This window comes from Melanerpes formicivorus, unplaced genomic scaffold (assembly GCF_026170545.1).
Source record: "Melanerpes formicivorus ecotype bairdi unplaced genomic scaffold, bMelFor1.0.p_v2 SCAF_13, whole genome shotgun sequence".
NCBI lineage: Eukaryota > Metazoa > Chordata > Aves > Piciformes > Picidae > Melanerpes > Melanerpes formicivorus.
In genome coordinates this window covers 6955871-7244228 of record NW_027142365.1, presented here as the reverse complement: position 1 = coordinate 7244228, position 288358 = coordinate 6955871, and the positions used below count along the sequence as shown (strand labels likewise).

The window sequence follows — 288358 nt, the reverse complement described above, 5'->3', positions numbered from 1 at the left end:
ACATGGCTTTTTTTTTCCCCCCCAAAAAAAATACCAGCACAACTCCAATACATGCCTCACACCTGGAAATTCGTAACATCACCCCATGACATTGCTAGCTGTTCGTGCTTAGAACTAGTCATCAACTCACCCTATCAATATCTTAAAATACAAAATGATGTGAAAAATCTACATTTACAAAGTATAGTCCCAATCCTGCAATCAAATCCTTTGGGGCAGGTACCTGCATCCACCCCAGCTCCCCTGAAGGCAATGTGGTATTTAGTGCTTCATTGCTAAAGATTTGATTGCAGAATGAGGGCACAAGTGGGAAAGGTTTAAATCTTTCCACAAGCAGTAAAACACTGCCTTAATTCTTCTACATTCAGTTTCAGTAGTATTTGCACAACCTCCTAAACCGAGACTTACCTATTTTCAATTACCTCACATTTAGGAAGAAAGAAGGATAGGCTTTAAAGTAGTCAGCAGAGAAATGGCTTTTACTGAAATGACTTGGGGCTGCAAGTTGTGCCTTGGTGCACACTGGTGATCCAAATGCTTCCAAGAGACAACCACATCTTGCTTCAGTATTTACATATCTGCTGCCTTCCTCTGCTTTACATGAGTTTCTTCACCAGCAAGATATCAGAGATCTTGTTTCCATCAGACAAGCATTATGACATGACTCCAAAAACAGGATTATGACGACAAATACTAGGGCCATACTCTTCATAGTCTTTCTTGGTGTGACATACTTGGAAAAACTCTGGCTATGAAAATATAAAACAAATCCCCTCAAAAACATAAGAATATATCAAGCAGAAAAAAATTACAACTAATGCCTTAATATTTGTACATTGCAGCTTTATGAAGTGGTGTTACATTTCTGTAATAGAATAAAGCTAGAAATACTAGGATACAGTTCATCAAGGAAAGTTTGCCTGGACAGAAGACTGCTTTTAACCACAGCAATAAGAAATCCCACTCTGGAAATAGGAATTGCTTCCATTTTCCCCATATTTGCCTCTCTCTTGGATTGAAGACCATTGATTTGGATCTGATATTCCTACATTCCTAACTGCAGGAATAAAGGAACTACATTGCAGCTATCCTATGAAAGCTACTTCAGAATCATGACAAATCATGATACCCTTACTCAAGTAAAGCTCCCACTTGCCCTGTACAAATTTAACTGGGATAAAAGTTGGGTAAGGATTCTAGAATGTGACACAGTTTAGGCTGCCACAATGAAAAGGTTTGAAACTTCAAATGTAGCCAGGAACAACTTGGGGGGGGGGGGGGGGAGGTGAAGGGAAAAAAACCCACAACACAAAAAACCCCCACAAGATCAGAACAATTTTGATCAAGACTTACTGTTGAAGCCAGCATGGAACCACCAAACCAAACTGCATAACGCTGCATGTGATGTGTGATCACTTGAACTTCGACTGGTTTGGGCTAAGAAAAAGGGAAAAGCAAGCTCTTACTTAGTTGATTTACAATTTCTAGCAAGATCCCTACAAACTGAAAATGCTCAGACCCAGCTATCTTCACCTCTCCATTCACATCACTGTCTCACACTTATTACTCAAGTCTGCCATGTTCCCTAGGAGATCAAGTCATAAACTCTTCATTATTAGTATGCTGAAGGACATGACAGTTAAATCCCCTTGCCTACTGCTAAGATCACATAGCTCTAGGAAGGGAAACCAGAACCGCCCTTAGTGACTGCGCACAGTAACTTTAAGATTCCTGTCCTATGTTGCAAGGCTACCAACATGGTTAATAACACACACATACATATACAGTATGCATTTCACCACACTCCATTTTCACTAGTGAGGTGAAAACCCTGTACTTCATTTTTTTCCACTACTCATGTAACTAATGCTCCTGAAATCCTCACTTACTTTTATCCGACCACCACTGAGCTCCTCACTAAGTCGCAACCTCGCATCCACCACTCTTTTCAAATCCCTTTGCAGTCGTCGTCCAAAGTCCCTGAACATTGTGGAACCTCCTGACAGGACCACATTCTGTACAGAAAATAAAGACACATTCTTTAAAGCCATCTTCAGCAAGTTCCCCAAAATCCAGCATTGCAAAGGTGACTGTTTGGATCTTAACACTGTTAGAAAGCAGACAGGCTACACAGAACACCATAAAAGCATTGCTTAGTTTCCATAGCAGGTCCATGGTCCCCTACTTTTCTTTTTCAACTTACAAAGAAAACCTTGTTTGTAACTCAAAGTGGGAAGAAAGCTGTTTGCTCATGAAAAAAGAATCTCTCCATGTAAAAGCTATTACAGGAGGAAAAACTCATTCCTTCACAGCTTCAAATTACCTACAGTATAAAAGAGTGCATTACAAGGCAGGTGTACTTATAAGAAAAGCACCCATCTCCACAACATTAGTGAAAGGTGTCCCAGAAAAAGAGGACAGAGAGGAAGAAAGGAGCCATACTTATAAGCAGGAGCCAGAAACCACAGATGGTCTTAAAGCAGGAGAGAGATTCCCTGTTTCCCTCATACACTAGCACATTTCTTCCCCTGCCTAAAAGCAATCATGTTCTCCACATGGGAAAACAGAATTGTTTGGGGGTGGGGAGGGAGGATAACAACCAAAGTGATGGAACAGCAATTAAAAAGATGCCATCAGAAAACATTACCTAGAGGTAATGAAGCTGGCAAAGACAGTGAAAGCAGTAATTCCATTCAGAGCAAATTAAAACTTCAAGTATACACCATAAAGTGGACAACACTACCACTAAAAATAGATTTCAGAATACACCTGAGAATAATGGTTTGAATACATCCAATGCCAACTTGTGCAACTACAGAATTAGCAGTAACTTTGGGAGGATCTTTTCTCATTCCAGTGTTAGAAGCTATGAGATTACACCTTCCTCGGGTTAGGATTATTCAAGTACTTCTACAGTGAAAGAAGTTTAACACCATTAATGGTCAAAGTCAACAGAAGCAGTAAGGTGTCCTTGTTGAAGAGATGAGTCATTTCATTACCATATATGTGGACAAGCCAGGCCAAGCAAAATTTTGGATGTAACTAAGTGGCATCAAATAAGATAGTTAACTATACATGGTGTAAGTGCACTCTCAGCTGGACACTTCAGACTTTGCAGCACCCAACAGAGAAGCATCCACTGCTTTCCAACAACACACCCCAATCTCCCTTCCTTCCAAATCAGGAGTTGTTTACGTGACACAGGCACACCAGAGACATGTAATGAGAGCAATATATGTCTGTTAATAAAAATTATTATGAGTAAAAACTAGGTTCACAAGCTGCAGCTAAGCACTTTCTGAGCAAGTGAACCAGTTAGGCTACAAGTCTGTTAATTTAAACACGGCAGTATTTGCCAGCATTGTATGAAAAGCACAGGAAGAAATGCTACACATACCAAACTACAAATATATTACTAATAAGTTAAACATATTGGGAGAAACACTGGGTTGTAATGATGAAGAAACAATTTCTGTTTCTTTAAAATCATGATTTGCAATATTGGTTTCACTGTTTGAGTAACAGCAAAAGATTTCAGCATCACTTACAGTCATGCTGCTCCACAGAGAGCTGCACTCTGTCACAAAAGTAACCACAAAGCACTGCAGAAGTATTGAGCTACTGTGAAACTAGCTAGGCCAGGTAATGCTGTAAGTTTAATTACAGCTGTCATAGGAATAAACAGTGCTGCTCCTCAGTACCCCTGTGCTACACTGATAGTGTTAATCACTTGAGACAGCTGGAACACTTTCCTTTCCCACGCTTTATTATCAGGGCCAATGATACAGATCTAATGGCCTGACAGTCTCTCCAGCCTTACCTCACCCACAAAGCCTCCCTGCTTGGCACTTTGTAATTAATAGCTGTGGTTGTCATTTTGCTGAAGCACAGATAAGCAAAAGTCAGCTGAACCCTTTCCAGTCTTCTGCTCGAGGACACCTAGCATTTCAGAGAGGAAGGGCAGGAATAAGGCAGATACAGTGAATGAGCTGGGCACCATCACAGGCTGTATTCCTGCCTGAAGCACACCTGTCCAGCCAGGCGCTGCAGAGCAGCCTGATGCCACACAGCAGTCTGCCAGCGCCACCTACACACCACACAGAGTATTGGAAGCTCTTCTCAGAGTATCTACCAGCAATTCAAGTTAGAACTCACCTTGGTGGAATGCTTACCACCCCTTTAGCCTCCTGCATCCCAAATCTCTCCAGGCTTTGCGGATGGCTCATTACGAGCTGGGCAGTCAACAGTTTAACCTTACAAGAGAACTGATACAAGTGTAGTCCAAATCTTACTGGCATCAGTAAGGTCAACTTCACTATCACCCACAACAGCTACACACCCAGCTAAAAAGTCATCTTCCCTAAGGAGAAAAGCCACTATCATTAAAAGGCCATCTCCACACACCTGCACTTCCACTGAAAACCTGGAGATTTATCTACAATAAAGCACCCTACTTGTCAGTACACCACAGTGCCCACCTGATGCAATGTTTGCAGCACGAGAAGCTAGCTAAAAAGTTTGACGTCAATGATGCTCCATCTTGACCTGTCATGATTTGAGTCATGAGTATTTAAACATGCTTGGCTAGCTTCTTTCAAAGATATCTGACAAAATCTGGTTTCAGATATCACTTATCTTAAATTCTTTCATCCACGTATTTGTGCAAACACATCAAAGTTGAAAGACATCACTTGTTGGAAAGCCAATGACCCTGCACTTACATCCTTCCTACTGGGAGAAGGCAGAGACCTCAGAGCTGTCAAAATACTGTTCTCATCTCCTGTTATCATCTAAACTCTGCAAGTATCTGGGGAAAGACTCTGGATGGGGAAAAGTTAAGCAGTGTGTGGAACAATAGTGACACTTTCTGAACCCCTTACCAACATTTCTTAGAATATCAAGCAGTGTTTTAAACTTCTGAAAGCCTTTTGACCGCCTTCAAAGTTATTATAACTACATTCACCAGGGAACTGCTGAATTCAGCTACACTTTTTTGACATGAGATGCCAAAATTCATGCCCTAACTGACAAATGTTGGGTCAAATTTCAGAGCATTTTCAGGTTGAAAAGAAAGACTTGGATAGCAACTAGTCTTGCAAGCATCTAACACTAGCATCTGTTGTGGCTGTTCCACAAAGAGGATGTTTCCCACTGATACAAGCAAGGTATGCATTTGCATTCTACTAAACATGTGACTGATAGTAAACTGAAAGGTGGGAGAAGGGACCCTGGTTTTCTGCACATCATAAATCCTATCATGCTACTGCTGTCTCAAATTTCTCTGCATTTCCATGCTATCAGTTACACTATGTATTCACATAAATATGAGATCAGTATAAGGACATGTTGTGGAACAATAGTTAAAAAGGGAGCTAAGGAATTAGCCAAATAAACAGCTAAGGAATTAGCCAAATACAACATTCTTCCCAAAGAATGCCCAGGGGTGATGCAATTCCTCACTGATCTCCACAAAAACATGATGGCATCTCTAGCTGCATGGAGGATGGATTTTTTTTTCAGTGGAATCAACGCACAGGAGTGACCAACATAGCAAGGATGCCTCAGTACAAACATCTGGCAAGATCCAAAATTATTCTGTCATTTCACTTGAGCACTCACACTAAATTTCATTCTGCTTTCTGAAAATTTGTGTTTATTAAAAACAAAGGAAAAAATAATAATCCACTTTATTTCTTTACACCTTAATGTATCCCTCCAGGTTCCAAACCCTGCAGTCTACCTCATCTTCTATTTTAAAAGAGCAGCTCAACCCCAGCAATGCAGAACTCTTAAGTCTGTGTCAGACACTGAGACAGAATAGGAATATAAATCAATTCTTCCAAGCAATCACATTAAGATGGTGCAATCATGAGAATTAGAAGAGTACATTGCTGGCAACCATTATACAATTAAAAAGGCTTCACTGTGGGAAAGAATGTTTGTGCTTAGTATTGAAGAGATACAGTTGACAGGCTCTGTCTGAAATCAGTCTTACGCAGGTCCTGCTAGTCCATACATCAACATAAGGTCAGATAACTGGCCTCATATGAGAGATGTTGACCTGATTGGAAAACAGGGGTAGTGGCAATAAAATCAAAAGAGAATTACCATAGAACATCAGCAGATGGGTTGTGAAACAATGCCTCAAAGGCTACATACCACAAATGTATTTGAAACTACTGCCTAACAAAGCATGGGCCAGAGGAGAGAGAGACGGATGAGACCATCACATAACCCTTAAAATGTGCAAACCTCAGAAGACCTTCATGCACAATAATTCATATTACAAGTGTCAGATGCAAACAATATCCTTCTGCCTCAGTTCCTCAGGGATAACACTTACCTGTGCATCAAGCCACTGTCACAGAAAACCTTCCTTTCAAAAATGAAGGGCAGCAAATATCAGGTACTCTTCATTCAGAAATGGCATTTTGTTTAACCTGAACTTTTTATCTATTCAGACTTCACATTTCTCATAGTGGGGAAAGTGATAATTACATACATACTACATGATGCTGTTGATGTTTAGCCTTCAAATACATTAAGTCAGTCTTACCAGAAAGACCATACCTTATATAACGGACGCCGGACATCAATGGGACAGTTCTGTATAACTTCATCAACTACATCCGAAATGGATTCCATAAAATCAGGATTAGCAAACTAAAATGAAAGAGGAAAAGTATTAGAGTTTTGTTTGAAGAATGGAGAAACAAACAGGCAGAAGTCAGACTATAAAGAGATTTTGTAATAGCACTTTTCAAGGGAGCAGGTAGGAAAGAGAGGCAGCATTACTCCTGCTCACTGCTTATTCTACGTTCTAACTAACCAACTTCTGTACATGGGAAAGGAGAATTCCTTTTTCTGCTGAGAAATTCAGATTCTCTTCCTTGGTCATAAATTCACTGTTTATAGACAATGGACCTGCTATTGCACTATGGACTACTAGGGGCCTGCTATTTTGTGTGACATGAGTTTGATGACCTCTGCAAAATAAAACATACTGTTACTCTGCACCATGGTCCTGTCTTTTCCTTTAAGTGAAACCAAAAATACCAACATGCAAATCAGAAAGAGATTTCAAGCCTACTGAAATACTTATGTAAAACTCCCACCAAAAAGTATTCTTTTTTCCCAAGTGCATAAAATCTCTAATATTCAAAAAGGTCTAATATTCAAACCTCTTCATAATCAAAGAGGTTAACTTCTCTATTTGAGCCTGGAGTGGAAGTTCCCATCAGTGAAAATATCAATCCAGTGCTGATGTAAATTTCTGTATTTATAAATACTGGAGTCAGAGCTGCTGGTGCTAGAAACCATTTTTAGGCTAGTAGCAATATTCCACTTAAATTTTAACATGAGGTGTAAAAAAAGAAGAAAGATCAAACAGTTGATACCATAGGTTTTGCCCTTTCAGAGATGAAATCTTGAGAAATTAAATATATCATTATATACATTACTCTATATATTATTATAGATACATTATTATATAACTTGAACACTTTCCTGAAGGTGTAGAAACTATTTGGGATTTACATCCTAAACAAGAGGAAGCATTTAACCAGATGAATTAAACAGCCAAAACAAAACATGTATACATTGAACAGAAATAGAAGTTAGCAAAAGAGGTTGGCCTGGAGATCAGGAGCCATAAGAATGATGTGAAAAATCCCCAAGAATTCAAGCTAATTTCCATAGTAAGAGCACCAGCACCAGAACAAGGGGACACAGTCTCAAGCTGCGCCAGGGGAGATTTAGACTCGAGGTGAGGAGGAAGTTCTTCACCGAGCGAGTCATTCGCCACAGGAACGGGTTGCCCAGGGAGGTGGTTGAGTCACCATCCCTGGAGGCGGTCAAGAGGAGATTGGACGTGGCACTTGGTGCCATGGTCTAGTCATGGGGTCTGTGTTGATAGGTTGGACTCGATGATCCTCGAGGTCCTTTCCAACCTAAGTTATACTGTGATACTGTAATTATGCAAGAAGCCACATGAAGCCACGTGAATTAGAAGAAAGAAGCGGCATTGCTTCACATGGACAGCTCTCATCTGAATGAGCCACGGCCTGACAAATTCTCCCAAGCTCTCCATAAAGGCATTGATAAAACAGCAAGGCAAAAGGAACAAGCAGAAATGAGAGCTATGGCATCCAAAGCAGAGTATAACATGCTCCCAGAAGAGGGATAAGAGAACTGACATGTGAAATTGCAGTCTGCTAGCAAACACCATAGGGTTGGAGAACAGCAAGTAAAATACCTCATTTAATAAGTGGAGAAATAAACTGGATAACTGCAAACCCCAACAGCTAACCTTCAAGAGTGTTAAAAGACTTCAGAAAAAAATTTGTAAACTCAAACCAGGAAAAGATTATAAGAAAGCTCTATCAAAGGCAGCTTTTACCTGGCTAACTTGTACCCTCTGAAGTGAGGACTTACTGAAGTCCAGCGAGAAACTCTCTTTGGGTGCAGTGCGTATCATCTAGTCTGTTTGTCTTGTCTAGAAAGTCAGGTCAGGGCTTTCCCCACCCCCCTTTTTTTTCCCTCAATAAAGAGCCAAGAAACTAGCAAGAAATGAAGAAAATGGAAATTAGTCTTTTATCCTGTTCCTAACAGTCTTTGAAGGGACTATGGAAAGAGGAACTATTAAACCAGTGCCTGACATGGGATTCAATGCCTCTGTAAGATCGCATGGGTAAACAGGGAGGACACTATTTAGCCTAGATGGCACAAGGTCAGGTAACTCCAAACTGGCCACAAAGAGATTACAGATGGAGTTTAGACAAGAAGTGAAAGAATTAAGGTTTTTTAATATTATTCCCACAGAGAAAGGGTAGACAAAGGAAAATTTCAGAGTTAATGTGGATCTTGGTTAAATTTTTTACTATTACAGGTTTCAGGTGCCTGCAATAAACTCAGTGGAGTGTGCAGGAACGGAGAGGACCTTCTCTGCTATGCTGTGATATATCAAAAGCTGAGTCTTTCTTCTTGATAGCACAATATCCTGAAGCTCACTTAACTGTCAAAAACCAGACCAACTAGGTATTGTAATGCTTCACAGAATTGTACATGTTACTTATGACTACTCCAACTGAGCTATCAACAGATTTCCCTCAGGGACAAATGTAGAATCCATGCTTTATAAACTAACTCAGTATCAAAAGTCATTATCCAAGAGTTAAGTTACCATAAATGCAATGCAACCATGCAGCTACCAAAGGGATGGCAAACAATCAAACACACAGCATAGAATTGTATCACTTTAAACAAATGCTGGGGAAAAAAAGGGAAAACACTAGATAAAAATCTGGAAGTTCAAACAGTTTTTTTTCAATTTCAGATTGTTTTTAAAGAAACAGAATAAGATGGCTTACATGTTACACAGGACATTGGAGGGAAAGCATCTGCTGTGCTGACATTGCTCTGTGCTGAAGCTGCCCGAGACTGCACACAGCTTGCAGTCTGGAGTCTTGCTCAAACGCTACCTCCACGTGATGGCGCACTGGCACCAAAAATGAGAGTGTCTCCCTTCCCCCCTCTTTTCACCCACACAGAAAAAGTTTCTCTAACTTAATATTGCTAGTCCCTGTTCTTACCTCAGGATGAAAGAATATTTCAGGTCCAAGGAACCTTTCATAACCCACATCTATAACAAACTTGGTTTTGTTAATGGCATTGATGCCGGTGTACTGCTTGATCCATTTCCGAGGATCTCCATCATACTTGGCAAATTCTTTCACTATGTCAGGGCAAATGTAACAGTATTTCTCCTGGTGAAAAATAATATGCATTAAAAACTGCAAAAAATATTTAACCCATCACTGAATTAAAATATAACACAACCAGAAAACAAAGTACCTGAACATTCTTACAGATAGGGCTGCTTAAGAGATATTCTCACAAAAATGACTACTGAGGACACAGCCCTGCAGGACAATGTCCATGGCCCATATGTTTCAGTAAGATTGCATGCTGTCTCATCTGGATTAGCTTCTCTCAAAATGAAAACATCACAAAACCATTAGGCCTGTGACGATAAAGAAGTTCAATGGCAAGCTTCCATGGGCAGAGCAGACACAATCACCGTACTGACACTACACACGTATTTTTGTTAAATTAAAAAGCAAATTTTAAACAAATCTAAAGCCTGAAACGTTGATTTAATCTGCAGAACACTCCAAGCAGGCTAGCATGAAGATTTTCTTCCTCTTTCTGCTTCCCCCGCACTTGATAGGATAAACCACCAGAAGCTTGAGTAATTACAATACGTTGCCTACATTTGCGTTTTGAAGACAGCCACTGGCAACTTGTCAAAGCCAAAAAAATTAGCTCAAAGAGCTTTATTTATTTATTAAGAGATAAAGAAGGGTGTACCTTTATGGCTTTTGCTGTCTCCAGAGATTGTTCAGGAGGAATTCCCACCTCCCTCTCCCTCAGGAGCTGTTGAATAAAGTAAGTAATATCTCTCCCTGCAATAGGAATATGTTTGATGCAACTTCCAATTACATAGCCTTCTGCCTGTGTAGGAGGAGAGTTAAAAAGAATCAATTCAGGGAGGGGAAAAAAAACAACCCTACTGTGTATTAATTAACAGCAAAACTAACATTCCTTTTTATTATACTTTGATTTGATTTTAAAGTAAAATCTTGAAAGTGATAAAGTGTGCAACTCACTGCAATGTGATATTATGTTTGTTTAAAATACCTTGATTACCACATAGAAACAGATATCAATTATCAAATAGATACACAAGTGAAAGGCAAAAAGACTTGCACACATTAGAAGACAGTCTGATGACACAGCTCCTTTTAGGCACCATCTGAAAAGCAAACTTCATACAGCATCACAAAATGGTTTTTGGTTGGAAGGTACCCAAACCACTCATGTCTTGTCTGAGAATGAAAAAAAGTAGCAGGAGACAGCATAAAATTTACTAAAATTCTGAAGAAAAAATTGATCACATGAAGTAGCACAACAAAACCAAAGAAATCTATCAGCTGATTTATTTTTTTTCAGGATGCATGTACTGGAAAAGAGGTTAATGACAAAAAGTAGGATGAATTTAAAGGGAATCCAAATTTCATTTCTAAAATAATTGATCATTCAGATGCTTCAGAAATACTGGGAGTGGCATAAACAGATGTCAGGATGCACAGATGAGTGTATTTTTAACATCCTAACATAACTAAGATGTATGAGATCAACTATGTATAGCATAGAATGCACATGTATATGAACACCCATTTATACAAGCTTGTAGTTGGTTACACCCAAGCAGAGTTCACTAACTTCTAAAGTGCAATAAAATCATGTAGAAAGCACATGTGATCAGCTATATTAGAAAACCCAAATGCAGGACATCAAAAAAGTTAGGACATTTCTTCACCACAAAAGTTTCTTCATCAAAAGTTAGGATATTTCTTGTCAGATGTTAGTGGTGTGCACGAGATTGAATACCACGTCAGGCATTAATATTACACAGAACTGAGGCACCACAGTAATGGAAGACAAGGTGTCATAAGAATAGCCTTTAGAAGAAGGCCTAATGATGCCTTACTGTGACCTTCCTATAGTCTGAGAGCTAACTTAGTTGTGTAAGTTCACATCTTCCAGTATCTGAAGGGAGCCTACAAGAAGGCTGGGGAGGGACTTTGCAGGATCTCAGGTAGTGATAGGACTAGGGGGAATGGAATGAAGCTGGAGGTGGGGAGATTAAGGCTGGATGTAAGGAGGAGGTTCTTCACCATGAGAGTGGTGAAGCCCTAGAATGGGTTGTCCAGGGAGGTGGTTGAGGCCCCGTCCCTGGAGGTGTTGAAGACCAGGCTGGACAAGGCTCTGGCCAGCCTGATCTAGTGTGGGGTGTCCCTGCCTATGGCAGGGGGTTGGAACTAGACGATCCTTGTGGTCCCTTCCAACCCTGACTGATACTATGACACTATGACATTGTAAAACACACACTCTTGAAAACATTCAAAAGGGAAGGAAACAAAAAAATCCCACTCAAGCAACACTGCAAATTTAAAAAGTAAGCTTCTTTTGACACTTCTTATTTAAAGCTGTAATTAAACAAACCCTGTACTTATCCAAACCACAGATAATTTCAAATTGCACCCTGCTACATACCACAGGAATTACATGGGTCACTCCATCACCACTATCAATGACAATTCCAGTCAAGGTGCGTTCCCCAACCTGCCGTGACGTCCAAGAGGCAGCTAAGGCTAACACTGCCTATATGAGAAAGAGATTATACTTAGAAGCAGGCAGAGTGTGCTCATTTACAACCTCAGAAAATGCTGTTTCAAACATATTAGATGTGTGCATGCAGAAGACTCTACATACTGGAGTTATACTGTACTTTAGAAGTATGTTCACCTGAACAGCAATGTAAAGTCCTGGTATGTTAAAGGATTCAAACATGATTTCTGCAAGATACTCTCTGTTCTCTGGTGTGTTCAATGGAGGCTCTGTCTGAAAAAAAAGAGAAGAAATAAAAATTGGAAAAGCACCTCAATAGAGTCCTAACAGTTCATGCACTGATTGCTTGGAATAGCAATCATTTAAAACTCTTACTGCACTCAAAGTAGAAAATTTCAAACACAATTTGGTTTAAACAAAGCAATTGAAGCTTTTCAAAACCAAAATCCATTCCACAGTAGCTTTCATTGCAAAATGAAGAGAATTTAGTTAGAATGCAGCTTTACTAATTGCTTTCCTCCTCCCACCTTAGCTGCTGAAAAAATAAAAGACACATAGAAACAAAACCCCTGCAACAGTGCTACTCCTGATTAGAACATTATTTAGTTCTTTGCTTATAAAAAACCTCATTAACTCACCATTAAAAAATAGTGATCCTCGGGTTCAGCACGTAGGTACTTAAAAATGACCTGCTCCATGAATCTCTCCATGAGGTCCCAGTCTTCAACAATACCATGTCGTATAGGCCACTGAAACGAGAAAACTTGTCAATGCTCTAGACCAAAAAAAATGATAAACAAATCCAGAAATAGGAACAAGCCTAAGTCCTCAAACTCTTACATCTTCTGCAAGAATGAAAATGCCTCATCTCATCCAATGGCATCCTGGCCTGCATCAGGAACAGTGTGGCCAGCAGGAGCAGGGAGGTCATTCTGCCCCTGTACACTGCACTGGTTAGGTCACACCTCGAGTACTGTGTCCAGTTCTGGGCTCCTCAGTTTAGGAAAGATGTTGACTTGCTGGAGCGTGTCCAGAGAAGGGCAACAAAGTTGGTGAGGGGTTTGGAACACAAGCCCTGTGAGGAGAGGCTGAGGGAGCTGGGGTTGCTTAGCCTGGAGAAGAGGAGACTCAGAGGTGACCTTATTGCTCTCTACAACTACCTGAAGGGAGGTTGTAGACAGGCGGAGGTTGGGCTCTTCTCCCAGGCAGCCAGCACCAGAACAAGAGGACACAGTCCCAGGCTGCACCAGGGGAGGTTTAGGTTGGATGTTAGGAAGAAGTTCTATACAGAGAGAGTGATTGCCCATTGGAATGGGCTCCCTGGGGAGGTGGTGAAGTCACCATCATTGGAGGTGTTCAGGAGGAGACTTGATGGGGTGCTTGGTGTCATGGTTTAGTTGTTTAGGTGGGCTGGATGTGATGATCTTGAAGGTCTCTTCCAACCTGGTCTATTCTATGTTACCAAATCCACCATTCTGATTTTAATTTAGAGGCACTATTTCCAGTTATTTCCCACTCCCAAGTACTTCAAATTGTGACTCTGTCTTTTAGGGCTAGAGGGCAGAAACTGGATTCTATTCCTGAAAGTATTATTGCTCTGTTGCAGCACTGTGTTTTAATCTCTCTTTTGTGCAAGTTGTACCATTTATAAAGTTGAGAATCATACTTGGCTTCACCATGGCTTTCAATCTAGAAAAAGAAATAAAGACCCTCCAAGCTACGCATTTTTCAACGAAAATTCTGGCAGGGAAGTGTTTACATTTTGTTCAGTGTTAAGAGTACAGCTGACATTTAAGTAACACAGTAGGATATATAAAAATGCTTTTTTTTTTTCCACATAATTCATAAGCTGGCAACATTTTGCAAGTACAAGAAGTCCTCCACTAGGGTATGGAAAATATGATTCACAAAAACGCAGTGTCAAAGACAGCCCTCCGCAAAACAATTGTGACATTCCCTGAAGCAACAGTATCTCAGACAGCCCCCAGTTCAGAAGCAACATTAAGAGGGTAGACTTCTAGCAAGAATTAAAATATTCAGTGCTTATGACAATTTTACTAGCTAATAATTCTGAAAACTGAACAGCTGCACTGTGTCAATGGATATTTAGGTAAGGGTTTAAGGACCAATCACACAGGGCAACGCTAGTAAAACAGACACCTAAGGTAAAGTCATTAACAAAATCATGAAGTTTTTAAAGGTAACAAAAATACTTCACAAAAAGAGCAAATGTGGGTTTTTAATTACTTCCAAAAATTCCCACAACAGTATAGAATACAAATGTGAAACTTTAGGAAGTTTAACATATATTTCATGCTTACCTTTGTAGCATAGGTAGGTTTATCTATGGCTTCATCTCCTATGAAAAAATCCAGATCATCAACACCTTTCATCACCCGCCTCTGAGCCTGGTCACCTACTTTGGCTGATTCTCGGATGGCAATACCTTAACATAAAGACCAGAGATATCAAAACAAAATTAGAACTCCTAAATACCAAGTAATTAATATTTGTTTGCCTAAGGATTCCACAGCAGTCACTAAACCTGTGCAAGTGCAGCAGTCCATTGGAGATACTCTTTAAGCCAGGGGCAACGTGATTTTCTGAAGTTTCAACTCCAGAGTTCAGAGAGTGAGCACAGGCAAAGAAAATAAACTAAGTACTTCAGAAGAAAGCATTGGAGTCATTATCCCAGTTGGTGAAAAGGAGGAAGGGGGAAATCAATTTGCAGTGCTACAGAGAAATCTTTGGAGACACTTACGCTTCCCATTTAGCAGGCACAACCATCACTAAAATTATTAAATGATGGCTGCTACAGGCAAGATGAGACAGCAAAAAAACCAAATTTAGGGCAAGCTAGAAATAAAAACAGAATTAAAGTACTCTTAAAATGTAACCTTATTTATACACAGTTTTCTTTTAATAGGTCAGAATCAGGATCTGAATAACACAGTACAAAACACAGAGTAGACAGGCATCACCCATAAATGCACCAATACTCCCAGCACCAAAAATCATTGACAAGTAAACAGTTATTTTGGAAACAATCTAAGCCCCAATGACTTTATGGTTTTATGAACCAGGATTTATATGAAATTCACAGGAAGCTCCTGCTATCCTACTTCTTCAATAGAACACAAACCTTTATCAATGCCATTACAGGCATAAATATGTAGTCAGTGCTACTATTTATAAATATATGTATATAAAGAAAGAGAGAGCATTTGAGAGAAAGTCTTAGGACAACAATAACAACAGGAACACCAGAAAGGTATAACATTTTAAACAAGTTTATTGCACACACACACAAAAAGAGTAAATCTGCTCAATAAAAGCATGTTGGATAGGCAAAACCATTTTAATAGGTAAACACACACCCCAAAAGAACATCTTCTAACAGGAACAACTTTTTGCATATTAAACTGTCTACAGCCCCAGACAATGTAAATAAGGCAGAAACCATCTGCACTTTACTTAGTATTTAATTTGATTGGAAGCCCTCCCCAGATTATCCAGGTAGTAACCATGGCGTCAGGTAGACAGGAGGTAAATTGCATTCTGCCTACTCAAGACTCCTGGCATAAAAATAATGGAGATAAAAAGGAAATTGGACTGGAGCTCTCTTCATCTTTGTCATGGCAACCAAGAGCTGATTTAATGAGCAACAGTCCTAGCTAACTGCAAACAAGGAGTTCTGTTTAGCTACTCTTGACAAAGATGATATCGCAATGAATATCACGTTCCAGATGGACAAGAGACTATGAAGGCTGAGCTGAGAGTTTGGAAGCACATCATTTACTCAGGGATGTGCTCAGTGATAGCAGTGCACATTAGAACTTGGAGGGACAAAAAAAAATTACTCACATGATGGGATAATGAACTGAGGTTCTGTATTTCCTGCATAGCCAAGTTTCGTATACCTAGGGGAAAAAAAAAGAGACAAAAAATGCTTTCAATTCACATTTTTTAATGTGGAAGCCAAACAATCACATACCACATCTACATTTTTTGGGTTATGCTTTCAGGTGCCAACCTGCTGAGAGGAAAACTCAGCAGCAGTACATATTTTAGGTGCTATTTATTTTCTGGACACGTTCAGCTTATAAACTTTGTTTGTGGGGTTTCTGTGTTGTGTTTGTTTGTTCCTTTGGGTTTGTTGTTGCTGGTTTGGGGGTTTGTTGTTGCTGGTGGTTGTTGTTTTGGGTTTTCTGGTTTTGGGGTTTTTTTCAAACTATCAAATCTGAAAACTCAGCTCTTACTTTCTGTTCTTGGTCTTTGCCTAATGCCTGTTCTTGATATTTGCAAACAATATTATGCCATCACTAAAGAAGAGGGCTGCTTCTTCATTAACAACTTAAACAGTAAGTCCCCCCCTTTATGGACTACTTGACATAAAAACACCCATTAAAAGTCATTTTGCTTAGATAAAGGCATTAAATCAAAACTGAATTAGCAGTGACCTTGGAAATTAAATCATATGTTTTTCAATATCTCTTCAAAGCCACAGCTTCAATAGGTTTCAAATAATAGTTTTCTTAAAAGGCTGTTTTCTCCAAGGCAAGGACCATGGTTGGGGTGCCAGAGTTTACTGCATATTTAATCATCATTATATGGGTACATGCTTTCAGTCCACTCCAAAATGTAGCTCTTGAAAACTATAATCAAGACAGACTGATTTGTAAAGAAGGTCAGAATTCTTTTTATGATGATTATTTCATAGCTTCTTCACATTTTAGAGTAAGACCTACCTAGGGAACATTGGCAAAGTGTAACAAGCTATAACATTGGAATTTAAGACACATTACAGGATATTTCCTCTTTCTTTCTCTCTCTGAAATGGGTTTGGGTCAAATGCACAGTGAGGACCAAGAGAAACATTGCTGGATTCAAAACACCAAAATCTAAAACTCAGAAAAGGCAACCCAGCAGAAACCCCAGGAAAACAGCCCTTCAAGCCCCAGTAACAAAACTTGAAGTGAATACTAAGTATGTAAATCTGTATATATACTTTCTATACAATATTTATGTGTGTGAATATACAAAAATTAAAGGTTCCTGCAGTATAACCAAAGCTCATTTCTTAAAATGGACTCTGGACAAGAGGCGAGTTCAGTTTGCCATTTCTTCCTGCCCTACATGCATGCTAAACTTACCCCCACTCACTGTACTAAAGCCTTTCCAAAAGTCATCTTGGGCTATCAACTTTACCTTCCTTTTCAAATACCCCTACCAGAATAGCTTACAGAGTTACCAAAAGCCCAAGCTCAATACTCTACCAATTTATTTTTTCACTGGCTTAATTAACCCCACTCAAAACTACACAATAAGCTTATTTCTCAGCATCAGTGAAAAAGATTTCTCTTCAAAGAACACATCTCTCAGAAGATTTCTTTTGCATGCTATTAACCCATGAAGGAGGAATACCATAACTCCGAGAATAAATTCACTACTCAACATTGATGTAAAGAAGTGGGGGAAAAAATACTCTTAACAAAATATAAATGTGCTGAGGATCAAAAAAGAGACAGACTCGAATAAGTGGCTGCATTTCAGGTATTTTGACAAAACCAAATGGAAGAGGACATCAAACTACTCTCAAAATCACTGAGAAAGAGAAGGAAAAGAGATGATGTAGTTGTGCTGCCCGTTCTTATCCAGTGGTCTATTCATTCACATGACAGACCTGGTCCCAGATTTTCCATCTGCCCAGCAGGACATGAACATATTCCACCTTTCTGAGCCATACTCAAGAGTACATTAAAGTGTTTGGGTGACCCACTTCCAGAACCTCCTACAGAGATTGTTCCCTTTTATACAAGGTATTTAAATATTTATTGACCTGAAAGGCTCTGAACTTAAACAGTTAGAGAGGTTACCTGGTCTTCAGTCCCTTCTTCAATGAATATTTAAGCATCTAAAACATGCTTTTCTTTCTCCTGGGTTACAGCCTAGCAGACTAATGGTAATGCAATGTCTTGTGATCTGTAAATTACAGAGACAGCTGTAGGGAATGTGTAGATCACCAGAATTCCAACTTAATTTCATTAAAAATAGCAGATTTGTTGCCAGTGAGACAGGAACCCACTGGAAACTCCAAAATACAAAATACTGGAGGCTGCATTAAAGACTGGTAGAAGACTCATCCAATAGACTAAGGCTACTGCATGCAAGGTGATTTGGAGGGACTATTCATTCTTTTTAAAGCACTGGAAATTATATATTGTTGAAACAAGTAGTTGCTAAAAATACTGTCTCCTACACACTCTTTTTCACAGGTGATTAGTTAGTCCATTAATCAGTTTCACTCTTCTCCTGCATGAGGAATGGTCCTCCTAACTTTGGTCCTTTCTCATGTCCTACAGAAGAACTTACATAGAAAAATGACTGGAAGATGCAAATGGACCAAGCTGGGAGGCAGATGCTGCCCCCTCAGCCACTTTAAAAAGCAGAGATGTATTTTGGAGAACTCTTACTGGACCATCAGAGCAACACAGTTTAGGCATGCAAAAATCACACACTCAGGCAGTTGCTTTATCCATCTGAAAACACAGGACATCAATTTTCAGTCTGGATGAAAGACTAAAGTCCATTAGTGAAGACTGTAGCATTTCCCCACTCTCTATCAGTTTTTGGTCCAGGTCCTTAAAATAATGTGTTACATCCAAGGGAAAAAATAAAAATAAAAACAGTTTTAAAGCTCTTGAAAGATAGATATGAAGTGACTGAAAATAGTGAAACACTTTAACAAAGTCTTGAACAAAAGAAAAACAAATAGCTCTGTCAAGAGAACGCTGACAGCTGAGACACTCAATAACTAGCAGTCATTACTGCCAGAGCACCTGTGATGCTCTGCTGCCATAAACAAGACTCTACCATCATTATTACAAAGATGCCCGAGAAAACTCTCCACACAAGGCCTTCATAAAGACATGGAAAGGCATTTTATAAACAAAGAAGGATGTGATGAACAAATGGGAATGAAGAAAGAAGGGATGAAGGAGGAAATACCAAACAGAAAAACATCTAGTATGTCTGCACAACTTACCCAAAAGTACCAACAGCCACTATAGGAATACAACAAATATTGGACCCATTACTTTTTTGAGTCTAGCACTTTACAGGACTGAATGCTGTGATTATAAACAACAGTTAATTAATCCAGGCTCCTTAGCCCCAGAAGAGCAATTACAGTAATGTCTGCTAGGAGTCTCACGTGTACAGAGCAGAGGTAATACTTGGCTAAAGCAACTAATTTTGCATCAGAAATACAGTGAGAGGGAGGGAATTTATTATGCTCTGAGGTTCCAGTTCAGCAACAATAGCTCTGAAAGAATAAACACCACCCTAAGCTTCAAGCTTTAAGGTAAGTCCATCTTACTTCTCCCCAAAATCAAGCACACCTCTAAGCTCATCAGTAAGACTTTGAAGTAATTTTTCTTCACTGGAAGAAATTTTAGAGGAAAATGTCTTCATTATTGAAAGAAATTTTATTTTACTAAAAGAATTTTTCTTTACTAAAAGAAACTTTATTTCAATAAAACACACCCAAAATAGAAGTACTCCTCAGCACCTGCAAATATACACACTGAAAGAGAAGTATTTTAAGACATCTTTGTTTCACACACCCACCTACCAGCATTCTGATGTCCCATGGCTAAATGCCTGTTAAGAGAACTAGTTATGAAGTTTCAAGCTACATAAAATGGCAACACCAGAAAGACCTGGTAGCCCTTAGAAACTAAAAATAGCAGCACACTCTTCTCCACAAAAAGACTCGCAGCAATGTGTAAACTGGTCACTTGGAAAATCTCCTGCACAGAAAATGAAGATGTAATGCATCAAAATTGAAGTAGGGCAAGAAATCCCAAATACCAAGGAAAGAAATGAAAGTAATTATGGCTTTCTGCAGAATTTGTTTATGACAAAGAAAGTTCAAGCCATCTATCCAATAGAGAAAGGGAGAGTTATCCAGCCCTGCTATCACGATACGCTCCTCTCTTGAAGGTCTGTACTTATTTTCTATGCACCTGTTGTTGCTTTTTTTGAGTCATTCCAGTATTTTACAGGGCTGAGGCCTATGGCTGCAAACAACAGTAAACTAACCTAGGCTCCTTACAACAACAACAACAGGCTTTTCACAAACTTCTTAAATCTTCTTACACAAAACGAAGAGGGATTAGTGCCTGCATAAAGCACTTCATTCAGAATCCAAAGATGTAAGTAGAAAAGTGTATTCTATATACATAATGCTGCACAGTGCATGCCTGCATACACCTTTTCCTTTCTGCTATGCTCTTCCAAGTTTTTCATCTGAAAGCCCTTGAATGAATAATTTGAATTAATTGTTTGGAGCTTGTAATCCAAAGTAGTTTCATCCTAACAATAAGAAGGTTTTCAGCCCACACAGAGGAAAATTCCAGAGACTGCGTATCAATGAGTCAAGCTACTTCTGGCAGCTTTGGTTCAGACTTATTTCTTCCGGACTTCTGCAAGGTAACTTATTTTGTATTCAGTAATCTCAGTGTTGAAAAGTTCCCACATCCAAGTGCCTGGCAGCGAAGTTGAAGAGAAGTCTCATCAGCAGAGACAACATGTTGTCTTATATGAATTAAGACCATTTGGAGGTATGGAAATGCAAATTCACATCTTCCAAGATTATTTGAGCTCTTCCTGAAATGAGCTGACATACTCACACACCCCTCACCTCCATCAGTTTTACCCATGCAAGAACTAGACTTTAAAATTCTATACTTTGATCATGATTTCTCTGAGATGACACCATGAGCCTCTCTCTATTTTTATTTATTGTGTACAATTGTTGGTCAGGAAGTCCTACTGCTAGTGCAACACTAGAATAACTCCACAAACTGAGAGCAAAGGAGGTCTCCTGCAAAAGACAGACATGGCATTTTCTAAATGTTGTAATTTATGCTGTAGCCTTTTAAAAGGATCCACCCAGAGCTCCCATTTCTCTCCTTGAAAAACTCTTCTATACCCCTGCAATGCCAACAATTCTGTGCAGAACAGATATTTGAAATATCTTCAGCAAATCCATAGAAGGAACCTGGGAAACTATCAAGGAGTATCTAACGCACAAGCAGAATTACACACAACATGGAACTCAAGTCTCTATTCTAGCCCCAAAGTTTCAAGCTGTGAATTTCAGTATTCCCCACCCAGGGGACAGAGCTGATTTCTGGTAATATAAAGTATAAACACAAACAAAATAAGGGACTTCGGAAAGTTCTGTGAATTTAATACAGGTGTATTTCAAAACACTAAACACTTATTCAGAAGGCCAGTGTAACACCACACCATTGGAAAGGGCTTCCTCTGGTTACATAGGGGTGTGGGTTTCTTGGTTGATAGGTTTGATTTGATTTTGTTTGGGTTTTTTAAGATGGCTCAGTTTGGGAAGTTTTGAAGGTAACTTCTCAAGCATTAAAGTGACTAAAATATTGCTGCCCATTCCTCGCAGAGGAAAGCTCTGTCACTGCAATAAATTTGTGCAATCAGTGACACTAAAGCAGAGCCTGACAAGAAGTTACTAGCTGAGTAGTTTACTCCAAGGACCAGTGTCTCCTCTACTCTGAGCCGTCCATAGCTATTGGGCCAAAGGCAAGATATTAGCAAAAGCACACCACATACTCAGTATCACCTTCATTACAATTCCTTCTGACACTTCCTACTCCTAAGGCACAGCAGAATTGGTGTACAGGATGATGAATGTCTCTTCTCTAGCCACAGACACGTAGAAAAGCCCTTTTCCTGAAATGTCTTCTGAACAAAGCATCTGCCATTTAGATTCATTTTAGTCTGCAAAGATTTGAGTTCCAAAACTCGTGGTTTGGCTAAACACAGAATAATCCTCACGCTGATTTGACAAAGGTGAAGAATGGACGATCTAACGGGTAAGAAATGCTGATAGTGTGAGACAGCTAGCTCCTACCCCATTGCTGGCCGAAGGTGATAGCTGGAAAAGTTCAAGAAGATGCACATGCTGTCCAGAGTGACAGCCAGGTGCAACCCAGCAAGGCCTCTGTGCATGCAAGGAGACACCAGCAAGCACACCTCACCTGCTTCTGGACCACTATCAGTGCCCGTTTATAGCTCCCAGCAAGAGCACATGTGTCACCTCTCTCCTGCCAGTCATTTGAAATAAGTCATCCCCAATTTTAGAATTTTAATCATGCAATAGTTTAAACCCGGAGAACATGAACCAAAAAAAGGACCCAAGAGAAAGATAAACACAGAAATAACATCCCCAAAGACACACGACCCGCCCGGGGCACACAGCCGGGACGCGGCAGGACTGCCCTGCTCCGAGCTCCCAGCAGGGAGCAAGGGCAAGAGGAGACTGAGGAGGGCAGTGGGCAGCAGCGGCCGCCTCAGTGGCGTTGAGACCCAGAGAGTCTCTGTCCCAGGGGTGACAGGTCGAGAGCGGACCGAGCCACACGGCAGGGGCACAGACCAGTGACAGGAGAAGGAACTCCCCGTCGGCCCCTTGCCAACAACTGTGGGGCGCCAGCACGGCGGAGACACCCCCTCGGCTCCCGAGAACGAGGACTGGCAGCACCGGTCCCCCCCCCTGCCCGCACTCACCCGGTGCCTCCGTCTATCACGCAGGGGGGCAAGTAGCTCGCCATGCTGGGGAGCCGGCAACGGGGGCCCTACGCCAGCATCCAGGCCGCCGCCGGCTCCCCCGGCCCGGCCCGGCACGGCCTCAGCGCATCGGCAGCGAAGCGGCGGCCGGCACCATGCAGCCGCCTGTCAGCGCCGCCCATAGGGCGCACGCGCCGCGCGCCGCCGCCACGTGACGCGACCTGTGCCGCTACCCGCCCCCGGCGGGCGCCATCTTGGGTCGGAGGGTGGTTTGAGTCTGCGGAGGAGCTTGTGAGAGGCTGTGCGCATCAGCGAGGTAGTGCCCTTGTTCTGGGCTCGGTGGTGTATTCACCTTTCTGCTTTCTGAAGGGAGCTCTTTAATCCAGGCCAGGACCTCAGCCTGGCTCCAGCGAGGACACACTGGCCAAGAAGCATTTCATCAGCTTAGAAGTGTCTTTCAAGGCCTGTGTGACCACCAAGGATACAGTGCCTACGAGGGGGTTCATCACGCCCTCAGAAAACGCTGCAGATGGTGCTGCCCATCAGAGCAGTAACACGTTCCAGTGAAGGTGGGGTTTGCCCCAGGAAAAAACACCCAACAGTGAATCAGTCAGTTGTGGAAAGCACGAAGCTGTGTTTCTCTGGGTGCAGGTGGCCATGCTACAGCACATAAATCCAATGTGTTAGCCATACACAGGCCCAGAATACAACTTAGTGTAAAAGGCATTTGAAAAATCAAAACTGGTTGCAAGACATTTCTCCTGCAAAGTTGTTGATAGCTAATTTACAAACATGATAATGGTGTCTCATGTGTGACTCAGCCCTGGTCATACAACCAGTGTGTGGTAATGCCACAGATAGACCCTTCAGATGCCTGTGCCCAAGCATGAAGCACAAGAACAAGTGTGTTTCCTGTGAGGGTATAATTGTAGGCTGAGGGCCTCTATAAGCAAATTAGTGAGCTGTATCTTTGGGTCCTCGTGCCCAGCGTTGGTCTGATGGCTATAGGCTCTGTGTGTGTGCCCTGGGGAGGTTGTTCAACCATTTACCACAAACTGAGCACACTCACTCGACATATTTGTTCACTCTGTTCCCCTCAGAGATTTTGGAAGATAGAGAGCATGGTGGAAGGCAGCCCAATTTGTTTGCTGGAAGCACTTCCTCATCGGTGAGTTGAAACTGCTAACGCTCAGGCTCCAGAACTGGGGATTAAAGCTTGGTAAAAATTGCCCCCTGCTTCAGACTAGTCAAATCAAAACAGCACATGAAAGGCACTGCTTTAGCATCCAACAGATAAAAGAAAGAATATGCTTGGACTTTCCTGGCCAAAATTTCCACTCTCCCATGCTGTTGCACAATATGCTGTGCTGGGCTCAGAGAGTATCTGCTCATATGCTATGCAGACATGTCACTGTAAACTTTCTTACAATTCTCAACTTTCAACTTTCCTTTTCTTAAAGTACTTTTTTCTTTTGTTTGTTTTTGTTTGTGGTTTGGTTTGGGGTTTTTCTTTTAACGTTTTTTAAGAAGCCTATAGCTGTTACAGCTGAGAACACCTCATCTGTAACCAGAGGTATTGCCATAGCTCACGTGTAGCCTACAGGCTCTGTGCAGACATACAAGTTGCAAACAGCTGCAGAGATTTGAAGCCTGTGTGCCCTGCCCTTCTCAGGCTGTTTACCAGGGTCCCTCAGGCATTGATTACTACCCAGGTAGCTCTCCCAGCTCTTTGTGTGAATGCTCTCTAACCCACTTCAAGCAGAATCAGCTGAGAGAGTTCAAACAGTTTAAATAGGAGCTCTGCACAAACTCAGTTGATTGTTGCTGAAGTGGGTTGGGGAGCACTCAAACAAGTTGCTTTGTTAGCAGAAGTGAGGCAAGGGTAAAGCACAGTAACATCTTAAGCTGTTTCAGTTGGATCCAGAAGACTAGGGGCATCTATCTGTAGTCTTAAGTAACAGAGACAAGGCCATGGAGAATCTGGAACAAAAATTATGCCATGGATCTAGGATAACATACATCTGCTGATGGTCTTAAAGCAATGAGAAACGTGAAAACATTCATCCTGATGATGCACTAGAAATGAAGTATTGGATATTTCAATGACAGTCATGATAACTAGTTCCTCAAGTAGAAAAGGAAAGGGAAGACACCTGATCTGTGCAGCTTAGCAGATGATAGATTGTTCTGAAACTATCATTATGTGGCATTTGGAGGATATCATGATCATTCCTTCAGAACACACCCATTGTTACTGTTGTTCTGTGCTTTAAGCCTGCAGGAATCATGTCCTTCCACTCCCTGCACCATGCAGGTCACAACAGTTAGCTGAGTTTAAGCTGTACTTAGATGGGAATGGACACCCACGATGTGAACATGGTCACAGTTTGACTGTGTGCAGAGCCTGCCATGAGTGAGACAACTGAAGCTACGCTGGGTTTTGTTGGGTTATTTACACCCCTTTTTACCACAGCACCCAAATGCCTCCCAGGAATGTGTTACGTGATGTGGTTAATCCCTCTCATTCTTTCATTTCAGTCTCAAAGGGAGAACTTTGTGGGCAGGAGGAGATTAGTTTTTACTTTTTATTTTAGGGGGTTTATCTTACACTGTTGATGCTACTGTATGTTTACAATAAAGAAACCAATCCAAAGAAGTAGAAGGTGGTGTAGTTTTGATAACTCTTCACTTTCATGAGCGTATATTCAACAGTAACAGAGCAGCTGGAAACTCAGATAGCTTTGAAAAAGTGAGCCTGCAGTTAGATATGAGAAACCAGCATGCTTCTGATGCATTTATGCCAGCTGTGTTATTAATATGAACTGTGTGTTGTGTTCTAGATCATGCATCTTCAAATCTAATAGTGTTATACCCAGATGTATCATGTTGCTATTTCAGAGAAGGGGTAATGGAAACCCAGCTTTGGTTACAGATGTAATCTGCCAGGAGGAGGCAGGGAATCCTAAACAAAATGTACACACAAGCTTAGCGACAGCTCAGAGTCCAGCAACATTGCCAAACTAATTAGCAAGTGAACCAATTGTGTTTGCCTACCCCTAAAGAAATGAGACTACAAAAAAGGCTTTCTTTGTTTACATAACCTCTTCCCTGCTTGAGATCAGCTACAGTCAGCTCTTCTTCATTGCTGAGCTGATCTGTTAGAGCACTAAGCGACCTTAGTGCTACTGATAAGACCTAAGATCTGTTGAAGAACTGTGCTGCTGGCACTTGGATTCTTATTACCCAAACTACTTACCTGCAGGCCACATGTCCACAGTGAACTCTGGTTGAAGGGACTGTTGTAAGGGTATGTTCTACCATCACTCCTCATTTAGTGGACACTATCGTAGAGGCCTCAAGAACATTCTCTTGTATCTTTGCCTTCTCACAGAAAGCTCATTATTATCTTGAATAAGGTAAGAATGAGGGAGCACTACCACAAATCCCCTGAAATTTGTGTTCTGTCCAGCTATCATGCTCCATCCAGAATAATTTCAGCTATTATTTTAAAAATACAAAAGACAGGTCTCTAATCCCTTGATCATCTCCAACATAAGGATGGTTTAAGGGCAGCTTCTAACACAGTTGTCATCATACAATCATTAGCAAAGGTCACCAAGTACTGGTGTTCACACACTAACAATCACAGAGTATTAATCACTGGAAAGTAAATTGCTGGAGAAGCTAAGCTTTCCCCTTGGCTGCAGACAAATCAAAGCCAAAAAAAAAAGAAAGCAAGCAGCCACACAGTGTAAACTATTCATAGAAAGACATATCTGCAGAGCACACATTAACCTCTTGTATATTCTTTATTTCTACATGGACCTGTACATGGCTTCTTCTAAGGCCATTCTTCAGCAGAGTACTTCAGGCTACCTGCAGTTCAAAGCACATGAATAGTCAGGAAACAACAGAATTATCCATGTCCCTGAAGTTATCTGTCCTTTAAGTCTGCAAATTAGGCTCCACACAAGCTTTAATTCCTCCCGAACAGTTGGTCTTAATATGTTGTGGCAGAAAGCTACAAGCTGCTTATGCAAACAGACTAAAAAGTACTTGCTGTCTTTAGATTATATTGGGGTCCTATGTTACAAATTAAAGAGGGTTTGTTTGATGGGGGACAGCGATGCATGTCTTTTGCAGAACAGGTGACTGACTTTTGATCATCTTTCCTATGTATCCCACTGTCATGGTACCTTCTCCTTCATAGATGCACGGGGGAATGTTGCCATTTCTAGCACCTGCTTGGTCAAAAGAGGCTTTTATCTCCCAGGTAAAAATTATTCTCTGCTTCTCAAGTGCCTGAAACATATTCCATGTCTGTTTTTCAGTGCAAGAGTTGAACAGAATCAGAATCTGATACCCCTGTTGATACTGTATTGCCAGCCATGATATTACCAACTGCTTCCTACCTTCCTCTTTCTATAAACCACTCCATATTTACTATTAGTGTGTATTTTCTTAAATTTTTGCACAGTGGCTTCCTACCTCTTTTTCCTGAATGGACACTGTTAATTTAGTTCTACTCAGAAACATTTTGGATTCTGTCTAATCTATTTTCTATTTATACCACATTCATCACCATGGTAGCTGAATGCTTTACAAAGTCTCTGTGAGGTGGAGACTCTGCAAAGGCTTATTTTAAGGCACACTGATTCTTTGTCTTTAAAATTGAATTCTACAAACTTCATCTTCCCCCAGATGAGAAATGACCCTTTTGCACTTTGCAAATAACAGTCTGAAATTTGAAGCCAGTCCAGCATGACTTGGGACCCAGTTCTAGCTACGAATATCAACTACAGTAACTCTACACTTTTATTTTGATAGTCCTCTTACTCTAAGAGAAATGTTATGCTATAGAATGTTCATAATTAATGAAAACAGCAGTTCCTCAGTCTCAAGCAAAGCTAGCAGACTGGCAGTAAACTCTCATGCTCACTTTCCCCTATGTTAACATGCCTGTCTACCTTGCAGTCTGGTTATTCCTAACTGTACTATTGTTAAACCTCTATATGTGTACTTATATGTGCAATTAGATAACTGCATTGCACGGGTTTGAAACAGAACACAAATTTTTGCTCCATATACTCAGTTCTGTGTACTTTGTGATGCTGCACCGTGGAATTTGCCAACCATTAGACCTCTCATTTCAAAACTGAATCATCAGAAGCTATGCTTTTCTATCAGGAGATTTTACTGCACTTTTATGAATCCTGGAAAACAACAGAAGCTCTAACTAGTACCTAGGGAAGGTCTGAACTACTCCATTCATCCCTATCTTCAAAAACAATACCAGTGATACTACTATGAATTGTAGATGTAAAGGAAAAAGCCTGCCCATACTGAACATGGGAATAGCATGAAATCAGCTGTGTTTGGCAAGTTTTTATATTAATTTTGTTAATTGCTTTCAAATTCCATATTTGGGGGTTGAGTTTGGCATTCTTAGGATAAAAGCTTGTATTATCTGACAGTTTCTTCCCTCTCTCCGTACTGAACTCACTGGGCACCTTCAACAAAGCTTGAGTCAAGGGTAGAAGCCCAAAAGATGGAAGTGTTTCCAGTAGTTGTGTAAAGAAAATATCCAGGAAGCTTACAAAGAAAGGCCAATACTGCCCTCATGGAGAGACTGCAGCATCAACACAGCTATATTGTATGGCAATAACAAATTAATATGGTAGGGGCGGCTTCCCAGGTGCCACTATCTAAAGGACTGTTTGCTTAATTTGCCCAAAATGGCTACAAAATCCAGCAGAACAGCACAGGATGCAGCAACAATGATGAATTGGACATCACTGGAGCACATATGGTCACTCAAATTGTTATCTGGAAACAGATGTATTACAGCCAGTTCCAAAAATGGCATTTCAAGATGTTTAGACACCCCCAAAGTGAGAGAGGTTTAAGTTCCTCCAGGAGTACTCCAGGATGCAAATTATAACCCAGCTCCACACTACACAGTATCAGTCCTGCTGTGAGAAGTGTGTCATTCAAAAGCAACTGCACACAGAGGTATGGCCTGCAGATTGAACTAAACACTGTCAGTCTAGCTTGGACATTGCACATTTTGCCTCCTGCAGACTGAATGGAATATTTTCTCCTATTACTGTCCAAATCATTAAAATATCATTTGAATAACTTTTTTTTTGCAGTTTTTGTCACTATCAAGCACACCCAGGTTTCACAGTTTGGTGAGCATCCCATAACATTCAAAACACCATGAATCTGTGAGTCACAACGATGCCATATGAAACCTCCTCTGAGGCCCAGGAGAGCTGATGGTAATATAGGACTGATTTCTTCCCACAGACCGTGAAGCAAACAAGAGAGCACAATAATCTGATGAGAGATGATTGTGACATCCTCTAGCACAGCCTACCTCAGCAAATATGTCAGCTAGACCAGTTTGGACAAGCAAATCTGTTTGTTTGTTTTCTTTTAAAAGACATCAAATGAGTCAACACATCAACAAAGCAGCAACATATTTTTCAAGTTACTAAATGCAGTTGTTAATCAGCCAAACCAGAGACATCAAAACACCTCTCTGTGTAGATGAAGTCTTTGGTTCTTCGAGTCACCACAAGCACTGTCACACACAACACAAACATCGTTTTCATCTAATCAGGCTTCAAGAAAACATTTATTGTAGCTGAATACAGCTGCCCAAAATCATGGGCATCCAAACTGCACGTGACAGGATCAACCCCAGAGGCACATGAAGGGGTCTGACCAAGCCTTGCTGCAGGAATAGGGCACTAGCAGATTTGAAGCACCATTAAAAGCAACATGCCATTTCTTATCTCCTAATCCTCTGCTATTTATAGCAAATAGCTTTCCAAGACTGTGTTTGACTTTCTTAAGCAGCAGAACTGCTTCTTAAAAAGGCTTTTGAGGAAAATCTTGTGAATTTTTCAGGTTGCAACAAGTCACACACCAAAAGGGTTCTAATCTGGGTACTGGAGCACAGTACTTGGAGATGGAAACCCAGCCTCCTTCCGCAGAGGCCAGGGGCTAATTCTCTTCAGTAAGGAGAAAATGCTGGCATGTTTTTTCTGCCAACACTGGAATGGGCAGAATTGGAATGGCTGTTCTTCTCCAGGGCTATCCCACAAAACTTGGAGCTACACCTTACTTCAGAATTTGTACAAACTTTCAAGTCTGTGGACACCAAGTTTCACACAATACCTTCACACACACCACAAAGCAACAGGTCTGTTCTGCAACTGGAAAAAAAGCCTGAAAACAATTGCAGCACCTGTAAACATCTGCAAACAGTTCCTAATCTGTGCATCTCAGGTACCACTGAAAATGCAAGAGCATGGAGTGGGCTGTGGACAATTAACCAAGTGGGTGGCTCTTCCATTGATCTCCTCACCCTGTTTGTTGCCCAAGCAAAGTAGATGAAAGATAAATCAAATGCATTTACCCACACTACAAGCAGACCCCTAGCTGAGGCAGACATGCATGGTCACTCCATTCTCCACTACTTGCATACCAAATTTCCTCTTGTCTATACTCCCACTCTGAGACATGTTAAGGTTTGTGGCAACTCTTTAGAGCAGCTAAGGAAGAAGTGCTTCTGTGGTACTTGTGTGGGTGCCATGCCTATCCTCAGATGGTTTGGTTTTGTTGTTTGTGGGGGCTTTTTTGCATAAAGTCAACTCTCATTACAGTAGCTGAGACTATCACATCATGAGGTTGAAAGTAAAAAAGACTATCCATGGATGCAAGCAAGGGGTGAAGATTCAGTACAGATAATCTCAAAGCCTGACAGCAAGAAAGTGGATATCACACACTGACAAAATAAGCAGATGCAATCAAGCAGCTGCATGCTTTACAACAGAGTAAGTTTTTCATCTTATCTGTTTATTGCAGATCCACTATTACTTTTCCACTTAACCAGGCACTCCTGCTCCCTCAGGGAAGGTATGGAATTGGCATGAAAAAATGGGAAAGAAAAATGTTTCTTGCTGTTTGAAAAATGTATCTGGTTCACAGCTTTATGGATGAAATATGTGATTCTAATATAATTCAGGAGCTCAGAGTTACACAGAGTGAGGCAATAGTTTAAAGATTACCCAGCAGTCACAATCTGCCTGGCACACTGCAGGAGCACAGCCACTCCATCAGCACTTTGTAAACCCTTACTTACTTCCTACTGACAAAAGTCATAGTTCATCTCTATGCACCAAACCCCTGCCCTCAGCCCTGCCTGTTGGAATGAGAAAAAAGTGGAACTGAAGGGGCTTGTTCTGTGGTGTACTTCTCTAACACAGATACGTTCTCAAAAAAACCCCAAGCCCGTCTGATTTAATAGCCAGAAGGGTGGATCCTCCCCTCCTACATCACCAGTAAATTGGCAGGTCTGGGGGAACTTACTCTTGGATAGTGATTCTGACCACTTACACAGTACCAAAGAGCTCCCACAGGAACTAAATGTATACATACATGTCTGTATGTGTGTGTATATATATATATATGTGTGTGTGTCTCAACTGTTGACATCACTTTGGAATACAGACTTACCTGAGGTCTGAAAAAGAAGAAACATGCTAAGCACCTAAAGGCTGCCCCAAAATTGCTGTGAAGCTTTTGAGTTTCCTCCAATACTCTCTGGGGGGTGGAAATCTTAGTATATCCAAGCGAGCAAAACACAGATGATGGCCTTCTGCATCACAAGTCAGTGTCTGCAGCACACTCCTGAGATGTTAAAGACCCAAGCTTCTCTTTCCCACAGCTTCCACTTCTATAGCAAGATCTTCCAGTCATCAGAATATAACCATGCATCTCCTACTGCAGCTGGTGTATTCAGATGTGAAGAAGACAACACTCAACAGGCCAGTGAGAAAGTAAGCATGAATCTGATTCCTGGCTGACTAACATCTCGAGAAGGAAGGAATCTGGTTCTCACTCAAGGATTGCTTGTATGTTTCCATTTAAGGGTCCACATATGATTACCTACCTTCCTAGAGCTCAGTATTCTTGATCTATAAGGGACAGAGACACCCCCTAGGCAGTCCCAAGTCACCACCTAGTCCCAGACACATCTTCATCCATCATTTCTCATCAGCTAGCCCAAGGGCTTCTTCCTCAGCCCACGAGCTTCATCATTCCCTAGGTTCATTACACACGGAAGGGGAAGTATTGCTTGAGGCATGCTGACATGCCCTCTGAGCTGTCTGTCTTCACTTAATCCATGGAAACCCACAGCAACTGAGTCAACTATTTAGGTTCACTGTCAGATGGCCACAACTTAATTTTGAAGCATTATTTTGCTTGCACCCAGTGCTCAAAACTACACAGCATACTTGAGTCCTGGCTCGTGTTTTCTAAAGCACTTATGTGACCTCACATCCCCTGAGTAACTTTCAAGCTGACTCATTGAAAACATTGTCTTCAACCTTTGGTTAGCTCTTCAGGCCAAGAGGTAACTAGGATTGAAACATAAGGAAGGAGTGATACGTATGTGCACATAAACATGATGATGCTATGCAACAGCAAGTTAAAAAAGCATAGAAAGGTAGTTTACAAGTTACATAAAGAATTCTGTTTCTGAGCACAAATGAGATATTCCTGGGTATAAACCAAGAATACATTCCCACTAATTTCTCTTATCAGTGCTTTGAACTACATGGCAGTTCCTCTGTTTGGAGGTTTAAACCATGAAGAGCTTCATTAGTTGAAAACTGTTATTTTAAACTGAACTATGTGCCAAACAAGAATATAAAAGATCTTGACAGTTTCTTCTACATTCCCCTTCATTGTATAGTTGGGAGTCCAGCACTTGTGAGCAGGTTATTTCCTCCCCATCCTCACCAAGCAAACAGTAATGGGGCTGTCTTGTCTTCCTGCTGGTGGCAGGAGGAAGTCCTCACAAAAAGGATGTCCTGTCAGCCTGATGAGCATTATTTTCAGCAGCACTGTTAGCTTAAAGTGTCCCTTCTCTGCCATCATTCCTCTTTGTACCTCCTAGGTTGCTGCAAATAAATCAGAGCAAGGAGCTGGGCTGGTTAACCCCCGACCCATTCTTGTTAACCCAGGAGTTTTTCAGCCAGATTAGCTCTCCCTTTGCACTTTACCACATGCCCCAGTGTTTGTACCAGCAAAGTAGAAGGAGGAGTAAGGGAGTGTGAAGGAGTGGTTGGAAGTAGGAGGAGATGAGGCAGCAGAAATCATTGCTTCACCAGGTATAAGGTCCCACAGCCTAAAATAATAATTGCCTCTCTGGAATCAGCTACTCCTAGGGTGGCCTGTGAGGATGGATGAGGTCTCTCCCAGAAATGCTTCACCTGATGAGCTGTTTTGTGCTAGTGAGTTGTCCAAACAGACATCTACCACTGAATTATTTTCCAGCAAGGACATCACCCGCTAACAGAGAGCTTCAGGCAAATGCTGCCAGCATCTCCTTCAGCGTGTTAGCCTTTGGGCCTTTCTGTGTCTCTGACTTTGTCTTAGGGCACTAAACAGATTCTCACCTAAAGCAGCACTGCGAGCGGGCGTACTGTTGCCTGCAGATTTCACACAGCCTACGGTGCAGTCACACAACCTGCAAGTGGCTTGGCTATATTTAGAATCCCACATTGTCATTACTTTCATCCTGCAAAAGTGGGGGGCGGGGGATAAAGAATAGAGGCAGATAATAAATGCACAGCTGGAGACTGTCAGCAGGCATCTCAGCACTGGTGAGGCCTAGTTCACCTCTTGTTCAACTGAAAGGCAGCGGGTGACCCCAAGAGAAAGAAAATCGACATTTATTTCTCTTGCCATGGTCAACACCTGGCTGCCCCTCTGAAGACAGTGTTATGATAATCCTCCAACCTTTGTTTTCTGTGCCAAGTCACTGCTGCCACTGAGAGCTGAACATGCTGGTGGGAAAGGACACAAGCCAAGGAACTGCATGTGAAGAGAGGAGCACATGGCTGCTACCCAATTTGAGATATCCCACAGGCAAAGCACAGCAGAACACCATGCCATAGTGATGAAAGATAGTGATCACAAAAGGTGATAAAATGATAGAAGAAATCAGAACTAATGGTACAGGATGATGTTCCCAAGACATGACAGGGCTATTTTATGCCACCCTACCCCTGTGTAATGTTAGATGGCTATTTTCTTGAACAAATACTAGGAAGAGATGTTCTTCAAACCTCATGGTCCAGGCAGTTTTCAGCTGATCAGTCTGTTCATCCAAAGCTATACTTCCTAGGAGTCCAGGCCAGAATGCTATTGTGTCAAAAACATTACTGCTCTCACCTTTTTAGCTAGTCATTTCACTGTGAAAAGCAACCAGGTTGGTCAAGCATGATTTACCATTGGTAAATAAATCCAGTGACTGCAGTAAAACATACCCCAGTTCCTTCTGTAAGATTTATTTCACAGACTACTAAATGGTAGGTATCTTCAGGGTGAGAGTGCTGTTGAGCCCCAGTTTCAAGACAACAGTCAAAACCAAAGCATTCCCTGAGTAAGGTCTGGAGTGTCATTTCTGAGGTACAAGTCTGGTCTAGCTTGAAGAGAAGTTTATAGCCTTCTATAAAAACATACCTTCTTCTATTACTACTGGTAGCAGATCTGACAGCTGTTATCTCTCTACTTATATTTTATGCTTCCTAATTCTAACATAAGATGGCACTTCACTTCCCAATATCCAATTGACATTCTTTTGATGTATCTTTTGGGCTAATGCCTAAGCACATTTGCAGATAGTTTAGTGCTCAATTTAAGGCTGAATATATTCCCAGAATTCCTTCGGCAATCAATTATTTATTACTTACAAGTGTTAAGATCAAAAAGAAAAGCAATGGATGTATATTCCACACTGACAGGAGGTCCGTGGGGATTACAGAAAACAGAAACTTTAATGCTAAATTTGTGTAAAAAGGGTAAAATGGGGATTCCCTAGTCAGTTTAGGGGGGAAAAAAAAAGAAGGCCTGGATTATAGAGTTATTCTTCTTGGGCTTTATCTCATGATTTAGAAATGCACACTTGAACTGCACCATTAATTCTCTGTACCACGGGGGCAAAGTGTGGTTTGATTTCATCAAGGAATACCAGTCAGCTTAAACTCAGTGCCAACTACCTGGATGCATCTTTTCTCAGTGTAGCCAGAGTGGCACACAGAGCTAATTAATCAAAATACTGATGTGTTCCTATTGCCAGGGCTAAGGGGGTTGTGAATTTTTCAGCAAGGTCATGCTGCCTGCATGGCTTCTTTGTAAAACCTGGGGCTTGTAAGGGCATCAACATTCAAACAAAGGGGAACTTGCAAGAACAAAATTCAGAAAGATCATTCATACTTCATTGAACAGCTCTGCAGAAGGTGGAGAGCACTTCCACAAGCACAGCTGACTGGGGTAAATTTTGCATTATTCCTGTCAGTGGGGTACCAGGTTCATGAAGTCAACCACAAGAGCTCTCCCTACACAGGCTGCAGGTGAGAGCTCAAGTACTCAAAACTTCATCTATAATCACTGTTGGCTCTGAAGGTGTGCACAGATCATGTGCTCTTCTCTCTAAGCCTTTACTTATTTATTGTGCTAACCTTAAACTGTGCCCCAAAGAAAATCAAGGAAATACCCCTGGCCAGGTCACCAACACAAAACTAGTCCTTATCTGTGTGTTTAACATCTGAGTAAGGAGTATCTGGCACCTTCACAATCAACCAGTGGAGAATTATTCAGACAGGATGAAAGCAAGAGAAGAAAAAGAACAACCTGGTACAAAAAAGCAAGCAGTAATTCCAACTCAGGAATACAAACTGCTAAAAGACAACCCTCAGAAACAAGAAGTTTAGGCATAAATACAGTGAGTGGCTACACAGGGCAAATTTATTCCTGATGTAAATCTACAGGCTGAAATGTAAAGCAGAATATCCAACAGCCAGCTATGAAACTCTGTCACACATGCCAGAACTTAATAATTTTCATGGCTAGCAGTCCATCTACCAACAGATTGAATTCCTCTCTCTTTGTGGTTTGTTCCAGGTTATGCAGCAAATCTTGTCTGTGGTCAGTGAAATTATAACACCTTTGTAATACAAATTACTCACTTCTCAAGCAAACAGATAAATTTGACTGCCATAAGAACCAAAATGTATCTAAGGAAAGTGGCAGCTCTCCAGGTAAAAAGAATCAGCCATCTGCTCTAAAAAAAAAAGTAATAAACCCCAGTGACAGATCACTTCAGTCACTGAGAGAAACTTGGAACAGTGGGGCCAAAAGCAGCAATGTGAAAATGGAGGAGTCACACAACAGAGAGGAAGCAAATAATCCAACAGGCATTTCATCATTTGATTTGCCACGTGCAGGTTCAACATCTACCTTAAGTTGTTACTATTATTATTATTATTATTATTATTATTATTATTATTAATGTTGAAGCCTACTTACAACTTTGGGATGGTCTTTAGCTAGTAAGCCTTTTATGTTGTATTACTACACAAAGTAGTAGATAACACAGAGCTGGAGAATGAACCCCTTCTGTTTTATTTCTTGGGGTGATTCTTGCATTAACTTTTCCGGCAGTCAGCTTGTTACATTTTGAGCAAAGGTATTTAGGAGTCTAGAGGTTAATTAGAAAAACAACAGCTGACTTTACTGAAAGAGTTTAGTTCAACTACACGAGCAGAGACAAACTGTTTTCAACCTAGAAGATCTGTTTGAAGCTGGTTTGTGCTGGAATGTCACCCACACAAATCTTGAGAGGGAACATTAAGTGACAATACGCTCAAAACGATCAAGCTTCTGTTGCACCAGAATCTCTCTGCCTGAAAAAACCTGCTTAAAGAAGGAAACATTTACATTCCAGTTCTAATTTAGCTATTAGTTAATTAAATGTAAAAATGTGATGTTATTTTTCTTGCAAACATATTCACACAATCTAGATTTCTTGTCACTACATGGGTTCTCTCTATGCTTTTCCCTTTTGTTTAAGCTCTTACCTCAGGCCTTGTTCCAGGAGAGGGTGTTAATTCTTTAGGCTAGCTCTGTGTTGTAGACCAACTGGCAACTTAAAGCTAGGACTTTGCTTCTTAAATTAAATGTTTCTTTAAAGAGTAGACTCAGTTCTCTACAGCCTCAGGACATGTGGGCTAGACCTTCCTTCCCCAGAACCCAGCCCAGTTTCATTCTGTGGCTGAAATTAGCAATGATGAACATATGAATGAGCAAATGCACACACCCACCCCAAAAATCATTTTGCTCAGAGCTGCAGCTCCACTTCAAATACCTTTCACTCCTGCACCGTCATTTTCTTTCCCTACAATGAAGGCCTTAAGCATGTGCTGTGGAAAACACAGCATTTCAGATGCTCAAAATCCAGACTGGGAAAGAGGGATTTTCTCCACAATACACATTTCACAAAGAGAGAGATGCACACCCCTGGAGTCTGATCTTCCTGCCAGTAGAGAAGTCATTGCTCTTACTGCTGAATTGCTACATAAACAGTGTCTGTGGCTCGAGGGGCACCCTGAGGCCCCCCACATGCCAAACAAAGGAAGATAATTTTCTGCCTGTAGAAACAGGAGTGCTGGGGCATGGAGTCCCTGGATACTATGAGCTACTGATAGCTGTAAGGCATTAAAGAGGATTCTGCCTTAAGGAGGTTTCTGCTATTTAGGAAGGAAGGAGTAAGGAGTGGGTATGATCCTGTACTCATGGATTACAAACTATCACTCAGAAATGCCACAGAGAAATATGAAAGTATGTGATGCTGATGGATGAAGTGTAGAGGGTAGGGGGTTTGACAAAGATCCACATGAGGCTGGTTTGGGGTTAAAGTTTGAAGAGTACATTGTTGCCAAAATCCAACTTTTGATCTGCAGAGAAACTACAGTGCTGACAAATAAATGAAAAAAAAGTACAATGTGAGTCTTTATTAAGGCCAAATGGTATCAAAGGAAGTATCACCTTTAACACTTTCCAATGGCAACCACATCATATAAAGCAAATGAATGCAAAGGCAACACATGTGAGGTGGTCACAGCAGTCTGCCAGTCAAGGCAGCCAGCGTATTTGATTTACACATCTGTGTTACCTACTAAATATGTCAAGCAATTAAATACCCATTTCTTTTACAGCTCAGGTGAATTCAGTGTGTGCACCCTCTCTCTCTTGAATCTTTGTTGCTTGATCTCCACTGAACAGTGATTCTTCATCTTCTATAGATTGGAATACCAAAAATGAGTTCACCCATGCAGTAGAAGAGCTAAGACCAGCCAGGCAGAGAGGGACCTGGGGGTGCTGGTTGATGGTAGACTGAACATGAGCCTGCAGTGTGCCCAGGCAGCCAGGAGGGCCAATGGCATCCTGGCCTGCATCAAGAACAGTGTGACCAGCAGGAGCAGGGAGGTCATTCTGCCCCTGTACACTGCACTGGTTAGGCCACACCTCGAGTACTGTGTCCAGTTCTGGGCTCCTCAGTTTAGGAAGGATGTTGACTTGCTGGAGTGTGTGCAGAGAAGGGCAACAAAGTTGGTGAGGGGCTTGGAACACAGCCCTGTGAGGAGAGGCTGAGGGAGCTGGGGCTGCTTAGCCTGGAGAAGAGGAGACTCAGGGGTGACCTTATTGCTCTCTACAACGACCTGAAGGGAGTTTGTAGACAGGCAGAGGTTGGTCTCTTCTCCCAGGCAGCCAGCACCAGAACAAGAGGACACAGTCTCAGGCTGTGCCAGGGGAGGTTCGGGCTGGAGGTCAGGAGGAAGTTTTACACAGAGAGAGTGATTGCCCATTGCAATGGGCTGCCTGGGGAGGTGGTGGAGTTGCCATCACTGGAGGTGGTGGAGTTGCCATCACTGGAGGTGTTCAGGAGGAGACTTGACAGGGTGCTTGGTTGCATGGTTTAGTTGTTTAGGTGGTGTTGAATGATAGGTTGGACGTGATGATCTTGAAGGTCTCTTCCAACCTGGTCTATTCTATTCTATTCTATTCTATTCTATTCTATTCTATTCTATTCTATTCTATTCTATTCTATTCTATTCTATAGGATCCTACTGGGATACAGGCAGTGGTAAATGATGAGGTAGGAGTGGGTTTCAGTCAGCTGGCATTTATGTGTGCTGTATATTTGAGGTCTCCAAATTCAAGTAGCAATCACTTGTTAAAAATTAGTGCAGTGACTTTAATTAGAGACGAGCAGCAACAAAGAACCTGTAATTGTTTTTACAAAAATAAATCACATAGTTGATGTGCTAAGTAGTGTCTTTGTCATAAGTCACTGCAAGTCCACTCTACTCTTGGGTTAGGTTCAGTCATCAGTCAGCTTCAAGGGCAATCACTTCTAATTAGCAAGTCTTTTGAACTCTCCCAGGAAACGTGGCCCAGACCTCTAAGGTACTATAACAATAGTCAGACACGCAAGTCTTCAGGTTGCCTGTCCCTTATGTTGACTTCTTTCAAACTGCAAGGCAGAACCTTCTTATATTAGAATTAAATCAATAGGCTGCATCAAAAGCAGTCTGGCCAGCAGGTTAAGGGAAGTGATTCTCACCATTATCTCTTGTGAGACCCCACCTGGAGTACTACATCAAACTTTGGAGTCCCCAGCATAAGAACAATATGGAGATGCTGGAGCAGTTCCAGAGAAGGGCCGCAAAGATGATCAAGGGGCTGCAGCACCTCCCCCTCTATGAGGACAGAGTGAGTGATTTGTGGTTGTTCAGCCTGGAGAAGGGAAAGCTCCAGGGAGACCCTATAGCAGCCTGAAAGAGAGGAGATGTAGATTAGATATGAAGAAGAAATTCTTGTGAGGATGGTGAGACACTGGAACAAGTGCCCAGAGAAGTTGTTTATCTCCAGTCCCTAGAAGTGTTGAAGGCCAGGTTGGATGGGCCTTTGAGCAACCTGACCTAGTGAAAGGTGTCCCTGCCCATGGCAGGGGGTTGGAACTGGATCATCTGTAAAGTCCTTTCCAATCCAAACCTTTCTATGATACTATTGCAGATGCAATTTTGTGCCATTTGTTGTCATTCCCGCCACCCCACCCCCTTGCAGCCATCCCTGTGTTTTTTACTAGAGAAACACCTTCTGTGCTCTTGCTAATTCTGCATGCATTTTCATACACAGAAAAGAGGAAAGGCTGCTGTGGCTGTGCAAAGAGAACACTTCTTTCTGTACTTCAATGATTAGCATTAGGACTTGATAGTAGCACTGGTTTGAGTTGGGTTAAATCTGGCTGACCTTATAGAAGTAGATGGCGTCAATCTAAAACCTCAGGTTAGAGTCAGGTGGCAACAGCAGGCTGTTTTGAACAGAAGGAGCAGTGTATTTTGGGCTGAAAGATGTTTGAAAGAGCAAGCAAAGGCACCGCCTTGCACCTGAGCTTAGATTTTCCTGATGTGTGGTGTATTCAGAATCAAGTTAGCAGAAACTCTTTTTATACAGATAAATATGATTTGAGGAAACAAAGAACTCCACCACCAGCTTCTCCCCCTAAATGTAAGAACGTGCAGTATCACCGATAACCTTGCTAAACCCAGAGGAATGGTATCATTACTGCTCTTTGATATGCAGATAATGGGGAGTTGCTATTCTTACCCTACTGTTTTTCCATTTAGCCTATGGAAAACACAAACAGGTTCTCCATGTTCTTTCTCCTTGTGCTCATCCCCCTCGCTGGCTCAGTATGCACAACCACAGCACATGGCATCTGGTCCTCATGAGGCACAGGTCCCACTCCTGGCCATGGGTGCACAGCCACTCACACAAGGGACTCACTAGCTGTCAACTCCTGCCTTGGAGAATCACATGCCACTTGAGGCAGGTTTGTTCACTCTATGTATGTCAAGTGTTCCAGACCCCTTTTAATTTAACCCATAATTGATAGCTGCCTTTTGCAAAAAGCAATTTTATAGGTATCAGGTATTTAACTATGGCCACACAGATGCCCATCCCTTGAGTCATGTCAGCCTCTATGCCACTGATGCCCATCCCTTGAGTCATGTCAGCCTCTATGTCACCGATGCCCATCCCTTCAATCAGGTCAACCTCCATGTCACAGGTGAGCATCCCTCAAATCACGTCATCCCAGCCACATGCCCCCATTTCATTGGAAGCAGGGAAAACAGCCCAAGCCACCAACCTATGAAAGGCAAGCCCTTCATAATGAAGAAATACCCGCCGCCCTACAGTGACCGTCTCCTCGGGAACCCCAAGCAGAGCTAGACTAGGCTGAGGCGGCACGACCAGGAAGCGGGACTCGAACCCAGCGACTCAGCCGCACCCACGGGGGGCCGCGCTGCACATGCGCAGCACCGCGGGCCCGCCGAGCAGGCACCGCTCGGGGGCGCAGGCACCGAGGCGGGGACAGCCGCTGCTGGCAGCTGGAGCGGGAGCGCGCCCCCTCCCCCAGCCGCGCCATGGGTGACGCGTTCCGGAGGGCGGAGTCGGGCACTCAGGTGAGGTGCTCCCCTCCCCACCGCCGCCCCCGGGTTCCCTCTAGCCGCGGGGCGCTGGGCACGGCCTGCCTGTGGCGGTTGGGGAGGGTGAGGCGAGGCGAGGCCAGGCCGCGGCTCGGGGAAGGGGAAACGCCTGGCGCTCCCTTCCGCCTGCCCCGAGGAGCTTAGCGCCGTTCCCCACCCCCTCGGGGCGGGTGCAGGGAAGCGCCCGGCGACCGCGGAGCCTCCCGAGGGGGCGGTGTGTGAGGGAAGGAGGGGGAAGCCGCGCCGCAGAGCCGCACCCTCCCGTCTCCGCCGCCCTTCCCCCTCCCGGCCGCCGCTGCCGCCTCCCCTGTGCGAGGGGGGAGGGGGCCCCCTGCGCCCGCGGTGCGGGCAGGCGGCCTCGGGCGTGCGCCTGTCGCTGGGTAGGAACGGCAGGAGGTGCCCCGGCGGTGCAGTACTCACGAAATGCTTCGAGGTTGAAGGGGTTTTGGCCTCTGGCAGAGGCTTCAGCCAGAGCAAGATAGCTGTGCCTCTGCCCTGTCTTTGTGTCCCCGGCTGCCGCCCTGGGACTCGGCTTGAACGCCTGCCATGGCGCTTCCGTGCGGCGCAGGAGAGGTTACCCAGGTGTTCCAGCAGCTCCTTTGTAAAGGTTCCTGCGCGATCCCCCTCACGAACAGGGGGAGGGGGATGCGGTAAGGCAGAAGAGCTACGAGGAAGGTTTGGTTTAAATAAACAGTATGGAAGGTGGGATTGCTCTCCTGCTCTTCTGAGGAAAGAGTTTGTGAATTGTCTTGGGTGGGTTTTTTCTTCTGCCTTACTTGTTGGTGACTTCTGCTTGGCGCTCAGCAAGTTAATTACTGGGACCTGCCAGGGGGGTTGGACTGGATGATCTCTAGAGGTCCCTTCCGACCCCCCACTGTACCATGACTCCCTGGTGCGTAGTACGGAGAAGCTTGTGATACCGAGTGTTTACGTCTTGTTCAAGCTCCCTGTGTTTTCAGTGGCACCTCGGATGTTAAGGCCGTTTCGCACTTGAAAACAATAAATACAGTAGCAGCTCTCCACTATCAACAAATACACACAAATTAAGGACATGAGTTGTGCCCTGTGTCTGAGCAGGTAAATGCATCTACTTGTCCACCTGAGCAATGATGCCAGCAGGGCCTGCACATGGCAGCAGCTGCCCCTGATGGAATGGATAACCAAGAGCAACCAATGGGCTGACCTGAGTACATCATCCAGAAAAAAAATGGTAAAAGCCTTTGAATCAGGAAATACTTAAACCAATACTTCCTCAAATAGCCTGATGAGATTTTACTGGCAGTTGCAATGAGACCACAGTCTTGTACTCATTATTGGATGTAATTAATAGGACAAATTAGAGCCTCTTGCAAAACAGCTTTGGTATATCACAATAAAATACATTCTAAATTACTTGTGCACGTCTTCATGCTCAAAGTTTACAAAAGCTCAGAGTGGTTATGGTGGTTGAGAATTACATTTTGTCTCATACTTGAGATAGGTTTGTATGTGTAAATAGCCTGTAGGTTAGCTCACGGCCTCTGACAGAGCTGGAGTGTTTAATTTGAATTTCTTTAACATTTTAATGAAGTAATACCTCATGCCTGACAGGACCTACATGTATGCTTACATTTATGCATAGCTTCATTGAAACCACTGTAGTATGAGCATGTAATGTGGGACTGTCCATCTGCATGTTTCTTCATTAAAAATATGATAAATTAGAAAAGACATAGTTGAAATATTTGAGTCTTATCAGCCTTGCCATTACTGAAGTTTGACCCAGCTGCTGCCTGACTCTTGCTGTATAGCTTGTTTTCTGCATTGCTAGCAGTACATTTTTCAAAGAACACCTAACAGCAGAGACCTCTCACCAGCTGGTCAGTCAAAGCTGGCATTTTGTGTGAAGGAAGATACAGGAAACATTTTGAAGGAAGAAACAAGCATCTACAGTTACATTTTAGAATCTGCAGTCTTTAATATGTGATGTGAAATTGATTGGGATTTTTGTTTCCCAAGCTTTTCCCACTCAAAAGGAGTCCCTGTCCATGGCAGGGAGGTTGGACCAGATGATCTCAGTGGTCCCTTCCAAGCAAAGTCATTCTGCGGTTCAGCAGCACTGTGCTACTGTGTTCTGTATGCTGTCTGTGACAAAGCTTGGGACACCTGATGCCCACTATCCAGATCACCCCATAAAAACTCCATTTCCACACACCCCCTAGCCCCTCATCTTACAGAATGAAATGTGAGAAGGCAGAATGGAAATGCCCCCCCTGGAACAGAGCCAAGGTGACTTCCCAATTCAGAAATACCTGTGTTGTCCCCATCCGTAATACCAGCTGAGGTCTAGTGTCTCATCTCAGCTTTGATTCCATCACTTCTGCAGTGTGGACAAACCTTTGTTAGATTTGAAGGAAAATTGTTAGCTGTTCCTGCCAGGAACCCCATTGCTCCCAGCATGACACTAATGAGGCAAGTGCCTTTGGAGATCCTGCTTCAGAACTCGGAAGTAAATACAAGTTTGCTACAAACACAGGTGTGCTCTCATCAGAGTATTATCATAAACTACCTACGTGAGCAGTGCTCAGAGTGAGCACCTGTAGTTAAACAAATAGATAAACTTGTCATTTACATAACCACAGATCATATTTAGATGATAGTGATCAATCTACTGTGCATTTCCAAAGCTCCAGCAATAAACTGAAGAAGGGGATGGTCTTGGAAGAGACAGGGGCCGATTGTTTCCAGAAGAAATAAACTGCAGGGGATGTATTCATTAGTGTACAAATAAATTGGGAAACTGAAGGCCACAGAAATGTCTTTAGACCAGCAAGAGATGTGGCTCCCAGCCCCAGCAGTGCCAATAATCAAGCCCCCATGATGGCTGAGTGGCAGAGTGGTGCTTCCTTTGCTAAGAAATGAAAAGCATCAGACAGCAGCAGCCTGTGGTGGTTTTCCTGTTTCTCTGAACTCCCACTGTGGAGGAGGGGGTGAGAGATTCCTGGCCCTTCTCTGTGGTGGGTGCAGCCTCTCCACACTGGGGGTCAGGGCCAGGTGCAAGCAGCTGCTAGCATGAGAGGGGGCTGCAATGGCCCCCTTGGTGGTTGCAAGCTCCTGCTTTATGTGCACCAAGATACATTCCTCTATGATTGTGGATCATCTGGATTTTTGCTTTGTCAAGGTCACAAAACCCTACTGGTTCTCACAATACTCAAGAGCTCACTGAGTGTTTTCTGCACTGCACAAATGTGTGAAACATAACGGGAGTATCCTCAGATCCAGAGCAAGGTCAATTCAAGTGCTTTTATGGCCCTTCAGTGGACATGTCAGAAAACTCTCCTGAACGTGTGTGAACAGGCAAACAAAGGCAAAAACATTGACATTTTGTTAATGGAAGGAAATGCTAAAATGTCAATGAAAATGTCGCACTTAGATTCCCATTGTGACCACTTGAAGTAAATTCAGGGCCATTTAATGGAGCTTTATGCCACTGTAAAGGCAAACACACACAAACACAACTGTTCAAACAACTTTTAAGCAGAGCAAATGCTGCTCATTGATGTGGCAGGGAGAAAGGCAAGATAAGGCAGCGTGTGTTTAAAGGTGTGTGCTCACTGCCTATTTGGTGACTGGCTGGAATGAGGACAGGATAAAAGTGAACAGGATTTGGGTTGTTTCAGGCTTTAAGTGACAGCTGGGTGTCTTGGAGAATGAAGTATCTGGCACTAGGGTGCATGCTCTGGCAATGCTCCGAGCATCCTGACAGTGGCCTTTCCCATCAACGTTACTGCATGTAGGGAGTAACAGCTTCAGTTCTGGCTGAAGCGTTCATTCTTGGTTTGTGAATGGATGCCAGAACTGCAAATAACACAAGTTATGTGAGTACCTGTCTACTTGCTACACAAACTACTTGTCACTTTAAGAAACTGTGCATGACCTTTGGATTAATTTGTTTTACAATGGACATGCTTTACAAGGGGCTTTGGAGGAACGTGCTTACAGATCCAAGTTTGCTTTTTGCAGAGCCACTGGTGGCCTAATAATTTTGACTGTTCCTAATCCCTACCCTGTTTGCACAAGTAACTCTGATACAATAGGACTGTAGTCCAGAAGAGTCCTGCATAACTTTTCAGATGAAATGTACATGGTTTTACTTACGAATGCTCAGAGGGACTCACTCAGGAGACTAATGATGGGTAGTGTTTCACCTCTCAACCGTAGTTTCATGTGGAGGTGCTGGGTATTACAAATGATCTTCTTTCCCTTTGTTCTGTCAGACAGCAGCGCTGCTGTATGCCAGAGGCAATCCCTCTTCCTAGCCTACCTTTGCAGCTTTTTCTTTTTAGGCTTTGTTTCTCCTAATGAGTATCTCCTCCTTATTGCCACTGAATCTGTGCTAATTGTTTGTCAGGATGGAACCTTCTGTAGTCCAGACTATAGGTTTCCACTATGTATTCAAACTAATCTTTTGCTAGGGCTGGCATGGAAAGCTCCCAGTTCCCAGAATCTTTTGAATTGGATTCCCAAGGTCCATGACTTTGAGTTAACAACACATCTCTTCTCTTTTCTTGAGAAGCTGCTTGCACGACTTGAGGGCAGAAGTTCTCTGAAGGATCTGGAACCTTACCTGTTCCCTGAGGAGGGATCTCCTGTTCACGGTAAAAATGCATCTTTATCCCACCTGTGGAAAAAATGTGGCTGTAAAAGTGTTCTTGGAGTAGTGTGACAGAGAGAAGCATACAAACAGATCTTTTTGCCCTGGATTCAGAGTTATAATTGTTGATGTAGTTTTGTGTAAACTAGATAACATGAAATAATGCAGTGTCACCATTTCAGATGTTGTTAAATGGACTTCAAAGTAGCTGGTTTATAGGTATGAAAACAAAGGTGTGGGTGACACCTCGGTCTGTTTCTAGTAGTTCTGCAGAAATTTGTTCTGGATCCTCTCATTTAACCTTTTTTTTTGGAATCAGGGGTCTGAAAAACTACCACAGAGTCACAACTGCAGAAATGTGCAGAGAACTCAAGATACAGTAAACAGCAGAATTCAGTGACATGGAATGGGTCTGGATCCCTTTGGGAAAGGGACATGAGCAAGTCATATTTTTCATCATAGCCATTCAGTCTTGGCCTGAAAAGTCCTAATATCACTTAGGTGGAACTTTGGAAACAGTTCAACCATGAACATAGGTACTAATCAGCTGAGTGAGCTCTTGGACAATGTTAGGCTCAAAATGGCTTATATAGACCTTCAGTGATTAAATAAGAATTAAAACTGGAGAAATTGGCCTACTTCCCAGTGATGCCAGTACAAAAAGTTTAAGGTACATTCTTCCAGGAAGAAGTTTTAAGATCAAGACTGGATGTTTTAATGAAAGAAATTACTGAGTTAAGGAGAAATTAGCACACTTAGTAATTCCTTGATTATTCAAGAAGTTAGACTGCCTTTCCTTACTGTGTGAAATTCCATGGATTTCACAGTGCAACTGACTACTCTGATTACACAAGCCTAGAAATAGGTATTAACAAAGGCATCTGAATGGCAAATAGTAAGGACCATGCTATGAGGTACTCCAGTTGTTAAATGTATGTATGAATGGATGGGTTTCATATGAGAAGTGTGTGGCTGCAGTGGTTATCAGCACACTTGTCTGCAATTTGAATTCCCACAAATTAGAGAAGGTTCAGAAGAAAGAGCAGAAAAAGCAATAAAAAGAACTGAGGTAGTTGGCTGAGAGATGCTGCTTAGTCTACAAATGCAGTCACTGTGAGGCTACCTATGTATTATTTTGCAGCACATGAGAATCCATCAGAGGTTTAGTAATACATGATTTCTGCCCCAGAAAGTTTCAGGTATGAGATAACAAAGATAAAGGGCAGAGAAGTACTGGTAAGCCAATGCAAGTGGAACAGAGAAGGCTATGCCCTCAATTCTGAACTGCTTTGTTACCCAGAAGAGTTTAGAACCACTAATCAACTTGCTGTATGTTTCACGAGGCTCCTGAGTCCTCAAAAGATATTTTTGTTTTGAAAAATAAATGCAGCAATGAAAATGCTGACCTTTCAGCCTCTTGTTTTGTTTTGAAGCAATTTCACACACAAACCCCCAATGTTTGAGACTAAACTGGCCACCTTCTGGTAGAACAGACCATAAGAAGTTTTTCTGGGAGTCAGTCATTGCCTTTGCCATCCCAGTCAACAGCTTTACATAATTACATCATCAAATTATTATCAATAAATTATTATTTATCTTAAAGCTATGTAGTTTTTTCATGTCTGTCCAAAGACTGTTCCAGAACCTCAGTTCTAAGATGGCTGGAAGCCTTCTAAATTCCTCCCTGGTTTCTGTCTGCCAGCACAGTCATTTGGCTTCTGAAGCGCTTCTATTTTTCTTCTGCTTTTAACAAATGGCATCAATTATTACTCATTTTGATCATGCTTTTTAGCTGACATTAATGAAGCTGCCTAACATACTAGCACAGCTCTGTAGCTATACATACATAAATGGATTTCACCTCATATTACAGTTTTGCTTTGTCTTTTAATACCACAGTATTTATGTGAGTCCATGTGTTATTTTGATGTGTGTTCTCATTATTCAGCCTTAAATCCCTGTTGAAGACCTACCTCCATTTGTCATGAACCTGACTTTTAGTAGGTCACTGTGGAATACTGTAATACATTGCCCATGAAGTCTGTACTGAACAGCTCTTAATCTAAAGTGCTATGATTAAAGCAGTGCAAAGACCTAAATTATTCTTCTTTCCTGATGGCATTGGAAACAAACATATATATGAAGTTTCAATAAACTATCCAAAGGTTACGTCAACATCTATGCCAGAGTACTATAAAACAGGAACAGCTAATATAGGTACTGCTGTGATAGTCTAGTCACTGCTTCTAATTATGATGGACTTGCCTATTTAAGAACACATAAGTACATTAATTACATACCATTTAGGCTCTTCTGGAATGGAGCAGAACTGACACGAGCTTTAAATAATCTTCCACCATTGCCACTCATATTTCTCCTATGCCACTGGTGAAGGTGTGGATGTCTGTATAAGGCTGTGATGTGCAGCAGTAGTATGGCACCCAGTATTGGCTTGGAATAAATATTAGGCTGTTCTACTTCACTTCTAAATGGTACAAATATTAGCAACAGCTTCTGCACAGTATTGTTAATTACTAGTCCGGTAACTTCAAGGTATCCGATGAAGTGGAACCTGCAGAGTTAGTGCTGAGTGCGTTAGTGTTACCTAAAGATTTGTTTTGGTGCAACATCATTTAGCTTGTCCTGTGTGCCCCTGCATAGCAGTGGACTGTTGTAGCCTTTAATCTGCTCATAGTGGGCCAGTTCAGGCTGCTGTGAGCCAAGCAATGCGTTGGGTGACTCCTTAAAATGTGCTTGAATTTGCCCATGCTGAATGTCACATGAAGTCATTCTGCCTGTCCATCTTGATGTTACATCTTCACAATCTTAAACCTTTATTAACCCAATTAGTTTGTGTTCTACACATTTTATCAAGCTGATGGAACATTCATCTACTGTTAAACACTGGGCAACACCAATTCTGATAGGAAAATTTCCCTATAACTTTCTTCCATGTTAGAGTGTCTGTTCCTCCTCTGCCTCTCAGCCTGTTTTCATCCTGTGACAGCATCTTTTTACTAATGCTCCTTTCAAAGCTATTTTGACATTGATGGATGATGCTAGTACTGATCACTAAGTTTCCTCCATGACCTATTGTGAGGTTGTCAAAGGTTTCTTGAAAACATTGCTGGCCACATTTCCTCCTCTGCTGTGTCATGGTTTGTCCTCTCTGATCCAGAAGGATGTACTTAGCCTCTTATCTTACTGTAACAGCCTGGTTGCTAATTTAATGAAGCCCTACATTTATAGATGGTGCTATAAATGGCTTCTGGTTTGCACCCATTCTTCTTGTGGGCAGCCTCTTTGATAATCATGAAGGCACAGAAATCCCTGGCTCTCGTGAGGTTCTGCACAGTCCAAGCTGTTAGTCTTTCCAGGGTAACTTAAGTGTTTGGATCAGTGCAGATGTGTGTCTTGTTCAGCAGTGCTGAAGAAGCTTTGAAGGGTCCTTAGCTGTCTTGTTAACATTTATAAACCACCACCAAGACTCCCAAGAATGACTCCATTCAACTTAGAATTTTTACTTAAATGAATCTGTTATTTCAGCCAGTAAAAGCTCATCCAGTGTTCTTCTGTGACACACAGACATCCTGGTAGAACACCTTCACATGGATAAAGCCAAGCTTTTATTTCACAGAATAACTTTTTTGAAGCATTACCAAACAGTAGCTCCAGATTGCTTCTGAGTGGCCATAGAAAACTGCTGGGTTTGCTGACTTTGAGCAAGTCATATTTTATTGCAAAGGTGGGTGAAACAATCTGTGTGCCATATTGGCCCAGTTCAGTTATTGGTCTGGTTTCAGAAACGCCAGTCAGAATGGCAGACAGAAGACACACTCTGTTCCTTAGCAAGAGATATCCTACACAATTGTTCTAAAATACTTCAATGGATGAAATATGAGGGAATGACCTACCCAGCATGTTTAGGAGGAGTTCTTCTAAGCTGATATCTTATCCTAACAGGGTGTGGTTATGCCCTTGGCACAGTCTGTGACAGCAGAGCAGCTGCTGGGTGCAAGTGGCAGCCTTGAACTTTATGACCTCTGAACAGGAAGAGAAAACACAGCTGTATGTCATAGGAGGTGTGGTCCTCCATCTGAAAAGTGGGGAAAGCCTTTCAGAACAGCTGAGGGAAGGGCTGGGAGGCAAGTTTTTTAATACTCTCAAAAGTATCAGAAATTCATAAAAATGGAATTACAGTTGTGGAGCAGCAGGAATTTAATTATGGAGAGACAAGCAGTCTGAACGTCACTGAAATGAATAAAATTGTCACACCAGGCATAAATTGCTTTCTGTGCTTGTGATGGGTGAAACCAGAGCTTAGTTTCTCCCCAGCCACACTCTGCTCCTCATCCCAGGCTGCATCTTGACACTAGATGCATGTATGAACAAGGACGTCCTCTGGAAGTGGACTAATGGCTTGAAAAACCCTTTTAGCTCAGGCAGGCACAGACATGTCTAAGGAAAGTTGCAATTAATTCCTTAGTCTTGCATCCCCCCCTGTGAAAAGCCTCTATGCCATTTGTGCTTGCCAAGGCCATAGAAATCTCTCACCTTCCTGTATGTCTTTGCCATACTGCCTAAAATCCAACATGTCATAAATAAATAATCCAGTTTCCCAAAGCAGACATTTGTAAAGAGCAACTAGTACATTAACTTTTTCTTTTTTAGTGTCTTGCTCCCATACAGGCATCATAAGGCTCTGGAAAAGACTTTTAGAGTATCATGCATTCACATCCAGGAACAGAACTGGTTTCCCAGTAAAGTATAATGCCCTTTTTAATCAACATCTTCAGTTTATCTGAGCTGCATTTTATTGACCCACACGGATCAAGCAGTTAGGCTGAGTCCATTTATGAGCAGAGGACCTTTGCTTCAGGCAGCAGTCGTTGCCTGGAGTTGAAGGAATCTGTGAGTTCCCCTGGGCAAAAGAAGCAGTTTCATATCTACGTGCTCTGCTAGTAGAAATCCAGTTGCCAGCCTGTTACTGATACCAGTGTCCCGGATGCTGTTGGCAGGGAGGTTTCTCAAACTTTGTTCCCAGTTGATTTTCTTCACTTTAGAGGCCTTTCTTGAAAATTAACATTTCTCTTGGTAGATATTAACCAGGATTTAAACTATTTTGTAGATATCAAAAGCATTTTGCAGTGAGTGGCATAGTGAGCACTGGCTGAGTGAACACCGCAAACTGGCTCTGAGGCACAAATGCTCTTACCTGACAACCTGCCGCTTTGTCTCTGAACAGGAGATGTCATTGAATTCCACGGTCCAGAAGGAACAGGCAAAACAGAAATGCTTTATCACCTAGTAGCCCGCTGCATCACTCCAAAATCAGGGGGAGGACTGGAGGTGGAAGTCATGTTCATCGACACAGATTACCATTTCGATATGCTTCGTCTGGTCACCATTCTCGAGCACAGGTTGGCCCAACCGACGGAAGAAATGATAAAGCGGTGCCTGGGGAGGCTTTTCCTTGTGAACTGCAACAGCAGCACTCAGTTACTCCTCACTCTCTACTCTTTAGAAAACATGTTTTGCTCTCACCCCTCTCTCTGCCTTTTGATTTTAGATAGCATATCAGCTTTTTACTGGATAGACAGAAGCAATGGAGGGGAGAGTCTTAGCTTGCAGGAGATGAATCTGAAGAAATGTGCCAACTTCCTTGGAAAGCTTGTGAGAGAGCATCACTTAGCCCTCTTTGCAACAACACAGACACTTATGCAGAAATCCACAAACCCTGCAGAAAGCTTTTTTCCTTTAAAACTTCAGCATGAAACTGATACTGACTATAGACCTTATCTTTGTAAATCATGGCAACAAATGGTGACCCACAGGATATTTTTCTCTAAGCAATGTAATTCTGGCAGCAGCAAAGCTTTCACAGTCATTTCTTGCCACCTCAAAAGAAACCACATAGTAAAACGTTCATTTAGTGTTGCAGAATGTGGAGTTCAGTTTTAACTTCAATTTGTTTTTAAAATGTGTGGCAAATCCTGATGCTTAAGGCCTGGTTAGCTCCAAGTAGCTTTTAGTACCTTTTAAACCCTTGGGTTGGTGTTGGCTGATTAAGAATTTTTTTGTTACTAGCTTTGTTAAAATTTAGTGAAGGGCAGAAAATGGTAGAAGCTTTTAGATTGCTGTAGATGTTCAGTCCAAACTAGCATGGAATGTTGAAATTACTTGCTTGTGCTAATGCATAAAGAGATTAAATCAATAAAATTTTAACCAAAGGCATTTCAAACTCCTAGTAGCCTTCAGTGATCTAACCAATGCGATACGCCGCCAAATGCACTGAATTAATTTCTGGGTCTTACTCCTTCACACACCTCCTCTCCCAAGCTACAGAAATAGGAGCCTCGTTGTCTGGAGGGGAGACTGCAAAAAGGTGAGTGTTTGCTCCTTATAAATATTGGTCCTGGTTTACTCCCAGTAGTCCAAGGCGTATGAAATACATCTTCAGACTGAGCCTGAAGAAAAGGATTCATTTTCATAGCCTGTTAAATAGTGCTAATCCAGACCGTGCTTCTGCAAGCTTGCAGCCTTGCTGTTCACGCTAGCCTGTGCCTGGAGAAGCAAAGTCTGCAGGTGTTTTGACCCTTACAGACATCTGGGTTTGAAGAATCTACAGTTATTGCAGAAATGGAGGCCTGATTTCCATAACTGAAGGAAAGACCCAGTCTAGATACCTGTGAGTTTGTGCTGCATGCAGCAAAGGGTTCAGTGCTGGAAAACAGTGTGGGTTATAGGTTGGTTGGGGTGTGTGGGAGTTGTTTATTGTTGGGGTTTTTTTAGATGTATGCACAGACTTCTTGTTTCTTTTTTGTCTCTACCCTCCCTCATTACTCCCTCCTACTTCTTTCCCTTCCCCCACTCTCTAAGAAATCCAGGAATGCCATGCCTCTGGTCTTTACCAAGATGTATTTGCCACATGCAGAACATTTGTGTGCAGGATTTGGCATGCAACATGTTGCAATTTTGGCAAAGAGGGTTCAAAACTTATGGGAAATGCCCTACAGTTCTGGCAAAGAATACCATATTATTTATTAACCTAGAGTGCCCTTTGAAAGCTTCAAAGTGCTTTACAAGAAAGAAAATTGCACACAGTACATTATTTAATACAAAAACTTACATTAGCTTACAAATTCAAATTACTCAAACAAGGGGAAAGTATTTCTCACAGCAATATTCGTTCGGTCATGTTGTGCAGCACGTTTTAGATTGAGCAGATTATTAACAAAAGTGCCTATGAAGAAGTCTCCAGCACAGTATCTTTTTGAGGAAGAGGCCTAAACACTCTGTTAGGAGACGCCTCATCATTTCTGGAGTTCTGAAGCCAGCTTTTTCAAGCTGAGAGTGTCTCTGGAGTGCCAGCCCTGCGTGCTCGTAGTGCATACCCAGGCTTCCCTGTGCTGAGCCAGGAACGCGAGCCTGCACTGCGCTCTGTACAGTCTGGCATCCCTCTGATTGGGCTGAATTTCACAAAGACAACTAGTGTCCTACCCTCAACAGCAGCCACTACCAAAGGTTTTGGGAGGAGTATGAGAATAACCCATTTTCACTATAACAGTCCTCCAGCCTCCCTCAGCATGGGGCTGACCAGAATCTGTGGTCAGACCACTGTTGGATGCCCATTGATCAGACCTATCCTGCACGAGTTCAGCCACTTAAACTTTTTTAGCCTCTTGGCTTCCACTGTGTCTTTTCACAGTGAGTTATTCTTTCAGGGGGAAAAAACTTCCCTTTTTTTTCCCTCCTCATTTTAAAATGTCCATCTGATCCCATCTTCATGCCATCCTTTCTTCTACTATGACACATGAGCAAACTTTGCCTTTTCAGCATCTCTGCAGAGATGATGATTTTACAGGCTGCCATTTCATTTGTGCTTTGCATCAACACCAATATTCAGTTTCTTTCAGAACTAGCATAAATACACAAATACATGAAAAACATAGAACTTAACCATTCAGCCTAGGCTGGACCCAAGTTAGATAGTACCTCCTCAGCAGACATTTCCACTGGGAATTATTGTCAAGAGCATGCTGAATATTTTATACCAGAAAAAAAACCCAACCTGGGAAGCTTCAAGTAGAACCAGAGAACTTTGAAATGTGAAAATTACAGGACTGTATAATTTCTCCAACATTCTGTTGGAGAATGGAGCTCCACTGAAGATTAACTGCTTCATAAAATCATACTAAAAACTATGTTTGAGAAAAGAAAGAAAACACAATGGAAGTGTTCTGGCATTCCCGGCTGGAATAAAAAAATCGAAGCTTTTCTGGTGCTCACAATGCAGTTTATATTTTGCATTGTGCCACAAAAGCAATGCTTCCATTGAAATGAAGCCAAAGTTCTAATTGATCAAAAAGAGCACCTCAGGAAATTTTGAAATTTCCCAAGTTTTATTTTGCCTTTGAAGGCAGACAGATTTTTTTAATTCGCTGGTAATTGTAATATTCATGCTCTGCACATTTGTTTTAGATGAAGAGCAAGCCTGGCTTCCAGAGCTGCTCGGCATTTGCATATCCCTGCAAGTTTGCAGGAGGTATAGGCTGGATGCAGGCTGGGAGTGTATGGACCTTATCCTCTGCCAAAATTATGCCATTTGGAAAAATGAGCCTTTAGGATACAAGTCTAAGAAAGATGGAGCGATAAAGAACCTGGGAAGCAGCAATTTTGTTTGCACCTTAATGAGCTGTGGGTATTAAAAATGGGGTTTCCCTTTTTTTTTAATTGCATATGACTGAGGGGACAGGATGCACATATTCCCAAACTGTAGTTTATTCAGGTCTTTCTTAGAAATGAAAATCCTTCCATGTCAGTGTCATTCTGGGCCCCTCAGTTTAGGAAGGATGTTGACTTGCTGGAACATGTCCAGAGAAGGGCAACAAAGTTAAAATGTGAATAAACCAGGTTGGAAGAGACCTTCAAGATCATCACATCCAACCCATCAACCAATCCAACCCACCCAAACAACTAACCCATGGCACCAAGCACCCCATCAAGTCTCCTCCTGAAAACCTCCAATGACAGTGACTCCACCACCTCCCCAGGCAGCCCATTCCAATGGGCAATCACTCTCTCTGTATAGAACTTCTTCCTAACATCCAACCTAAACCTCCCCTGGCACAGCCTGAGACTGTGTCCTCTTGTTCTGGTACTGGCTGCCTGGGAGAAGAGACCATCATCCGCCTGTCTACAACCTCCCTTCAGGTAGTTGTAGAGAGCAACAAGGTCACCCCTGAGTCCCCTCTTCTCCAGGCTAAGCAGCCCCAGCTCCCTCAGCCTCTCCTCATAGGGATTGTGCTCCAAACCCCTCACCAACTTTGTTGCCCTTCTCTGGACTTGTTCCAGCAAGTCAACATCCTTCCTAAACTGAGGGGCCCAGAACTGGACACAGTACTCGAGGTGTGGCCTAACCAGGGCAGTGTACAGGGGCAGAATGACCTCCCTGCTCCTGCTGGCCACACTGTTCTTGATGCAGGTTGGTGAGGGGTTTGGAACATAAGCCCTATGAGGAGAGACTGAGGGAGCTGGGGTTGCTTAGCCTGGAGAGGAGGAGGCTTAGGGGAGATCTTACTGCTCTCTACAACTACCTGGATGGAGGTTGTAGCCAGTTGGGGGTTAGTCTCTTCTCCCAGGCAACCAGCACCAGAACAAGAGGACACAGTCTCAAGCTGCACCAGGGGAGGTTCAGACTGGAGGTTAGGAGGAAGTTCTACACAGAGAGAGTGATCGCCCATTGGAATGGGCTCCCTGGGGAGGTGGTGGAGTCACCATCACTGGAGGTGTTCAGGAGGAGACTTTATAGGGTGCTTGGTTGCATGGGTTAGTTGATTAGGTGGTGTTGGATAATAGGTTGGACGCAATGATCTCAAAGGTCTCTTCCAACCTGGTTTATTCTATTCTATTCTATTGTTCTTCAGCTCAGTGTGGTAATATTAAGCATTTTGTAGGGATAGGAACTTTTTATATTCTGTAGAATTTTTGTTCCTTGCTTCATATGCAACATCAAATTAAAGCAATAAGCTTAAAATAAAGAACTAGTTCACCCTATTTCCCCCATCATTTTTATATTGAGAGAGCTTTTTTAGCCAAACCCAATGAAGGTATTCTGCAAATGTTATATTTATTTTAAAACAGAACCCTATTTCTATGGACACCTGGAAAGGAAATGTCAGTTTTACATTCAGCAAAAAGTTCTTTGTATTCCTAGGTGTTTTTATAGAGGAAATAAAATCCAAATAACAGTTTGCTTGGTTTAGGTTTGTACTTGCACATAAAATTCAAGTTTCCTTTTTCTTAATAACTAATGCCAGCCACCTCATTTTCCACAGAGTTTAGAAATGGCAGAAGATAAAGGTCCTCATGTGGAAACATATTTGCAGTTGTGTTTTTACTGGAGACTAATAGCCCAAAGGAGAAGACAATAGCATTTTGATGGCTGCTGGACATTAGGCTTGGACCATGTCCTGAAGAGGAAAAAGTTATTTTCTGTGTCTGCTCTAATAATTGTCTCTTGAATCTGTCTATTCCAATGTATTTTTGATATAGTAATATCATAGCAGCCCAGTGGGCAACATCATTTTGCAACCAGCAAGACCAATGCCAAACTTTGTACCCACCTGAGGAAAACGTTCTGCCATGCCTCCAGAGTCAAACTTGTGTAGAAAGTTGCAGTGAACTCACCTGTGTAAAAGCTGCAGATGGCTTTACTGTTTCCAACAACTGTAGAATAGCACAGGAGTTGTCCAGTTTGTGAAGGGGAAAACACTGGAATTGCTTGGAAGCTTTTGGCAGTGGAAAAAGCTTTCAGAGAGAGAATGAAGCATCAGTACAACACATCTGCATGATCTTCTGGATAGAAAACTCTGATGCCCTGCAGCAGTCTCTGAGTTTAAAGGTCTAGATGTCCTTGTTCCTGAAAGAAGACAACAAAGTAGCACTGAGCTATGAGTAATGTGTACTATGACCAAAAAAAATCTTGGAACTGTTAACTAATGTCTCTCATGGCAAAGCACTCAAATGAAAGCCTGGCCATAGTTGACCTGCAGGTTCTTCCCACCAAGGGATAAAACTGGTGATGGATTCCACTGTGTAGATGCTATATCATAGAACCATAGAATGGTTTGGATTGGAAGGGACCTTAAAGATCATCTAATTTCAACCCCCCTGCCTTGAACAGGGACACCTTTCACTAGGACAGGTTACTCAAAGACCATCCAACCTGGCCTTGAACACTTCCAGGAAGGGGGCATTCACAGCCTCTCTGAGCAACCTGTTTCAGTGTCTCACCACTCTCACAGTGAAGAATTTCTTCTTTGTATCTAATCTAAATCTCTCCTCTTTTCAATTGAAACCGTTACCCCTCACCCTATCACTGCACTGCCTGATAAGGAGTCCCTCCTTATCTTTCCTGTAGGCCCTCCATTAAGTACTAGAAGGTTGCTATAAGGTCTCCCTGGAGCCTTCTCTTCTCTGTATTTATAATGAAGATATAAACCCCTGCTCCTTTGGACCCAGGAGGAATGAAGTGTAAAAACAGACTTCCTTTTTTAATGTTTTGGTGGTTTTTTTTTCCCCCTGCAGCTCTAGGCACCTACCCAACACTCAGCACATAGCTCCAAAAGCACTCACAGTTTCTATGTCAGGACCATACTTTACTGGAAATGCAGAGTTTTCTTTGCTGGGTTCACACCCTTTCTTATCAGTGCAGATTGGGACATCCAAATATAAAAGATGGCACCCGTGTGCACATCACATGGACTGGTAAATAGCTTTGGAGACTTCATCCTGTTTGTGAGCAGGAGTGATGTGAACTGGAGTAGATGATTTTGAAGAAATGTGGCTGTGACTTTCCTTGGGAAAAGTTTGGCAGTCTTCCCTCTGCTTTCCCACACTGCTTTGCATCCTGCCCCAACCAACTGGTTGGTGTACCTGTGTGGGCCTCAGTGCTCAAGGATAGCAGTAACAAGATGTCACTGCCTTGCCAAATGCTGCTGAGCAGCCATGTTCTGGTTCTTGGCACTCTCCTAGTGCAGGAGTTGGCACAACCACTAGGGTTTTTAATTTAAACTGTTTGCCAGGTTTCTTTATCACACATCTACCTGAGCCTGTGCTAAAGACCTAGCTGTGGGAGAGATATGAAAGAGAAGAAATCTTAACAGTTTGAGTGTCAGACAAGATTTTTAGGCCATTGCTTAGAGAAGAGGCCAAGGAAGGCCATGAGGTTCAGGCTGGAGAGGGACCAGAGAAGAACTGGGAAGCTGCTATATGAGGAAAAGCTGAGAGAGCTGGGTATGTTCAGCCTTGAGAAAATAAAGCTTGGGGGAGACCTTGCCACGTTCCAGTACTTAAAAAGTGGCTGTAAAGAAGATGGAGACTCCCTCTTTTTACAAGGAGTCACACAGAAAAGATGAGGGGTAGTGGGTACAAGATAGTCCTGAAGACAGTCTGATCAGACACAACAGGAAGGCTTTTCACAATGACAATCAGCCATTGGAATAATCTCCCCTGGGAAGTGGTTTTGCCCAGAAAGGTTGGACCAAATGATCCTTGAGATCCCTTCCAACCTGGCAATCTGTGACTGCAGAAGTAAGTAAACAAGGCACCACGTGACACACCACAATTCACAAGGTACAGGAAAAATTAGTCCCAGAGAGACCCATCACTTGCTATAAACAGCATTAGCAGAACCCAACCCCCCCCCCCCCCCATCCTCCCAGGGACTATCAGATGGGATTTTTAGGTACAGAAATTATTAGAGCATGTCCCAAACATTACAAGGTCAGGAGAACCCTCTCACTGCTTTGCACAGTGGCAGCTTTGCCCTTCCAGCTGCCTATCAGGAGGTGGTGTTAATCTACTGCTTTATTTTAATGCCTTAACTTTGTGGTTCTCCAGTGAGATCACTGCCACTGTTTGCACTTTGATTACCATATTTATCAGTGATGCCTTTCTGAAAATTACACAGGGGTTTGTATTTTCACCTGTCAGAAAAACCAGACCAAACCAAACCAAAGCAAACCAAAGCAAAACTTTAAGACAATGCTATAGACCAGCTGCATAAGTCAGTGAAGTTCTCTACTAGAGCCAGCTGTTAGGATGGCTCATGCAGTTGAAGGGCTCAGTGTCTTTAAAATCCATATTGGATTGGATACACTGATTCTATTATCCTGTTCACAGCCAAACTTGCAGGTTGATGCTGTGCAGCCCTTCCCACTGATTGATGTGGCCTGCATGAGCACTCAGAGCATATTAAGCCTGAACTCCCTGGCTGAAGAGAATAACTTACACATCCCTGTCCCTCAGAGCAGATGCACAAAAGTATTTACTAGCACAGTTGTTGACTTTATGGAACTGTCCTGGGGGATGCCATAAGCATCCTATCAACTGGCTGAACTTTCTCCTTCACTCCCACAGGTGTGGTTCAACAAAACAGCAGTCACTGCTGCTGGAGGCAGGCAGGGCTCAACGGCCTGGGGCCTGCCAGAGAGCACCCATGACCTGCTGCTCAGCCTCCCAGAGGCACTGCTGGCTGCTCAGTGCTCAGGGAAGATTTCATCCCCTACCACAGCAAGGGAGTGAGACCCTCCTGGACTCAGAAGGTAAATGCTCATGTGCCAGATTTTCGTTGTGGTCACTACACTAGCAAACCAGCCTTTCTCAGCAGTGGAAATGGCAATTTCTGACATTTCTCAATCTTTGCTGGTTGCAGATCAACTGACACTGATGTCAGTAAATCACCTCAGTGACTGAGCACCACCAGCACAGCCTAGAGCAGTGTTTCACGTTGGGAGGTCCAGCACAACTCCTGAAGGAACATTCCTCCTGGCACAGGGAGAGCAGGCTTGTCTCCTCCATAGAGCACAATGATTATATGTGGTGGCAGTGATTCCTAACCACTGTCCTGGAGTGCAGAAACCACCAGGTAAAGCTCTTTCTTTCATGTTGAAATCACTTTTGTTTTCTAAGGAAACTCAAGTGGTTTTACTGCTCTGAATGAAGGACAGAGGTTTTGTATACCAGTTTCAGTGACATTTTACCCAGCCCTAGCAGTGCTGGCCATGAACTGAATGTTAATGAGTCAGAGCAGCACAGCAGAGTGTTGGGATTTCAAAAGGGGCTTTTCTCTTGGTGTTTCTTTGGGGTTTATTGCCACTACTAATATCTCTTCCACAGAACGAAATTTCCCAATACTTCCTTTTCTGGTAAGTCATATAATGTGTGTGGTATCCTCCCACAGGAGAACTGAGGGGCAAAAGGCAAGAAAGGGACACAGCCTCTGGGTTTATCTTCTGGACTGAAGCCATACTCCAGAATTACACAGCAGTGCTCTTCTGCTCATGGATAGATCAAAGATTCCATGGGCAGGGGGAAAAGTAGGAGGCAGTACTGGAGGACAGTGCAGGCAGAGCTGCAGACAGAGATATTTAAATGAACTCAGTGGATATAAAGAGAATTCTGCAGCATCTGAAATTCAGGATTAAAACTTTGAACTATTCCTTCTGAGTTTCCACTTTTACATATACAGCACGTCTGAGTTAGAGCCCAAAGACAGGAGCATGCAGACATAGGACAACAAGGCTGGGTTTACAGATCTTTTGATCCTACAACCTGTTTTCTCCAGGGGCAAGGTCTAGCTTCTAGGAAAATAAAGGTGCAAGACAAAGAAAGTGTCTTCTGCTAGGATAAGACAACACTGAATGCCAGAGTAAAAGTTCCAGATGCACTGTTCCTAATACTTAGAATTGGTGACTGGCCGACCTTTGCGCTGGAGGATTTCAGTGTCACTGTTGTCTTGCCATTTATTGGAGGCCAAACCCATCACCCTGGGGAAGCAGGTAGGTTCTCAGACTGTCTTTCAAGAAAAAAACCATTCAGTGTAATTATGGGCTAGGATGTACTAAAACTAAAGTGCTAATTCATCCCCAGACTGAAGTACATTTATCTGCATATTATCTGAGGATTCTGTGAATGAGAGCAACACACAGAAGGCATTTCATCTTGCAAAGCCATCACAATACAACCCAAAACGTTCAAAGGGAAAGGAGAAGCCCTTTAGCTCCAGCATGTTTAATGAAAACTGAATGCAAGGTACATTTTCGTACACTGTGGTCTCCCGTCCCACATTTCCTCTCTGTCTGCAGCAGTGTGCCAAAGCTCAGAGCAGTGAATCTTCCCTTGCCAAAAGAAGCCTTTTGTAAACCAGAATAAATACAAGAAGAGACTGGAGCCTCATCTCGTTTTGGACTTGCCTTGTTTCCCTACAGGTCTCTCACTAGTTCATTGGTCTTGATACTCAAAAGCAGATCCTGATAATCCTGGGTGGGTGACATTAGGTTTTGAATACAGAAGAAAAGAGAGGTCAGAGTGTAGACTTGATACAAAGAACCAACCCCCTCCCCAGTCCTATGCAACTGTATAAAAGCCTTAAGTACTCCTGAATAAGGAGTTGCCTTTTTTGTAGACTTAACAGCTGATGGCCTTGTTCCATTTGTAATGTGTGAAAGAAAATGTAGAAGATAGTTGAGAATGCAGCTTGCCAAAACTTCTGCCATGAAACGGCAAAGCTTAAAGTTCTCTTTTAAGACGATTTAGCAAACACAAGTGTTAAAGGCTTCAGTATGGTGTGGCTTTGCAGTAGCAAGTGGCCTTCAGCCACAAAGTGGATTGGATAGCCAGACTGGGTTCATGGGCATCTCCAACCACTAGCTCAAGTCACAATATTGCTTATTTGCTAGAAATTTGTGTAGTTAACATTCACAAACACAGGCCATGGTAACTGCAGAACAATCTACAGATTTAAGAGCTAATGATCACAGCATAAGCTAAGCAATAAACCTAGTAAGAAAACCAGACTTGAAACAATGTGAAGAAGCAGATACAGCCAGTAAAAATGGAAATTTTTCCCATGTGAATATAAAAAAGAATAATTAGAGGCTAATAACTAATAGAAGAAGTCTTACTAGTCCAGAGAAGCTACTCCTTGACTGGTACCTTGTTACTTATCACCAGACTCTGGGTATCTTGCCCACAGTAGACTGCTTAATTAATGTAGATCTTGTTCATTTTCATCAATCCTCTTTGTTAGCTCCATTGTTTACATTTGCCTTTGCACAGAAGCCACCAACAGAAAGGCATTACCAAGTGAGCTGCTGTGCTGGCATGGCTCCGGGTTGTCAGCGCATTGGAAGGATCTCAGCTGCACAACCCAAGTTAAAGTTGCCTCCTGCCAATCTGCCACATGCTAAATAACAGTAAATTGCTTAATTAATGTAACAAATGCAAACTGCACTATAGGTAGCTGGAAACACCCTCAAACATAAGCAACAATGCCTCATCCTTTAACTGTGTGGCCTAGATTTTGTCTAAGAGCTCCTATGTGCAAACCCCTTGTACATTTTCCTGTTTCATTGTACAGAAAGTATTTCTGGTTAACTGTTTTGGTAGTCTCATTTCTATTCCCTGTTTCTAGAGAGGCTCATGGATATGTTTAATGCATGAATACTTTTAGGCAAGTCAACAGGAAAATCTGTATCTTTAAAGCTAGGGGTGTGCACGCATCTTTACAAAGTCAAACTGGACTTTACATCTATACCTAAAGCTTTTTCTCCAGCTGTGTCTGCCAGAGCAGACATAACTGAACCATATTTCTATCACTAGTCCATTATTCCTCCATCTGGAAACCTGAAATCCACCATTAACTGTACAATCCTCAAATATGGCTGTCTTCCCCCTTCCTACTTCTTTCCCAAAATAATCAGAACGTGGGCCATGAAAAGTTGATGATGGCTGGAGAAGAGAGATGGGGCATGCCGACAGTTGCTGCTGTCTCCCATTGTGTTGCAGAGGCCTGTAATGGTATCCACAGGCTCACTGCACAGAGTCCCATGTCCTATTACCAGACTCTGATGGCTGACACTCACTTCCACCTCGTGCAAAATCCATGATCTAAACATCTTTCCAGTTCTCTTGGTCCCCCCATCACTTACTAGAGAGAATAGAATAGAATAGAATAGAATAGAATAGAATAGAATAGAATAGAATAGAATAGAATAGAATAGAATAGAATAGACCAGACCAGACCAGACCAGACCAGACCAGGTTGGAAGAGACCTTCAAGATCATCGCATCCAACCTATCATCCAACACCACCTAATCAACTAACCCATGGCACCAAGCACCCTGTCAAGTCTCCTCCTGAACACCTCCAGTGATGGCGATTCCACCACCTCCCCGGGCAGCCCATTCCAATGGGCAATCACTCTCTCTGTGTACAACTTCCTCCTGACCTCCAGCCTGAGCCTCCCCTGGCGCAGCCTGAGACTATGTCCTGTTGTTCTGGTACTGGCTGCCTGGGAGAAGAGACCAACCTCTGCCTGTCCACAACCTCCCTTCAGGTAGTTGTAGAGAGCAATAAGGTCACCCCTGAGTCTCCTCTTCTCCAGGCTGAGCAGCCCCAGCTCCCTCAGCCTCTCCTCACAGGACTTGTGTTCCAAGCCCCTCACCAACTTTGTTGCCCTTCTCTGGACACGCTCCAGCAAGTCAACCTCCTTCCTAAACTGAGGGGCCCAGAACTGGACACAGTACTCGAGGTGTGGCCTAACCAGTGCAGTGTACAGGGGCAGAATGACCTCCGTGCTCCTGCTGGCCACACTGTTCTTGATGCAGGCCAGGATGCCATTGGCCCTCCTGGCCGCCTGGGCACACTGCAGGCTCATGTTCAGCCTACCATCAACCAGCACCCCCAGGTCCCTCTCTGCCTGGCTGCTCTCCAGCCACTCTGACCCCAGCCTGTAGCACTGCATGGGGTTGTTGTGGCCAATGTGCAGAACCCAGCACTTGGATGTGTTCAATCTCATGCCGGTGGACTTGTAGCCCTTTCCCATCAAACACATCAGTCATGTTGTTGGATTAGGACCACATTAGTTGTCTTGGTATAAACATTCCACTCATCAAAAATATACAGCAATTTGTAATTATCTGTGTCATGGAGAAAAAAAAGTAGCTACACTTTTCCTATCTGAGTTTCATTTCATGACAAGGATGGGCCAGTCTAAGACTTCACAGAGTAGCAAAGTATGCTCAGCAGAAAAGCACAACTGCTGTCTATGTAACATTAAACTAGCAAGTAGAAATAACATATTTTGCTCAGTGATTGCATTCCCTCCCACTCTCAAAGAAGCCAAGAGGAGTCTCTTGTGGTTACAGCCAGGGAATGGGAGACAAGCACTGGGCTGCTCTTGGCTCAGCTCAGCTTTTTGTTTGTGTTGGACTCATGGTGACACTCCCCTCATCAGATCCAAAGTCCTAAAAGCAATTTGTTTTCAATTAAAAAAGAGAAGGCAATGCTTTCTTACCAGCACACATGCTGGGGAAGGCTGCCCTGCTGACAAATCAGCTGCCTGTCCTTGTGCTTCGGCTTAGGTAGTGTAGGTCCCATGGCTCCAATCCAAGCTTCAGGCCCATCAGAAAGATACAAACACAAGCTTTCCAACCTTTTGCTATCAAAATAGCTATATTGCCAGTTTGGCAGCTGCAGTATCCCGTTCTGAGCCTTACTGGGACTTAACAGAGCCATGTGGACACAGAGATGTGCTCACACAGGCCAGCTTGCTAGACCGGTGTCTCGATGTGTCATGCTCATGCAATAAATCCATTTATTTCTTTTAACTAGGGTTAGTCAGCAAACTCCTACTCACACATTTCTCATACAGTAGGTCACACTTCCCAGTTGCATTTGTGTGAGGGTGGTTTGTGACCGTGGCCTTACCTTCACTTCAGGAGAGGCAGTGAGATGAGGGTGTTTTTTCTGCTCTATCAATTCTCTTGTGACTCATAACCAATAAAGACCAAAGTTTCCTACCCATGGTGAAGTTATTGGACACAGGGTCTGGACTGTGTCTTGTACACCATGCTGTAGGAAAGTGATCTTATTCTTCAAGCAATTGTCCTGACCTGGGTGCGAGTGGCCAAGCAACAGTGCTGCACTTCACTTGCAGCTTCTCTGCCACCCCCAATACCTGTCCAGAGGGTACATACAGAAGCTCTTTGTGCCAGAGCAGTCTGGGACACCTTCCCACTGAGGTGTGAGAGATCTCATCTGTCCTTCTAGGCAAACAGGTTATTGCAATAAGCAGCAGAGGTCTATCAGCAATGGCATCTCTAGGGCTGCCCTGGCAGGGTTGTGTGGGAGGGCTCTCACTGGTTATCAGCACCAGCAAAGCCACTATTGCAGCTCCACGTAGCCCCTTGGCCCCACTCGAATCACTGCACTCAAGGGAGAGAGTTTGTGCATGTTCTGGATCAGGACTTGGAGCAAGGGGATGGCAGCAGAGGCCCCTCGGCACTACTCCACCCAAGCTCTGGCTGATGAACTGTAAAATCTCCAAGCCCATGTGCTCAGCCTGCCTCGTCCAGCTGTAGGAGGACTTTCAGCTATGGAATCATTTCTCAGAGGAAGTGTCTACCCATGAATTAATGTCTCTAAGAACTAATTATTGGGTAAACTGTATAAACAGTCCCTGGAGTGCCTCTTCAGTATTCTGCTTTTGGGCTCAAAACAGACCAAGCAGGCAAGAAGTTTCTGAAAGGATGGTCTGTCTGGGCAAGGGATGGTTCAGGTGATTCAGTGGTTTTCTCTCTCAGCCTGAAAAGACAGAGAGGCCCACAGTGGTCATTTGGGGTGAAAATTTATAGCTTATTAATAAGATAAAATTTTAAAAAAATAAATTAAAAAAAGAAAGAAAAAAGCCATTTCTAGGCCAGCTCATAGATTCTAGGCTGCCATCCAATGTCAGGAAATGTTTCCCTCCCAGCAGGGGACCCAGGCTAAAAGGTTATTTAATACTTTCTGGTTGATTTTGTGTTTGGAGTAACTGCCTTAAATGATTGGGTTTGGCCTGAGAAACTGTTTGCTTACCTGGCACCTGAACTTCAGTGATAAACTTTAATGTCCTCCTCTGAGTATTCCCGCAGTACACCAAGGAGGCTTCATGCAGTCCCACTAGCTATAAATTTGACCTTTTTATTAAAAAACAAAATCAAAATCAGATGTTGCTCATTATCTCTTCCAAATCCTATCTATCTGTCAACATCCAAAAGTTTGAAAAGCCCTGCTTAAGCATGTCTCCACACCATTGATGGAATAGCCTTTAATATTTTATAGCTCTGACTTGCACTTCTAAAAGTACTAATTAATCTCACTAGATAAAAACTGGCACAAAATGACACAAGTGAGAATAGCTCCATCCTTCCTCACAGCACTCGTGTGCCAGTTCATCTTGGAGCATGTAATGATTTACTGTAATAGTTTTAGGCCCGTAATGGGGCCAATAACTGGCATCTGGAAGCTGTGAGGCTCCTTCCCAATGGATGCCATTCACATATAGTTATTTAATTAATTAACAGCTCCACTAGCATAAGCCAGTAAAGGGTCCATTAATTATTTTTTTTTGTAAGTATCTTCCAAAGTAAGAACATATGCTGCACACTGCTTTTCCCTTGGAGAGTGCTTAATGTTGCAACCTGTTTATCTTATGACTGATTTTCAAATTCCACCTTAACCAGCTGCTTTCTGCTCGCCTTCAGGATTTAGCAGAGAGGGAACTCAGCAGGAGCAGTGGAATAACATTCTACCTGGATGTGCTCATTGCCGGGCGGGTGCCAAACTCCTGCGACGGCTGCCTGGCTGCTCCGCGCTCTTCCCAGACCTTCCACATGATGCACTCTCACTTGCCCATTTCTCTGCTGAAAAGAAATAAATTATAATAATACAAGAAAATAAAAATCCATAAAAATCAAGGTGTTTGGGATAAGCAAAGTATCAGTGGGGAGAAAAAAAAACAACCAACCAAACCCACCAGAAATTGGAGGGGGTTGGTCAAGTTTATAGAAAGTATTTGGGAGGCCAGTCCCACATGAAATGTGGAAAAGCTATCAGGGGCCATAAAACCAGCAAAGATGGGCTTGGTCTGGTTACAGAGCCAAAGGATTTTACTGCCCATACGAAGAGAATTCCTATTCCTGAGGTGCAATTAAATGCAAGGTCCTAATGGGTGCTGGTCTGCAGTAGCATGAAGAACTCATCCATAAGCCTCCCCAGCTTCTGCTGAAGGAGGAGATAAGAGTGGCTTCCCTTGCCACTGCCTGGGCAACACATGTGCTGTGTGCAGCTCCAGCTTGATGCCATGCAGCAGGCATTAGCTAAGGAGCTGCCCCATAAGGACGCAGTAGACATGAAATCAGAGAACCTCTGACAGGGCAGGAATGTCTTTTAACAATGACTGGCTAAAGTAAGCACTGCTAACATGGCAAGGCACAGTGGTCCTGGATCATGATATATAGGACATGTCAAAAAGTTACATAATGCTGCAGAATCCTTCTCTCTTCTCTGGCTGTAATGTGTTGTACTTCCTCTTCCTGCTCTCCCTCCTGCCAGCTCACAGCAGCCTTCTGCCTGCAAGGCTTTTACTGTGGTGTGCTGCAAGGTCTCGGAAAAACCCCAGTGCCCTGGAGCAGCAGAGCTCTTCAGCCAGAGCCTTATCCCTGTGATCTACCATGCACTGTCCGAGGGCTGTCAGAAACCCAGGGGAAGGCCAGCAAGAGATCATTCTGACATTCTTGTGAGAGAGGTGTCAGGTTTGCTTTGCCTAATGTCAGGTATGGATGAGTGAAGAGGTATCTTTTTGACATTTTGTGCTCTTGCCTAGGTAGAGCCTCAGACCTAACAAGCCTGTAAAGTTTGGCACACAGCTCACTACCTAGTCTCTGAAACTGCTCTTCAGCCTAAACCCCCTACGGTGCCCAGTCTGTCAGGGCTTTGAGGTCATGGCAACATGGTAGTCTTCCTCCTTACAAAAGGTAATGGTACTCATTAATGCTTTTCAGACAAAGCAGGGACTGCAGAGGAGGTAGTTGCCACTTTTAGGCAGTTGCCTAATGGTAAAAACACCCTCCAGAAGTGGCACAGGTACTGAGTGCCTTCTCCTGTAGGAGGACGTTCAAACACGCTTCTCCAGCTTCCCTCAGCAGTACCTCACCCACTATGATAACACACTCTTCTGGGCAGGAGGAAGGAGGCAGACTGTGCACTCACTATTCCTTGTGTCTGTATGATCTGTAGCTTGCACAAATTCTGCCACAAGTCCCTGAAGCAGAAGCCACATCTCAGGCTCCAGGACAGTGCCATAACCAACAGGCCATGCAAGGTCAACTCAGTTAACTTCACATATCAAGTAGCTAGATATCCTGATGTCTGATATAGACAGCACAGAAACAGGCATTTCCTGTCCTGAAAGGAGACAAGTATCTCTCCTGAGTTCCTTTTCCTCTCCACTGACTGTATGTGGAGCCTGGGGTAACTAACACAGTCTTTGAAGTCCAGTTTTTCAATATCTAAATCAGGACAGATGAGTTCCCCCTCTACTCCCTCCACCCCTTTCCTGTCTTCTCTATCTCAGTAAACCTTTCACATTGCCACAGCTCTAACAGGAAGACCTGGGAGCACACAGTAACCCTAATCCCCTGCAAAATAATCAGCAGTTTGGGGCTAGAAGGCTCACCAGGGAGCTGTGGGCTCAAATCATCTCCTGTGACCCAGCGGAAGTTCTGTAACCCAGCGACCCCTCAGCAGTGGAGGCTCATGGAATAGTTTCCTTTCCCAGCTTAATAGACAAGACTGACCACTTCTTTGTTCTTTGCAACAGATGCTGTAGACACCTATCTTCTGCAAAGAACTGTAAAAAGATTACTAATTAATATGGTAATGAATACCCTGTGGATGCTTTGTGCTTTTGTGGAAAGCAAAGCAACTATAAACCCAGTTTAACTGGCTTTTTTTGCTTTGCTGATTTGTACTGCTCTGTCCTGCTCTAATACTCCAACAAATATACTCTTTACATGGGATTTAGGCTTAATATTACTCATCTTCAAGATACTAGAAGTGTCCCACAGTAGCTGTGATTTCAGGTTTCTTGACTGCTGTTCATTTGCAGCTAGATTTTCTCAAGGTGGAATGAAGGCTAAGCACATATATCAGGAATTTAATGTAAAACCCCTCCAACAGATTTTGCAACTAAACTGAAACCAATCAGCAGAAAATATGAAGCCCTCATACCTAAAGCTACACTTAAAATCCAAACAGGTTCCAATTAGCAAGTGCATTCTATAGCAAATATATTCCCTGGTAGAGTTTATATAATGAGCAAAACCCATATTCTATCACAAGTCTCAAGCAAAACCTTCGACCAGCCACAGTCATAAATTTTGACCTCTGCAAAGTCACAAGCAAACCCAAAATCCCAGTGTGGGACTTTTGTGTGCTGTCATCCTACCTCCACATCCAGTCTTTAGAGCAGCATTCTGTTCCTTTCCCAAGTCTGCAATCACAGATTGAACTTCTGAAAACATGAAGAGGTGCTTTGATTCTCTGCTGTGGAAGAAAACCCAGTTCTCAACCTGAGAACCGCCTGGGATGCAAAGGCGATGGTGGGATTTTCTGTTCCCAGTTGTGTCGCTGGAGGATCAGCGAGTATCCTTAAAGCCATATGACAGAACTTTCACTGGACAGATGCCATATAATGTGAAAACACCGAAAGGATTAGCAGCAATCAGGGGTTATCTCTCTAGCTGTGCACACACAGCAAATCTACAAAGAAGGGATTAGAGATATAGGATATGAACCTGCACGGGGAAAAAAAATGCAGCAGAGCCAGAAATGAAATCACAAAAGTTATTCCTGTGCTTGTAACATTTTATGCAAAGCCTTGTGTTACCTGATGGCAGCAATATGTAGGATCCTGCAAGAAGAGGTCCGTCACAATGTGCTGGGATTTGTACATGCTGCTCATGGAGAAAAGAGTCTGTGCCCTCAAGCTTGCAGTCCAAGAGCTATTTCTTGCAAGTGCATCCACATGGTTGCACTGTCGACGTGTGGAAAGCCAATCCCAGGCATTAGCCCCGAATAATTATTTAAACAAGAAACATCTTTCTCCTTTTGATGCTCATAACTAAAATAAAACACCCTTACAGTGAATTTTAACAAGAACCATGGACTCCCTAGCTACCTTTACTTCAGCACCCTCTTACCTAGAAAGTTTTCCCTAATGTCAAACCTACATTGTATCAGCTACAAATGAAGCTGGTTCCTTCTTTCCCTGTCCCCCAGTGGCCACAGGGAAAGATTTATCACTGTCCTCCTTACAATAAACTTTAACATATTGCAAGATTCTTTAGACTCTGCTGTTCCCAGACTAAACAAACAACCCTTTCAACATTTCCCTCTAGGTTGTTCCTTCTATGCCTCTGATATTTCTAGTGTCTCTCTCTCCTGGACTGTCTCCAGTTTCTCTATATTTTTCTTACAGTGCAGTGCCCAAAACTGGACACTGTATTCCAGCGGAGGCCCTACCGGTGCCAAGTGGAGTAGAATAATTATCTCCTATGTCTTAGGTTGCAGTCACACATCCTGTTCTGCCTGCAGCTGAGCTGGGTGAAAAGAAATAAACTTTTCACCCACTCCAGCTGCTTATCACCACCCCCCAGCTGCAGGCTCTCCCCATCCCCCAGGTCAAGCAGCAGAGCTGCCATATAATCACTGCCTAACTAAATCTGGTTGGATGATGCAGGTTGGAGTCAATAATTCAAGTAACAACTCTCTTCTAATCACCAGTTTAACAGACCCAGGTAAGGCTGAGATAGAAGCAGGGATGGAGGAGCTGAGACCTGAAGTGGGAGGAGTTGAGCAATAGGATTATGGACAGCAGCTTTTACTGCTAGAGTAGCTGCAGCTAGAAAAAGGCAGCTGATATTTTCCTTACCTTTTGAATGCTGCTGCCCAGCCAGGTGGTCTTCTTTTGGCATTTTTCCTCCCAATGTGCAGTATTTCACACTTACTCATCAGGCTGATTTAATAATATTTTCCCCAATATCAATGCCATTCTAAATTCAGATTTTGATGTCTCAAGTAAAACCACCCCAGAGGTATTTTGTAAGAATTTTAGTTCTCACACCCAAGATATGAAAAAGACAAAGGGAACTGTGAAGTCTGGCTGAAATGACATCCTTGTGTGGCAGCAAACTTTACTTCACAGCCATCACCTACAGGTTCTCATCCACTTCTGCAGCCACCTTATAGTGACAATGTTTTGCATCTGCTCAAGCACTACACAGAGCAGGGTCATGAGGCTTACTCGTGTCATAGTACAAGTGTCTATTGCTTTCCTCTGCTTGCTCCACACCAAGCAAGACACCACCTGGACTTCTCATGTTGGCAGGAGAAATACAACCAAATGACTTGGAAATACTGTACTGATTAGAAGAGAGATGAGAATTTGTTTTCTTGATCTGCAAATATATGATTGAGGCCTGAATTGGCTGCTGATCAGTCTTGCAAATCCTCTGCAGAACAGAATGTTTAACACTGAGGAACAGGGAAACAACAATGTGAAGATACTCTTGTCACAGAACAGCACAAGCTGAGGACTAAGGGCATTTCTATACCAACCAGGATCACCACACACATTCAGGGAAGTAACTCTGAGAGACTCCTTCCTACAGCTGCTGTTTCATTTTGCTGTTTAGACAGTTATACTCATTTTGGTTTATCAGCTCTGGGTATACCTGTATCCCACCCTTTCTGTATCCATGCATCCTTTCCCTGTCCATCCTCATTCCTTATTTTTCTCCTTCTTGACTACTTTCCATCTCTTTCCATTGAAATGTCCCTCCAACAGCTTCCTTCTTGGTTTCTCAGGCTCCCTTCTGCCACCTCGCCATTCTCCTCCTGGCACCACGGCAGTCCCTATTAGCCGCCTGCATGCTCTGCCCGGGCACAGCTGTCATGACTCTGTTCATGCTACGAACCCTGTCTACTTTCTCAGGCTCTTTGAAAGTGGAGGGCTAGGTAGAGTGAGCTGATGGCAGGATGAAGTAATAGGAGTAGAGATGAGGTGAAGTTCTTGTTCTGGCTTGAACACAGACTGCCAATCATGCCATAATAGATGGTGGTTCTAGGCAGGGAACAGCTTTTCAGCCCACCAAAATTAGACCATTAAATGGAATTTCCTCTACGGGCTAATCAGTATTTGAACCCATTTCTCTGGAGATAAAAGGCACAGCTCAATCTCCTGATTTGAGAGGTCATCTGGAATACAAATCAACTTTCATGTATTCATTTGAAATGTTTTTATGTAAGGGATTTTTTTTTTTTTTTTAAATCTGCTTGTTAGTGCCCTGTGCCTAAACTGGAGCTGTGAAGTGACTTTTTCTCACTAGAGGCTAAATAAAGTACTGTACTGTTTTTATAAATGTCCTAAGCTTTGCCAGAAGGCTGGCAATGAAAGAGGCTGGCAGGAGACAGGCACCGTCTCTGTTCTGTATCACGGAAGTAAGCCCAAGGACGCTGGCCAGTGCCTCCCATCCGCGGGAATGTGACCAATTAACGTGCAGATGATGTCATTGGATGGCAAAAGCACTTCCCTCACAGCTCTCCCTGCCCTGCCAGCTCCAACCTTCAGTGTATTTTCCTCAGTCTGGTCCATGTACTGTAATAACTAAGTCAACTGGAAAAAATATTGAAGAAAAGACTGAGGAAAAACAGAGTGTAGGGGCAGCTGGAGCCAGCAAAGAAGGCACACTGAGAGCTATAAAGAAGCTTTGTGCAGCAGTTTCTCTCAACTTCAGGATATTTAGTTCCACAGGAGTTGGAGAAGATGGGTAATAAGATGGCCTTTATTTAAGGGATAACCCTTGTAGTCTCAGCTGCATAAAGATCAGTCTTTGGGTATTTGGAAACAGTGCTAACAGTATCTCTCTTTCAGTACCTCCTGCTGCTCACTCCATTGAATGGCCTTGGTCCAGCTAGAGAGGAAAAAAGCCTTCCATCCCAAAACAGTCATCAGTCTGAAGGAAAAGAGGTGATGAAAAGAGGCTGCAAGTGATGAAGTGAAGTAATAATTTATAGAAAGATACATGACCACAGTACTCAGGTGCCTGCCCAGGAACAGAGCCCAGTACTGCTAATCCTGAATGTGAGGAATATGTGCCTGTGCTTTCTCACCCCAAAGCACATACTGCCCTGATACAGGCGAAAGGAGCATGTCCCTTGGCTTCATGCACATGAACTGCCCTGTGCAAGGGGTCATGGAGCACCAGCCTGGGCATGAGATGAGGCTGCTTCAAGATCAAGCCAGGGAAGCAAGAGATGCGGCCAGGCTCAGCTGTAACAGCGGCATCACTCAGACAAGGACCGAGGGTGAGGGCTGCAGCAAAGGCAGCAGTGAAGGAGTCAACCCTTGATGGGGCTTCTCCCAGCTCCTCTCACCAGCCCCTTTCCCAGCAGCCTGCTCCCAGGTTGCAGCTACACCACGTCCAAGATGTCCCATGGCACCTACAGCCAAACCATTGGAGACAGGATGAGGTTCTGTAAAGAGAGACTGTCAGTGTACCCAGGGTCTGGATGTCCCCCCAACAGCAACTCAACCACGAGTCAAGATATCCAAATGGCTCTGTACAGTTCAGAAGTGCATCCCTACCTGCAAGTCTGTTTTGTATTGTTTTGAATCAATACCTGCAATACTGATTGTGCATATATGCAAATTCCAGCTGGTCTTGAGTTACTGTGAATCAATGTTAAGTATTGTGGAGTACACCTACCTAAGCTCTTACATTTTACAGCTGATGGGAAAGAGCCAAGCTTTGAGGATGGATGGAAGAAGCAGCAGTCTTACAGGCATTGAACAGAATGTCCCAGGGACCAATGTGTTAAACTGAACAAAAATGAGCTTTAAAATTTTACTTGGAAAGAAATTAAAAATAAAATTGCCTTGAATGCATCACAAGGGAAGGCCACTTGAAGTGTTCTGTTGTGCTAGGCAAGCCAGCAAATGTTCACACTTCCTTTTAACCACAGTCACCTGCACACAGTTAGTGAACATTTTTCTACCCTCATCATTTTGCTCCCAAGCCTATGCTTTTCTGTTCTACCTCCATGACAAAACTGGCTTCAAATCATGTCTCAAGTCTGATATGACAGAGATGAAGATTAAAAAGATGCCAGATTGTTGGTGGGGGCTCTGGCTGACTGGGACATTGCTGGTAGCTGGAACGTGCTAAGACTAAGGGAGAGCAAAGAAGCCCAAGTGTTTCAGATGCAATTGGAAGGTTCCAGGGGACTTATCTCTGTCTTGTGAAACACTCTGCAGATCTTCCAACTGGTAAAATGTAAAGTGACACTAAGTGAAATAAGCTACTTTATAATTCAGCTATAAGTATCTTCAAGAACCATATGACTGAATTATAAATTGTTTAATAAAATAGAAGTTCTTCTTGTTCTAGAAGGGTTTTCTTTTTAATGGCTACTTCAGACATTCAGTTAAATGTATTGTGACCAATGTAATTACCATTTGCCTATATCTCAAAATTGTCTAATCAAGCACTAGTGGTCTGAGTACTTAATATGCATAAATACAGTGGTAGCGAACTCCTTGTGGATTTCATCTTCCATTTCCACTCGCCAGGAATACAAAATATGTGGAGACAAGGGCTAGACATGAGAGTATAATAGGTAGAACTAGCTTGGAATAAACATGGGGTCAAAAAAATCAAAAGCAAGTTTGGGCAAACTTTACTGCAGGAGGACAGGAGAGCAAACCAAGTGAAGAAAAAAAGGAAAACAAGCAGACCTAACTACTTTTAGAACAGGAGTTTGCTCTTGTAATGAAAGGGATTACGTCATGTTTGTCTGCAGTAGTGAAGGGCTGAACTTGGTGACCTCAGATATCCCTTCCAGCTCCTTGGGCACACAGATATCATTTCACTGAGCACAAAAGAAACACCTGATCCCACTTCCTTCTGCCACTGAACCAAATAATACAGGCTGTCTGTGGGCAGGAGAAGCAATTTAGACATCAACTGCTTTTTTAGAAAGGTACTCAGAATGTTATCTCTACTCTACTCCTTAGCCTCTGGATTTAGGCAACTTAGTTCCAGAGGTGCCAAAGGGAGCACTGCCTAACCACCATCACTGTCTAATCAGCCCTTCTGCTCACCTTGAAAGCTTCATCAGTCTCCCACCTAAGCTCTTCTGCAGCCTAGATTTAGACCAAATCCTACAAATCACTTGAAGGATGACTGGAAGGGCAGTCACTCAGAAGATGCTGGCAAATGCTAACAGAAACACAGTGATGAAGGTGAAATCTCTCCCCATCTTTTTCATAACAATCTGGAGCCTGGCTCAGGAAGCAGGAAAGGTACACTGTGGGCTCTGCTCAGCCTAGTGCTACTGCTTGCTTTTTAAAAAGGAGAGTGGACCCAGATCAGTTTGGCACCCAACATAAGATGTTCCTCCAGGGCCAAGAGTCCAAAGGACAGCAGTTCCTGTGGGCTGCCCTGAGGCAAGGGCTGGAGCTCGGAGGAGGAGAAGGCAGCAAACCAAGCAAGCCATTTAGCACTGGCTACATCCCACCACCATCTCCTTCACCTAGGAAAGCAAACTGGCTTTTTGACTCGCTCTCTGCATATGAAGCCTAAATGTTTAACCTAGATGACCTGGCTGATCCTGCTGGAGACAAGTCTTGTAATTCCAGCTGCTGCAATGACTAATGAGGACCTAAATTAGGTGGTCTTTTTTCCTGAGCTCAGTTCCCTAACCCAACTTCCCTGGTATAAGGTGACTTGCAATTAGCAGCACTGTGACTAACTGGATAATAGCTTCAGGTTGTGATGCACAGATTTTTCAAGTATTTCAAAATGCCAGTGAGCTTTACAGTGCACTGCTTACCCCTGCAGATTGAAGAGACAGCATCCACCAGCTCTATCCACCAGGTATGTCTGTCAGCAGCATTAATTCACCACAAATGTTGCTTCCCCCTCTGTGGATGCCATCTCCTTTGGGATGTAACAATCACACTGTGTTGCCCATTCCTTAGAGTAGCTGGTATTCAGCAGAATACAATACCCCTTCTTTGGTATTCTGTATTGCTACTTTTATATTGCCATTTTGGGAAGAACTGGGTGTATGGGCTGCCTGCAGAAACTCAGCAGGAGCTGTTGTTCCCGCTGAGTTCCTGCGGGCAATATGGAACAAGCAGGCTTCAGAGTTTCTCTCTCTTGCAGAGGCAAGATCCATCCCAACAGCTCCTGCCGTGTGTGCAGTGCACGTGGCTGCACCTCACCATCCCACCAACTTCAAGCACTCCAGATGCTAATGCAAGGTGGATTCAGAGGTGCTCATTTAAGTTTTCTCCTGTTTCTTTTTCCACTCTGATTTTTAACTCTGTCAGCACACGCAGGTGCAGACAGATGTGAGCTCACCCTGCCCATACTCCAAGCCAACCAGAATTGTGCCAGCCCCTGTCTAGGAGCCACAGAGTTATATTAACATGGCTAAGTTCCCAAGCTAATATGCCTGCTGAGAAGGCATAGGTAGAAGAAGCTTATGTCTGTCTGTACAGAGACTAACAGGCTTGCCCTGGGAAGCTGAGGACCAGCTACCTCTCTTGAACACACTTTTCTTAAAGACAGATACAGAAAAGCAAAGGGCTCTGACCACTTCAGGAAAAGCCCTGTTACCTTCCTTTGCAACTGCCATGGACAGATCCAGCAGAGACACGAGGAACAGTAGAGGAGCAGCCAAGATGCTGGGGAGCTGGCTGCCTCCTTACCTCTGCTCTGGCCCTCACAGTCCAGATTGCCTGTGTTTACCTCCCCTTCCTTCAGGGAAATGGAGCATAACGTGCACTTTCCTAATGTAATTTTCGCCAGCAGCTATTGCTTGAAAGCTTTATAGTGGTCTGACATTAAAAAATTATAAAGCTGTTAAAAAAGGTAACACTTTTCTACAACACAGTCACACATTATATCCTATTTTGATGGAAAGTGAACTGTACCAGCATCCTTCAGCCCATATGTAGGGATGCCAAAGGAAAGGAATCATTTTCAAGAGAAATTCCTGGCTGCTAGTACAACATTTACTCTCTGATCCATTGTATATCAATATGGTTACTCGGGGCTGTTTCTGTTGCAATATATAAATGTATTCATTGCTTCTTTGTGCAATAGCTACTTGGCTTACCATGCTGAGACATAACGTCCAATGTTTGTGACCAGGTAGAAAATGTCCAGGAAAAAAGTTCAGTGCCAAGGTGCCAAGTAATGTAAGAAAGAGAAGGAGAATCAGGAAGGCAGCTAGTTCTGAATTTGGGCTACCTTCAGATAACAAGCTTCTGCCTAAATTTCTATTTGGTAATGATCAAAAGTCAACAGCCAAATCTGCTTCCCTGTTCTAAACATCCATGAGCTTCACAACCAAACCCCATCTCTCTGTTGTCTGGGGTTTTTCTGGGGTTTTGTTTGGTTGGTTTTGTTGTTGGTGGTGGTGGTTTCGTTCCCTTTCTCTCTAAGCATTATTATCCAATAGCAGCATTTGGTGGAATGGGAATGACAGACAATTCTCATAAATTAAATGAACTTCATGAAGAAGATCTTTGACTACTTTGAAAAGCAGTGTGTTATCCTGAGATCCAGTCATCCCTGAGAGATAGTCAAAAGTTTCAGTGTTTTGGTAGCTGAAGGGGACTTTCTATTGTAATCTGTCTACATCCAAGCCTGTAGAGAAATTAGTATGAATAAAAAGATATAGCTACAATCTGCATGTCCTTGAAAACAATCAAAAGTAAAAAATGCAGCTGCTGGATGTTTTCTTTCTGCATCTGAACAGGTCAGCATGGAAGAAGGAGCACCTGAAACAAAACCAGACACTATATCATTACGATTCCAGAGGTTGCAGCTGTCATCCTGTTGGGTGTCCTTGGGAAAGTCACACTGAGAAGACTGCACTGTGCTGAGATGCTTGAAAAATTATTTGGGTTGTGGCATGCAACAAATATCTATTCATTAAATTTTTGCAATTGTGACCCAGCCCTTCATCTTGCACAAGATCTATAAAAAAAGGCTGAGTGACTATAAATGTGTCCCTTGAAGCAAATTATGGAAGACATTATAGGATGACTGGTTTCTAGCCAGCTTTTCCAGCTTAATGAATTCCTTTCAAGGATGTGTGAAAGCTCCATTGAGACCAATGGTGACTATCCTTGGACTCCTCTAGGAAGATTTTATAAGGGGTCCTGACTATTGTATTCTTACTTTTCTTCTATTTTCAGAGAGCAGTTAGAAAATAATTTGAAGTGGTAGTGCTACAGTTCAAACACTTCCCATTGTGAGAACTGACCTAACTGATCCACAAAGTGTCAGCAAAAGGCTCTTGAGCAAAATCAGTTTTATCAGGGTATCAATTAGCATGAAAATTGTTACCATTTGTGTGCTGCCCATTCTGGAAGAGATAAATAAAATATTTTCCTGCGTCTTCCACTTTAAACCCCCACTCACTTAATTAATGCACAGACCTGGACTTCCAGTGTGTTCCTGCAGACACCAGCTATACACACAGACATTGCTGTACATAGATATGGAGTGAGAATGCTAAGAGTCAAGGAAGACTTTGCTCAGATCAAATACTTGTAGGTACCTAATATTTATGATACCTCTTGCAGCAAAAGGACTTCCACCTAGACACTCACTATGTTATCAGCTGGTTTCATGCATTTTCTGTTTCTCCATTAACACAGAAAGAGAAAGATAATGATCTGTAGTGTTTCTCTGGAGAGAGAAGCACAACTTTATAGAATGGTTTGGTCTTTCAGAAACGGTTGCTTCAATCACTCCTCCTGCCCAAGATGTCAGAATGATGGAGGAAATCAGAAAAATACACTCTGAAGTATATGGAGAGAATCTACTAAGGACAATGAATTGGAAAAAGAGAGATGTTTCATCTGGCAAGAAAAAGAAACTGGGCAATGGAGGGAAAATGGTAAAGAGAACTGTGTATAATATGCAGACAAAGGATGGGAGATGAAGGAACAGAATTAAAACAAAAAAAAGGAATGGAATCTTAGCTGAAAACGTCATGATGAGTTCCTCACTTGTATACCTTCCCATCCAGTTGTACTAGAATATCCTGATACTTGGCTTTTCACTTAGGTGCTACAGCAAGTCACAAGACACACAGACTTAACAAAATATGCCAGCACCAACCAGATACACACTCTGCTGGACCTTGTTGGTACACTTCTTTGTAAAGTGCTATATAACTGCTAACTGTCATTATCCAAAGAGAGAAACACATAAGAATAGGTGTCACATGCAGCAGAAATTGCATGCACTAAAGTACTTGCCACTGCATGTAACAACCATGAGTCAGCATGGAAGAAGCACCTGGAACAAAACCAGAGTGACTTTCAATGGAGTTGCCAGTTAGAGGTGCTTTTGTCTTTATCAGTAAGGCCTAACAGGTTACCTGTTTGTATAGAAGAGACATGCACATCAGTAGTGTCTTGCTAAAGTCTACATTAAAGGGAAACACAGAAGACCCATTCTTTCAACCAGCCTGGAATGCCTAGCCATAGATTCTAAGCATTTCCTTATTTTATTGTTTTTTAGACTACAAACAGAGGAAAATTAATTCCCCATGCAATTCCATTGAAATGTAGTACATTAACTGAGGGACTGCATTAATTTAAGCCTGTACCAATATTTATGAGATGAATTTAGGCCCAGAATGTGTTGGCTGATGGCCCTTTATTGGGAGATGAACTGGGCTTCTTTGTTGGGAAGACTCCCTAGCCACTGGGAGTGATGGTGGGGAGTAGAGAGGGAGAAGGAGAAGAAAGGGGCAGAACAGTGTCAAGACAACAGTAGTAAATGCTTAGTGAGGCAGAAAAGGAAACAGATGCACAGGATAGCAGTTCCAGTATTTTAATTTGTATATTGTGGAGTTTCAAAGTCAAATCAATGTCTTGAATGTGGCTTTATCTACAGAGAGGAGTTCATGCACTTTCCTTTATTTAAATAACAACCACAACAAGCATTAAATTGTCCAGCCACAGATTGCATGAAGAGAGAAACAATATAGGTGGGACAATCTTTTAACCCATACTAACTTCCTATTTTAGAAATGCACTGACTTTGGTATCCCAGCAGCAGAGGCCTGCATAGCTGAGAATAAGAGACAGGTCATTTCAATAGAGAGATGATGATTTGGGTATATTTGAAAGTAATTAGAGATAACAGAGCTAAAAAGAAGCTGGAAAAGATTACAAAGAAAGAGTGGGAGCACGAGGAGAAAGTGCAGTCCCTCTTCACAAACACTAATGTAAGAAAGATGCAGACCCTTCCAATGGTTTGCACATCCTGAAGATGAATTTTCAATTTCCTTTTCCAGGCCATTTAGAAATTCCCAGGGATGAAGAATATATTTCTTGCAACACACATATTTCCCACAGTGCTTTAAAACAGAGACAAAAAAAATAAACAAGTCCACAACCTTAAATAAAGTGGTTCATGATGCACAAAAACATGCATGCTCCTTGAAACACTCATCAAAGTGATCAGGATTCAGTAATCATTTCTTCAGCTGTCTACAGAGGAAGCAGTTTAGAAGCAATATTGCAGTCTTATGGAAATTACAACATGGAAATTACTGCTGAATTCAAGGCCAAAACTTAAAGCCAGAGCCAGTTAAGCTTCTTCAGTTCAATTTCAAATACTACTTATTTTACAATATAAATTTTGGGTTGTCACATATGTTTATGTTTGTGAAACATAACATCTCTATGTATTCTGTTTACTCATGTAGAAGCTGGGTCTCAAGAGACCTCCTCCTCTTCTTTGCAGTAAGACTTTGCCACAATTATCAGCAGTTTTGTCACCACCAGAAGAGATTACAAAATAAGTGAGGGAAAGCAGAGAGGGACCTTTGGGGGTACCAGAGAAGTTTTGACCAACGAACCTGTACAACACTCAGGCTCCACTCACTGCTTTGGATACCACTTCATTCTAGGTATATTTTAGTGAGATACTTCAAAGTCTTTGATCATTTGGAATGCCATTTAAATACTGTGCCTCCTTCACATCTGAGATGTTGCTGCTGGGAGCTTGGTTTTCCAAACCCAAGAGCTGAGTATTTGTGGTTTGTACATCAAAACCCTCACTTGGTTTTGGACTCCTTACATCAATCCAACCATTTCCAATGCTACTGAAACAAATTGACTGGTTGATTTGCCCCTTTGTTGGTGGGCTGGCAGGGATAGGCCATTCAAGTCTCTTTCTGGACCTTTAAAAAAGGCAGATCACTTTCTGAAACTGAAGGTCAGAACATTCCTGAGTTTACAGGTGCAAAGCACAGAGGGCTAAGGAGTACTGCAAAACATCTCCTCTGTGTTAGCACAAGCAAATGGTATGAGCCTCCCAACACCAAGTTGTATGGTTAGGGATCAGTATCACTGCCTCCAGCCCTGCCAGAGTGGGGCTGAACCCCAAGACGCTGCATAACAAATCAATAGGAAACCGTGCATGTCTAAAAAGATAATTACTACTCTTGGCATAATGACTACTATGTTTCCCTGGAAATGCAACATATTGTGATACTTTGTTCTGGCACTTCTTTTTTTCAAGCCACTACTGCAAGCTCCAAATGTTCAAGAACTGCAGTTTGACCCTCAGAATTGTAAGTCAATCTCTAAACCGATAAATGTGGAGCTCTTTTAGTTTACTTTCTGGGTTTCTTTGAGGTTAGTTAGTTTGGTTGGTTGTTTGGTTTTGTTGGGTTTTTGTTGTTGTTGTTGTTGTTTGAGCTATTAGGGTGCACCTGGATCACATCTGCAAGCTTTATACACTAACCATTAGGACTAGAAACTTTAAATTAAAGCAAGAGAAAAACCTAACTCTAGTAGCTGGAATGTAAGTGAAACATCAAACGTCACAAGACTTGTGATAAAATCACAAACACTGACAACATCAATTTAGAGTAGGAGGTGGGATAGCAGGGGAAACTCAGGGCAAATGGAGTTACTTTTTATCTTAATGTTTTTACAGACTGTCTACTTTTATCTTTAATCAGAACTGTTCAGTGCCAGTTCTTTCTTTGTGTATTTGTGCATGACATTAAAAGGTCATTTCTGCATTAATAGCTGATGCCATGTGCTAACTGTATCTTTCTTTCAGAGATAACATGAAAAGGTAGGTGTACCAATGGTACACCTGGTGCTAATATCACAGCAAAGATGTATTATGGAAGCACAGGCCATAAGTGCATGGCTGAAATTGTATTGAGAGGGATTCCAGTCCCCTGGTGTGTGTGTGTGTGAAGAATACAGGACTTTTCTCACACCTATGATATTAGCTGCTTGAGTGAAGAACACTGCATTGAGAATTTACCAGTAAAGCTTCACATTCTTGTGCAATGGGTTGTTATAAGGCATTGCTTGTTGTATCTTTTTGTCTCAAAAATATCTCAGTGAAGAATAACATAGCAACTTAAAAATCTACATATTGTTAAATATTCCACTATAATAAATTAGTTGTAATTAAGGCAAGTAATTAGCAGATCACTATGATTATAGATCAACAGACTGAACAGAGTAAGAATTCAGGTCAGACTTAAGTAATGCCAAAGTGGCAGTGGTGACCAGGTGGCCAGCTGTCCCTTCACTATGAGAGTAAGTTTCCAAACTGTGCTTTTGTTGCCTGAAATCCTCCAGTTTGAGGGAATTGTGTGCTTACCTGTCCATTCAACCACATACAGAGAGTCATCACTGGCAGGTTTCTTGGTCATCCACCTGCTGTTATTGGTCTGATCTGTCACTAATCTGAAGAACGCAAGGACTGAACAGCATCCAGTTAGGAGGCAGCTCTGGTACAATGAACACTCCAGCTGTATCATGATAGAATAGAATAGAATAGAATAAACCAGGTTGGAAGAGACCTTCAAGATCATCATGTCCAACCTATCATCCAACACCACCTAATCAACTAACCCATGCAACCAAGCACCCTGTCAAGTCTCCTCCTGAACACCTCCAGCAATGGTGACTCCACCACCTCCCCGGGCAGCCCATTCCAATGGGCAATCACTCTCTCTGTGTAAAACTTCCTCCTGACCTCCAGCCTGAACCTCCCCTGGCGCAGCCTGAGACTGTGTCCTCTTGTTCTGGTGCTGGCTGCCTGGGAGAAGAGACCAACCTCTGCCTGTCTACAACCCCCCTTCACGTAGTTGTAGACAGCAATAAGGTCACCCCTGAGTCTCCTCTTCTCCAAGCTAAGCAGCCAGAGCTCCCTCAGCCTCTCCTCATAGGGCTTGTGTTCCAAGCCCCTCTAGGTATTAAACCTGGCCCAAAAGGACAGTTCACTACAGCTGCTTTGCACAGCTCCAGTGGTACAAGCAGAGTGTGCAAGTGAATTTCTTGGTGACAAGCCAAAGTTTCCCAAATGATGTAATGCTGGTATTACATATCTTCCGTTCATTAAACGGGCTCCAGTCCCATGTGGGTGGGACCGAGTTCTTTAGTTCATGGATAATTATGCCACTAATTGGAGGGAGAGACACAACCCCTGCGTGAACCAAGAGGAGGTGCTGAGGGTCTGCAATGTGGTCCAACTTAAGTGATTCAGCCCAGCACTGTTGCAGCAGGAGCAGATCTGCTTATCACAGTGCACCACTGAGCTTGAGCTCCACACTCAGTGTCCAGGCCTTCTACAAGGCGATTTTTTGCCCACTCTTACCAGATACAGTATTAGCACTGTTCATGCTAGAGAATCTCCCTTAAACCTTCCTCCTCCCCTCCCTGTATGAACAGCGCATAGAGTGCACAAAGAATCTTATAGTTTCATAGTTTCATTCAGGGTTGGAAGGGACCACAAGGATCATCTAGTTCCAACCCCCCTGCCATGGGCAGGGACACCCCACACTAGATCAGGCTGGACAGAGCCTCATCTTCCCCAGTGAAATTACACCAAGCTGGAGTTACATAAGGAAATCACAATATTAGAATTATCCCCCCTTACTCCAAACATTACAAACTCAGGAAACTCAAGACAGGTATACATGCACAACAGTGAAATGCAGAATTCAGAAATCCAAATAACCTCAGATTTGCTCTGATGTGATGCAGAACCACAAGCAATCACAGGCACAAGAGAATGCTACAGTTCACAGCCTGAATTTAGTAGACAAACATCTTGTTAAAGATAAATTAGTTTTTAGATTGTATTTCAGTACATTCCTGTTCCACATATTCCTACAGGAGCAGGGTTTGACCCTTTCATGCAGGTGATCTGGCATTCAGTCTAATTTGATAGATTCCATCTTTCTATAAAACTTGACTACAGAGGTCAAACGAAACTCGGCTACAGAGCAAAGGAAATGCATTGTCATCTCTGCCTGCCTTCTTGGAGGAGCATTGAGGTTGGCCTTCTGGATTTAAAATCTTACCACAGAGACAGAAGACAAGATTGGCTAACCACAATGACTCAAAGAATTAGCAATGCTGATGTAACATAGGCATTCCTGAAAATCTAAAGTCAGAGTTCTGCCTGTCTTGAAAAATAAATAACAATCCCCAAAATCTAGAGCAAGACAACTCCACAGGCATCTCAGCATTCTCAGTGAACATTCCTTCTTTTCAGAGAAGCTAAATTACAGCAGTAAATCAGCAATGCTGGATCAGGCAAACCAGCTGAATGCAAAAGCTGAGGGAACAGACCAAATTTGTACTGTGTACACTGGAATAAAGGAAAACTGTTCATAAAGTTAAATCTTAAATAAATGTGAACTCTTAGTAGGAATACACAGGGAAAAGGAAAGACTACAGTCTAAAACTTCTGAGAAGCCTCTGATTAAACACACAGTCAAGTGAGAAATGGACTTGGTTTTCTCTGTACTTGAGAGGCTGAAGCTCATGTAGCTGCAGCTTTAAAGGAGCTAAGTCATACAAACTAGAAGGAGAGCAATAGAATGACAGAGTTCCAATTCTAACCATCCAGAAGCATACCCAGTTTGATGGAGTCTGTAGCTGATGCTGCTGGAACAACAGTGTTAGAGGGACATGAGCTAGCTTGTTCAAAACTTCTGCATAAACTAGGCCACTGCAGTACAGGCACTTCTGGGACTCACACTCACTGCCTCTATGGATTTCACTGAGGTGGCTGAAGATGTGACATCCTGCCTTTCACATGGAGGACCCCTTCCTGCAGGGATGGCAGACATAAATGGGTGCTAGTTGCTGAGTCACCAATGCAGCTATTACATTTCCCTGTTAGTTTAAACTGATTTATGTTAAAGATATCATACTGGGAGCTGCTGAGTTTCAGGAGCTTCAGAATGTGCTTGTTTCTGCTGATCATGCTACAGTTTCAGTGAAAACTGGGTAACAAGTCTCTCCTGTGATACTCTAGAACTTTAGGCACTCTTTTCATCAAGGCCAAAGACTTCTTGTCTTACATCTCTTTTACTCAGACCCCTACTTTTGCCACTCCCAAACCACACAGAGCATAGATTTGAATGATCCAATAAAACCTTTCTCAAGCTTGACACAACTGTAGTAATAGAATATCTAATTTCTTACTAGGTACTCAGAAATAGCCTTTATTCAAAGCAAGTATTAGAGAAACTATATTAAAAGAATACACACACACACACACATATAGACAGCACAGCCTGGTAGGAAAATCATGATTGTCTCCACCGATAGGGCAGACCAGCCCTGGGAAGCCTGTTGCTGTTTCATCCAGTGAGCAAGATGAAATCTGTTCATGGCTAGGATTTACCAGCCCCATACAAGGCATCAAGGTTATCTCAAGGAGCATCCACTGGAGGGAAACTGAACTTCCCTTAAAGCAGAGCTCACAACAGATCTCCCTCTGCTCTGCTCCTATTGAGCAAGAGACATCTGAACTTCTCTGTGGAAAGCAGCTGAAAGTGGAAATGGGATAAGAAGTATTCAAGATTACTCGCACCTTTCACTTTGGATTTGTTTGATTTCCTTTCACAATATGATACAGTAGAGGTGGAACAGGTCTACTAGATCAGTGAGCATCTTACTTCAAGAGCAGGATTAGTATCTTCCCACAGCCATCCACAATGAAGAATACTCCAGCTGCCAAAGTAATTCTGTGCTGAATAGCGAAATCCACAGGTGGGAAGCAACTCTCAGTGAATTTGCTTTCTGGGGTGCTTAATAGCTGCACATATTTAACATCAGCACCATTCTCTCACACAAACTAGGACATTTTTTTCCTGTGCCCTCCTGCCTGTTAGCTGAAGGGATCAGAATCCTGAGTCCTGTCCCTAAAGGCTGGATCCACACTACCAACTGGTGGGTTGGTCCTTGCCAAGACATTTTTGGAGGATTTATAAAAATCCCTCTCAGAGAAGGGCATTATATGTGGCACTTAGGCAAAACAGGCATTCCATTTATAAATATAACTGCTTTTGCTATTCCACCAAGAAAAGGAATTTAGTAGTGCGGGATACAACAGAGAAAATTATTTATGTGTTGACACTTACAATATAAATGGAAAACAGATCTGGCTGAAACTAAGTGGGAAAGAGAAAACATGAGAAAATATGTAACTGAGATTACCAACTGGGAAGATACTTATGAGCACTCTAGTACATTTTTTCCAGTGGAAGTCCAGTCGCTTGTTTTGCTTTATGCTTGGATAGTAATTATTTGTGCACTAATTTAACAACAAATGCACAAGCTTACTTGGCATTCATTGTCCAATTCTCTTCTTCTGACTGATGACCTTGAACACTGCGAGGTGGGCACTGTTCTGCACTCACCCAAGGAATGACTTTGACCCCATCTCTTGTATTAATTCTCAGGCTGCTTGTCTGGGTATGCCATTACTGCACGTCTTCTGCTTTAGATATGTGACAAATATTTTTCTCCAGCATCTTTACCCTTAATATTAATGATTTATCACATATGGTGCACTGTATTTTTATAAAGCTGTATGATACCATGGTGATTAACACCATATGAGAACTTAAATAGAAGGGAACAGGGTAACAGAAACGCCCTCCCAGCAGACAAAGGGCTTTTGCTTGTTTTTAGGGGAAGTATCTCAACTGCATGATTTTACTCTCTACATAAGAATTGTAGGAGTTCCATAGTAGAAGATTGTACTGTACTTGACAATGTTGTAGAGAGAACAAGAATGCTTATGTTTAATTTCTCTCTAGCTTTAATTAGGATTTTGAGATCAAGTATGCAAGGAGAGATTGATTCTAGTTCTTTTGATCACACAGCTTTATTACTTTGATTTAAGAAGGCAGGAGAAAAAAAAAATTAAGAACCACAAGTATATGCTGGTGTTTATATATGTAAGTATATGGCTCTCCATATTTCTGGTGGGAAAAGATCCCAGCTTCAAACAGCCTTGCAATTTTGTGCTGTCAATATCTCAGTCCACACACAAAACATACTCACTGAATCAATATGGTAGTGAGAAACTAATCACATTTTACTCACCCCTCCAAACACTGCAAAAGCCTGGAGACACTTCAAGGCTGCTTCAGATGAACGCATTACTGCTGGGCACACTGCGGGCTGCTCAAGTGTGCCCACAGCCTGCCCTTTCAAACAGCTCTATCCTCACCCACCTGGATTAGAACTGCCACTGGAAGAGCTGCTCCCCCATGCATTAATAGATCCAAAGAAAAGACTTTTCTAAAGCGTGGCAGGCTAGCAAAAAAAGGGGATTGTCTCTGGGCACTGGCACACACAAAGCAGCCAGCTTGGAGGCTGCTGGAAAGAATCAGGGTGAAACTCATACAGTACAAAGGAGCTGAACCTGAACTTTTGGCTCCTGTTAGGCTCCCATGGAAGATAGGCAAAGAGGCTATGGGGATGCCAAAGAGTTGGCTGCCGGTTGGGCATCCCCGGGTGCTGTTTGATCCTTCAGATCCAGGGCTGCAGAGAGTGCCTGGAGGTCTGCAAGGAGTGTGGGGAGATGAGCACTAGCAGCTCTCCATGCATCTTCCCCCAGGAAACATGGTAGAGGTTAAATAAGAAAATGCACTAGGGAAGAGGCCATTTCTGCAAAACTGGTCACTTGCAAAGAAAGGCAGCCAGGCCCCCAGGGATGTTCTCCTTGCCTAAGGATGAAATGGGATTATGTTGGTAATGTTTGCTGCACTGTAATTAAGGTAGTGTCAGGACTTTCATTAAAAAGTGTTTTTGTTGAGGGGCTACGGCTTGGAGAAAAATTTTGCCTAAGGCTGAAATGTAGCATTATTCTCAACCAGAAAACATGCATAGGCTTTATTATATATGTAATTTAGAATCTTGGTATAGACTGTGGAGGCTCTGCTATTGTTTCCATATGCGTACGTAGCTAATTGGTTTAAAATATTAAATACTAAAGAAGTAAAGGACTAAATTCTGCCTGGACCACATGTAGGTGACATGTTCCCATTAATTTTTTGCAATTCACTTAAAAACCCAAAGGCTGAATTCTGCTTTTCTTACTCAGACACGTAGTTTTCTTGAACTGAACAGCTGCAAAGAGGATTGGGCTCCCTGTGTATACCTGAGTACAACCCAAGGCCCCTGCCTCTCCCACACTGTAACAACTTCATTCAAAGTGAGAGCATCTCGTCTGGAACAGAGATCATTTCCTCACAAAGCTGTCAAGGCTATTTCTACCAGTAGTAGCAAAATTCCTGTTATCATAGGACCCATGATTATGCAGACAGAACCAGGACCCTGTGCACTAAGTGCTGTACAAAATGCAGAATGAAAACAGTCCTACTCAAAAAAACCAAAAGTACAATTGAATGCACACAAATTCTTTCCCTTGTTTCATGGCCACAGGTTTGTCTTACTTCTGTTAAGTAGTCTGAGTGTAATGCACCACTCCTGCAAACAGCAAACATTTAACTTGCTGCACGATAAAGTCCTAACTTCACAGCAGTCTATTGTCTCTCCCTGGAGGAGCACACAAGAGTGGACAGCTATGGCCCTGTGTGCTTGGTGCTGGCTGTGGATTTCTTTCCTGGCTTGCATATATCCCCAATGCAGCCAGCATTTATCATGTACTGGCTTCAAATACTGATTTGATTTTACTCAAACTATTACCATTCTATCTTTCCAGATGAAAAAAAATTATGCAAATAGTAATATCTCATAAAATATTCTTTTCCACTGATCACCACCACATACATGTCAAAACTAAAATATTAACGTTTAGAAAATTACAGTTTCATAAAATTGTAAGCATGACAGGAATTGCAACAGATTAGCAACTCACAAAGAATGAAACTACAATGCTTAACTCGTGAAAGCTTTACATGTGACTTCATATGGACATTAACAAAATACAACATCAAACAGCACAATCCAACAGTTTGATAATCAGAAAAGAAGTTTCTTAGCAATTAAAGAAGTAGTTATAATAAAGGTATTTTAAAAGGACAGGACAGGACAGAACCGAACCGGGTTGGAAGAGACCTTCGAGATCACCGTGTCCAACCTATCATCCAACACCACCTAATCAACTAAACTGTGCAACCAAGCACCCTGTGAAGTCTCCTCCTAAACACCTCCAATGATGTTGACTCCACCACCTCCCTGGGCAGCCCACTCCAATGAGCAATCACTCTCTCTGTGTAGAATTCCTTCCTAACCTCCAGCCTAAACCTCCCCTGTCGCAGCTTGAGGCTGTGTCCTCTTGTTCTGGTGCTGGCCGCCTGGGAGAAGAGACCAACCTCTGCCTGTCTATCCATTGTTCCTTACAAGAACAACTTATATAAACTGCTAGTTTAGGAAGTCCTTAAGCATTTCTGCAACTACTTTAACACAGAACAAACTTTATTCACAAGGTAGCTGTCTTCGGTGTAACTATTCATGCATTTAGCTACTTATCTGCCTAATTTAGCATCCCAGGATCATGGCCTCGGTATGGAATAATAATGAATTTCAGTGCAGTGCATCAGCTACCACTTGTCAAAACAGGAAGATTGAAATGTAAACAAGTGATGCTCTTACTAAGTGCAAACAAGTACAAAATCAACATTCCTAACAGACAAAGCTTCTCCACATATGAAGGTATTATTAATAATACTACCAGTGTCAGGCAAGCGTAATTCCTCATGTGGACAAACTCACTGCAATACAAGTACCTTTTTAAGTTTCATTTAAGTGAATTAAAGATGCTAATCTGACAAAAAAAGCCAGATGCCTGAATGAATGAGTCTGTGTGAGGGTTATACTACAACCACTAGTTTTAAATTCACACTCTGGCGTACACAAAAAGAACGTTTTCTTATGAAGATAAAAGCCTCCACGTGTAATAACTCGATACATAGACAAGCCCTAGGGGCTTGCACCTTGAGCACTTAACATTTTTGGCCTCATCTTAATGGATAAAAAAGGTGTGTTTCTCAGTCACATTAGCCTCGTCTAAGGATCTTAATATGATGGAACGGCCTTAGGCTTTGGTGAGACTAAGGTGTAAAGGTGTGAGGTTAGCAAACATATCACAGCATGGGCAAGGCTGAATTTAACACATACTGAACTAATCAAGTTAAAGCAGGCAGGGGATGGGGAGCCTGGACTGTACTAGTTCCTATTCACATGAACTCTGGATTACTCTGTGTGGGGAGTAGCTGCTGTACAATGTGTCCCAGGGTATTTCATGGTGGAGAACAGGTGAGAAAACTAGAACTAGAATGAAATGTTTTGTTTGCAGAGTGTGAACTATACTGCCTCCAAAGAGAGTTCAATGGACTTTAGCGGGCCTGGACTTCCATACTATCAGTTCAGTGCTCCAGAGCACCTGCTAGCTAGAATTCTCCAGCTGTCTGGGAATGCTGCTCAGGACAAGAAGTGAAGCTTATCCCCCATCATCTGCAGCAAAAAGCATCTCACTGAACTGCTGGGAAAGTCAGCACTGCTCGGAAAGTCAGCACTGCTCAAGGGTATGTCAAACCCACTATCCAGGCTGTGCTGTTGCCTGAAGTAAGTCAGATCTACAAGATGACAAGTAAGCAAAAGTGATGAAAGAAAAAACAAACATTTCAAGTTTAAATCTAGACTTCTATGATGCATCATTAGCATATGACAATTAGCACATGCTAACCTTTTTTACTTTTTCAGTACAGCCAAGTTTAGTACAAATAAACTAGAAGTCACGTATCTGCATGATGTAATCCTGACTTTGCCACTCAGTTTAGGCTTTGTCTAGAACTCTCTTAGATTATCTTGGTGTGGCTTTTTAATACTGAAAAAAACCAAAACAGTTATTCAGATATTTCCAAACTACTTGAGTATGAATGCAGATGTGAAAATCTACCATGGACAGTGGATGAGGTTACTACCCTCAACTGCTCACTGCACCATTTTCCTGCAGTTTGCTACTCCTGCAGCAAGGACAACCAAATGGGATTTGCACCAGCACCAAATCCCCCAGTTTTCAGAGCAGCATATTGAAGTTAGCAGATGTTCACTACAGTCAATTCTCAATTTAGCAGAGGTTAAGGCAAAGGAGTTCAATATATTGAACATTTAAAATGTCGACATGTTGCTGACTTATCTTAAATGAAGTCTTTATGATAACGTGGTGTCTTTTCTGCAATTGGAAACATATGTGCAAAGAGAACAAAAATTAAACTTTTTGTTTTATGTAGAGAATGATCATTAAACTAGCAGAGTTCTGAAGTCATGTCATGAAAGAGAAAGTATCTGGATCTCATTCTTGATAGAATCTGGAATAATTTTCTCATTATTTCTGTTACATATACTACTTTAGATGTATAATGATATTTATATACCAGTTGTCATTTTCCTTTAATTGTTTCTGTAACAGGATCATTTTCCTCAGCTAGCTAATTTACGGCAGTGTCCTGTTATCAACATGTTCTACTACAAATCTATCACTTTCTGTCATTAAACACATTGGGACAACAAAAACGTTTAGAAGTTAAAATTCATTAGCATGCCTTATATAATCAGTTCTGCAAGTTCGGAAACAATCTCAGAAACACAGAACTCTTGATGTTAAAGAAGGTTAGTATGGAAAAATCTAGCTGAAAGTTTCAAAGCTGCCCACTCTTGAAGGTTAAAAAAAAAATATATAATAATCAGCTGTGTCAGTTCACCTGAGTTAGTTTACAATGAACTGGAAGATTTCAACATTCCGTACAGCAGAGGACCCGTTCATCTAATAGTTCATCTTTGCTGTAAAAATGTCTGTTTTACAGACAGGCATAATTTATAATAGATGGCTAACATGGGCCAGATAGAAATGCAAAAATGTTCCTGACTGAGCTATTTGAACATCCTGAATCAACAGAGAACTCCCGCCATAGATTTATGTTTGGGGACACAGTTTCCCCTAGCTTGTCCCTCTGCCTTCACTGAGTGCTAAATAATGCTAGCAAATACAGTTTACTACAATTCCACCTCTGCATTCGGTTCCTCCTTGTAAGTCTCTCTCAGTCCTACACAGCTCCTCACACCTTTGATCACCACAGCAGTAGCTACAGCAGTTCACGGAACACATCCGCCTAGCTTTGCTCAGACAGGTAACAAGGCACAGTAGTATAGGCCGGCATCAGTCCCTTAACATGCTCTTGTCCTAGATCATGTCACTACAAAGCCAACTTTGTCCTGCCTCCACTCAGATTTTACATTGTGATAGCTACATGTAAATACAGTTAAGAAACAAATTGGAAAAAATGGAGTTAAATGTAAAACCCACAAATCTGCTTTTGCCTAAGAGACAAAGCCCAAAGCTCACCCACTTATAGGTGACCCAAAAGTATTAAACGATGTTTACATGGGAGGACTGGATGAACTGAGCATGGCCAAGTGAATCCCGTGATTTCACTGAATGTATTTCTGCTGTGGGCTGTGACAGTTATTCCCCACACACCTAGCAGTTAATCTGAGCCCACAGCCTGCTCACGTGTCTCAGCTCAAATCAATTTGCACATGCATAGTAGCTCTGACACATCCTAGACTCACCCAAGCCTTTGTGCATGCGCAGCAAAGCCACACATGCACAGTCAGTGTTTCAGGAGATGGCCATTTTTTTAACAGACCAGATGGCAACCTGGCAACTCCAGCAAATGCCACACCAGCGATCCCACTGTTTAGACACTGTGGCCTTTCACTTCCCTCTCGTTCTCTGCTTTTTTCTCTCTACTCCACCCAAGTCTCAGCCTGAATAGCATTAAATATTCTTGGTTAAATTCTGATAACTTGCCCAAATTCACAAAACCCAAAAGCACTTTCTGCTGTTTGACATGTGAACAGACAAAGTTCCTATATCTGAAGTCATGAGCTCTATACTGATGTTATTTCCAGACTTCATTATACATTTAGCTCAACAAATATATTTTAATTTGGCAGAAATGAGTACATTCTCACTACTAGAGCCAAGAAGCCAACAATCCAGTTTTTGGCCTTGCGTGGCCAAGTGAAAGGGATGGCTTTATATGTATTTTATGTATGTGGGTGTACATGGGTATAGATGGAGATAAATAATTTACTTCTTTCTCCACAAATAGATATGAAAATGTTACAAAGGTCCGATTTTATTACACATAAACCAAGAAAATTAACATAGGCTTTTTTGTTAAGAAATGGTTCCCAGAAAAATGGGCCAGCAAAAGTCCCATTTGCCACAGCGTTGCATTTTAATTCAGTATTTCTGAAGATGGCAAGTGAAGGGAAAAGGTCTTCTCTGTTTATTTTACAGGGAAAAAACAAACAAACAAACAAAAACGACAACCAAAAAACCCAACAAAAAAAAATCTCAAAACACAACAGACTAGCACTAGCTCCTCCTTCCTTTCCTTCTCTGTTGTACCTGTGTGTTACTCCAGGCCATTTTATCAACTGGGACTCAAACGCAGAAAAGAAACATAAATGACAAAGGAGAAACACTTCGTACAGGGCCCTCGAGATGTCTCTGTACGTATTCGGAGACTTGCAGCTACCTCTCCCCAGGATTTCTAAGTCTGGCGAACTTCTTCAACATGCCCATCCCAAACATGAGTCACCTCTGCACGCTGCAGGGCAGCGGGGCTCGCTTCTTCCCTATCCATACGACCCACGGCGTGATTCAGCATCCGAGCACTGCACTACTCCCTCCACGCACGCTGCTCCAGCCCCGGGCAGCTTAAGGGAGGGACCCCGGGGCCTGGGGCCCCCCGAAGCTGCCCGCCGCAGCAAGCAGGCAAGAACACAAGGAAGCAGAGAGGGAAAGCAGGAGAAAGGGAGAAGTGGGCAGTGGGGAGGCCGCCTCAGGGGATTGCCCTCAGGGCGGCGCCCAGGACGGAGGCGCGTCGGCTGGGGGCCCTCGGCCGGGCAGCGACGCGACCTGCACCCCTCCGGCAGGTCCTCCGCCGCCGCCGCTGCTCCCGCCCCGGGCGGTGGCTCAGCGCCGGGGCAGAGCCCAGGAGGAAAGTCCGGGGGGCGCGGCCAGCTCCTTCGCCCCATGGACCGGACTTTTCTCTGGCTACGAGGCCGTAATGTTCTCCCCCTCCCCCTTCAGAGCCGGAGTCCCTCCTGGCCTCCGGGACACGTTAAATCCCGTGTAATGAGGCTTAACCCCGCCCCGAGCCGCGGCGCAGCCGGGTGGGCAGGCAGCCAGCTAGGCCCCTGCCCGGGGGAGGGCCCCCCGTCGCCCCGAGCGGCCGCAGCTGTTCCAGCCGGAGCTGCTGGAAAGCAGCCACACACCCCAGACTTTGTCTCTCTCGCACACAGCGTTGAACTCTAGTCCCTCCCCTCCCCCGGGGCGGCCGCGGCTTCCGCGCAGTTCGCTGCCTTCCCCTTCCCCGCTCCAAGCGATGGGGGGAAGGAAGGGGCTCCCCGCCTCTAGGCAGCTGCTGCCCGTACCCCAGCTTCCCGGGAAAACCCAGCGCAACCGGGCCGGGCATCATACGCTGGCCCCGAAGCCGCCGTGCTCAGCCCGAGAGCGGGGAAGACGGTACCCTGCTGCGAAACGGCCACTTTCATCCAACCACAGCTTTTTTTTTTTTTTTTTTTTCCACGGGGCCGTGGGGAAAATAAATAAAAAACAAGGGCGGGGAGAGGGTGGGGGAGCGGGCGGGCTGCCGGCCCCCGTGGGGCGCGGTACGGGGTGGCTGCGCGGAGCGCCCCGTGGCACCCCGTCCCGTCCCGTCCCTTCCCCGCTCCACGCTTTACCCGCAGCCCGCCGCGGCAGCCAACCCGTGAGGTCAGTGTCGGCGGCGGATGGGTGTCTGCGCTGTGGGACGGACGGTGGGCGGGCTGGCCGGGCAAGCGCAGTGTGGGGCCACGGCAGGGGGAGGAGGGTGGCGGGCGGGTTCTGTGTCTATGTGTCGCACTGGCTGGGGGGAAGGGAGGCGGGGGGGGGGGGGGAGGGAAGGGGGGGAGGTTACACACCAGGGCAGCGCCGGGATCCCTTCTCCACCCCGCGGGGAGGGGGAAGGGAGCCTCCTCCCTCTTCCTCCTCCCCCTTTTTTACCCTTCCTCCTCCTTCTTTCCCCAAAGTTAAACTTCCTGATCCCGGCCCGGCTGGGAAGGGGACGCGGAGCCCGGCCGGACTCAGCCCTCGACACACACAACAGCTGGAGCTGTCAAAACTTCCTCCGCTCGGCCTCGGCCCCTGCCGCCTCCGCCACCGCCGCCGCCTGCTCCTCCTCCGCCCCCGGGGGCTCTGCGCGGGGGGAGGGCGCAGGGCCAGTGTACAATGAAGCGGCGGCCGCCGCAGCCGGGCAGCGCAGGAGCCAGAGCCGCCGCCAGCTCCCGGGGCCTCTGAGAGAGGGGGGGCGCCCAGCGGCGGGATCAGCCGCCTCTCGCTCGCTCTCTTCACCTCGTCCGCCACCTCCCCCAGCCCCGACAGACCCCGCTGAGCCGGGGAGGGGGTGTTACTGTGTGTGAGACCCTTCCTTCCTCTGCGCTCTTTCTTTTCGCCCCCCGCTCCCCTCCTCCTGTTCTCCCCATGCTGCTCCCCCTGCTACCTGTGCTGGTCGGCGGCGGCTGAGGCCAGCAATGCGAGGCGGAGGTGGAGGAGGCGGAGGTGAGGAGGAGAGGAGCCGCGGGAGCAGGAGGAGCATCGGGATCCCCATCACCATCTTCATCCTCATCATCATCATCCATGTGTCTCTCTCGTCCTGCTGACTAGGATGTCAACGGAGGACAAGAGTCTGGTGGTGGCGGTGGTGGAGCCGCCTCAGCAGCAGCAGCCCCCCGAGCCTGGAGCTCCCCCCCCAGCAGCAGCAGCAGCAGCCACAGACAAAAGACCTAGGGGCCGGCCTCGCAAAGATGGCGCTTCCCCTTTCCAGAGAGCCAGAAAGAAGTAAGTTCAGCGTTTGTGTGTGCGAGGCAGAGAGGGGCAGGGGGCAGGCGGCCAGGCGCAGGCTGAGCTGTCAGCGGAGACTCGCTGATCGTCGCCCCCTCCCTCTTGCCTAATGCCATTTTGAGAAGGGCCCTTCTTTCTTCTCCTCCTCTCCCCTTTGCACTTTCCCCTCCTCCTTTTTCACCTTTGTCTTCCTCCGCCTGCTCTCCCTTTTCCACTTTTCTTTTACCGTCCCTATTAATTTCTACTCTTTCTTCAGAGTTTCTCTTTAGCTCTTGCCCTTTCACCCTCTTTCTCCTTTTTTTCCTTGCCTTTGCACCTTCCCCCTTCTTTCTGGGTCTCTTCTCCTCCAGGACGCTCGCCTGCCTTCAGCGTCGTCTCGCAGTTACTCCCTGTGCTTGACTGTAGCTCCTCGTCGCTTTCCCTTTTTAATCCCCCCTCCTCTTTTTGGGAAAGAAAAGACAGTTCTCGGCGGGTGGCAAGGAGAACTCCCCCACCCCCATCCCCTTCCAACACAGGCGGGTGCGGAGGCGCACACGCAAAGTTGAGGCAGCAGTTTCTGCACCGCCTGTCCGGCCGTGCCTCAGAGATGGGGAGCGGGGCCGGCGGCTCTGGGGGAGCTGTCAGGCGGCAGCCCCTCATGGAAGGACGCGCCTGCGGGACGGTGCCGAAGCACAACAAACACAAGGCGCGGGCGAGGGTGGCAGGGGATGCCTCTTCTCGCCTCTGGCAGATACACAAGGCGGGGGTGGGGGGTGGGGGTGGCAGGGGATGCCTCTTCTCGCCTCTGGCAGATTTCCCTTCACCGCGGCCTCTCCCCGCCGGGGGCGCGGGCGTTCGCTGGCCCCAAGGGCCGCGGCGTGCCGCTGTCGTATCCCGTCCCTCTCCGCCCCGTCCCTGTGAGAGTCGCTCCTGAGCGGCCTCTCCTCTCCGGCCACGCGCGCACAAGTTCCCGCAGCGCGGATGCGGGGAGCCCATGGTGCCAACGGGCGCTTCCCCGCTGAGAGAGGCATGGCCGCCCAGCGCGGATAGGCGTGAGGTGCCAGGCTGGGCGCGGAGAGGCCTGCTGGCCGCCCCGGTGGAAGTGCCGCTGCCCTGTGCTGGCCGCGCGCCCCGCGGGTTATTTTTGAGTAGGATGGATCCTGCCATGGCATACCTGACGGCAGCAGTAATAGGGCAAAGCTGGGCGAGAGCATTCGGAGAAGAGTAATGGTTGTTGGCAGAACAGCCCCTGCGCCGTACAGTCTGTTGTTGGAGCCTAGGGGTCTCGGAGTTTGCTTCCCTTTGTTGTGAGGGCCGCCCCTTGAACTGCTCAACCAGGTGAGCGCTGGCGCTTTGCTCGACGCACACCGCAGACCTCACCGTCAGCTTCTGAATCAGAATCATTGAGGTTGGAAAGATCTTTAAGGTCATCGAGGCCAGCCATAATGTCACGGTGGAAGTCCGAAACACTATCAAGAGCTTTGGCTGGGCTGCACTTAAGCATAGGCAAAGACGACGCTTTCCTCTCTTCTAGTTTGTTTTTACAAATATTTGTTACATAAATATCACAGGAGAGAGCTGTCATTAGTTTGGGACATTGGGAATATATTTTCTTGTCGTTGATGAAAGTCCCTTCAGAAAGATTAACGTTCTCCCCTGGTTTTGATGGAGATGCATTGTTTGCAGCTCCCTCTTTTAATTATTCTACATATTAGCTTGATACAAATTTTCATATAATGATAGATTAAAGTAGTTGGCAAACACATACTGACTTTAAAGTTCTTTGGCTCATCTCCTTTAAGCTTAATTTTACGTATTTTGGGTTTATTTCTACATATAGAATCCAAACCTTATGAGGGAAGCCTCTGAGTGCTTTATTTTAAAAGAATTTTTAGGAGGCAAGATGCAAATACAACTGAAATGTACCGGTCTGCACAAAAACCCCTGAGAGTGGTGTTTGTGGAAACTGACACATCTTGTAGACCAATTGGAGCTTGTGTACACACTCTTGATGAAAAATGGGTGCTAAAGAGGCATGTCCCTTTTTCTCAGTTAGGTTTTTGGTGTCATAAGGATATTGTTGACTAGTTTTAGGAAGAAATGAAGTTTTCTGTAAAAATATGTACTTATGCTGACATGACAAGTGTTTGTGTAAGAGCTGGCAGTGAAATTACCTGAGATAAATATTAAAATGAATCAATACTCTCTTTCTTCACACTATGATTGTTCCTGTCTAGTGATGCTAAGTGTCCTTCTGCATCTTTATGGAAAACTTTCAATGTGGGCAAAGGTGTTACGGCATAAGTAATAAATTCTTTTAGAACTAGGATTTAATCAAAAGTAACTGTATCCTAACTTCCACATAGACTGATCTTTCTTAATTGCATTCATTTTGGGGAGATAATGATTTTATTTCCTAAGTTTTGCTATTTACAAAATAGAGACTACAATTAGCAAATGTAGAAATAAAATAAGTAAAAATATTTTCTACTTCTTTTTTTTCCCCCCCCTTTCCTTATGACTGCTTGGTCCTATCTTCCTTTTCACTTCTGTGCTTTCCAGTTGGATTAATGTGCCTCCTGTAAACCAGATAAAAGAGCATATGTGAGACCATTTTCTGTACTGTAATCACATGTCTAAATCACTATTAGCCATTCAAATTGTTCAACTGCTTTATCCCATTATAGAAAATGTTCCACTGAATGTTCAGTCTAAGTGCAGCCTAAGTAACGATAAAACAAAGAGCCCTGTACTAAACCAGCAAAGCCAAATACAATAATTCTTCAGCTATGGATGCCTCCATCACAGAACAATGCCATATTGGTGCATGCTATAGGTTGGCATTTTACCTTCTTGAAGGCCATGTTTTTAAAGCAAATTTGATGAGTTTAAGCAGGCAGATGGAAAACTGCCTTGAAACCGCTTCTGTGAGGTGCGAAAGATCTCAACTCTTCCCAGATGTAGGCTTACGCTAAGGGAGCACACGTTTTTTCAGTAGGACAGCTCTGTGAGTGTCTCTGTCATCTTGAATTGTACCTGGTTATCAGGAAAAAAAAATTCCATTGGTACCGTAGGCACAGATATGTACAGGGAATGGCTGAGCTTCCTGTGGGTGATGAACCAGCAATCAGTGGCATCAGTAACCTGGAGTTACCCATGGTAGATCGTGGTGCTAGAACAGCTTTTTGTCGTTGTTTGAAGGATATAGCTTCAGAAATAGCATTGTCAGGAGACTTAATCTAAGGTGAACAGTTCATTTTTATTATTTATATTGTAATTGTGCCTAGAGGCCAGGACGCCATTATACTACATATAGTACAAATGCATAAGCAAAGATTGCTTCTGCACAAACAATTTCTTAATTTAAATGTAAAGATAAGACAGCATGTAAGTGTAAGAAATGTATTGGGAAAGCACAAGGGAGCTGTGAGAATGCTATGAGCAAAAGAACAAGTTCAAGTACTCCGGCTATCTCAGCATCAGGGAATGATTCATAGGCATCAGACTTGGAGGATATATTTAAAGGAGGGTAACATTGTCACCCTGAGGAGTTTCACAGACAGCTTGTTTCCTGCCTGAAGTGCTAGACAAACACTTGTATGCTCTTCCTTGCATTTTGTCAACAGGGTATCGGTATAGAGCAGTGGGTCACATTTAAGAAGTAGAGATAGTATAGGCCATGCCTTGAAACTGAGAGCAAATAGGTTGTTCATGATATGGTTCATCAGGAAGAAGGAAGAACACAGAACTATAATCAAAGCAATGAAGAAGGAAAATAATTTTGTAGTATCGCCTTCCCAGTGAATTTAAAAGGTGGTGAGATTGTATCTTGACCAACAATGTAACTTCATGCTCTTTCTTTGACTTTTGTGAATGCAATGTGACGTAGGGGAAAGAAATTTTGAGATACATAGTTTAAGAAAAGAAGTCTTGCTGTTATTCTGTAGGAAAAATGGAAGTAATTAGGGGCTGTGTCATCATATGGCCTGGAATCTTGGAAAATTAAGTCCTGTACTTGAACTCAACCAGGCAATGAACCTGAAGAATAGGAAAGTGATCAAAAGGAAGGTTCAAGGGAAGAGTATTGGTTCCATTTTAACTACATTGTCATTGTATGAACAGCTGGGTACTCATGAAAATGTATTGGACTAGTATTGTACAGGTGCAGCAAACATTTCTGTAATCTGTTTTAAGTACTAGAGCTTTCTTAATCTATATGGGTTATAAGCAGCACAGATGTGTCTTAGCAAAAATTTAGTAGCAGAAGCCTCATTGATTGTGATCACTTTGTAAGACAGTATCTAAGCTTATTTTACAGTTTATTGTCAGCATACATCACATTTTGGTGTGTGTCACAAATATTTTTTGCAAATGTGTGTAATTTGAATCAGCACAGGATAATTCTTTTTAAAAGCATGACATTTGTGGAAAACTTTTTGTGTTTTCAATTACCTATGTTTTGGTTTTCATCCTAGTTTTTCATTACTGTGGCCAATGCAGATAGCTTTGAGGCCATCTAAGCATAGCATTTTTTCCAGGAAATGATTGTTTGAGAATTTTTTATCATTACTTCAGCTGAATTTGCATTATGAAGGCCAATATTGAAAGATACCTACACTCATTTCAAAAGAATGTCAATGTGGTGGATGTATTGTCTTTATAGCTCAGCTGTGTTTCTTTGTCACACACCACCTATGTGATACTTTTATCTTTACTGACCAGCCCCTTTCTTACTTCAAAGTGTAACATTTGCAAATGTAACATATATATTGTGTTACACAATAAAGATGTTTCTAAATACCTGTTAGGGAAAGTCAAGGTAGGTCTTTGGATGGGCTTTGTACAACTAGTACATAATAAGGGTTAAGGTTTTAAAGCAAACAGTGCCCTATACTTCTGCCTGTACAAGCCAGGTATCAAAATGTTTGGACAGAAGCCAGAAGGTAGGTACTTGATCACACAGTGTGAAGAGATGAGGCATGGGAGCAGGCTTTTATAGTCAAGACATGACATGGGCTCTTTGAAGGTCTTTCTAGTCCGTTGTAGAACAGGACCAAGCTGTGTGCAGCATGGTCCCATGGGAACTTTGGGCCATTTTCATCTGCAGCCCATGCTTCATGACTTCCTCCATCATACTCCTATTACCAAGCAACTCCCCAACTGTCTTACGTAGTTTTTGAATAGGAACTGGGCTTAGACTGCTCACAATGCTGTTTTGCTCAGGAGGTAAATGATCTTTGGTAAGTGATCTCTGTATTAATCTTTTGATTTTCAGTTTGTGATACAACTTATGTGGGGGATGATTGTGAAAGTTGTTACATGTAGTGGATTTTACAGAATTGTTTTGTCATGTTGTCAAAGTTGCTAATATGTCAGTTAATCTGGTGTCTTCACTTGTGTTTTAAAGTGAGATTAGTCTTAATACTGCAACCAGAAAATTTCCTGTAATCTCAGTTACAGTGGCAGTTGTTAGTTTGTTAATGTTTGTATTTCATGATCCATTAAACTTCTGTAGCGCTTGTTGTGAGAGAATCTTCAAGAGCTATCAGACAGCATAGTGACAGACCAAGTATGATGACGTCGTGAAATCTCAGTGCATTATGTATATTGGCCATAAGGCATAGCATTGCAGGAGCAGGTCTAAGAACCTAGTCTCTTGGTTTCTACGCTCTAAGGCATCTACAAACCAGATACCTTTTCATCCTGTATTAAATGACACAGGAGACCTTTCCTAGCTTGAAACAATAAAATGCTTCCACTTCCTTGGCTTTGCTTGTTGATATTGTTTTGGGTTATTTTTTCTATCTTGTTAGCATGTTCAACTCCTACTAACTTCTTGTCATTGTTCTTTCATAAGATAAGTAATTGGAAATGGACATTTTTATTCTTTGTCGTCATTTGAATTTAGAGATGGTGGTCAAAGGCAATTAGCTTGCTGAGAATAGGTAAGCTCTGCCTTTCTCAGGCTGGAGTTGTGGGTTTGGTTTTTTTCTCTCTTGGTCCAACTGTCCCAGGTAGCAGGGTCATGCAGAACTAGGGTAAACAGAATCTCCTTATCCACCACTATGAGTGCTCCCTTATGTTAACTAGACACTGATGCTGTGGATCTCACTTTTTAAGAACCGCTGTTCTAGGGGCACGAAAATGGTATTCAATGGTAAACAATTAAATGGGTAACAAAAAATGTATTGAAATCTTTTTTCCTGTCTGTAATATATTTGATTTTCAGTTGTTGAAAGCTGTATGACTCACATAGTTGGGATAAGCAAGATTTTACTGTAGCAAGTGCTGTTTATTAGTAACTGGCATTGAATATTTTTTTTTACCTTTTGTTATTGTTGTTTTCTGTTTTTACTAGAGGGATGGCACTAGACATTCCCATTTGTGGCATCCCTAAGTTTGGGTGTACTTGCTTCAAGAACTACATTGAGTAAGTTCTTGTAGCATTGGTGCTTTTGAAAGGAAATAAGATGAAGTAGGAAAAAGCTCTTAAAATCTAGGATATTTATTACTTAGAGAAACACAGGCAGAGAGTGTTTGGGGTGCATCAGGTGGTTATTTTCCCCAAACACCATAAATCTTGAGCTGGTTTTGGCAGCTAAAAGAAGCAGCAGTGCTGCCCTCCCTCTGCTACCAGCTGTTTGTTCTCTCCCTTGTGCTGACCCAGACATTTGTATAGCCATGTGGTGAACTGCATTGGGAAACTGATCTGGGTTAAAACTAACCTGGCAAAGAAATGTGTTTGTGATAGCGTGAGGGAGGAGAGACAGAGTTAGGGCTTTTGGTAGCACTGCCAGCTTAGAGTAGTAGCTGCAAGGTACAGCCTTAGTTGCCTAAAATTTGGAGGTATTTGGTTTTTAGGTATTTGATGAACTCCTTTGAGTTCTTTAATATAGGTGTTCTTACAGGAGATTGTGAGAGATTTTTACAGCCTGTAGGCATGTTGTATGTGCTGGTTGGTTGGTTGTTTAAAAAGAAATGCTGTTGAGAGGGTTCTTCATAGCATATATAGACGGACAAGTTGTTCTTACCTGATTCTTGCCCCAAACAGTATTCATCAAATAAGGAACTTTGATTCTCACTTTGATCCTCAGAAACATTCTTAAATTGAACATTCAAAGTACCATAAAATAACAATATAAGTAAAATGGTTTATGTTTCTGATATTCTGAAAGCCTCTTCCTACAAGTATATCAATATATGGGCATTGTAATAGAATTACACAAGACCTTATTTCTTTTGGAGTATTCTTCCCTGTCACATTTTGGGAAGCATTTCTATTAAATCCCACATGCACCAAACCCTATTGCCAGCCATTCCATTATAAATACATAACTACTAATTTTCAGTTTTGTATTTATCATCATTCTAATTGCATTTCCTAAAGAAAATGCTGGAAACCCTGTCAAACTAGGATGTATCCCCGTGGACTTTTGGCTTTGGTGGGTGGAGGGGAAAAAAAAAAAAAAAGGCTTTTTCCTCTCATTACTGACAAAAAATTCTTGCCCAAAATAGCCTTAATTAGGCTATCAGAAAAAAAATCAACTTTAGAAAAATTTACCAGTTTTTAGTTTTGTCTATTATATTTTTATACTCCTTAGAGTATGTGTATTGAATCATTTGCATGGCACAGTAAGACAGAAGGAATTTTTGGTAGTGAAGATGTGGTCCAAATGTGCAGTGTTTGCCACTGAACGTTTACCAGCATCTTATGTGACTATTCAAGAGTACTGTCTGGAAGCCTTGGTTTCCGGATGTCTTCTGGAACATCCCAGGCTTCATGGAACCTTGGCTGTTCTGTTAATGGTGTCTACCCTCCTGTCTTTGTCTCGCAGTGAAGACTGTCTACAGTGTTCTTAGTGAAAGTTTGCTCAACAAAACCTGGTAAGATGGTGTCATGTTGTTAATAATGAAGGGGGAAGCTGTGCTTTATTAAAATGTGGGAGATTTATTAGTAAGCCTTTCATAAATAGTGTGAAATTATTTTGCCTGATTTGTGGAGTTCAGAACCACCATGAAATTCTTCTAAATAAAATGAATGTTTATTTTTGCTCTGTCACTGCAGATGAATGGAACTATATGGCCAACAAAAGACTTCAGGGTGATCTTGTTCATCCTTCTGTGTTGTTTCGCTACTATTTCTGACAACTGTTTCTCCAGCTTGCTTTTCAAGTATTTGTTGAATGTAATTCCACTGCATCTCTAGGCAATTGGTTTCAATAACTAGTTTCCTAAAGTATGAAATAAACACTCTTAGCTGTTGATTAGGCCAGTTTTGTCTTGTATTACTCACAGTTAAGACTCCACAGCTGAAATGGAGAACGGTTTTTATAATAAACTTTTATTTATTAGCGTATTGTCTCCTTTGTTTTGCACTGAACAAGCCTAAATTCTATAGCAACATAATTTTGTCTCACCTGATCTATCCTTCCAAAGTTTGCTATTCTTCCCTTGGTTGATATGAACCACTTTGCCATCTATCAGAATGATTTTCCTTATGATATCGCCCTCTAAAATGCTTATAGCCTGTGCCCACGCCATGTGTAGTATGTGACCTCATGTAGGACTTGGAGGAAGGAACGTTCTTGCAGTGTTCTCCTTGACTGACAATAATTTGCACACAAATGCATTATTGCTGACTTGTCTTAGGGCAGTTTCACTTGGACTATTTTATGGAAGGTGGTCACTCCTTATTCAGAGATTACTTCTGTTTGTGGCTGAAATATGAGTGTTTCTTTCCAGTTCTGCTGACTTAAATTTCCCTGATTATTTAGCCTAATAATAAGATAATTTTCTAGTAGTAGCTACAATAAAGCTGTTTTATAAAGGCTGAAATACAGAGAACAGCATTTGATTCTTTTGTTATCCATTTGTTCTTTTTTAACATTGCTACATACTAACTTTTGTGGTTTTATTCTTCTAAAATATTTCTGAAACTTTGTTTGCCTTTTATATTGCACAGTGGTAATAATGCATGCTGTGCTTTTATCTCTTCTGATTTTTATCCTTGACAGTTTATGCTGTTCCTTTATATTCATTAAAATGCCCTTGTTTCCTTCCTAATATGATTCTTTCTAGTTTTAGACCCTTATTACTGGATGCTTTTGATGCAGCCCATATTGTTCCTACTACATTTCCTATCTCTCACTGGTGCTGGAACATTTTGCCATTGTGTGTATTGCAGTACAATGACTGCCAGTCCTCCTTTAAATCACATCCTCAAGAGATTTAGCAACAAGTTCAAAGAGTTTGTTGGAATTTTCTTTTCTTATTTCAGTTAATTGAAGATAAAAATTTGTTCTCCTTCTACTGCTCTCATTTATTCCCCTTCCTTGGCACACTGAATGCTTCTCGTTACCACTTCCAGCCAAATCACTGTACACATTGAGATGTTTAAAATGGAGCCTGCTCTAATAGAGTGAAGTGTGAAGTAACTGCTCTTCTGGCATCCTCAACTTTGTGAAACAGTTGTCCTCAACATTTTCACAAACATGTTGGACTGTTTGTTCTGGTATTTTGGTTTTCTATTAGATGCCTGAATGATGAAGGCCTCCTCTTACCCTCAAGCTACGTGCTCTGAAAGCTTCTGTTAAATGCTTCAAAAGGCTTAACGTCTTCCCTTCATTGGTCAATGGAAGGTTTTTTCTCCCAGACTATCCAGGTCCTTTTCCCCTAGTTGGTTATATTTTTGTTGTTTATATTTTTGTTCCTAGTCCAACTTTTTTCCTTCTCCTCTGTTTCCCCTTCACCCCCACCTTGTAATAAAAGCAAGTGAGTTTAGTAATTTTTTTTCTTACCATGGCCCACTGAACTGCATGAGATAAGAATCTCACTTAGAAATGAGCCAAATATTTGTCATTGTGAATAAAGGCTTGGAAAAAGGAATTTTGAAATAAAATTAAATATGAAAAGAATTGTTTACTTCAATTTCCTTAAATTTCACATTTATAAATTGGGCTCATTCATGGCTGTGCTTGTGTTTTGTATTTTAGTTAGCAATAGTGTTCTGGCAGCTTCGGCACAGTGGCCACATCCATCCTCATAAGAAAAGCTGACGGAAGGTTTGGAGTCACTGAATGCCATCATCCCTGTTGCCAGGTTCTTGCAGTGGCTGCTTGTACAGTTCAGACCTGAGCCTGCCAGCATTTTTCCAAAGGGTTCTCAGGGCTGGCCTTGGGGTTTGTGTGGGGCACTCACTGCTCCCAACACAGTTCATGTGTGGCTGCTTTGTTTGGGAGTCTGAGATAGTGTGGATGTAGGTTTGTGCTAGTCAGCCTGCAGGCCAGCATCTCCAGTATAACTATAAGTGGTGGTTTGTTGTGGGGGTTTGGGTTTTGTTTTGGTTTTTAAAGCAGGAATGAAATGAAACCAATAGAATTGTCATCAGTTTTACTTTCAGCCTCCTGGGCAAACACTGTGCCACAGTTAATGTTCTCTAACCCATAGGGATGTAAGTTTAGGAAGAACAGCTCGCAGTAGAACTGCTCTAGAGGGACCAGAGGAGATGGGATGTACAAGCCATAGGGCTCTGGGAAATACTGACTTTCAGTGCTACTTCAGTCTTCTGACACAATTTTTCCTAGTTTATGTTTTACATAATTAACCTTGCATCAAGCATCCTGGTAGAGATTTACACAAAGGAAAGTGCAAAACAGATTCAGCAGGATTTCTAGTTTATTTTTCTGCCTGTGTCTTCTAGAAACCATTTAGGAGAGAACTGGTCCCAGAAATCGGGGTGTAACTCAGGAAATAAATGATCTGTAAGCAAGATTATTTAAAGAAATTATTTCCCTAAGGTCTTTCATGTAGCACTAAGAGTTGGCTCATGGCTGGCTATTCTGTTGTGCTTTTTGTCATGGAATGGGAGAGTATTCTTTGTCCTATTGAGTCCTGTGTACAGCTTGGAGATACCATCATTCTGTTTCCAATGTGTTTGTTGCTAAAGAATAAATACAATAACTTGGTAAACTGCCTCACACATTTTGTGTGCTCTACATGTGGTCTTCTCAGATAAGGATACGCTGGTAGAACAGAACAGAGAAAGTACTGTTGGTTGTGTACCTACTTTGTGGACAAGCAGAAAATCTTAATCTCAAGGCTCATTAACCAGATACTGTCAGTGGGCATTTAAATGACTGTAAATAAATATTGTTTTAAGAATATGTTCAATTTAGCTTTTTGAATTAATGTGTTCTTTCATTTTACTTGCTTTAAACTGTCTTGATAGGTAAAAAGAACTTGTTTTTAAATTGTTAGCTTGACCATGTTATTTTAAAGGTTTTTTTCCCCAACCAATGAGTGTTTCTTGTCTATACTTAGTTACCATGCTCACTCTTCAAGAAAGTGAAGTCATAACTGTGTTGGACTTGTATAAACTTGTTGAGTTGAAGCTCAGGCTCTCAGCTATCCTGTATCTCCTAAGTCTTCCTTGTTTGACTAGAATTTGGGACAGTATTGTGATAGACACTTGTTAGCTGGCTGTTATCATGTAAAGATTATACATGTTGTTAGACCAAATTGAGTTTTTCTGTCATTGTGTTTTGGGTATTTTTCCTCCTTAGTTTTTTTTTAATGTTCCTCAATATGTATCCCAAACTGAAACTGGGGAATTTACAGCTGCATGGATGTGACCACGTCACGTGGTGTAGGAGCATATCCCATAACAGCTCTTAGTAATGGGTCTTGGGGACAGAGCAGAGACTGAATTCTAGCTCCTGTTGTCATGCCACCTAGATTTCCTCTTCAGCAGCATTATGATGGTCTCATTTCTATCTGAATTGTTTTCTGTCAAAGCTTTAAAAGAATAATTATATTTATTTTACTGCCTTAAAGGAGGTTAGTGATAAATAGGAGGAGGTGTATGCGCTCTGCTGAAGTTTTGTGCTTAGTAAGAAGAGAGAACTAAGTATCGTTGTTATCTATACTTGGGTTGTTCGGGGCATATGTCATTTCAAATGGTGTCCCACCATCAGATTTCAGGACTGTGTTACAGTTAGCAAATAATGAATTGAACCTCAGAAGCACTTCTAAACCATTTGAGCATATGACTACTGGACTTGCTTTGAGAAGGAGGTTGGGCTAGCTGACCTTTGAGGTCTTTCCAACGTTGAGTTATTGTTTGATCCCGTTCTGTGAGCATCCCTTCTCATGTCCACTATTTGTGTTGTACCTATTGCTTTTAGACTGTGAGTTATGTGTAATAAGCTTTATTTTGTAGGTATTTTCCTCTGTTGTTTCTTGAAAGACAATAGTTTACTAAATCTCTTTGTTTCCTTGTCTGTGTTCTATTCCCTCTGACACCTGATACTTGCTTTATCTGTTAATCTGTGTGATCCCACACATTCTAAATTAATTATTACTTTTTTTTCTGCTCTCTCTCTTTTTTTTCTTTTCTAGAAATGGTGCCACCTGGCATTCCATATTTTCTTCTTAAAGAGTATATTTAAGAGTTTACATGCTAGAAGGGTGTCAGGCTATTTTGATTACTTTAAAGAAAAGATGTCAGTTTGTATTCTCATTGGATTTCCATCATGTGCTGTTCAAACCAGTTTTGCACTGCCTGTGCTAGCAGCTAACAATGCATGTCATTAGCAATGAGTCATTTTCTGATGGCCCCCGAACATTTAGGCATTGCCTTTTTTTCTGCCTCTTCTTGCATCTTTTCAACTTGTGGTCCAGTCATCTATGTTGGTTATCAGTCCTTTCTGTATTCATTTTTTCAACCCTTTCTTTCCAGAGACAGAAAGCAGGAGTACATGATCATTTCAGTTATGCAGTGCAGCACACTTTACCCCCACCAGCACTTAGCAGTAGTGTAAAATGGACACAGGTCACAAGACTTTTGTCTCTTGTGCAGTGTTTCTGTAAGAAAGGACCACACACCATGCTACTTCAACACTAGTTAAAAGAGTGCTGTTGGGAAAGTGAAGGACTGAGTAAGGAAAGCTGAGATTTCTGGAGCTAATGTGAGATTTGAAGACCTGTATTTCAGATATTGTTGTCAGGAACACTTTTTTTTAAAGGGATACAGTCTCTGCTTCTCCATTGCTATCACTGTTTGCATTGTGTTACTGGACAAGATCTGGTGACACTCAGTGAGCTCAGGCTGGCTTGAGACTTGGTGCTGATGCTACCTATCTATGCTGATGCTCTCTGGGAAGGTATCACTTATAGAGGAAAAAGGGCACACTCCAGTTTGTTGTTTGGGTTTCCACCTCAAATTCACATTCATCAGTGAATTAAGTGTAATGGTAGGGTTTGTGTTGGGGTGTCCTGTTCTGCCACCTCTGTCACAGGGTCAGTAACCTTTAGCTGAAGTATGGAAAGACATCACAGGGAATTAAGACACCTTGAGTGTGTTCAGTCATATTTGATAAAAGTTGTCTGTCAAAGCCCTAAGAATAGGCAGAAATTGATGTGTTCTATGTAGAAAGCTATTTCAGTTATCTAACTTACATTACTGTTCAAATTTTATTGCTAATAGCATGCTTGCTAGATATGACATCTTAGATGTAATGGCTTTAAATCAAATTTACAATAGTATGTAGTTAATGCAGAAAATGTTTCTTGGCTGTATGACATGCTGCCAGCCTATCTTGGGTTCTACTTATGGTTCATATTCAGAAGAAGAGATTGCAGAGGAGAGGAAAAAATATGGTTAGTAAACTGTTTTGAACTTTTATTTATATGTATTTTTACTCTTAGAAATGGAGTTGTATCTCCAAAGACTATATTAGTACAGGTTAGAAACAAAGAACTTCTAAAACCTTTCAAATGTGATTAAAAAAACATAAACTACCACCACCACCAAAAGATCAGACTCCTTCTGTTTAATCCATGCTTTGTCATAGATTACAGAGCATTCACAGAAGAGGGTGGTTCAAGTTGATAATCCAGCATGGAAGCATAAAAGGGTACTAGATGGTAAATTGCCTTTACATTACACTAGAATTGCCAGGTGGAGGAAAAAAGTGAGTTTCCTTTTTTGCTTGTTACTTTAAGTTTAACCTCACTTTGATTCTTTTATAATATTATTAGAAACCCATCGAACAACATAGAATGGTCCTGGTATGTTTTTAATCAATGAAGTACCAAATTAAATGTATGACCTAGCTAGTGTAACCAAGTAGTGATTCTGTTGTGAAGCCCTCATCTCTTCTGTGTATATGTACTGCACCTGAAATTTGGATTAGAATATATTGGAAGTGGTGATGGATCTACCTGTGAAATTCTCTGGTCTGCTGTGAGGTAGAATTCTCCAAAAGCTGGAAATTGTAAATAGGGCCAGTCATAAACAGATAAGGCATGTTTTACTACATGTGATGGGTTAACTCCAGAGAGTTGTATCTTTGAGTTAATCAGTTTGAGTTTGGAAGAAAACAGTCCACCATATGTATAGACATAAGTTTTTATCTTAATCATTAAATTAAATCCATCGCTTCTGTTGCTTACAAAAGAGAAAAGTCTGTCTTAGGAGATGACTGATACCATTTTTCCCATGTACATTTTCTTGGCAGAAGCGTTGGCTTAAACAGTTTCTGTCTTGCCATTGTGGTGACACACGTTAGTGGAGATGTGTGAATCGGGGCAGGGAATCTATAAAACAGACAGAAAGACTTTGCTTTTATCCGTTGTCTGGCCCCACTGCTTCTTGCTGGGTTACTTCGTAGCAAGATCAGCTCACTCATCGGAGTCACAACATGATCCAGCCTACAGCTGAACAGGCATGGTTCAGAGGCTAGGAAGAAGAAAGAAGCCTGAGGTGGGATCAGCTAGAGTTAGAACTCTGAAGTCACTTTAAACCCCTGCCTGTTCAGGCTGCTCTAGGTGAACCTGCTATGGCAGAGGGGTTGGACTAGATGATCACCAGAGGTCCCTGCCAGCCACTACCATTCTGTGCTACAACACATGAAACCCTACCCTGAGCTGCTCATTGTGTAATCCTAGTGAAGGCAACTTCAGGGCTGGTACTGTGGCAGAGGAGCAATCAGTCAGCATGGCTCATGGTGGACCATGTCAGACTGTGCTGGAAAAAATTTTGGTTTCACTAAGATTTTTAATGCAATTAGTGTATTCTACAGTAAAAGAACTAACTCTTGCGTATTTCATGTGAGAAAGAAAATGCAGCTCCATGTTTGAAGCTTTGGGGAAGAATGAGGCCAACTTGTATGACTTAGTATCATAGTATTCAGTCAGGGTTGGAAGGGACCACAAGGATCATCTAGTTCCAGCCCCCATGCCATGGGCAGGGACACCGCACACTAGATCAGGCTGGCCAGAGCCTCATCCAGCCTGGGCTTAAACACCTCCAGGGACGGGGCCTCAACCACCTCCCTGGACAACCCATTCCAGTGCTTCACCACTCTCATGGGGAAGAACTTCTTCCTCACAGCCAGCCTGAATCTCCCCACCTCCAGCTCCATTCCATTCCCCCTAGTCCTATCACTACCTGATATCCTGCGAAGTCCCTCCCCAGCCTTCTTGTAGGCCCCCTTCAGATACTGGAAGGCCACAATTAGGTCACCTCAGAGCCTTCTCTTCTCCAGACTGAGCAGCCCCATACCTGTTAGCTTGTATCTTGGGTTACATGAGGAATAGGGAAAAGTACTGAGAGTAATTTATTACTGTGATTTTAACCAGCTATTATTAAATTGCAACTTGTCTTGTTTGTGCTAACAAACTTGTCAGGTGACCCATTACCTGCTGTGTTAAAACATGCCCTTTTTTTTTTGGTGACATTTGAAAATATCTACAGGTTGGAGGTAGACAAAAAACTTTGTGACTATATGGTGTGTCATTTATGCTGCAGGGGCTATCAACTCAGAAAGTACCACACCAGCATAGTGCTGGAAGCTTACAGAAATAGACAGTTACAGGAGAGCTGATGTGCAGTAAACATGGTGCTGTGGCCTTTCTTAAGCTGCCAAGTGCAGAAACTCTTTTTATTTAATACAACTTGGAAAATGCACAGCTTCTGTCCATTCATGGGTATATTCTTTGGTTTAAGAGGAGCTTTTTTTTGTTAATCTCAGAATGGCTTGTTAGAAAAATGTTTATAAACTTTGTGGAGATGGCATGGCCAAGAGGGTTTTGTCCTGATTAAAACTAAAGGGCTATGAGTGCTAAAGGGACCAAGCAAATGGATTAATGTCTCAGTAGTGGTTGAGTAGTTCACCCCACTTGTTGGTTGGACCAAAATAACCAACCCTTACTGCAAAATAAAATACTGATATTTACCATCTTCACTAAGGTTTAGACTGACATATTTAACCTCTTTGCAGCAAAGTGTGCTAATGCACGTGGTTACCAGAGATGTGCTGATAAGCTGAAGCGTGATAGCTCCATGTAGCTAAATATATTTAAGTGTCCGTACCTGTACTAACATGGCACAATGGCTCTTGTACAATAGTTACTTGTTTCAGAGTAAACATGTGGAGATTTTTTTCACATGAGTGCTTTCTTTTAAAAATTTTATCTTAATCTCTGGAGAATAGGTTTGATAAAAACTTTCCTGTAGGCTGGGCACCTCAAGCGTGCTTCAGTGATCGGTGCTGTGGGTCCACTCCCTCTGCCTGGATAGAATTGAGTTCAGGGTTTGGTTGGTTCTGTGTTGTTTTTTTTTTCATTCAGTCTTAGAGGTGAAATAGTCCTTTTGACTTCCAAGTGTGTTTGTGAAGAATTTCTCTAACCAGTACTCAGAAAGCAATACTGAACTTGTTTACTTGTCCACAGCAGACGGTGCCTTGGGTTAAGTGTGTTTAGTCGCAGCTTGCTGTTAACAGAAGAGAATTCAGCAAAATGCGTATGAGTGAGAAAATAGATATAACCCATGGTCTTTTGTTTGGCAGATAAGTCAGATAACTGTCAGTGTGTCAGCCTGTGTCTGGTAGATGTCTGAAGTTTAAACAAATTTTAAGAAAACTTACAAAAGATTGACAGAAGGAAAGCATTGCACAGCAGCTGCTTGGGGGGGTTGCGTGAGGGGAAATTGAGCAAAGGTAGTTGCATTACTACTTGTATTGGCAGACCGACGGGTTTGCAGGTATCTATCAAGACAAGTGAAACGATGGTGGCATAATGCTTAGATTTTCTTCCCTGTAGCAGAAAAAGAAAATTGGCAGGGACCATTTGAAGGATTAGGAAAGAGCAGTTTGTACATGGACTTGCTTTCTTAGCTCGTCCGTTTCCGATTGGGTTTGGAGAAGCATTAGAGCAGCCTGAAAATTTGTTAAAAACGAGGAAAGATGAAAACAAACAAATCAGCCTCCGAAGTCACACCTTAATGCTTCTTTTCCTAGAGTGGCCCCGAGCAGCCGAGGGGGTTCTAGGGCAGCAGCCGGCACTTCTCGAAACCTTCTGTAACTTTTCGGCTGCGCTGCTTTGTGAAATGGGAAAGTGGAGGCCCTGGGGGAAGGGAGGCGGGGAAGCAGAAGGAACCCGGAGAGCGCTGCCGCCCGCCTGCCTCGGAAGGTGTTTCGAGGACAAGGGCTTGCGGGAGGACCGGGGCCGGCTGCTGGGCTCGCTCGCTGCGACGCGTTGTCCCCGGGGCCCTGCCGTGGCAGCTCCCATCGGCCGTCAGCTCACTTCGGTGCCAGCGCCGCAGCGTCCGCGCTTCGCTGGGGTGCGGGGCGGGGGCCCGGGCCCGGGCGGTCGGAGCCTCCGGCGGGGGCGCTGCGCCGCCGGCCGCCGCCGCTCTGCCTCGCCTCGCGTAGCGCAGGCGGACCCGGCTCCTGCCGCAGGACTCCGGTCCGCACATTGGCGGCGCCCGGCTGCGTCGGATCTACTTTCTCTCTCTCGGCTCCTTTTTTTTTTTTCCTCCCTCCTTTTTTTTTTTTTTCTCCCCTCCCCCCCCCCGCCCCCCTCTTTTTTTTTTTTTTTTCTTTTTTTTTTTTTTTTCCTCTCCCCCCCCTTCCCCTCCCCTTCCCCTCCGCTCCCCTCCCCCTCCGCCCTCCTCCGCCGCCGGCTCCAGCCTGGTTCGGGGAGGATCCCGGAGACGAAGTTCCGAGGCGATTGGGGCTGTGGCGGATCGCTCCCCCGCCGGCGCCGCCATGGGGGCCCTGTAGAGCCGCCCGGCCCCGCCGAGGCCCCGGGGCAGTGGCCTGGGAAGCGCTCCCACCGAGCGGCGGGTCTGGGAGGGGAATATGGCTGATCTCGGGCAGTGCTGAGCAGTCGGTGTCTCCGCACGGCGCTGGGCTCGGGCCGTGACATGTAAATAACTTCGTTTTCCTCCGGATCGTACGGGCGGGCACCGATGCCAGCCCCTCCATTTTCCAGAGGGGATTTGTGAGAGGTTCCGCGGGGCTGGGCTATGCCGCGCAAAATCAATTCGCCGGGGGTGAGTACGGCTGCCGCGGAACTTCTTTGTATTGAGGGGCAAACTGTGACAGCGGGCGTGCGGCCATCTGCGGGGGGATCCCCGGGGAGGGGCTGCAGGGGGACCCGTCGCCGGGACCGGGCCGAGAAACTTGGCGGGGGCACCCGGGGGCCGCTGACACTCGGGAGAGAGGATTTTACACCGCTGGGTCAAAAAACCCCGTACCCAGCTTCAAGACGTGGGTATATAGGTTCAGGTTACACACTCATGAGATAATCCTAGGGCATTTGAAAGGAAAAAAAAAAAAAGAAGAAGAAGAAGGAGAAGGAGAAGAAGGCGTGGGGGTGGGAGAAACAACAAACACAAAAGCCCAGCTCGGGGCTGACCTGGGCTCCGCAGCCCGTCCTCTGGGCTTTTCTGCTCCCTGTGCTACACCTACACACACACACACGTGTGCCTGCACGGACACACACCACACCGGTCCTTTCCAGTTAGCATTGGCGATGGTTAGCTAGAGCACAACTCCTTTTTCTAACATTTTTTTTACACCCCCACCCCCCCCGCCCCCAGTGTGTTGGTTTTTTCCTTATTTTTTTTTTCTCTTCTTTTTTTTTTTGTTTTCTTAATTTTTCTTTTTTCCCCCTTTTAGCCCTTTCGTTTCCCTAGTATGAATTCTGGAGTGATAGAAAATAGGATTAATTTTTCTCATCACTACTATGAAGTACTCTGTACACACAATTTTTTTTTCCTATGCCATTTTAATTTTGCATGATTTCAAAGCCTTCTTGTATAGTGTTAATTTTAGGTGATCCTCCCAGCTGCCTTTATCTGTAATTCTAAATTTAAAAAAAAGCAAAAAAAAAACCACAAAAGAAAAAGAAGAACTTTTAAATATGCAGTATTCCTACTGGGTAATGGATGTGCAGATTATAATATATGATGCTTTTTGTATAAGCAGTGAGCAAATAGGTCATAAGTCAAAGTAAGTGTTATGTAACTGGCTGGCTTTAGTAAACTTGATACACATTGTAAAGGAAAATATTTTGGTGTTGGTTGGTTTTGCTTTGGACAAAATGAGAGGCTATCTGTCCCTTTCTTCGGTGGGATTTACTTTGTATCAGGTTAATTAACCCCCACCAAAAAAAACCTCAGCCAACCAATCAAAAAGAAACACACAAACAAACAAAAAAACACCCCCAAAACAAACCAATAAACAAACCAAGAAACAAACCGAGAAACAAACCAACCAAAAAAAAAACCCCAAACCCAAACAGCACCCAACAGCCTCCCCCCTCCCCCCCAAAAAAAAAACCCCACAAAGCTATTTATGCTTTAAAATTATGATCCTGTTAACCTGTGTGCTGCTTTGCATTTTTCCAAAAGACCTGTTTCAGTCCTTCACCTAATTCTGGATGCTAAATACTGGATGTTCACCCATGAATCATTAGTTTATACTGTAACCAGCTTCATTACATAATTGGAAGACATTCCTGAGTTAGTCTACTTTTCTTATTTGACTTCACTGTTTTCTAGAATACCATTATTTGGCATAGCCAAGAGTTATTGAAAGAACTGACTGAAGATCAGTATGAAAATAATTTGGGTTTTATGCATCTGAAGAAAAAAACAAACCAGCAGTGGGTTAATACTCCTATTGCAAAACTGAAACACTCGGGCAGACATTGTGAGGTTCTCAGTGACTATATGAAATGCTGTGTGTTAAAGTAAACACAATTTCCAAGCTGGAGCTTACGTGTAGGGGTCTTTGTGCTTTTTGTACATCATAGTGATGTTACTATGTTGTGTTTGATGTCCCTACACAATAAAACATACTTGCTACAGAAAAAAAACTGCAGCTCCTAGACTGTTTAGTGCAATAATTTAACCATTTACTTGTAACACAGGCGGGAGACAAGATGCACTCTTCTCAGGGCTGATGTGATCAGCTCCAATGATCACTCAAATTAATGATCATTCAAATTAATGAATGCCAGCCACTTATTAATTGCAGTAATAATTTCTGTACCTTTATTTTTCAAAGCATTGGGTGTGTGCATCCATTGCCACTTTATTGTCAATGTCCTGACAATATACTTGTAGTTTGAGTGTCTAGTTTTTAATTGCTTGCTTTGCAGATCATCTCTGCAAGCTGGTTTTATGACTCTTCCTACGTTGTATCTCTTCTATGCCAAGTCATATGTTATATCGGGGGCATTAAACCCAAGATTTTTTTAGGGCAGAATACTTTTTTAAGGAATTGTTAGTGCAGTTTGGTGTCATTATTTTACCAGCCTGTGCACTCAGTTGACTTGGATCCTTTCCTTTTAAATTTTATTTTATTTTCCTTCTTTTCTTCTGTGTTATTCTTTCCCAAACAGAAACTCCTGCAGAGTTTTGGCAGAATGTTCTTTGAGGAGGGGGGAGGGCAAGAGGTGGCATTGTTGTAATTCACATACTATGCCAGTAGACTGTAGTTGCATCATGAACGCTTTCTTAACGTGATCGTTCGTTAGACTTGCCTGAAAATGATCTCTTCAAGGTAAATGGCTGAGCAAAAGTGAAAGCGGCCATCTATTGATTTCTGCTTTTGTTTCAGGCTGAAAGGACTATTCAGCATGTGCTTTCCAGGGTATTTCCAGCCTCAAATTTAGTCAGCTATTTAAAAATAATAGTAAAAGTATTCTTTTTATCATGACTGTGATCAAATCTTAGAGATCTGCAGCCCTGTTTTCCTGTTTTGAAGTGTGGATAGGAAACTCTTCGTGTAGAATAGTAGATACTTTGTATGCCATTCCTTACAAAATATGCCAGCCTGAGAAGAAGGGAAACTGGCTCTGGAGTGTTGTCAAAAGCACACTCTAAATGAGCTGAAAGATACTTTTTTGTTTCATTTGGGGCATTCCTATTCTAGTAATTACTAAGGCTCCTGGAAACTCTGGGAGGTAGCATGTTTTCAGAAAGAAGCATTAAACCCCAAGTTGACAGTGGGCCTTTAGCTAGTCTTTTATAATTCTGTCTTTCCTCTGTGAAATCCTTTTGGCATGTTGTTGTTTTCTGGCAGTATCCCAGTGTGTGATATCACAGATATCAGATGTCTTCTTGCGATTCATGGCATTGCTGTGCCGCAGTGGTGCACTCTGAGATGGCTTAGGTGAACCAGGAAGTGTCAGAGAAATTTGGTAGGAGAGAGGCATGAGAGAGAAACAGCTGTGTAGTGTTGGGAATAGGTGAGTGCTTTCTGTTTAAGAGTCTTCATATCTTTGTGTTTGGTAATGTGATGTGGAAATGTATTCCGCCAACAGAAGCGTCTTTGATCAAGTGGTCTTCACAGGGTTTTTCCTAACATCTTGGCTCTAGATGCATGTCAGAATGAGTGGCAAAACATCACAGCTAAGCTTTTTCCTTTGGAAATTTGAAAAATAGATCATAATTAGATGTGGCCTTGTTAGGATTTATTTTCATCTCAAAGTTGAGGTCCAATGCCAGGCATAAGTATAGCTGATACTGCACATATGGGGGATATTTGACTCCTCCATAAGATCTGTTGAAAGTTAGTCATAGCGCATTGCATTTCTGTCTGTCTCTTGGATGAAGTCTCCTTCTTGTCTCAAAATGTTACACAGTAAGTGGGGTTTGTGCTGCTGCTGCTTTTGTAACAGAGCTAGAAAATCAAATATTTCACACTGGCTACTTTGATCCATGTTGTCATCTTAATTACCAGGTGTTGAAAGGTAAATACTGTGTTACATTACTTAATTAGATGCTAGAAGAAGGCATGGAAGAAGGGTCTACTTGTGTACTTATTTGTTTGTTTAGTCAAGTCAATAAGACTTACATTTCTTGGGTGTAATTCTTTTTCAGGAATAAATTCTTTCTTTTAAATGGAATTTCATGTGTTCCTCCTAACCACAAACACTTCCATATTATTGCTACTCCAGATCTCCCTTTCTCTTGTCTTTTTTTTTCCTCTAAGCAGAAGGAGCAGAGTGAAAGAATACAACATAGCTTGCAGAACAAAGAGAATGGGGCAGGAGGAAGGGATGCAGTGAATGGGACTTACACAAGGATGGTAAATGGGGAGAAATTAGAAGAAAGGTTTTGTTTGGAGCTTTGTTTTAGTCATCATGCACTTCCACTTGGGTGATTTTGGCAATACAGTTTTGTAGCAATATTGAGAATGAGTTTAACCATCAAGAAGATTCTGATGGTGGTCAGGGAGAGCGATGAATCAATGAGTCTGGAGTGTTTTCTAAGATTTTTCAACAGTTACTTGGCCTGGGCCAAATAATAGAAGGTGTGCTATATGTTGTCACTGCCCCGTCAGCTTTGCCCTGCCTTGCCTTGTGTACAAAAGGTTTAGTCATAGTTGTGGCAGAAGTCATTCATTATATATTCACAACTGTCACAAAATGAGGTCTGGACTGAACAGTAAGTACTCTTTTAACCTTTGACAGATTTTTCTGATTTGAAAGAAGGCTGATTGCACAAAGGGAGGAATACAAAAGCAAGATAGAGGAGTTTTGGAAGAGTCAAGGGTTTGCAGTGATCAGAAGAGAGGAATCCAGAGTTACAGAAATGTAATCTTGAAGACAGATGGAAGATTGAGGATGAGAGGCATAGACTTCAGTCTTTTTCTTTCACCTTAATCCATCTTGTGCAATAGCTTGTCTCTGAGCAGTCTTTCTTTTTATGTGCATTTAACTATCATTTCTCTTCCGTTTGTCCCTTATTGTCTTATGTTTTCACCTTGCTAAAGGAAGCAGAGAGTTTTAATTAATAGCAAAATAAACAATTTAAAAACAGCATAAGATAGTGTCATGCAGTTCCAGAAGTAGCAGCTATTACAATTTGCAGTCTAGTTCTTGAAAGTGATAGTGAAGATTTTTGAAGTTGTTTGTGTGCATAAACGTACAGTGTTACATGAACAGATTCTTGGAACTGGACTGAGGAGGGGAGTCTGGTCTCCTTATTTAGGTTATGTATTAGTCTACTAAATGTCAGTTAATTAAATGTATTTAATTCTCCCCTCCGTAATATATTTGTCTTTGGGTAGTAAAATCCACCTAGGATGATGTAGAATGTTCAACTATGAGGAGTTTATCTTCTCTTTCGTTTGTCCCAAACACATGTAGCTGTTGAGTCTGCCTTGCTGGGCATGGTTCAGTTAGTGAGATGTTACGCCCTGTTTCTCTAGAAAGTTTGGGAATTCTAGTGCTGAATCAGTGAATACTTACTATTTGGGGCAGTTCTATTGCCTCCCTTGGGGATGTTTTGAAATCAACTGACTTCTGTTCTGGTACCATACGTTCTGGTATGGTACCAAAAAGCCAGAGTTTCTGGACTGTGGTGACTGGCCAGATATGGGTATTGCCAGTTGTAACATGCACTGCCTACCCTCCTGTTGATGAAGATTGTTTGCTACTATTTCATCTAATGATAGCTGAGAGAGAAATGAAGCTTGGGATTGGAGGAAGTTCTCCTGGTAATTGGTAGACCTACATACAGTCCATCTGTAAACAACCCTATACTATGTTCATGTATGTATTTCTTTTGTTATGGCTGCCTAATCTTCAAGCTCTGCTGATGACAGCTTCACCAGTACTACAGAGGAGTTTCCATTATTGATGCCTGTGAACCTCCAAACAAAGAACTGTTAGTGAATAAGTACTGTATGGATTACTTTAATTATTAATCAGGATGACAGAATATTCTCTAAGGTACACAATTCTGTTTCAAAGACAACTAAGGCAATAGAAGGTCTTGCATTGAAATAAAATTGTCATGAGAATAAATGCCCATCAGTAGGGGTAAGAATTTGATAGTCCAGTTGTTCTGTCAACTGTTTTGGATAGTGCTAATAGTGATCAATAAGTGTGGGAAATAGGATGCTTTAGAAAATAAAACCAAACCAGGTGCTGCAGAGTAGTTTTGCATTCTTCAAATTGCAAGAAAACATGAGACTAGTTTCCTGTCAGCTTAGATTGATGAAACAGTGCTGAGCTGAAGCAGTAACAATTATAAATTGCATAAACTTGTTCTTGATGTCTGTACCATTCTTTTACTGGCCGATTAGTCTTCTTTTATTCCTACTGCTTCCAGACATCAACAAGAATCATAGTTCTGTTGTGTGCACAGAACAAACAAACAAACAAGCCAAAACCACAAACCCAAGCCAACCAAACAAAAAACTCCAACGACAGAAAAAGAAGGGCAGGTCTTAAGCCACTCAGTGAGAACTGGGCTTATGTGATTGTATTCTTCCTGAGCTAGACATGTATTTCATGCCTTGGAGACCTAGCCTAATGTCTGATAAACAATTTCATCAAACACACAGCAGCAGCCTAAGTGCTGCTATTATGTGTTAAATTTTATCAAAGCGATGTAGGGCTGAATAATTTGGCACATGGGAGTCCATGTCCTATCCTTGTACTTTTCACCATCTCCTGTGCCAGAATTGCCAGGCTAGGAAGCAGATAAAGAAGAGCTACTTAGTTGCCTCTCCTGTTAAGTAACATATTTGTAGCAGATTTGTGCTGGGGAAGGCACTCTTGAAGATCATCTTTGTAGTAGAAAATCCGAGGATGGTTGTGGTATCTTGAAGTCAAGAGAGAAACTTTTTCTCACTGTTCCATAGCGTCCTCTGAGTTTGAAAGTACTTGTGAGGAATTACAAAGGTGTGCTGTAGTGCTGTATTTTGGGGCAGAAATGCAGCACTGGTGGTATGTCTGTTAAGGTAAGAGGTAAGGTAAGGGAAGCAGGGGTGGGGAGGAATGGTTGCATCATTGGTAAAACTGTTGTAACTGGGTAAACCATGTTATCTTTCAGGCACACATGAGGAAATACATGCTGCTTTTTCACAAAGTGTCCATCTGCACCATAAGCACTTGATGTCAGTAGAGACAGCCCCCTCTTAATCTGGAGTATGAAATCAATTTACAGAATCTTTTTGCTGGTTGCAGCCTGTACTGAAAGAATGCATATCTTGAAGTAATCTCCTGGAATATTGTCTACAGTCCTTCCAGTAGTTTCCTAAGGTGGCTAAATGAAGCAAATTTCAGCAGATCGTCCTATACCTAGATTGGACCTGAGTAGCAAAAGTGAAATTTGCTAGCAGAGCTCAGTGGTCATTCCAGTAGGTGACTCCAAGACAGAATCACCCAGATCAGAGGATTCTGCATAATACAACTTTCTCTTTTACCAAATTTCCTCATGAATGTTCACCTCATCCTCATGGGAAGTGGATGGATGAAGTTAAGCAACTTTTAAGGATGAGGATGAACTTGCCCACCATCACTGAGCACTTACTGTTTCTCATAAAATCCCATCCTTAACTCTTTCGTCTTGGCATTCAAAAATCCACGCCAAATTTCATCAAAAAGATGAAGCTGGGTGCCATGGGATGGTTAAAGTCATGGGCCTGACAAATGACAAAACATAGTCCAGTATCTTTCCTATACCCCTGCCCTAAAGCTCACCTCTTTGTCTTCCACAGATAATAAATTGCCTCTTACTCCATCTCTTTTCCCCAGGGGACAACCATCTTAAGAGCTTTCCCTCAGCCCTCTGCAAGTAATGTCTGCCCAGCTTCACAGCTTTGCCTTTAAAGAGTGAAGAATCTGCAAATGCGAATGCAAGGCTTTGTGTCCAGGAGCTTGTTTGATACTTAATTGTGTTACTTAATACAGGATAGGGGGAAAAATAAACTGCCACAAATCCCTCTCTGTAATCTTTTAACTGACCACAAGAAGCAAACAGTTATAAATTCCCTACAAGATGTAAGGGTAGAATGCTGATACAGTAGGACTGGATATTATTTCAAATTAGAAGATAGCAGCAAAATGTCACTTTTCTTTCATGACATGACACATTATATGTGATGCTTGGATTATTTCTGAGGCTGTGCAAGGAATTTGGTGACTTAGAGCAATCTTTTGAGCTGCCAGAAGAGCTTAGTGTTGCTTAAATGCAAGAAAAGTAGGTGTTCCTTGACAGTGAAATCATCTTGTTGAAAAGTATGACGTGAAGCTTGTACTTAAGGTGTTTCTGTTTGGTTTTGTTGTTTTTCACTCTAGTAGGTAATGACCTCCTGACTTATGGCATAGGAAAATCTTTTCAATACAGTTGGACAAAGATTCCAGTAAGCCCTATACTGATTGGGGAAGTATATAGGATGCTCTGACATTTTTTTTGCTTCTCCCTGCCCCCTTCCTGCCTCCCACCATGCAGAACTGATGTAAAGCTACATTAGAGTTTCTGGAGGCCAGAAATCAGGAACAATTCCTTAAGAGGAATGAAAATTTTGCAAACCGCTGGAGGCTTCATGATTTCATGTTTGCTACTCACAGTGCAGAATGTCAGATAGAAGGCTGGAAATGAAGTGTTGTCCAAGATTGGTCTTTAGGTGTGCCATTAACTTGGGCAGTATGGTAAGCCCTGTTTTCCTGGCTCTTAGTTAATATAGAGAAATTATCTTTTTCACAACAGCAACTCTATTGAGTCAGATCAGAGCTCTGGATAACCCTTCATCATGTTTCCTGCAGTGGTTAGTAACAGAAGCCTAGGAAAGAAGATAAGGACAGGGCAATTTTTTAATGTGGCCAGCCCCTTCTTGGTCACTGAGACTTTCATCATGCTGAGCATGGAGTACCAGAGTTTAACTACATACTCTGCTTTTTATGTGGGATTGTCTTGAATCTGCTAGCATCAGTGCCATGCAGTATGTTTTGGAAGAGAGAGTAAATGCTAACTCTGTGATCAGCTTTTCAATGTGAACTGTAATTATCAAGATGCATGGAAATGTATGTGTGGGAAAACCAGATTATATGCTTTTCAGAGAGGTGCACAAGTATCAGCCATCTAGTTGAGAGCACCAGGTTACAGCTGTGAAATTTTATTTAAACTGGAAAATATAAAGGTGTTGTATGTGTAGTAGGACTGCTTTTGGGAGGCTTTAAGAGTCAGATGGACTGTTAGCAAGTTTCCTTGTTGTTCTTGGGGTAGTACATTTCATGACTTTTTGCAGGGTTTTGGAATCATGGAATCTTGCTTGCTGATGTTAAATGTGTTTATTGTACAGCTCAGGTTTTGACTGGTTTGATTAGTTACAGAATATTTGTATGATGAACCTGGTTTATATGTACATATATATATATATATACACACCCCCCATTATTATTTGTGTAGAAGTTATCGATGAGTTAAGGTTTCACACTTGATCATGCTGATGTCTGTGATCTGCAGGTCCTTAAAACCCCCAGTGCATTGATACTGTTACCATCCAAAGCTGTTGCAGCTTTATTTATTAATTTTTCCTTCCTCAAAGTTACTGTACTGGCCAGTTTGAGCATTTAGCCACCAGAAGCTAAGGTGATTGTGGGGTACTGCAGCAGCATTTCAGTATCTAATGGACCAGGTCACGTGTAAACCCTCATTAAAATATGATTAAAGTATCCCCTTTTGTTTGTTAGATGGAGCCAAGCCCATGCTTTGTGCTAGACTCTCCATTATGTTTGTGCTATGTGTTTTGCAACGTCTCTCTTGTTTGTGAGGCTGATTGTTCACCACCCCAAACCCCAGCCCCGTTCAAACCTTTGAGGAAGATGTCTGGCGTTCAGCTGCCTTTCCGTTATTCCTCTGCTCTTACATTGATGATTAAATGCGAGGAGATGAAAATGGTGTCTGCTTTCATTTCAAATGTAGTCTTCTAGAGAGAAACATGAAATGTGAAGCTGTTGTTGTTGTTGTTGATTGGGAGTGTCTCATTTTACCTTACCTTTGCCTAAATACCCAAGACAATTTTTTTCTTTGTTTAAATTGAATCCAAAAACTAGTCCTGCAGAGAGCTAGCATAAATTGTGTTGGTAATTTGCCACCACTACCCATGGCAGGATATAAATAATGAGAGAATAACAAAAATTTAGGACTAAATTAAAACAAACAAACAAACAAAAAAAGATTTAGTTATGATAAGACAAGCCTCCATATCTTGCCTGGAAGTATAAAAGACTGAGCTGTTCTTTAGGCTTATTTTTTTGTGAAACATGGAAATTTGTAGGCTTCAGACTCAAAAGACTCATAGCATGAATCCACAGATCTTTGATCAAGTATAGCTTTGACAGTATGTGTGGAAAGCATAAACTTACTGGAAGCGTGATATAGTTGGCCAGGGCCTGTGATCAGTGAAAATGGCTGAAGAGGTGCAGCTTTCTTGTGGTCACTGGTATTTGAGCAAATGAAGAGTATTATTTCCAGATCACCATGTTGCAAAAGGAGATAGAAAATGCTATATAACTTCTTAGATCTGGCTTCTCTTTTGACACGCTGTGAAATCAGATGATTTGGCACTTGTAACTACTGTGGGTTTATAAGAAATAAAATAAAATGTATATGTGGCAGTGGTGGGGGAGGCGTCTGTTCTGAAAACATCTGAGATGCTGGAAAGAGTGTCCCCAGTGGGAAAGAGAAATTGCATAGCTGGCACTGAGGCTTGCTTCTTATGCATGTGTGGCCATATTTAGAAAAGGATCAACACTAGAAACTGAATTATTAGAGAAGTGAGTGGCTGGAGGGATTGAACATAAAGGAAATTATTTGTATCTTGCCTGTTCGTTTGAATTTGGCCAGATGATAGTGTGGGAGGGTTGCTAACTCTAGACTAGCTGCCTGTGCAAAGTGAATCTTAAGATGAGTTTCAGAGGGTAAATGTTTGTTTGACTGAAAAACATCTATAGCTGCTGTTACCTGGGTTTGTACATGGCTACCTTCTACCTGCGGGTAGAATAGAAACAGGTGTGAGTGAAAACAAACCATTTGACTTGTAAATGTGGTCTGGAAAGATCCAATCCAACACTTGATGAAGGAAAGCGCAGGATGCTTGCACTTGTAGGTAGCACTGTGGGAAGCTTCTGGTTTCTAGTACATCTTGCAAACATTCACATCTATGTGTAAAGCAAACAATGGCCAGTTAAAAAACAACAACAGAACACACCACCACATTTCTTAGAAGATATATGTGTGTATAGATAGATAAAAGCTGTCTTACTGGCAAGTACTTGTCAGCATAGTAATACAATTCATTACAGTTATTTACACCTATATGGCAAGTCTTAGTTTATTGTAGTTTGGTTGCAGTATGACAGATTACCTAAACAAGTAAATTCAGTTTGGGGGGAATTGAAACGATGCCTTTAAGGAGACAGCCAGAAGCAACACTTTCAGAGTTTTTAGAAGTTAAACTCCCTGCTCTGTCCTGTTTAAAAGAATAAATAATATTGTTGAATTTATTTTTTCTTGATTTTGCACTCACCAAGACTCATTTTGAAAGCCTTACTTCTCTTGGTTTGGCAAAATAGCTGATCAACACACTGGCAAGGAGCTGATGGGAAGCAACAAAGAATTTCTGTCTGGCTACAAACTGTATTCGAAGCCATCTTGGTGCACTTGGTGAACCAGAGTAGCAACTCTCTGTGTAAGAAAGGCCATTCAAGTTAAGCTGCACGTTTTCCTCCCCAAAATTAGCATACCAGAATACTTTATTGCAGAGTGTTTAGAACACTTTGTACAAGAAATAACAGTAAGCTGAAGATTGCTAACTGAGGAGCTGTAATGATGCCAACTGACTTTTTTTTTTTTAATGAAAGCTTTGTATACATAACAGGATGAGTCACCACTGTAGAGTTCTGGAAGTGTTTGGCATCCCGAATAATCCTTTTGTATGTCTCTACTGCACAAAAAAAGTATTTTTGTCTTGAAACTCTGCCTCAAGAAGCATTGCAATAACTGGAAGCTTTAGGGGAGGGCTTCCTGATGTGGCTTAAATCTTGACTATCTGTTACTGTTATTAAAATATTTTGGTATTCTTGGATATTCCTTGAATATTGGGATGACAATTTCTATGTAGCTTGTTGGTTATTAATTGTTTTCTTCTTTTTTCAAGATGTGGCTTCTGACAGAATTTTTTTTCTTTGAAATTTGTTTTTAAAAGTGTACAATAGAAGCATGGTTTGCCATGAGGAGAGGCTGGGAGAGCTGGGGTTGCTTAGCCTGGAGAAGAGGAGGCTCTGGGGAAACCTTATTGCTGTCTACAACTACCTGAAGGGAGGTTGCAGCCAGGTGGGGGTTGGTCTCTCCTCCCAGGCAACCGGTACTAGAACAAGAGAACACAGTCGCAAGCTGCACCAGGGAAGGTTTAGGCTGGATGATGAAAAGAAATTCTTCCCAGAAAGAGTGATTGGCCACTGGAATGTGCTGCCCAGGGAGGTGGTGGAGTCATCATCACTGGAGGTCTTTAAGAGGAGACTGGATGGGGTGCTTGGTGCCATGGTTTAGTTGATTAGGTGGTGTTGGGTGACAGGTTGGACTTGATGATCTCAAAGGTATTTTCCAACTTGGTCCATTCCATTCCATTCCATTCCCTAACTTTAATGTGACTTGTAGGATAATACTGCAACTTATTTTACTTTATTCAAAAAGAGTCCCTGTTGTAAAGCTCTGGTAGCTACTTGTCTTAGTCACACTTACTTCAAGTACATTTTGTTTTCATACATTTGTCATGTATAAGAACTAGTTGGCCTTGGTAGCTGTGTTGTGGCTCTTAAGAAACAAGTATCTTACAAAGTTAAAGTTATTTCCCAGTGTGTTTTAAGAACATCAGTAGTTGCTGTCCTCACCCAGAGCAACTACTTGATAAAATGAAGCACAAACCATTCTCAGTGTTTTAGATGATTGTAAGTAATGTATCAAACCATCATTGTATTTTGCCCATGGTTTTTCCTAATGCTGTGAAACCCAGTTTGTAAAATGTTCAAGTGTGTGCAAGGCAGCAGAAATGGTATTTTGCTGCTGGTGAGGCAGGCCAGCAAATTTATTTTTACCTGAGAATTTGAGAAATGTATATAATCTATTAGTGTGGGTTTTTTTTCCCCCCCTAATCCGTTCTTTGGCCATCTGTCTTAACAGGATGTGCTGTAATTTTAAGAAGTCAAAGCCATTGATGGATTATGTATGCCTTGTAGCAGTGATGATATAGATACATTTATTAAGTGTTAAACTTAACCATTTGGATTTTCATGATTTCTTTTGCATTGGTTAGGCCACACCTTGAGTACTGTGTTCACTTCTGGGCCCCTCAGTTTAAGAAGGACATCAAAACACTTGAACATGTCCAGAGAAGGGCAACAAGGCTGGGGAGAGGCCTTGAGCACAAGTCCTATGAGGAGAGGCTGAGGGAGCTGGGGTTGTTTAGCCTGGAGAAGAGGAGGCTCAGGGGTGACCTCATTGCCCTCTACAACTACCTGAAAGGTGGTTGTAGCCAGGAAGGGGTTGGTCTCTTCTCCCAGACAACCAGCACCAGAACAAGGGGACACAGTCTCAAGCTGCGCCAGGGGAGGTTTAGACTCAAGGTGAGGAGAAAGTTCTTCACCGAGCGAATCCTTCATCATCAGAATGTGCTGCCCAGGGAGGTGGTGGAGTCACCGTCCCTGGAAGTGTTCAAGAGGGGATTGGACGTGGCACTTGGTGCCATGGTCTAGTCATGGGGTCTGTGTTGATAGGTTGGACTCGATGATCCTCGAGGTCTCTTCCAACCTTAGTTGTGCTGTGATACTGTGAACCCAAATAGGAAATTTATGGCCATGGAAATTTGAGGTGGGGAAAAAAGCCAACAAAATTTTCAGAAGAATTCTTGAAGAAGTCTCCAGAATTTGTAGGCTTTCATCCAGGAAAAAAAAATGCAAAGCTTTCATAATAATTTAGAATTGTATAGGGTTTTAATGCAACTTCTCTGAGTGCTACTGACAACCGAAAGCACAAAAGACAGAAGATGAAGTACACAGGTTGACTATTCAATACTGCCCATGCAAGTGGAATAGGTTTGAGTCAGGCTTTCAGGCTCATCTGGTTTTATTTTACTGTGCCCATCCAAGCCTAAGCACATAAACAGTTCTTTGATTTGGAACTGGAACAACAGAAATTTATTTAGCTAATAAAGTTTGTATTTGGTGGTGGCTTTTATTTAAGCTTAGAGTCAGTTGAGTGGCATTGCTGAGCTAATGGTAGCACACTTTTTCTCTGTGGTATTTTATTTTATTATATTTTAATTTTATTTTAATTTTTATTTTATTTTAATTCTAGTTTATTTTTATTTTTAGTTTATTTCTATTTTATTTTTATTTTATTTTATTTTATTTTATTTTTCAGTTGAAGTTCTTAAGTTGTGTGTTACCAAATCGGTGTTACCCTGCAGTGAATTAAATGCTGTTCTAATGTGAGGTGTGTCTAGTGAGACTTTCCAAGGGAAGCTAAACCTTAAATTTTGATCTCAGTTTTGCAAGAGGTAGAGCCTCAGCATATCTTCAAATTGAGACATAGGATTGGATATAAGAAAATAAGGTGGTGGGCTGTGCCTGTATCTAGAGGAGGTAACATTTTTAGAGTTATTAGCTTTATGTTTGCCTGGCATCTGCTCAGAGCTCTACTTCAAAATACTGTAATTCCTCCAACAAAGCATAGTTTCCAGCTGTTCAGATGAAGAAAGCTTCCCTTCGGGACATTGAACCAACCACATTACTTTTACTGTAGGATCCAGATACAAAGAAGAAAACCATTATTTCTCCTGGTGTGAGATGACTTTGTGTGCTTGTTTTGTAGTGTGTAGGCCAGAACATCGGCACAGAAAATGTCTGGGTATTTTAGCTCTTCTCCCAAGTCTTGAGAACTGAAATATCCTGGAATATCTTATTTTCCAGTGTGCTGAATGCTTCAGAGCCTGTTGTAGCTCTCTGAAGTTCATGGTAAAAACTATTTCTAGTGTAATCTGGCATTGAAGCACAGCAAAGATAGAAAGAAAGAAAGAAAAAAAAAAAGATGGTGAAGATTGTTGAAGGTTTCCCACCTCATCGCTTCGGAAGAACTGCTCCCAGGTACTTCACCTGCACATGTTTTGTTAGTGATGGAAACTTTCTAGTTTTATTTCTTACAGGGCATTTAAGGCCATGACTGCAGAGATCTGTTCTGCTGGCAGCAGTGGCTTAGGCAGTCGCCTTTTATTGCAGCTGCTCAGCTCCGTTCCTCTGCCAGTACAACTGCTAGCATGCCTGCATGGAGAACCTGGCTGTGAACTTGCTTGTGACAGAATAACCTCAGTTTGTAAAGGGTATGTGCAGCTTGCGTGTTACTTCAGGTGAATATTTGACCATGGTCCAAGTCCTGTTAGTTTTGCTTTGACCCCTGCTAGTTTTTCCCAGAAAGCTATTTTTCATGTCTGTGGATTCTCATAGTAAAGTCATAATTCTTAGAGAAGCATTGCTTTTAAAGGGAGGAGGTCTCACTAGTGGCAATTTGTTTGTGTTTTGTTTGGGGTTTTTTTGGAGGGCTTGTTTGCTTGTTTTTCTGTAGTGCTTACCTTTTTCAGCTTTGAGGTCAGTGTTTCTATTCACTTTCCATGGTATAGTTTTAAACTGGCAAACTTGTGCTTTTGTAATTTTTTCCCAGTTAGCACAATTCTTGCTAAAACTGTAGATCTTGTACAATTTCAACATATGTGGATAATCTGAGATTCAAAAGGGTGTAGGTGTGCAGAAAAAAAGACAAGATTTGGTATGGTATTAACATCTTTATCATTCAGTAACATATGGTCAGCCACCAAATAGCTCCTTTTGTGCCTGTATTACTTGACAGTAAACTAACCCTTCCACAAGTCCAGGCATGTCATGCCTACACACTCACCTTGTCACATTTTAATAACTCAAAGTTACCTTAGTATATTTTAAAAGCTGACATCCAGGACCCCAACTTTGGCTTCTTTTGGAGAGTTTTGTGCAAGAAGCAAAAGAGGCTTCTCAAAAAAAAAGCTTTAGAAAAGAGCTTGCTCAAGATAACAGCTGAAGAAGTTGTGTTGTGATATGTTAGTGCTGAGCTTTTAAAGATGAGAAAATAAGTGTTAATCGTGTATTTGACTTACAGTACTTGCAGCAGTTTACAAAATGATAGGTGCAGGTATTCTGTAAGTGTTCTGTGGAAATTTGACTTGACAAATCAATACAGATCGAGCCACAATTCCAGTGTGGTTGAAATTGCTTGTATCCAGGAAACAAGGAACAAAACCCGTCTAAAAGATTGGAGCTGGAGAGAAACAGTTAACAGCAGACTGTAGGGATTAGTGTTGGGTTCAGCCTTACTGTTGTTAATGGGCTGGAAGGCAGTGGAAGCAGCGAGCTAATAGTATTGACAGACAGTATGGAGCCAAATGGGATTGCCAACACAAGGAGAGAGAAAATGGAGAGGAACATAGGTTGGGAATATTAAGAAAAAATACAGAAAAAGGAGAAGGAGATTCCCCCCAGCTTCCTCTAACAAATAAAACAATGAGTACTGATACCATCAGGCTTTTCCAAATGCTACACTGACAGTCTTGCACAAAAAAAAAACCCAACTTGCTGAAAGGGGAGAGCAGAGAAATGAATGGTGTTTACAGGTTGTTTTTTAAGTGCCTCAAATGTTATGAAAATGAATGGATTGCCATTTGTGATATGGCTAGACTTGGTGTTGATAGGAACATAGGGCACGTTCAAAGGACAGTACTGCTTTGAGAAAACAGCTAGCACTCACCTAAGTTTCAGAAGAATGTGTCACATGGGAAAAAAAGGTGTTGTTGGTGAAATTGAGTAGTTAAGAACTGAGCATGTTTAAAACTAACAACTTGCCAGTTTTATATTAAAAACACAAAATCAGTTTTGTCTGGTAGGTGGTTCTGTAATGGTAGCTGTGCCTCTTAGGCAGAGATTTTTAATGTATTCAAGGAACTCTGGAAACAAACCTAGAGAAGAGAGGGCATTTATATAGAGACACCATTTCCTAGAAAGAACCCTTGTAGTCCAGAAGGATGAAAACATGTAATAGTTATTATCACTCCAAATAAATAAATAAAAATATCCACTGTGGAACTGTCCTGAATGTAACCTCAGCTGCTCTGCAGATACAGACATCGAGACCAGACTAGCAGCATTTACCAGCTGTGTGTAAGAGCTACGCTGCACGTAAAGGGATTTCACATTTTATTATGTGGGAGGGATGATGTCAGTTTGGTTGATTATGCCCCTTTCAAGCTGCTGTGATAATTACCTGCTTGTTACCAGAAGTGTCGAACCCATTTTCAGTTCTTGTTTGCTTTTGCTGTCATGCCCTAATTGCTACATAATTTTGTCCCTGCCAATTACTACCTTGGAGTTGAATTTTACAGTGAAAAAGTTGTAAGAAGCAATAAAGTAATTGTTTTTTAGATCTTACCATTTCAATAGAATATTCTATTCTGCTGCAGAGTATATTGAAATACATGCTGCTGACTTCTGTGAGATGGTGAAATCCCATGGTTCCCTCTGAAATCAAGAGGATGTGAAAGGGGTGACTTAGAGAGAGCAAGCCCCTTGCTATTGAGGTAGCTGCAGTGTGTCTTGAGGGTTAAACATGCAAAATGAAGAAGTGTGGAGAATGGATGGTTTCTAACTTTATTTTGGAAATAAATATATTTACTATAGTCTGTAGAGGCAGAAACACTTGGGTTTGGTGTGGTTTTTTTCTAATTCCTTGCCTTGCTTTTCATCCTGTGTTTCATCCACTGTGTGAGTTTTGAAAGTTGCCTTTGTAGATATTAAATCATCTAATGTGGTCCTTCATCCATGGTTTTCTATAAATATGTAATGTAAATAGATTTCTTTAAAGGTGCTGGGCCTGACAGTGTTTTATATTCTGATTAAAACTATTTGTTTGAATTATTCAGTGGAACAAAGCCTACAGTAATTGCATTAAGAGCTGGCTGAGCAAGCACTTTGTTGTCGTTGGGAACTGTCGTTGCCTTGCTTGGGGTTTTTTGGGTGGTCCTCCAGCAATAAAGTCTGGTGTTCGTCAATATTAATAACAATTACTGCTGTTGAAACCGGTATATGGAGTGACATGGATGAGCAGAGGGAAGAGGCAAAAGTGGGATTTAGTTTAAGCACAGTTAAACAATGCTCTGCAGAATAGGAAGAAGGTTGTTGTCATCATGTAGAGGCATAGATATGGGGCTACTGCCTGGAAAGGAGCATTTCTGGAAAGAAATTTAAGAGTGTGGGAAGTTTGTAGCTGCGTCCTGAGGTCTGTTTGTCACTGAGACTGTGAGATTGGCTCCTGTCATTTTAGTGTGATTCAGACAGCCACAACTGAAAGACTGAAATGTTGGCAAAAAGTCATGAAGCTGACCAAAGACTGTAGAAAACTTGAAGGTTACTTTGGTGAGAAAGGCAAAGTTGCTTAGTCTGTGAGGTTGTGAGAGAGTGGGGAATCCAAACTCTAAAACTAAGCAGCGGCAAGCTTATGGTGGATAATCTCTCCAGTGGAGAAAATACTGTGTTCTTAAGGGTTCCCTAATGTAAAACGTACAAAAGCCAGTAGTTGAAAACTGAAACCAGAGAAGTTCATGTAAGAAACGAGCACAAATTCGTAAGGAGGAACAAATGACAAAGGGTATGGCAAAGTGAGTGCCTTACTGCAAGATGGGATTCAATCAGTCACAGTTATTGAGTGATATTTATGGGTATTAGACTCGCATGGATAATGATTCTGGCTTTGTCCTCAGCCAGGCTGTGAGCAGTTGGACTTTGTTGCGATAGCACACTCCTTAGCAGCTTTTTCATGGACAGTGTAATGGTCAAAGATTCTTTTCAAATGTAATCTTTCATACATTGATTGCAAAATAGATGTAGCTCCTAAGATTTGGAGGACAAAGTATACCTCAGTTGTAATCCTTTTGTCTTCATGAAGGTTTTCAGGTACTTTAAGGAGAAATTTCAGTGTGTAAAAATACAGAGGGGGGGGGGGGGGGGGGGGGGAAGAAAGAGAAGGTAACAAAACTGCAGAATATTGTGACACAAAGTAATGATGTTACTGCTGAAGTTTGTGTGGCCAAACCTTGAACTATTGCTTGCTCTGTCCTGTTGTGATACCAAGACAGTGGCTTTAGGGCTGCTGTGAGTCGCTCCTGGACATAGGTGCTTCCCTGGCTGTGTCATCTTCACAAAGCATTGCAAGTAGCTGCTTTGGAGCTGCCCTGCCAACTTTTCATACCTCAAAGTACTCTTGAAAGGTTTGGTTAAGATAAATCTTGAAGCTCTGTGGTCTAGTGAGTAGAACTGAGTTTTCGTGCTGTAAATGTTAATTAGAAGCATATGTGTGTATGTAAAAAGCAAGCTGAAATAAAAGTATAAATATCAAAGAAGCTGTCATTCCAGAAGGTCTATGCTCAGAAAAGATTAAGTAAATATACAAATAGTCCCATTACAAATCAGAATCAGTATAATTTCTGATTATCCTTTGTTACTTAGTTCTTCTGGTGGCTTCTGGAAAAAAAAAAGTTACCAAGTGTTTCAGAATGTAATTTCCAAACCGTTTTAGACTACATCTCTTGCACCTTCACCAAAAGAAGTTCCTTCTCCTCTTCTAGGGACTCTTTTCTATCACTATTCCTTGCTGCTTCCAGCACAAATGTTCTTAAACCTCCAGTGAGTGAAATGGGGTAGCTGACCGGGATGAGATTCACTGTGTTTTGCCAGGTGTACACTCAGTCAGTGTCAATTCTTAAGCTTTGTTTTAACATTATTTATATGGCCTCAGGTTAGCTTGCTTGAGTCTTGAATATGTTGGCATTTTTCTTTACACAGAACAAAATGCTGAGAATGAATTTCCTATTACCTTAAAAGCACATTAAATTGAGGTTATCTGTGCAACTGGAAAGAAGTTGCTGAACTTTGAGGACCTTTTGCAACATGCAGTGCAGTAAATGGCATAAGCTTACTGCTTGTGTGTCCTTGGACGATGGCCTCAAAGGAACTTGACCTGGAGGTATCAGTTGGTCTTCTTGGATGACTTCCATTGTAGTAGTTGCTGTAACAAGGTTCGCTGGATACATGCCCTTATCGTGTGACACAGATACAATTTTGTTTAGAACTCTGACCTGTATCGTATGACGTAGGCCAAGCAGTAGATCATTCTTTTGGTAGCACTTCTGTTGCAGCCTGATCTCATGATGGGGCTGTGTGAAGGAGGTGATCAGGTAGAACTCTTCTAGCATCAAGTGCTGGAAACCCCATCTATTTATTAACATGCCCTTAGAGAAAAATATGACAAAAGGTAAATTAAGGAAATGAGGTAATAACAGTTCTTAATAAAAATAGTCACTGAATGTGTATGTTTTATCTTAATGGATGGGAGACTGGCATAGAGAAAAACCAGAGAAAGTAGTTTGGTGTGGTTTGTAGTAGCCTCAAATAAAGAGATTAAATTTGAGAACATTAGTGTACAGCACTGATCACTGTCCCACATCAGGATGGTAATTTAACAGTCCTTCGAGGAGAAGATTAGAAGTTCTCTTATTATAATTATTTGGAGCTATGTGTAACCTTGTTATAATTGTCAGAAGTGTGTCTCCAGGTTAGAGGAATCCTCTTCAGGGATGGGGGGAAAAAGTGCTGGACAGTTTTGTTAACAGAATGCAGTGTTTGTGCCTTCTCCACACCCCTGGAGATTGAAACATCTGTTTATACGGAAGCTTTTAACGTGTTTGAAGACTTGTATGAGTTGTGACTGCACTTCGAAGCCTTGCTGATTATGCTGCTTGTATTGTTTATATTTCACAATAGTATTTCCAGAGTTTTATTTACCCTGGTATAAAAATAGTTTCCATGATCTGGCTTTTAGGATTTGCTTCAAGTTTGAAAACAATTTTGTTAAAAGAAAAACAATTCTTGTGAATTATAAATGCACACTGACACCCATCTGATTACCCATTTTCTTTTTAGGTCTATTTTTATTCTTCTGAGGTTTTCCAAGCCTTCTGAATAAGTTCTAATGGATTTTTAATTAGTGAGCAGAAGTCTTGGTTTTTTTTTTTTTTTTCCCTTTGGCTTTCCTAGGTTTAGCTGTTTTGTTGAAAGAAAAATATTTCATAATACTTGTTGACATTATCTGAAATAAAAATGCATTTCTTTATAAGCAGTATGAAGGGTGCTAACAGATGGAAAAGAGATGTGGTGATATGACACTCATTTCTGTTGTGTTTTTTTCCCCTGTCTGGATCCATTTTGGATGGGTAATGACAAACTGTAGTTAACATGCAAGAACTACTTTTCTTACATGACACTAATTAATTTGGATATTATTAACAAAATTGTGTCTAATGTGTTTGAGGTCAGCATCTTGCATAAAAGCAGGTTATTTATATCGCTTTGGGTACTGCCCGGCCTTTCCCGGCCTTTCCCATCTTCATCCTTTTCTAGTATAAGCTTAAATGCTCAGTGGGGAAGCAGTGGGGCAGTGTGCTGATTCTGCTGCCAGACAGGAACAGACATGGGGTTTGGGTATATTGGTGGGGTCAGAAATACTTCAAAAGTATAAGAAGGAGTGGAGTTATTTTCCATGTAATCTACAGCAGGACTTGTTTGCTGTCAGGTCTAAAGATGTGAGTAAAACTGACCTTTGACAAAAGATACTGAGCTTTATTTGATGAGAAACCATGAGATGTTTTGAGTTGACTGGTGCATTTTGATAGATGTAAGTTCTAGAAGCCTCTCAAAACAATGCCCTGTGAGTGGGGTTTAATTTGGTTTAAATACATTGGTGTAATAGGTAAGAGCTGATGATATGCATCTTTTTTTTTTTTTTCTTGAGTATCCTAACTGAATTAGCAATGAAATAAAGCAATGGTTAGGGAATTTGATGATCACTGGTATGCAGGCTGTCCTTGCTGGGTATAAACCCATTTTTTTTAATAGAAAATTCAATATTAGCTCTTCTGGTTGTATAGAATAGAATAGACCAGACCAGGTTGGAAGAGACCTTCAAGATCATTGTGTCCAACCCATCAACCAATCCAACCCACCTAAACAGCTAAACCATGGCACCAAGCACCCTGTCAAGTCTCCTCCTGAACACCTCCAATGACAGCGACTCCACCACCTCCTCAGGCAGCCCATTCCAATGGGCAATCACTCTCTCTGTATAGAACTTCTTCCTAATATCCAACCTAAACCTCCCCTGGCACAGCCTGAGACTGTGTCCTCTTGTTCTGGTACTGGCTGCCTGGGAGAAGAGACCATCATCCGCCTGTCTACAACCTCCCTTCAGGTATTTGTGTGTGGGTATTAAGCCTGGCAGCAGGGTATAACCAGTGAGCATATTTAACATGAGCAGAAAAATGCATTTTGAAAGAATCTTCACAACCTTACCATGGTAAGACTCCAGCAGACTGCAAAGTTCCCAAAGGACATCTTTGAAAATGACTCCTAATTAATGGTGCTAAAATTACAAAAATCTGTTCACAGAGACCAAAACTTCCACCAAGTTTCAAGTACTTGGCAGCTGTTGCTCATGTACGATGACTCAGATCTGCCAAATTCTATGTGCAGGATCCTGAAATCACCAGCCATGAGCGTTGCAGCCCTTACCATTGTATTGCCACCCATATTCAGAAGAGAATGGCAGGTAAACCCTGCAGCATAGGACAGAGCAAGGTAGCTGGATAATCCTTAATTCTTGAACAGGTGGTCTTGGTGCTTTTGGGGGTAAAAAATTCTGGGCGTCATGGCTCTCACAAGATTGGAGGAGTTAAAACCTGCCATAGCTGTCGTCATGGAGAAACAAATCTTGTGTTCAGATGCTTACATCAAGAAGACAAGAGTGTTTGCTGCAGTAGCATCTTTTGATGCATTTTTGTTTATTTAAAGGAAGAAGTGTGGACAAGTAGAATGTTTGATGGTGTAGGTGCACACATGAGACTCTGGCAAACCTTAGATCTGTGTTTCTGACAGTACCAGTGGTCTCTCCACTGTTAGTGTTCCCATTTCATACTCTTTGCTTTTAAAATTGGAACATTTCAAAACATTCAGTGGTTTTGATAAGCATTACTTAGCAAATTCATTGAAGAGCCCCATGGCAACCTTGGTCTGGAGGAGTAAGAATGTAGCCATTATCAAATCTGGAGCCAGGTAGATACACAGACCTAGCTGGGGGTGGCTCTTCTGGCTACTGGTGCTCTCAAAGATTTATTTAGAATAAACAAACCTTTATTTAGAATAAACCAAACAAGGTTGGAAGAGACCTTCAAGATCATCGCATCCAACCCATCAACCAATCAACCCACCCAAACAGCTAATCCATGGCAGCTAACCCATTTGTCTCATTTGGTTCTGGGAAAGGTTTTTAAAAGGTATTGCAAGTGCTGAAATTCTGGTGTGGCGTTCTGCATTTCGATAGTGAACATGGCTGAGCGCCTTGGCAACAAGTGTGTGAGGGATGGAGTCTGTGTAAGACTGCAACTATATATGGGGTGTCAGGAGGTCATCATTGCATCAGAATTTTTAAATGATGATTGCTTCTGAAATGTGCATAATGGTTAAAGTCTGCCTATGAGATGCCTTGTGCTACGGAGCTAAAGCTGTGTACTGCCAGTCAGACCATGAGGCTGCCTGTGAGTGGGAAGGTAGTTCTTGAGAAAGAAGAACTTAGAGCAGTTTTTGATGCTGTATATTGCTGAGTTAATGTGACAGATATCTGACTAGAAGTAATTTCCGTTTACAGAATTTATGTATTTCTAATCAGTCAGTTTGAAGGGTAAAAAGAAAGGCTGATAGATCTGGAAGCCTGTTCTGTGGTGTTTTGCACTCCGTTGTTCGAACTGGCTTCAAATCTGAACAGTCTGTACACGTAGATCAGGCAACCTGGCTTCATATTTTTCTTATGTAATGGTATCATAGAAAGCTATGCAGAAGAACATTGCAGTGTAGTAGCCCTAGCTTCAATATTTAAGTCTGTAACTGGCTGTACAGAGCTTTGATCCCATGTGTATTATATGGGTTCATGTGAAAAGATGGTTATTGTACATACCACCAACTGTTAACAATGAATCCTCCTACTTTGGTTCTTGTCTGCTGTGACCCTCTATCTCTCTGATAACATCCTCACTGAGCATGTTCCCAAACAGGCAACAAGTTGGGAGGACAATTTCATGGTCATACTAGTAAGGCTCTGTTTCATCTAGTGTAATCTTTGTCTGCTTTATCTTTTAGAATAGCAGTTCCAGACTGAGACTGAACAACTATAAATAGCTTCAGGGAAGAACAGGGTAAATGCAGAAGATAGTGACTTTGGCCAGACCAGCCTCTTCACCCAACAGAGTGTAGCTTCAGGGTCCAGGATCTGGTGGGCTTCTGCAACATTGAGTTAAGACTGGGAACCCACATAGTACAGGTGATTATACATGGGCACTTGAAGCTGAAAATACAGATTTCTTATGTATTTAAAAGCAGTAATTCATTTGGCCTTTACACTGTTGCCAGAACTGAGAAATACACATTTGTTTTGACATTCAAAACCTGTCTTGGGATGGCCTTTTTTCTTCAAGAGGCCTGCATTCATCCTTTGGCTTCCTATGTGTTAACTTACTTTCTGTCAACAGTAACTGTACTCTAGAATGAAAGCAAAGATGCATCTACCACATTCAGTACAAATAATCTTTAAAGGACTCCCATTTGCATTTCTTTTGACAAATCTCCCTTTCACAGGGGAGTACTGGAAAAGTTTAGATAAGAATCATCAAGCAGAGGCTAGGTTCTTTTTATGCTTTTTCTCAGACATCCCTGATCTCAAAGACTATAATATTTTTTTATTTTAGGTGCTTAGTGCTCTCAGTGGTAACTGTATAAAATATAGATGTGAAAAGATTCAGCTCTGAACATGTTATAGCCTGCATGAATGAATAATGCTGAGGGAATGAAGAATGTCTTCCAGATTGTTACTGGTTAAAGGAGATGTGAGATGGGAAGTGTCAATGTTTTGGTTTTAAATGTAAGCTGGGTCACTTCCCTTTGATGTAGTTCCTTGTGAAAAGGTTATCAAGCTTTCTGAATTAGAAATGTTAATACAAACATTTTGATTGTACCAGGAGTACATTTTTGAGATCTTCTAGTAGTGAAACTGAAGGTTGAGTAAGTTCCATAATGAGATTGTAATAAGCCTGGTTCTGTAGATGTAAACTAAAAATGGTATCCTACAGTCTTTCTCTTTCTGTTACTAAAAGGTCAGCGTTTTTTCACCTTTGCATCACTTATGGTGTTTCTGTTGCACATTTTTTCCATCCATCGAGGTCCTTCTGCCTTTAATACATATGTAACTAGTATAAGAAGTAAGTAGAAAGGACATGGTGATAGTTTGGGGGTTTCTTTAATGTGAGAAAGAAAATGTTGTGCAGGGTGAGTGCAGAAAATCTTTTCAGCTGTTAGTGACCGCTCAATTAAAAAACCCAACAAAGCAGACTTGGTTTGGAGCTGCAGTCAATATGATAGTGAGTTTCCGATTCTAGGCTTGTTAGTGTTTAGAGCTATTGAAATGAATTCTAGCTAGCTGGCATCTGCCTTGTGTCCAGTGCCTCAGCTCTTTTTTCTCAACTCTTCAGAGTAATAAAGACCTCATTGAAAAGGAGCATTCAGAAAGTGGAAGAAACAAAATCTCTTTCCTTGTAGGTATTTCCATGAATTGATTCTTGCTTGCTGTGATTCCCTTTGCACAGGGCTGCCAGCCCAACCTTAGGTATTCTAGTTTGCACTTAGAGCTGTACTTGCCTTAGGTTCAGCAGCGCTGGAGCACGTGCTTTTGCACACCTGTTAAAAAGACTCTTGGAAGGCCTGTAACAGCTTCCACTTGTGGAAGTCTCGTGTGAACATTAATTCATTACTAGCCATGCTGATGGCAGCACTAATTGAACCTTTTTATAAATCATTCCCATACCATCTTCCAGGGTAAGGCTGTGGACAGATGTTCATTTAGGAAGACATCTGTGCTGGTTTAGGATGTTACTGTATCCCAGATGTTACACTGCTTTTTAAGGTTCTTGGCCCTTGTTTTCTATATTTAGTATCATCATTTTACTCAGCAGTTTGCAGAGCATAGGAAGGGAGGTAGTTTTTCCCCTGAATGATCTGGAGGTTTCTGCATTTGAGAGAGGGAAAACTCTGGAGGAGTTTGTATGACACATTCTCATAAGCCTGAAACAAAATACACCGGATGACCTGAGCATGTTGTCACCTGATTTTGTCGGTAGCAACTTGGAGAGGACTTGCAGAAACTGGTGTCTGGCAATAACTTCTGGCAATCACAAATTAACAGCCTGGCATTGACAGGCACCTGAGAGTTGTAGCTTTGCCAGTTATGTCACATGGTTCTGGGAGATGTTGGCCCATGACCTTATTCCTGATCACTTTGTGAAAAGAATGAGTAAGAGCCAAGATGAACTTTTGACCTACATTTCACTTGTTAGTTTATGGTGCTACTTTTGTCACCTTCAAAAAAAACAAACACCAACCAACTGAAAAGAAAAAACAAACCTGAACAACTAAAACCAACAATAAGCCCCTGCCAAATGTGTAAAAAGTGTCATACATTAAAACAAAACAAACCCAAACCAACAAACTAAACAAAACCCAAACCAAAACAAAGCCCCATAAAACTCCACAAAGTAAGAAGAGCAAAGAATTGGTATCTGGTTGCTTTTGCATTTCACCCAGCACTGTACAGCTGTGCTGCTTTCCACACAATTCAGCAGAAGCCTCTCAGGTGCCTAGTGATCTCCCACTGTCAGTGGTGTGGGCAAAGCTTTGAGACAACCTCAGCAAGGCTTTCCCCCAGGGCAGAGGCTGTGCCTAACGCTCTGTTGAGCCCTGAAAAAGGCCTTTTTGGGCTCTTTTCTGGTGGGCTAAATTTAATTAGTTGTTTATCCAGAAAAGAATTATAAATACTGTGGTGTATTTAAAGATGAAGATTAATGATAGGCACTAGCTAAGAAAGCAAACAGATAACAGATTTAGCAGTAGGTCACAAAAGATTTTGATAAATGCAAATAAGATTTCCTGTTTTTATGCAAACACAAGTAAGAATTTTGTGGACAGTAAGTACATTCAGCTGAAGTCCTGTAGATGGGATGTGCATTAAACACTTAAAGAAGTTCTATTTCTCTCAGTGGATCTGGTCTTTTAAACATACATAGATGTGCTTTTGTTTTTTCCTTCTAAATGGAACCCTCTTGTAGGAAAAAGGCAAGCAAGAAACCAATTGCAGAAACCTTGGCAGCAGTTCAGCCTGTGTACCAAGCCCACTGCCTGGTGTACTGACTAATATTTATTATTGTTTTCTTGTAGAGTCTGTATTGGTCAGGCTCTGCCTGTACATTTTGTTCTTGGTGTGGAAGCTGAAGATGTGGCTCATCTGTGTTCAGTACTTCTGCTATTATGAGCTGATGGAGTTTTTGCAGTGATATGTAAGATCAAGATGTAGTTACTCTCCCTAGTAAGCTTTAGATTGAGCCTCAAAATATAAGCCAGAACTGAAATGGTAATGTTCAGTATAGCAATTAGAGTTCACTGCTGTCTGGCTGCACATGAGCAAAGGGGAGTAGTCGCTGGCTATTGTTCTGTAATTGTTTTAAGGCAGCAAAAGTTGCCACTGTCTTGCCTCAGTAGCCTTTTCACATCCTCCTTCTGAGGGATGAGCTTCAAAAGAAGTAGTCAAGTCCCAGGAGAAGAACAGGGCGCAGGTTGCTTTTCCCACTATATTTATAGCGAAGTGGAATAAGCAAATAGCAAAGTAAATATTTACAGGACTTGTCAGTGGAAAAATCTAGTGTTGTGCAAACTAGCCAAAGGCTTTGTGTATAGCACTATCAAATTTTATGTATAAACTTAATGCAAATAGCTTTAAACAATGCATTCTTATTACAAATGTTGATTGCAGTGATTAGGTATACTACATGGCTTTCTCAAATGGCATTTGCTGTGGAAACACTAATGTATGGTTGTCAGTACAGTGTATATTTCACTGTGTCGTGACTAGAGTTGTCTTTTTCTCTAAGCCAAACCTAAATTTGTAGGCTACAAAATCTCTTCTGATGATTGTGAAAGGCATGTAACTAGTAAAATTAAGTTAATGATACAATGCAGCATTGTTTTCCCCACCGCTTCTTCAGCTGTATTTAAAACCTGCGCAGCCTTGTGAAGGCTTTTTGCAGCATGTTTGAGGGAGGGGAACGGCAAGAAAACACTCAACATGGTTCTATCTTTTGCTGCAAGAAGTAATTATGTTTAATTAATTGAAACCTGAGTTCCCTTAGTATTAAATAGGTTGCTAAAATACGGTAGGGAGTTCAAGGAATGAATACAGCGCTTGTTTAAACAAAATGTTTAAAAAGGCTTTATGAGCTACTTGGTGTTTAGTACGTGAAATGTTGTTTTAATAGAAAATCTAAAGCCATGTGTAAATCATGAAGTAAATATAAATAGTCATCATCTTCACTGTTCAGTGATCTTCACCAATAGGGTTGTGTTGAAGAATACTGAAATGGGATACTTGTGGAGGAAGCAGAATTATCGTTTAGCTTTGTGGTGATTTCAAAGTAATCCTGGTTTAGTACAAACTTGTAACTTTGCATTGTAGACAGATAGTTGGTAGAAGAATAATTGGGATAGGATTTAGAAATAATTCCTGTTATTAGCTTGTTGTGTTCTGTAAAGCTTTTGAGCGTTTCTGCACCAAGGGAAGTGATTCCATTTACCTGCATTCCCCTCCTGGTAGTTGTGGGAAAATTTAATCACTTTAAAAAAAACCCCAACGAACCCAACAACAATTTCCTTCAATGTAGAGCTAAACTCAGACCTTTCAGAATCCTCCATGAAAGAGGAACCAGAGCAGTTTTGTTGGAGGGAGGCAAGCAGGGTGGCTGTGTGCTGGCCTGCATGTCATCCTGATTCAAGGCATGTTGGTTGGGTGAATGGTTGCCTGGGAGCTCTGAGACATGGAAGTGCTAAGATGCCCCAAACTGCTCAGAATTTGTGTACTTGGAATGAGAAGCTCCCAGGGTCTCCCAGGCTTTCCATCAGCATGTCAGGCAGGTTGCCAAGTAGCCTGAAAATTTGGGAGGCAAGGTGCCAAGCTCTTGGCTCCCTTTCAAATGGGCTGCTGAACAGCTGGGAATCTGGATGCTTGGGCTTCTCAACAGCCCACCACGTTAGTTGCTGAAGAGTCAGGCAGGGGAAAAAGACTGAAATTTGGGGCACAAACTTGTCTGCTGTTGGTCAGACTTTGCTGGAAATGGAAATAGATCTGCCAGGTATTTCTGTTTTGATGTGCTGTCCTCACATGGTGACTTTTTAAATGTGATAACATCTAGTCATCTCTCATAACATTTTATTTTATGTGTCAAAATATTTGCTTCACTGCAAATAATACATGTTTCAACTGAATTGCTTTACCAGCATTATTATTCCATAGAAATGGCTTCTAAGAAGGCTGTCCTGGTTTAGAGTGGGATAGAGTTCATTTTCTTCTACTTCAGTGCTATGGTTTGGATTTACTGTGAGAATAAGGGTGATAACACACTGACATTGTAGTCGTTGCTCAGTTGTTTATGCTAAGTCAAGGACTTTCCAGCTTCTCACACAAGCCCACCAGTAAGCAGGCTGGGGCGATGGGGGCACAAGAAACTGAGAGGACAGCTGGCCAAAACTTGCCAAAGAGATAATCCATACTGTATGATGTCATGCTCAGTTTATAGACTGGGGAGGATTGGCCAGTGGTTGCTCTTCAAGAACTGTCTGGGCATTGGTCAGTGGATAGGGAGCAGCTACACAGTGCATCACTTCCTTTGTTTACTCTAAGTGTTTTATCTTTATCGTTACTATTTTCCCTCCCTTTTCTGCTCTATTAAGCTGTCTTGATCTCAACCCACAAATTTTATTCCCCCCCCAATTCTCTCCCTTGCCCCACTTGAAGGGGTGTGGGGGAGAGGGAGTGAGTGTCTGTGTGGTGTTAACTGCACAGCAGATGCAGTGTACATAACTACTGGCCAGATTTTGGCTTGTGTTCTCTCATCTCTGGCTATAGTTACCTCCTCTGTGGAGCAAACGGGATGCTTGTTGTCTTAAAATTGTACCAACTTCTGTATTTTTGGATCAGTAAAAGTTTGCTACTGTATTTGTCTTGTAAGAATAATCAGAAAAACTTCAGGGGCCCACTGCTGATTCAGGTGTACATTGCTGAGAACAACCTGGAGTGGGAGAAAAAAGGGGAGACAACTTCAAATAAATCATGAGTTAGCTTAAACATTGAATATGTTAGGGCTGACATTTAGCCCCCAAAATAATATCATTGAAATGCTAATGTAAATTTAAAACTTGAGAATCTAAAAGATGCTTTCAGTTTAAAAGGAGGTTTTTCTCTTCTTATGTTTGCAGGCCTCGGAGTAGAGGAAAAACCGCAGTGGAGGATGAAGACAGTATGGATGGTTTGGAGGCAGCAGAAACAGAAAACACTGTGGAAACAGGTGATGAGAATCTGATGTTGATGCTGCCTGGTTAATGCTTCTCTCTTGGAAATGCATTTAATTATGCAGGACTTTGGCAGACAAAAAAGTATAGCTTTAGTTTTATAGCACAAAATGTGCATTTGGGCAGATAGGAAAGAAAAACAGCCTGTGTTGTTCAAAGTTACATTAATTAAAGTTAGTTGAACCTATTGCTTTTAAACAGCCTAATGGGAATGTTTTTGTAGTGTGTTATGTGGAGGCTCTTTTACCTGGTTTTATGAGCCTGTATCTAAAAAAACTAAAAGCTCTGAAGCAGTAGCTGCTGTTTTTAGAACACCTGCCAAAACAAAGTATTACTGACTGACCTGTACCTTCAGCTGACTACAGCACATTATATACAGAATGGATAGTGGGGATAACAAAACGTGAATGCTTCCTAGTGCTGCTTGGAAAACAAGATAAATCTCTGTGCTTGCTTTTGTAAATATTTGTTATGATAGTTCCCAAATGCTCCTGTTACCAGAGGGATCTCATTGTACTGGACCAAGTACTGTTGTCACAGGCTGTGATTTCTGTTCTGGCAGGTTAAGAGTCTGAAGAGACAAGCAGATGAGCTAACACACAAGATAAAGGCCATGGTGAAAAACTGTCATCTCTTTGCCAGGCACATGTCTGTAGCCATTTGCCTGCTTTTAACCAGGGACTGAATATGTGTAGAAGGCTAAAACTTGCCAGGAAAGATGGTACCGTGGCCAGTTGGCGAAAGTTTGCTGGCTTGACAGAAACAAGCCTTAAAAATGCATTGAAACATAAGGGTTTATAAATTTAATTAGATGGGCTTATATGTGTAATGAGGAAAGTGGAAGGAAGCACAAAACACTAACAGCAGAAGCTGGTGGTCAGGGCAGCAATTGCATGGAAATGCCAGCTGAGTAGAGAATTACTCTCACAGCTGCTATGTAAAGGAGGTAGAGTTGTGAAGTCCTTAAAGATGGAGAGAAGAATCTGTTCTTAGTGTAGACTTATAGGGAGAACAAGTGAGGGACTTCAAAAGAGCCATTTTGAAGCAACATCTTATAGACCATACAGGAATATGTTTGCAGTGGTGGAAGCTACAGAAGAGGAGGCTGAAATTATCAAGTGGATGGAGGTTGAGCTTTGTCTATGCAGGTCTCTTGGCTTCTTATGTGAGAGCTGGTGAACAGTGATGATGGCTTTGTACTCAAGCCTCTAGGCTTTGGGGAGTGTCATGAGTTTATTTTGCTGAATTTAAGTGTTTTTAATGGTTTGTGGAGGAAGTCTAGATTAAAGCTTAATGCAAGAATGCTGCATCATTTTATTCTATTGGTTGCTTTTCTGCCTTTGGTAATAAGCTGCTGGTGATAGTGAACATGGGCTGTATTTTCCATCTTCTATAAATAGGTAATTACAAGTTATTACAGTTGAAAGTGAAGAAGTTGTATCCAGTATTGTCTGTAGAGAAAAATGAGCAGGGGAAAGAAAGGCTAGTTCTAATTGTGTCTTATATTCTGTTTATTACTCTTTCTATCCCATGTGCTAGAAACAGTCTTATAAAAATCAGCAAAGGGGCCAGAAAGTGTGATTATAAGTGGTAAGATTTGTAAATTTCAAATGTACTTTTTAAAATGGCCCATACCAAAAAAGAAGTTCAAGCTTAACAACTGCTGGTACACTGCTGTGTGGGGAATTTAGGATAGCTGTATTTTTCTTGACTTTGCACGTCATTGTTAACAAAGTTCCTCAACAGAGATCTGCGAGGAGAGAGGGACACAGATAATTATTTTTGAGGCTCCAAGGGTGCATATAGATATCTCTCCATTATCCTTCATCAAAATCATCCTGACTGTCAGAGTGCTGATGCTCATTTCTAAAGGTACAGGTAGCAGTGGAGCACTGTGCTTGAAATCCTGAAAGACAAAGACTCCGCCGGGTCTGCTGCTGGAGGTGATACACCATCACTTCACTGCTGAACCCAAGATGGTTTTGCAAACTATACTCCTGAGTGAAAAGAAGCCTCATAAAAATACAGTAATCTTAAATCCCATTTTGACAGGGAGAACCAGAATAGATTTAAGAGCATTATTGCCTTGAGCAGTCTAATAGAGACAGAAAATAGCAACTGTATTATTTTAAAAGTTGATCAGCATGTGACTTGATAAAGGTTTAATTGTATTAATTGAAAAGGTGGCTGCCTTAAAATCTTAGCAGCAGATAGCTGTGTTAACAATAGTGTGGGAGAAGGAGGAATCCCAGTTTGTTGCTTCATGTGGGACTGCTAATCAGATTGAAGTATATTTGTGTTCCAAATACTTAGCCTTGACTAAAAAGGCTTTTGGTTTTGTTTTCTTGCAAAAAGTGGAGTTGTCAGCAATTTGCTGTATTAGTTGGCAAACCAAACCACAATATAATAATATCTGAAAACTCAAAATGAGATCATCTGAACATACAAAACGTGCAACTCTTGACATATTTTGAGTCTCTGGATTTCTAGCCTCTTTTCTATTGTCTGGTTCACGTGCTGAGTATGATCAGGAGTTCTTTCACTCTGTGTGAGGTTTTTCTCTCTTGTTTGTTTTATTTCTAGAGCCTAAAAAATTTCTCTCATTTTATGAAAATTAATGAGTCCATGTCATAAATGTTGTATTCAGTGTATTAAGCTCTACTTTTTGGGAAGAGAGCAATGCACAAGGAATTTGAACTTTCCTCACAGGAAGAGAAAAAGGAGATGCCCCATATAATCCTACCTAGAATAAAGAGGTGTTTTCTAGCTGTGAAAACTTTTTTTTTGGGGGGGGGGAAAGCAAGGGAGGATGTAAGCGCTAAACATACATGCTTTCAATTTGTAATGTGTCATTTCTTTTTGTAATCTACTCTGCCCTAGTGAGGCCACATGTGGAGTATTGCGTCCAGTTCTGGGCTCCCTAGTTCAAGACAGACAGGGAACTGTGGGAGAGAGTCTGATGGAGGGCCACAAAAAACATGAGGGGTCTGCAGCATCTCTCTTAGGAGAAGAGACCTGGGTCTGTACAGTCTGGAGAAGAAAAGGCTGAGAGGGGATCTTATCAATGCTTCCCAGTGTCTAAAGAATGAGGGGCAAGAGGATGAGGCCAGTCTCTTCTCAGTGGTGCCCAGTGAGGGGATGTGAGGCAGTGGGCATAAACTGGAAATTCTATCAGAACATAAGGAAAAACTTCTTTACTGCCAGGGTGACAAAGCACTGGACCAGAGAGGTTGTGGAATCTTCTTCTCTGAAAACTTTCAAAACACTCTTGGATGTGGTCCTGTGCAACTTGCTTTAGGTGACCCTGCTTTAGCAGGAAGGTTGGATTAGATGCTGTCCGAGGTCGCTTCCAACCCCTACCATTCTGTAATTATGTGTAATGCTGCAACAAATGTTTGCTAATAAACACATAAAGTCTTCCTGAAGTGGCTCTTTTGTAGTGCTAAGGTACAGCCATTTTAATGGCAGTCCAGGAAAGTTGCTACCTTCACAAAATTCTGTAGTGTGATAGGTAAAAAGAGGCAGCATTGGAAGCTAAGCTGGGTAAGCTGTGTGCTGCTCTGATCATTTCAGTCTGGTTCATTTATCCCTGCCAACTACAGCCATTTCTGAGCCCTGCCCCTTTTCTGCCAAGTGCTACGTTTGCTTCAGTATAAACTGAATGTAGAATTCTTAAGGATGGAAAGAGAGGAGGGATTTGGAATTGGAAAAAGGAAATTTGGGAAATTGGAACAAAAATCTCTTTGGAGGTAACTCAACTTTTTCCTAAGAAATAATGCTGGTAACTGCTTCTACTCAATCACTGGACTCTTAGCTTCTTGTCCCCCTTAGGACAGTCTCCTTTTCTTTACCCACCAGCCCTGTCTCTTGCTGATTTATTTGTTGTTTTCTTGTTTGTTTGGGGTTTTTTTGTGGTGTTTGTTTGTTTTTAATTTGTTTTGTTTTTCTCTTAGTGATCATTTTGCTTCTCAGCTTAATATAAAACTTAATACTGCTGCTGTGTCATTAGTGATGTGACAATGGAATTTACACTGATATTACCAGTCAAGTATACTGAAAGAGTAACTTGTATCTCCTGTGCCTGTACATTCTCTTCCTCACTGAAAATGGTCCTGTTCTGTGTATGTGTTAGTTCTATGGACCTGTCTTAATTTTTGGTAATGCTATGTTGAGGCTGACTCTCCAGTTTGGTAGATGAAATACTGGAGATGTTGAGACTTCAGTCCCACCAAGTAAAATCATAATATAAACCAGGTTGGCTTTGGGGGTTCCATAAGAATCTGCCCTGCTAACACTTGCCTAGATCAGATACAAAATAGAAGTAAGTAGCAGGTAAAATAAATGTATTGAGGATAATAAAAGAGGTACCACCTGCAAGGCAGTGAAGACTGACCATAGAAAGTAAAATGAAACAGTAGTAGTGCATGTAAAAGAGCACACAGGGGGAAAATCTTTGTATTAACAAAAATCACTCCCAAATAGCTGTTGCTACCTGAGCAAGTGGTGCTGAAGTTCTTTCAAGAAGTACAGTAGCTTTTATAAGTAAAAAAGGAAGTCAAATTCTAAGAATCACTGGCAGTGGGTTAAGGGGAAGAAAGCATCAGTGTGTTCTGTTGGGTTTTGGGGTATTTTTTACTGCTGCTTTATAAAATTATGCCATGACTGCACATTGAGTGCCAGGTGCAGTTCTACTTCCCCTTCCAAAAGGATGAGCTGTAATTGGGAAAGTACAGGAAAGGCCAGCAAGTACAAGAAGTAGTAAATAACAGGAGAGATCAGTTAAGGTAAGAGTTCAAGCTGAAATGGCATTACTGGAAAGCAATTTCATAGGATCCTCCAAAATGATAAATGGTGTTGAATGATCTCAGCCATCTCAAATGATAAGAAAAGTAGCAGGGAATGATTTGTTTTGTTTTGCCACACAAAAATTAGGGGACATAGGTCATGTTTAGAGCACAAAGGTAGGTATGTGTGCACTCAGCATCTACTTAAATGATAGAATTCATTACCAGTGGATGCTTTGGCAGTGCAAAATGTACATGGGTTTCAAAAAGACCCAAATATATTAATGGAAAAAATATGTGATGATTGCTGTTGAATACCCTCCCTAGACTAGGGAGTCTCTCAGTTGCAAATCCTTGGGAGCTGGTTATCCATAATATAGTGCCTTGTGTTTAGAGTGCCCAAAATTGTTTAAATGATCCTCCATTTAAAACCTTGGTTTTATTTTATAGCTGGTACAAAATCTGCACAAAGTTATTCTCTGTATAAAAGCTATTAAATAAATAGTTCTATTTGAATGAAAAGCATCAAAATATATATGGCAGTGTTTAAAAAAGAATAATCACAGGCTTTTCTCTCCTCTCCATATAACAACTGTCACAGTAAGGCAACCACCACAATGTCCTTCGGATAGGAAAAAAGAGGTAATTGGTGGTTGTAAAAGAAAACACTTGTGCAGCACTTGCAGAAAACCCCACCAAGACACTCCTGACGCAGTTGTACATTTTATTGTTTACTGTTGTGAATAAAATTTTACAATGTTGACTTAGGATGGAGAAAGTATTCCTGCTTCCGTAAAGAGATGGTTGTCTCAAACTTCAGTATGCTTCCCCCCACCTCTTTCTCCCATGGTTGTGGTTTTAGCAGGCATGGAAGCGTGGTTACGCACTCAGTGCAGCCAGAGCAATGGTGGCATCTAGTAGCAGCCATCAACTGCTGCTTGTCTTTCAGCATACCTTGGCTTGCTGTTGTTTGGAGGGGTAGCAGGAGATCTGTATGGGACCAGTTAGCTACAGCAGGCCTGTTTGTTCCCCCATGTTCAGCTGCCAAAGCCTGTATGTGCCAGTCTGAATTCCTCAGGCTCCAGTAGGAGAGGTGATGCTTCTTATGAGATTGTGTCCAGAACAGTAGCAGAATTGTAAATGCTGACTGCTGAAAACATACTTTGTTCCTAAACTGGGACAGCTCTTTTAATGGCTCATATGGGTAGGAGCTTTTTTTCTTGTACTGTTGGAGATTTCATTTAACTTTAAGAAGGCCCTTCTGTCCTCACCAATAAGGTGGGGAAAAAACTTCAAAGAATAAGCATTTTTGAAATGGTATGTTTTCTAGCATTTTCTGAATGTTTTCATAAAGGATAGTGACATTAAAAAAAGAACTGAGAGACATTTGGGAATTGGGCAATTAGCTTTTTTTAATTTTGAGTTCCCCCACCAACTCATTATATATGGGCAAGACCTTCGTTGTGACAGAATCAATCATGAAAACAGGATACAAAATAAAGCCTTATATATGAACCTCAAAATGAGCTTCACATTTATTAATCATTCATGGTTCCTTCATTCCCAGAAGCCTCAAAGTAGGATGCCATAATGAAGTCTGATGAACATTCATTAAATACAGTGAAAAGCAGTTAATGTATTGTGCCAGATGCTTCCAAGAACATCTCCGAGGCAGCAATGAGTGTATTTGCTGTCCCTTTGCTATGCCAGTGCTGCGGACTGCGATCTCCTAGAAGTTTGAGTCATGAAATGCACTACTTGTATTCTTCCTTAATCTTCTACTGTAAAACTTTGCACAAAGTATGGCATGCACAAGTAACATAAGCACTATTTTCATACTGTTTGGTGAGCACCATGTTTTCAGTCTTCCAACGGCATATTGAGACACAGTTTGGTTTATTGCAGAGACAGCAGTTGAGATGTTGTTTGTCTCATTTAGTATAATTTGGGTCCCTTCTTTTCTGGAGAAGCAAACAGCAGGGGAAAAAACACCATAAGGATGTAAGCTCATATAGTTGTAGTGTGTAGTGAAACAATCTGTGTCTTCTCACACAGTCCAGGGTTCTCGAGGATGAGTTAGTGCCCATGAACTTTGTCTTTCCAGTGTAACGGGTGCCCATTAATGTATAATGAGGTGAAAGCTGGCAGAGAGTAAATAGCTTTTGCGTACTTGAAAGTTTCTGCGGGCACACAATGAAGCAGAGTCCCTTTTGCAAAGTTTAATGAGGCTAAATAAAGTTGACAAGATGGTTCAGAGCAAGGCTACTGTTTCTGGTGGTCTTCTTGAGCACTACGCTTTTGGTTGGCCTGAATCGTGTTGTAGGTTTTGGTTTTAGTGATCTGATGTCTGCTTGTCTTATGGGTGTTTATGTTTTGCACTCTTCACTGACATTGTATTTAGCAACTTGGAAGTTGCACAAAATTATCCTTCAGTTCCAAGATTCTTTGGAAATACACTATGGACCATTATAAATGGTTCCTCTGGACACTGCCAGTTTCAGGAATCCTTGTCCAGGAATGATAGCAGGGATTGTTTGTTCAACATGCCAAAAAGTAAGGGCGTGGAGTTCCGTTTTGTTTTCTGTATGGAGCCATTTACTTTAGGGATGCATTGGAAACAGAATATTTATTTAGTGTCAAAGGGATTGTCCAGAATTATTTTTTTTTTTCTTTCTTTTTAAATTTTTCTGGGGTGGGGGGAGGGGATAAGTTTGTGGAATGGGTTGAACATGAGCCTTTTGGCTTTTGGCAAGGTAATCATTTTCAGATGTCCAAAAACACTTCAGATGTATGTTACTGAGTAACTTAACTGAAATAGGTAAAGCAGTTCCATTTTTACCTCAGCTCCAATAAATATCTGGCACGCCCAGTCATGAGTAGGAATTTTGTATGCTTTTTTCCCTTAATTTTGTGTTTCTCTTCAGTATCTTAAAGCCCTCAGTGAAGGCATCTAAAAATGTGATCAGTTGTCATCCTAAATGAGTTCGCTCTAGGTTAAAGAATAATTTTAGTTCAGTCTCTGTACGTCAAACAAGAAAGGTGTCTCTGTCCCTGTGTGCATTAGCGGGCATATAATTTCAGTATTACAGACCAAGCTGTGCAGTTTTATATTCTGAGAATCTTCCTCTTGTAGAAATAAGATTAAAGCTTGTAGCAGGTTTTTGAGCACGCCCACCCATGTCGCGGATTCTTCTACCCATCCATGTCTCCCCTTGACTCATTTATCCTTTGCAGTATTTGATTATATTTTGACATGTTGTGTATTAAAGTTTTTTTAAAAGTGAATGTATCTTCTACATAAATCTTCTAAATAGGCTGTTGCTTTACTCTAACTGGGCTTCTTTGAAAGAGCTGTGTGCATAGCCCTCTTAGCTCAAATCCACCTTCACTGGAAGATTGAGGTGGTGAGCGTGACCCAGGTTCAGGACCTTGGTCTGGCTCTGCCATGGGGACAAATGTAGCAGCTGTGGGCACTGATTTTAAGCTGGATGTGCCAAACAGCATAGTCCTATGATTTTTATGTTATTTGGGCTTCAAAATCAAAGCATGAAGGAGTGTGGAAACAACCGATTTTGTTGCTCCACAGCCCTTCACCCTTGTTCCTGTGCATTCTGCTGCACTTCAGGCAGCACATTTCCATGTCCTGCTGGCAAATCCCTGAGTCATTGTGCAAAGGAGGAAACCAAATTGGAAGAGGATTTCAGTTACATATACAGTGGCAATGTGGTGTTTCATGTTTCTAAGCAGAAATAAACTCCTTGGGCAAATAATAGCACTGTCAGCTGTAGGCCTATATGTTTCTATCTAACAACTAATCTAAATTAAAAAGGTGCTGCAAAAATAGTTTATATTCCTACAGCTCAGAATGAAGTTTAAAACTGGCATAAGCTGTGTCCTTTCTTCCCTCACCTCTTCAGCCCCAAAGCAGCATACAGTTAGTGTAATCAGGAATGAGTTAGTACTGGGAATTGATCAAATTTAAAGCTAACCTGGGAGGAAAAAAGGTTTATTATACCCCAGATTAGTGTGTTCTCTCTGATGTTTGTTCAGAGGTGAAAGAACAGGTGCACAAGAGCACATGTGGGGAGAATGATAATGTCTAGAGCTGCAACTTCATATGGAAAGATTGTCATTGACCAACACTCCCCCTGCTCCACTCCTCATTACTTATTGAACATCTTTAGTCCACAGTGGTACATTGTGTTATGGAAGCAGCTTCATAAGCATTCACTTTATTGTTTTAGCTAGCTGTGAAGGGTAATATTTCCTGCTCTCGTTTTGTTGTGTCGGAGAACAGAGTTACATGGGCTAATCAGTCTATAGGTTAAATGGATGTCTGCAGCACAAGGGAAAGTTTTCAGGTCTTTTTATAGTCTAAGTAAACTAAGTCAATATTATTCTTATTTTTAAACAGAAGTCAAAGAGCAGTCTGCAGAAGAGGATGCCCAAACGGAAGCGGACAGCACCAAGCAGCTAACACCAGTCCTTCAGCACTCAGTATCCGAGGAGTCTGCAAGCTCCACTGCTTCTGTGGGTGTGGAAGCTAAAACGAGGTTAGTGACAAGAAGGATGGTGCCAAGCCAGGGACACCAGAGTGAGAGTCATGGGGTGCAGATGCTTAGGACATGCTACTGCTTTCTTTGAAGTGCTGGCAAGAGCAGCCTGTTCTTGAGACTGATGGATTAACTGGCATGTAGGAAGACCAAGGTGAAAAGCACATTCTTTGAGTGTTGTCCTCAGATTACACTGCTAAACCTTGGAATTCCAGCATATTAGCTGTTTAAATTAAAACAGATTGAAGTGATAGGAGATAAAACGTGATTACTGAAGCTTCCCTGCTGAGAAAATGGTTCCATATAAAGTGATCTCTGAAGTTTCAGCTTGTATGTCTGTATTTTCAGGGACCACTTGGAAGAAATCCCTTGTCATTTTTACCGTGTTCTTCTTTAATTCAGAATTTATAACTCAGAAAATGTTTCCAGTTGTTGGTTGGTTGGTTGGTTGGTGGGGTTTTTTTTAGTTTTATATTGATAAAATGTTTTAGAAAATTACCCCCAAAGCAGCTAAAGTATTAATTACATTATTTGAGGGAAAGCAAAACACACTGTCTGTGATCACTGTTGTGTCACAGAATTCTAGCAGAGCCTCTCTGTTGAAGCCCTGGTAACAGCTTTTAGCCCAATAGTGGGTCTCTTCAGCTGCAGAGATTGCTGTTCCCAGTTAGCAGTTACAGGTGTAATTATATTTTGACAGACTTGACGAGAATTGTCGTCATTCTTTTTCTTTCCGCCTAATCCAACACAGAGCATATTTTCCATGCACAAAAAATTACTTCATCTACTTGCTGCATACATAATTTTCATGTTTTACATGCTCACAGTCTTCTTAGGTTCCCAGAAATATGTTCTCTTACAGAGAATTTTTGGTTAAATAGATCTTGTGTGTATACCTGAATGAAATACACAAAAGTGTTTGTGCTAAATAAAGATTTCCAAAGCTGGTATTAAATTGTAATAAATATGTAAAGCTACTTGAACTGAACAGCTGGTTTAGGTCTCTATTTGACCCTGATTTGGATGATCTGCAAAAGTTTTAGCACTCTCTACCCACTCTCTGTTCTTCTCGAGGTTACTTTCTTGCTGTTGTTGATCACAGCACTTTCCCCTGCCATGAATTTGGGTGTGTGTTTGGTTGGTTTTCTGTGTGGGTTTTTTTTTGGGGGGGTTTTTTGGGATTTTTGGCTGTCTTTTTTTTTAAGCTGAACAACAGTCTTCTAAAAAAGCTTCTGCATGGTTCTGAACCAACCCTTATTTGCCCTCACCTTACTCCTCTTTCCAACTCTTAAGTGTTCACTTAGCCTTTCAATCTTGTCTAATCTGTTACAGGCCCATTGCTTGGGTCGAACAAAGCATAAAAAGCACAAGTACTATTAATTTGTAATTAAAATATCAATGATCAGACTCTGTCTCTGATATTTTTTAAATAAATAATTAACATATTAATTAATTGGAAGTCATAAGTCTCTTTGACTAGAGGTAATTTTGGTTCCAGACCGAGATGCAAATTTGGTGTTAGCTGCAGAAGTCATTGATGACCTCATAACAATGAGGGGTGAGGTGGGGAATAGATATTAGAGGGTTTTGGCACTGTGTCTTGAAACCTAGCAGAAGAAACCCTCTTCTGATCTGTGACTTCTTGATCAATCATCTCTATCATTGTCCATGGTGTGCTGACAGTGTCACTGTGTCATGCAGGAGTAGCAGGACTCATTTCTGAGTAGCTCAACTCCATTCTCTTAAGAGAAAATGCAGTGTGTGAGATAACACATGCTGATGACATTCAGTCATGTAATTGTGGGAGAACATGTATCAGGATTTAGGATCAGGTGTGAGTCTATAGAGAACTGAAACCTGTAACCTGGGGAAGTAGTTTTGAAGCTGTTTTCCAAACCATTCATAATAATCCGCTTCATCTCTTTTTTTTGGTAGGCTTTTCTGTTTCTATTTTATAGTACAGGTAACTTAATCCAGTGAAATAATTGTATATTTAGAAAATACTTTAGGTATCTGAGACACAGGAGAATTATGGGACTATAACAGACAGTGCAGAAATTGCCTACAACACAGAAAAGAAGCAACCAGAAGTAGATGCAGATGTAGGTGGAGCTACTTTTGCATCATTTTTTTCAGAGTTGAGTATAAGACAGTTCTATCTTTCTGTCTTTGATAGTGAAGATGAAGGAGTTAGAGAAACACAGGGGCATAAAATGAAGTATTTCACATGAAATAATTAAATCATTTGCTACTGCAAAGAGGTGATTTCAACATAGTAGGATTACAGATATATCAGAGGATTCCAATGGCTGAGAGATGAGCCAAAGCTTGGCTGGGGTAGTATTTTTTTCTTGATCCTCCCTGAGACTGGAGCTAAATAAGAACATTCTAGAGAAAGCCTGATCTAGCTGGAGGTGTCCCTGCTCACTGCAGGGGCTTGGACAAGATGACCTTTGAGAGTCCCTTCCATCCCAATGCAGTCTGTGAATCTGAAAGGCAAGAGATAAGTTGGTCAATGTTAGAACCTTTTTGAGGTGGGATATGGGAGTTCAAGAGAACTACTGACTGCAAATGGGATTGAGGTAGGGAATTTAGTAACAGATTTTAACAGTGTAGTGCTCAAAAACTGATGTGCTAAAAGCCTTTAAGATAAACAGTGTCTGAGCCATACTGGAGTAGGAAAGCTGAAAAGGGTGAAGCATGTGTGTGTGTGTCTGCTCAGAAGGAATGAGTTACTGACCACACATAGGGTGGGGCAGTAACATCAAACAAAGATAAACTATTAAGCCTGGCAGTGGCAGAAGTAATGCTGCCAGCTCTTCTATATCATGAGCATCAAGGGTTTTGGAGCCTTTTCCTTTGGTTGTTCCCTTTTCCTTTTATAAGCCTTGTGAGAAGCTTCTGTCAGCCTAGGACTTAGGGCTGAGTGGAATCCAGCTTCTTCGAAAGGAATCTGCTCCCTTGGTTTGTGCTGCCTGCAGAGAGCAGGGGAAGTGCAGCCCATGAGGCAGGCAAGCAGCCAGAACCCAGCTGCGACTTGCAGCAGAGCCCACTTCTACCTTCCTCCTCTGCTTCCCACATTGTCAGCTCCAAGCATTAAATGCTAACAAGAATGGCCTAGAAACACAATTTCATAGAAGAACAAAACACCTTTTGATTCATTTTGCTTTCTATCTACTTCCAGAGCCTGCAAATTTCATTAATTACACATTTTTGGTCCTTTTGCCATAATCATGTGTTCTTAAAATAAATAAGTAGAGGCTGAGATTTTTCACACAGCTCTTTTTTTTTTGATTTCTAGTGCTTTGGTCTGCTAAATATCTGCTCTTGTGAGACTGTCACTAAAACTACAAAAAAGCCCTGGCAGCACACCTTCCTGCTTTCCTGCTTCACTTGTAATTGGACAAAGCATGTAATTTTCATTCCAGGCCAATTGCTCAATTCTCCCTTATTTTGTTGCTGGTGCTGCTAAGATCAAATTTGGAGTCTGGAGATGGAGGACTGGGGTGCTTTATTCCATCCAAAAGAAGTGGTTGGGGAACATCTGTTGATTTTTCTGAACAAAGAAAATGGTGAAAAAGTAGCAGTGAATTTCTTCGTCGCCTTTTTTTTTTCCATCTTCAAAGACAGCACATTATAAAACTAGCAACACTCAGTGAGAAAAGAAGTTATGGAGTGGCAGAGAGTTTGGATAATCTGGACAGAACAACACTGCAGTGGTGGAAGGAGAAGCTAGATCTTTAGGCAGGAAGGAGATAATAATTTTTTTTAACATATTTTTAACATGAAATAGTTTAAGGTTGCAGAGTCAAGCACGTATTGTAGGAGATACCAGTATTAAGATGAATTTTGAAAGGGATTATTTCACAGTATCACAGTATAACTAAGGTTGGAAAGGACCTCAAGGATCATCGAGTCCAACCGATCAACACAGACCCCATGACTAGACCATGGCACCAAGTGCCACGTCCAATCTCCTCTTGAATACCTCCAGGGATGGTGACTCAACCACCTCCCTGGGCAGCCCGTCCAATGACGAATGACTCGCTCGGTGAAGAACTTCCTCCTCACCTAAACCTCCCCTGGTGCAGCCTGAGACCCTGTCCCCTTGTTCTGGTGCTGGTTGCCTGGGAGAAGAGACCAACCCCTTCCCGGCTACAACCACCTTTCAGATAGTTGTAGAGGGCAATGAGGTCACCCCTGAGCCTCCTCTTCTCATGCACATGTGTTACGGTAGAATTTGTAGTTTTACATGAGTCCTTCTCCACAAGAATTCCTTCTGCAGAGAAATGGACTTTATGTATGGAACTGGGCACTTGAAATCACTGCAGAGTTCTCCTTTACACTTCCAGATCTGAATCTGTGCAAGCATTTACAATATCTTCCTCTGGTCAATGACTGACTTCTACATCTTTAAACGTGGAGATAACATTCCTTTGTGTTACAAAAATGGATTATTTTAAGATAGGTAATATTTCAGCACTGTATCAATGACCAATCTAGCCCACAGTGAAAGTACTGGTTTGGTTTTCAGAGCACAATTTTAGTGTTGTCGGTAGGTAAAGACTAAGACCACACGCTGTAAAATGAGCAAGAAGTTCAACATTTTTTGGTTGTCCATCTTCTCTGTTCATGCACTGACTAAGGAAATGATCTCCAGAAAAATCTGATGATGCATTGTTGTTGTTAAAGCAGCTCTGCCTCAGATTCATAGGGCAGGATGGACGTGACCTTTGGATGTCATCTAAGCTCACCTCCTTTTCCAAGGCAGACACCTACAGCTGTTTTTCCTGATGGAAGCTTACATAACCCACTCTTAAATCTTCCAATAATAAAACCTCCAGATATTCCCTAAACAATCCCTTCCAGTCTCTTTGTTTTTACTGTTCAAAACACTTTCCTCACATACAACTCTCACTCTTCTCATTCTGGGTTTATCCCATTACTACTTGTACCATCTGCCAGGGATAATGAAGGATAGATTTGTGCAAAAGGCTCTGGGCTTGTTTCCCCAGCATGCTTTATTTCATAACAAAAATCCCAAATTTGATCATACTTTCTTGGTAGATGATGTTTTCTGGAGTTCTGATTCTTCTCACTGAGTTCTCTCCAGATGGTCTGCATCTTTCCTGAAGCACAGAAGGCATATTGCACAAGTGGGGCCAAAGAAAGGTTTCACAGGCAGCCTTAATCCTTTTCTTAGGTTGAGCAGTTGACATTGGGACCATAATGTGTTTGATGTTCCCGTGTAGGCCTTGTGGGATTTCACACCCATGATCAATGACAGTCAAGACCAGGTCTTTAAATTGTACAGACATTTGCTTCTTGAATTAATCTGTTAGGTAAGATGGTCCAGCTGCAGAAACCATACTTACAAATGTCTCCTGCCATGTGCGAGCAGGTGCTCCATTTCTGGAGTCCCACTCTGAGCTGCTCACAGGGGCAATTTTAGTGTCTCTCCCATCCATCCAAAGTTGTCTTCACCTGAGCCTGTCCAGCTGCTTACATGCAGCTCTCCTGCCTCTGGTGGGCAGCAAGCCTGGCTAGTGCTGGCAGGCCAGCTCTGTTTTAAGCCAGAAATCTCCTTTTCACCTAAAACGTAGCACGTGGGTCTTGAGTTGCATTTACAAAAATGATCCAGTAGTGCATCTTCACTAAGGAGAAAACTAATTTCCTCCTCAAATATCACAACATAAAATGAGTGGTGGTAAAGTAGTTTGTGCATTAGCACAACTTGGCATAGCTAAATAGTGATTAATTTGGCCTTTTAAAATATATTAAAACCACTATCAAGGGTTAGGTGGAAGAATAATTCTCAAGGCCAATTCTCATCAGTCTGCTTCAGTAATCAGTAGAACTGATGCTCTAAAGTGCAGTTTTCCTCCCAGATACTCCATTTTACGGTGCTGAGCTTAATTTTAGTTGTGAAAGAGACATGTTAAAAACATTTTAGGTTTCTGTAACAACTTTGCCGACACAGCCCAAGGTTTTCTGCTTCTCTGTTTCATCTTTCAAAAATGCAAAAGTATGCATGGAAAAATACATCCTGGGAGGTATTTCCAGATAGTGAGGGAAAAAATATTGCATAATTTATTTAAAAACAAGCCAATTTGTGTGATACCCTCTTTGCCTTCTTTTTCAAGCCAAAACATGAATGAAATGGATGTTTATCTCTGCCCTTTTCCAATTGTTTTTTTTAAGCAATCTTTATCATGGCAAATGGCAGTAATGGTCATCTGTAACTTCAGTGTTAAGACAATGGTCATAGCTGGTGCATCTGACTGGAATTGCCTTGGGTTTTCCCAGATATAAGCCATTGCCTTTTCCTGTTTAAACAGCAACAATGATCTCTGCTTTTAATAAGACCGATTGAAAAGGAGAATGCACAGTAAAACTTTGGTGTCCCACAGTAGGCTAGGAAGGTTTTGAGAAAAGCTAAGAGGAAAGCATCTCTTGAGCTGAATCCATTGTATTTCCCCTGCTGTTGACAGTTTTGTTCATTTCTGTAGGATACTTGGATTCCCCTGTGCATGTTCTCCTCCAACAAGGGGACTTTTAACACCTCTTTTCAGGACAGGTGGCTGCAGGATTTTCTGTCATCTGCCTCCTTCACCATTTAGTACTAAAAGGGCTGTATAACTTTAAGCATCTTACCAATAGACATACTTAACATGGGCCACTTGCTGTCTTCCTTGGCATTCAGCTGTATGAGGGTCCTAGAGACATGGAAGAAAGTCACTCCCATGGAAATGAGGAATGATTATTTCTTTACTCCCCTAGCTGTATGCACAGATTGCAGGTGGATGACAGTGCCCCATATCTTTGCAGACTGTCTTCTACCCAGGTATGACAAATAGGCAGGAGAGTCAGAGGTCACATCTGATACTGTTGAGCGTCATACAAATTCACATGGACCAGTCCAAAGATTTCCACTAGCTGCAGAGCACAGTGCTCATGCAGGCACAAGTGTAGATCTGTGAGATACGGGACAGTGCATAAACAAAACATGTTTATGTAAGCCAGGCTGCACATCTGCTTCTTATTATCAAGGAGCCTTGACTGACACAGGGTACCCCAGTGCCATTTCCCAACTCATAAGGATCCAAGAAGGACTTCTGCTTACTCTTGAGAGTGTAACTACAGAAGCACTTGGTGTGCTTTAAGTGTTGGTAATCTTGACAGTCAGCCATAATTCTGTTAAAAAAATAACAGGGGTTGGGGCTGTCAATTTTACCTCAGTCTGACTAAGTATTTGCAAGCAAACCAGAAAATGTTTCTCCTCTGGTTATAATTTATTATTGTGCAACTAGTTGCCCAATACTGCATGTGTTGAAATGAGCTCCTTTCAATGGGAAAGGCTGTGTTTTAGAGTGAGTTCCAAGTGCTTTCTGTCATCGGTCAAGTACAGGAAATAGTTACTGCTCTTCTGCCTTGCTCCAGGATTAACTGGCTGGAGGGCATTTGGTTTTCTTGTCTTGGGATGTGGACTGGGGAAGATTGTAGCATCTTAGATTCTTGTTAAGGGGTTGAATAAACTCTGCCTGAGGGAGAGGCACTGATGAGACAAACTCAAGTAAGAACTTGTAGAAGATGACCTCTGCAGCAGAATTCTGAGACCTGTTCTGTTAGAAAAGGCATCTTTGGAACAAGACTCTGGATCTCCTCTAATGGCTTGGTAGGACACAGACATAAGCTTCAGACGTTATTAGCCTTATTGTCTCTTGCTGCATCCCCCAAACCCAGCTGTATATCTGATTTGTTCCAAATACATTTTTTGCTCAGCATTACATGTTAAGATCTGTGTGCATACAGATGTATGAATGCATGAGATGAGGTGGGGTATATAAGCACCTACTGGTAATAAACCACATCTGGAATTTTAAACCTGTATGGAAAGGTAGCATTTTGTCTGGGAAATTTTAGGAATTAGGTTGGTAATAATGAAATCATTAATAATTTATCTTTTGGGTTGGAGCATCATAGATATATCTTAAATGGAATACTGATGAGCTCTCTCTTTCTTTTTTTCCTTAGTAACATATAAAAAGATAGGTGACACATCATCTCTTGCTTGTTATCCTACTTTGAATTAGCCTGTTCTGAAAATATGCTAATTATGATAACAGATCTAGGATTTGATCTTCAGAGTTGCCAGTATCTCAATTCTGTTATCTTCAATATGAGAGTTCTTGCATCACAGATTTAGATCCTCTAATTGCATATTGACATATGGAAAGTAGATTTGTAAGTACTTTTTGCAATCTTCAGATGATAGGACTAAAAAACTCTACCTTCTGCCCATACAGACATAACTTAAAATATTTACTGAGCACTTAAACATTGTGGTGGTTTTAGGCTATGCCTTTAAAATTCAACCCACCACAAACTGAAAAGGCTAACATGAGGGAAGTGGCCACTTTGTACTGCATGACAGATCAGCAGGGGCACATGTGGGGAAGTGGAGCACCATGGCTTTCTGCATCCAGATACTAGGCAGGGTGTACACTGCCACTGGTTATTTCCAGGTATTAAAGTGCCACATGCATTTGAACCCCTCTGCTTAGCCTGCCTTGAAAGTGTGAAATCTTTCTTTTCCTCTTTCTATAATCCCTCCCGTCTGTCTCAGCCCCACAGTCTCTTGGGAGTGGCCGGGGAATGTTCTATCGCTCCCGTCTTTAGCATCTGCATCCGTGTGCTCACAAACCTTTACCAACGTGTTCCCCCAGCCCCCACCCTGCAGCAAGCACCTGAGCGCTTGCTTCAGCTGCTGTCCCCAGCTTTGCTGGAGCAGGAGCACTAGCACAAACCATATGATTCTTGACAGCTTCACAGCTGTCCACACCACGCTGCAGAGTAGCTGTGAAACTCTCTGCTCTTGTTGTTTCACTTCACTCTGCCTGCAGAAAGCTACTGCTGGAAGTTGTGATACTGGAGCTGCCTTTCTCTGCTCCAGAAATATCTGCTTTACCCCTGCATGCCATTTTTCACATCATACTGCTTTAAAAGGTAGGGGGCTTCAAAATTTTGTTTTGTTTTGTTTGAGCTTTGCTGTTGTTGGTTGGTTGGTTGGTTGAAATTACTGTTCTGTATTTCTCTTTAATAAACCTTAACAATATTACATCTTTGCTATGACATCACTTTAAGGAGCTTTGTTTACTTAGTCATAATTATCCTTGAGTCTTTTAATGAGCAGTGATAGTCTGTCCTAACAGGATGTATGAATAATTATTTACTCCACTGTGGATAATCTTGTGTTTGTAACTGATGTAATTTATATACCGTGGTGCTGCCTGTTTAAATCTCTTAAGTCTCCTCACAAGTCTCTCTAGTCTCAGCTAGAATAAATAGCTTTGCTTTCCCTTCCTGCAAACTCTGCCTGCAAGGCCAGATCAGATTTCACTGGTAGTCAAGTGGTTATGCTCACTGACATACAAGTAAATAATTATTTGTTGCTTCATCCCATTGAAAAATAGCTTTAAAATAGACATTTGTACTGGTTAGCTGGGACTGTTTGTTTTCCCCCCATTCTTATGCTACATTTATCCATCTTTTCTGCCCAGCTTTTTATCTTCAGGTACCTTGTTCTGAAGATTTCTGGAACATGTCAGACATTTACCACCAGCTCAGGAGGTTGTGCTGGTGATGTTGGTCCTCTGTTCAGGGAGGGTCAGTGAGGGGTGTGTGACTGAGGATGAATGTTTCCTGACAGTATTGTGGTGTGGGGTCTTAGTTTGAGTGCTATGAATGGGACCTGTTTTGCCTGCCCACCAGTCTGCATGTCTCCTGAAGAGCTCTCTGCCTTAGGGAAGGTGCCATCATACCAACAGAACAAAAATAAAAGTATTTTGCTTCCTTCTGGGCTTGTGACATGCTGCTCCCTTCCTTAGCAAATGACTGTATTACCAGCACTGTAGAAGCAGAGCAGTTCAAAGGCATTTTATGTACTCTTTTCTTTCTTTTTTTATCTTCCCAGCATTGCTCTATGCTGAGGGCAAAAAGACCCATCCCATACTATATTAAACCAAATCTAAAGGGCAGTGTTGGATTCTGAGGGTCTTCTGTTCCAGTCTGGAATATTCTACTTCTGCTTTCTTGTGTTGCAATCCTTCCCTCACCTGGCTGAAAAGCACAGGCCACTCATTCCACCCTCCACAAATGTAGTGAATATTATACAGGAGCTTAACCTTAAGGTTTTCTCTTCCCTCCACTCACCCACCCAACACAAAGTGCCTCGAACCCAAATGTGCCACCTCAGAGATGCACTGAAATCTATTTATGGGATCCAAGCAAAACCAAGTCTGTATCCAAGTGCCTGATTCCCTGAGGCATCTTTGTGGGGTCCTAGGGGCATAAATATGAAGAAAACAGAATTGCTCATTTAAGCATAAAAAAAATGTGTTAAATGGCCTTCCTTTAATGCAAACTGCATTAGTTGCAGAAGTTCACATTTTAAGTTTGTGGATATGTTTATTATAGAAATATTTTTCAGTAGCTTCCATATGATGTGACACAAGGAGTGCTGTCAGAGCTGTCATTTTAACACTGTTGCTATGTTATGCATGTTAAAACATAATTGCAAATGGTGCAGGGATATTGGAGCGGTCATAGTTCTGTAAATACAAATTTCCTCTTTACTTAGAGGAAACTTGTAGGTATTCTTTTGTTTTTAAAGGAGGCTTCATTTGTTTGTTTGTTTGTTTTTAAATGAACAAGGTTATTTGGATTTGTGCATGTCATATATCCTGGTATGTATGACTGTAGCTGTTGCTGTGATTTTTGTCATCATTCCATTTTTCTTCTGTTTCATGAAAGCTTTTGGTGTATAGTGTCTGTGTTACACATAAGATGTATATGCCTACAGAAAGCTGTATGTGCAGTCATGCTCTCTGTTCAAAAAGGCAGAGCTTTGCCTTTTCAGTGATGGCAACACTGAGTTCTTTTAATGGGTGTGAGATGTTAAGTTTTTCCAGCTCTTATTTTCCCCTGCTTTCTGAGGCCTTTCAGCAATACAGATTATTTGAACAAAAAGGTTATATTAATCATTTGAATACTGTATGTGGGGGTTTGTTGTTGTTGTTAAGCATGCAGATTTGTGAACAAAGTAATTCCTTTAATGTAACTTGAAATTAGCTGGAAGTAGCATTTCTGTATGCTGAATTCTGACACCTGACAGCACTTGGGGAGCTTTTATTGTTTTATTATAAAGGGTTAAATTGGCATGAAAGTTGTTCATTGATGGTGTATCCTCTGATGCTTTCTCCCCCCAAACCAAAGTAATTATTCTCCCTTTCACAGCGAACAACTCTGCGCCTTTTGTTACTGTGGAGAACGGAGCTCATTAGGACAAGGAGACTTAAAACAATTCAGTCCAACTCCTGGGTATGTTATCCCATGGAAAAACCAGCCTTTAAGCAAGAGTGAAGCCAGCGACAGCACCGATGGAGCTTGTGAGAGAACTCCACGGCAAAACTCAGTGCCGCGCAAACAGAGAGGACAGAAGAAGTAAGCCACTTCTAAATAAGTGCTTTTTCTGTTTCTTTTGCATGAAGCTCAGGAAATGTCTTTACACATACAATAGTAATTTGTATTTGGGAAAATGCAAGTCATTTGAGGGAGAAAAACTTCACTGACTCAACACGCAGGCAGTGTAGGACCAGCTGTCTCTTCTGCTTTCAAAGAGTGGTTGGTTTCTCCCGTCCAATGAGAATCTGAACTCTAGAAGACAGAGAAGACAGTTACTGCAAAGCACAGATCTACTTGTGTACAAGTATGCACAAGAGTAGATGATGCTGGACTACTGACACTTCATGTATTTTTGTAGATTAGTAAAGCTGGAAGCCTCTACCCATCTTGCTGACGCTTTTTTGCCTCCCCCTCTTCAGATCTGGCTCGTGTAGTGGCAACAGTATTGTACAGGCACATAGCATGTGTTTCCTGCCCTTCAGAAGTGGTTTTCATTGGCAGGTTCCTCAAAAGGGTGGGTTTTGCCATCAAAGGGTAGTGTCCCAAGGTTTTTTAGGTTAGGCCCATCATCCAATGTGCCTGAAAAATGGCAGGGATGTACACAGCTCTGCAGTGAAGTTGTGCCTGCATTTGTCTGGCAATGGAACTTGTGATGTGACTGATGGACGTGTTACTAAATTTATCTGCACATGAGATACTCCGTAGATACAGGGCTTCTGTCACAGAATCGTAGGGGTTGGAAGTGATCTCTGAAAATCATCTAGTCAAACTTCCTTGACAATCACCTAGAGTAAATCACGTAGGAACATGTCCAGGCAAGTTTTGAACGCCTCCAATGAAGGAGGCTCAACAACCTCTCTGGGCAGCCTGTTCCAGTGCTCTAATCACTTTGAGAGTGGCATTTTTTCCTTGTGTTTATGTGGAATCACTGTGTTCCAGTTTGTGGCCACTGCCCCTTGCCCTGTCACTGAACACCACTGAGAAGGGTCTGGCTCCATCCTCCCTTTAGCTATTGATCAGCATTGATCAGATCCATAGTTTCATTCAGGGTTGGAAGGGACCACGCTCAGGCTGCTCTTCTCCAGGCAAAGCAGCCCTAGGTCTTTCAGCCTTTCCTTCTAAGGCAGATGTTCCAGTCACCGTAGGCTTGCTCTGTCCGCGGGGCTAGGCGCGGTGTGAACGCAGCCTTGGGGAAGCGGCTCGGTGCAGGGCTGCTTGAGGCGGTGGCTGTGCGGGGCTGTGGGAAGCCGCCAGGCCCGGGGCGGGCCCCGCCGCGGAGCGCCGCGTTGGAGGCTGGGGATTGGCTGCGGGCCGCGGGGCCCGGCCGGGGAAGGGGAACAATGCCGGAGGCGGTGGCAGTGCCCGCCCTGAGGCGGGGCCGCCTGGGGGGCCTCTGCCTGCCGAGGGCCCGGGCAGGGCTCTGCTGCTCCTCGGGTCCGATCGGCAGACCGTCCAAACTGATTTAACTGATGAGTGTTCGGTTGGCGCTGTTGAACTGCACGTCTCGAATGTGTGAGAAGCCGTTGAGCTTTCTGCTTGATGGCGTTGCAAGCACACAGCATAAGTCTATGCAGTAATGCCCGTGGTGTGAAAACGCGTGCTGTGTAATGCCAAGAGGGAAAAACTGTGTTTCTAAAGCTTGTGAAACTAGCCCCCTGCTCTTGGACAGCTACTTTATTTTATACACGCATACATATAAATGAAATAAAATGAAATATAAAAGATCAGGATGGAAAGGGGTAAAAAGTGTTGTTGAGAAGAATCTCAGGCTACAGTATGCAGAAGGAAGATTTCCTATTGCTTTATTTTTTACCACCTTTTGAAAAAAAATGTATTCCCTTTCCCCAAGTGTTGGTTCATGCACAAGTATCCATCTAGATGGGCAAAGATTGTTCATTTCTTAAGTTTGTTTTTCTGCTTCCCAATACAGATCTCGGTCGAGTATAGCATCATGTACAAGTGTAAGCACCCAAACTGCTTCTGACGATCAGGTTGTCAAATTCTGGGATGAACTCAGTTTAGTTGGCTTACCAGATGACATTGATGTTCAAGCCTTATTTGAGCCAACAGGTAAGATATGTCGCTGTTCTCCTTTGGTTTGTTTTGGTTGGTTGGGTTTTTTCTTACCGTCCAGTAGTAATACAAGAGTTAAAATGGTAGTGAGTGAAGTTTTTCAGCTGTTGATTTTTGGTTCTGTGGTGTCTGTCAAGTGTTGGAAGATGCTTTCGTATCTTTTATCAACAGTACATGGTGGTTTTCCATAGTTTCTTCTTCAAGTGGTGGACAGTGGTGGCCAGATTTGTATAGGAAAATATTTGTGATGTACTGTTGAACAGATGTTCAGGTGATGATATCTTCAGAAGGGCATGGGAGACCCATGGCAGAGGGGTTGGAACTACATGATCTTTAAGATCCCTTCCAAACCAAACCATTCTATGATGATCATGATTCTATTTTAGGGAGAATAGGAAAAAAAACCCACATTTTAATAAAAATGTTGAAGTCCTAATCCAGTAGGTTTACCTAATCTCTCACTGTTAGTGTGGGGTTATCAGAAATAATGGAAGATTTAAAAGAGCAGTATTGCTCATATATAAGAACAAATGTAACTCTGTGTCTGTCTCACACAAACATGGCATGTATGACTGATTATCTATACATCTCACTATTATGCTTACAGGATCATACATCTGAGAATTAGATAACAGAATGTGCTGAAATGAAGAGGCAGGTGTGTTCCCTAAAAAAGGAAGTAGCAGTATATTTAGTGTCTGGTGGTAACTGCAGTACATTCAGTGTAGGATAATAAGGGCATTAATAGAACAAGAGAAAAAGGAGGAAGAGAGACTATTCATTTTATCTGGCAAGTATTTACTACTCGAGCCCAGTTCAGTATTTACAGGAAGTGCTTGACAGAGTTGTACAACCAAAGCTCCTTTTTCTTTAACTATGCATTAGGTCATTGCTGGGCTCATCACCGCTGTGCGGAGTGGTCATTGGGAGTCTGCCAGACTGAAGAGCAGCTATCGGTGAACGTGGACAAAGCTGTTGTCTCAGGGAGCACAGAAGTGAGTAAAATGTCTTGAATGCTCAAGCAAGTAAGGAAATAAGGGGTGGGGTTGAAAAAAAGGATAGTAGACTAATGCAATATGGAGTATGACCAAAGATATACAGATAGGGATCTCTGAGCTCGCATTTATAGCGTTTCTTTGGACAGGTCTTCATGTCAGCTGTTCTTCCAGTTTATTTAAAAATGCTTGTGGTGTTGCATGGACTGTAGCATTAATTAATTCAGAAGTCACTACAATGTAGGAAGTACCAGACTGACCAAAATAAAATACAGACCAAAGACAATTTGAGTTCAAATTAGCAAATGCCCTGCTTGGTAGAGGAGATACTTGTTTTGTCAGTTTATATTCTGAAGTTACATGGCTCCAGTATAGTAAAAAAATTGTTGATAATTTTCATACTGGTTTCAAAAAGCAAGTTGGTATAGGAAAACCACAGAGGCTATGTTGTAGCTTTAAAATATTGGTAAATAACTAACTAGGTACCTTTGAAAAGGATGATGTCATATTCTGATAGCATTTTGAAATTATGAGGCTAGCTGTTTCACGTTGGTTTTAGCACACATAACTATTTTTTTTGGATCATACTTAATCTTGTCTCATTTATAGTAATTTTTCCCCTATAGTAATCAGACATGCTATCAATCTGATATTTCCCCATGATTGTACTTAGGCATATTTTTACTTGGTTCTTCATGTTTTTCATGCATTATATTGAAGTGAAAAAAATAAGATTGGAGACGATACCAATAAATATTCTTCATTGTATGGACTAAAAAGCTGCTTTGAATCAGTCTTTCAGTGCAAGCCATGTAATACAGCTTTCCATGCATCTACTCATATTGATAAATGCTTTGCTTTGAATGACTTGGTTTCTCTGTATTTGCTTTCAGAATGAAAGACTATTAAGAATGAAACAGTATTAAGTTCTAGAGGAGCCTAGTCCCATCTTCAGTCACTTTCATTATAACATTCTGGTTTCTGACAGAAATTCTTTCTGCAGCATCCAAGCTTGCATTTTGCTCTATTGAATTCCACCTCTCTCCATTATTTCAGTGTGTTTCTGCATGGCACCTTCCACCTTCCCTGTGCCTCAGGGTGCTGATGCCTCCCCTTCATGTCATCGCTGCATTTTAAGTTTTGTGTAGATGTTTATAAGGCAAATATTTAGCTAAGAATTTTAGAAGAGTGCTATGTCTCTCTGGTGTGGCAGTTTCCATTCCTGCCATGGCTTTTCATGTGCTGCTCTGTAGCTTCTCTACTAATCTTTTCAAGTCCTGCAAATAATGTTTAGGTACCCCTGTTGCACGTTTCAGTGCAATACAGAGATGAGAGAAATGCGAATCATTTGTCTCTCTACATATTTTCTATTCAAGCTTTTCTGAAACTGTTGAGAAACTTTCTTTGCTGTAATACAGCAGTTAGCCAGTGAAGAATGACATTGGTTTGGCTATTCTCTTTTATCCTTCTTGTGGCATCCCCAGGGAGAGCAGAGTAAAACTACAACCAAGATTGATTTTAGAGGACTAGCTAGACAAAATGGGACATCTTTATCCCACAGTAACACCAGGGAGTTTTCTTTTAGTTTGTGTTTGTTGTTTGGGTTTTTGTTTTTTTCAAGAAGTAAGGAGCAGACTTCTGCAGTTCTCTGTTCCTGACCATGGAGCAGCACTGTGGGGGGTGCTCAAAGAGTTTGTCTACAACTGGTTTAGAGCCCAGGCAGTCCTGTGTTTGATTGTGGCCAGGCTGTAGTGCTGGGTAATAAGTTTTTCACTGCTTAAAAAAATATCACTAAGCTAAAGAATGCACAAAAAGTATAAATGCTGGTTTTCATAAAAGCTTAAAGCAAGAAGCTTTCTTTGCATGAGATACCTGAGAAAGTTTTGAGTGAAAGGTAAAGCAATAAATTTATGCCTGGCTTTGCATTTACTGCTTGTGTTTTGCTTTTGCTAAAATTTTGGGTTTTCTGATGTGATGTTAGTGCATTTTAAAAGCACTATTTCTATTTAAATGTTCTGAATACTGTTGTCAGTGCAGATGCAAATATGTGCTCAGGGCATACAGAAAAGCAGTTTAAATAAAAACAATCTGTATGCTGTTTCCTCTACTGGCCACCAAATTTGCTTTGGGTTTTGTTGTTGTTTGCTTGGTTGGGGATCTCTGTCTTCTTGGAAGTCCCTCTGGCATGACAGGGGTTTATGATGTGGTTGGCAGCACTGACATCTTTCCTTAGCTGGGAAAGTATGTTGTTTTTTCCTTTATGTTCATGTACAGATTAATTTTTGACATGTAACAAACTTTTACTTGATAGCATACTCCTGTGGGATAGGTCTTTTAATTTGTGGAGAACATTTTGAGGCTGTTCTTACCTTGAATGTCTCTTAATTTGTAAGTTGCATTCATGTTTCTCATTAGTTTAGACTGTCTATTGTTTGCAAATCTGTTTTAACTGGCTATGACAGTGTTTCTTATTACTCTGTTTACCACTTGAGATGTCCTTTGGCTTCACTGAATTTGTGATTGCATTAGTAAAGCTTGTGTGGACATATTTCATTGACCTATTCCAGAGTACGTATGTTAATTTATTTTGGTTTTCTTCCTGGCCTGTGTTTACTGAAGGTTTAAAATGCAGTGCTATAGACATCTTGGTATCTATGCATGGTTCACAAAGTAGCTTGCTTTGCATTTCTTTCTTCTTCAGTTCTTTCTTTTGATTCACTCATTTTGAAGGCCTGGCAAAGACATCGGACCAGTTTGTTACACGTATTTGTGTCTAGATAGATGAGTTCTTGGACTTTTTCAAAAGAGAGATTTGCCTCTAATATTAATGAGTGCACATACATTCATCTGTACATGTGAAATCTGCATCCTGTTATTTTATACCAACTGACAAATGAAAGCTGGAATATGCAGTTAGGTTTATGGTAGTAGATGTGTCCTAGCCTTTATGGGTTCTAGTGGTGACTCATTGCTTGTCTGGCTTACCTTGCTCATCTCAGCAAATGGGAGTCCTGGAGTCATGGGTTTTCTCAGAACCACTTTCTAAGTTTCAACAGTTGACAGAAAGAGCAGGGTATCCAGGCAGCAAGCATAGTGGCAGAGCTTTTCTCAAGATGACTTTAGCATACTTCTCTCTGGAGTTTGTGTAGTTGGGAAGTTAGAATCTGAACAACCAGATGTGGCAGGTCCTTCCTCCAGTATTTTAATAGGTCTTCGTGGGATTGTTGAGTAATTTTGTTTCAATTTCTGAAATAAAAGATCTCTTCAGAATATAGACAGGGGGAGAGAACATTCCAGTGATTTGCCTGATCAGAAACTCAACTAAATTTTCCTATAATTTTGAAGTGCTCTACTCGGTGCATTAAAATGATCATGTTTAAGAAGCTGTCATATTGTCAGCTTTGTGAAGATAGACCTGTACCTATAAGGTGTTTCTACAGATATTTGGGGCAAGGTGCAAAGATGCTATGAAATGCAGACTGAGTGAAAGAAACCAAGCCAAGGAAACTAACTGGACAGAAATCAGAGCTTTTACTGAAAAAAATAAATAGATGTGGACAAGCAGAGTTTTCTGCTTTTTCTTGTAGTTCTGGCTTCAGTCTTAGGCTTTCTTGACTATGCTGCTTTTTGATACTTGGAAGTGTGAGTTTACTGGGATTACCATTTAAAATTGAGGTCTTTAGGGCTTGCATCTGCTCAGCTTTTAACAAGAGTGGTTTCTGAAATATTTTCAGGTACGTTAAATACTGCTTTGTAATTTCCTTGTTTATTTTACGTATGCTGAGTAGGTGGCTGTTTCTTTACAGTCAGTTGAGGAAATACAGGCTTGTCTGCCTTACATTGTCTAGTCATAGCTCTTCTGGATGCTACAAAGTCCCAAATAAGGTAGACTTGCTTTTTCCTCCAATATTTAAGTAGCTCAATTAAAAAAGTGAATTTAAGGAAGACACAGTAGATAATGTGTTTGAACTACTTTTGAGCAAAGCCTGTGCAAGAAAGGAATGCAACAGTAACTTTCCCAGCCAGCTTTCTCTTCTGATAAGATGTAGGAAGCAGTTTGTAAGTCTGGGAGAGTTTGTCAAGGGCACTGAAGTCAGAGAAAACAGTAAACTAAGAAGGAGGTTCCTATCTACTGAAAGACTGAATAGGGCAAACATGATAGCAACAAAGTGTCTAAAGCAGTCATTCCAAAATGCCATATTCCAAAATATTCACATTTCCATTTCCTAAAATGTGGATCTCTTTTTGCCCTGGAATTCTGTTAGTTCTTTGCATATTTATCTACTTCACAGCTTTCTTTTTTTTTCCCAGTAATAGTCAGGTGTTTCTTCAGGACAAAGACTCTTAGAATCATAGAACGTTAGGGGTTGGAAGGACTCTTGCAGCCAAACAGCTGAAATGTTGTTGTCTTCTCCCAGCCGTTTGTTATTTTTAAGTTAGGCAGGGCAGTGTCTTCTCTCTGTACAGGACAGTTGTTGCCCGCTCCTGCGGAGTTTCTGCAGGCAGTGTTTGGCATGTTATCATTGCTGGGAACTTGTAGGAGTTGTTGCTTCACACAGGCAAGCTAATCAATAGCATCTTACCTTGCTCCAAACTCCAAATGACCTGTCTGCTGTTTTGACACATCTCTTCCCTGTAAGACCTTTTCACATGGTATGCAATCTTGAAAACCTTTTTTGAAGGCAACTTCCCTTGAATTCTGCCAGCAGAGAGAGAAGATTGCACTGTCTGTAGGTGCTCCAGAGTTGGGGCAGTGTCAGAAAGTTTGCACATTAAATACCTGACTCAAACTGTTTCAGAAAGCCCTTTCCATCAACTGTTTTTAATTCTTTGCTTGAGACTTGTTTCTAGCATGACCATAGCTAGACCTTAAGGAAGTGAATTGAGAGAAAAGCTGGGAAACATTTTAAAGGTTTACACTTTTTTGAAGTGTTTGTATTTTGAGTGTATCTTCACTCCTTAGCCTCAGTATCTTTCTCATCTTGTTGAGACTTGGCTGTGTTTTTAGTGTATGTGTGTATGTTCACTTGTGCTGCTTGAAGCCCAATACTGATTTGGCTAAATTGGTACTTCCTTGTATATAAAGATAAGCATCAACATCTTCATGCACTGTTAACTTCATACACTGTGGATGATCATGGCCAGGTAGCCATAGCAATTTCCCAGATAGTTTTAGGTTTCTTCATCATAAAAACTTTATGTGAAAAATCATGCAGATGGCAGAATCCTGAAGGTAGGGATGGTCTTGGCTTCACATGTTTCAACCTAGCTGAGCAGAGCACGTAGTGGTGTCTTTTTGCTTTATTTTTGGAATTGAAGGATTTGCAGTTCCTGGATGCTCTGAAAGCTCTCTTCGTCATTGTTGGAAGAGCTAGTAAGTCTTAAAGTCTGGGGAAAAAGCATAAAGAACATAATCTATCATAATTTATGCTATTTCTGGACAGAGTCCTGTGAATTCACCCATTTTTCAAGGAGAAGCTTTGTAATGTGATACTAAAGAGCAGCTCTGGTATTCAAAAGTTCCTCTTCCAGCTCTTGAGGGATTTTTTTATGGTACTTTTGCACGCACAAGGCACTTGGCTTTTCCTTGCCTTCCTTGACTGCAATTTGGGAGTGACTACCTGGCTGCTCTATGGGAGTGGTTTCTGATTTTATCTTACTGAGGTTTTGTTTTTTACCTCTGTAGCTGCCTTTGTCCTGCAAGTGAGGAAGGAAGTACTGCAGGAAGTATTCTTCCAAAATAACGTCTCACCTCTTTTTATGGGTTCCCATCCCTTGGAGAACTATAGCACAGAAAGTGCTAGAGAAAGGCTAGAGGAATAGTGACAGTTTCATATGCTTTGGGTCACTTTAGTACTTTCATTCTGTTCCTGGCATGTTTCACAAATACTGCAAGAGTTCAGCAGTGGGGGCTGGGAAGTGTTTCAGTTTTTCATTAATTTCCCTGTTGTTCATTTGGAATTCGTAGCCATTGCTCTGCCGATGATCACGAGCTTTGTACTTCAAAGAAGGACATCGTGACTAAGGCTACAGCTTTGGTAGCATCTTTAACACTGCAAATTATCTTCCATTAATTGTTCTGTTCCAGAATGCTTTGGGTTTTGGACACCTAAATCCTGGTCAGTTGTTTCTTGGAGAACAGGGATCAGACTGTTCTTACGGGTTGGTAATGACATCAGAAACACTACGTCAATTATTTTATAGCTGGATTTCCCAAGCTCTGCTGTGCAGCCACAATATCTTGAAATGGTCATAGCTGGGTTTGGTTTACTAAGTGTAATTCTTCTGGAAGGCTTTTGTACACCATAAATGATGTCAGTACCGCTTTGGTAAATCCATTCAGCCTCAAGAGCTGCCATGGGACCTGCACGTGTGTTCAGGTTTTTTGCAGATCCTGCAGTTTGGGAACAGATATTTGCCTGCTTTAAAGTAAGATGTACAACTTTATCCTCATTGTTACCGTCACATGAGCAATGATTAAAGCATTCTTTTGTTTGAACCAAAAAAAAACCTTTACCATGACATACTGTTGTTCATTTGAAGTCACTGTCCTGTAGTAGCTGCTGTGAAAAGCACTCATCAAACTCGAGGGCCCAGGCACAGGGAAGAAGTGACAACAGGCAGACAAGAAGGAAAAAGGCTGACATTTGTAAATACTAGGAATACTGGGGGGGGGAGAAAAATCACCCTTTTCTGCTTTCTTGTCACCTATAATCTGAGTCTAGGAGCCAAAGCAAATAATGCATAATTTAATACACTTTACCCTCCAAAACCTACCTACCTAGTTTTTTACCTAGTAGCTGTTATTTTTAACTGTGCAGGTACTTCGGCCAGATTTTAATGATATTTTTTTTGTGTGTAACAAATTATCTGATAGGATTTTGTCTGTTCTATTTTTTCTTCTGCAGTGAAACAAAGAACAGAAAAAAACTAAATTGGAGTTCTTGCAAATAAGGAATTTTGTTTATGCACTTTATCAAGCACACCACCTTTAAAGCTACAAAGGTTAGGACTCAGCTTGCAAGAGAACTGTTTTCAGTTTCCCCACTTGTCTCACAGACCAGATCTTCTAGTACAAAATAAAGTAGGTTATTCTATATCCCTGCTAGTATTTAAGAAAATGAAGTAATAGTCAACACTAAGTCAAGACCTTTACACATCTCTGCTTCTAATAGGTTTTTGTAATTATTTTGGCATGTGTAATATGGATACCTTGGGACCTAATTAAACTCCACTCTTGGATGTGGATCTTCAGTGACGTATGTGAAAGTTTGAAAGGCTTGCTATGAACCAGTGATCTGTCTGAATAGTATGATCATGAAGTGGGAGGCAGTAGCCTGTGGAAAAAAATGTAGCTAATGTAAAGTCTAAAAATTTTGGATCAAAGAAGTGGTGTGAAATACATTTTAATTATGAGTTTTTCATTTCTTGAGAAGGAAAATTGCATTTCTTTTCCTAGGGATCTGATTCAGTTGTTTGCTCGTGAAGCCTTTGACAGTGGAGTAAGTCTTTGTGTGTTACTGAAGGAGAGATTGTTTGTAAGTGTTGGTTTTGATAGTGTACTTGAGGTTTGTTGAATGAATAGCTGATCTGTTTTTACTTTCCCTACCAGGTGCTAGATGGATTAATATTTCAGAGTTGTGCTATCTGATGTGAGATGCTGTTACTATTGAGTAAATTTTCAAGTCAACCAGCCAGTGAAAAAAACGTTTGAGTAGAAAACTGTGTTATAAAGGTGAAGACATACTTACTTCAAGGCTATCTGATACACTCTGAATATAGCACTTTACTGTTTCTTGAGAAGCTAAATTTTATTATTTGAAGGGTTCCTTTCTTTAGAGACACAAAACACACTGTGCTGGTTTTGTGCTAATCTACAGCAGAGTATTGATGTACCAACTTTTGCAAAGTGTTTGATTTAGAGCTTTCTCTGAGTACTTGTTTTAGGAGTTTGATTCTGAATAAGTGCAAATATTTTCATGTGACTTTTCAGTCTTTAGAGTAATTCTTTTCTTCATTAACTGATATAATCATGTGTCTGACCTGTTAATTAGGAAAAGGAGCACATGGTAATGTGAGACCAGTTTAGCTATGGTTAGTTTTCCTATTGTCTTCAACGTGTTGATTCTGTTTACAAGAGGAAGGCAGGCATTAATTTATGAACCACAACTTGGAGGAACATTCCATCTTCTGAGATGCAGCAGAAGTAAAGATGTACATTTTAAAACAAATCATTTATTTTTGAGAATGTTCTTTTGGTTTGCTTTGTCCAGAGCCTTCTGTGAAGGAACAGCTGTGTTTTTATCCCTACCTTTTTGTTTCCAGGTATATGGGGGAAAAAATATTGGTGAATGTATAGCAAATAGTATTGTCAGTACCCATTAATGCGCTGATGAGGGTGGTGAAACTGCATCTTGCTCCCTCTTTGGTCTGTGAGAAACAAGTCTTAGAGCTTAACCCTTGCCAGCTGCATTCTAATACATACATTTTGGCTTTAAGTAATAAACTTTATTCAGACTAAGAGAGGGCTTTTAATAAGTCAACATTTTTTTCCAGTGAATGAATACAATTTCTCTAACTTCATTGCCTAGTTTCCTCTGCAGTTCTGCAGACCTGGACAGAAGCATAGTGTCATTTCTGGCAGGTGAATCTCCATAAATGAGCTTTCCCATAGTAACTGCATTTCTGGAACACAGCAGCAAATGTGGGGGGGAAATTCTTGGGCTACTTAGCATGAGATATCTTTCCTTAAGATGATTCATACAGCTTCACCTCAAGGAAAGTGTTTGATGTTTCAGCCTCACCTGTTCCTTTTTCTCTCCCGTTGCAGTGGTGCTGCTGGCTCCCTGCTGTGGTGCCAGGAGGCTGATATGTGGGAGCTTGCCCTGTGCGTGCTTCTCTGGCACAGGAGTTGGAAAGCAGAGTCAGCCTTAGAGTTTTCAGTCTGTGAGATTTTTCAAGATGAATGCTTTGAAAAATGCACCTTTCTTGAACTCTAGATGTCGAATAGGTGGGTACTAGAATTGAGGGAGAGAGCTTATTGCTACAAAGATGTTTCTGAGAGGGTTTTGATGCTGAATAAATGATTGGCATTGCAGATGGTAAGGGCAGTCTGTGAGTTGTAGGAAGCAGACAAAATGGAGTAGGGGCACAGAGAGAGACTGAGAGAAGCAGCAATAGCCCAGAAATGAAAGCTGAAAAGCCTGGCTGGGAAACATGAAAGGGCCTATGTTCCTGAAGGAATTTCCAGTGCAGGTTTCCTTTATTCAATAACATTCACTGAAATAATTTACTGAAAGCTCTGAAGTGAAATTGTTTAGTGTGTGTTCCAAACTGGTGAAGTGTCTTTCACAAAGACCTTTTCTTCCTTTTTTGCATGACTTGAGTAGAAAGCACTTTTTTCATAATACACCCAAAGAAATTCTCTATATTCTTTTTTTCTCTTCCCCCCACCCCATGTGTTTCTCTGAAATGTTACTCTGAGCATTAAGGCAGTAACATGCTGGTTCATGTTGAGGTGGCACTCTGTTGCTGGGCATCTAATTTCAAGATTTATAATCTAATACCATATTATTTGGGGGGATTATGTGTTAATAAAAGGAAGAACTTGATTTCTGAAGAGCAAAGAAAAGCCCATTAAAGAAAGATTGCACTGTCTCTTAAATCAGGATTGTACCTTCTTCCTCAGCTAGTGCTTCAGTTTGCTGGGGGGACTGACTCATTTTGGTGCTTTGTGGTTGGACATTTGGCCTCTCCCTTTCTCCTGTCGTTCTGTGCACAGCAGCAGTAGCATAGTCCTTCAAGGTCTGCCAAAAAAAAAAGACAATGCAATGCCTCCAAAGTTTAAAAGTGGGACAGGGAAATAACAAAATGTTCTTTTTAAAAAAACCTATGAAAATATTACAAATTATTGTGAATTAGTATCCCATTCACATTTTCAGCAGATAAGAATACTGGAACTCTAAATATACTTGTAAACAGGCAGGAACCTGCACCAATCACTTAATAAGATTCCAACAGTAAGCACACAGAAATTTGCAAAAGAAAGTAAATGTAAGTGTTCCTTAGCAGGGGGATTACAACTAGATGATCTTGAAGATCCCTTCCAACCTAAAGCATTCTGTGATCTCCTCACTTCTGTAGGTATTTAAATGCAGCCCTCATTTTCTGCCTTACCACCTCCCTCATGGCTGCTTCTTATTTAGCTTTTTTACATTCAGTCTTTTTGACTGAACGTGGATTGATCTGTTGGGTTTTTTAATGTTTGTGCTTAGGGGGTCTCATTTTGCCTCTGTGTGATGGTTACATTTATGAAGAAAGACTGATCAATCTGTCATAGTTAATATTGGTTAGTTTTAGTCAGGGACAGATCCTTGTTATGCTTTTGAGCATCATAGAAATAAAAAGCCATCTTCATTGCTTTCTTAATAGATAGTACATGAGTAAAAGGAAAAAATAGCCCTATGGAACAGCCTGGTAGGTACATTTGCTGACCTGTAGCATTGTTTGCTTAGTATGAGAACCTTGACTCTAACCTTGGTTTCACAGCAGCTTCTCTGTGAAACTATTTTATTTAAGCACATGGATGTGGCTCACGCTTTTTTTGCAAGGACTTTGAAGTTCACACTCTTTAATGAAATTAGAGTTATAAAGTTGTTTTGCTTATTCCAATCAAGAGTTTGAGTAATGTTTTTCCTACTAATATAAATAATAGAGATTTTCATTTGGGGTCTTCAGCCAGCCTTAACAAAAAAGTCATACAAACATATTTTAACTTAAAACTCAGGAGTGCTTGTGCTAGGGTGTTGCCATCAGTTTGTTTTTAAGCAGTAGCCTAAAAACTGCTTCTGAGATTGGTGTACTCAGCAGCTTGCAAAATCAAACCATTAGCAAAAAATAGTTTTGAACTCCCTAAAGATTTTGTTACTGGCTTCCATTAGTGTAAGTTCTGTCCCAGAGTTGCAGATTGAGCATAAATATTGCAGGCCTCAGTATGAAGTAGTGCCATTAATGCACGTGCCCTTGAGTGGTTTTTTTAATATCATGGAGCAAACCAGGCATGAGAGACAGCTGAGGAATCTTCATGAATGTGGACCAACAGCCTTTCATATGTGAGTGCCTAAAACTAAGTGCTAAATACAGACACTACCTGCAATAAAGCTATTTTAGTAATGAGGTAAGCTACTATGGATAATCATCTCTTTATGTGAGAGAATTAATACTACTTCTTACCATTGCTCTCCATTCTGTAGATCTGACCGGGGAATAAAGAGTAGACAGAGTGTGGTAGGTCTGCTGCCAATAACTTGTAGTTATTGCATGAATCATAGTCATGATTAATATTAATAATAAGAATCTGTTTAATAATACTACTTGAAGAGCTGATGAAGTGCCATGTTCTCAAATCAGCACTTTCTAGAAGCTTTTATACCCACGTTGTGTTTTTTGCTTTAGTGATCCTTCAAAGATGCCATTCTCCTCTTCAGTACATTGGGGGGGGGAGGGGTTGGGAAGTAGCTGCCATTAAATAAATAAATAAATGCTTCTTGGAGCATCTGGCATTTTTAGAGCAACTTGATACACACTCCTTCTACTGCTGTAACACAGTCTCACTTCAGATGCTGTAGGTGCATGTATCCAGTCTGCAGTGTAGACAGGTCTCTTTCCACCGCTGCAGGTGTTTCTACATCTAGCCTTCTCACTTCTAGTTTTTAATTAATAAAATAATATTTCCTTCTGTTTAAAAAATATTCCTCCACTCAGCTTCTCTATGAAATTGCCTTATAAAGAACTGGGAAGAGTGGCAGATTCTGCAGAGTAAATAATGGATCTGGATTGAAGGAAACTGCTGTCAAATATCCAAGCAATACTGGTGCCCTTTTTTTTTGTTTTTAAGCTTTTTTTCCTTTCAATTGCTGCAGGTTGTTATAGCATTCTTAGGTGTTACTTGTAAGGCATTTCCAGGGAGATGGGGAGGTGGGGAGATTCAGGCTGGATGTGAGGAGGAAGTTCTTCACCATGAGAGTAGTGAAGCTCTGGAATGGGTTGTCCAGGGAGGTGAGGCCCCATCCCTGGAGGTGTTTAAGCCCGGGCTGGACGAGGCTCTGGCCAGCCTGATCTAGTGTGAGGTGTCCCTGCCCATGGCAGGGGGGCTGGAACTAGATGATCCTTGTGGTCCCTTCCAACCCTGACTGATACTATGATAAATCCTAAACCTTTAAAAGTTAATAGAAGGTTTTAGAGAGCTTAGACAGTTCAGTTGCTATCATCATTCTTTGAGCTTTCTAAGGCAAATTCTCATTTTCCAGAACATAAATGGCTCTGATGCGTTGAATAGGTAAGAGTTTCAGGTTTTCCAAATGTCGTATCAGGTGAGGTTTTCCTCATGAAAGTAATTTGAAATGGATGGTGAATTGTTGGGAAGACTGTTACTATTACTCATCCATCACATCAGAATGTGCCTTGGGCACCTCCAGAATGTTTGCTCTCTGTCAGACATAAAATATTGTGATGGATAAATCCCCCAGTAAAGGTCGGACCTGGCAGCAATGCTCACTCATCTGAGAAACTAAAAGGTCAGAATGCTCAAGATTCTGGTAAGACTAGAAGCTGAGCATCTCAGTGACGTATAGTTGTACTTCCACTCTTAATTTTATGTGAGTCTGTTGTCCTAGGTACTTCTAGAAGCTCATTTCTCTAGGTGATTGCACTGTTGCAGCCTTATGCAGCAGTTTGGTGTTTTTCAGCCTTCTCTGAATTCCTTTAATTGAAACAAATCCATTTTGTGGTAAACCATCTTTGCCTTATGGGTGCTTTTATAGAAGCATTCATCTTAGTACTGTGACAGCATTGTTATCTTAACACAGCCACAAAATTAGGATGATCATCTGATGCTCAGATTTCCATGCCATCAGATAAAACTGGATTTAGAAAATAGTGATTGAATCTTGATGGTTTTAACCATCTGAAGAATCTCTTTTAAATAGTACTGGGCTACTCACATGAATTAGCAGAGCAGCCTGTGTCTCTTGAAGTGTTTCTTTGTAGATGATTATGATTATTAAGCCTAGGAACCACAGTGTGTAGTAGACTTTCCACTGTGAGCATGTGGACAGTCTATGTTTAGGACTTGTAACCTCACTGTGAACTTACAGCCTGGTCTGTGTGGAGTAGCAAGAAAACGTGCTGTCTGGAGCTTCTTGCAGAATCCAAAAGATGGCTCTCAGAATCTCAGGCTGGCTTCAGCTCTTTCTCCAGGCCCCTGTCTTTTGTTGACCCAAATGATTTCCTCTTCACTAGTTCTGATGTATTATTCATGTTACTTCAATGCAGTTTTCCTTTTGATAAAGGGAGGGGATTTCCCCATTTTACTGTAAACATTGTGAGAAAAAGCTTTTAGAACATTATTCTAGTCCTAGTTTAGCTGTAACTAAAGAGGAATAAAAATACCAAAACCTCCTTGACCTGTCATCAGAGATTAAGGAATAGCCTTATGAAGACACAGGACTGTGCTTTTTCTGACTATATGCTACATATGAAACAGAAGCTCATCTAATTGTTTGTGTCTTACTCCTTCAAGAGTATAAGAAGCCTGTTATGGATAGCAGCATTAAAAACCACACAGAATCTTGTAGTGGAGAAGAGGAATTTTAATGTAAAAGAGTCCAGGTGGGAATTGGTGCTGAAGCAGGAGTAAATATGTACATTTAGTAAGGGAGCCTGTGACATATAAAGCACAACATTATTTCCTGGCAGTTTTTTCCATTCAATGGCACTAATATCTCTATAATTAAGAGCAATGGAAGTGTTTAGAGGAAAACTGTATACTATTATAACCCCTGCTTTTTTTAATTGAACAGCTGTAATTTCTACCGATGGAACAAACTATATTATAAGAAAATGATTATTAGTTTAAAATGCAAAGTTAAATGAATGCAAAATTAACAAACAGATGGTGAAGAATTATTGTATTTTATTTTACTCCTGGGTAAAAGGGCTCATGCATGATTGTAAAAATGTCATCACACTTCGTAAACCTGAAAGCAAACAGAATTTGCAGTTGTGCACATCTGTTTTGGGACACTGCTAAAGGGTTAGAAGAATCAACGTTGTTTTCAAATAAGGGTATTCATCAAAAGGATATAATTTACTTAACAGTTATGGCTTCTGCTAAGCATCAGACTTAATGTTCTGTGGAATTCATTACAAAATTTGGCAGCTTTTTTCTTCACAAGCTACTGAGGCAGCATGCTGCAAAATGAAATGAACAGCCCCTTCTTATCCTCGCCTGCCCGAGCCCCAGAACAACAGCTGAATTACCTGCTAAATGTTGGACCACTGCTTTCAGGATTTTAAATGCTAGGTCAGGATATCTCACTTCACAATGCTAGCCCAAGGAATGGCAGTGATGGAACAGGATGGAAAGACAAGGTCCTTACTTGTTTGTTTCAGTAGCTAGTGGATTCAAAACAAAACAAAACAAACCAACCCCAACAAACCAGGACTATTTAGGGTTTGGAGATACTGTGGCTTGGGAGGAGGAATGGGAGAAATATGCCTAAGTGACTTAATTTAGTCAAATTGGAAAAAAAACAAAATCTAAAAGCCTGAACCAGATAAAACATGCAAAGCTTTTATTAGAAAAGAAATGATATTAATGTTTCAAGCTGCTAGTTTCAACGTATGCCATCTAATTGCTTTATTTGAGCTCAATTTGCAAAAATTAGTGAACTGAAGATGTAGGATTTTGTTTACGATGACTCTGTGCCATTTGGAGAGCACAATTTAGGAACAGCCAAGGAAATAGGAATTATGAACAATAAGGTACTGATTGCAGTCAGTGGGGAAGGAATACTAAGGAGGTGCTCTCTAATGAGGAAGGTATTAAAGGCAGGAAATTCCTGTATTTTTTTATGTCTGTACATAATCCAGAGTTCCTTGTCACCCCATCGCTACTATTACCTTGTAAATTAAGCAGATCATTGAGTTCATATAGTGACTCTTGCTGATGTGAACTTTCTGATAAGCTCAGTTAATATGGCTACAAAATCTTTGCTTGAAAAATACATTATTAAGACTATAAAATCAAGCTCACAAAGTTAGGGCATGACAGAAGACAGATCGTCGGCACACAATTAATATCCTTTGTGTGTGTGTCCTTAATTGTATGATGGCATGCAGGCCAGCCAGTGCAATTCAGTCCATAGGGTGGACATTGCCACCTTAGTAAAAACCTCTTCACTATTACACTTCTACATTTTGGGGTTGTTTTTCAATGTGTAGGTATGTAAGCTGTTTAAATACTGCTGAAGGGAAAGGATTGCTCATTTCCTCATGAGTTTTTCTATGATGTTTCTACTATAATAAACATGTGAAGAACTTGTCTATATTTTTTTTCCCCCAAATAATGGATTTATGTGGCCCTTTTATGCATCTTAGGCTCAGAGAAGTTGAATTTTTAATGTAAATGTTTAATATAAAATTGTCTGCTACTGCAGATGGCAAATTGAAAGAGTTTCAAAAGTCCTCAGACTTGATAAAAAAGCTGTGCTGGTATTGCACTCTGTTGGAGTTGTGAGTGCACAATCTATGCTTTTGAGAGGGGAGGGAGCCCCAAACTTTTAACAGTAAGGTTAAGGATTAAAAAAAATCTTCTAGCAGATTATGTAGTACACTATGCAATATCATAAGGGAGCTCAGTGAAAGAAGTGAAACTCGAATTGTTTGCTGGACATTGTCCAGCTACTGTAAGAGGGTTTTTTCCCTCCCACAAGCAATCCACGACTTTTGTCAATACATAATTTTTTTTCCCCCTGTGCAAATTAAGCACAGTCCTAGATATAACAGATTTCTTTAATGCAGGGACTCCTTCTAGCAGGTCCAGTTTATGCCCTAAACCCATGTTTGATCTGCAGTCCTTTCTGTGTTTTAATGTACATACATAGTTACAGTTACATGCGTGGCTGTTCATTCGCTTATCTGTGTCTCTGTGTGTGTTTGTTTTGTAATTATCTGGCTATACCATTTCCTTGTGTTGGAGAAAAAAAGAAAAGCCAGACCTCCCAGACTGCAGGTTTAAATCCTTTATGGCAACATAGAGACCTCTGTTATTTGAGTTGGCCAAGTGATAGTGATACAGCATAGGGGTGTCAGAAGACAGCCTGCTTTTCTTCCTTGTACTCTTCACGCAGTTTCAGTTGCCTCAGACTTTTGGTTCAAGTTGATTTTTGGCCACTTCTGCTCATCCTCATTCTTCATTGCATCCCTTCTCCCTAAGCTTTCTCTTCCCTGTTTTCCTCTTGAGATGTGTCCCCTCACCATTTCCTTTGTTTTAGCACATTACTTTCCACTGCTCTTTATGCAATTTTATTGCCCAGTTTTAGTTAATTCACCCTTGAAATGCTATCTCTGCACCTCCTCAACATCCATCTCCATCCACGGTTGCTTCTCCCAGTCTCATCAGAACTCCACACTGTATAGTTAGTCCCTTTTGTCTCTTTGACTCATATTTGTCCATCTGCCTGTGCACTGGATACTCTCATTCCCCAGACAACAGAAGTGACAGTAGTATCAAGAGCCTTTGGGATGTCTGCTTTCCATTCCAGTGGCTTATTGTGCTTAGACTATTTATTACAGACTTCCTCTCTCTAATCCTTCTCAGACTGAAGCAATCTTTGCAGAAGGTACATGCAGTCTGATCAGTGTTAGAAATTGGAGGGCATCAGTCATAGTCAATGAGAGTAGATTTTTCTGTGATTTTCTTTTATGTTTGAAAAAAAATGAGTTTTCTCAAGCTTGGTCACATCTGGGTAGATCTTCAGGGTGAGGGCAAAAGTTGTATCCCCCCCACTAAAATTCCTGCCAAATTTCAAGTCCTGTGAATGAGGTTGTTTTTAAGATGACCAAAATGTTTTTCTTACTGACTCTCCTGTTCTCAGAAATGGCTGAAAAGTTTTGACTTTAGTGTTCCAGAAGTATTTAAGAGAACTTAAGCTAAGTGAAGCCTTAGACCAACATTTTATCATTTAGAAAACATGCATCAATAGAACAGATTTTATATGGAAGTCTTTGTGAGCAGTACCCATTCACATCCCTTTGTTGATAGTGCCACACTAACAATACCTTTGGTGTGGACTTGGTTGTCTTGCCATTGGAGAACTTTTGTCAGCATAATTTAGGCATGCTTCAACTCAAGACTGTCATCTAAATTTAGACCATTCTGTGGCTGTGTCTACATAAGAGCCATGTTTAAATTCCAGTTATAGACCATGGCCAATATTATCAATGGAGCTCAACAATGGACACTGTTTAAAAAACAGAATTTTCTAAGTCTCCATTAAGTGTAATGGGACCTCAAACACTTGGCTTATAGGAAGACACAACATTTAGAGCTTGAAGTTTAGATTTCCTCATCTCAAACCTTGTGCCATTGTGAAGCGCAGTGTGACTGTATCAGCAGTAAATTCTCCTTTCACTGAGTTTCAGTTAAATGCCCTTGCAAATGTGACCATGCCAGCTTAATAACTACAGATTCTCTGTAGCATGGATATAACCTATAGAATGCTTCACTTATATGCAATTTAAGAATGTGGGAGCTGTGCTGGATTAGACAGAAGGTTGACTTTGTCCCAATATCTTCTGCAGTGACCAGTGACAGATACCTGGAGAAGGTCATTCAACAAGCAGCATGTAGCAGTGTTTCCCCCCTATTTTTATGGTTTTTTTCAAGCCTGCAACAATTTGTGGCTCAGCCTGTGCTCTGCCAACAAAAGGAAATGTCTACACATACTTCTTAAGACCTGAGAATGAGTCAAATAGAACTGGCACAACAGTCTGTTTTCTGAGCCTGCCAAAATGCAGCCTTAAACCAAAGCTGATGATTTCTGCTCTTGCCTTGTTTGTCCTCAAGTTGCTGATGCTGAAGCCTAATCACAATTTAAATTACATTAAATGTGATTGACCTTCTCATTGTTGACATGCTAACTAAACAACAGCCATGTGTGTGCAGTTCTGTCATGGTGGGTATGAGAGGAGAATTAAGGGAATAGTTGGTTGCTGGTTGTGGGAAAACTTAGACTCACTCAAAGCATTTACATTATCCTAAATCTTGTAGAATGGGAGGAGGTGAATAAAAAAATGCTTTTCCTCATAGAGGTGTGGAAAAAAAAAGGCAGCAAAGGCAGAGTCTGGAGGAAATCATCTGCATGCAGTTATTCCACTAGCTTATGTAAGGATGAGGCGAACATCACTGGAAGGCACACAAACCCTTCTGTGGAGCTTCTGAATAGACAGGGCTTGGGAACATTTCAGATTACATGAGACAGGATTTGTGTGCCATAAGTTTGGCATGTTTTCCTCTACCTATTCAGGTTTCAAGGTAAAAAAAAAAATAAACAAATCTACCTTAGCAAACTTGCTTCTTGTAGGTTATTAACCTATTACAACTGTAACAAAAAAAAAACAGCTCTGCAAAACAGGAATGCTTTATTGTCCCAGTTTTTACATGTCTTGATACCAACACTATTTATTTAATCCATAGTTTTTATGAAGGTGAAAAAAGGATGCAGCTGGTAGAAAGGAGGAACAAAGTAGTGACTTTCAGAGAGCCTGGAATCTCCACACTTACAGGGACTTCTGCTTGCTACCATGATTCCATGTTTTGAGTCACTGATGGTGGTGTTAGTCATGATCTTTTGTGTCTACGTATCTGTGTTCCTTATTCTTGTGGAGATAACTGGGCAGATTATGGAGAGATGGAGTATCTAGTCAAGAGTTCTGTGTTAGAAGACACTTTATCAGTCATGTGTTAAGCTTGGCCAAGTTACATCTCTTCTGGCTGTCCATGGTTGTTCATACAGTTCTGGAAGGAAAACTTGGTAGTTTATTTCTATAATTGTGATTTATGGGATTTTAAAGCTTACTTCACAGTACTCAGAGCATGAAGTGGACACTGCTTTGTCTGTTAAGAACATTATAGTTTTAATTTGCAGTTATAAGAGAAAAATCAGGAAGTTACTCTCTTCAATTTTGGTGTGTGTTAAGGACTGAGGAGCAAAACTAACTGATCCTGGCTTGACTTGCTTGTTAGAAATTTGAGTAATTTCCAAATTTGTGCCATGATTAACACAACATTTTAAAATTGGAAGGCAATTTCCATACTCCTGCAAATGCATGTTCTTTAGTACCTTTTCTAATCACTAATGCAGTCAAAATCCATCAATTCTTTTCATGTTGCCATTTTACTACATTGTGCTCTTGAATGCTTTTTTACTTAAAGCAGAATATTTGACATTAGAGGTACTAATGGTGGTTAGTGTCTGTTAGCAATATAAAGCTTTTGCTGGGTGATGGAGTGAGTAATCAATGAAGATTATCAGAACTACCAGGGAACATATTTCATTAATCACAGTTTATACTAAAATTTCTTTGAGGTCTCATTAATGACAGGAAGTTAAGGTCTCATTCTCCTTCGTTACAGGTTTGTATGATAGCAGTTTTCAGTGACTAAACAGTCTGAAATTTGTTCTTCCGGGTTATACATTAAAGTGTTTAACTAAGGACAGATGGCTTGTGGGCAATTTGGGCTACACTATCATAAATTTAAAATTGGTTATTGTTATCACAGGTGTTGTCAGCTGACCCTTAAAAGGCTAAGTAAGTTTATAATCAGTGGAAACCTTTTGTCGTTTTGCTTAAAAACCCATTTTGCAATACCTAATACTAACATTTAACTTAAGTCTCTATTTTAGCCTTTCTTTAATGTCTACCTCCTAAGGGTTGTTTCTTGTCTAGTGACTGAGGCACTAATACTATTCAGTATTTTAGGAGCAGTAAATTAAAATATGGTCTCTGATTTGTTCTTAGTACTATCTGGATATCTTACTTTTTAAACACAGGCATCTCTTCTTCATTTGAACATGTGCTGAGTTTTGGAGTACTTCAGAGTATGGGAGAGCAGGCAGGTTGATGTAAAGTTGGAATATATATTTTGTCAGAGTGTTTTTGTTGGTTTGGTTTGGCTTGGCTTGGTTGGTTTTTAATGTAGGAAGGTTAGAGAGATGTATGCAGTAAGCTGCTTCTCTTGTCACCATTTTACAGCTTGGCTATCTGTTTCCATTAAAGCCAGTAGCATGGGGTTTAGCTCAACTTCCAAGCCACAGGCAGATGTAACCTTTATTTTTCAGCTGGTTTTGGTGCAATTCTGATTCTAGCTTAGCACTATGAGGTTTTTAACTTCCCAGAAATTTCCTGTGTGGTATCTGCTACTCTGTTTCATGGGGGATGTACTCTACAACTAGAAAAGGGAGGAGATGATTGATCAGGTTTTCTTACTTTTTCTGTTAATTCATGTAGTTCTTCCTCTTTTACCATATTTGTATTAGATCCAATGGGATTCATGAATAAAGGGAATTTAAAAGCTAAATTTGAAATACTGCTTAGCTATTTACTTCTAAATATGAGATCTTTTCCTGTCTTTATGAAAAAAAAATCATATTTAAAAGAAAAAAGATGAAAAGGACTAAGTTAAAGAGGTGTGGATGGGTCTAAAGAATGGAAATTCCAATAGTAAGAGTAGCAGAAGTAGAATGGCATCAGAGCTTTCTTGCTATGGACAAGTGGACTGGGAGCTTGCTGAAGAAAATGGTAACCAATGAAGGACCTTTTGAGTAGGAAGATGGTCTGCTGACTGCTTCAGCAATGTTTATTTTATTAAATGTGCTATGAATAAGTAATGAACTCTCTCTCTGGCTTCCTGACATCTTGTAAAGTTTTTTTTCTGTATAACAGGGCTGTAGAATTATTTGATCCGTGAACAAAACAGTGTTTGGCTTGCTTTGACATAATTTTCCTGTATCTGTCCTTTGAATATGTGGATTCAGCTTCCATCAGATAATGCTGTATTTTGTGCTCTTGCTAATGAAACTGAAGACTCTGTACTGTCGCTGTTACTGTCCTCATGCAGTGTGGTAAAGACACTTGTAATTCATAGGCAACATGATTTATTCCCTCCTTCTACCTCCTACTGTCCTGATGCTATGTTTTAGCAATAGAGTAGTAAAGTAGCAATTGTTATAAAGTTTGTATAGCAGAACTTTTGGTGTGTTTTCTTCGTTAATATGCTTTGCAGTTCACATCCTTACTTTCCTCTTGAAGGTCAGTTAATTGTAATAGCTGCATGCTCATTCTTCTGGGGCCATAGCGTGTGGCCTGGTTTCAGGGAAGTGTTGGCTTCTACTGCTGGAAAAGTAACTCTGCTCATCAACAGCTGTTGCCAAAAAGAAAAAAAAATGCCTTTGGGCATTTGTTTCATCAGATTGCTTTATCTCTCTTATAAATTCAGTAAATGTTGATATTCTGTGCTTTTTATTTGCTTCAGATGATATATACCGCAGTGTTTATAAGTGTGTTTTTTACTTAGCTGCCAAATGCTTTTCATTGCCAGTGCAGTTTAGCAGATGGGTTTGAAGGGTTCAATTAAATGTAATTTGGGTTTCCATTTTTCTTCCAGCATCTTTACAGGGTTCCTTAAGTCAACATTTTTCAAAGGCTTTGCAGTAATCCTGTAGTTTGCTCATTTCTAATAATTTCATCATTTAGTCACATAGCATTTGGGAAAAGGTAGATTGTGATTGTACATTTGTTGTGTGCCATTGTTGATTGGTGTTTTTGTAAAACACATGTGCTGTTTAAAACTGCTGTTTATGTTGCTGTTTAATCCATTGTCCCCAGCTTTCAGTAAATGTTGGATTCCTTGAGCACTTCCAGTCCTTCCTTAATTTTCTTTCCTGATTAGATAATTCTTAAGGGTTAATTATGGGATCCAGCAAATACTGTTGAATTCTTTCTTGAGGAACAGGTAATATATTTGCAAAATGTATGTAAGAGCTGGGCCATAGCTATAATTTGGGCCATCTCAATAGGCTGTAAGAGTGTTGAGTACAAAACAATGCAGTGGGTTGTGTGCTGTTTAACGTGCAGCTGCAGTTCATGAAGTTGGAGGCTTTGGGCTATATTTTCATGATTTCACATTTCAGTTCAGGATTTACTTTTTTACAGCATCCTCAGAAAGTGTTTTCCTGAATATATTGTTTCCTAATTATAATGTAATATCATGTTATATGAGTTTCATGCCTGACTTTGGTTTGGTTGGCAGTCCTTAAACGTGATTGCTACTGCTACCTTCTTCATATGCTTCAGGAACTCCATGTTATTGTTTGCTTACCAGGTCCCCCCTCTACTCCTCTGCATTTCAGTTAGCAAAGTAACAGAATACAGGTTTTCCATACTGTTAGTAGGTGTTAGAGACATGGGTAGAGGTGAGACATCTTAAGGCTAGACTGAGCATTGTATCACAGAAACATGGCTGAAGCTATCCATAGTCACCCGCTTCAATTTCTGCTGCCAATGTTTTATCTTTTAACAGTTGTGTTTATCAGGAACCGGTATTTTTTTTCCTTTCTCTTGCCCATGAGTTGTGGTGAAGGAAGACATTTTACTGAAGGCATTAATTTTATCTGGTTTTAAGAGTGTCACTGTAGCTGTTCACACAGGAGGCTTTGTGATTTGTGTTTTCATATGGGCTGGTTTTGCTATCTGTGGACTCGTAGTAGCAGTATTTCATGCCTAATTTCATGCTCGGCTTTGAAACAGAGAAGAATTATGGTAATAAATATCATCTGTATTCTAAGAATTGAGCAGATGCAGTATGTAGCTATTCTTTGATTTGGTTTATGTTCATATTTGAATGTTACTTGACACTTAAGCTAGTAATCAAACATGCCAGTGTTAGTATTACGGTTTTATTATGAAAAATGAGAGTCCCTGAGCTGGGTTGTTGCTGTGTGCTATGTGTTCCATTCTGTGAGCCACTGACCTGTTTCTTCTTAAGTTTACTCCAAATCTTACTGTGCTGGGCTCTAGCCTTAAAAAGTATTGTTGCCTTGGTGAAAAAGTGCAAAAGCATGTTACAGTGCTTCAGGGACTGTAAGGAATCCAAGAAAGAAAAAAGACTGATTAACTGAATCAGAAAGGTGTGGGTGATATTTTACGAGCAGACTTATGGAATCAGTTCCCTCTTGACTAGAGAGCTGGAGGGTTATGGGGTAGTTCTTGCCGAGAAATAATTCTTTCTTTACAAATGTGCCTATGGTTTCTAATAATATTCAACTTGAAGTTTGGTGGTGATATTTGTGTAGCCTTGAAAGGAGAGATGAGAGGAAAGTGCTAGGTTATGTAAGGCATGATCATCCAAGGGAGAATTGTATAATGTCAGTAAGATTTTTAGTAGAACATGATATTCATTCCATTTGCATTTCTGATTGCAGTGTCTACAGTTTTACTTCACAACTTACACAGCTCTCTGTTTTTTAGTTGTAAGCTATTGACAGCCTAGTGTGGTCTGCCTTTATTACTCAGAATGAGTCTCCAAGCCTCTTCACTGAAAGTATAGCTCAAGTTAGATAACATAGCGACAAGAACCACCTCGGTCATCAGAGTGCATTTAGAATGGGTTTGTTAAACATTTTAAATTGGAATGATTTGGGAGTACCACTGAAAGTCACAGTTCAATAGTTTCCTTCTTCTCAGTATTTACTCCCTGCTACTGGCCAAGGTGTGTGTTTGTTAAATGAGGCTAGGGAACAGGTCTGACAGAAAAGTGACAAGACGAAATAGTTTGTGACGTACTTTTATGTTTGTTTTTCAGAGATGTGCATATTGTAAGCACCTTGGAGCCACTATCAAATGCTGTGAAGAGAAATGTACCCAGATGTACCATTACCCCTGTGCTGCTGGAGCAGGCACATTTCAGGATTTCAGTAACTTGTCCCTCCTTTGTCCAGACCATATTGATCAGGCTCCCGAAAGATGTAAGTACACTGTTTTGAAATGACACAATTCATGCCACATTTTATGAAAACTTTCAGCTTAAGAGTCCATTTGTTTAGACCTGTTTTCCCATTTTCCTTATGAAAGAATTCATGTCTGTTAAGGTATGAGAAAGATGCAAGCTTGTACTCTTCTGGTTTTGAAGACTGACAGTGGTGCACAGCCAAGTTAGTACTTTTCTTTTTGATTTAGTGACAGAACTGGGAAAGATTTGCTCATCAGAATTCTCTTCCATCAGGTTTTAGTTCAAATCAATAGACTTGCTTACTTTGGCTAACTCAGGTTAAAGCAACCATATTGGCAACCGCTCCTGCAGAGGGACCTTGACAGGCTGGACAGATGGGCAGAGTCCAATGGCATGAGATTTAACACGTCTAAGTGCCGAGTTCTGCACATTGGCCACAACAACCCCATGCAGTGCTACAGGCTAGGGACAGAGTGGCTGGAGAGCGGCCAGGCAGAGAGGGACCTGGGGGTGCTGGTTGATAGTAGGCTGAACATGAGCCAGCAGTGTGCCCAAGTGGCCAAGAAGGCCAATGGCATCCTGGCATGTATCAGGATCAGTGTGGCCAGCAGGAGGTCATTCTGCCCCTGTACACTGCACTGGTTAGGCCACACCTTGAGTCCTGTGTCCAATTCTGGGCCTCTCAGTTTAGGAAAGATGTTGAGTTGCTGGAATGTGTCCAGGATAGGGCAACAAAGCTGGTGAGGGGTTTGAAGTACAGCCCTGTGAGGAGAGGCTGAGGGAGCTGGGGTTGCTTAGCTTGGAGAAGAGGAGGCTCAAGGGAGACCTTATTGCTGTCTACAACTACCTGAAAGGAGGTTGTAGACAGGCGGGGGTTGGTCTCTTCTCCCAGGCAACCAGCACCAGAACCAGAGAACACAGTGTCAAACTGCACCAGTGGAGGTTTAGACTGGATGTTAAGAAGAAATTCTTCCCAGAAAGAGTGATTGGCCATTGGAATGTGCTGCCCAGGACCAGTGATGGAGTCACCATCACTGGAGGTGTTTAGGAAAAGACTGGATGGGGTGCTTGGTGCCATGGTTTAGTTGATGAGATGGTGTTGGGTGATAGGTTGGACTCGATGATCTCGAAGGTCTTTTCCAACCTGGTTAGTTCTATTCTAATTCTATTCCGTTCTAAAGAAGCTAAGTAAAGCTGTCAGAAGCTTTATTTTGAACTTGCTCCAAAGGAGAGTTAGTCCTAAAACTCTTGAGTTTTATCTTGAGAAGAACGAAACTGTTCATTTCAGTAGGGCTTTATTAAGGTTCAAAATGAATGTACTTTTGTTACAAGAAGATTAGTTGAATATATCAGAAAACCAAATTAAAAGAGTAGTTATTAGGGATATTAATTACATTCAAATTTTGCAAGAATGAGCAAGTTTTGTATTCCTAAGAACTGCTAAAGAGTTCCTTGGCTTCATTGAAATGTTCATAATTGTGAAAGAAATTATAATTGAAAAAATTCTTTCTTTGTAGCAAAGGAAGAAGCAAATTGTGCAGTGTGCGACAGCCCTGGAGACCTCTTGGATCAACTTTTTTGTACTACCTGTGGCCAGCACTATCATGGAATGTGCCTGGACATACAAGTTACACCTTTGAAAAGAGCAGGTTGGCAGTGTCCTGATTGCAAAGTGTGCCAGAATTGCAAGTAAGTGGGTCTTAAAGGACATGGAGGAGGTGGATGTAAGACTTGTGTGCTGTGGTTTTAAAATATCTGTTTTACTAACTGTTCTTTTTGTTTTAAATAAGTAGTGTAGATTGCTTACTCACATGTATCTGCTAGGATATTATATCAAACAGCTGAACAAACTCTTGTGCTGGGAGCTTCCTTCTAAGGGAGCTGAGCTGGAAGTCCTGTGCATTGTACGTTACCTTCATCTTGGCAGACTCTGGAGAGCAGCAAAGCCTTTTGACTTTTTCCTTCTTTCATACAGAGAGATTTTTCTCAAATGCACCAAATTGACAAATTAGTGTAATGCAGAGCCTGTACAGTCTGGGAACCTGTGCTCTTACTGAGCTGACGTTTTGTTGTGTCTGTACCACATACTGGGTAGGTCCCCTGTATTAGGCCCTCTCTTCTGTTTCATAACATCCTTCAGAGGCAGTTAATGAGTCATTATGAAAACAAGAACATGGCTTAGTTGAGCAGAGGAAAAAAGTGACATGAGTGACCATGATGGAATTGTTACACCAGACAAATACTGAAATAAAGACACATAATTGTTGCAATACTAGAAGTGTTCACTCAGAAATCTCTGCCTGCTCATAGGCTTGTTCTCATTTAACTTAATCTGATGGGCACTGCAGGGTTCTTTTTGGGTTTTTTAAGGGCTTGCTGAAAAAGAAATGAGTTCTGTTCAGCTTTCAGCTAGGACAGTATGTAGGAAAAAAGCCACTTTGCCACTGCCTCATGTACCTGATCAGCCAGAGCTTTGCTGTTTTCCAAGCAGAACAGTTGGTAGCATTCAAATTCACCCACTTTAAAGCAGGTTATTCCCTGATCTCACACTGCTGACAGCAAATACCAGCAATGAAATTACAACAGTGAAGTACATTCTAAAACATATCCTTACAAATGTTGTGCTGGGTACTGACAGCATTTGGTAGAAAACTAGAAGAAAATGTGATGTTTTCACACCTATTACTTTATGCAGCATGGCAGTTTTATTCCAGTGTTGAAGAATAGCATATTAAGCATATCTCCATGCAAAGGGAGAACATACACTGTTTATTAAATATCAGGTTTCCCAGGTAATGAAATAGTATCCAGTAATTTATTTCAACTAAAGCTGAACACAGCACTTTCAGATACTACCAAATTATTTGTTTTATTCTCTGCAAATGTATTTTATCACTGAAATTTGTTGTGGAGGTCTGTAGTACATGAATGTAGGAAAATTGAATTCTCTTCCTTTAGTATTTGTTTCGCTCTTGCAATCATACTGGTTGACATTGTAGGAGCTCTGGTAGTCAGAGGTGATGGCTCATTTTTTCCTTGGAAGAAGTACAATCAGACTGTTTGTAGGAACAAGTACAATTGCATGTTCTTTTCAGAAAGAAACAAAGTACATACTTGAGATTTTGAACTGATTTCAGTGCAGGAAGGCCATTATATCTGCCTAGATCTGTGTAAAATGAAAGTGGGCCAAGTTCTAGAATTCAGAGTGGTTGCACAGGCTCAGCACTGCTTAAAGCAAGTGTAGTGGTCTTCATTCATTCTTCAATATGAATTTGAGAGCATCATCTTTGGGACTATTTGTAAGTGGTATTCATGTATTTTCACAGGCTCAGCTGTGTGTCTTCCTGTTTACACTCTCCATTTAAATAGTTTATTTTTGTGTGTGTCATGGTTTGTTTAAATGTTTAACCACATGTTGTTTTTGTTAGACATTCTGGGGAAGACAACAAGATGCTGGTGTGTGATACATGTGACAAAGGCTACCATACTTTCTGTCTACAACCAGTTATGGATGCAGTACCAACAAATGGTTGGAAATGTAAAGTAAGTTGGAAGTTTTCAGGATAATTCTTTGTCACTACCAGGGCCTGTATTTTGTTATGCTGTTCTAGGTGTAGTGCAGACTTGTTGCCATGTAACTTGTAGTGTATGAAGGAATCCCACTGGTAGGTGATTGTGGCTCTACAGCTGCTCTCTGAGGATAGCTGTCAGTGTAGTGTCTGAAGCAGCCTGCGCAGGACAGTAAAGTAACCCCCATATGGGAAAAGAGAATCATATAATCTAGGTGGAGAGGATAACCTTCACTTAATGACATCTGATCTCATGATCTAATGTAAACTAAAATGTAATCTAAAACCTGTACAGTAGTATATCTAATCTGTACTTGAAGGCTCTTTATATTCAGCTACTTCTTGCTTACCAGAGCAGCAGTTCTGCAGCTCAATGGTTCCTTTGCATTTGAGGAGGGCAGGATGAGTTTGTGGTTTTATCAGTAACTTTGTGATTAATAAAAGCATAAATAATGATAAAAATATTATTTCAGCATAACAAAGGAAGTCTCTGTATATGAGATGTATGTAATTTCATAGTCAGTTTGTGGCAGTCGTAAAATAAGTCAGATGAGGAATGAAAAAATCTGGTGTTGTAAGAAATACTCCTTTCAAGTCAAGGAAGCTTTTTTTTGCTGCTGCACAGGCTCTTCATGCTCTATTTTCAGATCCTGGGTAATTTATTAGTGTTATCAAGGACAGTAAAACTATTTAATTGAATTGAAACCAGGAAAATGTCAGTTAGTGGCAGTTCTATCACATCATGAAATATCATAATTAACAACTAAATTCTTGTGATCTCTAGAACTGTAGAGTATGTGCTGAGTGTGGCACACGAACAAGTTGCCAGTGGCACCATAATTGTTTGGTATGTGACAGTTGTTACCAACAGCAAGACAACTTATCTTGTCCTTTCTGTGAAAAACTGTGCCTCCAAGACTTCCAGAAAGATATGTTGCATTGTCACATGTGCAAAAGGTAAGAAGCCAAATTTTTGTTCAATTGTACTATAATACCTAAAGCTTATGGTGAGCTGTGTGACACTGATGTGTGTCTCTGAAGAGTGTGGATTGTGTTTGATGTACAGTACTGTAAGACCACATTGTGCAACATCTTGATCCTTCTTTCCTAAATACAATGAACAATTGTAGGTAGTCTTACTTGAATCTTAGCAAATAAGTCTTAACTGGCAGTCACCTTTGAGGTGTACAGGGAAATCTGTGCTGCTGCTTCTACCATTGCTTCTGTTTGTGAATAAGCAGATTAGAGGAGTCATTGTCTTAACTTTGAAAGACTGTTGTTTTCAATGGTCTCCTTTATTAAAAAGAAATTTCAAGTACTTGTTCTCTGTTTAATTTTGTGTGTTTTGCTATGCCAGTAATAGAAATCCAAAGCTCTATTGGGAATCCTTTAAGAATGTAAACTGTGTTTCATATTCAATGCTGTATTATCTTGCTGTGCAACGTCTTGATACTGTGATACATATTATGGTGTCCAGTTGGCTTCAGTGACAGCTTAGGTTTTCATGTTTAAATTTGTTTACTGCTTGACATACTGTTGTATCATATTTATTTCTCTAAAATTCTCTGCAATGAAGCATTGGTTGACATTGTTTATTTTCTCAGAGGAATGGGAAAGAGTGCTATTTTCCTGATTGATTTTTACTAGGATACTTTGTATTTTTTATTACTAAAATCATACTCACACTAAATGAATCCCCTCAGGTGGATTCACATAGAATGTGACAGATCTCCAGGTAGTGAATTGGAGTCTCAGTTGAAAGACTACGTCTGCACTCTTTGTAAACAAGGAGAAGGGGATCAGACTCAGTCATGTGATGTAATGGACACTTCTGAACTCATTCCTGAACCTGACAGTGTGACAGGTAATCAAATGTATTTCTATTTCCAAACACTCACATTCCACTCTATGGGCTCCATGCATTCCTTTATTTAGCTGCAGCTTCTCAAGAAGTCCATCTCAATGTTTTCTAGCTTTCAGGATTCTGTATTAGGAACATGGGCAAGTAAGCACTTCAGTGGTGGCTCTCAACCTTCCAGCTCCAACTTCCCAGTCTGTAGCTGTAAACTTAGCCAATTTTTTTGGATGTGATACAATTAATAAATGTGTTCATTTGACAACCTGTTTTGTGCCTAACCACCAGGCATAAGCCAGTTTCTGGTAGATGTTCCTGGAGACACCCAGTTTTCCTGTTGCCCTTATGCTACTCATCAGTTTCATAGCACTCATTCTCCCTATGTCCAGGTAGGGCAGAGAGCAAGAGCTGGGCTGTGTTCAAGGGGCAGGTATATTTAACTAAACAACTTCTAATCAGGAGCCATTTTTCAAAACAATATAATACTAGTCATCTTATTTCTGAGAGATTCTTTTCTAAATGGACAAACCAAGCAAAAGATGGAAAGGGAAGTTGCAGAAAAATGTAGTTTTGGGGTTATTTGAATTAGGTGTTTGGGGGTTTTATTTACTTAGCAAGAGTAAGGAAACAGAGAGAATTTGAATCTGTTAATCTGAATGTGTGCAATGAAGTTGTAACTGAATGCTGTTGTGTATTTCACACTGTGCTCTGTTCAATAGCACCTACTCTCATGAGAAGCACAGTTGTGGTTAAATTTGGAAGCAAGGTAAAATCTAACAGGTAACTGCACTACCACTGCCTTGTGCGGTTTTGCTGCTTAAACAGCAATGCTTGTGCCTTGATCTTTTGTTAAAAGACATTGATATCAGTTGTGTAAGTATCTGTGTTGTCAGAAGCTTAATAATTTTTGACTAGAAAGGGGAAATCTTGGACTGTACCAAAACTCTAATTTTGAATGCTCAAACTGATGTTTTGTGTAAGCAAGTAATTCTCTTTGATGTTAGCCTGTACATGTAAGTGCATACCTTTTGTGAGCAGTAGAGAAAAAGCTGATCCTGGAGGAAGGGCAGTGACAGAAGGTAAATGTATGTACATGAGCAGAACTCTGGCAGTGAAGATGCACACCAAGTTAGAAAAAGGGACGACTTCAACCTTTTTGAAGGTCAGTTCTGAAAGGTTAGTAGAGGCTGTTGAACTCTCAGGCAGTATGTAGCAAATGTAGGAAGATGTACAAGAAATACCCAAAACTAAGACTGGAAGAACTCCCAGTCTTCTGCTGAAAACCCTTTTGAATAAGGAACAAGTTTATTTGAAAGGCTAAAGTTTTAAGTGATACTCCTTTCATGTTTTCTAGCTAGTAGAAGAGTTGAGCAGCATACTTTTCTCCCCAAGGAGGAACAGGACTGGCATCTCAACCACCAGGAGTAATCTGCAGCTATTACCTCAGTACAGTTGTGTAGTGTTTTATACTCAGGAGAGTGCTTTTGTACATTAAAATCAGATTTGAAGCCAGTCTAAATGATAATTTCCTTCAAGTTAAAATATCACTTTAAAGTTGGCAGAGTCTAAGAGCAGTCTTTAGGTGCTAAAAGTAGCACCATCTAATAGTTCCTGGCTTTTTGAACTTTAGAGACTTTTGGAGCTGCATTCATTTGACGTTTTCTGTTGCTATCATCTGTGGGGGATCAGTTCTTTTTGAGTTAACACTTGCTATATACCTTTTTCCCCTGCTTCTGCTTTGTCTAGTGCATTTTAATGAATTTCCTGAACTCAAAAAGCTTTTACATAAGGAAAAATAAAAGTATTTCCTGTTTCTGAGCTCTGTAGTGATACTGTCAGCCAAAAAGCACCCAGTAGTGCCTTTTCCATGCAAATTCCTTTATTTAACTGGAAAACCTAACAGATTAAAATATCCCAGCTCCAAAGTGGCAACAGTTAGTTTTTATATTGTTTAGCAGGTGGGTTGAAAATCAATGTTCCAAGTGCTGGTAGTAGATGGAACCTCATATCCATACCATAAGCTACTGTAGTACTTGTGTAAAAAATTTGAAGCCCTCATGCTGCAAGCTCTGTTGAATTTAGCAGCCTGGAATTTGAGAAAAGCCTTTTGGTATTGATCAGGTAATGCAAAAGTGTGTGACTGTGTAAATTTAATTGTCACAATTAGATGTATAAAATTGCTCTATAGACATGTTTTTTTCTGTCTGAAAGGTATAAACCAGCTCCAGTGTTAATGAGAAAAAGGCCCTTAATCTTTCAGGAGTACTATGTAGTCTGCCTGACCTTATGATATCCTTAAATATCATTCTCTTTAGCCACAGCAATTGCAACAGCAATACTGATGCCAGGGTGATAGGATAAACAGAGCAATTTTTGATAAATTCTTTGCCTCTCCTTAAGCTTGTCCAAATGAAATGGAAGTGGAATGTGGTGCAGAGGATGCAGCATTTCAGGAAGAACCCATTACTGGTGATGGCCCTAGTCAAGAACCAGCCGCTGGGTGTGTCACAGATGGTAAGAATGACTTTCACAGACTGATTCACTCTACTGTGTTTCCAGGGAAGTAAATAATGAACCAAAACCATAGACTCTTGTAAAAATAGGTACAAAGACAGGTATTTATGAAGTGTATTTTAAGCTACATATTAAATTCACTGAAGTAAAGTGATATGTCCTTGGTGTACTTGCTGAGTACCAAGTATACTCGTTGACCGGTACACCCGGGTAAGTTTTGCTTCTTTGCACTGAGCTTTTAATATGGTTGTACTTAGTTTCAGGCATATCACCAGAAGAAAAGACAGAAGAACTGGAAACAGAAGTCTCTGTTGAAATTAATTCAGATGAAATGGAAATGTCTCCTAAAAAGACACCAGCATCTGATGAGAGTCAGACTGAGAAAATGACGGACATGGTGGACGGTGTTCCAGCTGTAACACAGCAGGAGTTAGACAAACAAGTGGAAGAGAGACAGCTACCACAAGGTAGTGTGGAGGTACCAGAAGTATCCACGGTAGACTCTCGGTCTTCAGTACCTGAGACCATAACTGTGCTGTCAGAAATACAAGAGAACGAAAGTAAAGGAGATATTTGTGTCCCTGTAGAGCAACAACTGGAAATAATAAAAGTGCAAAACAATGCAGAGAGAGGAGAAATCCATGAAAAGTCAGAACCGCCACCTCTTCTAGGAGTAGAAACGACTTCTGCAAATGAAGGTCTTGCACGCAGTTCGCCAGTTGGAGACAAACCCATAAAATCACCAGCTGAGACTTCCCCCTCACTTCCCCCATCAGTTAACATAAACAAGACAAATGTGTCTTCCTCGCCAGATGTTTCATTAGACTTGCATTCTGCACGAGATGTACAGCACGGCCAGCCCCCGCCATTGCCTTCCGCTGCTGGAGGTGCCCTCCCAACAACTTACATAACAGTCACTCCAAAAATTGGCATGGGAAAGCCAGCCATCACCAAACGCAAGTTTTCTCCTGGAAGGCCCAGATCAAGACAGGTAAGCACATGGAATATTTAATAGTTATGAATCATAGCTCACAGTTTCCATATAATGCATTAAATCCCCTTGTGTTTTAGCACATCGTATGCGTTTGTTCTAAGTGAATGTGTGGTTCTTCCAGAAAGGCATTTCGTGTTGGAATAATTGAGAGGTCAGATATGATAGAGGTTCACTTGTGAGAATTAAAAGTATCTTTTGGTTCATACATGGAACAAACCAAGAGTTGTTATTTTTTTAATGCATATGCTACAAATGCAGCTGTCTGTAATGATGGGCCTTTAAACTTTCATCTCTTTTCTATATGCATCTTTCTTGGCTGGTACTTTCAAAATGTGTTCACATTTCTGAAACTGGCTTTATAGAAAAACCTGGAACAGCTCCTGTTTCCATCACACTGCCAGATAGTATCTTGACTGACAATTTTAATGGTGTTGCAAATAATTTGATGGGTTTGTTACATTAACAAATACTATGTAAGAACTGTGTGGTACAAATCATTGTGGTTTGACTAGGATAAAGTTTGATAAGTGAAAAGAATCCTCAAGTCTGTCACCTTCTGCAGCACTGAGGGTGGTGAGACACTGGAACAGGCTGCCCAGGGAGGTTGTGGATGCCCTCTCCCTGAAGGTGTTCAAGGCCAGGTTGGATGAGGCCTTGAGCAACCTGGTTTAGTGAAAGGTGTCCCTGCTAGAGGAGTTGGAACTAGATGATCTTTAAGGCCCCATCCAATCCAAACCATTCTCTGGATCTCTTGCTCTCTGTTTGTGTTATGTGGTTGTGGAGATAGTTGTTCATCAATCAGCAGGATTTGGTTTGTGTTTGCAAAATTCTACACAAAAGTTAGTGTTTCAGTTCTGTTCTCACAATATATTTTAAGTCTGGGACTCCTAGGCTGATGATTTCATGCCTTTCTGAGCATAATGGTAAAAAAGCTTTTTATGTGTTGCACAATTCTTTCCAATTGTACATGTTACCTAAGAGTTCAAAATTCCTGGTTCTCAAGAAAAGGTATGAGATAGTCTTCTGAAAAGGTTAAAAGTATATAATAAAGGCAGCAACCATAAGTATTTACATTTGGAAAGTTTCAGAGTTTCTATTGGGTTTTTTTACCCTCATATACAAACTTTTTTTCCTTAGTACTTTGTATTGTCTTCAACATTATATTGATTTTCTCAACTTATCATGGAAGTTGAGGAGGGCTGAGCTTTTTAGGCAGTCTAAAATGAACTCAGGTTTTCTGTTGGAGAAGTTTCTTTGTCTTCTTTTGCCTTCCAGTAAGGGTAGTACTTATTTTCCTGTGTAATTTTCCCCTGCTCTTTATGGGAACCAGCATCACGATACTGCTCATAGAATTAGTTAACCACTAGAGAACCCACTGAGGAAAACATGAAGGTCGTTCCCAACTGTAGATGCCTGTAGCAGAACAGCTACATACCATAAAGAAAAACAAAACAAAATACCTGTAGAAGTAGCAATTTGTATAATTTGTGTACAATAGAGTGTAAACATTGACCTCTTAATAAGTGGTGTAATTAATGCTGATAAAACTGAGTTGGATTAGTTTATAAATCAGATGTAACACAAAACCCTAGCTGTGGTGCTGAATCAATATAATCTGTTGGACAGTTTTCAAACTGTATTTTAAAACAAAGGGCACTTAGCAGTACTGAATGTAGATTTGGACAAGTTACTTGTGAAATCCACGATCTGCCTTGCAAAAGTATGTTGGAAGTCTGTGAGGGTTTCTTTTTGATTTCAATTATCTTTATCTTGCACTTTAGACACCTATTAAGCTGGAACTTTTGTGAAGTGAATAGCAATTTTCTGGTAAGAAGAGCTCATGCATACTTTGGTTTAGGTCCCAGTACACTTTCTTACTTTCCATTGATTATTCAGTTTTAGCACAGATTGGCACCTCGTGGGAATCGGTGAAAAATTGTCTTGAATAAGGACTGAGGGGGAAAAAAACACAATCCTGTAGCTACTTGATTAGTGAAACATAGACTCTCTTTTTTTCACCTTCTATTGGTAATCTAAATCACCATAAATAGTTTTGGATTTGGGCTTGGGGATCGTTTTCAGACTCTTCATCAGTCAGTTGTTACTTTTGTTCATCTGATTTTCTGTGCTGGGCATGAAGGATTGTCTTAAAAAGTGATGGTTTTTTGTTTTAAAAAGTGATGGGGTTTTTTTGGTTGTTTGGGTTTTTTTTTTGGTGTTCATACTTCTTTTGGTTCTCAGGAGAAAAAAATGCTACATATTTGTGCCAGCAGCCCTATGTATGACTTTATAAAGAAAGAACTCACTAGGTAGGATTTTGAAATGTATTCACAAAGTGGCAAAAGAAAGAAATCTCATAGCTGTGCTGTGTGTTCTTCCTTCTGATCTTCTCTGTTGCCTGCCTTCAGTGTTCTTCAGACACTTAATGTGTGCCAGGGGCTGGTTGATTTCCTGTTGCATGATAGTTCTTTGGGACAGGTTTGAAGGCAAGGTAGCAGATTTTCACCAGATACAAAATCAAAGAATTAAGGCCTGTCATACTCTACAGTCACTTCAAAATGGATGTTTCTCCCAATTCTGCCCTAGGGAGAGACTCATATGGGGCAGATGCAGGCAGCTGAGAAAAGTGATTCTTTCTGCTGTTCCATCTTATTTTCCATGCCAAGTGTGGCCTCACCACTGAAGAAGACACATAAACTTAGTTTAAAACATTTTAGCCCACCACAGTGTTTTGGTGCTTGTCTGTCCAAAGAGGATCACATTGATCCAAAACCCATAAAATGTGAGGAAAACAATTCTGGAGGAAGAATTGCTTCTGTGAAGTTATGGAGATAACAGTTCAGGATAAACCAGGGCATGCGTGGTTCTTCTCCAGGTGTCACTAAAGAGGGGGTTTTACCTTCTCAAATGCAGGTTGTATTTATGGGTCTACCTACTTCTTTCTGTTTAAAAAAATACCACAGAATGCAGTTGTGGTGCTTTGCTCAGGAGTTAGGTTATGGGATACAAATGCTACCTGGCAGCTGGGTGAGATTTTGTCTTAAGAAGGCAGTGAAATAAGAGAGAAAAGTTACACCAACAGGACTGCGTTATTTGTATTAATTAAAGAGGTTGTGGCTCTTGTACTTGGTGAGCTAACATTGGCTCCACAGCTGCTTTCTCTGGTTGCGCAAAGGAGCTATCATCACAGAACTAGTTGCTTGTCCAGAGCTGCACAGTTTTAAAATAGATACTTCATAAAGAGTCTGTAAGAGCCTGATTATTCTGCAAGCCCTGAAGACAAGCCAACATTAGCCAGTTTCCACAGATGGCAATATTCTTCACTTGCTCTTAGATGATTTAAGTATTTTAATGTGTAGTTTACCTGTGTTGGAATGACCTGTTTTGGTTTAAAAGATAATAATAACAAAAACCCACCATGGCAATTGAGTTATGGAACCTCACAGGAAGAGGAACAGGAGAAAAAAAAATCTGGATCCTGAATATATTGTGCCTCAATGTTATTAGACACATGCTTCACTGGAGTCAGGGGATCCATGAGAAGGAATAGCTTCTGATTTGGAATTGCTTTCATTCAATTTTTGCTGTATTGTTCTGGGCAGTAGGATGAATGATTATCCCTTTCTTCAAAATCTCTTTTAACAATTGTTAATGAAAACATATTTTAATAATTACTCTGTTTTGCTATTGAATACAAAGTTAGGCATAATCTGAATTGATTTCCTGTGTTTGGATCCTAATAGTAATTTTTAATAGGATTTAGTGATGTCTGCCACGCCACTACATCACTCTTGATCTGAAACGACTAAAGCCTATCTCACAAACTCTGAAGACAATCCTCTGCTTTAAAAAGCATCATGAGTCTGTTTCAGGGGTGCACTATCAGTGTTATTGTTATCACTCCCCCTCTACCTGAGCATTTTGGCAGACATGATTACTTTGATTAGAAGCAGCAGGAGAAAATCCATCTTACAAACAGAAGGGGAGCTATGTATAAATCAGTATGCAGCTACCTTGCGTTGCTAAGAATTGCTTTGGCTGCTACAAGCTTATTCCACTTTGGAGAATGTGTTTTTTTCTGTGTCAGCATAAGAAGCCCTGTCAGTAAGGTGCACTCCTAGTAACAGTGGTTGATAGAGTAGCATATTATCCATACCTTCAGCCACAGGTGAGCTTTAAATCTGCTTCCAACCCAGTCAGGGGACCCTCTGTCTGCTAGGCTTAGCATCTGATTGACTTCCCATGGATTTTGGTCCATGGGCTGTCTCTTTGCTGTTTCTGTTACCCTGCACCATAGTGGAGCCAAATCAGTTTTTGCATACATCTGACATGTAGTTGTAGCTGCCAGCATGATGGATTTTTTACAGTGCTGTGCTCAGAGTTGTGTCTGTACAGTGTCTTCTCCATGGAATATGCAGATTCTCTACCCTTGCCTATAAACTGCAGTTACACCAGGGGCAGGACCTCTCTTAGATCTTTTCATGTTTCTTTTTCTAAGGTAGTAGTCTTACAAGAAATTATTATGTAAGTTTATTAATGACTAAATAAATCTTCACAAGGAAAATGGGGTGGGTTTTTTCTGTGGAGATAAGCTTGAAATGATATTAGGGATATTCTGTGTATCTAAATTAGGTACATTTGAAGTAGTTATTTTAGCTTGGGTACTGCGTACTGGAGAGCATAGTATGAGGTCAGTAAAGGCAGAATGTTGCAACATGTGGCATTGTAAGGCTCATAGGTGAAGAGCTGAGAATAGCCTGTAGAATAATATTAGATTCAACATAATAACCTACTGGTTTTGTTACACCATAGGCATGATGCTAGAATACATTCCGTGGGAAATACTGTGATGTAGAGGTACTTAATTTTCATCATGAAGACTTTGGTGATCCCTGTTGTACAGCTCCACCTATTTCTCAGTGTCTTAAGAGATTTTCTAAAATGACACCCAAAAATGCAAATCATGATGATGGGTCTGGGTGGGTGTTCTTTCTTGGGTACTATGGCTTTTTTGCTGTCTTCAATTACAGGGTACCACAAAGTATGTTGTTGTAGTGGCAGATGTTGGATAAAGATCAAAAAAAGGTCTTTTTCACAGATTAGGTTTTGCTATGGTTAGGTTTTGTGGTGTGGTTTGGATTTTTTGTTGTTGTTTTGCTTTGGTTTTTTCTTTTTATGATACCTTGAAGAGATTAAATTTTGTTCACAACCTTAAAATTACATTAAATGTTAAATTGAAAACCCAGCTTTGTGCATTTGCAATTGCAGTAGATTTCATGAAGCATTAAGCAGCTCAACACAGTCAGTGGTAATTTAGTGAGATCTCCTGACCCTTGCTGACATTGGGTTTCCTTTTGTTATAATTTACTTGCAGCTGTGTTGTTCAATTTTGAGGACTCAAGAATATGATTGAGAATTAGAACTTCCTGTTTCTGTCACAGTACATAATTATTGCCGTGGTTCTGATGTAAATGAACTGAATAGAACTTTCTCTTCAGTGTTGTGTGGCAATAGGCATTAATTAAAAGCCAAAATATAATTAATGCATCTCTTTGATGTAATTCATTTGTTCATAATATTGTGGAAGTGTGTGTTTTTAATTAAGCTTATCTGACCAAGAATTCAAATGTTTCTGATCTACAATAAAACTTGGATTAAATTTCTAATTTAATTCTAAACAATATGGCTCATGAATCATATACAATTCATTTTGTTTTGGAAGACTGAATATTTCATATTCAGATTTAATATTCTATTAGCTTTTTAATCTATTGAATATCCTTAGTCACTAGAGAAGTGTGTCTTCTTAAAAGGAAAACAGTTTTGTACATCCCAAGTGAATGTAGGTAGATTAGTTGCTGATTAAATATTTTGAGCATATTTGAGATCTTAGGTTCTGACCTTTAGCCAGCATGTGGCTTCCCTTAGAGGGTGATGGAAAGCTTCTTCCTACAAGACACGAATTTCCTTTGAGTTGCAATATTGTAAGAGCAGTTACTTAATGGGCATGTTGAATTTTAGAAACATAGGGAGACAGTAATTAAAATTCCATGAAAATGTTAATTGTGTTGTGCTAAATTGCAATCTTCTTTGATATTCAAAAGATGGCTAGCATGGTGAAAGTGGTTCTCCTGTTGCCACAGACCTGCTGATATTGTTGCTAACCAGTGTGACAGCGCTTAGTGATTTCAATAGAGGACGGATTAATAAACTACAGGGCTCTTGATATAACAAAATCAGACCTCAGACTTACACCTACTGCAGGCTCAAGGAGTGAGATTCAGCCAACTGTAGATATCTGCAGGGTTAAAGTTCTACTGTAGTCACCTGGAGGTTTCCATTAAGAGTCTCTGTAGAGCTCTAGGGGCATGTAGGGTGAGATGAATCTGATACCTTTTATCCCACATGGAGAGTTGCCCTCTACAAGCACCTGTTTCTCTTTGTCGACCAAGTCGGGAGCCCAGAGTGGTTCAGCACAGGTAAAGTGATGTGTATTTCAGTGAAGTCACCTCAGGAAGGTGTTTGGGTAGAAGTATTCAAACCTCTCTGTGGAAGTTTCTGGCTTGGTGTGGTTGTGCCCATGATGTGCTGTGAATACTGTGTCCTTATGTCCTGGATGTGAACAGGGACTTTTGTCCATCTCTAGGTTTGCAGTTGCAGAAGGTATCTGCTCAGTGCTTTTTCCCTTTCAGAGGTTTTTGATCTCTTTGATCTTCTGCGATGTCACCATGGTGACCATCTAACTGAACTCAAGCTAAAAACTGGGATAGCAAAATCTTACCATTTAAGCTGTTGAATCAAGCATACTAACTTTAACCCAAGTACAAGTGAGCAGTTGCTGGCACTACCAGTTCAGCTAGAGCATTTTTTGGAAGCACCTTGGCGGAGGGGAGACAATGATGGGCAGCTGAAAACACAAAAGTAGTCTTCTAGACACTAAGCAGTTTGTAGGTTGTGTGTGTAATTATCACTTTGTGTAAATGGAGTTACAGAGTTTTTAATTCTTAAGAGCTATATTGTCCATGTTCCCTTTCCCATGTAGGCAGAGCTAAAGTCTGAGAAAACAGATTTCTATGGAATCTCACCATGTCCACGCTGTGAGTTGTACTACTTGGACAATGTTGGCATTTTTAAAATGCAGATTTTAGATGTAATGAGCCTTTTAGGTCATTAAAAATAATTTTCTTTTGGATCTATTGTGCCAGTTTGAACCCTGATCTATCTGAGGAGCCGTAGGTTGCTGCCTACCCAGCTCTGCCAGCAGAAGGTGTCATATGAGCTTTTCCTCATCTGCTCGAGGGTGAGCAAGATGTTGGCTCATACTCACCTTCATCAGCAGATTGAGCTAATCTGACTGTGCCTTACATGGATTAGGGGCATCTTGCCCATGACACTTCTGGCCTGAAATCAGTTGAGGGGCAGCCCTATTTTCAGTCAGTGCAGCTGTTAGCAAAATACCCATTTACAGTCTGCGATGGGTATGTGTTTTGATGAGTTGTTGGTTCCAGAGAAACTGTTTCCCACACATTCTTGATGAGGAATATTTCATTTCAGAACAAAATCCACATTTTGCAAAGCTATCTCATTTTTCTTAATGCTTATTATTGTGTAGACCAGTACTGAAAGGTGTAAATGTGTCTGGGCTTGCCCATGTGAGCAGTTATGCGTGTGTGAATAGTTGGGACTATTAGTATGCATGAGGTTATTCCATATCATCCATGCAATTCTGCTGCTGAATGGCATTCTCCAGAAGGTAAACTTACACTTTTCATCTGTTTTTCTTCTCATCTTGGTATTCATTATTTCTTACTCTCACAAACTTAAGGAAATGTATTATCCTTTCACTACTTGAATGTGTAAATTTAGAGTGAAGTTATTTATGATGGCTATCTCCTGCAGCCTTTACTTGGGGTTTGAGAAAATCTTCCACAGATTTTAATGTGTATGAGGAACTTCAGCTTTTTTTGTTGCTGTTGTCCATCTTAGCATTTTTCTTATTGTCTTGCCCTATTTCTTGTGACTGAGATCTACAATATCTCACCATGATCGGAACTCAAGAACTCAGGGTAATAATCAAATAGTGAAAAAGAGTTTGTAGGTACACCATGCTTATTATTACATGTGTATAATAATATACTAAGATTTGATACTACAACATAATATGAAACCACTGGGGTGGAAAAAAAAGACCTAATAGTGGGGTTTTACAGTGCTTTGTTTGTGGCAAGCTTGTAGGAGAGATACTTTGTTAATTGCCATGTATATATTATTTTTTCTTTTTTCTGGTGGTATATTCCTTTGATTTCACTCTCTTCTCAGTCCAGTTGTGGTCAGTAGCTTAGACTCAAAAGTTAACTAAGGCCACCTGTCTTTCAAAATGAGGTTTGAAGTCTAAAAGGGGATGTTATCATCTCAAACTACTCTTGTCTTCATTTGGTGCAATAAAATGTAGGGATATCATTTGTATGATTGCTTGCTTTGGTTGTGTACTATGCTGTGTTTATAAAACTCACTTTGTTGTACTCAGCTACCAGTTGGAGGTTAATATTTGGTTTAGCCTGTGTTTCAATGAGAACCTAAAAATATCCCACCTTCCTCTCATTCAGTGAACTAATTGACTACTTAACACAGAAATGCCTATGCCTGCATGTGCTTTGCTTTTCAGAATTTTGGTTTTGTTGCTTGCTTTTTTCTTTTTCTTTTTCTTTTGTTTTGTTTGTTTTTTGTTTTTTCTTCCCTTCTTTATGTTGCCAAGTTTTATACATCTATTTTCTCACCTACCATATCCTAGGGGGCTTGGAGTACCAATAATACAGTCAGCCCACCTTCCTGGTCCCCAGACATTTCAGAAGGTCGGGACATTTTTAAATCCAGACAGCTTCCTGGCAGTGCCATTTGGAGCATCAAAGTGGTAAATAATTTGAATTTATTTTCATGTATCCATTGCTATCTTTCTGCTGTAGAGACTAGTGATGAAATCCTGTATCTCAACAACTGAATTAGTCTTCCATTCTATTGCTGTTTAAGGCCTTTAAAAATTACTGAAACTCTGGAGCTTTCAGGTTAAAAATTATATGCTTACCAGAGTTCACAGTATGATGACATTGCCCTCATTTTCAAATGGCAAAGAATTACCAATTTTTTTGTGTGTGTTGAGTGCTTCACTTTTTGTGGTTGGCTTTATGTAGCTGTCAAAATAAATTACCTGAGAAGGAAAATATCCTTAATACTGTCAGTAAGGTAAGCCAGGCACGCAAAGGAGCAGAGATCTGAAGGGTGGGTTGAATTTGTTACTGTGGAGAAATCTTGCAGAGTGGATTCAAAGTGACATTGTTTTTAGCTGGGGGGGGGAATAAATAACAAGTTTCCTACCTGATTAGATGGACCAAAGCTTGTATCCACAGTGACATTTACCATTAAAAACACCTGGAGAAACTAAGTGGAATTATTCTTTTTAAATCAAAGCAAAAAAGCTAAATGATTAAATCCTGAGGAAGAGCTGTAGCTTCCAAATTACTTATTTTCATCTCACTTTAACACTCATGCTAATTTTATTTTAATTTGACATTAGCTTAGCTTTGGCTGCTTCAAGCATTAATTTTCAGCTTAATATTCAGCATTAACATTGGTAGAAGTATGTGCTTATCCCTGTTACTAGTTGTGTGAAAATAACAATACTGATACCTGGTCTGAAACAGACAAAGTAAGAAACATGCCAAAGATTTTACATGTTGAAAAAAATCAGCTTGTATGTCCTGTGTGTGCATATTTATTAACTCCTTGTCTATGTAAAGACATTTTTGGTTTCATTTTGGTACATATGAATACTTCAGCCCTCAGTAGCAGCCTTTCTTTGACTCCCTAAAATATAATTGTGTTACATTACCTCATTGTGTAAGAGTAAGTGAACTTAATTTCTCTTTCTATTAATAGTTGGACATTAATAAAATTTTAACATGGGGATGTTTGGATTCTCCCTTTAATTATGACCATAAACTTAATGTTCTTTGAAACAGGAGTTGTCAAATCTGAAAGACACTGTTGGTAATACTGAGCCCACTCTGTTGCTTTCCATCCAGGGAACTCCTGTCTCCATCAGCTCGTATCTGTTGGCAACACCATCCCCAAAGAGCTTTGTGGTTCTGTTAACGTTGTTTTACTGAGTAAATGTTTCACCTTAGTACTAAAAGGAGTTTCCAGCAAATGTTAGGACACAGGCATTGTATTTAAATACTCTGTGGATGGAGTCAGGCTGCATTAGAAGAGAAGATTATTCACAAATTGAATATGCAATAAATAATCTCATAGTTTATCTCAAAGCAGGAAAGGTGCTTATTTGAGTATAGACCATAATTATTGTCAGCTGGGCAGATTAGAGCCCTCAAAATATGTTGTAAAGAGGTCTGGTATACCAGCCAGAACTTGGGGACATGGAGAAATATATTCTTTTTCTCTCTGGAAGTGATTAGGGAGGATTAAGGAGCCTCTTTGTGAAATAAATAAAGGGGGTGGGGGGGGAATATAATAAAAAAATCAAAGTAAACCATAGCATTAATATTGGATAATTACTTTTTAAAATATGCTTGCTTTTCCACAGTTAATTGTAGTTGAACATACTGTGAATACTCCAGAGCACAAAACACTGCATCTAAAATAAGGAAGGGTGAAAAGAAGCTGTTTTTCAAAAGTGTATATTTTATGAGAAAAACATCATCTTATGGATAATGTTGATCTGAGTTTAATTGGTATAGTTAATATAAAAAGGTCTCTCTGTATCTGCTGAATTAAGAGGGCTTCATATACCCCTCTCCTGCTTCATTTTGGGAGCAGGATTGAGCCCTAATAAATTCCAGTTCTTGCTTGATTCTTCATACCATAAGAAAAGCATCTGTAATTGCAAGTAGTCGAGTGTCCAGATTCTATTCAGAAGTCCCATGCCTCTCTGAGCTGACTGTTTTTAATTGAAACAAAAATGAATCCTAGAACAAAGGCTGTTTATTTTGGATACTTTGCAGCTGTGGGGGAAAAAAAATAAAAATAGTCCAGATTCCCAGTTATTCCTGAGCAGAAAATAAACATTTCTGGGTTTGGCTGCTTTCTCACTGGTGATAGAGGTGACCATATTATGTCAAGTAAGTAGTTAAAAGTGTTTCACAATGATTTATGTATTGACTTAATGACTATGGCTTAGTGTGCTCATAATCACTTGAAATCATAGGGTGGTTTTTTACTTCTATTTTTCCCTAGATGCATTGAACATCTGAATCCCATATAACTAAAGAACTTCAGGTTGCACTTAATTGTTATCTTGCATTGAATAGGGCCGTGGATCAGGATTCCCAGGGAAGCGGAGGCCACGTGGTGCAGGTCTTTCAGGAAGAGGTGGAAGAGGTAGATCAAAACTGAAAAATGGTGTTGGGACTGTAGTCATTCCAGGGGTAAGAATATTTATTTTTAAGTTATACTATAGTCTCACAATATAACTCAGTTTTACTTAACTGTAACTCTTGTATTAATATACTGTATAAAATGAAAGAGCACTAAAAAGCAGAAAAGCAGAGGTGTTTGTTAAACCTGGCTGTCAGTGTTTGTCATGAAGAGCCAAAGCACTGTAGCTTAATGGATCTGGAGCAGTTTTATGCTACTTGTGCCACTTAAAGGCATATTTGTTGGAAATCTTATACTCCTTCCATTTCCTTGGGTGAAGAACATGCTGGGTAAGGGCAGCACTCACTGGAACAACAGAAAAGGGGAGAGCGAGGTTTGTGCATAAGAATGTAACAGCGGCCCTAGCAGATCAGACCAGAGATTCTTCTACCCATGGAAGCAACACTAAGTGCTGGGGCAAAAGTGAAGAAACAAAAAATGGCCTGCAGAAGGAGACACTTCAGACAGTTTGTGACTTGGAGACTTGCTGAATGGGTGGTGGTATCTTTGTCTTGGGCAGCCTGCATTGGAACTGTCTTTTGTGAATATGTCTATTCACTTTTAACAACTTCTGGAAATCGTATTTTGACCTTTTTTAGTTCTATAACTCATCAGCCAGGTGTTCTAAATTGCTGGTTTGATTGCCTGCTCCTTAGTGCTCTTATAAAAGAGGAAATTGTTTTTTATTGATATTTTCCATACCACTCAGTTTCTATATATCTTCATAATTTCTACTCTTTTTCCTTCCACTCTTTCTTTGCTAGTCTGAAGACTCTCAGTATTTTCAGTTGTTTTTTAGAAGGACACTCTACCATATTTTTATCATCCTTGCCAGGCTGTCTTGTACCAGATAAATGTTTGAAATGGCAGTATTTCAACCCCTTTGCACTAACTGATTTTTACTCAGCATGGGATCATGACCTGTGAACAGCTACAGAAATCTGGAAATACCTGGGTACATCTTGGGAATGGGGAAGAAGGTGGCTGCAGGTTAACTCAAGCTGTATCACGGCTGACGTTAAGCAAGCATCGAAATAGCAGTGCTTCAGCCCTTCAAATGTTGGGTTTTTTCTGTGTTCAAGCAATTCTAAGAGTGTTGTGGAACCTATGGAAATAAATGCAAGGATAAAAACTCTCCCTGAACATACCAAGAGGCGTTTTGGGTGTTTTTTGGTTAATTAGGTAGTTACAGCTGCAGTGCTTTCAACCACGCAGTAATTAAAACACATTAACAATATATCTCCTTTTTAGTTGTATCTCAGTAAATGCTGATTTTCAGCAACAGTGCATCAGAAGGATTCCTGTAGCTGTTGTAACAATATTTACATTTATCTCCAGAGTAATGTTTGGATTTGTCAAATATTGAAATTATTATTTAAACAAAACTGCCTCTGTAAGACTTAAACCATGTTTGAAATAATACACATTGATAAAATTAGAACAGCTGGCTAAACAAAGTTATAATTCTTTAGCATGCATTTGTTCTTTTATAGAGAGCTCTTCTACTGGTTCACTGGGTAAATAGGGCTGTGAATTTAAATTCTTGGATAGCAAATTCTACACAGCAAGACTTGCATGAAAGTCGGGACACAGCTGAAGTCTTTTTTTCTTATTTTTCTTCCTGAGAAGCTCTGGGTACATGGATAAGCTGAATTAATAAGGGACAGGTCAGATTAACAATGTCTTGATCAAAAGGAGAGAGACTGTCTGCAGTAAGAGCTTATGGATTGAGATAAAAACAAGTTCATTGCAAGTTTTTATGGGCAGGATAGACAAACCTCATAAAGAAACTGCTTATGGAGAGCCTCTTGACTCCTGTAACTTTAGAACTCTTACTTAGTCCTCTAACACACCTGGAACATTATCTAAACCACATTGTAGGCAAAACAGGATAAGTGAATTTTTTGCAATTGCTCTTTAAATTAATACTCAAAAGCATGTCACTGCAATTATTTTTTCAGTAAGAACATCAATGTTTATATGTGGGGAGCTGAGCAGACTGGTCACACTATGACACTTTCTGCTTACTGATCTTAGACTACTCTTTCCTTCCATTTCCATTTTAAAGTGCAATGAAGCAATGTGTGAAGGTGAACAAAGGGAAGAATAGAATGTCTGTAAAACTGAAGTAGTAGTGGTGCTTGTACTTATGTGCAAATGTCAATTAATGTAGTCATTTAGGATGAAAATAGCTTTTTATGAACGTTCATAGTATATGAATAAGAACTTGCAAAGTTTGTCTTTTCTGGTACTATTAAAAATGAATGTATTTAGAGAACAAGTTCCATCTTGTCTCATGTCTTAGAAAATGTGATGAGCTTGCTGTTTATGTTTTATGGTTTTCATTAATAGGTCACAACTATGGATATTTCATCTAACAAAGATGAGGAAGAGAACTCGATGCATAATACAGTTGTCCTCTTCTCCAATAGTGACAAGTTCACTCTCCATCAGGTGAGGATAATAGTTACTGCATTTTCATTTTCTTTCTTTGCTTTTAATTAGGGGAAAAAAGTAAATGAATGGCCTTGTTAGGAGCTAAGTTATACAGGAAGCTAGTTGGGTTTTACAGTTATGCATTTTCAGAGCTTAGTGTCTGGCATGTATTGAAAATCTGCTGCTCTTTATCATTTCAGGATATGTGTGTAGTTTGTGGAAGTTTTGGCCAAGGTGCTGAGGGCAGGTTGCTTGCCTGCTCTCAATGTGGTCAGTGTTACCATCCATACTGTGTCAGTATTAAGGTGAGTGCTTGTGTTGCATAAAAAAAATGCTTGATTACACTGTTTTGATATTGTACTTTAACAGCACTATGCTGCATTTGGGTTTGTGGTAATTAGGGGAGTCATTAACTTGTTAGATATTCATCAGCTAATGTGACCATTATTTGCATGTGCCTTGTGAAAGACTTTAATTAAATGTCATTTTATAGTATACATTGCCTCGAGAGAAATTAACCTTTTTGTAAATTTGCAACCATAAATAGCTCTGATTATCCAGCAGTTGGTTAAAATAACAGTTTGAGATATAAGCTTAAAGCCTAAATAAAAGCAGAATTAAAAACTAAGAAAAAAAAATGCTCTGCATCTTCATTTACTAGGGGCATAAGGTTTAGCTGATTCAATTTATCTGTTGGCTGTCAGAATTGACAGCAGTTGGAGTGGTTAATTAATACATTTTACATTCATTAGTTTAGGAGAAAATGTGTGAAAATTAAATTTGAATGGTATGAGATGACTTAGTAAGTATATAATAAGCTATTTAATAGAACATATACACTGTACATTCTTTGTTATGTAAGTGCATCTGTGTAGAAGTAGGATTTTTTTTTCCAACATGTCATCAAATATTATTTTCAATGTACCTTTCAAAATGCTGTGTGTGTTGTTTCATGCAACTCTAATTTGGCCTTGTGTTTATATACTGGTCTTATATATTAACTACAATACATTAGTTGTTGGCTTCAGATGACTCAAACCTCAGCACAAGTTAGGAAAGATAGAGGGTTTGTAGTGACCTGAATCCTGGCCTTAGTGCATAACTGAAAAAAAGCAGCTGTGTCCTTCATCCCTACAGGACCAGCTCATCCTGCAAGGAGCAAACTGTCCTCCATGTAGATCCAGTGCAGTATATATTCTTGGATGTGATAGTTTGCCCAGAGGAATTATGTTCTGGATTAGTATCAGATATCAGTAATTACAGTTTCTTTCTGTGTAATCCATTCCCAATTTTGAGGCTTCAGAAACATCTAATTGATAAGCAGCCACTTATGATGTGGATAGTGTGCACAGAAGAGCATCCTGTGCTCCACTAGCCAGACCTTAATTTATACAAGGATCACACTTCATTGAGCAGTTTTCAAATAATTTTCACCTTTCCATTTGCAGATTACTAAAGTGGTGCTTAGCAAAGGTTGGAGGTGCCTGGAGTGCACAGTGTGTGAAGCCTGTGGGAAAGCAACAGATCCAGGAAGGCTGCTTCTGTGTGATGACTGCGACATCAGCTACCACACCTACTGCTTGGATCCACCCCTGCAGACAGTTCCAAAGGGAGGCTGGAAGTGCAAATGGTGTGTTTGGTTCTGGGATGAGAGATACTGCCTGCTGGCCTCTCTTGCTTCTTTCTGACACTTTGAATTTGCAGTGTCAATTGAACTGTAATAAACTTTTAATTGTATTTAAGTTAGGTGTATTAAACCAGACAACTTCTGAATGGCTTCATTGAGTTAATAGTTTAACAGGGAAACTGTTATCTCCTTTCAAAACCCATGTAAGTAGAGGTGGGCACACATTTTCTTTTGAAACTCTTGGCTAAAAAACATTCAATTTGCATTCATTGGAATATTCATTCCAACACTCAGTTGGAAAAACTAATGAGTGCTTCATCAAACTGTTCTCAGAATAAACCCCTCTGAAAAAACATTTGCTTTACTCAGGTGAAATAGTAACAGAATAGATCTCTTGTGTGGTTAAGTCTCCATATCTCCATATCTCTTAAGTGAATGGTAACTGGAAGCATGAACTTCTTTGACCTGTTGACTCCTTTGACCATGTGCCTGTTTTTTGTAGATTGAGGGGAGTTCTTAGGGACTTTCTTGAAAAAGCATAAAAATGTTGGCAATGTTCAAAATGTAAATAATGCCATTTTCATTCAATTAAAATATTGTCAACCTGAAATGAGTTCCACACAGGCTTTTCGTGATACAAAACTTCATTACTCATCTGGTTCTAGGTAGGAGAGGTTTAAAGCCACAAAATAATCTTCCTGTGAACTGAAAGTAATAGATCATTGTGTCCCTTCTGCAGGTGTGTTTGGTGCAGGCACTGTGGAGCAACTTCTCCAGGTTTAAGATGTGAATGGCAAAATAATTACACGCAGTGTGCTCCCTGCGCGAGTTTGTCTACCTGCCCAATCTGCTACCGCACTTACAGGGATGAAGAGCTTATCATTCAGTGTAGACAATGTGATCGGTAAGGATTGCTAAGATTTTGCAAGCTTTTCCTGTTTAAGGCTTCTTTTAATTTGATTTTTTCCCCTAATGTAAGAGCATAAAGATGAAGGGAATGGTCTTGTGGCAAAGAGCACTGGTTTGAGTCTCAGAAGTCTCTTATTAGTTGATTCTTAGTTGTACCATGGACTTAACTATACGACTCTGAGCAAGTTAATTAATCACTCTATGCCTCATTTTCCCCCTCTGAGGAAAAAAAAAAAGGTCTAATTTACCTTCAAGTGTATTGTTGTGAGGCTAAACCTAGATTACGTTGTATCAAGTAAGTAGTTTAGATGATTGCAGTATAGGAGGAAAATTATAATACTAAAATATATTTGCTTCCATAACATTGTTTTATAGAGTAGCTCCTCCCTCTGAAGGGAAATAGGTAATCTGATACTGCATATACAGTGCTTAACATACACAGCCATAGGGGAATGCTGTGTATGGAGAACCTGATCCATCATTTCTCCCTAAAAGAATTTAAATAAGTATTTCACAGTTACTTGGACCATATACTGATATTTGGGTCTCCTAAAACACCACATATTTCCTTTAAATTGTATTTTTTCCCCCACTTAATTTCTAGATGGATGCATGCAATCTGTCAGAACTTAAACACAGAGGAGGAAGTGGAAAACATAGCTGATATGGGTTTTGACTGTACCATTTGTAGGCCATACATACCACCAACAAACGGTAAGGAGACAATTGAAACCAACGGCAGGATTGCACACTGCAATAAGTAGGCTTGGGAATGTGTTATGGTTTTTTTTTTTTTCTCTGGTGGAAATTTGGCTCCTGGTAAGCTTTTTCATGTTTATTTTAAAGGGCCTTCTGGAAGTGCCCTTGGCTCTTTCGCATCCTCTAGTGACTGGCTGCAAGGCCAAAGAAAACCTATCAGAAAAGCTAGATTTGTTGAAGATAGTTTGGGTAAATGACTAAAAGCATTTGGTATTGAAAGGTTTCAAAAACATCTCACTTTGTCAAGTGGAAGGAAGAAAGCTCATTTCTCTGAAGCTACTAGCTACAGAAGAAGCTGAAAATCAATTCTAAGCAGAAAAACTTCCTATATTTTGAGGCTGAAGCAGCAGTAGCTGTAACATCAGTCTCCTCAAGCATTTCTTTCCTCCTCCCTTACATTTATTGTTGCTCTGTCACTTTCCCAGTGTGTTAAGGCTGGTGGTTCCCTTCGTAACTGCAGTCCTTAAAAGAATTCACATGCTTTGCTGCTTGGAAGTTGCCATTTTCTTGTTAGTGAAAATGTATGGTTCTTTCTCATGAGCTTTGCCAACTTCCTTATTAGTCTGTATTGCAGTTCTGTAGCAGAGGTACTTCAGGAGCTGAGGTTGCTGCAGTTTTTCTCTTTAAGCAGAGCTGCAGCATGGGTTCTGTGGGATGATGCTGGTTCATGTTCTTGGGAGTGCCCTGTGACATGACTACAAGTGTTGTATCTCAGGTCTGTTTTATCTGCATGTCAGCTCAGGGGAGTTTCTGCTTCAGTTTGAGGCCTATACCTGTTTTGAGCACATGAATGTGTTCACATTAACCCTTTATTGGGATATCAAGATGGTATAGTAAGAGAAAGGTATAAAAGCTAAACAGATGTTTCAAGAAATATTCATATCCACCAAGATGATGTCAGTAAGACCAGCTTTCCTGATGAAAATAGAAGATACCATGACAAGAGGTCTGCCAAGAAAAGTTCGACAGAGCATCTGATGTCCCTTCACACTGGAGTGTCCTCATGATAGCGTGGCAGTAATTATAACTTACTGACGTGAGCTTGGAGGTTTATGTGCTCCCTTGTCAGCCACACGTGGTTGTGGAACACTTCCAAGTATTGCACTTTTATCACTACTAGAAGAATGACTTATGCTTGTGTATTTCTGCAAGTCACTTCATTTTTGAAGGGTGTTCACAAATTAAAAAAAAAGCCACAACAAAAAGGTTTTGTAAGTGGCTAAAAAACCCAAGGAACTTGGCAGACCCGACACAGATTTTTGTTTATTCTGATAAGAAGTTTTGGGCAATTAAAACTAAAAGGTACAAGTAAGAAATACTCTGTCTTCCTTCCTCTTTTGAGCTGGCAGAACTACCTTTTAGAGGTAATTAATGACCATAATGTGTGAGATGGAACAACAAGATGGTATCAGAGATGTTTCACTTCCAGGCATAAGCTGGTCCCTCAGTCAGTCCTTCATGCACACCTTCACGAAGTTGTGTTGCTTATGTTTTTCTCTGAGGAATGGGAAGCAGTCCTGCAGGAATCATTAGGAATTTCCCAAGGTTTCTTTGCAGGCTTTTTTCACTTTTTTTTTTTTCTTTTCTTTTTTTTTCCATGTTTTTTTTAAAAATAAGACAAGTTTCCCCCCTTAGCCTTTCATGTTTTGACTCAGTATATATAATAACCCTTTAACACATGTACATTTGCACAGTTGCATGTCTGAGTATGTCATTTGATGCATGTTCATCTAAATACTTGCATGTGCTTTCATATGAAGTGTTTTGGTCTCATTAATTCTTCTAAAACTGCTTTGAAATTTTCCTGTAATGTTTTGTTTCAAGGTGAGAACAATTAGCATTTGACAAACTTTAGGGAAGCAAATATTAGTTGAAAGCTTCTTAAAATGTACCATTGTGTGCATTTCTTAGTGGGATGGTTCTTGGTCTTTCCATTTGATGTTCCATAGAGTATATCAGTGTGTTACCATACTATGGGAAGCTTTTAAACTGCCTTCTTTATAGGGAAGAGTCTCTCAAACCAGTAAGTTAGCAGTGCATTGCAGGTTTACTGTTGGTGAATAGTAAGTACTTTCAACATGGTGATATTAAGGAAGAGCTTCAATTTTTCTCACTCCAGAAAATGGAAAAATTTTAATTCCTAATTGCTCTTCCCTATCTCACCTTAAGAACAGCAGATGCATAGCTGGTAGACTTACACAGTCATCTTCTTCAGAACACAGAAATAAGAGATAAATAGTTTTTTCCTTCTTGAACATAATACAATATACATAAATACCAAAAGCCAGGTAGTGGTTAGAGTTATTCTGAAGTAGCATATCATAAACCTTCTTTACTAGATTCTTCAGAAATAATCATCTCTGGTCAGTGTTCCATGAGGTTCCTTTTAGTATGGTCTCAAGTTATAACATGTGTCCTCCAGCCTATTGGCTGTGCCTTGTAGAAACTTTTTTTCTATTTAGATTGAATTTTCACATGATTTGGTACTAGCAGCTGCTCTAAGGAGCAGAATCTTTTCCTCTGCGCTCTAATTCCTGCACATCCAGGAAGGGTGTGTGCATTCTTGTCTACATTCACTCCTAGACAAGCCATTCTCTACCATCTACATGGCATTCTGCCTTTCTGTTGTTTTTTGTGTGTCATATGCCCCATCTACAAATTTCATCCTTTCGTCACTTACTCCCACCCTCTCTCTAACCGCACACTCCGGCATCCTCCTCCCTTGGTGCTATTTTTCTTTCTCTGCAGGAGGCAAAGGGTTTGGCTCCGCCTGGTTTTCTTTAGCTAGTTACAATAGATCTGGTAACAGTTGGGTAGCCACCTGTGCATGTGTTCCTCCTCTGGCTCAAGAAAGCATGCCCAGAAAGGCAGTGAGAGGTTCCTATCACTTATGAATTCAGAGATGCTCAATACTGCCAGTGATATATGGCTGGGAGCCTCTGTTGTACAACTTTCATGATATGAAATTTTTCTCCATTCTGAATTGCAATTCTGTGTACTTTACCAATACAGGATACAAAAGCAACATAATACTATATGTTAAAAAATTAAGTGTTGAGTTTGCAAGTTTGATGGGTTGGATGCAATGATCTTGAAGGTCTCTTCCAACCTGGTTTATTCTATGTAATTCTAATTCTATGAAACAGTTACACAAGTATCCTCTTTTCAGTGTTGTTCCTCCATCCACTGTTTTGCCTGATTTAATTTCTTCCTAGAATTCTGTTTTTTCTGTTGCAGGCCTCTTTCTTTTCTAAACTGAATCTAATCATATTGTAGTCTGTGCAATTACTTGTTTTCAACTGAAGTTACTACATGCTGTACAATATGTTTAAACCCTTTTGCAAATAAACATCATAATTTTGGTTAAACTTCAGCAAAATGCTGTAGAAAGCACTTTTTTTTGTTCAGGTTTTAACTCTTTTGCCTTGAGCAGCCTTTCTCTAACAGCATAGTGTTTCTCTGTTATCTATTTTATTGGTTTTAATCCTTCATCTTCACTCTAATTAGCTCAATTTCTGGAAGTCTGTTTGATACTGTCTTCAAACACTGTTTGTGCAGCTTTTGTGATTTTGTCTCTGAAGGCCTCACCTTTGTTGCTGTCAACCTGTTTTATTTGACTGTTTCAACTCTGTTCAGTCTCCAAAGCTAAAAGTGTTCACAGTCTGACCCAAACCAGAAGATGGGTCCCTGTTGTTTGAATTTTAACTGAGGATTTCAGGTTCCCATTCACAGGTGTCTTTCTGAATTTTTTGTTTACCTTAGATTCCAATTCAGTAGTTGTTATCTCTGCCTTTAAACATCTTGTCAATTACAAGCAATTAAATGAACAGACGTTGTCTTGTTCCACGTTGAGTATTTCTTACAATCTGCCTTTTTTCTGTTCAGTGCTTTTGAGTTTCTTCCATCCTGCAGCTTGTCCATGTTTTTTTGTTTCTGTTCAACTCAGTGACTTTCAAAATCTCATCTAAAATTTTTCTTCTTTGCCTTTTCCTTCCACTCTTGTGTATCAGTTTTTCAGTCATTCTCATGAGCTGCTTTCATTTACTGACTACCTGGAACATCATTTTTTTTTGGGTAGGTTATGTCCTACTCTTTAGCTACGCCTTACATTAAACTTTTGAAGGTCAATAGTTTTTGAAGACAGACTTTCACTTAGGGTTTTTTGTGTGTGTTGGGGATTTTTTTTTTAATATGCTTAGAAAACTTCCTCTAGCATTTATATTCATTTGCTTATTTAGCAAAGAATTTTTGTCTTACTTGGAAGATTTTGTGCTTTTCTTAGTCTTGCCCCTGACCCCCATACTGTGTATGAGATGGTCAGGAGCAGCACAGTGCAGTGCTCTGACATGTCAGAGAAGCACTGAACCTCCCACAGGTGCTTTACCTCAGTGGTCTCATCTTGTGTGGCAGATGCAAACTACATATTCCAGATGTTTGTCTTGAATTCATCATGGATAAGATTTCTAGGCAAAAAAAGAAAAAAGGGTGGATGAACTTGCCCATATGGTAATGCTAACTGTGGCAAACTAACAGGTTTTCTGATTCTAGTTCTCAGTGTTTGTGAGATAGAAGCTTCTAATTTTCACTTTACTTACTCTGTCTACATAATCTCTGTAAAGTCACTACTAATATTGGAAGTCTAGTCTGCACATCACAGGTCAGTGAAGCATGATTACAGTTACTGTAATAAAGGCAGATGGGAAGAGCATTTCTCTCCCCAATAGCAGCCTAGTGTTGTAGGACATTTTGAGCATTATTTGTTCAGTCACACTGTTCCAGTGCTTCCCTGAAGCACACAAGCTGTAGTTTTTTAATTGAGTTTCTGCAGTTCCATTTGATGGATATTCTTATCTTCAATAAGAGTTACCCTATCTAACTTCAACAAGTTGTGTGTCATCTGTTCTCATATATGCTGTATAAGAGACCTGACAGCATAGACACAACCAGAGTCTTGTGTGTGAAGCTGTCAAAGTGACCCTGTCCCTCCTTGGGGAAATACAATAGTGGTCATTACCCTCCCATTTCTTGTGCTTAGGTCAGCAAAACCTGGACCTCATGACTAGTGAGGAGGTTATCTTCCAACCCAGTAGATCCAGTGTACCTTTACCTTTGGTCCAGTAGAAGATCATTTACCATCAGGTTCAGTGCCTTTCCAATGCCATTCTTGGCTCTAAGTAAAGTTGGAGAAATTCAGCTTGTATCAGGCTTGTTTTGTAGTCACACCTTCTGTGACTCAGAAAAGCACTTTTACTTTAAAGGTGCTAGGGAATGTCACCGAGAGTATAAATCAGGGAGTTTAATGGAACTGTTTGAAGGAGAATTAATTGATAGTTTCAGTTTAAATCAAGTCACCATTTTTAAAAGTTGAAATTATTTTCCTTATATTTTTCAGTGCCTTCTTTGGACTGTTGTGATTCATCAGTTGGAGCTCAGATTATTTCAAAATCAAAAGACCTAGGTAAAGAATGCAAATGCTTAATCTTTGATCATGTAGCGTATTTTAAGGGTATATTTTTACGTGAGACAAAAATTCCCTTTTCTACAGTTTTATAACACCCGGCATTAACTATCCTTCAGTTATCACAGCATGCCTGTTTTGGTTTTTTTAATTCCATTCTCTTTTCTTCCTTCTCTTTTGCCTGCCATACCTGCACTGTAATAAATACTTTAAATTATGCTTTGATCCTGCAGACTTAGTTGCTTGCCTTAATATTAGCAGTGATAACACAGTGGGGCTGAGTCAAACGTGGTCACAAATGTTTACAGGCTCGACCTGCAGGAGGACAAAACTTTTCTGTACTTGTCTGGTTTGTAATCTTGACAAGCCTATTCACAAGTCACTTTTTATAATGGTAGTACTTGACAGCTTCCATCATGTTAGGGTGGCTTCCATCACATCAGAATGTTTTTTCCATTTGGTACTGCACAAATGTGGTTCTGAGAGAGGATTCTCCCCTGAAATCTTCAATGTGGAAAAGAATATGCATTTTTTTATAAAGCAAACATTGGTTTTTAGTTCAACATAAGGAAACAGTCATCTGGGAAGAGGTATCAACCAGCTGTGTTGCGAGGTGTGAAATGTTACATAAGAAAATATATCTGGTTAAAGGGAACTAATGTGCTGATGGGTTTGTGTTTTCAAAAGCTGTATTATCAAATCAGTATTTCACTGGCTCCAGTAAGGAGAAGCATCGTTACAGCCTCTTCACAATTTGCTCATTTCCTGGAAGTTCACAGGCCTTCACTGGCAGGGCCTCAGCACAGCTGACAGCATCTTTCTGTGTGGTGAATTAAGGAATGTTGGAATTTGTTGGTAGACTCTATTGTCATGTAAGAGCTTGAGAAGGAAGCAGTCTTGTAGGTTTTGAGAAACATGAGTTGTACCCACAATTTTCAGTACAGTCTTGAGCAGTTCACTTGATACAAGCTGGGTTTTGTCTGCCTATAATAACTTACTGGAGTTACCAAGGGTTCTGGGAGGCTTAAGGTCATTAGTAAGATGAAGGTACGGTGCTGGAGGCTGGATGAGGGCCTTGGCTGATAAGCAACAGGGACTCAATGCAAGACTTGCAAGACTTGCACAGCAATCTGGGAGTGACGGGGTACAGAAGTACCCTGTAAGACACCAGTATCCATAGTCAAATCTTCCTTTATAATGAGCCCTTGATGGGTTCAAGTTTTGAGTCCTGGATTGTTGTTGGATTTGACATCTAAATTATAAAGCTGTGACTGTAATGTTTAAGAGAGTATCAGATATCTCTGTTTTATTTATACCGATGTCCTCACTCGAATCAGCTCCATACATGCGGATTATTAACTCTTAAGAGTGCTGTTCCTAAAAATCTAAGCCTTGTCAATTAAAGAGTTTTATATTACTGTTATGATTCATTTAACTTTTATAGACCCACCGAAGACATACACCCAGGATGGAGTCTGCTTGACAGAATCCGGCATGTCTCAGTTACAGAGCCTAACTGTTACAGTACCAAGAAGAAAACGGACGAAACCAAAGCTTAAACTGAAGATTATAAATCAGAACAGTGTGGCTGTGCTACAGACACCCCCAGATGCCCAGTCAGAACACTCAAGAGATGGGGAGATGGATGACAGTAGAGGTAGCAGTCTACTTTTGGCATGTCTTGTATCTTGGACCATGACAGTACACGTGTGTACTGGAAATATCCCTGGGAATTTTTGTTATACTGATACTTATATATTCTGCACAGAACACCTCATGGAGATCACTTGAACAATTGTCATGGCTCATTGTTGTCCATTGCAGGGATTTCCTGTTCATGGGTCATCCATCCTGTAGGAAACTCACCTTTGTAAGGCTAACAACATTGCAAATGCGAGGTGCCTACTTGTCTAATCCTTGGGTTGTGTGTGGGAAATACTGCGTGCTCCCTGAGTACAAGTGGGTTTTGAGGTTCTCAAATTTAGAGTAAATGCTGTGTGAAGGTTGGCTCAGCAAAGCCATGTTTAGATCACTGTAAAGCTGGTATTTGGAACAAAGGCAAAGTCAAGTAAAAAGTGTTTTACTGAGAGTGTTTACTTTTATTGAAAGAAATAGGGTGGGCTGACCTGATAGTCAAAATCATTGTGTTTCCATAGACAAAACTGACATGCTGTTTGTCCTTGTCTCCAATGGAGAATTTAAGACAGAGTTTGAGTTTGGAAGTGAATTGTAGGTGTTGCTGTAGTTCAAGTGTATGGTGCTGTATGTGGAGTCCTACTGAATGGTTTCAGATTCCAGGCTATAATATGGAGAGAGGGAAAGATTTAACAGTGTTTTTGTGGCCTCCAATGCTGATGAGACAGGAAGGGGTCTGAGCAAACACTTGTCTACCCAAACACATCTCTCTGTATGGAGATGACATTTCAGTTAATGGTAGGCCCTTGGAAAAGCTTTTTCCACCATAAGTCTAGACTTGGAGCAAAGATTCACATGTCCCAGGGACACCAGTACTCATCTGCTTCCTTCACAGCTGAGCAAGAGCAGAGAGAAGAAATTGAGGGTGGGAAAAGAGAGTAGGAAAAGCATGTAGGAGCAGCCAGCCCCCACTCTTCAAATCCCCACTCTTCAACACCAGAAACACAGCCAGCATGGTGCAATACCATTCTCCTGTCCTCTTTGCCATGGTCTGGCTGTACATCCTGACAAGGGTATTGGTAGAATAGGTGTTAATCCATGGTCTGGGCAAAGGCTTACTTAACTGGGTGTGAAGATCATTACATTAGTCATGCAGGTGTCTGTTATGTGAGGAACAGAGGCACCCCACCTCACCACAATCTAGAGTGTTTTCTGTTTATGCAACGTTGCCTCGTTGTTAATCAGATTAAATGTCACAGGAAGCTTTTTTTAGTAACAGAGAGTGTACTTGAGATAACTGGGTAGTTTAACCATCAGTGCAGTTTCAGTGTTAACTTGTTGGTATAAGTGTTGTTCCCTGTGTTTGATTAGCACAATCTTACTTTACCATCTGCTGTGGACTAGAATTGTATGGGGTTTATGATAGCTTCCTTTTTTTTGCTTATAACCTTTAAAAGAATTAACTAGTTGTTTTTCTTTCATTCAGTGTTCACATAGTTTGGTATATTACCCTAGCATTACAGGGGCTCTTAAATTCCATCTCATACTTTTATGTAGTCCATCAGGTGAGTTGTTGAAACAAAAAAAAAAGCTTTTGATTTTGGTTTGAAGGTATTAAGACAGAATTAACCATTTCTGCTGTTCTTTTTGGATGGTTAATCATCTATCTTCACTTCTACAAATGTGTGCCTGTTTTCTATGTAACTTTTCTGACTTCTTATCTGCTTGTGGACTTTCAGAGGTATCCCTTTTCAATTAGATGAGAAGATGTATAAATGTAATAACAGACTATGAAGGGGAGAGCCAGAGCTTCCACAGACTTCTCAGTTCAGTTCTGATCACTTCTCATTGCCTTTTTGAGAGTTAGGACACATTGATCCATGTGACAGTAACAGCACAGCATATACATGGTGGATTGGCTGTATTTCTTGAAAGCTCTAAGTCTGCTCTGTAGAGTGGGTCAGTGCCTGTTCTCTGAATATCTGAATTTCTTTCTTGAGCCTCAAGATGAATAAAGCTGTGCCATGGCTTTGATTGGAGCAACAGAGTGTAGTAATTCCAGGCCAACAGGAATAAACTTTAACTGTAAAATTCCAGGTGGAGAAAACTGAGCTTGTAGAAATTTTGTTGACATCTCATCTATAGCCTTTCATCAGGTTCAGCATTTCATCAGGCTTGGCATTTTTTCTGGTGTTCCACATTTAAAGTCCACTTGAAAGCTCAGCTTACTTTGGGAGCTTCAGCTTTAGTAGACTTTATGTGGCTCTTCTGTTACTACTTGTAGTGTTGTGCTTTTTAAGTAAATGGGAAGGACCACTGTGGGGTTTAACATTTGACATACTGCTTTGTATAGCAGGACACATTCGCACTCAGGGAGGTTTCTCTTCTACCAGAAGTAGACACACTGCAAAGAGGGCTCCCCCATATTCTTAAGGAGAGGAGGGAATTTGCTCTGGTGATAAGGGAAAACTGCTTTTGCTGAGCTACCACCTTTGTTGGTAGAACTCGGAGAAGACTTCATCAGTGGCAAAGTCTTGTCTATGACCCAGCCTTTGGAAGAGCAAGGGTTGTAGTTCTACCACAACAGAAATGGTATGAAAGAGTCCAGCTCTGTCTAACAGTATTTCTTCCTCTTAGAACTATGTGGTTTCAGACCATATATAATTACACACCTAAATCCAAAGCAGAGAACTGGAATTCCAATTTCTTTTCAGAGGAAAGAGTGTATTTAACAATTCAAAAGCTTTACAAGAAAATGAAGATAGATGGTCATTATTGTTTTGACATTTTGGGAGTCTCAGAAACAGAATTAACTCCATCTCTCTTCAACACCAAAGACTTAATGCCATTGTACTTCACATCTGTTTCTACCCTGCTTGCCCACAGAATATAAACTCTAACTCAAAATTACAGTCTTCATCTTTAGGGCTAAGTAATTCCTTTGGGCTGAATTTTCTATTACACAAGTCAAATTCCTTTTCATAGATAATTCTGCTTTCACTCACTCACACAGCTTCAAGAACCCTCTAAACTGAGAGTCATTAAATATTACCTTCCAAGTCCAGGTTGTAGTTTTTCAGTCTTCTCAATGAAGAAAAAACAACCAGCCACCAGAACCAAAGCTGCACCAAACAAAGCTTGGGAGCACAGTAAATTAAGTGTATCTTGCATCATAAAATAAATCTGTAGTCCTTAGTGTATAGCTAGAACAGATACATGGAGCTTACAATAATAGAGGCTTCTGAAAGGGATGCCAAAAACCCCCTCAGATTCACATATAGTGACTATAGCATTTGTTTTCTGGTTTGTGTAGACATCATCTTGCAGGAGAGATATGTATAGAATAGAATAGAATTAACCAGGATGAAAAAGACCTTCGAGATCATCAAGTCCAACCTATCACCCGACACCATCTAATCAACTAAACCATGGCACTAAGTGCCCCATCCAGTCTCTTCCTAAACACTTCCAGTGATGGTGACTCCACCACCTCCCTGGGCAACCCGTTCCAATGGGCAATCACTCCTTCTGTGAAGAATTTCTTCCTAACATCCAGTCTAAACCTCCCCTGATGCAGCTTGAGACTGTGTCATCTTGTTCTGGTGCTGATTGCCTGGGAGAAGAGACCAATCCCCACCTGGCCACAACCTCCCTTCAGGTAGTCAAAGACAGCAATAAGGTCTCCTCTGAGCCTCCTCTTCTCCAGGCTAAGCAACCCTAGCTCCTTCAACCTCTCCTCATAGGGCTTGTGCTCCAGACCCCTCCCCAGCTTTGTTGCACTTCTCTGGACACATTCCAGCATCTCAACATCTTTCCTAAACTGAGAGGCCCAGAACTGGACGCAGTACTCAAGGTGTGGCCTAACCAGTGTGAGTACAGGGGCAGAATGACCTCCCTGTTCCTGCTGGCCACACTGTTCCTGATCCAGGCCAGGATGCCATTGGCCTTCTTTGCCACCTGGGCATACTGCTGGCTCAGGTTCAGCCTACTATCAACCAGCACCCCCAGGTCCCTTTCTGCCTGGCTGCTCTCCAGCCACTCTGTCCCTAGCCTGTAGCACTGCATGGGATTGCTGTGGCCAATGTGTAGAACTCAGCACTTAGATGTGTTAAGCCTCATGCCGTTGGACTCTGCCCATCTGTCCAGCCTGTCAAGTGGATCTTTGTGCGTAGATAGGGTGGCTATCCCAAATACATGTAGAGTCTGAGTATTTTTTCACCCTTTTGAAAAGTCTGTCATTCTCAATCAGTTTCTCAGAAGTCAGATGCAGCAATTGTGGGAAAATGTCTTCTTCCCCTTTTCCAGTTAATGTTACCATTGCCTCTTTTCTGCAGAAGGTGATCTTATGGATTGTGATGGAAAATCAGATTCCAGCCCAGAACGAGAAGCTGTGGATGATGATGCCAAAGTGGCAGAAGGAGCTGAAGGGATTAAAAAAAGGAAGCGAAAACCGTATAGACCTGGTAGGATACAATGATCTCCATGGCTCTGTGTCCTTTCTTTGCTTTTTATACTTTTTATAGTGTGCAACTGAAAAAAAATCTAAGTAGAAAACTGGAAAACTGAGGTATTCTCCTGCTAATTGATGCTTTTTAGCCCTTTTATCAAAGTATGTTTCCAAAGATTGCTGCTTGGACATATGCCTGTTCTTGGTGTATTGCTTGAAATAGAGAGTGTGCTGTATTTGTATCATTGATGAAGGCCACTTTGTGTCTGTGTATGCAAGTATTTCTATATATATGGCAATATCTGCACTTTAGAGAACTTTTTGCAGGTATCTTACTTTCTGAAATAAGAAGAGTAATTTACCAAACATTTGCAGATGACTTCTGGCAGTGAATTTTAATGCATTCAGTTACTGGATTAATTCATTTATATTAATTTATGAGTACAGCCGACTCTTAATTACTTTGTGGATTAACTGTGTGTCCTGGGTGCAGAAACACTTGAGCTGTCTGCAGGCAGAAAAAGCAGAGCTACATATGTGACTCCATAGGAAGTAGCCCTGATTCATTAGGACTAAAACTGAAGCCGTGATTACTATCACAGCACTACTAAGACACCACCTGGATTTTTGAAGAGCCCTCATATCACACACCTTGGCATGGCTCAGAATCCATGTTAACATGTTGGGTTTGTGTTTCATTATGCAGCTTTGACTGCTGTGGATAAGAAGTTGATTGTAGTCTTTGCAGTCATGAATACTCTTGACCAGTCCCACCCATCCTGCTTGCTGTAATGTGGGCCTTTTCCTTAGATTATGAATATAGTAAAGAAGGAGAACAGAGGCCATTAAATGATTGAGGAAATGAGTGCAAGGGACATTGTGAAAGAATTAAAGGAAGCATAAGTTACAACATGGTCCAGTTTCTCTTGCTTCTTTTGTAGTAGCTGAACTCTATCACCTTTTACCCTCCCCACACCCTGTCTCAGTAGGTCATGTCCATGTGTATATTGTCTTCCACGGTGGGCCTGCCCTGTGGGGGTGGTGGTACAAACCCACCACTTAACAGAAATGTCATTATTTATGTACAAACAATGTGTATGAACAAGCCTGTTATTTCTACTGTTGGGTCCTCAAGAGAAGAGTTTTGTTTGCTGAGAGTGTTTTTGGATCAGGAGTTGAGCAGCCATCAGTTAGTTTTCTGTAGCCAACAATTTCCCCGAAAAACGAAACAAACTTGAATCTGATGCATGTTTGTAGATAGACACAAGGCATCAGGAGGAGCACTACAGTCAATCTCTAGTGAAGGATTCTGAACTTCTAGGCAGTATGACATTATAGTTTTTATTTTGTCATTGGTCCTCCTCCAGTGTCATCATTTGGAGTACTGGGCTCTCTGGAACAATTTGTAGGTTTTTTCAATGGTCTTCTAAGGTTCTTCAATAAATTTCATTTGGTAGGGTGACTTTTAATTGTAATATGTCAGCTTGCCAAGGGAAGGGAAGACCTACATCTGAAAGTTGCCATGTTTGGTGATTTGGACTTCTTGTGGGTGTTTTACTGTCTTGCTGTAGATCTTTTTTGGTAATTAACTGTGTACCCACTGAGGCACTGCAATTCAGAAATGTTTCTTAAAACTGAATGAAAACTCACTTAAGTTTCTCAGATCCATTCTTAGACGTCTACAGATGCAGTAGTTGCCTTTTCCTTTATCTTAGTTCTTACTCTTTCTATGAAGCACAGCTGTAATCAATATACCGGATTTTTCCTTCTGTGTTAGGTATTGGTGGATTTATGGTACGTCAGAGAAGTCGTACGGGTCAGGGAAAGACTAAAAGATCTCTCTCCAGGAAAGATTCTTCTGGATCTGTTTCTGAGCAGTTACCTGGCAGAGATGAAGGTAAGTGCAGAAACTTACAAATTTTTAACTTCAAAAGTTTTGTTCATGCTTGATGAATAAAAACAATGTAACTCATCCACATAATTCTTTACTGTGAAGGTAGTGAACCACTGAAACAGGTTGCTCAGGGAGGTGGTGGAGGCTCCGTCCCTGGTGATATTCAAAGTCAGGCTTGACAGGGCTCTGAGCAACCTGATCTAGTTAAAGATGTCCCTGCTTACTGCAGGGGGATTGGACTAGGCGACCTTTAAAGGTTCCTTCCAACCCGCTGCGTTCTATGATTCTATGAGCATAGAATTCCTTCCAGACATGTGCCATAAAGAAAAAAAGGTTTTTGTGTTTCTCATGATGGCTTTATAAATCCAACTGAAAATATTCATTCCTTCATACTTAGGATTTCAGCAGTGCCCATGATTTACAGGGAGATAACTGATGAGGATATAAGGAGTGCTGTACAGTGTGCCAGCTCTTTAGCTTAGCTTTGACCAGTAGAACACAGAAAAATGTGTAAAAAATGGGGTAAATTTAGAGCAATCCTCCTTCTGATGAGACTTCCACCAGACATAGTCCTGATCCAGAGGTGTCTTCTGGACATTTAAATGTATCCATTCATGCTCTGTGAAGCCTTGTATTAGTGAGCTCAACAGGATGCTGTTGTTGGATGAAGAAAAACTTCCTTCTTATTTTCAGCTGAGTTTCATAAGCTACCTCTGTGATTTATCTTATGAAAAATGATTTGTAAAAATATACTTTATTAGTTTGTAATCCAGAATGATTCCTAGGGTTGTATTATAGTCCCCCATCAGTTCTTGTCTTTTTGCAGGGCTGAAGAATCCTGCTCTGGTTTCTCTCTTCATAGCAAAGCCATTTTAATGCCTCTGACACCATAGTGCTCAGTAGATTGGGCACCTAACAAGAAGTCAGGTTTTGTTTATGGACCTTCTTTTCTGGCTTGCTATGTGTGATTAGATTAAATTACTTCATCCATCTGTGTTTGTTCACACTATCTAATCTAAAAAATATTGAGTTATCATTAAGGTGAGATATGGAATATATATTCAGTTCAGAGCATTTCCTATAAAAAAGGAGGCAGCTGCTTCTATAAGTTAGCTGATACCATCTCAGAAGACTTTGGCCTTTGATTTCTCCTATTATTCTCTCCTGTTTGTTTAGCTATTGTGGTTTTAACCTTTCTATAGCCAGATAGTCTCCTGCTGTACATTTTTACAACACAGTGAAGACTGGATCTTTTCTGCAATATCCAAGTACTATTAAAAACTAATAGTTAAGTGTTGGCCTTAAGCACATTTGTAGAACTACATTATGAAGCCAACAAATGTTTCTTTCTGTCAGTGCAACCCAGTGTTCTGTTTAGGTCCCCCTGTTCAGAGGGGGTGTTGTAGCTATGTTTTTCTGCTTTGCAAATATACTTTTAGCGTAGAAGACAACGCTGTTTCAGGTAGGGCTAAAAATGTTGCTTTTGAGTTTTTTATTTCTATAGAGATCTGCTCCATTAAGTTAAAACAAAACCAGAAGAACCAAAAATCCCCAAACAAACCCCAAACCAACAGAAAAACCCAAGTGGCAAAAACATTCATTCCCCATTCTGGGTTAACAGTACAATGCACATTGTTAAAAAGTGGTAATCCTAAACAATATTCTTCAGTTCAAAATTTGAGCTTCTTTTTGTCTGCTCAGGCACAATTGCTGAAAGAAAATACAACTCAGAAAATCTCTGTGTGTTTTAAATCACCGTAGCCTGCTGAGGGCCTGCTTCCCTGCTGCCAGCACTCGTCAACCTTTACCATTTTTTTTGGCTACTCTTGTTGTGTTCCAGTCCCTTTCTCACTCTCAAACAATGCAGAGGTCACAGTATGATGAGCCTCATTCTACTTGCTATCCTCTGAATATGATAAAGAGATTATTACAGTATAAAGCATATCTGATTTTACTACCACAATAATACAGTTTCTTAAATAACTTCCCAGGGTCATTAACTTCACATAATTAGCTTTGGCACGACAGAAGTAGCAGGACTGAAAAAGTTCTGCTTTTACCTGCAATGTTTTACTTGCTCTCTTGAAATATAATATTAAATGATTGATGAGCACTGTGTGCTTCTGCATTTAGTATCACAGTATCACAGTATAACTAAGGTTGGAAGAGACCTCGAGGATCATCGAGTCCAACCTATCAACACAGACCCCATGACTAGGCCATGGCACCAAGTGCCACGTCCAATCTCCTCTTGAACGCCTCCAGGGACGGTGACTCCACCACCTCCCTAGGCAACCCGTTCCAATGACAAACGACTCACTCGGTGAAGATCTTTCTCCTCACCTCGAGTCTAAACCTCCCCTGGCACAGCTTCAGACTGTGTCCCCTTGTTCTGGTGCTGGTTGCCTGGGAAAAGAGAGCAACCCCTTCCTTGCTACAACCACCTTCAGATAGTCATAGAGAGCAATAAGGTCTCCCCTGAGCCTCCTTTTCTCCAGGCTAAGCAACCCTAGCTCCCTCAGCCTCTCCTCATAGGGCTGTGCTCAAGGCCTCTCCCCAGCCTTGTTGCCCTTCTCTGGACACGTTCAAGTGTCTCGATGTCCTGCTTAAACTGAGGGGCCCAGAACTGGACACAGGACTCAAGGTGTGGCCTAACCAAAGCAGAGTACAGGGGCACAATGACTTCCCTGCTCCTGCTGGCCACACTATTCCTAATGCAGGCCAGGATGCCATTGGCCTTCTTGGCCACCTGGGCACACTGCTGGCTCATGTTTAGGCAGCTGTCAATCAGTACCCCCAGGTCCCTCTCTGTTTGGCAGCTCTCCAGCCACTCCGACCCCAGCCTGTAGCTCTGCATGGGATTGCCGTGGCCAAAGTGCAGCGCTTGGCACTTGGACTTGTTAAATGCCATCCCACTGGATTCTGCCCATCTGTCCAGTCAGTCGAGGTCCCTCTGCAGAGCCCTTCTATCCTCTAGTAGAAACAGCAGTGCCACTTTGGAATATAATAGCTGAATAAATGTGTATTTTTTCTTGAGGGGCTTCATATTCTAGCCAGTTTGTTACTTATATGGCAATCTTTTCTTGTATTTAAAAAAAAAGTTTTTTACTTTTGATTGCAGAAGTGTTAGTGAATAAAACTAAAGGTGATTAATATGTAACTCAACATTGATGATCTGAGAAATACTACCTCACTGGGGTTATCTTTCAAATATCTGGATGAATGGCACCTCTAATTTGTCTCAGATTACTGATTAGCAGGGTATTTCAGATATACTGCCACTGTCCCTTTAGAGCAAGATACTGAGTGTTTTAATTATTTCTGCCTGAATGTTGCTTTTTAGGGTGGACAGAACAGCTGCCAGACACTCCAGTTGAGGAGTCTACCCCAGCTTCTGAAAGTACTGAGAAAATAAAAAAGCGATACAGAAAAAAGAAAAACAAACTTGAAGAAACCTTTCCTGCCTACTTGCAGGTAAAGTCGGTGCTGTGCTTCTTGTCTAGTTCTGTTCAAAAGCCTGATCTTTGTGTGTGTTGATTCATAGCAAACCAGCAATGTTCCTTTTCTCATTTTCTCATTAAAATGAAATTAGTTTTCTGTAAGGAATGTTCATCAGGTTGTACTGTGTATTAGGTGTGCTATACATAGCTGTACGTTATCTTACATCTCCAGTTCGCTGGCGTTATTTCTCGATGTATAGACCTCTACTTACTCAGAGAGAGGAGGCAAGGGGGAAAGGAAGCCTTTTTTCTTTCTCTGAACTGACACATATGCTCAGCATTCAGCTCTGTCTGAAGCTGATCATGCCATTTTCTCAAGATACTGATTTTTCATTTCAGCAGGTGATAGGACATGCTTTGATAGGGAAAACTTGTTTTGCTACAGTTTTGTGGGTTTGTATGGCTGCATCTCCCTACCACAATAATCTCTGCTCTTTCCACCCCATTAATTCTGTGATGTCCCTAGCAGGTAAGAGGTCAACAGTCATGGATAATAACCAGGATATCGATGATGATCAAGCAGCTTGCCTGGTTTATCTGTCTCTCGATGAGAACATTATTTGGCTCACTCTTCCCAGCCATCATTTTAATGAAAACTTTATTATCTTGTAGATGTTCACCAAACTCCATGACATATACTGTATTGGGATTGAAAACAAAGAACTGTCAGAGACACTGAACAATCTCTGTCTAAAAATTTCCTAAGCAGGGAAGTGAGTTGGAAAAAAAAAACACTTAAGCAACATTTCTTTTGGATGAATAAGGATAAATCTTGTTTTCTTAAAGCATGTTTTACTCCTTTAAACCATGGAATAGTTATTATATTTTTCTTTTGCTCATGTTGGAATAACTGATACTGAAAAAAATCTGTCCTTACCATTATTTGTAACAGCTAGATCCTAAATTAAGATTTTGAAAAACTACATGAAAACAGAAAAAGAAATAATTAAAATCTTACATAACAGATAAAAATTGGCTTGAAAATGTGATAGGTTGTTGTCAAATTACTGAGTGCTGAGGCTTAGGTGAGTGATAGCTGTTATGTAATCTTTTAAAAGACACTAATGTAAGTTAAACATCTTGAGGTGTTTTGTTACTGTAGTTAAAATTTAGGATAATTTAGTGATAACTGTGTGGCCCTCCTAGAATTTGGATGGCAGTGCACTTGCATGTTTGCTGTAAGTTTTTTGTCTGGCCTTGATCAAGTTGCCCAGTACCATACCCATTTTTCAGCTGTCCATTCTGTGCAGGGAGAAATATTCTAAGTACTGAAGATCTTGTGCTATATAACCACACTGTATTGATACATGGTCTGTGTCACATATATGCAAGAAGATTCTAATCTTTCTATATAATTTAAGGTGTGAATTTAATTATACAATGTTAATAATGTAGTTACCTCAGGTAAGTTGCATGTACACCTCATAGCCTGGAAGAGATGCTGCCTTACTAGAAGGCATGGGAGATTGAGACTGGTTTTATATTGATAGTAACTGCTGGCTTTTAAGTTTAACTTTGTTGATTACCTAGGGTTTTTTTCAGCAGACAGAGGGTTATTCCTACACTAAATCATTCTGTCATCTTTGCAGGAAGCTTTCTTTGGGAAAGACCTACTAGACACCAGTAGACAGACCAAGATGAGCCTAGATAATTTACCTGAAGAGTCACTTCCACTCTCATGTAAAACAAATCTGACCACGAATTTCCTGGATCCTTCATCTGACCCCCTTCTTAGCTCAACCTCCACTCCAGCTCAGGCAAAACTGGGACCTCAAGGTATGCAAAGCTGAAGTTAGTAATAATTCCTTAGTTTGATTTAGTTGTTGCAACTGGGTCTTTTCCACTCTCTTTTCCACTTTCCTTGCAATTTTCATCTGATACATTTTTCAAGATTCTGTCTGTTTGGCCTTGTAAAGTTATGTTGGTAATCAGTGATGCTCAGCTCAAGGGCTCCAGCTGTTTCAGAAAGAGCAGTGGATGGCACAACAATTGGCACTTCATGCAAATCTGAGGCTCCATGACTGCAAGCACCATGTCTATAAAATCCATGAAAAATTAATTCTATGTAAGAATACATACAGATCCATTATGGGAGACAACAGAAATACTCTAATTAAAAGATGCAGTCTAGTGAATATTAGTTGGATGACTGTCATCCAGCTTATATTTAGTGTTTTAGATTATTTTAGGTTGCCAGCCTCCTTGGAATTTTTGGTTCACCATGCCCTTTCTGAACATGAGTGCCCTTTCCAGGTACAGTTTGTAGCCTGTAGGCAATCTTGCTTTTGCAATTGCAGAACCTTACTGAAGTTACTGCTGAGAGTTTTGCAGATAGCTGAAGGGTTGTAAAGTGCTGCTGAAAGGGTAGCTTCACACAAAGGAGCAATTGAAAGCTTAAAGCCTTGCTGTCCCCTCCAAATTATTTGTTCCTCTGTTTTGTAGTATGTGCTGTTAGCTGCAGGTGTCTGCCAATCTTTGGGGTTATTTTTGGGGTTGGTTTCTTTTTTAATATACTGTTACTATTTCTTGTGTGTATTAGTTTATTTATGGTTAGTGTTTCAATTTCTCCTCACTACATTTCCATCTGAAAATATTTACACACACTGATACAATCTCCCCTGTCCAGAGTCGTTTGAAGAAAGGACTCTTCTTGGTGACTGTTACTCAGTGAAACCTGCAGAATAAAAAGCAAAAGGCTACATTATAATTAACTATTGATTGTTACACAGTTGAAATCGTGAGTAATAGGGAATGTAAAAGTGAACTTACCCTGAAAGGAAAACCACTGCCCATGGAGTGTTTCAATTGGTTCCACCACTACAGGAAGATATGCTCACATAGACACTTTTTCACCTCAGTGTTCTTTTGAGGCCAGAGAAATAGAGATTTGAAGTCTTTGCTGGGCTATCTGAATGCAAGATTCAAGTCACTAATGGTCAAGTATTATGGTAGTATGAAGTCTTAGAAATACATGAACTTGGATGTTAATGTTCTGTTTTTTCTGAAGCTTTAAAGGAATTTTTAACGAAACTGTTCTTTATTCATGAGCCAAGTTGTTAAAATGTCATTTCCTGTTCTTTTTATCCAGAAATAAAACGTAACAAAGTGGTTCTTGAGAAGTAAATTACTAGCAATGGTTTTGGTGGATAACCTACTATCTTCCCCATGTTATATATGAGAGACTCAAAGGACAGCCTTAGGAATGTTCTCAGCAATTGTCTCTCAACTGTTCACATTTCCAGCCAAAACTGTGTCCAGACGGAGCTGTTTGTTGTAGTTGGAGTGCCAGCGGGTGAAGTCATCTGCCAGTATCAATCAGTTCCAGGGCAATTTTACTTAACTCTTTCACTGTAACTTTGTGGGAGACATTTTCACAATAGCATCTACATGTGTGAGAGAGTTTGTTTCATTTTGAGTTGTACAGAGCCTGGTAAGTTGCCTAAATGCTGAGCAAGCAACAGTTCCTCTTCCTTTCTGGCTGGTAATACAGGGGGACTGGAGGTAGCAAGAGTGTCCCAGAGCAGCTGTGGTATTTTCATTGTTTTGATGAAGACCTGGCTTTGGAGCAGGAACAACATGAGCTGCTTTATTCACTGCACTGGCAGGCTGTAGGCCTGTGTTATTTTCCCTCGGTACCATTTCTCACAACAATTGCTGACTCCTGTGAGAGTCCTTGCTTAACTGGATAGGTCTTTTCCACAAGCAGTGTTCTCTTGGAAACTCCACTTGTTTAATCTCGGGATTAAGGGTTGGGTATACTTGTTCATCTTCCAAAGAGCTCTCCAGCATCTAATGACATTATCCAATCTACTATCTACTTTGCTTTTCAGTATGTGCACAGGACTGATAGGGGCTTGAACAGTGACAGGTTTATTGTGCTCATGAACTAACAGCATTTCTGTGACATATTCTCTATTTGCTCTTAGAGCTTGGTTTAAGGGTAGCTGAAACTTTTGCTAGACAGGATTGCAGTAGTGATGTGGATTAGCAGAGCCAGCCAGAAAGGGGTTGTGGTGTCCTCTGTTTACTATTAATTTCTAGTAACTATGACTGAAGTGAGCTTTAGGCTCCTGGTCTTGATTTCTGTCTGGCAAAGAGGTTGCAGTTTTTATTTTCAGTTACCAGACTCATCTTTCCTGTGTTTTTATAATGTGGTGGCACATTGCAAAGAGTGTTCTGTAGGGGACCAACCCTCAAAATCCTTTCCAAGACAGTGCTAGAGCAGAGTGCAAAGGCATGCCTCTGGGAACACAGAGCACCAGATCTCCAGGGTCTCGTTGGCAATCCATGGGTGAAGTTAGTGTTGGTGATTGGGATCTGTTGCATCCTGAGTGGACATCTATATCTGTCTTGATTTTCTTGATCTGGTTGTCCCTGGTGAAAAAGAGGCCACTTATTGAGGTGTGTTCTGTGAAAGCTCTGGTAGTGTAATGAAATGAGGTCCTTTCCAACCTAAGTTATGCTGTGATACTGTGAAATAGCTTAAATTCAGTGTATTTTTATCTAGGGATGCTGGAAAAGTCATCTCTTCAAGTAGGGTCCCCAGAGAATGCTAAAGAAATTCTTCCTAGACAAAAGGAGAGGAGTCATCTCAGTTCCTGTGTAACTGAATTCAAATGCTGCTGTGGGACATTTCATAACTACATGTTGTGCTACCTGATCAAACATCTTAGGGTGGCTGCAGCCTTGGGAGAGGCAGCTTTATTCATTTACAACCTCATTAAAAAAAAAGTAGTAAATATATTGGAGGAAATAGGATCATGAGATAGCAGCAGAACTGTGCTTTTTTAGAGATCCAGCACTACAAGCAAATTATTAGCTTTTTTGCTTTGTCTTAGTTTTCATCTTCATTCTAAAAGAGTCAAATTAATGAGCAGCACTGAGCTATTTATTTGCAGCAGATGTCAACCAGCTATTGATTCTGACGGGAGGCAGCTGACTAAAGTGATTTAGTTGTTTCCAAGATAATATTTAGCACACATGGAATTAAAATGAGGAAAAAAATAGAAGAAGAATGTTAAAATATGCTTTACATTAGATGTCTTATGTGAGACTTCTGGGTGATAGAGTCTCTCCCTCTGCTGTCACCAATACTCAGCGTTTTTGTAGACTTAACAAGCTCCATTTTGAAAGCAGGTATCTTGGTTTTTTTTCCAACATACTAATCTCATCAGAAGGCCATTACAGAATTTGATTGCCTTAATAGTTAGGAGCCCTCTAATCTGAAGCCTGAATTTATTCATGGCTGGTTAGTAGCCACGGGTTGTAAACTCTTCGGTTATATCTTTCCGCTTGAGCTCATTCTAGCTACTTATACAATATAATTATATTCAAATTAGAAGTTGGATTTTTAGGGACTGTTCCCAAGCACATTACTAGAGGCTGTGGAGAAAAACACAGTAGCATAAAATGCTACAGAACTAAAGGCTGCTTATTCTATTCTATTCTATTCTATTCTATTCTATTCTATTCTATTCTATTCTATTCTATTCTATTCTATTCTATTCTATTCTATTCTATTCTATTCCATTCCATTCCATTCCATTCCATTCCATTCCATTCCATTCCATTCCAGTCTTAGTGCTCCCTTCACAAGGACTTTTTACTCCCTGATGCCTGCCTGCTTTCAAGTACGAATTCAGGAAAGTTAAAGAATGGTTAGAGTCAATCCTTTGCCTACCAACCATCTGAAGTCATTAACATCGCCCTGCAGTGCCTGGTGTTAGTTACTTGCATAATTAGACCATGCTGCCAGGAGGAAGATAAGTATCTCACACCAAAAAAACCCCAAAACCCAACCCAAAAGCAAACCCCAGAACAAAGCCAAACCCCAACCAACCAGGTTCTGTTTAAAACCTTACATTTCATAGCACTTTTCATCAGATACATAAAATAACTGTACCCACAGTTTGAGGCAATTTTGTGATGCTTTTTAATACTCCTACTGGTATCAATGGGAGCCATATTCTTTATGTAGATGTAAACTGGTCTGCACTGGCAAATTGATCCCCTGAGTGGCAAACATGATTTAATTAGGATGGTATCATCTTGTATGCATTACAAAGGATAAAAATAAAGAATAAAAACTGCTAAGTGAAGAAAAATCATTCTCTTTGGCTTTCAGTCATTGTAGGAGGGAAAAGGTTGCTTCTGCAAAACAACAGAAGGAACTATCTAATTCATTGTAAAACTCAACAGCTTGGAGAGTAGCATCATGATATAAGTAAATCCGTGACACTAGTTGTCTGAATTAAGCTATAAATGCTTTCCTGGGGCAGCTGGGTTTTAACAGTGGGAAAGATACTGGTATATGTGTGAAATCTCTTTGTTCTTCGACTTCCTAGTCCCTCTTCAACCTGCCCACATTTATTTATTTCCACTTTGTACATTCTGTGATTTATATTAATCCCTTCTCTCTGTTTAATGATATATGTATTTGCCAGCTCATCATGTTTCGTTGGCCTGGCAGTGATTGCTCATGTAGTCACAATAGTCTGCAGTTGTCCTGAACAATATTTTTCTCAACTTTTATTTCTCTAACAATTTTCTTCAGATGTTGCACATCTGTAATAGTCCTTAAAAAAACCTAGTTAATAAAACCAGATGGGCCATTTGGATTAATTTCTCTCTAATGGATTGTATGTCAAGAAGATAATCATATCCAGAATTTATTATTTAATATTAAATAATTTATTGGTAGGCCCAAGCCAGTTTTTTCCTAGACAATAAACAAACATGAGATTTTTCTACCTCTGGCTGTTCTCACTTCTTCAGGATTTCCTCTGATCTTAAAATAGCATCTCAATTGTTTGTGGGGTTTTTTTTCCCCTCTTACTACTGCTTCTTAGTCTTACATTTTAATTATCTGTCAGGGTGCAGTAACTGGTTGCTCTGTAGTCTTAGGAAAGATGATGGTGGTAAGAGAAGTAACTGATGACTATTTTTATTTCCCACCCCCCCTTTTATTAATTAATATTCCCTGTTGAGCTGCTGTGAGCTGTGTTCTTTATAGAACCTGCTTGTTGACTTCCACATTGACAGACCTCTCTGTCTTAGAGGTTGCAAGTATCTGAAGGGGGCCTACAGGAAGGCTGGGGAGGGACTTCTCAGGATCTCAGGTAGTGATAGGACTAGGGGGAATGGAATGAAGCTGGAGGTGGGGAGATTCAGGCTGGATGTGAGGAGGAGGTTCTTCACCATGAGAGTGGTGAAGCACTGGAATGGGTTGTCCAGGGAGGTGGTTGAGGCCCCATCCCTGGAGGTGTTTAAGACCAGGCAGGACGAGGCTCTGGCCAGCCTGATCTAGTGTGGGGTATCCCTGCCCATGGCAGGGGGGTTGAAACTAGATGATCCTTGTGGTCCCTTCCAACCCTGACTGATACTATGATATTATGATTAGATGTTGGGTTTTTTTTCCCTGTGTCATGTAGTCTTTCTTCCACATGACTGATGGCATTTTTACTTTTACTCTACTGGAGAAAACACTAAACAACCTAAGCATGTGAAGGTGACTGCAGTACTGGATGGGAGGGCATGCAGGTCACAGAATGATAGGGGTTGGAAGGGACCGCTAAAGGTCATTGCAGTCTTTCAGCTCAGAGTGACTTGCAGTCCACAACATACTGTAGAAGGCCCTTGTAGCCTGGTAGACAGGTGTTTGCTGATATACTACAGCTTGAGCTATAAACTCAAAGTCATGTCTAAATGCCACGACTGATTGATTTCATTTATTGCATCTTACACAGGTAGCACCGATGATCCTTTAGCCGATCTTTCTGAGGTCTTAAACACTGATGATGATATTCTTGGGATACTTTCTGATGATTTGGTAAAGTCTGGAGATCATTCAGGTATGTATGGTTATAATGTCTCTCCAGTATTTGTTGTCTTTCTTTTTCCTCTTAATTGTAGCTATATGTGTTGTGTTGTATCTATAGGTTATGCTCTAGGTGGTTTCAGATACAATTTTCATTACCTTAAGAATGTTTTGGTTTGAGATGATTTTGTTGTCTTCTATCCAAAAAAAAGAATAATCCCCAGTCTTTTCAACATTTTATTTTACTTGGCTCTTTGCTTTGCTGCTTAAGAGAGAATAAAATGTAGCTGCTGTTGTCTATCATACCTGCATAGCTTTTTTTCAGCATGCAGCTTTTTCTTTACTTTTTTTGTTTTGTTTTGTTTTCGTGTTATAATCATCCATTTTATCTGGTTTGGGTCCTGTAGGTCTTGATTTATGCACTTTCCAGGTTGAGAACTCACCCTCCCCATTTGGTAAGAAACTAAACAATGGATGATCCATGGTTAGAAGTAGTCATCTTTCCTAGTGGTTTTAGCTGAGAGAACTGCATGTGTAGAGACTAGTACTCCTTTTTGTTGTGTCACTAATTCATGCCTTCATTTTCCACTCTTTCCGTGGTGTTTGAGTCTAACACGAGCTATGAATTCTGCACTCCGCGTGTAACTGCATCAGATTTTGCTTACAGCTTTTAAAAACCTTCCTGAGTTTTTGTGTTTCACAATACAAACCCATGCATTTTCTTGCTGCCACTGTTAATTATATTATTACTCCTAGTGGTAGTGTGTAGTTGTTATCATAGTGGTATCTTTTGTAAATTAAAAACGTTTTAACAATGTGAGTATGCTAAAGCATGAATAAACCAGCATCAATCTCTTCGTTTCCACTGGATACTGATTCATCACTTTATGTAAAACACAGGTTGGCAATAAGTAGAACAGCATGTTTCAGTATTTTAAATGTGTTTTTATTTAATATCTAATACAGAAATCTATTTTATATACTGAAGTGTGAACTTTTGGGTTTGGTTTTTTTTTCCCCTGAAGATCTTTCTCTTTTGAGAGATTTATTGACTTGTAAAGGATGTTAGGAAATTTATGCAGTAAGTTATGCTTTCTCAGCACCAAAAATCACTTGGTCTGGAATTTTCAGTAGTCATTTTTGAAACAGAAACTTCTATAACTTGTTTGATATTGAGCATACTTCAGTAGCTATTTAATGTGATTTGGAGTGAAACTTAAGGTACGTGCGGATGAGCCATGTTGACTGCTGGTGTGACTGCTCTTTAAAAGGTGAAAAATAGTTACAGTGGGGCTGTATACTGAAGACTATACACTCTAAACCATGTTGAACCTGGACTCAGTAGCCTTGTTTCACATTCTTCCAGTTGCATTCTGTTCAGTTAATGTTCCTCAGCCAATACAGTAAGCTGGAGGTAAAGAGCAAGTGGGTTTGTTTACTTTTTCTAATGTAATTTTTAAGGGTTTTTTTGTCAAACTTTAGAAAATCTTGATTTAGTTGGGAGCATAGCTCTAGGGGAAAAGAAACAATAAAAAGATGTTTTATTCTCTTTATTCTATACCAATAAGTTTAAGTCTTTATGTCTAACTTGGTATTCTTTCTTCCTTCAGCTGGATTGGATATCGGTCCCATCTCTGATGATCCTTCTTCTCTGCCTCAGCCAAATGTCAACCAGAGTTCACGGCCACTGAGTGAAGAGCAGTTGGATGGGATCCTCAGTCCAGAGCTAGACAAAATGGTCACAGATGGTAATTTTTTGTTTTTTTTATCTTGATCTTCTGGAAAACTTGTATGGAAATCTTCACAGTTTTTATCAGATAATCTATGTTTTGTAACATACCTATTTGGACTTGGCTGCAGAATTGATTTATTTGCATCTTTTGATGATCTCTCATTCTGTGTTGTCTTTACTTTGTCCAGGTGCTATTCTTGGCAAACTGTACAAAATCCCAGGTATGTATTCTAATCATTAATGTCTTTTATAAAACTGTTGTGGTTTAACCCCAACCAGAAATTAGACATCATGCAGCTGCTCATTCACTCCTTCCTTTTGTCTATGGGTTGGAGAGGAGAACTGGGAAAAAAATTGAAACTCATGGATTGACATAAGAACCGTTTAATAATTAAAATAAAATAATAATAACAATTTAAATAGTAGTAGTAGTAGTAGTAGTAATGGCAAGGTATACAACAAAAAGAAAGATAAGTGACACCCAAGAGAAGAGAAGTAGTGCACAATGCAATTGCTCCCCATCCACTGACTGAAGTCCAAGCACTGGTGTGCCCCTCCTGGACATCTTCCCCCAGTTCATATACTGAGACCCTTCGGCTGGTTTGGGTCCCTCCCAGGTTCTTGTGAACCCACTCACTGGCAGTGTAGGAAACTAAAAAAGCCTTAACTCAGGAAGAGCACTACTTAGCAACAACTACAACATCAGTATGTTACACCCTTATTCTCACACTAAATCCAAACCACAGCACTGTACCAGCTGCTAGGAGGAAAATTAACTCTATCCCAGCTGAAACAAGAACAATACTACCGCGTGTAAACAGTGCAGCCAACTCACCCATGCTGTTTTTGCAGAGCTAGGAGGAAAGGATGTTGAAGATTTGTTCACAGCTGTATTAAGTCCAGCAACCACACAGCCAGCTCCTTTGCCACAGCCTCCACCTCCACCACAACTTATGTCTTTGCACAGTCAAGGTAGGTTCCTATGTTAATTTTAAGAACAGCAGCGCGGTCGTGAGAGGTCTGCATCTTTTAAGCACTGAAATTAGGACATGCCTTACTTTCTGCTGTTGTTAACTGGTGGAATCTGCCCTTGTTAATTTATGAAATGTTATTCTAAAACTGTTCTGAAGGGAGTTATGTGATTAACATGCATGTAAATATTGATACTAGGGAAGGACAGTTCTTTTAAATTCTTTTGACATATCGGAGCTTTTATTATAACTGACACTTTCATAGTTCTCAAATTTGTCTGTAATAAAGTGTGTGTCCTCTTCTAATTACTTTTGAGTACCTCCTCAAGGGTGAGGAAACAGTTTGTGTAACAGTGACTTACTGAGGCTTCATTTCCTGTAAGAATTCAGTTCAACACATTAGCTGCCCAAATAACAGAGAGAAGGTTAAGTGATTTTTAAATGTAGCCGGGACATTAGAATTTCTTTTCTTTGTTACTGCCTAAGTTATCATGAGTTGCTAGAACATATTCTTGCTCTTTTATGGAAAGCAAGGGCCAGATTGATTTGATTTGTTACCAGTGGAGCATTATTGGTTTTTTTTTTAGCAGTGTGTATAAACATAATTAAATGCACTCTTTTCTCATCAAACGTCACCTCTAATGGATTTTCTCTGAGCTCCTGTAAAGAGTGGCCGTTCTGTTATACTGGTACTGCAAAAAGCACTATGCAAATCGATTTCACCAGTGAATTAATAAGAAAAATGATGGGTTTCTTGCTTGGATGAATTTCCATAAAAAGGAAAGACTTCAAAAAGTCTTAGAAAGGAGAGAGTTTAAAGCAAATAATGAGGTGATTTAAAGCAAAAGATAATAAAGATATCATTGCCTGTTTCCTAGTTACTTGAGTACTTGCAGATAATCTTAGAGAGCTCAAATACTGAAGTTGTTTAACTTCTCCCTGTGGGAACTGCCACAATTACAAAGTTTGAGATTTATAATTTGGTTCAGTTATGGTGTAGTGATCCACATGTTTCTGTGAGATAAATGCTTCAGTAATAGGGAAGCCTGCATCAAATTTCAGCAATTTCAGTAAAATTAGTGCCCTCTTCTTATAAAGAGGTGTGATCCTACAGTGCAAACCAGAAGCCTTGAATCTCCATGCTGTTTGTTTGTCAGATCCTTGCAGCTTCTGTGTGCTATTTAGCAGCTATAACAAAGATGTTCTCTGGAATTTTACTATTTTGGTGCCATGGTTTGGTTGATTAGGTGGGTTGGATTGGTTGATAGGTTGGACGCGATGATCTTGAAGGTCTTTTCCGGTCTGGTCTGGTCTGGTCTGGTCTATTCTATTCTATCCTATTTTTTTATCCAAGCTGTACTTGCTGCCTAGTGTATGTAACTTATAGATTAGAAGACAGTCTACTAAAGCATGAGAGAATGATACAGTGTCATCCTACAGATGCATCTCATTCCTGAGCTACTTCTATGCTTTTAGGAGGAGAATACTGGAACAACAGTTGTAATGGCACTTAAGTGACAGGGATTCAAGGCCAGTGTTAATTCTGTATAGGAACATCTGCAAATACCATCTGCTGGGATGAATCTGCTTGTGCCACATTTGTACTGTTGTAATCAAATAAATTTTTCTGCATTTGTACTGCTAGGCTGGACATTTAATTAGAAAATGCTGATGCTCACTTGACTAGATTTATCTGTTTCATTGTTTACAAATCAGGGAGTTAGCTGATAATGAGGCTTACTTTGGTACATGGCTCAGAAGAGATGTTTACTTCAGGTAGCTAAGGGTAATTCTGCAAGGACTGAAAAAAGCCTTCTCCACTCATCCTGCTTGAGTCTGGATATAACAAATATGACAGATCATTAGGCTCTTAAGTATGTACCTCAATATAAAGCACAGTAACATAGCACAGACTGCCACAAAGGTTTTGGAGATCTATCTTAAAATCCTTATTTTTTTTTCAATCAACAAATAAATCTGTGCACTATAAAAGAATCCCTTAAGGCTGTAGGGAAGCAGGGTAAATTGTTCTGAAGTTTGAAATCATGTAAGGCCAGTAATATAAAATTGTAAAGCAATCAGTTTTTCATTAGATGAGACATCAGTTTTTCACTGAAAACTTCTACCTCTACCTTAAAAGCAGTCACACTTAAAACTCTAATCTAACCTTCTTCTTTCCAGGAGAGAATGCGTTTCCAAGAGTGCCCCTTATGAATGGCCTGATCGGCCCTAACCCTCATCTTCCTCATACAGCTTTGGCTGCTGGAGGTGGACTGGGCACTTTCTCACCCATTACACAGCAACCATATACTGATACCAGGTAAGTTAAGATGAGAAAAAAATATCTTGTGTTTAGCATTTATCACTTAAAGGGTAGTGCTGTTATTAATACTGTGCCATAGTTCTTGGCAGCCCTTACAAAACCTTCTGTATTCTTGCAGCCTGTTCATGACTGAAATAGCAACCATAGCAAGCACTTTGCTAATTGTGGGGATTTTTACATTGAGAGCAATCTGTCTGTAAAACAAAACCCTTCTCTGATTTGTCAGGGATAAGAATCCAGCATTCAATCCGATGGTGAGCGATCCTAACAGCTCATGGGCACCTTCTGCTCCACCTTTGGAAGGCGAAGGTGATACAATGTCCAATGCTCAAAGAAGCACTCTGAAGTGGGAAAAAGAAGAAGCTTTGGGTGAAATGGCAACAGTAGCACCTGTTCTCTATACAAACATCAACTTCCCTAACCTGAAGGAGGAATTCCCAGGTAAGTAACTTACTGAATAACATTCATAGAAAGAGTGATTGGCCATTGGAATGGGCTGCCCAGGGAGGTGGTGGAGTCACCATCACTGGAGGTGTTTAGGAAGAGACTGGATGGGGTGCTTGTTGCCATGGTTTAGTTGATTAGATAGTGTTGGATGATAGGTTGGGCTGGATGATCTCAAAGTTCTCTTCCAGCCTGGTTAATTCTATTCTGTTCTATTCTAAATATTTTCTAGCAGTTTATGCATCTTCATTTGAAAGAATACAAAATAGACTTTTCAAAGCCATTTTTTTTGATTGCAGACTGGGCTACAAGAGTGAAGCAGATTGCTAAACTGTGGAGGAAAGCAAGCTCACAGGAGAGGGCTCCATATGTGGTAAGAACAATTGCCACCTGCATTTGCATACTTTCAGCAAACAAATATTTGATTTGTAAGGTTCTAATTTCTTAATGCTACTTGATATTTGCACTTCTAACTCCAAATATTTGTATCTCTGTTCTTTGGAATAAACAATATTAGTATTATGCAATCTGAAGATGTTAGCTAAGATGAGAACATTTGTGATTCCCACTGCCTTTTCCTACCTCAGGTCTCATTTGTTTTGTCCCTTTCTGCACAGGATCCCAGTTGCTAGAAAATGTACTTTAATTTTCTTTCATCTCCGTATTCTCTCCTTGTTCTCATCCTTTCTTTGTTTCTTCACAGCAGCAGCTGAGCGAACATTCTCACTTTGGAGGTTTCTGTGGTTTTCACAGTTATGTTTTCAGTATTTTAGCCTCTCCCCACCTCCACTTTTTTGGTATGGTCCCATTAGTAAGCAAACTTGATTCCCAGGTGTATTGATGGCTCAGAGCTTAGCAGTACCACCATAATCTCCTACTGTTCAAATTAAAAAATCCCCTTATCTCCCTGACAGCTTTTAGAGGATAAATCATTGCCCAAGACTGAATGTGAGAAGTGGAATTCCTAATCTTGCTGAACCCCATGTCACTTGAGAGAATAATTCTCTATTATCTTTGTTGTATCACTGAGACACTGTCATTATTCTGCTTTTTATTCAAGCCTATAGCTTCAGCACCTTTGGACCATCTTGTCCATGCCATATTTAATCTTGATGATTCTTTCTGTATAGTATTTATAAGATAGTGCCCACTTACACGAGTGGATTTACATCCAGGGGTTTATCACTTCCCAGTTATTTCTGTTACTGGATTTTTGTCTTTTCTGTTGTTCTCAACAAATGCAATGCTATTCTCCTGATGGGTATCTAAAATGTAGCTGTAAAAATTACTTCCCACATGTTTGGGAGGAGGCTGCATGCACAGGAGTGTTTCCACAGCAAGAAGCAGTTATTTCCCGGCAGAAGTTACAGTCCATGTACTCTTCCCATTCAGCTGTTGCTAGTGTTTCTGGCACTATGCACACAAAAAGCTTCTGTGGTACTGCTCCTGGGTCTGGCATTGCACACACAAGCAGCATCTGTGGTACCTCTCCTTGAGGGACTTACACTCTGGGGATGAGTAAAGGCGACCTTAAAAATGAAATTTGTAAGAGAGTAAATTTTCACAGTACACTTTGTACTTTCCTTAGTATGCACAATCCCATCATTTATAGGGGAAAATGACACTAATTCTTCTGCTGCTGTGACACTGGTGCTCTCATTTATGTCACTTTCATTGTTGGAGGGAAAGGATTAAAGCCTTTTCTGCTAGGCAACCCCTGCTTGACAACTGTGAAATAAAATTGTGAAAAAGAAGATGTGAGGGTTTGATTCAGAAAAGGAATCACATCCTAGATTGGTGGTAAACCAGACTCTTTGAAACTTCCATTAGATGCTTTAAAGTGTCAGTATGGCTGTAAAATGCCTCATTGAAGAGCAATTGCTGTTCTTCAATCCAATTTTTCCTGATCCATAAGCCCATATCCTATGTTTATACTACTAACTTAACACAGATGGTGATCTATAGAGGCCATTTAATGGAGTAGACTGTATTTTTCTTGTCATTGAAGTTCTCCGCATTGGTGGCCTTTATTGATCCAAACATCATGTGCTGTGCTGATGTCTTCAGATGGCAGACCACACCAATATGTGATGTGAAAGGTAAACCGTGGGAGTTGTGCATTCTCGGCACAGCACGGTACCTGAACAGGCGGTCTCGACGTACAGAAAACCTCTACTGCTAATAACTCCTTTGTTTTTCCTGTGTATCTTACATGCAGAATTTCTGTAGAGATGAAGTAGTTCCAATGTGGAGTTCCCTTTAAAGTGCTTCATTTAGTTTTCACAAGCACGCATGTGATTAAAATAGGCTGCGCCAATAACTGGAGGATAGATTTGGTAGGAATAACAGATGCAGTGTTTCCACTTAGCAGAAGAAAATTAAGCTAATTCCTTTTTAAAAAAAATCTTTTTCCAGCAAAAAGCCAGAGATAATAGAGCTGCTTTGCGCATCAATAAAGTACAGATGTCAAATGACTCCATGAAAAGGCAGCAGCAACAGGATAGCATTGATCCCAGCTCACGCATCGACTCCGACCTCTTTAAAGATCCATTAAAACAGAGGGAATCAGAACATGAGCAGGAATGGAAATTCAGACAGGTGTGTTGCATTTAGGGTGTTTTGTTGTTTTTCTTCCAGCTTCTTACTGCATTGTTGGACTCTGTTGTAATAGAATTGATTTTATCCTTTCTTTGTGGGAAAGCATAAAGCCAGCTGGTATGTGTAAGGAGAAAATAGATGCTATCACAAGAGAAGCTACTTGTAAGTCTTAGAAAACTTTGTTTTAAAACTTCAACTCATAAATCCTGCCTCTTTTGGAAGCAGGTTACTCTTTCTCTGTATGGCTGGCTAGTGCAGTGGTTTGTGTTTAATATAGTCTGTGTTGCAGTAACCTTGTCCTGCAGACTACCTCTCCAAATTGGGCCAGTTGTCTCTCAGAGCCCATTTGTCTCACATGAGTGCTGCAGCTGTCAGCAACCTTTCCTCTTCAGAATATGAGGTTGGAAAGCAGTGCTGCTCGTTAGGCAGCCTGGGAAATGCTTCTTCCTAGGCAATCAAGGTGCACGTCAAGGTAATTGAACTTTACAAATAGCTAGACCCTCTGCTCCCATTGCATTTAAACCCTGCAATTTACAATTATTTGTAATTGATCTTCCATGTGTCCTAAGGTTTTAATTATAGATTCAGTCATCAGAAGGGGTTTGTGTACACTGGACTTAACAAGTGTAATCGTTTTCCTTATAATTTTAAAACAGCAAATGCGGCAAAAAAGTAAGCAGCAAGCCAAAATAGAAGCCACACAGAAGCTTGAACAAGTGAAAAATGAGCAGCAGCAACAGCAGCAGCAACAGCAGCAGCAGCAGTTTGGTTCACAACAGCTTCTGAACCAGTCTGGCTCAGACACACCTAGCAGTGGGATCCAGAGCCCCCTGACACCACAGACGGGCAATGGAAATATGTCTCCTGCACAACAGACATTCCATAAGGATCTCTTTACAAAGCAGCAGCTACCTGCTACGCCTACATCAGCATCCTCAGATGATGTGTTCCTAAAACCACAAGCCCCACCCCCTACTCCAACCCGAATCCCAGTACATGATTCACTGTCTCAGTCTCAGACTCCTCAGACACCATCACAACAAATGTTTTCTCCAGGTTCCACAAACACAAGACCTCCTTCTCCAATGGATCCATATGCTAAAATGGTGGGAACACCTAGACCAGCACCCATTAACCAAAACTTTGTTAGAAGAAATACCATTGCACCCTTAGATACGTGTGCACCGCAGTCGGCCATAGCTAGGCCCATTCAGGTAACAGAACCATCAGGAAGCAGGCCTTCACCAGTCAGGGATTCATGTTCTTCATCTCCAGGTAGCAGTGATCCCTATGCAAAGCCACCAGATACACCCAGGCCTGTCATGGTATCAGAGCAGTTCTCCAAACCATTGGGGGTCCCAAGATCACCCGTCGTTATGGAACAGCCAGGGAAGGTTCCTTTGACAGCTGGAAGCAGTGATCTGTTTACTAAGCCAGCTCCTAGAACTGATACATTTCAGAGACAGAGAGTAGCTTCTGCTGATGCATATGCACGGCCACCACTGACCCCTACTCCTGCTCCTGTTGATGGGAGCCCTGGACCTTTTAAAACTCCTATGCGCCCACCCCAGTCCCCACAAGATCCTTATGCATCAATGCCAGGTACACCGAGGCGTGTTGCTGTTGATCCCTACGAAAGGCCTGCTCTGACACCACGGCCAGTGGACACCTTTTCCCATAATCAGCCCAATGATCCATACAGCCAGCCTCCACTCACTCCCCATCCTGCAATAAAGGAGACTTTTGCCCATCCACCCCGGATAGTGCGACAGCAGAGTGATTCTTTCCCTCAGTCTGGACCCATTTCAAGGCCAGCTTCTCAGGACCCTTACTCCCAGCCTCCAGGTACTCCTCGGCCAGTTGCTGATCCTTATGCCCAACCTCCAGGAACTCCTCGGCCCACCTCAGTTGATCCATATATGCAGCAACCGCCAACACCAAGACCTGCTCAGCCAGCAGATTTATTTGCTCAGTCCCAAGCAAATCAGAGACATTCTGATCCATACGCCCAACCTCCTGGAACACCAAGGCCAGTTCTCAGTGATCCTTATTCTCAGCAACCAGCAACTCCAAGGCCAGGGATTCCAGAGAGTTTTAACAGACCTGCAATGACAAGACCAGGACTAATACCAAATAGAGATCCTTTCCTGCAGGCACCACAGAACAGGGTGCAAGGCACTTTTGTCAGGCCATCAGATCCATGTTCTCAAACTCCCAGACCTGCAGGACCTGCAATAACAGATTCATTTAGTCATGGTCCAGCTGCTCCAGCACGTGACCCATATGATCAGCCACCAATGACTCCAAGACCTCAGCCAGAATCTTTTGGAACTGGTCAGCTGGCCCATGATGCTGCTGAGCAGCCACGGCCTGGATCTGAGGGCAACTTCAATACATCTGGAAATTCTCCAATGAATTCTCAAGGACAGCAGTTTCCCAAAGTTTCCCAGGTTCCTGGCCCAGCACCTACTACAGTAGTAACAGACACACAGAATACTATGAACATGTCTCAAGCAGACACTGAGAAGTTGAGACAGGTGAGAATAATGTTTAATATTGATGGTGTTAACATTTCATAAATAGTAGAAGAATTTTGCCCATGCTTGCTAATACTTGAAATTTCTTGCTGTTAAACATAGCTTTATAACAGAGAGTTGTCTTCATTCACTTAGGATGATAGTTTGGTCCTCCTGGGTAGAACCACAATATATAGAGAATATAGAAAGATCAGTAACTTTTAAGGAGCAAAGTGATCTTTGAAACCACTGAAGATGTAGATGATTGCTGTGTCATAGCTCTTGCCTACAGTTTGAGGTTAAAAAAAAACCTTTGAAAGGACAATTAACTCTGCCCTATAATAAATGAGATACAGAAATGACTGTCAGTGACTTGTGACAGTGAGGATCTCAGACTAGACATCCAGCTCTTCAGTTGGCTGACATATTGAGGTGAATCCTACCATTGATCCCTGCCCTTCTTGAGGCACATTCTCTCAAGTTTTTTGTCAGTGAATGTTTGGGAAATGTCTCTTGCTGAAACAGAATTACATTGGATTTGTGGAAAGCTGTTCAGTCTTTTGTTTGGAAGGAGTGATGGGAAATGGATTTAGTGGGAAAATTGGCAGTATTTACCATGCAGACTCAGAGTAAATTCTGCAGCTTTGGTGTAAACCTCTTACTGAATTTTCTTCAGTGGACAACTGATCACTTTTCTTACTCAGAACACACTTCTTCATGTGGTGAAAGGACCTGTATTGCTGCAATAGAAAAAGGGCAAGAATGTTGCTTCTATGTTAAATGGGGAAAGGGTTGCACACTCGATCGAGAAGTCTGGAGATTAAATTCTGTTACCAGCATTTTGCACCGTTTGATCGCTCCTCCAATTTCCAAAGTGATTCAAGTAGTTTATCGGGGTTTTTTTTCTGTAGTGACTGAAGTTTCTTTTCTCCAAAAGGTTTAACCTAGTGGAGTGTAACACTTCAAAATATGTCAACTGCAGTGTCAAGCACAATGATTTTTGTTTTTTAAACAGCGCCAGAAATTGCGTGAAATTATTCTACAGCAACAGCAGCAGAAGAAGAACGCAGTTCGTCAGGAAAAAGCCTTGCAGGATGCAGCAGCTCCTACCCATGCAACACCTCTTCAGCATTGGCAGCAAGACAACTTGAATCAAATTTTTAACCGCCCTCCTCCTCCATATCCTGGGAATATTAGATCCTCTGTTGTCCCTCCAGGTGGGCCAAGGTTCACTGTTTACCCGAAAGACCAACGGGGACCATTTCCTGCTGATGGGCAGTTCAGTAGACCCCAGTTTCCAGGTGATATGAATACCATGGGCATGAGACCTCATGGTCTTAGGTAAGCTCTTCAATCTCTTAAACTCAGGATATTACAGGAATAGCTTTACATTTACAGAAATTGTTATATAATGCTGGGAGGTTTTGATGTAAAATAATCTGTTGTCTACAGTAGGTAGGTCCTGAAGTGAGCAAGTACAGTGAGCTTGCCTGTGTCTGTACCAGAAAGTGTGTTTCATAGTATCATTCAGGGTTGGAAGGGACCACAAGGATCAGCTAGTTCCAACCCCCCTGCCATGGGCAGGGACACCCCACGCTAGGTCAGGCTGGCCAGAGCCTCGTCCAGCCTGGTCTTAAACACCTCCAGGGACAGGGCCTCAACCACCTCCCTGGACAACCCATTCCAGGGCTTCACCACTCTCATGGGGAAGAACCTCCTCCTCACATCCAGCCTGAATCTCCCCACCTCCAGCTTCATTCCATTCCCCCTAGTCCTATCACTACCTGAGATCCTGAGAAGTCCTTCCCCAGCCTTCCTGTTTGCACTCACACTGGCTTGTGCTGTCTTCTATTGGGAATTTATACGAAATCAAAATGGAGCAATTGCAATTCTTGTGAAGGTTATGTGACCTGAAAGATCTCCTTAGCCATGGATTGGGGGCATTTCTTTCTTTTCTTTTTTTTAATGGACAGGTCTGGCTCTAGCTTATCTGTCTGACTAATGGATAAATGTAATATTCTTGTTTTCATTATCCATGAATGTGTCACCAAATGTCAGCTTCCATCTGTGCCATTTGCACAGGGAATGCCAGGAAGTAAAATGAACACCAGGGCTGGCATACCTTGTCATCTCAGGAGTTAATACTTTCAATATTTGGAATTCATTTCAGTAATTTCTAAATCCACACAAAAGCATTTTTTTTACACTGGGTTGCATTAGCATGTAGTTTATTTACTAAAATATTTCTTACTGTCAGAGTTTTCTCTCCATTATTATTACTGGAATTGAAAACAGGTTGTTTATTAAACATAATTAAAGCAATTATTTTATTGTAGTCATAAAGCTCATTTAAATGTAAGCATAATTAGTCAAAATATTTATTTAAATATCTTAATGAATGAATCATGTAAAGCATTTTGGGGAGTAGTTATGTAGTCAAACACACCAGACTAGGCAGTCTTAAGGAAAAAAGATTATTTAGTCTTTCATACTTTGTTTTAGATATGGGTTTCCAGGAGGTGGCCATGGTCCACCATCAGGTCAAGAGCGTTTCCTTGGTCCTCAGCAGCCAATGCAACGCCCTGGAGTTCCACCACAGCTGAGAAGATCTCTGTCTATAGATATGCCTCGGCCAGTGAACAATCCACAACTAAATAATGCGTCTGGGATTTCTCAGCATTTTCCTCCGCAAGGAATTCCAGTTCAGCAGCACAATATATTGGGTCAGGCATTTATTGAATTACGTCACAGAGTCCCTGATGGGAGGCCAAGGCTGCCTTTTAATCCTTCTGCTGCAAATGTTATGGATGCAGCAACGCAACATCAGCGACATGCAGCCTTTATACCCAGGCAGGAGTTTCCAGGCCCAAGACCAGCAGAACCGCTGAGACATAGTTCTCAAGGTATACCTAACCAGTTGCAGATGCCTACAGGTTTGGAGCATATGTCACAACCCCAGCAGGATCAAATAAATCCTGACAACCCACCTGCACTTGTAATACGTTCTCTAAGTCATCCACCAGTTGCTGATGCATTCCCAGGGCCATCTTTGTCTACATCTGCACCAAATGATGAATCTGCAAATTTACAGATTCCCAACCAGCCAAGTGATGGTCTAGAGGAAAAGCTTGATCCTGATGATCCTGCCGTAAAAGATTTGGATGTGAAAGACCTTGAGGGGGTTGAAGTCAAAGATTTAGATGATGAGGACTTGGAAAATTTAAATCTTGACACAGAGGATGGAAAAGGAGATGAACTGGATACTTTAGATAATTTGGAAACCAATGATCCTCACCTTGATGATCTTCTAAGGTCTGGGGAATTTGATATCATTGCATACACAGACCCAGAACTTGATGTAGGGGATAAGAAAGGAATGTTTAATGAAGAACTAGATCTTAGTGTCCCCATTGATGACAAACTAGACATCCAGGGCAAGACAGAAGAACCAAAACAGAAAGAACAAGGTGATAGAACCATTTCTCTTCCTGAGACCCAGTCTCCACAGAAGAAATCTGCTACAGAAAATGACATCAAAACAGAAGTAGTTTCCCCAAACACTCAGGAGGAAAAGAAGAATGAAAGTGAAAAAAGTGATGGAAATGCTGAATCCACAAGTAGTCAACAGGCTGCTGAAGTGGAGGTAAAGGATGGAGAAAAAGCTCCTGTACAGCCTGCTAACCCAGAATTCCCTGACAAAAATACTGCTGTTCCTAGTCAAGAAACAACTGTGCCTAGTCAAGATACTCAGGGATCTGCTCCTCTGCCTCTTCAAGGAGCAGTAAGCTCTTGCAGTATTTCTGGGTCCACACCAGTCCTCTCAAGTTTGCTAGCTAATGAAAGCTCAGATAACGCTGAAGCAAGGACTCTAGGATCTCCATCTCAATCTTTGCCAACAACACAAATGAACCATGCATCAGGTATTCCACAAACACTAATGACACCTGCTGGACAGATCTTGGAAAACACTTTAAATTCAAATTTGACCATGGTTCCACGAATGAACCATAATTTTTCTCAAGGGTCACCAAATCCAGGCTTTATTCAGGGTCAGTCATCTAATCATAGCTTTGGGCCAGGGCAGACATCTAATCAGACTGTGGCTGTCACAAATCGTCCTGGTCCTAGTGGCATATCTGGGCCCCAACAGATTATGCTTCCTCAACCATTAGCTCAGCAACAAAATCGAGAGAGACCGCTTCTGCTGGAGGAGCAGCCACTTCTTCTGCAGGACCTTTTGGATCAGGAAAGACAGGAGCAGCAGCAGCAGCGACAGATGCAAGCCATGATTCGCCAACGTTCAGAGCCATTTTTCCCCAATATTGGTACGTGGGTGATGTCTTTGTCTGTGCTGTGCTTAGCTTTTTAAAAAGGCAACAGTAAATAATTACATAATCTGTGGCAATGAAATAAGCAGGTAGATAATGCAGAGTTTAAATGTGGCATAACAAAAAACCCCAAACTGTCGAGCAGGTACAATGGGAGTATGGAAATGGAGCATGTAGGTGGCATTCTGAATTCTGTGGCAAGGCTCCTGTTGACTTGACCAAGATGAAGGTACTTTTGCATTAGTGCTGATTTTTCTGACATCACCTCTGTGGTGCAAACTCTCAATACTTTAGGTTCTAAAGGGTGATATGGAGTAACCATGTCCTTTGTAAACAGAATGAAGTGATTGAGTGCAATAGCTGTCCTTTTGGTATTTGATAGATCAACTTTCTATTTATGGTTGGTTTACTACATTTTTTTCACAGTGCTTAGTGTGTCTCAAGAAAAGAGCCCAGCAACGTCACAATTCTGCATGTGCTAAAAGCGTTGAAGTGTCATTTCCTGTTCAGTGTAGAAGCAGTGTGAGCATTCAGATCAAAACCATCCCCATAACTTAGTGAATGATGAACATAATGAAATATGACAAGTTGAGAAATGTGCTAGTTGTAACTACACTGCCCATGTTTCTTTGAAAGACACATTCAGTGTAGCCCCCAAGTCACAGTTCCATATTTGTAGTGTGGCTAGAACATGCTGCAGCCACCCCAGGGGCTAAGATCACCTCTAGAGGTCCCCTCCAATCCCAGCTTTTTGATACTCTTATTTAACCTGCTCTGTGTGAGGCATCTAATGAGAGAGACAACAAAAAGGCAGAGTTCACCATGTTTATGGTCTTTTCAGGTGCTCTGTGGGCCAGGTGTGCCTTTCTGCTTGTAGTGCCACTGCTAATTAGAGAGAGGCAAAGCTCTTTTCTTAGTACGTTAGTGGTGGTGTGTCACTTGGGCCAACTGACCTCACAGAAGTAACTCGTCTTCCTCATTCTTAAACTTATAAATAGCATTTGGTCATCTGTTGGTTCATAGGCTGCTCTTCTTTGTATGTTGTGGTTGAAATCAAGGACAGTATATATATGAATACATGAAACTACACGTTAACCACAGATTTCAAGCAGCATGCAATAGTAATGCAGTTATGTTGTTTTACTGGTGATTTATGCGTGAACTAGATCTCAGCAGGTCAGCTCCAGTTATTAACTTACAATTCTGAGCTATGTAATTGACTTTTACTGTTTTTCTTTTGTAGACTTTGATGCAATTACTGATCCCATAATGAAAGCAAAAATGGTAGCTCTTAAGGGGATCAATAAGGTTATGGCGCAGAGTAACATGGGGATGCCGCCAATGGTTATGAACAGGTAGGCAACACATGATACTGTTCTTTAGGTCTACAAAATGTAAAGGAAGTGACAGAGCTAGAGAAACTGCACAGGAAATGAAAAAGTGGCAAAAGATGTGTTTGTCAGGTCCATGCTAATGGACCAACTGGAACACATCTGATGTGTTTGAATACATTTTATAGCTTCTACTGCCACACTGCTTTTATCCTTCGGAGGTAAGTGTGACAGTAGAAACTACAAGATGCCTTAAAACACATCAGGCTTGTGTTCCATTTGTATTGTCATTGGTCAACATGGCTTCACTGTTGAGACTTTTCTTGTTTTCCCACACACTAATTATGTACTGACACATCTTCCACACGTTGTGCTTGAAGTGTTGATGGCTGCACAATGGTTAAACTTAATGTTGCAGAATATCATTTAATGGCAAGTACAATTAAGATTTGGCCCAAGTAACAGAAGTTTCATCTTCTCTTTAAATCTCTTCTGAGGACAAAAGAAGCTGTGAACTGTGCAAACTTCATCATGACTGCCTTTACCATAAGTGGGTAGTCAATGAGCCAGAAAGGGTTGGCACCTTTTCTTTTTATGTGACCCATAAAACCAATGTGTTTTCTCCTTCTGAATATACACTTTGCTGTTACATGATAATACATGGCTTACTGAGGTGTACATTACCCATCTCTAGTTGAGTGTGCTGGTAACCATGATATCTAAATACAAATACAAATAAGTTTTATGTGCATTACATCATGTGTACTTCATCTTCTGAAAAGTGCAAGATGCAATACTTTCAACCAAGGGCAAAATGTCATAGCATCAGATGAGAATTAATATTCTCCAGATGGTGCACAAGCTTAGTAGAGAAGTTCAAGAAATGTCTAGAAAATATTTGGATGGCTTATGCAAGTTTGGTGTGTTACAAAGTGTTGTCTCTTCCCTAAAATGCCCAGAAGTTTTCAAAGTTATAATTTCACTTTCTGTTTATATGCCAATAGGTTTCCTTTTATGGGTCAGCCACTGCCAGGGGCTCAGACCAGTGAAGGCCAAAATCATATGCAGCAGGCCATTACACAGGTAATATGACTTGATGTGATGTTTAAACAGAAGTGTTTAATAATGATGACTAGTTTGGGGGTTTATATCAAATCATGATTTAATATCCTTTTCCCTCTGTTTTACTGAAATTTCTAGGATGGAAGTTTGACACCTCAGATTTCTAGACCTAATCCCCCCAGTTTTGGTCCTGGTTTTGTCAGTAAGTACAGATATAATCATTAGTTACATGTTGTTGTTTCATTCAGCAGTTCTGGTGGTTTTAAAATAAAGTATCCATGAATTAATCCTGTCTCTCAAAAATTCATCCTTTTAAGATTGAGTCATTTCATCTTTTCCAGTATAGTAAATGCTATTAACATTTTTCTAGAAGCTGTCCTCAAAGAAACAGCAAAAGGAAAAAGGGAAATAGAACAAGTAGAAAATCAGCATTGTTTGAATTTGTGTAAGAATGGTAATCTGTCAGAGACCTGGCCTTTGGTTGTGTTGTAGTAGTCTGAGCTTGGTGGGAAGAACTGTGCTGATGAGCCCATTTTTATCTCAGAAGTAAAAATTTTGTGCAGCATCATTGTCCTTTTAACAAATACCAATAATAGCTTTCCAGGAATTAGTTAAGCAGGAGTGCCTGGGAACCACAGCTGTTGAAAGCAGAGATACATAGCACTAGTATCTTACATTCCTTGTTTCTGGTTGCCCTAGATCAACTGTAAATCCTAGTCTCTCTGATGAGAAAGATTTATCAGCAGAAATTAAAACTGAGCATATGTTAGGAGAGAAAGGCCACAGTCTTGTTTGTCTGCAAAAATGTGGTATTTATGAGTAAGAAACAGAAGTAAACACCTTCACATTTACCAGAAACTGGAGTAGCATCACTGAGCTTTGCAATAATGTGTGTACTAATTTCTGGTGAGGTTTGACACAGCACTCAGTGGTGGCATTGCTCTGGCTGAGGTGATGGTGATCCTGAGCACTTGACAAAATCTGTTTCTTATTTCAGTAGTAATTATTCTTAGCTGGAACTTGTTCATATTTCAGTGTTTCCTTTTGTACTTTCACATCATTCCCATCTGCAGTTCCCCTCCATAATTTCCACTCACTCATCCCTTCAGGTTGTGTGATTAGTTGTGCAGAATTTACTGAAAGAGCAGTCACCCCTCTGAACTGTAGCTAGCTCTCTCATTGGATATAGGTGAGCTGTTAAGCGTTGGTAGCTGTTGCTACCACAGTTAGCTGTTAAAGTAAAAGGTGGTAGGGGCTGGAGCACAAGGAGGACATGATTGTAGTGAAGTCCTACCGTCATGTAGGTGTCCATATTTAAGAGACTTTCATTACAAGGAGGATCCATGCCATGTTCCTGGTTACCCAGCTCATGGCCACAGTGCAATCAGGAGACAAATGATACCATCGCCAAACCTCTTTTGCCTTCTGGGCTTAGTGTAGATCAAATGTTGCCAGACATGATTGTTTTGCCTCAAGAAAAACATCTGAGAGCAGTGAACTGCTCAGAGCAGATGAGCATTTCTCATTTGTTAAGAGTAATGTCTTGGTTACAGGCTAGATGAGAGTGCATTTGTTTGTGAGGAGGAGAAGGCACTGCTGCTGAGGGTCCTGTGTGGAGGATTGGCAGAAAATTGTTTTTACGAAACCAGGATCTTTGTTCCATGTCATGAATATTTGATGGAAGTTAATAACTTTTCTTGTCTTGGAAGTAGTAACAAAAATAGGTTCTGGATGTAAAAAACTCGTCTGTAAACGCCAGAATAAATGAGGCTCTGGTTCCTGTAAATTTTCTGTTCTTACTCCCCAATCTCTTTGCCTCCACCTGAGTGCTTCCAGAGTTCTTTCATGTCCCCTCTTCCGTGTCAGAAGAGAGTACCACCAGGTTCTGTAGCTGCTTTCACAGCTGCATTTGCTCACTGGCTAGTGCATTTTCTGGCTACACAGTGGGCTCATGTCTCTTGAAATTAAGGGACTGTGTTAAAACCGCATTCTTTCAATAAAGGCAGTAATTTGGATCTTTTTCTCCTTTACTCACATCACTCCAAGAGCTTAATATCTCTTGGGATAGCACACCCTCTGTCAAATTTGGCTGAACTTACCAATTGTTTCTTGAAATAAGGGAGGAACCTGGTTGTTAAACTTAATCTCTAAAAAGCAGGACAAGAGCCCACCCCCAGAAGGAGAAGCTCTTATCATGCTTAATTTCCCTTCTTCTCTAGATGATTCACAAAGAAAGCAATATGAAGAATGGCTGCAAGAAACACAACAGCTTCTTCAAATGCAACAGAAGTACCTTGAGGAGCAGATTGGAGCACACAGAAAGTCAAAAAAGGCACTCTCAGCAAAACAGCGTACAGCCAAGAAAGCTGGCCGTGAGTTCCCAGAAGAAGATGCAGAACAGCTTAAACATGTTACTGAGCAGCAAAGTATGGTCCAAAAGCAGCTAGACCAGGTAATCATCTGCAATCCCAAATGATACTAAGCTGTCATACTGGTATGGCTCCTTGAAATCTTCTAAAAGGCGAGTTGAAATGCTTAAATAGAGTGGTGCTTATTTAATGGGAGCCACTGCCTATCCTATTTGTGTGTAAGTCACCATCATTGGAGGTGTTTAGGGGGAGACTTGACAGGGTGCTTGGTTGCATGGTTTAGTTGATTAGGTGGTGTTGGATGATAGGTTGGACGTGATGATCTCAAAGGTCTCTTCCAACCTGGTCTGGTCTGGTCTGGTCTGGTCTATTCTATTCTATTCTATTCTATTCTATTCTATTCTATTCTATTCCTCTGATTGCCAGTGACACTGGAGCTGTAGGAGAATATGCTGTGGCAAATGTTATGACAAAAAGCCTGGTTTAGTATTTTGGGAAGAAGGGAAACTACTTGGCAGAATGTTGTACACAAAGTTCCCGGCACCATGAAAAGCATAACTGAAAGACTGAGGAAAGTCAAAGCATTCAGGGCTTTGTTTCAGGCTCGAATGAACCTCGTAATTCAGTCTGGTTCAGGTATCTTTCCACAATCAGAACCTGGTGGTTATATACCAGTTCTTATACCTTTCATTATACCTTTAGTGTTAGTCCAGTTTTACAATCTGTCTAGTCCCTGGATCAGAGGAATATCTGGAGATCATCTACTCTGCTGATCAAAGCAGAACTAGCTTCATGGTTATATCAGGTTGCTCAGCACCTTGTCAGTCAAGTTTTTTAAGTCTCCAAGGGTAGAGATTTCCCAGCCTCTCTGGGTTCCTCTTCCAACACATAGCCACTTTCACTGGTTTTTGTTCTTCCTTCTCTATATTCAGTAAGAATTTCACTTGCTACATCTTACAACTGTGATTATGGTAAGTGAGATTAAAAGTAAAGCTGTGATGGCTTTGATAAAACTGTGCTTGAGAGGACTGACTGCTCTGTTCCTCCAAACATTCATTGTTTATAAATTATCTAACATGGTTTTCAGGATCAGCTAGACCTGCTGAATAGAAAAATGCTTTAGAATTTTCCTTTATTAATATGAGGGGGAAAAAATTGGCAGCAGTCTGCTTGGAGCAAAGTCCTAACTGATAATCTGACCCTGGACTACTTGCTCCTGTGTTCCTTCAAGACAAAGCATGTGCTGGATGAAGTATTAGTTGGCTCTGCTTATTGCTGTGTAGAAGAGGGATGGAGCAGATAAATTATGTCTACATAATTTCTTCATTTTTCTTCTTTTTTTTTCCCCCTTGCACAATGAATCACAAGTAGAATAAGTGCAAAAAAAAATCCACTTATCTTTTTCATACACACATCAGTCTAGTCTTACAGTGGAGTTGTGTTGAACCAACAGCAGCTGATCGTGGTATTGCTGGCAGTTAGTGTGCCCCATAGTTAAAACTCTTATTTTTTTCACCTTTAAATTTAATTTTCATCTACTCCTGGTAAATACCCTCCGTGCCTCTTCGATCACTGCTCCAAACCAGTCATCCACATTCTAAACAGCGCTTTGTTACGTGCCTCATGGGAGCTTAAACAAGGTTCTGTGAAAGTATATTTGTAAGGGCCTTCAATTTGAAGTAATTCGCCACTCTTTCAAATCAGATAAAGTAATTCTTCTGTAATCAAGCTTCTGTTAGTTTTTCAACAGGGCAAAGTCTCTAGATGTGCACGTAGAGAAAAGAGCTCTTGGATCCCTGTGAATTGCTGGTTCTGGTCATGGGCACAGAGAAACTGGAGCCGACTTTGTGCAACATGAGCTGGTGTCTGACAGGGTTATTAGCTCAGGCACAGAGCCATGCAGACACTACCATATTGTCTGCAGTCAGGGCAGTTTAACTGCTTTGGGGTGGCACTGTGCCTGTGCTGATAAGTTCTGCCTTCTTCTCCCTGCACGGTTAAAATCACCAGGTCATTCTGCACAGGCTGCCTTGGGTCCGTCTGGGTGTAGTCAGTACAGGTCCTTTGAGATCTCAGCTAATTCCAAGTGCAGTCAAGTGGCTGATCTGCCACTGCAGATCCTGGGAGGGTGTGATGCCTTCCCTGGGAGGATTTGGATGCTTCATGGTATAGGCATACAATGCCAACACAGTTTTAGTGTTGTATACCCACAGAAAAGGCCTAGAGCTCTGAACCAATGCAGCTGAATCCAATTGGTGGCTTTATGCAGTGTGACTATTATCTGGCACTGTCAGTGCCAAGCCAGAGCTCATAAATCATCTTGGACCTGAGATTATCATGTAAATAGCCTTTTGGGTTGTCTTGCATTCTGGAGTGTGTCCTGAAATATCTCTGTTATCCTGAGCTTCCTGGCTTGTCCCTTGCCCCAGGTAAAGGAGAGTCCTCTCAAGTGTTTTTAATTATGTTATGGACTTTCTCTATCAGTACAAACTGCAAATGGAAGATGTGGGAGTCATAATCTAATGAACAGCAGGGAGAGAGAGATTTTCCATAGTGTATGTGTTAGTAACTAGTGGATTGCAAGAGTTCTTACTGTTTTAGAGAGCAGTGCAGCTACACCTCTGTTGTGTTTCTGAAGTCCTTTTTCTTGTCTGGTTGACACTGTCATATTCTTCCATTTGCTTGCCTTACAAGTAAACTACTAAGCTTAACTCTTAGCTTCAAAGTGGACTTCATTTTCAACCTGAAATCTAAAATTTTCAAGCAGTGGTTGCCACTTTCATCTGCTGTGTGATTTTTGAGGATGTCTGTGAGTAAATGAGGATCTATCTGACTGTCTTCCTGCAAACTTTTCTTTGTCAGTTACATCTTTTTAAAAATGCCACTGACATGTGAAGATCACTCATCTCACTGTTCCCTTTTTCCTGTCTGTTCCCAACTGTTGTTACCCTGTGCATGGATGGTAAGGACAGGATCACTTGGTTTAGGTTTGTATGTTCTCTAGCCCAGTGCAGTCTTGGTATGAAGTTGCAACTTTGAGGCACTGTTACTGTTTCTAAGGCTTTGGGATGGATGGTGGTGATTCTAGTGAAATAATAGCTGTTTAGCCTTAAAAAGGGAGAGAAAATAAGACTGCAGAAAGTATGTTCTTGTGCAGTTCATTGTCTGCTGAAATGAAAATGCTGGGTTACATGTTTTACCCTGCTTACCTAGTCAGTACATGTCAGAGGTGAATAATGCCTGTTTCACTGTCTAGATTCGAAAGCAGCAGAAAGAGCACGCGGAGCTCATTGAGGAGTATCGAATCAAGCAGCAGCAGCAGCAGTGTGGAATGGCGCCCCACGCGATGATGCCGGGCGTCCAGCCTCAACCACCAATGGTTCCAGGAGGAACGTCACCAGCAATGAATCAGCAAAACTTCCCTATGGTGGCACAACAGCTGCAGCACCAGCAACACACAGTGGTAATCCCTGGGCAGTCCAACCCTACCAGAATGCCAAATTTATCTGGATGGCAATCTGCAAGTGCCCCTGCAAGTCATATTTCCATGAATCCAGCCAGGATGCAGCCTCCAATGACACCGTTGCCAATTACTCCTGGTACCCCAGCTCCTGTGCCTGGTCCAAATGCAGCTGCACAGTCAGGGCCACCACCAAGGGTGGAGTTTGAGGACAATAACCCTTTCAGTGAAAGCTTCCAAGAGCGAGAAAGAAAGGAGCGTTTACGAGAGCAGCAGGAGCGGCAACGCATTCAGCTTATGCAGGAGGTAGATCGACAGAGGGCTTTGCAGCAGAGGATGGAACTGGAACAGCACAGTATGATAGGGTCTGAATTGAACAACAAAACACCCTTGTCTCAGATGACTTTCTTCAATTCTGATCTACCTTGTGATTTCATACAAACTCCACGACCTCTTCAGCAGTCTCCACAGCACCAACAGCAACAGATGGGGCAAATCCTGCAGCAAGGTCCTGTGACCTCACCTCCTGCCACAAACTTTATGCAAAGCGGTGAGCGAAGGCCAGTGGGACCGACAACTTTTGGACCTGATGCATCTGCTGTTCAAGGTGGAGCCCCTAATTTCCATAATGTAAAACAAACTCATGGGAATCTCCCTGGGCCTACCTTTGCACAGAACCAAGTCAGGCCTCCATTTACTCCTGCTGTGTCTTCATCTACAGCACTCAGTAGCAGTGCCCCGTGTGGTTCAGACACTGGCGTGCCCCAGGCTACAAACTTCCCTGGATCAAGCCAGTCTCTCATACAGCTCTATTCTGACATAATCCCAGAAGAGAAAGGAAAAAAGAAAAGGACACGAAAAAAGAAAAAGGAGGATGATGCAGAGTCGATAAAAGCCCCATCAACTCCACACTCGGATATAACCGCACCGTCGACTCCAACCATTTCCGATTCTACCTCCACCCCCACAGTTAACACCCCCAATGAACTTTCACATCATCAAGATGAGCAGGAGTCAGTGGAATTAACAGGCCCATCAACATCGAACACAGGAGAGAGCCAAACCTCTCCAGAGCTGGAATACAAGCTCCCCAACAGCAGCCTGCCACAGAAACAGCCAAGTGCAAGTGCAGAGAGTGAGAAGGTTAAAGCAGATACACCTACCAGCATTCAAGAAATCAAACTAGAAAAGGCAGAAACTGATCAGTGCTCGGGTCAAGCTGAGCCTAAGCCTGAAAATCCAGGCAGTATTAAGGTGGAAGAAGATAAGGTCACCCCACAGCCTGCCTCTTCAGCTCAGAGTCCAGCACAGCCAGCTAGCATTCCAGCAGCAAAAGGGGAGTCGGGGAATGAACTGCTGAAACATCTGCTTAAAAATAAGAAGTCCTCATCTCTTCTAAACCAGAAATCGGAGAGCAGTGGCCGAACAGAAGAGGAAGCTTCTGGGGATAAGAAATTAACAGAGAAGCAGAATCCAGCTGAAGGAATGGTGAGCCTGCTGCTGGTTTTGTTGTACAGTGGTCATCAACAATCAGAGGCTAGTTTGTGCCTTTACCATGGGCATGTGAAAAGGTTGGGAGATGATCTACCTGCACAAGGGTAGAGGAAGCAGCTTTAAGGAATTTTTACCTCCCTTCCTGCCTTTTCTCCATCAGTAAATCATCTGTGTAACAAAAAGAACAAATTTCATTATGAAATTACTAAAATGCACAAAATACTTCTCTCTAGATAATCATCTTTTAAAATGTCACTTCCTAATGTTTACCAGGATGAAGGCAAGATTTGGCAGGATGCCTCTTAATTCCCTGCTAGCATGTTTCTGTCCAGCAGGGTGGGGTCTGTCTATATGCTGCTTTCTTCAGTGACTCCACCTTTGCCAGGGTCATAGGGTCGGGCTTCACACCCCTTCACCTGCACCATTTGGGGTGTTCTGTGAATGAACCAAGTCTGTGATTATTTTTTTGTGCCTGTGAAAATCGATATATTGTCTCTAATAATAGTAGAGACTGTGCTCTAGGATTTTTATCACAGGTGTGAAATTGTTAAGTGTCCTAAAATTGCTGGATTTCTGTCTTACAGCAAAAAACCTCTAATTCATTTCACATTATTAATGGCATTATATATTTCCTCATATTAATGGCATGACATCATTTAATCATTTACAAGGTTCTTCAAAACAGAGCTAAAGAAAACTGCTTCCTGTTGGAGGTAGCATACACTTTACACTTAGATTTCTTGGTTGTTTTGTTGTAATCTTTAATCTGCTCCTTAGTTTGGTTTATGGTTGGCTAAGCTTGAAATACATCCTTGAAACCAAATTTAAACACATTCAGAACTCATAAAGACTGATAAAAAGAAAGGTAATGTGAGCAGCAAGTAACTTAGTGTTCCTGTTAAAGCACATATGACAGGAACAGTGCTGAGAGTGCTTGTGGTAGGGGTCATGTAGAGCTGTTTGAAATAATAATTGATAGAAAGAAGTTGGACTTCCCTTTGGCTTGCCACTATCTGTTGCTTTACAAAGTCCCATTCTGATTACTTTTACATAACTTTCTTTTTATGTGAAGAATGGCTTCACAAATTTGTACTGTGTTTAAGCAAATGGTACACTTCAGAGGTGTTTCACAGCAGCAGGTTGTTGTTTGGTTCTAACCTCAAAGTACATTTTTATTGTATTAACTTAGACTCCTGTTTTCTGTGAGCAAGTCTGCCCTTTCTTATGTCCTTGTGAAAATCTCCAAGGCTTGCACACACTTGTCACTGTATTTTAGGGGGCTTTCAAAAGAAAATGTTTCTGGTTTGGGAGTTTTTAATGATGTTTGCAGATATCAGTGGTAAGGATAAGTCATAATTCTGTGTGCAGGGACAGTGCAGCAGTTACAGTTACCAGTGAGAGAGCAAAGCAAACAATCCATAAAATACAGTCTGTTCTGGGTGAGATTTATTATACTGTGCTTGTTCTTTTGGACTGTTGTGCAGTAAATTTGAACAAACTCTATATTAAAATGTCAAAAATTCTGCTTCACTTCCTTTTTTTATAGCAGCAAACTGCAGGAAACCAGATGCAAGGTGCATTTGGGTGTAGTAACAGCCAGCTTCAGAGAACAGATGTAGGACCTGAAACTAAGAAACAGAGAAATAAGCGAACTCAGAGGACAGGAGAGAAGGCAGCTCCTCGGTCCAAGAAAAGAAAGAAAGAGGAAGAGGAAAAGCAAGCTATTTACCCTAATGCTGATACATTCATCCAGTTAAAACAGGTGGGTGTACAGGTGCTGGGTCATGCATCAGGAGGAGACCTGTGAGTGCACTTCTTATGAGGGAAATTAAGTTGATCATTAAACTGAATTTTGAGTACAGTGTGGAGAAAATGAGAACTTCCACAAAACTAAGAAATGTGTAGGTTTGGGGTTCCTTTCAGTTTGGAAGATCTGCTGACATGGCAGGCATTTGGTGGTCCCAAAGCCATAGCCTTCCTGTAGGCTCTGGCAGCCTCTGTGGCTGACTTGGCAGGGAGCCTGAGCTGCAGATCCAACGTACAGGGGACCACCTTCCTTAAATAGAGAGGCCTGTGCTTGACACAGTTTTCTGATAGTGGGTAAACTCTGATTATTTTTTAAATTAGAAACCATTCTGTTGTTGTTTGGAGCTTTGGAGTGCTTCTATCCCCTATTTATATCATTTCTAATTTACCTTTTTTGTTATTATTACAGCAGCTTTCTCTTCTGCCTTTGATGGAACCAATAATTGGAGTGAGCTTTGCACACTTTCTTCCCTATGGCAGTGGCCAGCTAAGTGGTGGAAATCGACTTGTAGGAAGTTTTGGTAGTGCTACTCTTGATGGGGCTTCAGACTACTATTCCCAGCTCATCTACAAGGTATGGTTTTAATCTGCATTTCCATTGTGTGCTCTCCCTGTGAGAAGTTTGTGACAGTATTACCACTTGGTTGGAATCACTGCCTTCTGTGCAGCCAGAAAGCAGATATCTGTTGCTAGACTAGATAGATGGTGCAATGGTGAAATGATCGCCATTGTTTTACTCTCTGAAAGTGGAAATCAGTTCTGGAAACTGCATGGAAAACTAACTGAAACCTCCTCCAAATAGATGCTAAATGGTGAAAACTGTAGTTACAGTTTTGTGGAGCAGAAGAGGCTGAATTCTCAGCACTTTTGCAAAGTCATTGCAAACATTAAAGCATTTCTTAATGTGAATTAAATGGGAAAAGAGACTTTCCCCATTTGTCTACTAAGCCCTGAGTAAAGACCAGAGACCTCAACAAAACAGATTGTTTGTTGACAGGCTAATAACCTGCAGCATTTAACTCAGTCTGAGATTAGGATAGCAACAGAGGGAGAGCAGCAAAATAGCAAACAGACAGAATCAAATTTGCTGCTTCACTACCCTAATATAGAACTTCAGTAACTTACTAAAAACAGTGGTTACTCCAGCCTTAGAGGGCATGTCAGCCGAGAGTGTGCCCTAGCAGAAGTAGTTACTGTGGTCCAAAGTGGATGATAAGTATTAGCTTTGTAGGCATGAGTGTATCAAGAGCAGATACTGAAGTTCTCCTGTAATTTGCATTTAAAATGTGGGCAGTTCAGTAAGCTAGCAAGAAGTAGCCCAGAGTGTGAACTGGCAGAGTGTCTACTTCTCCATGGTAAGTGCTTCTGTGAGAGCTCATCCTGTGCTGAATGTGAAGTAGCTTCCCTTTTGGCAAGCTACCCACTTGGTAAGCTACCTTGTTTGTGGTGATGGAGAGTCACTCTCAGTCTTAAGTTCAGGCCTTTGATTAGACTGTAGGAACTTGTTGAGGCTCCCAAACCACTCCAAAAATTGTTCTTTGTGCTTTTCTGTAATGCATATTCCTCATGTGTATTTCTCTGATAATGCCACTGATATGAGCAAAGCAAAACATTGTGTCTTTTGTAGTAGATAACTTTCATGTATTTGGTCACATACTTTAAAAATAACTGTTGTTGCTTATCAGTGCTACCTCTGGGTGTAAAAATATGTGAGTGGGTTACATTATCTTGTACTAGAACAAGGCCAGTCTTCACCCTGTGCTCTGTGGCTGATTTATGGTTCTTTAATCTCATGCAGCAGAACAATCTGAGTAATCCTCCAACACCCCCAGCCTCTCTTCCTCCCACACCACCTCCGGTGGCATGTCAGAAGTTGGTAAATGGCTTTGCAACCACTGAAGAACTTGCTGGCAAGGCTGGTATGTTAGGAGGTCACGATGGTAAGACCAATACCTTTGTTTCTGTAATAAATGAATCAAGTTTGCAGGAAATTACAAAACAGATAACTGGGTTGCTCTTCAGTTGCTATAGAAAAGAGTATGCCTAGACTCTTTAAGGTTGTAATCATTATTATCCAGCTTTATGTTACATCAAATTGTAGCCTTTTCCCTTCAGAAAACATGTTGAAAGCTAGAACTACTCTTAAGAAATAGAAAGAAAACCTTGAAGTCAGCTTTCTATGTCCAGTGCAAATGACTAACCAAGTAGTTACCAGCAAAAATGTGTCCTCAGCAGGCTTTGTGTGCAGTCAGGCTGTATTTTCTGGTACTTGTGATTTCATAGTTTTTTAGTGATTTTTAAGTAAAACAAGCATCCTCTCATCCTGGCAGGAGCCACATTCACAAGCCTTTCAAGCCCTTTTTGCTCACAATTTGCAGGTTTTTGTAAGTGTGGAAATTAATCATGAACGGTCAAATGTGTTTGAACTAAGGTGACGGAGAGTGGTGTAATCTGCATCTGCAGTAATGACTTGGTGTAGTGTCAGGGAGCCACCAATACCTCAAAAGACAGGTTTGTCAATGGAAGAGCTGTGCAGATGTCTCATTGTGCTCTTGTGTTTCTGGTTTTAGTTACCAAAGCTCTGGGACCAAAGCAGTTCCAGTTGCCTTTCAGACCACAAGATGATTTATTAGCAAGAGCGATGGCTCAGGGCCCTAAAACTGTGGATGTTCCTGCTTCACTTCCAACACCACCTCACAACAATCAGGAGGAGTTAAGGTAGGTTTTCCTTGACATCTTCAAAAACATATTTGGAGCAAATTCTTTGATCTTTTATTAGGAGATGAGACTGTGGAGGTGTGAAGAAATGAAATCCATTGTGCACAGTTACCCAGTGCAGAGAACATAATGATGTAATCTGTTCGGGTTAACTCTTAGTATTCCATGTGCAGAGAGCAGCATAGTGAAAGAGGTGGCTTCTGCTATTGCTACACTCTGGATGCTGTTAAATTGTTATGAATTCATTAGCTTGCTCTCTTCAAAGTGGAAGAAGACTGTAGAGATACCATTGCACCATGGCAGTACATGGCTGCTGTACCAGACAGCAGAACTGTGTGAGAGTCAGCCTGAAAACTCCCTAGCTCTACTCAGTTTTTGCTGCCACGTGAGAAATGCTTGCTAGAACATGAGATCTAAAAAGATCTTCCCTTTTGCCTCCCCTTATCTTGCCTAACCAAAGTTGGGTGTCTTTGAGGCACTGAAGCCTATGTGTGGATATGGGGGTATCCCAGTGAAGACACTGAAACCAGAAAGATTAAATACTGTTTTCACATGGGCAGATGGAGCCACGGGGAACAGGCAGTTCTGTGATGGAGCCTGGGCTTTGTTAGTCCCTATTTTGCTCTATATATCTTTACCAAGACATGACCTTGTGCAGTGGAGTCTGAGATGGCCAGAACTAACAGCCTGCTGTGTAATTGCGTTCATTGGCCAGTAGCAGGAAGCAAGTCACTTCAGCTTCCCATCATGATTTGTAACTCTGACCTGCCAAATGCTTTTAGACTGTTTCCAAAAGATCTTTTTTGGGGGTTTTGTTCCAGGGTTCAAGATCACTGTGAGGACAGAGACACTCCTGACAGCTTTGTTCCTTCTTCTTCTCCTGAAAGTGTGGTGGGAATGGAAATCAGTAGGTATCCAGACTTGTCAGTTGTAAAGGAGGAGAACCCAGAACCTGTACCGTCTCCCATCATTCCCATCCTACCTAGCAGTACTGGAAAAGGTGAGACTGCAGAGCAGCAACAGCTAGGAACAGGCTTTTGTTTTGTTGTGTTTTTTTCAGTTCACACATAGGAAGGATTAACCTGATGTATTTTGGTTTATTTTCAGGTTCAGAAGCCAAAAGGAATTACATAAAATCAGAGCCTGGTTCAGGAGCGTTACCTGGTTCTGGCTTCTTTGCCTCTCAGCTTGGACCATCCCAGAATGGTCCTAAGTCTGGCCTTATATCTGTAGCAATTACTTTACATCCCACAGCTGCTGAGGTAAAAGAAATAAGCTTCTATTAAATATATATAAAGCACAACAGCAGTTATTATCTTTTATAGATAGTGAATCTGAAGGGGTTGTAGCATAGTACAATAAAGCAGCTGTTGCAATCTGCTAATAGTTTTTATTGCTGCAGTATAAGATAATCTGTGGTATTTTGACTGCCTGTCTGATGAAAACTAAGATGTGGTTTTTATTGCTGTTTTTAGAACATTAGTAGTGTTGTAGCAGCATTCTCCAACCTGCTCCACGTCAGAATTCCCAACAGCTATGAGGTTAGTAACGCTCCAGATGTCCCCTCCTCCATGGCAACCGCCAACAGTCACAGAGTGAACCCATCTATGGAGTACAGGCATCACTTACTACTTCAGGGTCCTCAGGCAGGATCCATGGGACCTGCCAGGATGGTAGGACCTTACGGACTGAAGCAGCCCAATGTGCCATTTCCTGCAAACAGCAATGGTGAGGGGGCATTCATTCTTCTAAGCTTTCGGTACCAACATTTTAACTGAGTCAGTGTTGATGCATTTCAGCCTCATGAATTCATGCTCTAGAACTAAATAATTGATTCTGGTTCGAATTGCTTTTCTCTTTGTACATGGTCAGTACATGTGTCCTGCTTCTCCTGTTAAACATAACTGAACGGATCTGATTCATCTCTGATTTCCATCATCTTACCTATGTCACTGTCAGTGAGGAATTTCTTCCCCCAGTTCCCAGCATGATTAGTTTGTGGGGGTTTTTGTCCAACCTGATGTTAAATCTGTCATTTGGAAAGGTTGTTCCAATGCTGGAAAATCTGAGATAGCTGTGAAGCATGTGATCCTTTATTGGTTTAGTTGTTAATTTCTTATACAAGAATGTACTTTTGCCTTGTTCACACACTTGGTTTTGGTCTAGCTAAACCAATTGCTACATCAGGCTGTAGTTTAAAGCTTGCCTTCTGTGCCCTATCCCGGAGGATGCTACTCCTCTAGACCGTGGAAGAATACTGTGCTTTCTCATGCATTTAGTTCAATCTGATCCAGCTTCTAACAGACTCACCCATTTCCTAGGTGTAGCTGGCTATAAGGATCACAGCCAGAATATTGCAGAAGGCTCAGCACTGAGACCTCGGTGGTGCTCTCACTGCAAAGTTGTGGTTCTTGGTAGTGGTGTGCGGAAGACCTTCAAAGACCTTCCCTTCCTTAAACAGGTATTGCAGTGGGTGTAGAGTGTTTTGCATAGAACAGTGACTGAGCAAACAAAAACTACTGCATGTTGTGCCACTGATACCACTTCCAGGTTTCTTTGTAGACTCCTCTGTGTGTCCTAATTGAGGTTGGGTACACTTTAGTACAAATAAGTAATACCAAAGTTGTTACTTGACAAATTTTGTAAAACAGGTCCCATATAGAGCAGGTTCCTAAGTTCTGGTACTGACCTTCTTCCTTGACCACTTCAGGGACCTTCAGGGTCCAAAGGGAGGGCCATATTGCTATGTTAGGAAGTATTGGAAGAGCAAGAAGGCTTGCACCATTCCTGAGCAGGAATCAGTGCAGTCAGAGTCTCTTGTTATCAGACTGGGAACCATCTTTCATTCTAAATGTACCATTGCTCTTTCAATGAGATTGAGATAATGATGCATCAAAGGTGTGTGTAGATAGATAGACACATACACACACATGTATAAAGGTATGTATGTGTATAAAGTGAAAACTCACACACAAAAATAATGGGCTGACATTGTCAGCAAAGCCCTGAATTCCCAGTAATGTGTTACAGATGGATCAGTAGATAAACCAGTGTGATCTGCCTTTGATTAGGCTGAAATGAGACATTCCTCTGCTGTCTAAAGAGAAAAAGAAAATGGGTTTTACTTTGCAAGTGTGCCTATGGAGCAAATGGGTGCATGGTATAGAATGCTTTATTTGGATTGGTAAACTTCTGTTAAAGGCAAGAAATGCTGAAGAATGAGGTTGTAGGTGGTGGTAACATTAGATGCCAAATAAGCAAGTATTTATATCTCAGCATCACTCATTATTTCACAAATAAAGTGTTCCTAGCCAGATTGGAAAACTTGCTTCATTACACTTACTATGTGAAGAATGCACTTCTGATAATCTTCTCTGTTTGGTTCCCAGGATTCCCAAGAAGGCTCTGATAAAATGAAGGACATTGTATTCTGTAGCAACAACTGCTTTGTTCTTTATTCAGCAGCTTTGCAAGCAAAAAACTCAGAGAACAAAGTAAGTATCAAATGCTGGTGGACCCTAGTGAGCGGAACTTACTGCAGCTCTTGTTTGCAGAATTCCTTGAAGGGGGGAGGAGGGGAAGTTTGCACTTTATTTTGGAGTTCCATAAATGAATAGCTCTGTATTCAGATGTTGAGATTCAGCATGAAGTCAAATTCATAGTTGCACAACTTTGAGAGAAATGCATGGCAGAACAGTAGCCACCTTTTGCTGTCCTCAGACTCTGATGATGCAGTCTCAGGAAAGCAGGGATTTAAGTTCCCTGGGCACTGTACAGACCCAAAGATCTATCCCTGCAGGGCTCAATTTTGTATTTTGATTTGGCTTATGCAGTTAAAAAGAAAAAAACAACCAAACAGCCCAAACAAACTCACAAAACAGCTGTGAAAATCAGAACTGAACAGCAAGTTTGCAAAGACTTATTTGTTCAGTGTAGCTGGAGGAATACAGTCCTGGCTCTCTGGCTTTGTTTGGGAAAAGCTGCCATTTCAAATCCTGAACTGTGGGGACACCAGTGAAGAGCCTGCACCGTGACAGTGAGGAGGAAAGAGATTTCTGATTCCTGGAGAAGGACATTTTAAGAAATTTGTTCAGCTGGAATTGGAATGAGGCCAGGGATGTTTTTCAGGTGGTCCCGGAGAGGTTGTGGAGTCTCCTTCTCTGGATGTGCTCCTGCGCAACCTGTTCTGGGGAAACCTGCTTTAGAGGGAGAGTTGGACTACATGATCCCCAGAGGTTCCTTCTAATCCTGACCATGCTGGGATTCCCTGATAAATTTATCTCTGTTCCATCATTAGAAGTGGAACAGTGTTCATTCAAGACTAAATGATCCTGCTAAGCTTATTTTCTCACAGATAAACCTTTTTGAACACTTCTTTTAGCTGGCTTGGTTTCTACTTTCTCTGTTTCAAATGTACCTTTCTTTCTCTAACCCAGGGGACAGAAGAGGCCATGTGCTTGAAGCATTACCTAATCAATGCTTTCTGACAGTCCTGTACTTACTGTAGAGCTCACAACCTTGCTTCAAATGCATCCTACTTATTTTTGCAGAAGAAATTAAAACAAAACACACAAAAAAACCCCAAACAAAACTCCCAACAACAAAACTAAACCAACCAAAACCCTGGAGAGGATAAATGTGTGTACAGCCACATCCTTTTAATGTCCCATGTAGCTCATTTCCACTTGTATTTAAACAGGGTGATGTTTCTGCACAAGTGAATCAGCATGTACATAATTAAGTTAATTAAATGTCATGTTCAGCCTCTTGATCCTTTCATTTACTCTTTCAAGATTAATCATACCAACCACACTGAGCACTTTTTAATCTAAACTTCCTTTGTTGTTCTTGTTTTCTCTCCTTTTTTTCTTTTTTTTAACCCAAATCTCTGCCCTGCAGGAATTTCCTCCTCGCTTGTTTCCAGGAAAAGTATGTGGCATTAATTCCAAACCTTCCCCCCCTGCCAAATGAGATTCTTGCTCTACATTAATTCTGTGACCCATATTTTAAAATCTGTGTTGTAAGAAAACTTTCTAAAAATACCCAAGACCTCACTCTTTTAGCTCATCAAAGGCAACTGAGTGGTCTGAAATTCATAAGCTGGACAAAGGATTATTTGTGTTTCCTCTTCTGTATTAACGGGCACCACACTTTAGACTGACTAGGAGAAGGTTTGTGCTCCATATCCTGGCACAAGCTATGATAACACAGGTTAGGGTCATTTCCATCTTTCTCTGTTGCTGCATCATGATTTGAGGCATGCTAAGTAGCTTCTTCCCCACTGATGTGACAATGTTTCAGGCTACATTTAGTGGTTAATGGTTTGGGATTCTTTTCTTAAGAGTTTCCCGTTGATCTAGCAGGAATCGCTTCCATCTTTGCCGCAGTCGCCAATGAAGGAGAGGCCGCCCAAAGCATTCCATCAGTACAGCAACAACATCTCCACTTTGGACGTCCACTGTCTGCCTCAGTTACAGGAAAAAGTTTCTCCGCCATCGTCACCGCCCATCATGTTCCCCCCTGCATTCGAAGCAGCCAAGGTAGAGGCAAAACCGGATGAGCTTAAGGTAACGGTGAAACTAAAGCCGAGGTTAAAAGCAATACACGGCAGTCTGGATGACTGTCGGCCTCCAAGTAAAAAATGGAAAGGAATGAAATGGAAAAAGTGGAGCATTCAGATTGTGATTCCTAAAGGATCATTCAAACCTCCTTGTGAAGAAGAGATAGATGAATTTCTTAAAAAGCTGGGCACGACCCTCAAACCAGATCCTGTGCCTAAAGACTACAGGAAATGTTGCTTCTGTCACGAGGAGGGTGATGGATTAACTGATGGACCAGCAAGGCTTCTTAACCTGGATTTAGACCTTTGGGTCCATTTGAACTGTGCTCTTTGGTCTACAGAAGTCTATGAGACACAAGCTGGTGCCTTAATAAACGTGGAACTAGCACTGCGAAGAGGCTTGCAAATGAAATGCATGTTCTGTCACAAAATGGGTGCCACCAGCGGTTGTCACAGGTTAAGGTGCACCAATATTTATCACTTTACCTGTGCCATTAAAGCACAATGCATGTTTTTTAAAGACAAGACCATGCTTTGCCCCATGCACAAACCAAAGGGAACTCATGAGCAAGAACTTAGTTACTTTGCAGTCTTCAGGAGGGTCTACGTTCAGCGCGACGAGGTGCGGCAGATCGCTAGCATCGTTCAGCGTGGGGAACGCGACCACACGTTCCGTGTGGGCAGCCTGATTTTCCACGCAGTCGGGCAGCTGCTGCCGCAGCAGATGCAGGCCTTCCACTCCTCCAAAGCGCTCTTCCCCGTGGGTTACGAGGCCAGCCGGTTGTACTGGAGCATGAGATACGCAAACAGGCGCTGTCGCTATCTCTGCTCCATCGAGGAGAAGGACGGGCTGCCCTTGTTTGTCATCAAGGTTGTGGAGCAAGGCCATGAAGATCTGGTTCTTACTGACACCACACCAAAAGGTAAATTTTGTGAGCTAAGACCATGACTTTTGTGGGTTTGCTGCTCCTGGTATGATAAAGATTTCAAATAATTGTTGCAGACACTGTTCTCATGTAATGCTTTTAGTGAGCTTCCAGGGCTAATTTTAGTATCATGCTGTGAGGACTGAGAACACCTCTGAAGAAGTTGTCTAAGATGAAAATAAGAAGACTTGTTACAAGTCCACAGAGACTGAAAATTGTAGTTTCCTACAAATGTAGTTTCCTTACAAATGTAAGTTTCCTTTCATGAGAAGTGACTGTTCAGGTACCACGCCATTACTCAGTTATCTCCAAATCATTGTCCAACTGTGCTGAAGTTAGGCAAAAGGAGCTGAGCACATTTTTCTCAGGACAGGTAACATTGTGTCTGGCAAGGTGAAGAAGACATTAGACCATGAGTGGTGTGGGTGCTGATAGCAGCCTTCCTCTGTCCAGTCACAGCACTGCTGGGGGCACTGCCCACCTCCAACTGAGAGCTGACAATAAGCAGTGGGAAGAGAATATATGGCTTGTTTGCAGACAGTTCTACTTTGTGCAGGTTTTTCTCAGGAGAATTGGTCTGCACTGTTGTTGTCAAAGGATACTTGACACTAAAAGCTTCATTCCCGAGGTGCAGGATAAATGTGTGTGTGTGATTTGCTCAGGAAAAAGCAGCTCAGGCTTTAAGCATCAGCCTGTTTGTGTATGTGACCAAGAAAAGAATGCTTGGCTTCTGTTTCCTGATGGTTTTCAAACCAGTACAGCAGTAGGGCTTTTGGATCACTGTAATTCTTTCCTTATGGCTGTGTAGGTGTGTGGGATAAAATCTTGGAGCCCGTTGCTTCTGTTCGCAAGGAGTCAGAAATGCTCCAGCTGTTTCCCGGCTATCTGAAGGGTGAAGACCTCTTTGGTTTGACAGTCTCTGCAGTGGCCAGGATTGCCGAATCGGTGAGTCCTCACCAGCCTAGTTCCTGCTGGATCACCCCAAACTGTCACATACCTCATAGACATGAGAAGTGGGTCTGGAGGCAGTGTGGAGGAGGCAGTGTGGAGAAGTCAGTGTTTCGTTCCATGTGATTAACAGATGATTTCTTGGACTTGTTTTCTTTTTGTCTGTTTTTCTGCAGCTGCCAGGGGTTGAGGCCTGCGAGAACTACACCTTCCGCTATGGCCGAAACCCCTTAATGGAACTCCCTCTTGCCATCAACCCCACGGGCTGCGCCCGTGCCGAGCCTAAAATGAGTACCCATGTCAAGAGGTTTGTGTTAAGGTATTTTGTTTTAATTTCACATAGTACAGCCCAGGGTTTATAGGCTGCTTAGGGTTATTTGTGCTTTCGTCTGCTGCTTACAAACCCTGTCGTCTTTGGCTGTGTATGTGCATGCCCAGGCCGGAGGAACTGCTGTGTTGTCTCTGCTAGCTGGCTTTAAGTGTCTGTGCGTCTGAAAGAATTTTGAATGGCTTTTGTGGCCTTTTTCAGAGAAATCTTCAGTTTTTCTTGTATTCTTTCTTGTTACATGCCCAATTCCTACAGGCCTCACACCTTGAATAGCACCAGCACATCGAAGTCATTTCAGAGCACAGTCACGGGGGAGCTGAACGCGCCTTACAGTAAGCAGTTCGTCCATTCCAAATCCTCTCAGTACCGCAAAATGAAAACCGAGTGGAAGTCCAACGTCTACCTGGCTCGCTCCCGCATTCAGGTCAGTTCTCATCTCAGCAACTGTCTGTTCAAACCTTTTACTTCCACTTTTATTTATAGCCATTTCATTTTATATACAGATTCATATAAATTTGGTATTTAGAAATGAAAACTAAAGCCATGGCAAACGTCCTTGAAGTCTTGTCGCAACATTAACAATTTTAACGTGGCAAATCACTTCCAGAGGTTTATCTTAAATAAGATTTCTTTCTAATTATTGTAAATACCTTGTAAGTTAATTTGTTAGTAATCTGGAAAAGTTTCTTTCCAGTTTTGCCAGGGTTTTTTCATATTTCTCAAAAACCTATTAAAACTCCTCAATAAAAAGCCAGATAGCAGAAGTAAGACACGCTCAGACCAGGCTGAGTCAAATGCTGAAGAGCTCAATGCTGGTTTGCAGTTGGAAGAAAGGTTGCTTTCTGTAACTGTGTTGGTGCTTTGCTCCACAGACCATTTTGCTAAGGCTTTGTAACTATCAGGCTGTGCATGAACCCAGTTGTGCTTTGTTTTAGGTTGGACTTCACTGTGCCACTGTATCCCTGTTAGGTCTCTCTCCATCCTAGTAAGGCCTGCTTTATTGTTCAGTGAACTTTAGAATCATTACACAGCCAGATGTCAGAGGTACAAGAGAAGCTTTCTCACCTAGACAGAGGCCAAGTATGTTTTCATGCATCGTAAAAATTTGATGTGAATCTGGGTTCTGCACCTTGGCTGTTAAAATGTGTTTCACCTGTGCTGCTGCTTGCTTTTTGGGTAGTTGACTTCTCCTGTGATTTTCTGCACAACACTTCAGGAGCACGCTGAGGACTGCAGTGAAAATGCAAACTTCTTGCAGAATTCTAAATCATGATGTATTTTCTGTAGGGCCTGGGCTTATATGCTGCTAGAGACATTGAAAAGCACACTATGGTCATTGAATACATCGGAACTATTATCCGGAATGAGGTAGCAAACAGGAAGGAGAAGCTGTATGAATCTCAGGTAGGGGTGGTGTTTGCTCACTGTTGCTTTCCCCTTCCCCTTGCCACTGTTCAAACAACAAAACAATCCTCTTTGATGACTATCTGATGCATTCAATTCCCCCCCATTTCTGGTCTCTGCTGTGCTGTAATTGCAGTGGGCTGAAGAGGAGTCAGCAGTGGTTCTTATCAAGGATCATAGTATTTAAATGTTTAATAGATGTCACAGCACCCTGCCCAGACAGGTATTACATGTATCCTCTGTCCCAGAGGACAAAGAGAGACCTCTGACAGAGATGTCAGGACCTTAATTTTTAATGAGAACTTCTTGAAAGTGGAAGAAACTTCCTTTGTGTACCTCAGCAGTATCATACCAGTTCATGTTTGTGAAACACATGGAGATCTTGGATGAAAGCAGGAGAGAAGCTTTTAGGGCAATGTTATTCACCAGAGATTTGACCCCTCCATTACCCACAGCCTGGCGAGGCAGTGTGGCACACACTGCCTGTGTGTGACTCACACTTTCCCTCGTGAGCTGCTGCATCATCTCTGACCCTGACCGCAGCAGGACACTTGGAGCTCACCCATGTGGCTGCTTCATTTTCATGTCTGACAATCATGGAGAATCTCCAGGAGCCTTTCTTCCCATTCTGTCTTCCAGAATCGGGGTGTGTACATGTTCCGCATTGACAATGACCACGTCATCGACGCCACCCTGACGGGAGGTCCTGCAAGGTGAGTGGCGCTGGGGATCTCTGACCGCCTTCTGGGAACTCAGCCCTGTTTCCTGGCCTGGGGCTGTCTCCAAGTTTGTGGGTTTCTCCCTGGTTTTTGTTCTTTGAGATGTTACAGTTGGTCTTGGGACAATTCCACTGAACTAATGACTTCTTTTTCAGTAGCTTTGCTCATCTTTGACCATGTTTCATGGCAGTTCTGAAGCATGGACTTTTTTTTTACCACTTGCCTTTTTTGACATTTTCTAGGCACAGAAACAAGTACAGAGTAATATAATTGTATCTGGCAAGTCAGTGCACTCCTGAAGCTAAGGTCATTGCAAGGTTTGGTTTAGATTCACCTCAAGGGATGCATTTTCTTAAGGGGTCACCTGTTGCAAACTGTTTTTGTAGGTATATCAACCATTCCTGCGCACCCAACTGCGTGGCTGAAGTGGTAACTTTCGAGAGAGGACACAAAATCATCATTAGCTCTAGCAGGAGAATCCAGAAAGGGGAGGAGGTAGGCTGCTCTCATTTGCTTTCACTTACCTGTTGCAACTCCTGTTCCTTTCCAGATACTTGGGTGATTTCTAGGGCCAGTGGCACGACTTGTCCTTGCCAAGCAGGGGAAAGGGATACCCCCCTTGCCCTCTCCCCTTTTAAACCTGCCAGTTGCCAGCCATACCGCTTCCACTGTCGTTTGCTGTTTAACTGTAGATAGAGGCAGAGTTGCGGTCAAGCCCAGTTGTTGCATAACCACTCTCCTACATCTTGTTCCAGCTTTGCTATGACTACAAGTTTGATTTTGAAGATGACCAGCACAAGATTCCATGTCACTGTGGAGCTGTAAACTGCCGAAAGTGGATGAACTAGAATGCATTCCTTGCTGTCTTTGAGGGTTGCTTGTCCCTAGGAAGAAGTGATTCATTTTGATTTTGTCGACGGAAAATCGTTGCCTTTTTGAAGGGGGGAAAAAAGAAAAAGAAAAAACAAAGTCACTTCTGGAAGTACAGATTTCTACTCCAGTATTTAAAAAGAAAAGAGGAAAAAAAAAAAAGGAAAAAAAAAGGAAAAAAAAAAAGGAAAAAATAAATAACTATAAAAAAGACAAAAAAGCAAACAAGCACCAGAAGCAAGCCGGCAAAATCTGAAGCGAAACTTTCCAGAGACATGGAGGTTAAACTGAGTTAACAGAATGGTCCAGCACTTTTGTTTTTGAGCTCACTGAGGAGAAACTGTTTTAACTTGGGCAAAGAACCGATGGCTGACCTGCAGGAGAGCGGGTGGGCGCATATGAATGTAAGACTGAAATCACCAGCGAAAGGGAGAAGTCCAAAGTGCTGGCCACAGCCTTATTTGATAAAGGGGCAGGCCCTCTGATTAAAGAAAAGTTTTAAATAAAAAGTAGACACCACTGAACAAGGAATGTACTGAAACGACTTCCTTAGGGATAGAGCTAAGGGAAAAAAAAAAAAAAAAAAAACAAAAAACCATAACTTGCACTAAAATACATTTAAATACTTGATTCCATGAGTCAGTTTATTGTAGTTTTTTGATTTCTGTAAAATAAGAGAAACCTTTTTGTATTTATTATTGAATAAGTGAATGAAGCTATTTTTAAAAAAAAAAAAAAAGAAAGTTAGAAGAAAGCCAAGCTGCTGCTGTTACCTGCAGAACTAACAAACTCTGTTACTTTGTACAAAAGTGTAAATATTTTGAGACAAAAAAAGAAAAAAAATAAAAAATACAGTATAAAAAAAACAAAACAAAACAAAAAACACAAAACAAAATAATAGTTCTTGACCAAATGCTACCAGACTCCGCAGCAGTTCGGGTGCTCGTTCTCAAGCGTCAATAGGGATGTTCCAATATGATCTCCTCTATCGCCCTGACCTGTGATCACCCTGGTGGAATAACCAAAATCTCAGTTTCAAGAGAGGGGTTGTGTTGGGGGTGGTGTGGGGTTTTTTTTTTGGGGGGGTTTGTTTTATGTTGCCAGCAGGTCTCAACTGTGGTCTTACACGAGAATTTTTCTAAGCAAACCTTCAGCCCGGGTGAGGGCGCGGTGTATATTACAGCTCTGGACTTTTGTAGGTGTTTGGGTCGTTTAGATTTAATTTTATTTGTATTATATTGTTGCATCCCTATTTCTTCAAAGTCAGGTTGTTGGGGTTGTTTTTGTTTGGGGTTGTTTTTTTTCCCCCTCCTTTGTGCTTACAATTTGTGATAACTGTGAATAACTGCTCAAACCACCCAAAACAGAGAGGGGAGGCTGGACGCTGGGGTTCGTTTTCCATTCGTTTCGTTGGGGTTTTGTTTTCCTCCTTCAGCAAAAGCAGTCCGGATTAGGTGACCGTTCAGCCTACATTAAACCCTGTAAACAGCATAGAATCGTGTAGTTGGAGCTTAAAAAGTCTGATATGATAGCCTTCTTAAAAGGAAAAAAACAAGGAAAAACTAATTAGATGTAATGTGCTTGCAGCTGCAGGACTCTGGCAATAGGGGGTTTGGGAAAGCTGTAATTTAAAGATTGTGTTTGTATGGATTTGGGGGTTTTGGTTTTGTTTTTTTTTTGTTGCTGTTTACATTTCTTTAAACAAACAAAAAAAAATAAACACTGTTTTGTGTTTGCTTGTAGAAACTTAATCAGCATTTTGAACCAGGTTAGCTCTTTTGTTTTTGTTTCTTTTTTTTTTATACTTAAAATTCTGGTACTGACACTTCACAGGCTTAAATAGATTAAAAAAAAAAACAACAAAAAAAGAAGAAGAGAGAAAAAAAAATGAAGTTTTGGTTTTGTTTCTCCTTTTTTTTCTTGTGTGTGTGTGTGTGTGTGTGCACAATTCAAGTGGACTGTAAGCTGTTGGTATATTCAGTCATACAGTTCTGACCTTGTAATGTATATGGCATGATGTATTTTTATCTTGCAGAATAAACAAACCAACACAAATCAATTGTATATATTTTTTTCCTCTTGATAAATAGCTGTATGAAATTGTTTCTTGAATATTTTTCTTCTCTTGTACAATATTCCAACCTCCTACCAGTATTTGTCCTACAGGGTTTGGTTTTGGTTTTTTGTTGGTTTTTTGGGGGGTTTGTTTCCCCTCTCCCCAATCCCCTCCCCCCCCCCGGTTCTGTATGATAGTCCTTCTAATGTTGGCAAAAAAAATAAATGACAAAAAAAAAAAAACAAGGAATTTTTTTGAAGTATACAGAGTGTTATGGGTTTTGGAATTTGTGGAAACAGATTTAGAAGATCAGCATTTACAAATAAAAATATTTTACATCTATAAATGATATCCTCCTGGTTCATTCCGAGGCGTCTCCTTGCTAATTCTTTCGGCTTGCAGGGCCTGCTGCCGGCAGACAGAAGTGGTCTGCAATCCTCCCTCCAGTGCAGCCTGCACCCTGGGTGTTACACTGTGCTGCCATGTCCCGAGCACTTACCAGATACTGTCCCCTGCAAGTGTGGGTTTTTTCTCTCCAGAAAACCTACAAAAGATGAAAGAATAGAATTAGAATATAATTAGAATAGAATTAGAATAAGAATAGAATTAGAATAATAATAGAATTAGAATAAGAATTAGAATAGAAATAGAATAAGAATATAAAAGAATAGAACAGAACAGGAATAGAATAGAGTAAGAATAGAATAGACCAGGTTGGAACAGAACTTCAAGATCATCATGTCCAACCTATCATCCATCAACACCTAACCAACTAAACCATGCAACCAAGCACCCTATCAAGTCTCCTCCTGAACACCTCCAGTGATGGTGACTCCACCACCTCCTCAGGCAGCCCATTCCAATGGGCAATCACTCCCTCTGTGTAGAACTTCTTCCTAACCTCTAGCCTAAACCTCCCTTGGCACAGCTTGAGACTGTGTCCTCTTGTTCTGGTACTGGTAGCCTGGGAGAAGAGACCAACCTCTGCCTGTCTACAACCTCCCTTAAGGTGGTTGTAGACAGCAATAAGGTCACCCCGAGTCTCCTCCAGGTCAAGCAGCCCCGGCTCCCTCAGTCTCAAGGACATGCAGTATTTTGCTGGTAGAGTTAAATGTTCTTTCTAGCAGCTCATACAGGGCTGTGTTTTGGCTTTGTGCTGGAAAGTGTTGGTAACACAGGGTTGTTTTAGCTGGTGCTGAGCAGTGCAGAGAGTCCAGGCCTTGTCTGCTGCTCAGCAACAAAAGCTGGGGAGGGAAGGGTGAGATGTTCAGTTACAGCATTTTCCTGCCCAAGTTACTGGTGGTGGAGGCCTGCTTTCCTGGGGATGGCTGAACCCCTCTCTGCCCATGGGAAGTGGTAAATGAATTCCCTGTTCTGCTTTGCTTGCACCTGTGGCTTTTGCTTTTCCCCTTAATTGTCTTTATCTCAGCCCACAACTTTAACTTTCACCCCTCCATGTCCTTTCTTCATCCTGCTGAGAAGGGCAGTGTGGGAAGGGTTAAACCACAATGCTGCTGCCTGACACTAAAGACCCCAGTCCTGGGTCAAGGCTGAAAAAAGGGCTCCAAGATTTATTGCAGAGAGGGTGGGAACCAGCCAGGCCAAAGCTGTTCTGCAGTTCTGTATCATGCACTTTGGCTGCTGGAAGACAGAGCAGCTGGCTGCAGAGGGCCTGAGCATGTCTGAGGTGGACATTCAGGATGAGTGGAAAGCAGATGGTGAGCTTGGAACACAGCCCAGGGCTTGGCTGCTGCAGCAGCAGCTGTTTGCACTTGGCTCCTGAATGTCACACAGGTCAGCACAGGGCAACCTCAGAACCATGACCCACAAAGCAAAGCCACTGTCAGCCACGGTCACTACCAGCTCCACAAGTCACAATATGTGACACAGGCTTAAAACCCAGCCCCAGGAACAGTTTCTTTACAAAGAACAGATTTTCAGTGTGACCATGGCAAAACTGAGTGCTGTGACAGCTTATAACCCAGAGTGGTCATGGCAGTGCTGGGTTAACAGGTGGCCTCAGTGACCAGAAAGATGAATCTAAGCAATTCTGTGATTCTGCAAGGCTTTCCTTCTGTGCTTCCTGTCCTGCCAAATTCCCAAGGGTCAGCTGTGAGCAGTCACTCAGAGGACAAAAGCTATGGATTCTCACCTAACCACAGGCAACCCATGCAGGACTGAGGACAGTCAACTGATTCAGCACTGATTCACAGAAACTCAATTTGTGTGTGCTGATCTGGCTGTGCAGCTGCAGCACTGAGCAGATACAGCTGTGGCCAGAACCCATTCACTGCAGAAACAACTGACACCATCCAAACTGCCATCCTCTCCATCTGCTCCTGGGAGCCAGCACCAGGCCCTGGCAGCAGCTGGGTGTGCAGGGGCAGCACAGGAGGATTGAGCCCAGCACCACGATCCCTGGCAGGAGCCACAGGCCCAGGCAGGCAACGCTGCACATGTGGGAGCTGCTGAATTTCAAAGACTAAAAGGTGCTTCATTTACACAAGGGTGGGGTAGAATATTTATCTTCTTTGCATGCATGAACAATCCAGCTGCACAATTCCATGTTCTTGTCTATTACTGCCAGCTTAAAGACCACATGTATTGAGCTGCTTCTGACAGCAGGCTCCAACTTTCCTCACCAAGAGCAAAAGGTCAGGAACTCTCTGTGGCAACAGATTCAGACCATAAATAAGCATCTGTGGCCCCTGCTTGAGGACTTGCTTGGGCTTTTATTTTTTATTATATATTAAAAAGACAATCTAAAGGCCACAGAAAAAAAACAACAATGAGGCAAAGCACAAGGCTACTGCAGAGCCACTCTGGCAGCCAAAATAAGCTTCTCAGCCTACAAGAAAGCCTGGCACACAGCTGGCAGCAGCTGTACCAGCACCTGCTGCTGCGCCGCTCTCCCTCGTGCAACCAGGTCAGAGTTCATCAGAGAGGTGCAAGTGAAGGTGCAAACAAAGCTGCAGCCCATCCTTACCTCAGCAAGGGCTGGAATGAATTCCACACACAACCACCACCCCAACATCCCCTGAGGAAGCAAGGCCAGGCAGCACAAACCCACTCTGGAGCTGTGGGCACAGCTGGTTTTACACCACCAAAAGTGTCCA

General features: G+C 41.3%; 3 protein-coding genes across 20 annotated transcripts in view; 2 read left to right on the top strand and 1 right to left on the bottom strand.

Moving 5' to 3' along the window:
• Positions 1 to 22966, bottom strand: part of ACTR3B (actin related protein 3B) — a 23169-nt gene extending 203 nt beyond the window's left edge. Inside the window, exons 1-12 of one of the 2 annotated variants that reach the window (XM_068145992.1) lie at positions 22795 to 22966; positions 16057 to 16112; positions 14514 to 14638; positions 12831 to 12941; positions 12370 to 12465; positions 12118 to 12225; positions 10369 to 10512; positions 9591 to 9764; positions 6571 to 6663; positions 1890 to 2015; positions 1354 to 1437; positions 1 to 745 (exon numbers count right to left, since the gene is read on the bottom strand). The exon at positions 1 to 745 is cut by the window's left edge and continues 203 nt beyond it. In XM_068145992.1, coding sequence (XP_068002093.1) covers positions 611 to 745; positions 1354 to 1437; positions 1890 to 2015; positions 6571 to 6663; positions 9591 to 9764; positions 10369 to 10512; positions 12118 to 12225; positions 12370 to 12465; positions 12831 to 12941; positions 14514 to 14638; positions 16057 to 16112; positions 22795 to 22838 — 1296 coding nt within the window. In that variant the 5' untranslated portion in view covers positions 22839 to 22966 and the 3' untranslated portion in view covers positions 1 to 610. Of the gene's footprint in view, positions 750 to 1353; positions 1438 to 1889; positions 2016 to 6570; positions 6664 to 9590; positions 9765 to 10368; positions 10513 to 12117; positions 12226 to 12369; positions 12466 to 12830; positions 12942 to 14513; positions 14639 to 16056; positions 16113 to 22794 lie in introns of both variants that reach the window. The other variant, XM_068145991.1, reaches the window with a different exon arrangement.
• A 16367-nt stretch (positions 22967 to 39333) lies between these two features.
• On the top strand, positions 39334 to 52077 carry XRCC2 (X-ray repair cross complementing 2). 4 transcript variants are annotated; one of them, XM_068145989.1, is made up of 3 exons: positions 39334 to 39429; positions 45766 to 45847; positions 51089 to 52077. In XM_068145989.1, exons 1-3 carry the CDS (start codon positions 39349 to 39351, stop codon positions 51802 to 51804), a joined length of 879 nt encoding a protein of 292 aa, XP_068002090.1. In that variant the 5' UTR covers positions 39334 to 39348; the 3' UTR covers positions 51805 to 52077. The 4 variants fall into 4 exon arrangements, with proteins under 4 accessions (XP_068002090.1, XP_068002091.1, XP_068002089.1 ...); XM_068145990.1 differs by lacking the exon at positions 39334 to 39429 and adding an exon at positions 41069 to 41186; XM_068145988.1 differs by lacking the exon at positions 39334 to 39429 and adding an exon at positions 41294 to 42420.
• A 43129-nt stretch (positions 52078 to 95206) lies between these two features.
• On the top strand, positions 95207 to 285588 carry KMT2C (lysine methyltransferase 2C). 14 transcript variants are annotated; one of them, XM_068145968.1, is made up of 61 exons: positions 95207 to 95751; positions 95857 to 96030; positions 144628 to 144716; positions 153919 to 154057; positions 165353 to 165559; positions 167451 to 167590; positions 168479 to 168588; positions 192293 to 192455; positions 193957 to 194128; positions 195868 to 195982; positions 196793 to 196965; positions 197712 to 197872; positions 200264 to 200377; positions 200635 to 201368; positions 210163 to 210282; positions 212693 to 212809; positions 215151 to 215252; positions 215435 to 215539; positions 216683 to 216864; positions 217601 to 217765; positions 218375 to 218484; positions 223922 to 223987; positions 225432 to 225644; positions 229957 to 230085; positions 231847 to 231966; positions 235307 to 235437; positions 237053 to 237239; positions 243209 to 243313; positions 243687 to 243734; positions 244890 to 245027; positions 245200 to 245232; positions 245864 to 245983; positions 248164 to 248302; positions 248532 to 248746; positions 249049 to 249122; positions 251165 to 251347; positions 252004 to 253884; positions 254879 to 255204; positions 256366 to 258188; positions 259435 to 259546; positions 260527 to 260605; positions 260723 to 260786; positions 262804 to 263036; positions 266210 to 267901; positions 269454 to 269669; positions 270123 to 270287; positions 271512 to 271653; positions 272284 to 272431; positions 273253 to 273431; positions 273539 to 273693; positions 273907 to 274159; positions 274753 to 274892; positions 275821 to 275925; positions 277792 to 278914; positions 279726 to 279862; positions 280042 to 280184; positions 280449 to 280617; positions 281481 to 281597; positions 282237 to 282310; positions 282703 to 282811; positions 283072 to 285588. In XM_068145968.1, the coding sequence occupies exons 2-61, from the start codon at positions 95858 to 95860 to the stop codon at positions 283162 to 283164; spliced, it is 14970 nt and encodes a 4989-aa protein (XP_068002069.1). In that variant the 5' UTR covers positions 95207 to 95751; position 95857; the 3' UTR covers positions 283165 to 285588. The 14 variants fall into 14 exon arrangements, with proteins under 14 accessions (XP_068002069.1, XP_068002080.1, XP_068002075.1 ...); XM_068145979.1 differs by lacking the exon at positions 95207 to 95751 and having other exon boundaries at positions 95858 to 96030; positions 200635 to 200844; positions 200965 to 201368; XM_068145974.1 differs by lacking the exon at positions 95207 to 95751 and having other exon boundaries at positions 95858 to 96030; positions 269457 to 269669; positions 277795 to 278914.
• The last annotated feature ends 2770 nt before the right edge of the window (positions 285589 to 288358 follow it).

What these genes read in the sequence shown, in the direction of transcription:
- XRCC2 (XM_068145986.1), top strand. Translation starts at nt 45,328, where the DNA reads ATGTACATGGTTTTACTTACGAATGCTCAGAGGGACTCACTCAGGAGA. An exon ending in GGAGGGATCTCCTGTTCACG is followed by an intron (nt 45,848 to 51,088) that starts GTAAAAATGCAT and finishes GTCTCTGAACAG; the next exon opens with GAGATGTCATTGAATTCCAC.
- KMT2C (XM_068145968.1), top strand. Translation starts at nt 95,858, where the DNA reads ATGTCAACGGAGGACAAGAGTCTGGTGGTGGCGGTGGTGGAGCCGCCT. An exon ending in CGCTGGGTGTGTCACAGATG is followed by an intron (nt 200,378 to 200,634) that starts GTAAGAATGACT and finishes GGTTGTACTTAG; the next exon opens with TTTCAGGCATATCACCAGAA. An exon ending in GGCAAAACTGGGACCTCAAG is followed by an intron (nt 237,240 to 243,208) that starts GTATGCAAAGCT and finishes CATCTTACACAG; the next exon opens with GTAGCACCGATGATCCTTTA.